Genomic DNA, 276,105 nt, shown 5'->3' with positions numbered 1-276,105 from the left:
AGTGTATGTACCTGGGAAAGAAGAGAGGCATGCATTGCAAGCAGAGGGATTTCCCAGGGAAATCTCATTCACTGGTTTATTTAACCAATTAGTCTTAAGTACACTTTTATGAAAGCACTGCTTTTGGTGCAGTGATATATTGTGAAACAACAAAAATCCTGCCTTCCTTAATTCTAGAAAGTCTCCAGAATGTGTTAGTCCGTTTGGTAATGTACAGTGTTATTAAGGAGAACAATAGAAAGATCAAGACAGGAGAGTTCGATTCCAGTGATGGTACCAGATTATGGATGAACTAAAAACCAGGTTACAGAATATTTTTGGATTTAGTTCTGTTGACAGTGAAGAGTCATCATAGGTTTCACAACCAGGGAGTATCTTAATAAAAATGGCACTTGGAAAGATTAACTGGGTGGTAGAGTCCAGGGCTAGGTGACTGAGGGTGTGGCTTAGAAGTAGGGAGAACAATTATGCAACAATTGCATTCTATTGGGAAGGATCCAGCATATGCATCACTTCCTCTGAGATATCATCCCTGATTCAATTAGCCATGAACACCAAGGTGTTCTTATAATAATGTTTCATCTAGGATGGCACTTAATTGCATGTATTATAAATTTCTGTTTATACATTCTAACCTTCCCACTCACCTGAGGGAAGAGACTGTGCCTCTTTGTATTCCCAGTGCCTAGACTAGTGTTTGGCATAGCAGAAAACATCTGTGGTATGAGTGAATAATCAAGTATTTTATATTGAATTGTGTTCCTTTAAAATTCATAGGTTGAAGTCTAATTCCTAATACCTCAGAATGGGGCCTTATTTAGAGACAGGGTCTTTGCATAGGCCTTATGTTAAAATGAAGTATTAGGATGGACACTAATCTAACTGGTATCCTTAAAAAAAGAGGAAATTTGGAGACAGACATACAAATAAGAAGAATGCAATAAAAATACAGACAACCATCTACAAATAAAGGAGAAGTATGGAACAGAACCTTTTCTTACAGACCTCAGAAGGAACCAACCTCTTCATTTTGAGCTTGTAGTCTCCAGAACTGTGAAACAATAAATTCTTGTTGTTTAAACTACCCAGTTTGTGGTACCTTGCTGCAGCATGACTAGAAAACTAACATAAGAGAAAACATTCAAGCAATTTGGAGAAACATCCAGAATGAGATCTCATGATTAAGGTCACCATTAACTATAAATAAGAAGAGGTGATAACATGAGAACAGTATAAATTTCTGAAATTTCTGTGATAAGGAATATATGAAGAAATATAGTAAAGTAGCTCAGACATCACCCACATTTAGGAAATAGAAAGAGAGGCAGTGACAAATACAAAGATGCAATAGTTAGAAAGTCACAAAACAAAGCTGTCTGGTAGATTCTCCTTCCAAATACTGAAAAAAGTAAGCCAAATGGTCAAAAAAAAAAAAAAAAAAAAGCCTACAAATGTTTTACAGAAGCAACCATATAAGAAAGGGTCTTATGTTCTAAATATCAAAAAGTCATGGCTCTAGAAAGACTCTGGAGCAAGGGTATTCAGAATATGGAAAAATTCCTACCCTGATATGGCCTCTCCCCACTGCTAAACCAGCAATGCAAGAAAGTTCTCATAAGAACTAATAATCCTACCCTTTCCCTTCTCCAGCTGAAACTAGAACAACAGGACAGGTTCTCAAGATGGAGGCTCTACACTTAACTGGTGAACAGAAAAGGAGTACCTAGAGATGTCCCTTGGGAACAGATATAGCTGTGAGGTGGAGTGATTCTTAGCACAAAAATTAACACTTTAAAAGTGGAATAAGACCAGATACAACTTGCATTTTCCCTTTACATATCCTTGGCCTATGAAAAAAACTTAGGTATAAACTGAAATTCTCAGCTCTCAAACTGAAGCTGAGTGAAGAAAAACAAACTAGGCTCAAAAATACTCTGGGAAAGAGTCACAGCATCTAACGTCACAGCAAATACAGCCTTGACCAGATGTGTCCACAGTCATAAAATGAAAAAAGTTGACTAGAAAATTTCGCAAAGAGATTATTTTTTTAAAGTCTGAAACAAGAAAAACACATAGCAAACAATTCAATCAAGGGAAAAAGGTAACCTAAGTACCAAAACAAAATACTCCACAAGTACTCTGAGTTAAAAACATGTATTCATAAAATGATTTTTTTTTTTTAAAGAGTGAAATGGAACTGGAGAATGTAGATCTAAGAACATAAATTGAGGAGCAAGCTTCATTATACCACTAATAAATAAATAAGAAACAAAATAATCATGCTAAATAATGAATTCCTGATATAGAAAAAAGGCTGAAGTAATCAAATGAAAACAACAAAAGTTTAAACAACAGAGAAAATCTTCTAGCCAGGTTAAAGATGAACCAATACAAGAATAATTGGTATTTTTAAAGTACAGAATTCAACAAAAGAAAAACTAGTAATATTCAAATAAAATAAAATTTCTACTGACTTTACAAACTAGATTATAAGAAAAACTGATGCATAACAATCAATGTAAAGAGAAATTCTAATTAAATCGATTAAGTAAAAGAATTTAAAAAGTGCATATATACAGGAAAAGCAACTCAAAGAAGATCTAAATACACAGAAAATTATACCATGTTCATGAATTGACTCAGTATTGTTAAGATAATCAATTCTCCTCAAATTGATCAATACAATCCCAATAAAAATCTCGTTCACTGAGCATATGACCCAGCAATCTTACTTATGTTCACATAAAAACCTGTGTATAAATGTTGATAATGACTTTAATCATAATCACCCCAGACTGGAAACAACCTAAAGTTCCTGAATTGATAAATAAACTATAGTGTATTTATTTGATGAAATGTTACCCAACAATTTTTAAAAAGGGGACTGTTGATAGTCACATTATGGATGAATTTGAAATATTTTCATATTATATGAAATGAACTAGAGTGGACAGACTACATAGGACATAACTCCATTCATAATATTCTGGATAATGCAAAACTACAATGAGAAAACAGATCAGGTCAGGCAGGGGATGGAGGTAAGGGGAAGGGTTCACTTAAAAATCATAGTACAGGGCCTCCCCGGTGGTGCAGCAGTTGAGCACTGGGTTGCGAAGCTGCCCGCAGCCTCTGCAGCGCTGGCTGGATCCCCCGCCGCTTCCAGGTGAGAGTCCCACATGGCGCGCAGACCTCTCCTGCCGCCCACCGCTTCCCTCAGCAGTGTACTTCGGTCCTTCTGCCTGCTCTGCCCTCCGCTCTGACTCTGGTGAATTCTCTCACCCTCCCCCGTTTCTGACTGTACCCAGTGCTTGTATAAATAAATAAATCTTTTAAAAAAATAGTATATATGATCAATTTTATAAAAATGTATCTCTTTCACTATGCACCTGGGCAGCCAGAACCAGGGCTTCATCTGTATACATGCTTAGAAAGATGTCTGGAATGATAACATAATAATGACAATGGTCATTTCTAGATGGTTGGATTTGTGTTGACTTACTTAAAGAAAACACACACATGCTATTCTTTGTATTTTCCTTGATTGTTTAAATCCTCCATTGCTTAAATTAGTACATAGTGTTGTATGAAAACAAGATGGCTTTTTCCCTTAAAAAGTAATGGTAAAGGACTGGCAAAATGTTGATATTTTCTGATTATGAGTGATGATATCAAAATGTTCATATATACTGTATGTCTACTTTTGTGTTTTCTGAAAATTCTATTTAAAAATGTTCAAAAACAGGAAAAGAATGTTAAGGCCAATGACTAATATTGGCAGTGTGAAAGAAACCACGTAAGAAAACTAGTTCTCTGGTGTTGAGTGAATGGAGATAAAAGAAAAAAAAAACTACAGAATTCTGAAACAGAAAATAATTTACAAAATTTCTAAGTATACTATAGTGGTAGAAATTAAATCTGGATGTCTAAGGGGTCAGGTGGCAATAAAAGTACTTAGGACAGATATACACAAGTTTAATCTCAAAGAAGGTTTGAGTTGGAGGTACTCCAAGAGTTGGTCCAGCTGTGAGGAGTGAAGCTCTAGAGGATTTTCCAAATAAGATTTAGACCCAACTATCAGTGCAATTCACTTCTGGGCTTTTTCCCACTCTATGTTGCCTGTTATTCAATATATTTACTTATAAAAGAAATGAAGAGGATGGTAGAATGAAAAGACAGATTGATTTCAAAAATGAAAACACTCTGAACACATTTGTAGGACCAGGAAAATTTGGTGATGGAGGAGAGACTGAAATTTCGTGAGTATGAGTGTATATGCCTAGGATGAGAACTTTGACTTCACAGAAGCCAGGAAAAAGTAGAAAATAACTAAGTAAAGTTTCTCTGACCACAACTGCAAGGAAGGCAGGCAAGAAAAACCCCTTTTCAACATGTGTAATTCAATCTTTAAGCAACCTGGTTTTCAGATTATATTAATTTTCGATTGTTTGAAAACTCAAAGCTTTCATCAAAACAAAGGTATACTGCTCATTTAGTTTCGTAGACAAGCCACAAGCACTAAATTAGTCACGATGAGTAGGTAACAGCTGAAATGCCATTATAGCTTTGAGAACACAACAGAGAACACCTTTTCTAGGGCCTGAAGGTAAACCTTATTTGGGTATATCTTAAATCTAGAGATTTCATTCTGCCCTAAATCCCCCAATACAACTTAACCCCACTCAATCAAGGCCTTAACCTCACCAAAAAATGTTCTCAAAACCTAACCTCCATACAAACAGTTCATTAAATTGCAATACATTTGGCTAGGTACTGAAAAGAAAATGATTTCATTATTATTGAGAATAGGAGAACATGGATGGAGCTGGAAGGGCTTATACTAAGTGAAGTGAGCCAAAAAGAGAAAAATAAAAACATACTAGATGGGGCCTCCCTGGTGGCACAGCGGTTGAGCATTGGGTTGCGAAGCTGCCCGCGGCCTCTGCAGCGCCAGTTAGATCCCTGGCTGCTCCCCGGCCACCAGAGGAGGGTCCCACAAGGCGTGCAGACCTCTCCTGCCGCCCGCTGCTCCCCTCAGCAATGTACTTCGGTCCTTCTGCCTGCTCTGCTCCCTGCTCTGGCTCTGGTGAATTCTCTCACCCTCCCACGCTTCTTTCTGACTGTACCCAGTGCTTGTATAAATAAATAAATATAAATAAATAAATAAATATTTAAAAAAATAAAAAAAAAATACTAGATGGTCTCATTTATATGTAGAATATAGCAAAACCAAACAAAGGGTCAGACAAAGACAAACTTTAAAACCAATCCTTGAAAATTAACCATAGATCTAAGGCCATCAAGGAGGGGAGAAGGAAAGTAAGAGGGAGGGAGAGGAAGGGGGAATGGGGGAGAATTTAATGGACTAGGGATGTTTTAGTGGTGGGCGAGCGCACTAACCATACCTAAGGGGAGAAATCCTATACTGTCAAATATTAACAAGAATTAAAAAAACAACAACAAAAACCAAAAAGGAATTCTGTGGAGAATTCATGGTATTGGGAATACTGTTCCATCAAAAAGTGATGACTGGGAGCCTCCCTGGTGGTGCAAGGGGTTAAGCACCACACTATGAAGCAATCCGCAGCCTCTGCAGCATGAGTTCGGCTGGCCAGGGAACAAACCACATGGCGCAGCAGACCTCTCCTGTCTCGCCTGCTGCTCCCCTCAGCAGTGTATTTCAGTCAGTCTCCCTGTTCTGTTTCCCACTCTGTCTCTGGTGGATTCTCTCACCACCACCACAACCCCTCGCCCCCGCCGCATCTCTGGCCTGTGCCCCAGCTCTTGTATGCATAAATAAATAAATCTTTTTTTAAAGTGTTTAGAAAAATAAATAAATAAATAAAAATTTAAAAAGTGACGACTGGGCCTCCCTGGTGGCCCAGGGGTTAAGACGCAACCTACGAAGCTGTCCACAACTTCTGCAGCATGGGTTCGAGTTCAATATCCAGCTGGCCAGGGAACAACCCACATGGCGCAGCAGACCTCTCCTGACTCGCCCTCTGCTCCCCTCAGCAGTGTATTTCAGTGGATCTGCCTGTTTTGTTCCCCACTCTCTCAGGTAAATCTTCTCACCCCAGCCGCCCCACCTCTGGCCTGTACCCCTCTCTTGTATGCATAAATAAATAAATCTTTAAAAAAAAAGTGATTACAGATTAGCCCATTACCTATATATGACATTATTTAGCTGAATTAATTACTGAATTATACAAATTATATGCAATCCTACAGCTCATTAAATGTAACTAATATTCCACTCTTGCACACTGGGAACGCCGGGTCAGATTTTCATGGCTGACATCCCTTCTGATAGGCTGAACATCCCTGCCATTAGGGGTTGTTTATTTTGGTTTTTCACTCCTGTTTGTACCTCTATATTCTGTATTCATCAAACTGCATTTTATTTATTTGTAGACAAGTCTTATGGCACCAAAAACTCTGTAAATTCTTGTACAGTAGAATGGGAGCAGTGTGCTATGAATTTAAAATCATAAACAGAACTAACCTAGGGGAAGTAAGGCAAGAAATAAATTTAACACTGATCAGTCAACACAGGAAATTAACATTGCTGATGATTACATTTTGCTGCAATGGGTAGCAGGAAGGTCCAATTTTCTGAACCTCAAATTCAAGTTAGTAACATCAGCAAATAAGGCATTTGTATCTAAATAACTCACGACAAGGTCAACTTCTAAGCTACTTGCTGTTTAATTGGATTCTATTTGAGCTCTTGCCTTTTAATGAGAAGATGTACTTGATTTTCTCAAGATGATTTTCTTTAATCGGACTTGATTCTGAAAAACTTGAAGATTGTGTTTTCACTACAATCAGTTGCACATTTTTTTCAATTTAGGAATAAGATTAATTGCATTTTATGCATTGAATTACGACAATTTAAGCAAATTCTCGTGACTTGAAGACATAATACTTTTAAATTAGAAAATTGAGTGTGTGTGCATAAAATTACATATTACATTGCATCAAAATTATCATAGTTAAATCAGGGCCTCCCTTGTGGCACAGGGGTTAAGTCTCAGCACTATCACCACTGTGGCCTGAGTTCAATCCCCGGCCAGGGAGCTGATTCCCATATGGTGCAGCAAACCTCTCCTGTTTCACCCTCTGCTCTCCTCAGCAGTGTATTACAGTGGATCTGCCTACTCTGCTCTATACTCTGTTTCTGGAGAATCCTCTCACCCTCTGCACCTCTGGCCTATACCCTAGTTCTTCTATGCTTACATAAAATAAACCTTTGAAAAATTATCATAGTTAAATTAGCTTACTAGGCATTCTAAGAATTTCTCTCTAATGGCTTCTCTGTATTTCTAAAGTAGTTCACTTAATTTGGCTCCTGATAAATAGCAGAATTAATCTGAGTTTTCTCTTTTTTAGTCAGCTATGCTAAAAAATTAATGTATAATGAAATGCCAACAAATTAGAGCTTGAAAAACTTACACAAAGGCAATCACCCTTTATCTTCATTTAGGCGTCAACTATCAAGTTTATTGTCAAAATACAAAACAAGAAAAGGTATAAAAAATTCAGTACTGCTATAGATACTCTTTTCTATTTACTAATATAAATCCCATAGAAAATTGATGTGTTTTTCCTTTTGGAGAGTAAATAGAAGATACAGTATTGCAAAATCTGATAAATTCAAATTGCACATAAAAATGGATTGCCTTATTCTTTGTTTAGTGTATATTGTTGATTTGACCAAACATAAATTCAACATGTATATAAAATTCTTCAAAGTGAAATGAAATAAATGAAATTTTTTTACTCAAATTATAAGATCTTAAGAGTAATTAAGGCTACTAGCATCTTTTCAGAATAGCTTACTCAGAGCTATTTTTCACCTAATAAATTCCCAGTGTCTGATATTCCTGTGTCTAGCAGCACTGCTTTATATCATCTGGAAATTCTTTCTGGTAAGTTTAGTATTTCCAATAATCAATCATAATTAATCAATCAAAAATGTTTCCCTACCACTAAATCACACCATTTAAAACACAAAGTATTTTACTTTTTTCGTACCTAAGACAGATGCAGTATTTGTTGGACTCTTTCCAATCTGTTATCTGAGTTTTTGAGTTTGTGATTTCTCCAAATGAAACCAAGGAAAAAAAACCTTGAAATTTTGCTTATGTTAAGTTAGTTGATCTTATATCTTTCATTCAAGCATCATTTCTGGAGGCCTTAGGCAGCTATGGTTAGGAGGGGCAGCTATGGTTTTAAAGATAGTAACAATGCAACCTCTGTAAAATCCTTTCCCCAAGTCACCACTGTCATTTGATCCTTCTTATGACCCTAGCTCTTTCTTTACTCTCTACTGAGAATTCTCCTATGTTTGCCTACTATCAAATCTTAATCCAAGATAAATTTTAGAAAAAATAAAAATAAAAATAATAAAAACTTATCTTGAGAGGAATGGAAAAAGCAAAATTAAATGACAATAGAGGGCCAAACTTACTGTTTAGCATTTAATTTTATCAGAAAACATGTACTGTACAAGGGAACATGATGTGATGATGGAGGCAGAGATTGGAGTGATGTATCTACATGTCAAGGAATGCCATCAATTGCTGGCAACCACTACAACTTAAAAGAAGCAAGAAAGGATCATGCGTGAGAGCCATCAAAGAGCATGTCCCTGTCAACACCTTGATTTCAGACTTTTAGTCTCCAAAACTGTAAGAAAAGAAATTTTGCTGTTTTAAACCCCATCCCTCCCCAGAAGAGAGATCATTGCTGTAATTCTGGTGTACGTTCAAAAACTGAAGTAGATGTTCATGGAAAGAAGCTCTGCTTAAACCCACGAACAGTATTTTATTTGCTGATTGGATCTAAAGAGCACTTTAGTCAGATCAGTATATACCTTACCCCCAAGGACTTGCATTCACTGTATTTCAGAAATGAATGGTATATATCAGAGAATTAAACAATTATTTCCATCAAAGAAAATAAAAATGTTTTGGGCCTCCCTGGTGGTGCAAAGGGTTAAGATGCAACCTATGAAGCTGTCTGCAGCAACTGCAGCACGAGTACGATCCCCAGACAGCCAGCGAGCTACCCACATGGCACAGCAGACCTCTCCTGACTCACCCGATGCTCCCCTCAGCATTGTATTTCAGTCAATCTGCCTGTTCTGTTCCCTCCTCTGTCTCTGGTGAATCCTTTCACCCCCCACTCCTCTGGCCTGTACCCAGCTTTTGTATGCATAAATTTAAAAAAAGAAGAAAATAAAAATGTTTTGGTTCTAATTCACAAAAAGAAGAAAACATGTTGTAATAGAAAAAAAACATTGAACTGGCTGTGGCCTTTGTTGGTAGGTAAAGAACAGTAGTGACAAGCCCCTCATCAGGTTGGAGCAGGTAAGCTGCTACACCTAAGTGGAAAACATAAGGAATAGATATATGATAATGAAGTAAGGGAGAGGGATTGTTCTTGAGTGGATTAAACATACTGTGAGTCATCATACTGTGAGTCATACTGTGAGTCAATTTGGACCCTAACATTATTAAGGGGTGCCTGCTAGACAGTATGACTGCACTCAAATAATCATTTTACTTGGAATCAGAGGAATGCAAATCAAAATATGATGTCACTTCACACCTGTGAGAATGGCCATTATCCAAAACACAAGAAACTGAAGAGAAGGGAACCCTTATACACTGTTGGTGAGAATGTAAAGTGGTACAGGTGTTAAGGAAAGCAGTATGGAGATTACTCAAAAAATTTAAAACAGTAATTCCATACAATCTAGTGGGATACCTGAAAAATACAAAAACACTAATTCAAAATATATGCACACCCATGTTTATTGCAGCTCTATTTACAATAGCTAAGAACTGGAAATAACCTAAGAGCCCACTGATTGACAAATGGATCAAGAAGATTGATGTATACACACACACACATATATACACACACACATATATATACATAATGGAATACTATTCAACTATTTAAAAAAAATGAAATGCTGCCATTTGCATAAAAAATGGATGGACCTAGACGGAACTGTGCTTAGTGGAATAAACCAGAAAAAGAAACACAAACAACACATGATTTCACTCATATGTGCTATATAGAGGAAACAAACAGATGAACTAAATAAAAAGTAAATTTTTATACTACAAGACCAATTAATGGTTATCAGAAGGGAAAGGGGAAGAAACCAGAACAAGGGGGACAGTGCTATGGTGATGGAAAGATTTAGACTTTTAGCAGTGAACTTAATGTAGTATATACCCATGTTGGTTCTCAACGATGAACACTTGAAACTTTTATGTTATCATGCTGTTGCAGTAAAAGTTAATGAATTATTTAAAAGTTAGTTTCCTCCAATGAAACTAACACAAAGGTTAGTGAGCTCCCTCTTGCCAAACCCACAGGCGTTTCTTGATTATCTACCCTGATTTCCCTGCAGTCCCTTGTTGCTGACCTCTCCTTCCTTCCTGAAACCCTGACCTTGGCTTTTAGAACATAGCACTCTTTTAACTCATGCCTTTCAAACATTCAGTCCTGAATCAGTTGGTCTTCCTAGTGCTTTTCTTCATACTCCTGCACTGGGGGTTTCTTCCCTCAACGCTTGGCACTATATTTTTAAAATCTACTTCCTCCTAATATTACATTAATGACTACCAAATCTACACTCTGACCCCTGACCTTTGACCCATGCCAGCATCCATTATTTCCAAATGCCAAAAAACATTACAGTTTTGACATTCCACTGTCTCAGGAAACCTAACTGATTCCCAAAGGAACTCATCTTGCCCTACTTCTACCTTCCACCAGTTGACCTCTTTATCCCACACTAATGTATTAACCATTAGGCTTGACATTTTTTCTGATATAGAAACATTGCAATTATTTTTTACGCTGATCTCTACCTCAGCCTGTGAGCTGTTACAAATTCCTCTGACTTTTCTTAGAAAAACCTTTTCCCCGCCATCCCCACTGCTCACAAGATGCCCCTCCATAGCTTCATTGCCCTAACTGGGGCTCAATAACTCTTGCCTCCTTTCTTATTTCCTTTAAATTCATGCTTAGGACTAATTTTTGTTTTTGCTTTAGTTTACTGAGCCTCAATTTCTTCATTTTTATTTTATTTTTTATTAAAGATTTATTTATTTTTGTACAAGATCTGGAGTACAGGCCAGAGGCGCTGGAGGGTGAGAGGATTCACCAGAGTCAGAGCGGGGAGCAGAACAGGAAGAAGGACCAAAAACACTGCTGAGGGGAGCAGCGGGAGAGGCAGGAGAGGTCTGCTGCACCATGTGGGAATCTCCCTGGCCAGCCGGGAATTGAACCCTCACTGCAGAGGCTGTGCATAGCTTCATAGCACGGTGTTCAATCCAATGCACCACCGGGGAGGCCCAATTTCTTCATTTCCAAATGGGAATAACAATATTATGGATGTGAGGTTTAATTAAGATTGTATATAAAATTAAGAATGGGCCTCCCCGGTGGCGCAGCGGTTGAGCGCTGGGTTGCAAAGCTGCTCACAGCCTCTGCAGCGCCAGTTCGATTCCTGGCCCCAGGCGAGAGTCCCATATAGCCCGCAGGCCTCTCCTACCACCCGCTGCTCCCCTCAGCAGTGTACTTCCTCAGTCTGCCTGTTCTGCTCTCTGCTCTGGCTCTGGTGAATTCTCTCACCCTCCTGCGCTTCTGACTGTACCTAGTGCTTGTATAAATAAATAAATAAATAAATAAACAAACAAATAAATAAACTTTTAAAAAATTAAATAAAATTAAGAAGCTTTGCCTAATATTATCAGAAAAAAAATCACAAAATTGTGTTATCAGGGAAAAATTACAGTCAGAAAAAAATCCTCAGATATAAGGTTCATCATTCTTTCCCCTTTCCCAAGATTCTACAATAATGTCCCATTTATAAATCACATCAAGTCCCAAGTTTTCAGCATTATCTTAACTTCACTTTCCCCATTCAAATTCACTCCCCACTATTCTCTACTAGTAAAAACCATCCCAATAAACTTTCCCACCTGCCCCCTTGCTCCCTTTCAATCTTGGAAAGTCATCTACTATCAATATTGGCTTTGCTTCTATCACATATTTTTCTACTAACAGAAATGGGGACTTAAACACTTAAGGGCACTTGTTAAAATCCCATTAGCCCAGTGGTAGTAACTAAGGATGTGTAAAAAGAAGCAGAAGCTAAAACTGTACAGGTAAACTGGGATTGAAAAATGAACATCCCTAAGGGTTAATGTGTCATATTTATTTCTCTTAGAGACTTAGCTTCCAGGTAAAACATTAAAAAAATCATGAAATCACACTGAAGAACAAACAAGTAAAGCAAAATACCAAGGTCTCCCTTGTGACCACTACATATGAGATTTGAAAGAACAAACATTTCCTGCCATGGAACTTCGCCCCTGTGTGCCTCAGATGAAAGCAGCTCCCTCTGCTTTCATAAATTAAACAAGAGGTTCAAAAGCAAGGTGGAGTCGGCTAAGCAAGTTCCTTAACAAAGGTCGGAAAACTCTTCTCAGTCACCCAAATCAACCTGTGCCCACCTGAAATCCTTATTTGGGATTTTTGTTACTAAAAGTCACCTTTAAATTTTTTTTTATATAAGTAACACTGGTTTATAACATCTGTATATCTAGTTGCCATCCTTTACCACACTATCTGCCTCTTTAAAAAGCTGTCTTGATTAAAGTTTTACAAAATTGGTGTTTCTGAAAAGAATACCCTTTTAATTATAATAGAAGCAATTAAATCTGTGAAATGGGTAAGTTAGAGCTTAAGCAGAAATTCACAGGGAAGAAGGAGAACTATAGATGACAAGCAGCTTTTTTTTTTTTTTTATCAGTCTTAGTAGCCAAGAGTATTGCTCAAAAACTGAAGAGGTGTTAACAAATACTTTGTGAGAAGATTTACAGGGAGTTTTATTAAAGAAAGAAAGCAAGCTGACCCAGCATACCACAGGTGGTAGAACTAGGCACATCTAAAATCAACTGTTGTTTCTATTTCCTAATGCAAGGGAGTAGAGCAAGTTTGTTACCCAAGGTATCCAAGAGAATAACAACAGGGCCCACTTACCAAGGGCTCTGGGTAGGTGCTGACAGGTGTTTCATTCACAATATCCATTAAATCCTCATAGACACCTCATCATTATCTTTATTTTACAGATAAAGAAAATGAAACTCAAAGTTAATTTGCCCTTGATCACATGCTGCAGAACAGGTGTTCAAAGGACTCTAGTCTATGCTTGTCCACTGCAGCAGACAGATTTTCAGTGCTGCGGGTCATAAGAGAAGCAAGATGACAAGATAGGCTGTAGTCAAACAAGCAATCTGTTAACACCATAGTAGGTCCTGTGCTAGGGATTTAAGAAGGGATCAGATGAAGAGAGACCACAGATGTAGAAGCCAGAGCCACACCCCTAGCCTGATAGGCCTCTGAAACTGGCAGGCCGCATACGTCTTCCTACATGCAGTGAAAGGGACATCCTTAGAGACCTCTGACCAGGGAAAGGCTTGGCTACTGACACACTGGGAAAAGATGGACCACAGGCTCCAATTCACTCCTTCCCAAAAACCCTGCAGCGGCTCTCATATTATACTTTACCTACTGGACAGCTTCTGCGCCAAGTGTGATGCTGCTTACTTCTTCATCAACACAGCCCCACTGCTTAGTGTACTGCTGCCTATGCTGCCCCAGTTTTATCCGGTTCCTCTCTTTGGCATCAACAAAGAGCCTGAGGATAGGCCTAGGGATGACATTGGAACAAAGGGCTATTAACATGCCATCTTCTCCCTACTGTCCTCTAAATCTTGAAAGCCTGAGGACTGGACAACATTCTCTAAACTCTGGGAATGAGAACAGACTTGAAAATTGGGTTCCCTGGGCCAGCCCTGCTAAGAACAGGTTTCTTTGAATCAGGAAAGCAGATGAGCTAAGGGTCAAATCACTCTCATCCAAGCAGGAAGCCATGTTTAGGCAGTTCATAAATTATTTTTCCCCTATCTTCCACCCTTACCACGTACTAGCTCTGTGCTACTACATACTTTCTTATTATAATGAAAGGTTTATTTTTGTTGCTTTTTTTTGGCAAAAAAGGGGGAGTGGATCTGGAGACTACTTCACAACCTGTAAGTTCGCCTAGAAAGAGAGAGGATTAGTATTGGTGAGGACATGGAAAAGTTGGGACACTTATATATTGCTGTGGGGATTGTAAAAATGGTGCAGCCACTGTGGAAAACAGTCTGACAGTTCATCAAAATATTAAATGCATACTCACCTATGACCTAACAATTCTACTTCCCAGTTATATATCCAGGAGAAAATGTGTCTGCATAAAAACTTGTACATAAATGTTTACAGCTGCATTATTTATTTATTTATTTATTTATTTAATTTTTTTTTTAATTTTCTAGAGGCATGTCTTATTTATTTATTTATTTGTTTGTTTTGTTTATACATGCACTGGGTACAGTCAGAAGCGCGGGAGGGTGAGAGAATTCACCAGAGCCAGAGCGGGGAGCAGAGCAGGCAGAAGGACCGAAGTACACTGCTGAGGGGAGCAGCGGGCGGCAGGAGAGGTCTGCGCGCCATGTGGGACCCTCCTCCGGTGGCCGGGGAGCAGCCGGGAGATCGAACCGGCGCCGCAGACGCCGCGGGCAGCTTCGCAACCCAGCGCTCAACCGCTGCACCACCAGGGAGGCCCTGCATTATTTATTATAGTTAAAAAGTAGAAACAATCCAGGTATCCATCAACTAATGGGCCAATAAATTAATATGGTATATCCATACCATGATATATTATTGAGCAATAAAAAAGCATTAATACTGAAGTATTAATGTATGCTATAGAATGGATAAACCTTAGAAATACTGTGCTAAGTAAGAGAAGCAAGTCACAAAAGACCAAAAATTACATGGTTTCATTTATACAAATGTTCACAATAGGTAAATCCATAAAAATAGACAGTAGTTTGGTAGTTGCCTAAGCCTGGAAAGTAGGAGAGGAAAATAAAGAGTAATCTCTAATGGGTATTAGGTTTCTTTCTGAGGTGATGAAAATGTTCTGGAGTTGATTGCAGCGCTGGTGGAACAACTTTGTGAACATACAAAAAACCATGAAATTGTACACTTTTGATGGGTGAACTCTATGATATATATGTGAATGTGGACGAGACAGTGTGCCTGCAATCTTGGAGCTCACAGATAAGAGTTACATGTACATAATACAGTTTATAAGCCCCATAATAGCAACAAACCTAGAGAGCTGAGTAGCAAGGAGGAAAGGGTGCTTGACCCAACCTAGGAGCCAGGGTCATGGATAAAGATCAAGAATCTTCCCGAAAGAAGTCATGTCTGACTAGATCATTCAAAGGATAAACAGAAGCCAGTTAAAAGATACAGCATCTTGCAAAATATAAGCTGGGAATATCTAATAAGAAACATTTAATATGCTCTACTCCAGCTGTCTCCAATTACTTAACAATGATGGTACTGTCTATTAAGCCTGAGATGACTTGTAGTCAACATTATTGCTAATCTTCCTAGTTCACCATGTAGAAAAGTCTCAGAAAAGAGTAAAGTATACTCAGGAACAAAAGGATCAGGAGCCCCAAGTGGGATAAATTTCCAAATTCAGGGGCAAAATCTACAAATGTCAATCACTGACCTTCACAGATTGAAGGTTAATATAGAGTTGAAGGTCTTTGAGTGGAGAAGTCTGAGAATGAAAGATAGTTATCCTACCAATAACAATTAGGTGTTGCCCTTCATATAAAAATAAATCATTTAAATTTTCTGTAATGAATAAACTCTAGCAGCTGTGAAATTAGGAAAGGTGATGTAAAACTGAATGTAAACTAAAGGCAAGGTCCTCCAAAAACTCAAAAACACTGTACTAGCAATGTATAAAAAGGTTGTTGCGAATGAAGGATTTAAAAGGCAGAGTCACTTCCAGAGAGAACAGGATTTGCTTTAAATTTACCAGTCTTCTCATTTAGATCTGCATCTCAAGAGTAGAACTATCTATTTGCATATTTGCTCAATCCTGGCTTTGTCTATATATATATATATATATGAGCAATTTCACATGACTTGGGATTCCGGTTCATAAACCAGTTTGTTGGGTGCGGCTGACCTTGCATCACCTCACCAGACCCTAACAATACATGCCTCCCCACCAAACACACTAAATAATTTATGCACCTGAGTATCCAAATTGGTCACATTGAGAGCTGTCCATGGAGATCCTACACAATATGGTTTCTAAGAGAAGAGTGCAAAAATCACCTGGAAAACCACGCCTTGCTACAACAATAAGTAATGCTTAACAGTAAGTAGAAAAATGCTTAACAGTAAGTAGAAAACTCAGAGCTGTAGATTCATTCACTTAGCTTCTCTTAAGACCCTGTCCCATGAAAAACATCACATCAACTATACTGCAGCTAACAGTTAAGAAACTATAAGAGGACCTTATAGAGTGCACCAACTGATAAGTTTAAGCCATATGTAAATACAGAATGTTAAGAGGTAGCCTTTAAATAAATGTTTGAAAGCTAGAGTGAACTTAAATCAAGACTACTATTATACTATACAATAAATAACCAGCCTACATGACCTCTCCTAACAGATGCAATTTTTAATTGGATTAAAGAATTTCTAGCATGCTTTCCCTCTAAATAACCCACATGAAAATACTTGTCATTCTTTAAATGCTTCCATTCACTCCCTCCTTTATGAGTTTCCATAAAACTATGGAAAATATTAGCAAGATAAAAAATATATATCCAGAATCATATATCTGAGAAAGAATTTAAGAATTATCTAAATCTACCCTTTAAATACTGACAAATAAGCAGATGAGTATTTTATTTTTCCTTTAACATTGGTCAAAGTGAAGTCAGAAAAATCTGGGAAAACGCGTCTATCTTTGCTTAGCCGTTTTATTGAAAATTAGGAACTGAAAAGGAATGCTGAGAGCTTCAGGTTTATTAAAACAGAGATGGAACAGTGGATTTATATGGGAACCCAAAAGTTACATTAGTTTTTCTCTTGAGTCAACAAAATGAAGAGATCTCTTGGATAAGTCTGAGCCATGTCCTAGAAGAGAGTGGGATAATACTAATCACAAAGGCAGAACATGAGACTAAGCTATGCCAACTTACTCTTGAACCTGAGGTCTGGGCAGCTTTAATCTTTCCAAGTCTCTGTATCCTATCTACAAAATGGGGATAATACACATCTTTCAGAAAGCATTTGGAAGGATTAATTACATGGCTAACCTTAAGCACTACATAGTAGAAGAGCTTTACTTTAATAGATTGAGATCAGTAAGCTAAGATGAACACCTGGAGGCTAAGGAATGAAAGTTATTTACCGATACCTTAACACAACCCACAACACCACAAAGTCAATTCTAGGAAGATCACACCACAGTACAATTTTGAATCAACTCTACATGCAGCTCTAGGAAAAAATATACACTGACAATCCAGGCGTACTTCTAGCTTTAAATATTTAAAAAGCTAAACCATACACACAAGAGTTAAATACATGATAGATACATAGACATTTTAAATTGCTAGGAAAAGTACAGATTATTCAAAAAATAAAATGTTAAGGACAAATAGGTAGTCAATTAGAAAAAATAAATTGGAATTCATATCTCATCATATACCAAAATAAATTTCACATGCATCAAAAGTTTAAACTCTAAAAAACATCAAACTAGGTGAAGGGCACTGAGTGAAGTCCACACAGCATCTCTGCATATTAACTTTGCAACTTTCTGTGGATCTAGAATTATTTCAAAATAAAAGGGTAAAAAAAAACTTGGGGAAGCCTGAGATCATTGCTTTATAATACCTGAGTAAGGAAGAACTTTTCAAACCTCACATGAAACACAGAATTTACAGATGTAAAGATTAATTAAATATGGCCACCTAAAATTAAATATTTGTGCATATCAGAAGGTTAGGATTACAAAGTCAAAATTCAAATCAAAATGAAAAATAAAATGTGTATCTTATATCCCAAAGGACATCCCATTTCCTTAATGTATGGACTACAAGAAGTTTATATGAAAAAAGTCAACAACCCAACAGAAAAATGGGTAAAATATATGAACAGTTTACACAAAAGCAAGTAGAAGTAACAATAAATTATACTTTAAGTATATGCAAAAAATCCCCAAATTTATTGAGCAATGTGACAAAGGCAATATTAATTAGTGATATACCATTTTTACTTATCAAACTGGCAAAGACCATAAAGTTTGATAACACATTTTATTGGCAAGGTGTGTGGAAAAAGGTAGTCACTTTTAAAGAAACATTTTTAAAAACTGAAATAGCGTTGACTTAAAACATATAGGCTTCAGGGGGGTCGGGTGGGAATTTTATGGGGATGATAACCAATGAAAATGCATACATTGTACAAAAATGAAAAATGATGTAAAAAATATATAAAATAGGGCCTCCCCAGTGGCGCAGCGGTTGAGCGCTGGGCTGTGAAGCTGCCTGCAGCCTCTGCAGCGCCGTTTTGATCCTCCGCCACCGGATGAGGGTCCCACATGGCGCCCACACCTCTCCTGCTGCCTGCTGCTCCCCTCAGCAGTGTACTTCGTCACTTCGGTCAATCTGCCTGCTCTGCTCTCCCCTCTGGCTCTGGTGAATTCTCTCACCCTCCCGCACTTCTGACTGTACCCAGTGCTTGTACAAATAAATAAATAAATCTAAAAAAAATATATGTAGAATAAAAAATTTTAAAAATAGGCATGTCTGAAGACAACTAGAAAATAACATGCAAAAATTAAACCAGTAAAAAAAAAATTTTTTAAAAAGACTACTTTTTAATGACACTGGAAAAAAAAAAGAATAAGAGTCAGCTTAACCCTAATAATGAAAATTTAAATAATAATAGTAAAAATTAAATGGAGAATATTAATAATACAGTGCTCAAGCATAGTCATAGAATCACAGTTTGTGCAGGTCAAAAAAGAACTTTTGAGATTATTTAGTTCATTTTTTCATATTGTAAATGGAGAAATAAGTACACAGATAAGTTAACATTTTGGCTCAGATCAAAAATAATAAATAATAATAAAACCAAGCTATAAAATAAAAAACAAACAAGCATATAGGCTTCAAGTATACAATCTTAATTAAATTAACATCAAAACAGGAACTCTTACAGTGCTGGGTGCAATGTAAATTGTTAAACATCTATGCAAGTGATTTGGCAAAATTTTCTATGTATTCTTAACACTTGTCTGAAGGGTACATGTATAAGATTTTTTACTACAACATTTTTTAATAGCAAAAGGAGTGGAAACTATCCAAATGTCTACCAATATGAGATCTGTTAACAAACTGGTATATTCATGCCAGGGAACACTGTAGTTATAAAAAGGAATAAAGTTATTTTACATATGTTGCTACGGAATAATCACTTAAGTATGTAATTAATGCCAAGTCCAAGACAAATACGTCCTTGTATATGCACAGAATGTCTCTGAAAAGCTGGGCAAGAAATTGCTAACATTGGTTACTTACTGGAATAAAGTTCAAAATGTAATATATATACATACCTATATGTGTGTGAGTAAATTTTACGACCACACATAAAAGGGATTGAACCAAGTAATAATTACCATAGATGCACACATTTATTGAGTCCTTGGTATAGGGTATGTGGCTACAGCATACTGAAAACAGATTATTCACTAAAAAAGAAAACATCAACACAAGCCAAACTCATCAGTACATGGCATGGATTTAAGAAGATTTGAAAATGAACTTACAGAAATTAAGTGTTATCTATCACTTTCTTCCTCATTTACGAACTTGGGCATCGACTCTTTTTTTTTTTTTTTTTTTGTGGGTCCCTCCTGGTGGCCGGGGACCAAACTGGCAGCGCTGCAGAGGATGCGGGCAGCCTCTCAACCCAGTGTTTAACTGCTGTGCCACCAGGGGAGGCCCTTGGGCATAGACTCTTTTTTTTTAATAGAGGCATGTTTTTTATTTATTTATTTGTTTGTTTGTTTGTTTGTTTTGTTTATACATGCACTGGGTACAGTCAGAAGCGCGGGAGGGTGAGAGAATTCACCAGAGCCAGAGCGGGGAGCAGAGCAGGCAGAAGGACCGAAGTACACTGCTGAGGGCAGCAGCGGGCGGCAGGAGAGGTCTGCACGCCACGTGGGACCCTCCTCCAGTGGCCGGGGAGCAGCCGGGGATTGAACTGTCACTGCAGAGGCTGCGGGCAGCTTCGCAACCCAGCGCTCAACCGCTGCACCACCGGGGAGGCCCTGGGCATAGACTCTTAAAACAAAGCAGGTACCCCACATTTTTGTGTTGTTGTTTGGGGTTTTGCATAGAAGAACTGGAGTGTAGGCCTGAGGTGATTCACCAGAGACAAGGTGGAGAAAAGAATAGGCAGATCCACTGAAATACACTGCTAAGGGGAGCAGTGGGCCAGACAGAAGAGGTCTGCTATACCATATGTGGGTTAGCTCTCTGGCTAGGGATCATTCTCTGGCCACAGTGGTGATAGCGCTGAGACTTAATCCCTAGGCCACCAGGGAGGCCTCCCAAATGTTTATGAATGAATAAATGACTAATTAAATGGGTGAATGGACAGGATGGATGGATAAGTGGATGGATGGGATGGATAAATGGATGGTTAGAAAGAGTAAAAATTGATGACGGGATCTACCTCTGCTCCCATTTACTTTTTTTTTTTTAAGATTTTTTTTTTTTAAGATTTATTTACTTATTTATACAAGCACTGGGTACAGTCAGAAGCGCGGGAGGGTGAGAGAATTCACCAGAGCCTGGGCAGGAAGCAGAACAGGCAGATGGACCAAAATACACTGCTGAGGGGAGCAGTGGGCACGGCAGGAGAGGTCTGTGCACCATGTGGGACCCTCGCTGGTGGCTGGGGATCGAACCGGCGCTGCAGAGGCTGTGGGCAGCTTTGCAGTCCAGCGCTCAACTGCTGCGTCACCAGGGGAGGCCCTGCTCCCATTTACTTCTGATGCTTAGCAAGGTTTAGTCTCCTTGTGCTTGAAGGAGTGAATGCAAGATACTAGAATGTATAAAGTGTCTAAAAACCCTGCTCACAATCCCTACATGACTGGACAGATAATTACTTTCATGGTTAGTAAAATAATATTTCCTCCTGAAATATCCATGCTTTAATCTGTGGCTGTTACACAGTAAAAAGGACTGTATGGGGCCTCCCCGCTGGCGCAGCGGTTGAGCCCTGGGTTGCGAAGCTGCCCGCAGCCTCTGCAGCGCCGGTTCAATGCGTGCTGCTCCCGGGCCACCACCAGAGGAGGGTCCCACATGGTGCGCAGACCTCTCCTGCCACCCGCTGCTCCCCTCAGCAGTGTGCTTCGTTCCTTCTGCCTGCTCTGCTCCCCGCTCTGGCTCTGGTGAATTCTCGTACCCTCCTGCGCTTCTGACTGTACCCAATGCTTGTATAAATAAATAAACAAATCTTTTTAAAAAATAAATAAATAAAACTTAAAAAAAAAAAAAAGGACTGTATGGATGCAATTAAGGTTGTTACAGACCTTAAAATAAAGAGAGTAGCTCGGATCATCCAGGCGAGCCCAATATAATCACATGAAATTTTACAAGCAGAGAACTGTATCTGGCTGGAAGAAGAGGAAGACAAAAGAAATGTGGCAGAAGAGGAAGTCAAAGAGATTTGAAAAGTGAGAATTCAGTCACCCACAGCTGGTTCTGACATGTAGGGGCCCACAATAAAAGACTGGAGAGATAAGCACAGCCCTTAGCTGACATCTAGACACAGGGACTTTCAATTCTGCAACCAGAAGGAACTGAATGCTGCCAGTTGCCTGAATAAGCTTGGAAACAGATTCTTTGTAGTTTCCCAGTAAGAGGCTAGCTGGCCAGCACCTTGAGAATCAGAGCAATCACTCTGGCCAACCTGGACTTTTGAGCCACAGAACTGTCAAATAATAAAGATGTGTTGTTTTAATCCACTAAATCTGTGATAATTTGCTATGGCAGCAACAGAAAACTAATAAACTAAGGTTCTGTTCAGCTTAAGAACCTTCTGTTTGACATGTTATGCACTGTGTTAAGTGTTTGGGATAGAAAAGTGGCTGCATCTTTGCTGCACCTCCCCCTGCAGTGACCTTCAGGGCTAATGGCTGTTGCCATGGTCCCTGAGGTCCGGCGTGGGCAAGGAACCATGTGCGCAGGGGGAGAACAGCAAATTCCCTAAGATGCAGAGAAGCCGAATGCCTGCCAAGAGATAACAACTACCAGAAGCCGCCACAAAGATGGTTAAAAGAAATGCTGACCACCTGGAACCTTATCTCGCTTTCTCAAGGCCCACAAACTTTATTCTGCTACAACTGTCTCTCTAAAATCTTTCCTTTTTCTGGTCATTGGTTGCTAATTAAAAAACATACGTAATTTAATAATTAGGCTAATGCAAATGAAACATTACTAAACACTGTGTTATAATAGAATTGTTGGTTTAATAATCTATTATGTGCTTGACTTTAGTACCTTTGATATTAACTGCATTATAATATAAATTCACCCATGACAATTAATTATGAGTAAAAATGAGTAGGTAGTAGTAGTAGTTAGTACAACAAGAATATAATTATATAGAACAAAAGAAAGAGTTAATAGCCTGTCTACTTAGGAATGCGGCTAGGTCCAGATGTATTTTGGACATAGATCACTGCCCTGTCAATGATAAGCTAAACCTATGAGAAAGCTGATTGCGTTGATGTTCACTGTTCCTATGCTTTTAGAAAAACATATATATACTGACCACTGACTCAAATAAAGTTGCACTCAGATTTACACTCTCTCTTGAAGTGTGTCTGTTTGTCATTTCTTTAGCCGAATCCCTGACCACCCTGCGCAGTCTCTCAACCCTGAAACGGCCTCATCGTTCACTGCTGTGCTGGTCCGCGGCACATCTTCTCAAGGCACACACAGCACAGACACCCACTGATGGAGGGTCAGCACAACAGACAGGAGGCGCCCAGCTAGTGTGCCATCCTCAGACTTTCACTTCTCACCTCTCTAGTCTCTTCCCCTTCTAAGTGCCCTTTCCCAATGATGTGGTCCATTAACCGTATCACAAGTCAGAAAATGCAAGTGATCCTACACTCCACTATCCCCCTCAAGACTTGTGATTTTATCACCCTAATAACACTTCTCTAAATGTCCCTTTCTCTTTTCCTTCTCCCTGCTCCCCCCACTCAACCCCTGTCTGCTACTTAGTGATTTATTGTCTATTTCCTGGATTACTATAACAATCTCTCAACCAACTTTCATGACTCAACAGCTGTCTACTTTCCACAATTCCAGAGTCGTATTTCCAAGGATTAAGGTGATCATGCATTGCTTCAGCTCAAAATCCTTCCAAGTCTGCCTAGAGTGAAAGTCTAATTTCTTGGCTACCGTTAGTAACCCTTCTAAGCTCTACCAGCACAAAACCCATCTCTGTTTGGCTTCTAATCCCAGTGCTAAGAAAGGATCTGGCATATAATAGTTGATTCTTGGAAAGTATTCACTAAGTGGAAAAAAAACAGCTCCATGTGACACTGCAGCCTCATCTCCCACTTTACAGCACTCCCCCTTCCACTATGCTCTTCAAATTCTGGTCTTAGCAGAACCAGGCCACTCTATCTTCCCTCGCTACCTCTGTTCCAATATCTCCTGATGGCTAAAAAGCCTTGTTTATCTAGCTGGTAAGCAGATCTCATTGATAAGAATTAGCCCATCTATAAGAAGGTTTCTTCTCCCCTTATATTCCTCCATCCAGAAAATTGTCTATTTTCTTATGAGCTTCTGACATAAGCTGTCCCTTTTTCTACCATGGCATCCACAGCAAATCCTCTAGCATGGTCTATCAAAGGTGGCCTTTGGGCTGGTGCTGATGTACAAATGGTTTATTACCAGTCTGGCACAAAGTAATTCTAGAAACCAAGTGCAAGCTTTTTATAATATTTATGGAAATTTAATATTGCTGTGCCATCCATATATGTGATATTTGTTGAACAAGATATAGACCAGTTTGAGTATTTTTGAATTTGTGTGTTGAGTCACATGTGGTGCAAACTGCATTTTAATCATGTGCAATAGGACCATTTATTTGTTCATGATAGAGTGAAACAAACAAACAAAAACCAAAGTTAGTCTGAAGAGCACTGCACTCAGGTATGTGCTCTTCTTCCATCTTTTAGAATGTTGTTTGCTATCAGAGACAATGCAAATGTCTAATAAATATCAGTGAATAAATTAATAAAGCTGTAAATGACGTTTCCTTATGAGATGTGAGATCTGAGCTACTTCTTAATGGGATTAGTAGGAACTAAGCACTTTGGGCTCATGGGATGGCAAATACACTAAGGAAGGAGTGCAAGTGAGGAACAGCAGGAAAAAGATGTTGCAAGGGTAATGCAAAGCTATTAAAAGGTGAAATGTTATGCAAAAGCATAATAATGTAAAGGAGTAGGACCAGACATTTCTGCCAGAGTCCTATCACCATAACCTCACCTCCACACATTACCACATTAGCACAGATTACCCCTATAACACCCCCTCAATTCAGCACGTACAGGGAGGTAAAGGGAGTCCCTGAGAGTTTTTAAATAGTATGTGACCTAGGTGTGTGAAAGATGAATTTGTAAAAGGCAGGGGCCAACTAGGGCTTTTCCAATTTTTTTAAAGGTTTATTTATTTATGCATACAAGAACTGGGTATAAGCCAGAGGTGTGGGGGAGTGGGGTGGTGCTGAAAGAATTCACCAAAGACAGAGCGGGGAACAGAACAGGCAGACTAACTGAAATACACTGCCAAGGGGAGCAGTGGGCAAGACAGGAGAGGTCTGCTGTGCCATGTGGGTCAGCTCCCTGGCTGGGGATCAGACTCGTGCTTCAGTGGCTGATGCTAGCTTGATAGCGCTTTGTCTTTAATCCCTGTGACACCAGGGAAGCTGGCCAACTAGGACTTAACTGCAATTTTTCCAATGAGAAATACTGATACATTAGTTTGGTGACATACAGTGGTGGGAGGTCCAAAGTCAGGAAATATTTGTGAAATAACACAGAAAGTTCTTGATGATTCACTGGGCAGGATGAAGAAACTGGGCAGCATGACAACTTCTGGTTTGGTTTGGATGCCTATGTGGATGGGGATACCACCAAATGATGAGGAAACCAGCAAGGGATGGTTATAATTGACAGAGTATAAGCCCTGGGACATACAGGTGGAGATATCCAGCAGGTTCTTGGGAGGAAGGTCAAGATTGAAGGGACAGATTATGGAAACTTTCGCATTTAGATGCAGATTAAAACCACACTAATGGATGAATGAGAAAAACAGTGGCTTTAGGGTCAATCTTTGTAGAATACCAAGGACTAGGCTGAGGGAGGGAATCTTATAAAAAGTTGAAAAGGGAAGAGTCAAAAAGACATGAGGAGTACTAAATACATACAGAAGTACAGAAATACACATGGGTCAATTCTGAAGGAAACGGTGATGATCGGAATCAAATACAAAGTCCAGTGTGACAGGGCTGACTGATCTCCACCAATTTGAGTGAACCTGGAAGCCTCTGTGACTTAGGCAGGGAAAACTAAGGAGAATGAGGAGACAGAAGCCAAAATACAAAGATAGGCGAGTAATAGGAGACATTGAACAGGATGCTCTCAAGGCTAGAAAAGAGGAAGAAGATGCAAAATCAAGCTTTATCATTTTTAGGGTGGTCAAACCTTTTGCATTTTTATTGTGAGAGGAAAGTACAACAGAGAGAAAGAATATTGAATGGAATAATCAATGACAACCTAGAAGAAAAATGGGGGGGGGGGGGATGGAGACATGGAAGATGGTGCTGTTGTTTTACTGGCACAGGGATGATACCTCATCCTCCCAAAAGGGAAAAGAGAAAGGAGGACATGACATAGATGAACAGGTAAGAAGAAATCCATATGTAAATTAGGGGTCATCCTGTGTGCTCCAAAAATACCATAGTGCTTCACCTTGGGGCCTCACCATGTGCTGTATTAGCTCTGCCTACACCTGATTTTAAGCTCCAGAAAGGCATGGAGACATATTTGTCCTATACATCACTCTATGCCCAATATCTAGCATAAGGCCTGGCACAAACTAGGCCCTAATTAAATCTTTAATTGACCAAAGAGAAAAAAATGAAGAGATTTGCCAACAAAAGCAAAGTAGGGGGTGTAGTCAATTGCTGAGGGCTTTCTAGATAGGGTTAAGTAAGGGGTTTTGGAGAACAGTGAAAGAATTGGATAGCTTTTGAGAGTAACAGAAACTGGAAATCCTTCATGGACAAGTTTTTTTTTTTTTTTTTTAAGGATTTATTTATTTATGCATACAAGAGCTGGGGTACAGGCCAGAGAGGCAGGTGGGGAGGGTGTATGTGTGAAAGGTTTCACCAGAAACAGAGTGGGGAATAGAACAGGCAGACTGACCAAAGTACACTGCTGAGGGGAGCAGCAGGTGAGTCAGGAGAGGTCTGCTGCATGAGGTGGTTGCTCCCTGGCCAGCTGGGGATCGAACTCGTGCTGCAGAGGCTTCGGATTGCCTCACAGTGTGATGTTTAACCCCTTGCGCCACTAGGGAGGCCCCAAAGACAAGTTTAAATCAGTGTTTCTCAATCCTGGCTGCATATTGAAATCACCTAGATAATGTTGAAAAATACTAATGCATAAGGGGCCTCCCTGGTGGTGCAAGGGGTTAAGCATCAGCACTGTGAAGCTATCCGCAACTACTGCAGCACAAGTTCTATCCCCAACCAATGAGGTGACCCACATGGTACAGCAGACCTCTCCTGACTCGCCCACTGCTCCCCTCAGCAGTGTATTTCAAGTCTGTCTGCCTTTCTGCTCCCCACTCTGTCTCTGGTGAATCCTCTCACCCCCTGCACCTCTGGCCTGTATCCCAGTCCTTGTATGCATAAATAAATAAATCTTTCTAAAAAAAAATACTAATGCTTGAATCCCAGGTCCATATTTCAGATTTAATTGACCTGGAAAATCCCGTTATTAGAGGGTTTTTTTTTTCAATTTTCCAGAAGATACTATTATGCAGTCAGGATTGAGAGTCACTGAACAAAAGAATTAAGTAATGTTGGTCAAGGATTAGCTGAGATAGGAAACCACAAATTGATAGATCTGATTACCCAAGTTTCCACAATATGGTTCAGCTACCTGGACATTAGTACAGAAGGTAAATGTAGGGTTAATTTGGAGTTAGGTTTTTGCCAGACAAATAAGGACATAAGACAAGTAGAGTACTAAGATATCAAGAGAAAACCAAGTTCTCTATAAGAGGGCAGAGAGGAAGTGAAAAGTCAGAAGCTATTGTTTGAAGATGGGATTTCAGAGCTGATTACATGCAATTATTTCTTGTCACATTTCCAGATGATAAGGCCTAGAGATTGGGTATGAAAGCAGGTGGTTACAGTATTGTAGAGGTTATCGAAATTGAGTCAGACTAAAATTTTTGAGAAGGCTACTCATAAATTAGCTCCTTATAGGGTTGGTAAATCTCCCAAAGCCATTACAGGTGTGGCAATAGGGAGGAGGAGGAGTCAGATGCCAGAGTCCACAATGCTCGTGGGATGGAAGAAGAAAATGAGGATTAAGAAAGGCAGAGAGAGGCAAGCCTAAGAGAGAGACATTAAAAAGATTTGTGTCCAACAAGAGGAATAAGAGTGATGATACCAGGCTTGCCTCTTCCACATATTGATAACCAAATAATATGCAAATAAAGACAATGCTCTCTGGAGGATGACCAGATGACCATCATTTGTATAAAGAAAAGTCACATGGCAGAGAGAGCAGGAAAAATTAAAATACAGCAATGTTTGGGATGCTACTGATGCAGCAGACAGGACAACTTCTGTAGTGTTGACTAAAAGGTTTGCACTCACATTGGGCAAATCTGTTAACTGTTTTGGGGGGGCACACATAGTTGCTGTGTAGGACAGAATTATAGGAACTGGGGGTAGAGATCTGTGATAGCACACATGGAATAGAACGATGCTGGCAAATATAGACAGTATACTTTAGAAACCAACCAGACAATCATGGCTAGGTGGTAAAAGACCCCACACCTTTAAATAGGGGAGCATGAGGAGAGCAGACAGTTCTGGCAATTGCCAGTGCAGGGCTGGTTTAAGGTCATGATTGTTGGTTTGAACTTGGCTTCCAGATGTGAGCAGCTGGAGCCCAACCAAATAGGAGGAATTTGAAGTGAATGAGAAGTTCAACTGAGAGTCTGCACAAGGGGCCACTCTTTACACTGGCTGCTGAGTTAAGCAAAACACCTTCTCTAGCACCCTGGACCACAGCTGAAATAACAACCATATAACACCCTCCTGGCACTACTACTACCGAAAGAGAACTGAGAGAGGACAGCTGGGGAGGCAGTCTTTGTTAAACTATACCTGTAAACATTTAGCAACACAAACCCAGTAACTAGCTGTGATCATAATTGGCATGGGAGCCACCAATAGTGGGAATCCACAGCTTTCAGAGCACTGTGCTCTGGCCCACAATCCTGGGGAAAAGCCACTGGCTGCTGAGGCCGAAAACCAGAGCTGGACCACAGCTAAGGAGTTGGTGCTACTCTGAAGCTACTGGAGAAGACTGGACTGAGGAGCTAGCTGCCTTTGGGTAGAGGTCATTGCAGATCTGCAATTTGGGCATCTGCAGCATCTTAGGAGGCTTAGACTCTTGTACGTGCTAGCAGAAACCTCTTGGCTCACTCTGCCTCAGTTCCTATCTCCTACTCCCACCAGCACTAGAGCTCTTGTTATCCAAATAGGTACAGAGGTGTCAGTCTATAAAGAAATAGACACCAACTATCCCAGGTAAACAGCCTATGCTTATATCCTGCAACCTATAATCCCAATATAAAGCCAATACATCAAAACGAGGAAAGAAAGGTCTTAATCTGAAGTTATAAGATATGGAAGCAACCTAAGTGCTATTATACCTAAGTCCTGAGAATGCCAGAATTATGTGTCCCCAAAGCCCCAGGCTCATACCCCTGTATAAAACCCATCAGCATGCCCTGACAACTCTAGTTTCTAAATATACCCTAGAATCCACACACTTTTCATCCCAATGGTCACCCAATGGTCTTCTTTTTTTTTTTTAAGATTTATTTATTTATTTATTTGTTTGTTTGTTTATTTATTTATACAAGCACTGGGTACTGTCAGAAGCACGGGAGGGTGAGAGAATTCACCAGAGCCAGAGCGGGGAGCAGAACAGGCAGAAGGACCGAAGTACACTGCTGAGGGGAGCAGCGGGCGGCAGGAGAGGTCTGCGCGCCATGCGGGACCCCCTTCCAATGGCCGGGAAGCAGCCGGGGATCGAACCGGTGCTGCAGAGGCTGCGGGCAGCTCCGCAACCCAACGCTCAACCGCTGTGCCACCGGGGAGGCCCGTCACTGTTTTCTTTTAACAGAATGATTGTAATAGTTTCTTAACTGGTGCCCCTTGATTTCACCTTTGTCCTTCTTCAACATATTCTTCATATTAAGGGGAAAATAAACCAAACAAGATAAAATTAAAAAAAAAAACCCGAAGTCATGTCATTTCTCTGCTTAAAATGTAGCAATATCTTCCCACCTCATTCACACCAAAGAGCATGATCTGGGTCCTGACCACCGCCCAGACCTTTCCTCCTTTCGCACTTCTCTCAGCTGCATTGGGCTCCCTCAAAGTGTTTGAAACCACTGTCTTCAGGATCTGAAATTCCCTTCTTTCAGCCATGTGTGTAGCTACTTTTCACATCAGATTTCTGCTGATGAATCTGTCACCTCCATCATCTCACCAACATGTTCTTCTCTATCTTTATTACTTTATTTCTCACCATAGAACTTCCATCATCACACACACACATTTTGTCAACATTCCATATTAAATTTTGTATTGTTTGAGCCCCTCTCTCCCATGTCACTCTAGAATATAAGCTCCTCAGAGGTAGAGATCTTTTTCTTTTTTGTACATTGCAGCCTGAGATGGTGCCTGGTATGTGGCAGGCACTCAAATGTTCACTGAATACATGAACCTTTTTAAAAGCAATGTATGGACATGGAGTAGGGAGAGAGCCCGGACTCAGCTATATTTGGAAGATGATAGGAAGGAGGACATGTGTTCAAAGAGTTTGAACACAATGAAACACATGTTTAAAAGATAAAGGACAGAGACAAAAAGTGTGCTTAACAGGGGGAGGAGCCAAGAGAAGAGCCAGGAGTTATAACAATGAGAAGAAAGGGTTGGAATCAACTGACCTCAAATACCATGCTTCAAAGATAAATCAGAATAGGCAGTAACAGGGTCAGTGTGGAGCCCCATTAGGGGAGGGAGATGGTACCCAGAGAAGGAATGATGGATCCTGGAGAGAACAAAATTCCTACAAGTCTTTCTTGATACAAATTTGAACATGGGGAAAGTATACATAACAGTACACAATCACTATAATAGCATTCAATAAACCAGAAATGTGACTGTAGGACTGAGGCTACCAAGGGTGGAGGTGGAGCAATGGGAAGAGGGAGCCCAGTGTACTCTGGTGAGGACTATAGATGGACTATAGATGGTGGGTGTGGTGTGGTAACAAACACCTGAAGGGTGTGATCCCCTAACTCTAAGTCATATACGACGTTGTAAACCAAAGTTACATAAGTAAATAAAGTGTTGGGAAAAAAGTACGTACACACACACACATACACACACACACACGACCATAAAAGATAAAAAACAAATGGTCCTCAAAGAGAAGTGTGAATAAGAAAGTGTAGGGTAAGGTAAAAGGTATCAGGCTTTTCTGCTCTCCCACCATCAGGATAGATGAGGGAACCCTGTGATCCTGAATGCATGCCTGATGGCGGGCACCTGAAGTGGGTACACCTGTGCTAAGACTGTGCTTTTAAGGGTGGCGTCACAGGGACGCAAGAAGCCGAGAAAGCAGCAGCAGAAGCCGAGCAGAAGCCGAGAGAGAAGCAAGAGAAGCAGAAGCTGAGAGAAGGCCGGAGAGCCCAGAGTGAAGACCTGCTGGGGGCTGGGAGGCCTGCCAGCTTCCTGGCCCCCCAGCACCCCTGCCTGCCATATGCCTGGTGAACCCCAATAAAAGACCTGCAAAAACCCACTAAGGACTCTGACTCCTCCTTTACCCGGTCTGCATGGGATCAGAGAACCTGTACTGTGGCCAGTCCTGCCTTTACAGAAAGGTAAGCATAATAAGATTAATTTAGCTTGCTTTCTATTTATGGGTGCAATTCATGAATACAGCCTCATCCAGGAATGCAGTGTTCCATAGAAGTGAATATTTTAGATAACTGAAATGCTTATCTGTACGTGTAATCACTCATAAAAGTGCTTTTGGCAGAAAACTGTAAAGTTTTAGAGAGATTTAATTGTCTTATGCACTGAACTTTCTGGCTGATTCGGGACATACACTTACTAAAACACCAGTACCACAGCAATGTTCTCTGGGGCTATGCCATGTCCATGGCTGTGGACCTTTGCTCAACACTAAAAAATTCCAAATTGTAGGCATTTCAAATACATCTGCTTGCTTTCAATAGATTTCCTGTCTCCTCCCCATCAGCTTATTAGCCACCACACTTCTTGCTGTTTATAACCAGCATTCCTATTTCTACAAAACCCCACTCATGCTTACCTGTTGCCCTTAATCTGTTCTGGGATGGGAAATTAGATAACTGAGAGTGTTAGCATATATACAGATGTACTCGATGGACCTCAGGAGCCTTTTTTTTTTTTTTTTTTTTTTTTTTTTGCTTTGCTCAGGGAGGATTTCTCTGCTTTCTTAGTGATTTTCAGAAGCATTTTGGATCTTGAATCTTCATGATAAATGGTCTCTGGGTAATATGACTGTTTTTCTGTGTCCACAGCCCATTCTTTAGTTCAGTTCTACTAAAATGATTGTTATTAAATGGCCCCAATCCTGTTTAACAAATTAAAAACACAGATTTTGGACAAGAGAATTTACATTTATACTATGTCCGTGAACAACAGCTTCAACTGAGAAAAAGTTTATGATTTGATTATTTTAACCAAAGAAAAAATTTCCCCAAGGAAAGTGTTGTTACACTTTTAGGCTAGTAATTGAATCAATTTAATGCATAATATCTGCAAAACATAATACTTTGCAATAAAGTATAGCACTGGTAAAATATCATGACTTAACTTTTAAACTAAATAAACTTATATAAAAAAATCTAGAAGGAACAATTTTAGAAAGGCCATCTAGATAGAAAAATAGTTTAATTCAGTATTGTCTTCATAAGGGTCCCTGCACTTTCAAAAAATAGCTCAATATCAACAAGCAGAAACTGCAGATAATGTAAAACAATGCTTGCCCTAAAAAAGTGGTCATGGTGAATATTTACAAATGTCATTTCTTTCCAGTCCATTTAATGGGAGACACTTATATAACTTTCATGGATTTTTTCCTCCTGATAGGGGAGGAGAGGCAAGATAAAAATTCTAATTATCCTGGTTTTATCTATCATTATGAGTTTTAACCATAAAATATCTCAACAATTTCTAAATTTCTAAATGTCCCCTATTAAAGGATACCCAGGGCACGCAGACCTATCCTGCCACCCGCTGCTCCCCTCAGCAGTGTACTTCATCAGTCTGCCTGTTCTGTTCCCCGCTCTGGCTCTGGTGAATTCTCTCACCCTCCCACGCTTCTGACTGTACCCAGTGCTTGTACAAATAAATAAATAAATAAATAAATACATAAATAAATCTCTTTTTTAAATAAATAAATAAATAAATAAAGTATACCCAGAAGTTTAGTTAAAAATATCTAATACTCAAGTGAGCATGTAATTTGTTCATTTAATGTGCAATGATAATCAAGCAACAGACATAAAGACTTTCCAGAATCTCAACTAAAACATTCCTGTTACCCATTGTCCCTAAGGTCAATTTTGGTACCACAACCCACCCAGGTCTTCAGGTTTCAAACCTTTGCCTCCTGTCCTTCCCTCACAACTAGACCTCATCTCTTTCACTTTTCCTTCACCTTCTCTGCTCTCTCATTCCTTTCCATCCATACAGGCAGACACCTGTCTAGACTCGGGCTGGACCAATGATCCAAGCTCAAGCTTCCCTATTTCACACTTTAGTCTCCTCTCCACTGACCACAACCTGAGCCACTGAGTTCAACGCATCTCTGACCAGGTCCCTTCTTTTTTCAGAACCCTCCAGCAATATGCAATGGAATTCTGAGCCACTCTAATTCTTGACTTTGGACTTCATTCACTGTGCTCCTTTGCCCCTCCCCTCTCACTCTAATTCCTGATAAGCTAGTCTTTAGGTGAAGGAAACTTTGCTATTCTCTGAAATTTCTGTTATACCTTCACAATGGTTTGATAACAGGAATAAATTATTCAGAGACTTCTGGGATTTTGCTTCTTTTTTTCCCTTGAGAGTTATAATGTACCTTTAAGTGCATAAAAACATCATTCCTACTGAAATAAACCTATAGAACAAATGAATTTATTCAGCTCTATTAGTTTAGCAGCATATGTCTCATTAATTAATTTTAGCAATTTTTTTTCAGATTGGTGAAATTATGGGTGTTATATTTCTTTTTTGTTACAAGTTTTTATTTTGTTTTGTTTTAAATTTTACATATTTCTAAAATTAGGCATGTACTATTATTTCAGAAAAAAAATCTGATTTTTCTTTTTTTAATATTTATTTACTTATGCATACATGAGCTGGAGTGCAGGCCAGAGGTGTGTGGGGGGAAGGTGACAGGATTCACCAGAGACAGAGTGGGGAACAGAACAGGCAATCTACTGAAAATACACTGCTGAGGGGAGCAGTGAGCGAGACAGGAGAGGCCTGTCGTGAATGTGGGTCACTTGCCTGGCCAGGATGGAACTCATGTTGTGGTAGCTGCAGATTGCTTCATAATGTTGATATTTAACCCCTTGTGCCATCAGGGAGGCCCTGATTTTTCTGATTATATGGAAAATATCACCTTCCATGTCACACAGAGAAAATCAGTCTAAATCATAAATATCTTCACATTTTTCTATATTTACCATGAACATTAATGAAAAATAAGAAAACACAGTTATCCACAAAACTACCTGTGGTGTGACAGCAGCGGAAGGGTGAGCTTTGATTGTCATTGGGGGAATGTATGCTAGAGAAGATAATTGTAGGAAGATAGAAAGTTTGGTTCGATTTTGGTCTCACTTTGGGAAGACAGTCATATTGCCTAATATAATTGAGTGCTCATAATGGGCCCTTAAGAGCAAGTAGTACTGAGGAGTCAGGCGTTTCTGGGAATGTTACATATGATTATCTTACACAATTCTCATTTTACACTTGGTTGGGCAAGGTTCATTTCTGGATACTGATAGACAGTCATTTTTATTTCCTCTTGTTTTTCTTATAGATGAGAGAGAGAAGAAAAGGTCTCTCGGGGTTAAGCACCGCACTATGAAGCAATCCACAGCCTCTGCAGCATGAGTTCGATCCCTGGCCGGCCAGGGAGAAACCCACATGGTGAAGCAGACCTCTCCAGTCTCACCTGCTGGTCCCCTTAGCAGTGTATTTCGGTCAGTCTGCCTGTTCTGTTCCCCACTCTGTCTCTGGTAGATCCTCTCACCCCCCGCATCTCTGGCCTGTACCCCAGTTCTTATATGCATAAATAAATAAATATTTTTTTTTAAAAAAAAGGTCTCTCAATCCTTGGATGAGAGGAAACAGTTCATCTGTTTTGTTTTGTTTTGTTTTTACTCCTTTGCCCCAACATCATTTTCTGCTCGTTTCTTTCCCCGTATCATTTTATTTGGATAATGAGTTGCCCAGTGCGTATGTGAGGCCCAATCAAGAGGCTGAGAGACTTTGCCCACAAGTACAGGGCTCCTGAGATTCAGTATCAGAAATTGCAAGGTCATTGAGGGAAAGGAGCACATTTCTACTCATTTATTCAATAAGTGAATAAATACCTGGGTACCTCCAATATGTCAAGGGCTCTTCTTGTCACTAGAAACACAGAAAGACCCCTGTTGTTATGGGGTTCACATTCTATGTGAAGTCACACCAAATACAGATAAACACAAGTATAAATAAGACAAATAATGCCAAAAGTTAGGAAGAAATGAAATATGACAGGATGATGTGATTAGGGTGATCAGGGACAGAGGACTGCAACAGTAGAAGGGTACTTGGAAAGATCAAAAACATTTGAGAAGATCTATGGGTCCCTGAGGACACAGCTGGGGCAAGAGCCTGCAGATGGGAACAAACCTAATATAGAAGGACCAGAACACACAGAAGGAAAGTGCTGATCGTAGTGGGAGTGTAGGGTCTTGAGGCCTCACTTAAAGAGCTGAGGTTTTATTCTAAGTGCAATGGAAAACCAGCAGAGACTTTTTTGGGGTTTGTGTTTTTCTTTTTTTTTTTTTTTGCTTGTTTGTTTGTTTTTGTAATATGAGTATTTTTTTTTAATTATGATAAAATACACATAAAATTTGTCACCTTAACTTTTTAAGTGTACCATTCATTTGTATTAGGTGCACTCATTTATGCAACCATAGCCTGGAACTCCTTTTTGCACAACTGAAACTCTCATAAGAGGCCTTTACGCAAAACAATGACATGATCTGACTTAAGTTTTTAAAAATTAATTTGGTTGCTTGATAACAAATTGATTGTAAAGAGACAGTAGGAATAGGAGTTTATTGAAGTAGATGGCTTCAGGATACATTTTGTGGACAGAGCTGATATAGCAGCCTCTAATTTGGATGTGGGCATAGGTAAAGTAATCTAGATGACTAGATTTTTCTAGCTCCAGTATCTAGCACATAGTGTACTGCCAAGGTTTGAAACACAAATGAATACTGATTTAACAATTACAAAGTTGAGACCTTTCCAACTAGATAAATGGGACAACAGAAATGAAAAGTACCAAGGATGGAGGAGGCGTATGTTTTTTCTACAGCCTAACTCTATATTAATTGTATCCTTGTAACATGGATAAAGTCTACACAGTTGGTTTATGTTAACCTTACATGCTTAATTCCAACACTGACATAAAAGGCTGACTTTTATGTCTATACAGTAAGTTAAAATTTAAGTATTTCATATATATTATTTCATGCCTTTCCTAAATAAGTGGTTTTTAACCTTTGGGTCTATGGTGCTATGAACTTCCTCCTAAGAGATCACAAACATACACAAATATGCAGTTTTGGAGAGTTTATGGGCCCTGTTATTGGAAATATTATGAAGTGTTTCAAGATCCTTTTTGAGTCTACCTGGTAAATTTCTTTTACAATTTACTTCTCAGGAAAAAATACTACTTCACAAATTTATGTTTTATGCTATAAAACCAAATCCATTGAATTATGGAAACATTCTCTTACTCTTTAAATAGGAGTTTACTCAGAATAGCAGCTCCCAATTGCAATTTTTTTTTTTATAGAGGCATTTTTTTTTTAATTTGTTTTTGTTTGTTTTGTTTATACATGCACTGGGTACAGTCAGAAACGCGGGAGGGTGAGAGAATTCACCAGAGCCAGAGCGGGGAGCAGAGCAGGCAGAAGGACCGAAGTACACTGCTGAGGGGAGCAGCGGGCGGCAGGAGAGGTCTGCGCGCCATGTGGGACCCTCCTCTGGTGGCCGGGGAGCAGCCGGGGATCGAACCGGCGCCGCAGAGGCCGCGGGCAGCTTTGCAACCCAGCGCTCAACCGCTGCGCCACCGGGGAGGCCCTGCAATTAAGTTCTAATGTTGCATTTAACACAATTACACTTAGATTTTCCCTTTCTATACTTAGGCTAAGTATAGAAATTCAGATTAAAAGTATAATGTTATAAAGTGGAAAAAGCATGGGCATATATGGGTATCAGAGTTCAAACTGAACTTGGTTTGGCTCCTACTTCTGTTATTTACTAACCTTGGCAAATTACTGAATTTTTATATATATCTGCTTTTTTTATCTATAAAATGAGAACAATATCATATTCCTGGTAGGAATTCTGTGAAGATTAAATTAAATAAGGCTTATGTAGAATTTAAGACAGTGTTGGACAAACAGCAAGCGCTCAATAAATGAAATTATGATAAAATGCACTTTCACATTTCTCATTATGTTTGTTTATTCCCCTTAACTTGTAATGTTTCAGGAAATAATGACTATACCTCTATAATCCTTACTTGAATAGAGAATAAGTTATCTCATGCCCAATTCAAATTGTCAGCTTAATAGCACTGAAAAATGTATCCAGTTTTATACAACATAGCTAATGCTATAGTATGTATTTTTGCTTTCAATATTTATGGAAGTCATTTAAGGGTAATAGGAGCTTGCTCTAAGCTAGACTGTTGGTTCTCTTTATTAAAATAAACTTAAATGTTAAATGGATGCTAAAAGCCTAATTTAAAAGAAGTATGAGTTGATTATGTACCCTTAGCGTGGTATGCCAAACAAAAGGAAATATTTGCAAGTACCCTGCTGTATTGCATTCACAATGGCACAGTTTCACTTTGTTTTTATTAATGCAGACACACTGAATAACTACACAGGCAAAGGTTCTGACCGTAAACTACACTACAGCATAAACTATTATAGTTAGACTATGGCAGCAATATTGTCTGGTTCTGGCTGGTTAATCAAAATGTTTACAGTACACAATAAAAAATTTATGTACATGCCATAAACATTTACTTTACCTTAAGACATATAAATATGCACTAATTCCCCAATTTTCCAAAGTGGTTCCAAGATTTTTTTTTTTTAAAGATTTATTTATTTATACAAGCACTGGGTACAATCAGAAGCGCAGGAGGGCGAGAGAATTCACCAGAGCCAGAGCAGGGAACAGAACAGACAGAGTGACGAAACACACTACTGAGGGGAGCAGTGGGCTCAGCAGGAGAGGTCTGTGCGTCATGTGGGACCCTCAACTTAAGGCCGGGGATTGAACCTGAACTGCAGAGGCTGCGGGCAGCTTCACAGCCCCAGCGTTCAACCACTGCGCCACCAGGGGAGTCCCCAAGATTTTTCTTAAGGAAGCATTTCTTCCTAATAATTTTCTTATATAAACTATACTTTGAATTTATTTTCTGGAAAAAATTTTCAGTTTTAATTTTCCAAAACTGAAAACTACAAACAAATAAACAACAACAAAAAAAAAACCCAGCAACTTTAAAGAAAGCTCAGGACATTATTTCAAGTTTTTACAATTTTTTCTGACCACTTTTTCAGTCACTCACTTTTATGAACTCTTTCCAAAGAGTTTATCATTCCTTTCACATAAAAAAATTACTCTTTCCCTTTGCACTCATGTTTTATAGTTTCATCATTTAAATGATCTAATCACAATAACAAGTACAACTGGCACTAACAGTTTTGCAATAAATACAGGCTCTTGTCCAGTCAGTAACGCAGCAGCTGGAGAGGGAACAGGCTCCTTGAGGCTGTGCTCATCCTGCCTGGCACTCTGTTTTATGTGGATATGAAAAACCATGGGCTCATTAGGGTTAACTGGTTAGATGTCAAGAGGACTGTCCTTGTTGGGATGAGCCATATGCAACTATGAACATTCAGCTGTCTTTTTACCCAGAGAAACAGAGAAATGGCAATTGCATATCATGTACACATGGTTGAGCAGATACAATCCAGATGTATAAAATACTGCTTATACTTCATATTAAGCAGTACATCTATTACCCATGTTGCTCTCCCTCTGAATAATGAATAGTGGTTCTCACAGTCTTGTTTTTGAAGATCCATAGTTATTCAGGAACTTACCCCAAGCTACTGACTATTAGTCATTAGACTTTGGATTCATAAGAATGTTATTTTTATCTTCTTTTTTGCTTTAAGTAAAAACCATACCTGCTAGCATTTTAACAAACAGGCTGAGAAATATATACACGTGCTTGCTAACTAACTCAATGATAAACATCAGAGGGATTAAAATGTAAGTCAGCTTAGTTTGTTTGTTTGCTTCTGAGACATAAATCTTTCTGGTCCGTAGGATCCAACATAGCACTCTCTGTTTAGAGAAGGCAGGAGGAAAGAGAGGGCAGAAAAGGAATAGGGTTAAGACGTTCTTGGATAGGTTTAGAATTAAGTCACCTTTAAATAAAAGCACCCTTTCCTTTTATTCTGTCCTTGTTATGTCATTTAATTCTAATAACAAACAAATAAGCCATAAAAGTGCTGTTAAGACAAAACCCAGAAATTTGAGACAGACAGAAGGAGCAGATTAGGGACTACTAGCCAAACCCTCCTTTTCTAGTTCTCACATTTCTACCACAGAACCTAAAAATTCTAAATCAGCTTATGTTTATGGTTGATCTTATGCCCCGCAAAGCTATCCTAATGTCTCTTATACCTCTAAAATGTGAACCCACAGAATGAGGGAAGAACCCAAACATTGTAATTACACCTGGGTTTAAATCCTGACTGCATAATTCCAATATGCCAGCCAAGTCGGCTTTCTTAACCTGAGCCAACTCTCTTAACTTTTTTGCAGCAGTGTGTACTATGAAGACTATGGTGCAGACTTTGCTGACTTCAGAGAAAACCCTTGAGAAAACGCAAGTAAAAGTGACTTTTTGCAATTATTACAGATCTGAAAGATGCCGCAGCTTTTCACTTCATGATTATCAATAAAAGATTTATAACTTAAATGCAGACTTGACTATTCTATAAACACATGGCACAGAGGACATCCATGAAGTTTAATTTCTAATCCAAAATTCTTCTGTAAACTGATCAAAAGCAAGATATCTAATGTAAACATGATAATAGTCTTTTTCAGATCAGATACAGAAATGAGATATCACAAAGAAATGAGATAGTACCCACAATGGGGAGAGGTGGAGATCTCACAAAGGCGAAATTCCAAATACCAGAGTAGTACTTTTAAAATACAAATCTTAGCAGTCCCCACTTACAACTACTTAATTCTTATTGCATCATATTCTGCAAACATCTATTAAACAACTACTAGTTGGAGATTTAATGTCCTAGGTTGTTTACAATCTTTTTATGGAACATTTACAAGAGATAACTTGACAATAGAAAATGGCATATGATAAGTGACAAGTGAAAGTTCAGGGGTAGGGAAGAGGGAGACCAGTGAACTGAGTTTGGGGAGTGGGATGAGACTGACAAAGGCAGCACAGCAAAGAGACAACCTAAAAGGTGAGCACAAGTGATTTCACAGTTGGGAGAAGGGTAACATGAGACAGGACCACAGAGTTTTGCTCCTTGTGAGCAGAAACATGGTGGAGTCCCTGACAGAAATAATCAGTGAGCTGGAAACCCTCTGGGGCAAAGCAAGGCAAGTGGAACTGGAATATCACAATGTGCTCTGACAGATGCTACACTGAAGCTTAATAGCACACTGCAAAATACAGAATTTAAACTGGGTAAGAAGTAATGACCGAAGGAAAAAGTCTTATAAAAAATCTTAAACAAAACAAAAAACCCTAAACACCTAATTAGTCCTAGCTGTGCAAGAGGGAACATTTGAATGACCTGAGAAACAGCGTGTAGTCAATGATGCTTGAAACGGCACAGACTTCAGAAAAATGAGGAGGAAGGACAGAAATCCCAGGTGAGAGAGTAGGCACTGGGGCCGAAGCCCAGCGCTGGCCCCCAGTCCCTGAGTGGAATCTCCTCCTGCTCAGCCTTACCGGGGTGCCTCTGGGCAAGTTACTGTGTCTGGGTTTCCTCATGCTTAAGAGGAGGATAATTCTATCACCTACCTAACAGGATCATTACGAGGATTAAGACTAAGTACAAGTTCTTAGCACAATATCTGGCGTGTAAGGATTCACGAAAAGTCTGCCATCGGGGGGAAAAGATTTCTTGATCTTTGGCGACCTTGAGGAAAACCATTCCTGGCCAGTAGTAGGAGCAGAACTATTATCCAAAGTAAAGGAAATTACTAAACAGGTGCGCGGCAAGAAAACCACAAAGCAGCGATGACTTTTACAGCAGTCAAAAAGTAAAAGCGAGGAGCGAATACAGACGACCTGCGAGTATAGGGTGAAGAGAAAATGCTTTCCAAGGGGCTATCGCAGCAAGAGGGGGAAGGCTTTGCTCGCTTCAAACTATTAGTCGGTGTTGGATTAGTTTCTCCAACATACAGGGAGTTGGACCGGGACAGAGACCGGATCCTTTCGTGCTAGCTCCCCCCGGGAGCGGGGGTGTCCAAGAGGTCTCTCTGCATCCGGTAAGTTTGAATCAGCGCTGACTGATGGGGGGGGGGGGGGGAGGCCCATTTCCTAACGAACGATAGTTTGGAAGATAACACAACAGGCTTTCCCGTGTTCATCTCCCGCACAACCTGTTCTACGACTCTGCTCATCTCGCTTCTCACTCGGCAGCCGCCGCCGACTCGCGGAGCCAAAGAGGCAGCGCCCCGCTGCAATAGCAGCGCCCCAAGTTCATTCCGGTTTCGAGGACACAACAGCGCCCCAGAAGAAAAGCAAGCCGAAAGATGGGGCTCGGGAGTTTTGCGGGGTGGCCGGCGAGGCCAGGCTCCGGAGCTGGCCGAGTGACCTCGGCGGCCAAGGTCGAGCGGGTCCTTCTCTGCCCGGGTCCCGCCGGCGACATCACCTCCGCCTCCGCGCCCGAACCGCCGGGTCCGCGCCGCGCGGGAGCGCTCGGGTCGCCTGGGGGCCAGGGCCCCCGCGGGATGCCGGGGACGGCGGAGTCACCCCGCAGGGCGCAGGTGAGCGCGCGGCCCCGCCCTCAGCATCCGCAGGCCGCGCTGCGAGAACTTCCCCTGCGCTCCCCAGAGCCCAGGAGCGCCCGGCCGGGCTCCCCGAGTCTCCCGCTCCCGGACCCCACTCCCCGCGCCCACGGTCCCGCCCCGCGGCTCCCGACGCCCTGCCCCGGGGTCTCCCTCCCAGCCCTCAGCTCTTCTTCTCGGCGCCCATAAAAAGTTTGGCCGGGGCCCGCGGGCCGGGCGCCCCGCACTCACCCCGCCGGGAGCGGCGCGCGGGAGCGGAGGGCGGCGGCGGCCGGGTGCGCGAGCGCGGAGTCCTCACAGCGGCCCCTGCTGCCCGAGCGCGCCGAGCTGTGGCAGGGGAGGAGGCCGCGGGGTGTCACCTGCCCGCGCTCCCACCCCGCCGCGTGACGCCGCGCAGCGCCGCCCCCGGCCCGCCCGCCGCCCGCGCCAGGTGCCCGCGAGGGGCTGGAGGGAGGAGCGGCCCGGCCGGGAGGGGCTCGCGGCGCCCCACTTCCGCCCCGGCGCGCGCGGGCCCCCGTGCGGGGCGGCGTTCGGCCGGGGACCGGGGCCTGCTGGGCGCTTCGGGTTATCGGTTCTGGCCGCTGAACAAATTACATTTCTTTCTGAGCGCAGATGCCATCACCTGAGGTCATCTCGAGGCTTAAGATAAATAGTGTGAAAATTTGTCGTCATGCATGACTCAGGATGTAGGAAAATCTGAAACGAGGAGATACTGGCAGAGGGTGAGGCCGGAGGCGGAGAGGGGCGAAAAGGGAGTCCCGGTTCCGGAAAAGGCTATTCCCAGCGCTAGTTCCTATCTAAAATGGAGGCCAGGCCGGCGATGAGAAGCCCACTTTGGGTCAGCTCCATTCCCTGCTTATTAAGGAACTAGAGAATTGCTACAGATGTTGAGGAGTCAGGGGATTTTAGACCCCTGAAAAGCAAATTGTACAATCATCTAAGTTAACTTTACTACTTAGCAACTGCTGCAGGAAATGAGGTTCAGCTAACCGATTTCTCATTTTTGCCTGTTGGACTGGGGAGTGAGGAAGACTGTTAGGCATGTGCATGCACGCGCCACGGTTTTTTAATTTACCTGTCCTTACGTCTGGCTATGATCCTCTTAATTGCTGCTAGGATTTGGAATCATGGCATCAATAGCTGGAAGGCAAATAGAAGTCCAATAAGTTCCTTGCTTAAGAGGCAAAACGAGGAGCTAGAGTTGAGTTGTCGTCTACAAAATTTTCCTGAGGATTGGGGTCGGATGTAGGCACCTTACAAGCGTGCCTGTGGGTTTGTGCTGGAGTTTTAAGTATGGCATCAGGACAGAAGGATCCAGACCACCGACCAGGGAGACTGGCAAGCAGAAGACTCTGTGGGCCAGAAGTGTATTTTCCTCATACAAGGTTTGCCTTCTGCTGCCTAATGCTACTTCAGTAAGCAAGAGATTTTTAATGCTTTTTGTAAAATTTGATAGTGCACACCACACCACTGAAAGGAATGCCAAAACCAAACAAACAAAAAAACCCTCAAATTAAAGAAGTTCTTACGACCTCCCCGTGGCGGTGGCGCAGTGGTTGAGCGCTGGACTGCCAAGCTGCCCGTAGCCTCTGCAGCACCGGTTTGATCCTCGGCCGCTGGGGGGGAGGGTCCCACATGCTGCGCAGACCTCTCCTGCCTCCCAGTGCTCCCCTCAGCAGTGTACTTTGTCAGTCTGCCTGCTCTGCTCTCCCCTCTGGCTCTGGTGAATTCTCTCACCCTCCCACGCCTCTGACTGTACCCAGTGCTTGTATAAATAAATAAATACTTTTTTTTTTTAAAGTTCTTAAAATCAAGGAAGCTAAATCTTTCTCCTTCCTTTTACATAAACTCTGCTGTCATAATAAAAAAAGGTCATTTGGTAGGTTTGGGGAATCTAAGGAATTAGAGACAATTGCTTAACTACATTTGCCTTTGAGTCTGTCATTTTCTGCCTATCAATATCCATTCACAAATTTCAAGTTGGAATGGTAAAGTGGTTAGAGAACATCTCATGGAAGGAGGCATTTTTGAGGCAAAAATTGAGAGGTGAGATAGCAAGCCTGTGTGTCTGGCTAACAGCTTTCAGTTATTGGGAACAGCAAAGTTAAACGTTCAAGGCTCTGGGGAACAAGTCTCTCAGGGGGTCATGTTCAGAAACCAACAGGGAATGAATCCAGTGGTTGAACAGGAGTGAATGGGGCAGTAGTATTAAATGGCGTCAGAGAGTTAAGGGAAGCATTCTGAGTAGAGAGGTGACATCATCTGACTAAAATTATGAGAAGGAAAATCCTGGCAATGTTTTTGAGAATAGATTGGGGATGGGGTGGAGTGGAGAAGGGCAGAAACAAGTTGATGAGTAGGAGCATCTTATAAAATCCAGAGAGGCATAAAAGTGTTTGGAGCCATGTTGGTAGTGGTGAAAAGTGGTCACTTAAAAATATGTCCCCAGGTAATAACAGGATTTCCCATGGATCAGCTGTAGAGTGTGAGAGAATGAATCTAGGCAGTTTGCCTTGACAAATTGGAAGGAGAAAATTGCCATGTACTAAGGAGAGGAAAGTTGGGTGGGGGTAATGAGGAGTTGTTAGGGGGACTGATTCCATGTGAAATACCCTTATAGATCATATCCAATTGGCTATACCAGTCTGAAGTTCAAGAGAGGGTTCTGAGCTGGTGATATAAATTTGAGTGTAGTTAGCTTCCAGATGATATTTAAAGGCATGAGAATGGCTCAGCGCACTAAAGGTTTAAATGAATCCTGGGAGACTCCAGGATTGAGTGGTCAGGGAAATGAGGGGTAAACAGAACTATCTGAGAATGAGGTAAATTCAGGAAAGTGATGTATCCTGGGAACAAGTGTGCTAGTCAGTCATTGCCACATTAACACTGCGTAACAAATTTCTCCACAGCTCAGTAGCTTGTAGCAATGGGTTTGATGGCATGCCCATGAGTCAGCAGGTTGGCTGCAGTACAGCTGACCTAGACTGTGCTCAGCTGAGTTGATTTGCTTAGGTTACACATTTAAGTTTGTTCCATGTGTGTTTATTCCAGAGCCCAGCTTCTTGAAAAGGCACTTAGAGATCTCATGGTATATAATTAGAGCTGTACTTTGAAAAACATTATATATTTAACTTTTCTGATATTTATTATTTCTCTTCAATTAAATCATAAGCCCATGAGGGAGTTTATCAGATATCTCTTGGTATCCCTGGGACTAAGATCAGTAGCCCAGAAACAGTAGCTGCTAGCCAGTGCAGATTGTGATGAGGAGTTTGAGGAAGCTGTTGGTAGTATCTGTACGAACTTGCTATTTAAATGTTTTAAAATGTTTCCCAGGTATATTTTATATACATGTAAATAATATATTTGACACCATTAGAGGAAGAACATAACAGGTACATTGTGATAGGGACATTATGTGGCCATCAACTCTTCCCACATATTTACCTCAGTATGTCTACATCCCCAAGCTTGATGGCTTCATCTCTTTTTTGGCATTGAAAATGCAAAGTAGGAGACAAATAATTTTCTTTTGGTAATTCTTCTGTTCAGATATCTAAGATGTGAGAAAAATTTATATCCCCAAAACAGAATATAAGTGAAAAATGGAATAAGATATCCCTTAAATTATTATAATAATCAGTATTATAATTATTTTTCTATAGAACTCAGTCATTTGAAAATGTTAATAAAAATTACTTTCAAGGGCCTCCCCAGTGGCGAAACGGTTGAGCACTGGGTTGTGAAGCTGCCCGCAGCCTCTGCAGCGCGGGACCACCGGAGGAGGGTCCCACATGGCGCGCAGACCTCTCCAGCCACCCGCTGCTCCCCTCAGCAGTGTGCTTCAGTCTTTCTGCCTGCTCTGCTCCCCACTCTGGCTCTGGTGAATTCTCTCACCCTCCCGCGTTTCTGACTGTACCCAGTGTTTGTATAAATAAATAAATCTAAAAAAAAAAAAAAGTTACTTAAAAAAATTACTTTCAATTGTGAAGAATTGTCAATTACTGTTATTGTGAGGTTAACTTTGGCTAATCTGATTTCAAATGTTGAAAACTGTTGTCTGTACCAACTATGTTATCTGGAAATAAGGCACAAGTTAATTTATTAATTCAAATCAATTTATCTCAATATCACAAAGTCCTGTGAGGTCCAAATCTAAATAATACCTAAATACTCATACATTTTATAACAAAATGTTTTTCAAATAGAGCTATCATAGTTTATCAAATAATTAAATACTACACCATCAAGAAAAGCTACATTCTAATGATGTGATTGAAACAAATAAATCCACAATTAAGAAAACAAAAAAATATTTACACTCTCAAAATTTATTCACCTGTCATGATTTTTGGGGATGTTACCCTATACTGTTTTTGCACTGTTATTCTAAGGTTTATGTAATGACAATCAACTGATATCCCATGTACCTCAGAGGACACATAGGTACATAAAGAATGAAGGCTGTGTCTTCTTGGAGGAGTTACATTTGTACTAACTTTGTGCTTCCCAAAATTGCTTAATTTTAATAAACACTGAAGACAAATGTTAAAAAACAAAGATTTTTGGGTCCCTCCAAAAATCTACCTTAGATAGCTGTATAATAACCAGTGGTGAGACTCTTGATCATTTTCATCTCTATTTTTGTTTTATTTCCCTTTTTTTAATTGTATACCTTTTTCTCCCTCAGATATAACCGCTACTGAAGAGATACCTATATAATTTATTACACATTCAGTATGAGTACTCAATTTTTGTGAAAGGTTTATCATTTTGAAGTAAGAGGAAAAACCAAAGGCACTTTTATTAATAGGCTATCACAGATTTTATAAAAACATTAAATTTATATATTTAATTTTAAATACTATATGATGCTCTAGTCAAAAATTTTTGTAGTTTTTAGGGGATAAGCCTAAAAGAAGAGTACTACTGTAATAAAGCAGTGATAAGTTAGCAGAAAGAGGCACCGGGAGTTATGCTTTTAAAAAACAGCATGCATGAGCCAAGGTTTTATACAAGAACATCAAAATAATCAAATTTTTACTAATCTAAAGGATACAGTCTTTGATTGAAATTCACACTTTATGGGCCTCCCTGGTGGTGCAGGCAGTTGAGCACCACACTCTGAAGTTGTCCACAGCCTCTGCAGTGCTGGCTCCATCCCAGCTGGCCAGCGAGAATCCCACATGGTGCAGCAGACCTCTCACATCTCGCCCACTGCCCCCCTCAGCAATGTATTTTGTCAGTCTGCCTGTTTTGCTCCCCACTCTGTCTCTGGTGAATCCTTTCACCCTCGCATGCAATCTGGCCTTTTCCCCAGTTCTTGTATAAATAAATAAATCTTTAAAAAAATAAAAGAAATTCACACTTTAAATTGTTACTAGAGAGTTTTTATTTACAAAGTTTCAAAGTAATCTATCCTGTGGGTGTAAGCTCTAGTCAGCCAATCAATTCTTAAAGATCATTTGACATGACTGTAGGGCCAGCTTTGAAAATCAGACTATGTAGAGATGGGCAATACTATGTCTAAGGAAAAGTGACTGTGCATTGCTTTGTATTACCCATCTTTTCTTTAGCACAGATCAAGAGCTGACTTTGCACACAGATGTAATTTAAAAGGTCCTATCTTTCATCTCTGTTCTTGGTTTTACATATCTATTTTATGCATGTAAGATGATTTCCCTATCTGTTTCTAAATGATAAAGCAATTGTGCAGATAAAGCACTCTAGGAAATGAGGGAGGATGAGTCCTGATTTATATCCCCAAAACAAGTTTGTTAGTCATTCTGTTTGTTACGGCCTCATTCAGTTCAGTTTTTCTTCAAAAGTAGGATAAAGAGAAATTAGACTTGTCCAGAAAGTTTAAGAAAAAAGTTATGGTAGGTGAGTAAAAATAATGATGTATGCACAAATAGCCAACTCCTCATAATTTAAAATTTGCAAAAAGAGCTCGTGGTGCCTTGACGAAAGGGGATTTGGAATGCCTGGTGACAAAACATGAGTAGACATGAAAAGCATTTGCAGTCACAGCAGAAGATGGCTAGGATTCACTAGGTCTTCTTCCTCTTCTATCTGGGCACACAGTTGGGCTCTATTTCCCAGTCTTCCTTGCAACTTAGTGTGGTCCTGTAATAGAGTTCTGGCTAATGGAATTTGCACAGAAATAGTTTAAATTATTTTACACATATGACTCCCTTACACATACCAAGAAAGAGCATTTCTGCTCTTTCTCCTGCAGATTAGGAAACCTTATGCTGAATGTAATGGAACCACAAAATCCTTGAGTTCTCAAATTACCATTTGGAAGAGAGGGACTTTATATGAGTTATAAATAAATGTATATTACATTAAGTCTCAGAAATTGTGTAGCTCATCTGTTACAAGAGTAGGCCAGGCCCAGTAGAGGTTTTCATTTCTCAACCTGAAGTAGGAAATGGTTACTACTTTCTTTGCATTCTCTTTGACATTTGCTGGTGAAGAGCTGGCAATTTCTTTAATGAAAATTTTTCTTCTTTGGGCCTCTCTGGTGGCGCAAGGGGTTAAGCACCGCACTATGAAGCAATCTGCAGCCTCTGCAGCACGAGTTCAATCCCTGGCTGGCCAGGAAGAAATCCACATGGAGAGGCAGACCTCTCCTTTCTCGCCCGCTGCTCCCCTCAGCAGTATATTTCAGTCTGCCTGTTCTGTTCCCCACTCTGTCTCTGGTGGATCCTCTCACCATCCCCCCGCCCCCTGCATCTCTGGCCTGACCCCAGCTCTTGTATGCATAAATAAATCTTTTAAAAAAAAAGTTTTTCTCTTTTGGGGAGTCCTGTCTATACTATACTTTAGCCTACTGCAGACCTTTGCCCTACATCTAGGCCTGCCCCTGACCAAATTTTAGGGATATGCCTTGCTAACCGAGCCATTGAGTTCCTTTTAGACAATTTTTTTCTAACTTTACCTTGATTGTTACAGTAGCATTGCAGCCAGCTCCCTGCTCTGGCCCCCATCCCACTCTACAATTAACCAAACAGTGGCCAGAATGATCTCATGTCATTCTTCTCAGAGCCCATTGGTTTCAGAGATAAAGTCAGTCTTCTTGATGGTCTTCAAGACCACTTGCAATCTGCCACCTCCCTTCATCACTTCCCTGTGCTCTCCTAACACTCTCTTTTACTGATCTAGCCACACAGATTTTCTTGCTATTCCTTGGACATAGCAGACATGGTAAACAAGTCTGAAGACTTCTGTGCTCATTCTCTCTGCCTGGAATGTTCTTCTCCCAGATACCTAGATGGCTTCTCCTCTAATATGCTTCTAGTTTTTGCTGTGAGACCTTTTTTGAGCACACTATTTAAAATTATAGCTCCTTGTATTCTGTATTCTTTTTCCCCCTATTATTTATCTCCATAGCACTTATTGTCTGTCCCCCCCAAACCCCCATTAAAATGAGATCCCCATGACAAAGGATTTTTGACATTTTGTTAAATTGCTAACCTAGTATTTGGCAAATATTAAAGACATTTTTGTTGAACGACTAAATGCTATCGTATAGATAAGCATAGCATGCTAGAGGAGCACTAAAGATAAACTCCTATATCAAACTGGGGTCTGGCAGGGAAAATTTTCTGGAGAAACTTACTCTTTTGGTGAGGAAGCTGATGTAGTTGTTGGAAGCATAAGCCAGTTGCACATTGCAGTCCTGATCTTATCTGACCTATCAACATCATTTAACACCACTGATGACTGTCTCGTTGACCAGCTTTTTCACTTTTCTGCCCATTCCTTTTCACTTCATTCCCCAGCCTCTGAATATAGAAATGCCCCAGAGTTTAGCCCTTGGTCCTCTTCTCAACTTATCTATACTTATTCCTCAGGTGATCTGATCTGAACTAATCTCAGGATTTTATATGCCATTATATACTCATGATTCAAATGTGGATCTTCATTTTTGTCACTATTCTGAACTCCAGATCTGTATCTGTAGGTATCTACAAGGCCTCTCCTCTTAGATGTCTAATAAGTTTAAATGAGTAGAGCCTCTGACATTTCCCTTCTCTTGTATTTTCTATCTGGATGTGTTCCAGACGGGACTCAATTCCATGTGTGTAGACTTCCCCACACCAACAAAGAATTCTCAGATACCAACAGGGTGTCTGAGAATTCAATTCAATTTTTTTTTTAAAGATTTATTTATTTATTTATTTATTTATACAAGCACTGGGTACAGTTAGAAGCGCAGGAGGGTGAGAGAATTCACCAGAGCCAGAGCAGGGAACAGAGCAGGCAGAAGGACCGAAGTACACTGCTGAGGGGAGCAGCGGGAGGCAGGAGAGGTCTGCGCACCACGTGGGACCCTCCTCTGGTGGCCGGGATCGAACCGGAGCTGCAGAGGCTGTGGGCAGCTGCACAACCCAGCGCTCAACCGCTGTGCCACAGGGGAGGCCCCTCAATTCAATTTTTGCATTACCTACTTGGTGATAACCTATTCTACAGGTCAGGGCTTAGTATTCCAAGACCACCCTACATTTCAGAGGCCAGATACAAGACCAATTTGTTACTGTGCTTCTGCTCAATTGGCTATATATCAGAAGTTCCCACAACTTTCTTGATTCAATTAATTTGCTAGAATTGTTCATAGAATTCAGAAAACTCACATACTCACTAGATTACTGATTACAAAGGATATTAAAGGATATCCATCAACAGCCAGATGAATAGACAAGGCAAGGTCCTGACAGACTAGCTTCTGTCCTTGTGGAATGTGGGGACTGGCACAGTGACAAATGGAAGCATTCTGGTTCTCCAACTTGGAAGGGCTCCAAGCCTCGCTCCCCATCTTGTTTGAGGCATCATCACATAGATTCCCTTGATTCACTCATTGGTCACTGGTGATTGAATCAGCCTCCAGCCTTTCTCCCCTTCCTGGCCATCTCTCCTTAGGCTGTTGCCTCTCTCTATAATATATTAACAAAACAGTAATGGGGCAGGACTGAAAGTTTCAACCTAACATTCATGGCTGGTCCCCCTGGCAACCAGCGTGCATTCAAAAGTACTTTCTAAAGTCATCTTCATTAACCCAGTTGTGGTATAAAGGGCCTTGTTATGAATACAAGACATTTAAACTTATGACTTGGATTGTTATCAGGAACTGAGGACAAGAGACTAAATATTATGACAAAAGATGCTCCCAATGTTCTATCACTTAGGAAATTTCACGGGTTTTGGAGCTGTGAATAATCTAAAGTATGTGAAAAGTATATTTTGGCCATCTGAATGACCAGATGCATTATGTACAACATGTTATAAATCATAATATCAAACCACCTTATTTAGTGGCAAGTGTTCTTTTGATTGCTCAGGCCAAAAACTTTGGAGTCATCTTTGACTCATTCCCTCCTCCACTTATTCTGTTTTCAAAATATATCCAAAACCACTTACACATCAGCACTGCCAGCATCCTAGGATTGCCACCACCACCCCCTGCTTGGAAAATTATAGCCTCTTAACTGGTTTCTTTGCTTCTGTTTGTTATTCTTCTTCAGTTAGTCCCCACATTGACACCATAGTGATTCTTTTCAAACCTAAATCAGATGTTTTTCTGTTCATAATCTCCTGTGAACATGAATATTCATAACCCTATTTAAATGAGTTTGGGAAGCTAGAAAGTGGCACACATGTAAATTGGCAAACTATATGCCTTCTTTTCTTTTATTTTTTTTAAAGATTTATTTTTATTTATTTATACAAGTACTGGGCACAGTCAGAAGCGCGGGAGGGTGAGAGAATTCACCAGAGCCAGAGCAGGGAACAGAGCAGGCAGAAGGACCGAAGTACTCTGCTGAGGGGAGCAGCGGGTGGCAGGAGAGGTCTGCGGGCCATGTGGGACCCTCCTCTGGTGGCCGGGGAGCAGCCGGGGAGCGAACCGCGTTGCAGAGGCTGCGGGCAGCTTCCAACCCAGCGCTCAACTGCTGCGCCACCGGGGAGGCCCAAACTATGCCTTTCCTATGTGGAATGATGTTCTTCCCCTTTCTGGTGGAACTGAGAGCAAGGTCTTCCAGAGATTATGTGGAGTGTTACTAGCTTTGCATTCAGGAACCTCAATGTGGGTCTTGCCATGAACGCACTCTCCAACCTGTCTTCTCATCTTCTGTTGTTTCTAAATAAACAATTTGTTGTAACTGATAGCTTCTGAGATCAACATTTACAATGGCTCCCCATCTCCCCTACAGGCACCTACAAGGTCCTGCCCCTTTAAAAAGATTTTATTTATGCATACAAAACTGGGGTGTAGGCCAGAGGTGGGGGGGGGGGTGGCTAAGAGGATTCACCAGAGACAGAGTGGGGAGTAGAACAGGCAGATCTACTGGCAGTGGGCAATACAGGAGAGGTCTGCTGTACCATGTGGGTTAGCTCCCTGGCTAGGGATTGAACTCTCCTGAACTCATGCCATGCTATGAAGCAGTTGCTGGCAATAGCTTGATAGTGCTAAGACTTTAATCCCTGTGCAACCAGGGAGGCCCCTAAAAGGCCCCTCTTTTTTTTTTTTTTAAGATTTATTTACTTATTTATTTATACAAGCACTTGGTACAGTCAGAAGCGCGGGAAGGTGAGAGAATTCACCAGAGCCAGAGCAGGGAACAGAACAGGCAGACCAACGAAATACACTGCTGAGAGGAGCAGCGGGCGCTGCAGGAGAGGTCTGCATGCCATGTGGGACCCTCGCTGGTGGCTGGGGATCGAACTGGCGATGCAGAGGCTGCAGGCAGCTTCGCAGCCCAGCGCTCAACTGCTGTGCCACCAGGGGAGGCCCTCCAAGGCCCCTCTTAATTCAACATCATCTCAAACCCTTTCCCCCGCCTAATTACACTTATTTTGCTGTCCCGATAATTCTTGGATACTCCTTGTGTGCTCCTGCTTCAAAGTTTTGCACATGATATTCTTTGTCTGGAATGTTATTTCCCCAAATACTGCATAGCTAGCTAGCTCCTGCATATATCTCAGGTTATTACTCGAAATTCATATTTTTCTGTGAGGCTTTTCCCAGTTGCTGTGTCTAAAAACTTAATGCTATTTCTGCATGCAGAACCCAAGACTGCGTGGAACTGGGAAAGGGCTGTCCCCACAGCCAGAGGTGAGCTGAAGGCCCCCACAAGCCAGGCCGCACCTGGCAGAGAGTCGGAGGCCAGAGGGGGATCCAGTGATTTAGAGCCGAGGGTGATCCAGCCACTGCCAGGGCAGTCTGTGGGGCCTCAAGACCCATCTCTGGAATTAAACAAATAAAGAAGGAGGAGATTTTTTTTGGAACAGCGACCATTAACATATCCATAGTACCACTGCCCTACTGGACTTCTGGCATAACAGCATTGGATTCGATTGAACCACCCGTTTCCGACATCCCTGAAAGAGCACACCAAAGAGATGCCGGCCAGTATCGGCGACACAGTGTCCCATCGCATAGGACAAATTAGAAAACAAGCAGCAGGGAGAAGAAAAATTACAAGCAACCAAGCATGTACTCAGGGAAAAGACACACCGCAAAAAGAAAATCAAACACCAGACTACAACACCAGTGACTTAGAGGAACTTATGAGTCTTCCTGATAGAGAATTTAAAGACACCATGATTAAAAAACTGAAAGAAGTTTCTTTTTAGCTCTTCTGCCCATTTTTTAACTGGGTTATTTTGTTTTTGTTAAGTCTCATCTGCTCTTTGTAGACTTTTGTGATCAGTCCTTTATCATTAGTGTTGTGTGCAAAAATTTTCTCCCCATCAGTGGGGTTTCTCTTTGTTTTGGTTATTGTCTCTTTTGCTGTGCAGAAGCTCTTTAATTTGGGTGATGTGCTGTAAAGAAGTCTTGAGGTGCATGTCATATAGTGTTTCGCCTATATTTCCTTCCATATATTTTATGGCTTCAGGTCTTATGTCTAGTTCTTTAATCCATTTTGAGTTGGTTTTTGTGTATGGTGTCAGGTAGTAGTCAAGTTTCATTCTTTCGCATGTAGCGACCCAGTTTTCCCAGCACCATTTACTGAACAAACTTTCTTTGCTCCAGTGCATATTCTTTGCTCCTTTGTCAAAGATTAGTTGACCATAAATCTGTGGGTTTATTTCTGGGTTTTCTATTCAGTTCCATTGGTCCGTGTGTCTGTTCTTGTTCCAATACCATGCAGTTTTGATTATTATGCAAATGGCCAACAGGCATATGAAAAAATGTTCAACATCACTTGTAATCAGGGAAATGCAAATCAAAACTACCATGAGCTACCATCTCACACCAGTGAGAATGGCACATATTAAAAAAAACTAGCAACAACAAATGTTGGTGAGGATGTGGAGAAAAAGGAACTCTCCTTCACTGCTGGTGAGTGCAAAATGGTCCAACCACTATGGAAAGCTGTGTGGAGATTCCTCAACCTGCTAAGGCTGGAGCTTCCATATGATCTAGCAATTCCACTCCTAGGTATTAACCAAAGGACACAGAAACATTAATTCCAAAGGGCACCTGCACCCCTGTGTTTACAGCAGCACTATTTACAATAGCTAAACTTTGGAAACAACCCAAATGCCCAAAAATAGATGACTGGATCAAGAAGATGTGGGACATATACACCATGGAATATTACTCAGCAATCAAAAAAGATAAACTCATGCAATTTGCAGCAACATGGATGGAGCTAGAAGGATCATGCTCAGTGAAATAAGCCAGAAAGAAAAAGAAAAATACCAGATGGTCTCTCTCATAGCAGGAGTTCAGAAAACCTAAATAAGGGACCAGGAAGAAGACTAATTCTAATAAAGTAAAAATCAAAATCAACAAGCAACTATAAACCAGAGACACACTATGGGGGGTGGGTGGGGGGAAGAAAAGGGGGAAGGATCAAAACAAGGGGGGCTGGGAATTGTATGGGGACTATAACCAAGATGAAAATGCATACATTGTGCAAAAAATGAAAAATTATGTATAAAATATATAAAACTAAAAAAAAATATTTAAGCCAAAAAAAAAAAACTTAATGCTGTTTCCTTCCCCTACTACTTATTCATTTCCCCTTATCTTTTATCCTCCTCTGCAATTTTAAATAGATCTTATTTTCATATATTTTTTAAAAGATTTATTTGTTTATACAAGCACTGGGTACAGTCAGAAGCGTGGGAGGGTGAGAGAATTCACCAGAGCCAGAGCAGGGAACAGAACAGGCAGACTGATGAAATACACTGCTGAGGGGAGCAGTGGGCATGGCAGGAGAGGTCTGTCGTGCCATGTGGGACCCTCGCTGGTGGCTGGGGATCGAACTGGCACTGCAGAGGCTGCAGGCAGCTTTGCAGCCCAGCGCTCAACCGCTGCACCACCAGGGGAGGCCCTTATTTTCATATTTAGTTTAGTCTTTTTTCAATTTGTTTTTTAAAAATTGCATCCCTGGGCCTCCCTAGTGGTGCAAGGGGTTAAGTTGCAGCACTATGAAGTTATCTGCAGCCACTGCAGCACAAGTTGGATCCCCAGCCAGGAAGGTGACCCACACGGCACAGCAAACCTCTCCTGTCTCGCCCGCTGCTCCCCTCAGCAGTGTATTTCAGTAGTTCTGCCTAATCTGCTCCCCATTCTGTCTCTGGTGGGTCCTCTCACCCCCCACTCCTCTGGCCTGCACCCCAGCTCTTGTATGCATAATCTTCAAAAAAATTGCATCCCTTTCATTCCATTTCCATTTCTTCATTCTCAACTTTAATGATGCTAATAACATCTACTTTCAATGGAAATATTTGAGTATAGCAAAGGATTTGGTTTGTTTTTGTTTGACACATAGCTCATGCTCAACTTGTTATTAATTGTAAAAATTAATATTCAGAAAACTTATTTAAATGGGTCTGGAGGCTAGAAGTGTTTTCACACATAGGCAGTCAGCAAACTATAGCACCCAGCCTGCCTTGCATCTCTGACAGGAAGTGGTGTTCCTTCCCCATCACAATGGAAGGTCCCTATTTGCACAGCAACAGCTCAGCTAATAATGCCATGCAGAGGCCAGTGAGTGAGCAGCCACCACACATCAAATTCCCAGTTTCCTCTAATGAACACTTTGGTCACAATAGTCCCTCTAACATTTATCTAAGTTGGGTTGGGTAAGACAGGAGGCATGTGCCTGTGTTGCCATGAGAGTACTTTCCACATTGCCTTTGTTGTTGCTTCCAAATAAACCCATTTTGTTGGTGAAATAACTGTCTGTCTGAGGTCAACAGGATGAAAAGATCAATGAATTCAAATGAATTCATTTGAATAAGGCTGATTTCTTAGTGTGGATCCTTTCACACTAAGGAAGAGTTTAAATTAAAAGACTGATGCTAAAGAAAAGCAAACTCATAGTATTCATTCGCTCATGTTAAATGTGGGGATAGGTTTATACTTATTGTGATAAACTGTATTAGAGGAAGAAACATAAAATGGGTACCCTATTCTCCACTCCCAGTTACATGGAGCAGCCTTATACTACAAGTCCCAGTATGCCGTGAACTTCTTGAGGGGAGCTGCTGGGAACTAGGGATAGAAATGAGCAACTCTGTGGACCTATACACCATGGAAGGCAGGCAGGCCTGTCTCTCTCTCTCTCTTATGGCCCAACTTCTATCCTGATACTGCTGGGAAGACTTGGAGGAGACATGTGGGAGAGAGAAGTAGAGAAGCTGCTCCTGGCCCTGAGCAGAGACAATGGCAGCCACCATCTTCTTGATTTGCACTTTGATTTTGCATCTCTCCTGTCCCAGTTCTCTGGAACCTGCCTAACCTCATTTTTGGATGTGATTCCCTGCCAGAAGTTACCTTGGGAGCATCTATGTGAGCAAAAATGTTGAGTGTACCCTTTAGGTTGGGAGATCATGGCAATACCTGACAACACAATACCGTAGCCATCAAGCAGCAAGTGGTGGCCAGCAATGATGGGTGCCATTTCAGGTAGTGGTTACTGACTTTTGGATGCAGTTAGTAAGCCAAGAGCAGTTTAAGGTCATATCATATCCATTTGGTATCAACCCCCTGTTTCCTGTGCCAACTATGTTAAGACTTGTACCTGGGTTTGTTCTAATCATGTATGGCAAGACACACAGAGAAATTACTGTAATGAAGGAGTAAGTTTGTACTCACATGTACCTAGAACCAGAAGCATGGCATATCACGCCATGCAGGGCCACAGGCAGAAGAAGCAGGGTCAGTCAGGAGGCCTCCTCTCTAGGGAGGCAAAAGCATGATGCAAAGGTTTTATTGGGGTTTTTGAGAGCTATATGAGTGAGGCAGGGTAGGTACACTGATTGAATTTAGGACTGTATAGCCTGAATAATTTTGGTGGGGTCAGGACTAAAGGGGTGGTCACTAGTTGTCTGGTATCTGGCCCTCCAGTAATTTAGGACAGGAGAAATACTAGTTTGATATAGGGGAATTTGATAAAGGAAATGGTTGGAGGTGGGTAATTTGAATTGGTTGGTTTCTAATTAAAGGTGTGCTCCTAAGAATGAGCTAGTCCTGGAAAAGGCAGTGCGACCAGGATGAAGGACCCACATGCAAGACTATAAAAATACAGGAAGAAACTACAGTGAACATAATTATTTTATATCAAATGACACAGAAATATTTTGTAAGCTAAAACTGAAAAGAGAGACAAAATTGTATATTTCATTTTGCAAAGCAAAAATACTTCCCCATCTATGTCTACATAGGCCCATAAAGGATTATAAATGAAGGAACACATACTTGGTTAATAACTTGGAGTGTGGCAGGAGGGGTAGGGGAGAGGGAGGAAGGTGCTAATGGGGGAGGACAGGAGTCCCCATATCAACATGCCGAACATCCCATTATATAAAATTAGGTGTATAAAGAGATGCATGGAAGAATGACCACTATAATACTAGCAGTGGCTACCTCAGGGTGGTTTGATCCCAGGGCACCATTACATTCTTTTGTGAGTTTCTATAATGCTGGAATTGTTTCTAATGGGAAAGCATATTTATATAATTAGAAAGAGGCAACATAGTGTTTTACAGCTTGTAGAAAGACCTCTTTTATCTTAAAATTAGAAAAAATAATTTCTAGTTTCAACAGTATTCTCCAAAGTCTCAAGCATCCTCAACAAGGAAGGGAAAGAATGAGAGCAAAATGGTCAGGGTTCCAAACATTCACCTATAAAGTAAATGAGTGGAAAGCATTTGGTCAGAAGGTAGCTCTAATATGAGGCCTAACATTTACACACTTAAAACTCCACATGCTTGGTAATCAAGTTCACAAAACTTCTTTTACTAGCCTCCTGCTGATAAGAATCAGGAAGAAAGAAAGATACGATTAGCTTCATGATAATCATCTGTGGGCTATGACATAACAAGGAGAAACAGCAAAATGGAAATTTTTGTAACATTTCATGTTTTAGCCAGATTCCTCGTCAGCACATTTTTCTGCTCCAATGAATGAAGTAGGACTTGGTTACATCCTAATGAGATTCATAGATGGGGATTCAAGAATGAGTATAGCTGCCACCTGGAGCATTACAATAAACATGGGATTTTCCTCAAGTTAAAACCCCCCTGTGATACACCGCTTGCATTGTCGGAAGCATGGAGTCCAAAAATATTTAATATTAGAGCTGATGATGGTCAAGTAAATGAAGTCATTGGAAAAACTGAGTATCTGAATATGGTTAAAATAATTTTGTTATCTTTGCAATTATTGCTTTTAATATAATCATCTTTACTAAATTTATCCTTGAAAGTGAAAATAAGCAGGGTGGTAATATAGCCAGTGGGAAAAAGTCAATGCTGGTATCTCCACTTGCTGGTCCTTGGGGGCTGCATCTTATTGTTCATATAATCTGCTCTATGTCCCACACAGGGAGGAGGACTTGTCTCTTTCTGCTGTAGCAATAGGGGTTTCCCTAGGCACAGCAGCTGGAATGTAGGGGAAACATTTTGATAAAATAAACCATGTAGAAATCTGTTCTACCATTTTCATAGATACTAACCTTGTGAGGTTAGCATGGGGGGGGGGTGGGGAATCATACATTCAGGGCTAATTTAGCCACCAATGGACAGCTTAAAAAGAAATTCCCACGTTAGAAGTTTAACAAATAGATACAAAAGAACTAAAGATTGATGTTCATCCTTCCTCATCACTGCTGCTCCAGGCATCTTGAAATGCTAGATTTAACTGTGATTTGGCTGTAGTCTAAAAAGGGGAGAGAAAGAGTTGATTATTTTACCTCATAATTTTAGACTCATAATATACTTATAAAATATGTCAGATGAATAGTAATTATTTTTAAAGGAAATAACTATGTAACTGTGAATTTCACAACAAAGGTAATTAGGAAACACTTCACATAAAATGTAAGGCAATGTAACTTCATTTTAAACAGATATAACAGACTTTATCCAAATTATTTGTTTCCTCCAAAGTAGTTAACACACACACAATGATGCTGCTATTGCTTAAGGCATTTTTACAACTCTTTGGAATCAACTGGAGAAGGTGCCACATTAACACGCATGTGGCTAAGAGTGGACTCAAGTCTATAATTTGATTTGAAAACCCAAAATGTTCATGTTGGCAACTTTCATTATTTGGATGGACCTGACTTTTACAAGTAAGCAAATATCCAAATGTGGGAATACAAGTGTTCATTCAGATGAATAAAACCATTTTTGCTCCAAAAAGTAATGTGTATTATTAAATAGTGAGTTTATTTACTTAGTACAAGTAAAATAGCAGAAGCACTTGTCAAATGTGTCAGAAATAGCTAACACATTTGTTATCGTAGGTACACAGGTTTCCTCGGGAGATTTCTTTGAAAAATAGCATGCATTTAGATGATTTTTATTTAAAAAACCCAAACTTCACAGTATTCTTACAACTTTAGAGCCATACTTAATAAATGTAATCAGCAACTAGAGTAATTTTAATTCTGTGTTATTTCAAATCAACTCAATTTTGGGGGGAGACTTTGAATGTCTGCCTCCTTATTCATCGGCAAATGACTCAAGGGGTTTAAGATGTTCTCATTTTTGAAGTAACTCAGCATTATGAACCAGGTTTGACTCTTACTCTGCAGCTAAATTAGCACCAAAACTAAAATAATTTTAGATGTATTGCCTTTTGCAACATATAATAGTTCATGTTAAGGGTAACTCCTAATGTATGTCTTAGAATGTTCAATTCCTCTTTGATGAGCGTGACTATAACACAAACAATCCTATAATACAAACAATTCTATAATACAAACAATGGTAATAACAGAAAATTTGGTGTTCTCAGTAAATTTCCCAAATATCAGAGAGGATAGTTGGAACACAATATATTAATTTAGGTTTTTTTTTTATAGCTGTTAAATAGATCAGAGTTTACTACCACACCTAATCAGGTATACAAACAGAATTCATTATGGCACAAATGTCTAGATACAAAACTGTTACTAAACCTCAGGGGACTATTTATTTATTTCTAGCAGCAATCTACTTATTTGCAAGAGCAATCTACTTACTTACTGAAGTTTGTTCATTTATTCTTTCATCCAAAGTTTACTGAATTTCCTATCTTTCAGTCTTTTTATTTTAACTTCTAAGTTAGGTTATTTAGTGAGCATTTATTCACAAACATATTACCCTTGGAGAAGTTAGTTGATTCCTGTCTCCTACTTCTGTCTTTAACTACCTTAGACATCTATACTACCATAGATCTCATTTCAGATGTAATCTAGAAGCAAAGTTATATTTTATTGTAACTTATTATTGCTATGGTGAACAAAGAAAAAAAATAAGTAGAAATCAAAATACAAGTGTGTATAAATTTTACTGTTCATAGTAAATATAATAATGTGACTGTATCATAGTATTATTAGAAATATATTTTATTGCTTAAAATCACACACAAAAATCTTTGTAGTTAAAAGCTGCAGTAAAAATGTAAGTAGATATAGGGTTCATATTACTGTTTGAGATCTACTGATCAAGTGTTAACTACCATCCATTACTTTCGTTTTCTCTACAACATCTCCTCCTAGTGGACGCTCAGTCTGTGCTTGAACATAACCATCTCCACCGCACCAGAATGCATGTTCTTCTGACAGTTTTGAATGTTACAGAGATAAAGTGGCATGAGTTTAGAGGGGATCTAGTTCATGTCCAAATAATGAGAAAGAACAAAATCAAACTTAACATCTTCCACACATACATCTTGATAAATTCTAAATTTCTTACTGGTAATTACTGAAAAGTCTTTATAGGTTGACTACCGGGGCATCTATGTCAGCACATCTACCTAAAGTGGTAAATAAAACAACTATGTACTGTTTTATTTATTTGTATTTTATTTTGTGTGACAATAAAAATAAAGATTCTTGATGAGAGATCAAATTTAAACTATAATGTGGGTCCCCTACACATTTCAGACATTTGGAAAAAGTGATTAGCTTGCCTTGACCATGACTAAGTTTTAGTTAGAGGGAAAATGAAACCAGATTTTTCGGAATATAATAAAACAGTCTGCCAATTAAATAATAGGATTTATGCTTAATGACCATAAATCTTGCCCCTTTGGTTTCTTAGGGTAGAACTAAATTCCTCCTCTATCTTAGATATCAAGAGAAACAACCCTAGAGGGTTATATCTTGGTTGTTGGGGAAGTCAATCTCATCTCAAGGGTAGACTTGAAAGGAAACCTAAGAACAATTTTGCTTTGATGATTCTGGTCTTTGGAGATACCATAAACTTGTGCCAGATCACAAATGAATCACAGAACTGGAATTTCAAACCCAGTTCCCAGTATTATTTTTATTTAATTTACCTGAAACCAAAGACTAAGTGAATGTATGTGTATGAGTGTTTTGCTATGTTTTGAATTGTGTTATTTTGCCTCTGTGGGAAACTGTAGCATTTGATAGTTCAGATGAAATACTTTTGAATATAAGCTAAGTAGCAGCTGCACATGTAGGGGCTGGTGTAGACTTCTCTACAGGCATCTGCATCACGATCACATTCACAGTCTATCCATAGTCACAAGAATCCTTAAAACTAAAGCTTTGTGGAAATAATCTCAGCACATACCATTTTATATTACCATGAGAATGATGTAAGAATCATGACTTTCTTAATGCATATAAACAGTACATTTTAAAAGATAAAACATGATAGCTCCGACACTTAAATGTAAATGATTATAGTTCTTGAAATTAAATGTTTGTTGTGTAGCTCTGATTTTCTACTTGTTTTGCTTAATTTCTCATATACATAAATTCTTATAGTTCAAATTATCACTATAACTATGTAAGGAAATAAATAAGCCATCAGTCATATAGTATTTCTATACATTAAGTGATATAGTTTTCTTCTAATATCCTTTTTCCTATACATAAGCCAAAGATATGCTTTTAATTTATTTTTATTATTATGAATAATTTATGAAGATAGTCACCTTAATTTGTTTATAATGATCAAAAGAAATGTCTCCAAATAGGTAAATATTTAAATTGTGGTATATCAACAACAATGCTATATAATAAAACAATACTTACAAATTGTTACTAATGATAAGGAAAAAGGCTTATTGTATAATAATAAATGTTTAGCAGGATGCCAAGTTGTATGTCTAAACATATTAACTATGTTAAAAAAACTCATATACATAGGAACAAGAATAAAGTCAATCAAAATGTTAATAGTTCCTAATTTAACTTCAGAAATTTATGTTCTTTTGATATTTTTCTTAGATTTCCAAATGTGTTATAACAGGTAAATCATTTTTACAATCAGAAAATAGCAAGAAATGTGTTACAACAGGCAAATCATTTTTACAATCAGAAAATAGCAAGAAATAGAAATGACTGTATGATTTGTACAAATATTTACCTCCTCATCATCGGGAACCGGTTCATATAAGGATGGTACCCAAGCAAGAATATTACAGTCTCTGCTACCACTATAAAGTTCCTATAATGCAGAAAGCAAAGATGTGATTGTGATTAGTTTAAAGCTGGTAACAATCTGAAATGAACTTCACCAATTTCTTACATGATTAATTCTTAGTTTAGCTCAAGTAGATTAATTCTATTTCTATTCCCCACTGAACTAGGCCAATGCCCTTTGTAAGATATAGTAAAGCTTTGTTTTGTATTTAAAAATAACATTAGGAGGGCCTCCCCAGTGGCGCAGTGGTTGAGCGCTGGGTTGCGAAGCTGCCCGCAGCCTCTGCAGCGCCGGTTCAATCCCTGGCTGCCATACGAGGGTCCCACATGGTGTGCAGACCTCTTCTGCCGCCCGCTGCTCCCCTCAGCAGTGTACTTCGTCACTCTGCCTGTTCTGCTCTCCCCTCTACCTCTGGTGAATTCTCTTACCCTCCCACCCTTCTGACTGTACCCAGTGCTTGTATAAATAAATAAATGAATGAATGAATGAATAAATAAATAAACAAATCTTTAAAAAAAATAACATTAGGATATGTTGGAGCTTTTAACATGAAAATTTTACAAAAACACTTAAAATTCTAGTGTTTTTTAATCAATCATAGTTTTCATTATTTCAAGTGTTAGAGGGAGGAAAAAAAAGATGAAAGTTTGTTCTTCCCTGTCATTAACTGAGTTTAATAGACTATAAAGAGGAAATCATATGAGTTTCTTCTAGCTAAAATAGGCCCAAAGTTCACAAAGGTTTCTTTAGCTCATAGCTGCTTAACTGGCTGCTACTCAAAGAAAGAGCTTTAAGACTTACAACCCATATTCCCTGAGTTTCCTTCACTAGGAGGAGCTTGGGCTGATACACAGTCTAAGTCAGTCTCTATGGATGTGCTGTTTGCACATTGCCAAACAATGCTCATTTTCCCTCCTCAACAAAACTTAAGGGATATGTTACATTGTCTAGCAGTGAAAACATTCCTATGGGGCAGTGAAATAAATGTTCTCATATACAGAGAATATAAATTGGTATAATTTTTTTGGAGAATAGAATCATAATATATACCAAAAGTTGTGGTATACATTTCTAAGAACTTGTGCCAACAACATACATGAAATTCAAGGATATCATCAGTGGTATAATAAAAAAAATAGAAATAACTGCCTGAAAGTATGGTAACAGGACGCTATAACCATTAAATTTTCTTTTGAAGAATACTTAATGAGATAGGAAAATACTCAAAATGAGTATCACAAAGAGAAAAGAGCAGGATATAAACCAAACACTCAATGTGAAGGGGGAAAAAAAAGGATGTAAAACACATGTCAATGACCAAAAGGTTACTATGCAAAGAAGAAAGGGCTAAAAAAAACCCCCAGCAAAATGTTAAGGAATCGTAAAACTTTTTTTCTCATAAATATATTTCTGTATTTCTACAAAAATATTTCTAACAATAAACCCTTTCTTCCCTGCTCTGGTATGCAATTTCCTCTTTATAGTCTATAGTCTCAAAAACTATCTGAAGCACGACACAGTTAGTAATGTTCTAAAAACAATGAAGGGAAAATAAATTATGAAATTATTTATAGGAAATATGGAGATAGAAAAATTAAATGAAATAGATTTAGTAACACACAATCAAATCTCCTAAATTGCACAAAATTTTATATATTGTTAAATCTAGGCTATATGGTTATACTAGTCATGGATAAAAAAAAATATTATTTTCAGATGTTCAGTGCCCATGAACAATTTAATTTCCTAAGAAGGCAAGATATATATATCCAAGATAACTTGGTGTGATAGTCTTACAAGGCAATTCATGATAAGTACTGTTATACTGATAGAGACATAAAGAAAGTTCTGTAGGTGTTCAAAAAGATGGGAAGAGATAGCACTTAAAATAATAAAGACCTCACTTAAATGGAGGGATTTGAATTGGTCTTGAAGTTTTTGGGGTAAGTGCAGGAGTTCATTTGGGGAATTTAGATTTTTAAAAACCCAACAATTCTAAAGCTTACAGAAAAGTTGCAAAAGCAACACAAAGAATTTTCTTCTCTAAAACATATAAGAGTAAATCGCTAATATGAGATCTCTCATCCTTGTATAATTTAATGTGTATTTCCTGTAAATAAGGACATTCTTCTATATAATTACAATGCAACAAATACAATCAGAAAATTCATGCTGATGTCTTACTACCAGCTAGTAGATCCCATTTAAGTTACATTGATTGTCCCAATAATGTCCTTGGAAGCAAAAAAGTCTAGTTTAAAATAACATACTGATTTTTTGTTATGTCTCTTTATTGGCCCCAAGTTTCTGGCTGACCCAGACTTGTCCCAATTATTCCAGGAGGGGAATCAGTATCTTGGCTTTTATTCATTCTAGGCACACCTGTTAGGAAGCTGTGATTTGGTGGAGAGCAATAAATAGTTTGTAGTCATAATACCTAGGTAAAACCTTGGCTGTGTTTCTAAGTGACTATGAAAAGATAATATCTAATTATTCTAATTCTAATAATTTCTGATAACCATGCTCTGTCAATAATTATCTATAGGTCTAAGATAAGTCTAGCCAACTATCTGTGCTTTACTTTTCTTCTTTCAGAAGTAACAATTAAAATATTTAACAACTGGTACACCAGTACATTGACCAATAAGAAGAGATACTGGCCAGAGAATGGAAGTAGGATCTTGAAGGTGTTGCTTAGTTTTGGGGTTAAGGAGAGGTGTAGGAGGTCCCAGGGAAAGGTGTTAAAGCTGGACTGGGGTCTCAGTGCAACTGCTGTTTAATAGATAGCAGGATATGTATTTGATATTACGATACTGTGGGCGGGCTAAAAAATCTGTATTGTACTGTTTATCTTAGATCAAAGTGTCAGGTACAAGTTAAATACTTAGTATTAATGAACAAATGAATAAGAGTTTCACCAGGGAAGGTCCCTTTTAGCTCTCATAATCTATAATTTTTACTCTATCAGTATTTAACTTTCACAAGTCTAATTTTCCTTGCCTACAAAACAGGGAAAATGCAAGTCTTGGCTATATTAAACTCACTTAAAGGGGCATATAAAGTAATTTGTGCAACTGTTGTCTGAACAACAACAACCACCTGCTCCATTGATCAGATGAAAGAGAAAGATCAGGATATTAAATAAATGAGAGCCACAGATCTTAATATATAAGTTGCACCAACTCAAAAGCAGAAAATAGATAAAATTTTAGACTTACACATATACAAATCAATATACACAAGCTATATTTTGAGATTAGATCAGATATTTAATTTTTTCTAAAACTGTTAGCAAAACATTATTTTATTTTGCCAGATTTTACTACTTCTTAAATGTAGTCAATATACAAAAGAATTTGTCCCAGTGAATATATTAATACATACATTATATGCCATCCAAAAATCTATGCTGTATTATCCTCTATTAAATAAACCCTAGTTCAAATGTGGATTAAAACTATAATTCCTCAGAATGAAATCATACTGTTTTATATAACAGTAGTCTGGCAAGCTTGCTACCTGAACATTTTATGTTCCCTTAAGTATTATTCTTACCTGGAAATTAGATTGAAATACACAGCAGTCAACATTTTTATAATGTCCCTTAAGCATAGTTATCTGTTCTCCAGAGTAAATTGTATAAACAGCAATGGTGCTACCATATGGTACAAAAACAAATTCTGAACTGCAGCCACAGGAGACAGTAAATTTCAATCCTTTTCTACTGTCATTATAAACTTTTCCATAGTTTACCTGTAGGATATAAAATCATAAAGTCACTCATTTTTCAAATCTGAATTAAAATGACACCAAAGACTGGAAAACATAAATACTTCAAATATAATACTATACTACAAACAGGGCTCTATGAAATCTAATGGGAATGAGAACTATCCCAATGGAAACAAGGGCCAATGATATAAATGCACAATTCACATAAGAGGGAAATTCAAACAGTAAAAAAATAAATATTGACATTTCAACCGGGATAGAAATAAAATTGCAAATTTAGGCACCCTTAGAGAATCATTTTAGGCCACACAGCCTAAGTACTTGGCATTTACCATGTATCACACAATACTAGGTGATTACCTAAGGTTCCCATTTTATGAATATAAATACTTAACATAAATAAAACAATTTGTAATAAACAGCATGTTACATAAATTACTATGAGAGAACTGTAGATGAACAGGCTACTTTTGGCTATGATGTCTTAAAGACAGTATGTACAGGCTTTTAAAAGATTTTGGTGGGGAGGAGGATTTTATAAACTGGGGCTGTGATGTTGGTATATTAATTCACTATCTTATGAATTCTACAGTCCCACAAAATAGATACATAAAGTCACTAAATGAATATGTGGAGTGATGGAGAAATTCCATCATAAGTAGCTCATTTTATTGTCAAACAACTATGAGTATAATAGTAACGGTGACAGGCAACATGTACTAAATGTCAACAATTGCTGTATGTACCCAAGTACTAAATGTCTACATGCATTATTTAAAGTACTACAAAACTAACAGGTAGAGAACATGATTGTGCAAAAATAACACGCAAGTTAATTTGATCAAGGTCTCCTGGCTAGTAAATGACAGACTCAGAGACTGACTCTAGACTACATAATCAAAAGCTCTGAGATACATTGTTACAAATTATTTTTCTTTCATTCTAAGAAATGATGATTATATGATGATGTAATAATAGCAATGGGCAGACACTGGCTACTCTGAGATGCTCTAAGCTAGTGTAGAGAGAAGTTAAAGAGAGGTTGCACTTGAGATGAATCTTGAAAGTTGAGAAGCAGCTAAGATAGAAAGGAGAGGAACAATAGCCCAACGCAATTTGGAATAAAATGGGGAATTGGCAAGACAAAGCTGGTGAGACATAAAGCACAGGCTCTGTGCACAAAAGGCAGAAGAGGCATTCAGTTTTAAAATATTGAGAAAATACTGAAAGATGTCCACTGGGAGATGAGTTTGGGAAATAAGGATGTTAAAGTAGAGACATGATGAGGCCCATAGTGAGGATGGAAAGAAAGACGGACATGAAAAAATTGAAGGTAGAGTTAATAGGACTTGTAATTGATTTAATAGCTAGGATAACATATATGGCAGAATAAAGTTTTCACACTATGGTGACTGGGTAAATGATATTGCTGATAGCTAAAACAATAAATACCAGAATAGCTACTTTGAAAGACTGTTCTTTTGTCATGCTAAAAGCTGCCTTTGAATTTTCCCTGCAGATACTAGTTTTGTATTCTAATGCACTGAACTCCAGGGTAGAGCTTCCATACCTCAAGACAATTCATTAATGTGTGAGAAGAAATTCAGAGAACTCAGAAATTAGACTTTAATAAAACATAGATTCACAATATTTTAATAAATTTATAAATAATTATACATATGTTAGAAGTATGTAAAAGCTGTGTTTCAGAATAAAACATCAACTATGTATCACAGAGCCATTAACTTATATACAAAAGATTGAAGGGACTTAAAATTTCTTACGAGTGTGTTTTCTCCATTGGAACTATTCCAAAGCCTCATTCGATTATCTGTACCAACAGTGAGGAGGTGAAGTCCATCACTTGTAAAACATAAGCCATTAACTTTCCCATTATGAGCAGTATTTGCTGTAATGAAAAATATAGTTCAATTTATCTGTTGTACCCAGCACATACTTAAGGCTTGATGGTATAGCTATTTTAAACACATAAACCACAACTATCTGAATTACTTCAAATACATAGCTTCATTATATTTAAAATTAATCAATCTTTAGATGATGAGAATATGGTAAACTGTTATGTTAGAATCATAAAGGAAAACTAAAGGTAAAATATTCTGGCAATTTTAATTTTTCTTCAGAGTAAGCTGTGCTATCAATTAAGTGGATAGTTTAGTACTAAAATTTTAAATTAGCATCTTTTAAACTTTTTACATACTATTTTTGATATAAAAGTCATTAATTCCTTGGGCTATTAAAATCATATTAGGATTGTCTATTTTAAAAAACTAACAGGGCAAGGATAACTGTTCTAATTGCAATCAAAATTTATATTACTTTCAAAATGAACAAGTTTGAGAAAGCCTATCCTTCAGTAGCATCATAAATTTAATTAAAAAAACAATACATTTCTGGTCCAGAATTAAGTAGAATCAGAATCTTAATCAAAACAGAAATTAAATTCTATTGTAAAAATGCAACTGAGGGACTTTGTCACCTGGATTGCAACTGATTCATATTTAACACAACTTGCGGATTTTATTCTGATATAATGTATTTTATTCTGATATAAATACAATATATTACTATTCCTTTAACTTACTGTAACTTCCTAAGTGGCACTGACTTGTATTACTTGGCCTCATTAAAGTAAAACAAAGCAGAACAAAACAAATCCAGAGAAGTTTCTACAATTGAAAAACCAGGGGCAGATGAACTGGCATACTTAATTGTATCTTGAAGAAAGACAATAATTTAGTTTATGTAAATTAAGGAATCAATTTATGGTGAATGCCTTTTTAAAATACAATATTTGCAATTTATCAACATGTTTATTTGATTTCAATTCAAAATATTCAATATAAAAGAACTTTTATTGGCATATTTCTATATTAATGCATTCTTCATTACCTGATTCAACAGCTTGTGACTTTTTCCCATTATGCTGATCAAGAGTAATCAAACATCCTGATGCTCTCCTCACATCCCATAATTTTACTCTACTGTCAGCACTGAGAAGAAATAAATGTTACACTGACATGTAACTAAGATAGTAACTGTACCCCCCACTCATCTTTCTATTATTATAGTACACAGAGGTTATGTATATTAGTGCAAATGTATTTGTACACTTGGATTGTTGAACTCCTTCCTTTTCAGCAAATATTCAATAGTTAATAGTAGCACAAAGAAGTGAAAAAAAATAGGGGGAAAAATCAATCTTTTGGAGATCACGAGGACAGAGTTCTGTGGTTTTTATGTCGATTTTAATGACAGGTGCATCCTTTCCCCACAAAAGCTAGCTAGGCTTGACACATGTCCTTGAGCAAGTTTGTTACTACATCTCTGCTACAGTTTGTTACTCAAATGTTATCTAGATAATCAAGTAGTTAACTACTTTCACTTGCTTTTAAGAATCCACTTGGCACAAATTTGGTGTTTTTCTTTTTTATATAAAAAACAATTGAGGATAAGGTTAATAAATGAGTATAATACATTATCACTTGGTTTCCTATACTCAAACCAAACTTGCTCAGATATACAAGAATTAAATTTAATGTCTCCTAGAAATTAGACACTTTTTTTTTTAATTAAAAAAAATTATTTATGCATACAAGAACTGGGATACAGGCCAGAGGTGTGGGGGGTGAGAGGATACACCAGTGGCAGAGTGGGGAGCAGAACAGGCAGATTTGCTGAAATACACGCTAAGGCGGGCAAGCCAGGAGAAGTCTGCTGCACCATGTGGGCAAACTCGTGCTGCAGTGACTGTGGCCAGCCTCTTAAGTTGCGTCTCAACCCCTTGTGCCACCAGGGAGGCCCTAGACACTTATTTTATTTACATTAAATAAAAAGAAGGCAAAACCATAATCACACATCAATTTCAACTTCTATTCTTAAAATACAAATCTGTTCAACTAGTGCTATCATGTCCTTACAAGTGACTTCAACAATATTCTAACCTACTAGGTTTATTCTGGGAATTTTAAATAAGAGTATTAAATTGTATTTCATAAGTCTATTTCTTGCTTATAAATCCTTTTTCTTTTTTTATGCACAGAGCTTTGTTCTTGTAACTTTGATTGTGGGTCAACCCTACCCAATTAGAAGAGTTAGCAAAAAGCCAGTAATTCCATCCTCAACTTGGTTTTCTTTCTTTCCAGCTGGGGAAAGCATCTGCAATGGGATGAGTGTGAGGATTTAATTCTTTTCTGAAATGAATTAACTTTGAACATATCTGACTCCAAATACTGAATACTAGGTCCACTCTGGCATTGATTCAAATATCTGGGGATATTCTCTGAATTGAAAGTTTCTTAGCTTCTAATATGAAGAACATTAGGTATGAACAATGTAAATCTACTAAAGCATGGAGATGGCCACTAGCACTCTAGCTCTTCACCATCACATCTTTTTAGTCAGCCTTCTGATTCTTTCTAGACCTTGCTTTATCTACTTCAGAATCCACAAATTTCAGTATCACATTTTGTAAATTATTAACTTACGTTTCTCTGGTGACTAAACTGCGATAAAGAGGGTTAGCAGCTCTAAAAATCTAGAAACATACCTTCATAAAATATGAATAGATTTTATAATAATTCTGTAACACATTTTATTAAAATGCCTGTATCAAAATCTTTACTATATTTCTTTATCCCCATACTATTCATATTTGTATTTCATTAGGTCCTTGATGCCTCCTATAAGCGGTTTTGTGATTTTGCTTCCTTCCTTTTGCCCATTGCTTCAACAATTTTCAGACACTGAGCTACTTTCCATTAAACACTGATAACTGTCAAGTCTGTGTTATTTAATGTTTGGATTTCTGTGGTTTATACAGCTGTGGCCTACACTTTCTACTGAGCATGCAACACATACCAGTAATCCTATGTGCCCCTAACTACTGTCCTCTCCCATTCTCCAAAACTTTACAGCCTTCTCTCTAAATTACATTTCCATTCCAATATTTTCAGTAGGTAGAAAGAAAGAAAACCAACTTGAGGATGGAATTACTAGCAAGTTCTACTCCACTAAAAAAACAGTAGGGGTCGGGCCTCCCCGGTGACTTAGCAGTTGAGCACTGGCTTGCGAAACTGCCCGCAGTCTGTGCAGCGCCGGTTACATTCCCGGCTACTCCCAGGCCAAGGGAGGGGGGTCCCACATGGCGCACAGACCTCTCCTTTTGCCCGCTGCTCCCCTCAGCTGTGTACTTCGGTCCTTTTGCCCGCTCTGCTCCCCGCTCTGGCGCTGGTGAATTATCTCACCCTCCCGTGCTTCTGACTGTACCCAGTGCTTGTATAAATAAATAAATTAAAAAAAAAAAAAACACAAAACACAATAGGGGTCAATAGGTTTGTGATTCTTGAGCTTCTATGACAAAGTTACATATTTAAGAGTGTTCACATCCACCTTCCCCCCTTGCTTTTAGTGCCCTTTGTGTGTCAAATCAAGAGTCACCCTTCTGTCTGGACCCTGGATTCTACTTTTCCTATCTATTTCAGGTCCTGAAGCACTAACGTATTCCTCCAAATCTTAGCTTCACTAATTTCTCTCTACTGGTGCTTTCTGTCTAGCATTTCAATATTAAGACTCTTCCCTCTAACCAACAAAGCCTTCAATTACCTCAGACTTCTCAGAGTTAAGTGTTCTAGCTCTTTTTTCATATTATACCTTGTAGAGATATACTTCTTTTTTTTTTTTTTTTTAAAGATTTATTTATTTATTATTTATACAAGCACTGGGTACAGTGAGAAGCGCGGGAGGGTGAGAGAATTCACCAGAGCCAGAGCGGGGAGCAGAGCAGGCAGAAGGACCGAAGTACACTGCTGAGGGGAGCAGCGGGCAGCAGGAGAGGTCTGCGCGCCATGTGGGACCCTCCTCTGGTGGCCGGGGAGCAGTCGGGTACCGAACCGGGGCTGCAGAGGCTGCGGGCAGCTTCGCAACCCAGTGCTCAACCACTGCGCCACCGGGGAGGCCCCTCTTTTTTTTTTTTTTTTTTAAAGATTTATTTATTTATTTATACAAGCACTGGGTACAGTCAGAAGCGCGGGAGGGTGAAAGAATTCACCAGAGCCAGGGCGGGGAACAGAGCAGGCAGAAGGACGGAAGTACACTGCTGAGGGGAGCAGCGGGCGGCAGGAGAGGTCTGCGCGCCATGTGGGACCCTCCTCTGGTGGCCGGGGAGCAGCTGGGGATCGAACCGGCACTGCAGAGGCTGCGGGCAGCTTTGCAACCTAGAGCTCAACCGCTGCGCAACCAGGGAGGCCCACATAGAGATATACTTCTATGAAAACATTTTTTAGAATGTTCTGTAATTGTCCGGTTTTCTGACTATCTTGCTCATTATGCTGATAGCTTCTTCAAGGGACTATTCCATGGTTACATCTGTATCCCTTGCAAAATGCTTGGGATGTGGTATGTAGTCATTACATATTACTAAATTGAATTAGGAATGGAAGTATGTGTTAAATTTTATTGAAAATAATTCTGGACAAAAGAAAATGAGTAAAAATGCTACTACTTCCAAATTAACAGAGTGCTAGACTTTTGTATGCAAAAACAACACCGCACAGTTGTTCTATAGGTAGCATTAGTAGATTTGCATTACTACACAGAGACTCTTGTTTTCATCTTTATTTCAAAAGGTGAGCACCTTCAAAATGTATAGCTAGGATTAGGATTATGATGCAAAAGAATATTTCTTTTGGTGATATGAATTAAAATACATAACAATTATTTCACTTTAAGGGCCTATTAAAAACTAAATATGCATCTTTCAGTCTTTTAAAAATGCTTATATTAATTATCAACTTCAAAACCAAACAACTTGCATTTTACCTTGCAGTTGCCAAGATATATTCGTAACGTGGTGACCAAGAAACAGCCAGTATTTCTTGTCTGTGACCTATAAATAAATTGTTTAAAAAGTCTTACAAGATATTAAAAATCTAACAATACGGCTTAATTAATTTTGTCTGATTCTAACAAACATGGAGACTAAACACTGATATAATTTATATGATGCTTTTCACATTCATAATAATCTATGTTTAACTATTAACATGAAGTCTACAGGGCATTTCTCACACGTGGTATTTTATTTGAAAACATCTGGTTTTGCTTTGGAAAGGTCAGAACAAGCAAGTCTTTATTTTTCAAATATAGCCTACTAAGGCAATCCATCAATAAGTGATATAGGTCACTGACTTATCTCTACAACAAAGGCCACTGCCACTAACCATACAAAATATCCTAAAGAATAAAAATGTCTACTGAATTTTCAGAAAGTTATAAAAGAAAAAAAAATTTTAGTTCATGACTGGAAAAAGGCATTTGTATAACAACTTTTTTTCTTAGAAAGCACAGGTAATAACTTCATAGGGTAAATGATTTCAGCTTTATAGTTAACTTTAGCTAATTAAATTATTCAAATCAGATATTTTTATCTACCCCGCTTATATTAATAGAAATTCATGATAATGTAAAATAAATACTGTCCATCTCACCAAATTTTCTTGGAATATTATATTTCTTAGAGCTGAGTAAAAATGCACATTTCTGAATTAAATCCCATCTTACATTGCTTAGAATTAAGGGACGCAATACTGATTTTAAAAAAGTAGCAAAGATAATTAAATGAATATACCTATAACAAACAGTAACATTTCAATATTATTCTCAACTATCTCTATTGAGAATAAAAAGATCTAAGAATTAAGAATGCTTACTCTGACAGAACAAAATTAAACAATGCTCATGAAACAAGTACTAATGTAAATTTCATAAGTAGTTTATGTTTTAAAATGTAAAAAAAAAAAAACAGGTTTTGAGTTAGACCTTCCATATCCTTTGAGCTTCCCTTATGGCCATTGTTCATATAAATGTATCCTCAATAGTTCAGTTTTATAAGAATAATACACAGAAGGATCTTTATTTCCCTGTTGACTTTTAACAACTAGCACAAAATACATCAGTCACGTCTCTTACAAAGAATACATTGTTAGTAATGTTTCTTTTTATTGAATGGTTTACTCAAAGTACTTGTTGTTTCAAATAAAAAAATACCCTGTAGAATGTGGGAACAGGATCCAGACTTTAAGTCACAAAGTTGTACTTTGGGCTCTCTAGTACCAACTGTTAAAAATAAAACAAACAAAAAAAATGGTTTAGGATAGTTTTATTACAAATCATCATCAAAAGGAAACTAGAAATTTTCATTTTGAATTATGACATTTTCATTGTATCTAAACAGAAGCATATAAATGATAAAAATACAGCAAATTGTTTTTATTGCTTATAATTACAAAATTATCTTAGTTGTGACTACAGTATTAAGAAAAGTATTGGCTTTTCGTATTTAATTTAGAAATAATTATAGATATATAGGAAGTTGCAAAGATAGCATAGAAGGCTCTATTTCCCTTCACCCGGACTTCCCAAAGGTTATGTGTTAGTTATATAATTCAATATCAAACCCAGGAAATTTGTATTGCTACAACATGTGTACAATTCTGTTCTATTTTATCATGTCAAATCATTTTATTTTAATAGCTTACTATTTTCACGTTAATAATATACTTTCAAGTTAATAATATATTTAATAATCACTAGTTATAGATTCATAGAAACTCTGGACACAGACTGAATGGACCTTAAATCCAATTTAGTGTCCAGATTTTCTTTATAGAGGAGACAACTAAGTGATATCTGGAGGTGAAGATTCATGTAGTGCCACAGTGTCACAAATATAATGGCACCACAGAGACCTGATACCCGAAAAACATGTTTTCTCCCTCATACATGAAAACTTTTGTTGCGGGTGTTTTCATATAAATGGGTGTTTAATTTGAATCATACAATCTTAGAGAAAGGAAATATTTTCTTGTTTTATTATGTCCAATTGAAAAAGATGTGAAATTTTATTAATGTAAAATCTTTGAAACTTTGGTGGTTTCCAAGTAAGTGTTTAGGGGATAGAAATCTTTGAATTTAGCCACTAGAACAGTGCCTAATTCACACGGTACCTGTCAAACTAGATATAAACAGTAGCATATACTTATTTAAAAAAAAATTGTGATCTTCATCTGGATTAAAATGCCTATATCAAAACTAAGTAGTTGTTAAAAAGGAGAACATTTTCAAAGTTTCAAACAAAACAATACACGTACAAACCTGCTACCAAACAGTGCTTGGTGGCAACGGGAGACATATGATGACTATAAACTGTTTCTTCAAAATTAAATACATCTGCAGTCTGACAATCAAAAGATATTTTCAAAGTGTAAGTTCTAATTATAATCACAAGAGCAAAAAATTTTCTGTTTACTTATTTTCAATGGTCAGCAATTTTTAATTGATTGCTAGCAATTTGCCTGCTTAACTTAAACATAGGAATATAACATCTTCAAGAACCTGGTAAGTTTTTTATTTTTATTGATATAACATTGGTTCACTATTCTGTCTGTGTTTCAGAACAGATATAAGAAGTCACACCACTTCAAGTGTATGTTAGCACAGCACTCCTACCACCAAAGTACCAATAACCTTCCACCACAGTCCAGTGGGGACTCTATCCTGTTCTCCCAACTCTTCTCCCCCTTCTTGTGGCCTCAGCTCTTCAGTTAGACTCCATGGGTTTATTTTAGTTTGATTTCATCTGTTCCTTTGCTTTGTTCCTGTATAATCCAGATGTGAGTGCATCATCTGGTGTTTGTCTTTCCCCTCATTTATTTTACTTAGCATCAATCCCCTCCAATTCCATCCATGTTGCCACAACTGGAAAAATTTCACCTTATTTTTTTTTGGGCTGAGTAGTATACCATTGTGTGTATGCATCACTTCTTTTGTAACCATTAAAAAACTTGATAATTAAAAATCCTATTATCTATAATATTGTGGGGGAAAAATAGTCTTTCATTAATAAGTCCCAGAAACTAAGAAAAGATAAGTGCCTGATAAGTGCTTACCATTTTCCTTTCTATTCCATTCTCAAGCCTGTAGCATCTACATAGATGATTCAGCCAATATTCTGCCTCTCAGACTCCTACATCTTAGCTACCACACCCAGGACACATTTGTCATCACCAAGTTCTATGTCAAACAGCCAGTTGTGAATGCAAAGGAAAAATTATTGAAGGAAATTAAAAGGACTACTCCAGTAAACACAAATAATAAAAAAGAGAAACAGCCTTACTGTTAATATTGAGAAAGTTTTAGTGGTCTGGATAGAAAATCAAAACAGCTACAACATTCCCTTAAGCCAAAGTCTAATCTACAGCAAGATCCTAATGCTCTTCAATGCTGTGAAGACTGAGAGAAGTGAAGAAGTTGCAGAAGAAAAGTTTGAAGCTGGTATAATTTAAGGAAAGAATCTGTCTCTATGCTGTAAAAAAGTAAGACTGTCAATTTTTTAAACAAACACCCCCCAAATTTGTATGGAACCACAGTAACTGAATAGTTAAAGTAATCTGGAGAAAAAACAAGGATGGAGGTATCACACTTGAAACTTCTTTTTTAGTGATGCTACAGCAGTCAAAAGTAGCATTCTTTTGGCATAAAAACAGGCAAAGACAGGAATGAAATATAATAGAGTGCCCAGAAATAAGCCCAGTTATATATGGTTAATCGATTTATGACAACAGTCAAGAATATACAATAGGGCCTCCTTGGTGGACACAACCTATGAAGCTATGAGCAGCCATTGCAGCACAAGTTCGATACCCGGCCAGGGAGCTACCCAGATGGTGCAGACCTCTCCTGTCTCGCCCACTGCTCCCCTCAGCAATGTAATTCAGTCAGTCTGCCTGTTCTGTTTCCCACTTTTGTCTCTGGTGAATCCTCTCACCACGACCCCCTCCCACATCTCTGGCCTGTACCCCAGTTCTTGTAAGCATAAATAAATAAATCTTTTTTTTTTTTTTAAAAAAAGAATATACAATAGGGAAAGGATAATCTCTTCAAAATAAAACTGGACAGCCATAGCCAAAAAAATGACACTGGATCACTATCCTACATCATACACAAAAATAAAATGGATTAAAGTCTTAAATGCAAAACCTGAAACCATAAGACTAGAAGAAAACATATGGTATGGTAAGGTTCTTGATTTTGGTATTGGTGATGATTTGTTAGGATTTGATACCAAAAGCAAAGGTAACAAAGCAAAAACAAACAAATTGACTACATTAAACTGAAAAGCTTCTACACAGCAAAGGTAACCACCAACAAAATGAAAAGGCCGCCTATCAAATGGGAGAAAATAGCTGAAAATCAAGTATCTGATTAGAGGGTAACATCCAAAATACATAAAGAATTCATACCACTCAACAGCAAAAAAACAAATGTTTTTATAGAGGAATCTATATTAAAATCTGCATCAAAATACACAATCTTTTTTTAAAAAAATTTATTTTATTTATTTATGCATACAATAACTGGGGTCTAGGCCAGAGGTGAGGGTGGGGTAAGAGGATTCACCAGAGACAGAGTGGGAAGCCAAACAGGTGGATCTACTGAAATACACTGCTGTGGGGAGCAGCGGGTGAGACAGGAGAGGTCTGCTGTGCCATGTGGATTAACTCCTTGCCTGGGGATCGAACTCATGCCACAGTGGCTGGTGATAGCTTGATAGTGCTAAGACTTTAACGCCGGCATCACCAGGGATGGCCAAAATACACAATCTGATTTAAAAAATGGACAGAGGAACTGGTTAGACATTTCTTTTCCAAATAAGACACAGAAATGGCCGACAAATTCATGAAAAGATGCTCAACATCAGTAATCACCTGGGAAATGCAAACCCAAACCATGAGATATTACCTCACACCTGTTAAGAATGTTTATCAAAAAGATAAGAAGTATTGGTGAGGATGTGGAGAAAGGGAACCCTTGTGACTATTGTTGGGAATATAAATTAGTGCAATCACCACGGAAACAGTATGGAGGTTCTTAAAAAAACTAAACATAGAACTGCCATAGGCTCTACCATCTCCAATTCTGGGTATGTGTCTTAAGGAAATGAAATCACTGTCTCAAAGAGATAGCTATACTCTGTTCCCTGCAGCATTATTCACAATAGTCAAGTCATGGAAACAACCTAATAGTCCATAATAAATGAAGAAATAATGATATAGTAGTATCTTCAATACAATGGGATATTATTCAGCATTTAGAAAGATGGAAACCCTATCATTGTGACAACATGGATGGACCATGAAAGCTTTGTGCCAAGTGAAACAGGTTAGAGAAAGACAAATGCCCTATGATTTCACTTACAAATCACCTTAAAAAGCCAAACTTATGAAACAGAATAAAGTGGTGGTTACCAAGGGCTAGAGGGTAGGGACGGGGTGGAGGAAATGAGAAGATGTTGGTCAAAGGGTATAAATTTCCAGTTTCTAAATGCACTAGAAAAGGGATAAATTGCATTGGGAATGGATACAAGCTGGTACAAACAATACAATCAAGATGTGATCAGAAGGCAAAATATGAACTTAATGGCAGCAAATCATTTATGTTAAAAAAGGGTAGAGACTAAGGTTGAAGGGGTGAGGTTATGGAAAATTTAGAAACCCAGGCTAAATTTAGATAATGGGAGTCACTAGAGGGTTTGGCCATAGACACAATTAAACCACTTTATAATAAGATTAATTTTTGGATAAAACTCAGTGGAAAATATGGGAAGAAAAGAAAATGTAAGTAGTAGTCTAGCTGTACTATGGCGGTGAGAGAAATATAAAACAAATATGAGTATCTGAAGGAAGAATTGCTCAGCTGGAGCAATTCTCACAATGGATGTGAGGAGTGATCGTGTTCAGTCAGTTTGGAACATGTTAAGTTTGAAGAGATGACTCTACATTCAAGGAAGAGAGGTTCTGCCGACAGGTAGAGAAATATGGGACTACAGTTCAGGGAAAAGATTAGCCATAGAAGTATAAATTTAACCAAATACCTTAAAATTATTTTCTACTCTCTACCTTTAACTGTACTATAATATTAATAACCTTCTCTTCCTTTAGGTTTTTAGGTCAGTAGGCAACAGGATTTTTCAGTAGGCAAAGGAATGTATTCCTTTGACCACTAAACCACAATAGTTTTCAAATAATAAAGACAGTATGAACAGCTAATGGCTTTTAAACATTTACTATATGCTAGGCATGTTCTGAGTACTTGACACATATTGATTTGTTTAACCCTCACAACCATTCTGTAAGGTATAATCACTACCCTCATTTATGAGGAGAAAGTTGGAACACAGAGAGCTTTAGACACTTGCCCAATGTCACTAGTCTGTCAGCAGCAGAGCCAACATATGAACACATGTAGTCTCGTTCTCCTAAATCACTATATTGCTTTTATCTCTAACACACATGACATCTTAGCAGGATGGTTAAGGATTAAATTCTCCTTATCCTCCAGAATGATCTGGAAAAGTTTTTATGTACTTACTTGTAACGTATTTGTATCCCATACTTTCAGAGTTTTATCAAATGAACTTGAAATAAACATGCCAGTGTCATGAGGATACCATTGTACAGTCTCCACACTATATTTGTGAACATCAGGATGGCTCCTACAAAATAGCAATCCAAATTTAGAGATAACTGACTTAAGTGAATTTACAAACTGATACTGTATTATTAACAAGTAGCAGCCTCAGATATGGTCAAACCTTGTGGTCCTAGCTGTTCAGGGAAAGACTGAGAATGTCTAGGTGCCTCAAGTTTTAGGTTTTTATAATTGTATGTAGATTCTGGCTTCATACCAAGACTCATAAAATGTGAGACTTCCTGTTTCTGAACCACAGCCTGGAGGGTTCAGCCAGCTATCCTGGACTCCTTCATGGGAGGGGCAGGGATGTTTCCTTACTGGCGGAGATACCTCTTCTTGTTTTGGATTTGTTTTTGCCAAATGTCATGGTATCAGCACTATCCTTTTTGTAATTATTAAGTGCCTCACACACCTCCATGGTATCCTACCCAATATCGCTTCGTCAATCCTACCTATCACCAGTAGGATCATGATCTTGTTGGAGACTCAGTTATGGCATCACAATGTGAAGGGGATGCATACTCTGAACAGTAAATTAACACAGTGTATGTGTCACTTTAGTGACTCCTAATTCCAACAAACTTGCTGGTAAGAAACACTTATAAGATAATTAGGAAATGTGAATACTGACTAGATATATAATAACAGGAATTACAGTGTATGTGAGATGATGGTACTATAGTTATGCTTATAAAAAGTCTTTTTTAGAGATAAACAGGTATCTGTGAATAAAATATATTTCTGGGATTTGCTTCAAATTAAGCTTTAGAGTGGGTGGAAGTAGAGATATAAAATAAGATTGTTTATAATGAAAGTTGTTGAAGCTGGGTGATGGGTACATAGTCCATTATACTTTTATTTATGTTACAAATTTTTCATAATAAAATAAGCAAAAGTTTACAGAAGACTATTACAATGTTATACAGAAAGGACTATCATGAGTTCTGATTTCTTAAGGTAAAGGTTTGGATCATGATAGTGGGTAAAGGAGCTTGAACACTGTGGTGCTACCTGAAGGATTAAGAACATGAAGAAGGAAAGCCTTAAGTGTCAGTTCTGGCCTTGAGACAGCTGCAAAACATAAAAGAACTATAGTATCTACCCACATTTCCTTTTTTCCTGTCATGTATATATTCATTATTTTAACTAATTTCCCTTCTTTCCTCTAGAGCTTACCTCCATTATTTATAAAGGTTAACTATGAAATTATTAACCACAGATTGCATAATACTGATATAGGATCACATAAAACTAGTGTAAAAATGGACATTATCTTAAACTGCAACTAGATGTAACAAAACAAACTTATGCTCATCACCCAAAAGGAAGGGAATGATGATTACATTTTTGGTTGTATTGTGGTATCTGCATTAGGTTAGGCCAGAACTAATTTTTATCAAAAAAGGGTAAGTGTGGGAAGAAAGTTATATATGGATGTTGGACAGCCAAGTGAGTGGACTGCAGTGTCCACTGTGCTCAACTGCTTTTTGAGGCAAATCCTCTTTGTTTTACTAAAAGGCAGGGTCGTGCCCTATGTTACATAAAACAAAGGACTCCACACATCTCTTTCCCTTCCCCTTGGCATCAAGGGCATGGAAATACATCCTGGGATTCATCAATCTTGCCTGGGACTCTAAAACTCAAGCTAGTGATGTAAACCCCTGGGACAGTTAGCAATTATTTATAGCTGTGAAGTTGAGTCTGTGTAGGTGACATGTAGCAGATTCAGTCTAAATTGCTTCTGCGATGTGACCTTGACTGTATTTTATTGGCTTTCAGCTCATTTTTTTTTTACATTTGATTTTCCCACCTTCCTATTAGTTACGTGATACTAAATATCCTTCCAATAAATTTCTGTTAAGGTAAGCAGAAGTTTCTATTTGTACCTACGAATCTGGACTTATATAGAGATTTTACAGCCTGAATAAAATATATCTTTAATACAGGAATCACAAATAAAAAGGTCATTTATATTTTAAATTTAAAAACATAGGACAAAATATCACATTATTCTCTTACTATATATATTCTATTATTCTTATTACATTAGTAAGAATTTTTGGTAGAGGAGTAGAATCTCTTTGGTGATCAAGAACATTTCATGTAAAGCCAAAAAAACCCAAAACTGGATAGTCAAGTCACATTAATTTGATGCCAATTTTAAAACTAGATTATAAAGTGTTTGAATGTAAAAATGTTACTTTATTTATAAAAATGCTTATATATGTATATGTGCATTTATAATTTCAAGATTTATAAGTTCAAGATTTTAAAGACAGATTTTGAATCCAAGAAGAAAGTCACAGTAAATCAAAAGATTGACACACAATAAGCATTTATTTGACTTTATATAGCAAAGCAGATCATAGCCCTTCATGGAATAAAGTCACAGAGCTCATGGTAAATATGAAAATAGGAATTTGCCATATAGCAAATTAAACTTAATGATAAAATGTCAGCCAAGATAAAATAAAAGTGAATTAAATTAGCTAATATAACTATCTTCCACTTTAGAAATTAGATTTTTGTTTTTGTTTTTTTGGTAATGGTGAAGAGTATATAAACCCACTTCCAGAGTATTTGAGGTGTTATTTTATTTGGATCAAGTTTCCTTAAAATTACACTTTTTTTCATTTACATGGTAATTTTACACTTTTCAATGTGCTTTTTAAAAGATATCTCATTTAATTCTCACAGAAAGCTGCTAAGAATGGCAGGGTGAATGTAATTATCTCTGAGACAAATAATCTGAAGCTCAGAGAATTAGTTTCTGAAATCTGTATTTCCAAAGTGAAGTGTTAGAGCCAAGAAACAATCATAAATCTCCTCACAAGTATTTCATGGGCTTATACACCTATTTTGTGCTTTGAGAACAGCCTGACACAGAGTGGTTGCTGGTGTTACTACTGTTCGACATTTTTTCTCTTGAAAGAATTTCCTCAACACCCATTCTGTCTGTTAATTCAAAGTTCTGCTCAATATCTGATCAAATATAGGTGATGAGAAAGAATTAAATGACCATTATGAATAAGTTATAACAAAGTCACAAAGATATTTCATTAGAGAGTTAAAAGAAATTCTCATAAGGCTGGAAGCTAATAAAGAACAGTCAGAAAACTTAGGACAAATAAAAATGTTTTTTTTTTAATAGAGGCATGTTTTATTTATTTGTTTGTTTGTTTGTTTTGTTTATACATGCACTGGGTACAGTCAGAAGCGCGGGAGGGTGAGAGAATTCACCAGAGCCAGAGCGGGGAACAGAGCAGGCAGAAGGACCGAAGCACACTGCTGAGGGGAGCAGCGGGCGGCAGGAGAGGTCTGCGCGCCATGTGGGACCCTCCTCCGGTGGCCGGGGAGCAGCCGGGGATCGAACCGGCGCTGCAGAGGTCGCCGGCAGCCTCGCAATCCAGCGCTCAACCGCTGCACCACCAGGGAGGCCCTAAAAATATGTTTTTAAGTTTGGCAACTTTAAGAAGAGAAGTAAAAAGGGGATTTGTGCGCACACAGTGTCTGTTTGGTGAGGGTCTGCCAGCACATTTACTGTTTCTAGTCATTAATGTTTTTGTTCTGTTAATATCAGTTGAAAAATATAACTCGTGTTTATAATTACTAAAAGAGTCATAGCAAAGCCGATAAGTGGTATTAAAAACCACAGTTACGTGGTGTACCAAGCAGGTGTAGAATAAAATTAAACATTTAAAAATAAAATCCTTTTGAAAAGCAATACCAAAGTTGTTTTGGGAAAATCACAAGTTAAAAGCAGCTATACCTGAATTTCACTTATTTTCAAAAGAATTTCAAGGAATATAAAAACATATAAATAAAACATATCATTTGAACAGTTTGCTTCACATATTCACATGACTGCAATTCTCATGTTTTGCACTGAATGCAAAACTTACTTAACTGTTTATAAATTCATGAATTAGATTCTTAATACACACCTGCCAACGGAACACACTGCTTTACATGTGTAATAAGGTTGTCTGCTGGAGTTCTCAAGATCATAAAGTACAATCACACCATCTGAACCACCTGACAACATACTGATAAAAAAGTTCACATTAATTTATCATTTTATGTAATCCATTTATTGGTAATTACATATTTCTGAAAATTAATGATCTGCAAACACCCAATTAATATGCCCACAAACACAAAGTCATTCTTCATTTATAGACTTCTAACAACTAAAATTTCTTAATCTGACAGATATATAAGAATGAATACATTCAATCTGTGATAATATAAAATTTATTTTCATGACCCCCAAAAAGAAAGTACAGTAGAAACAAGGTAGCAAAAGACATTTCTTAATAAAGTAAAATACTACAAAGTTATTTTAAATGTACTAATTTTAACCATGCTAAATGAAAATGGAATTGGACAGACCAGCTATTACTGACACTCACGCTCTGACCCCTGGGCAGGTTTTTTTACCTCTCCAAACTTTCCAACAGTTGTGAAATGGGGAACATTATCACCTAAATCATAAAATTCATATAAAGATAAAAGTTAAATGCAAAGTGTCCTTGTCTTTCATACTATCCTGGCAAAAAGGTTACTATCTATTATGTATATACTTATTTAAAAATGGAGCACCTACAACATACTAGGCACTCTGCTAATACAGCTATGAATAATAATGGCATGGTTCCTGTCTTCCTAGAGCATACAATACAGTAGGAAAGACAGACCTTCAAACTTATACATCCATATAAGGTATTGCTATTTGCTAATATTATTGTTCACCATCAATCTTCATGTTAACCCTCTTGTTCATTTTGGTTCTTTGATTTTATTTTCTGGTAGATTCCTAAGGGTTATTGAGAACAATATCCCCTGAATTCTTGTATGTTATTGGCAATTTGTCTGATCTTTGCTATTTGAAGTCATTGTAGCTGGATGTAAAATCCTTAAGTTACATTTTATTTCCTTGAACAACTTAGACAAAAACTCACATTTCTTTGGGCATAAAGTCCCAACATGGTTTTCTTTATATACATATGTTTCAGAGCTTATTTACTCTAGGGAAGTTTTCTTGGATTATAGTTTTAATATTTATCAGTTTTCTTCCTTTTGGTTTCTTCTCTGGGAGCACCTATTATATTTGCTAGATCTTTTTTGCATACATATATACCATTTCTTGATCCTTTTCTTTTGTTTCTCTTTGATTTTCACATTTATCTCCTTTCCATTTTCTATTTTTAAGGCATTAACCTCTTATATTATTTGCTTGTGTTCCTTATGCTTTGGTCTTCACTTTTGACATATTTTCTTATTTCTAATTCTTCAGTACGATCTTTTCATTTCTGAGGTTTTCTAATTCCAATTGATGTTATTCTTTCATATATTTTTTTCATTGTATCTTCTTATCAGTTAATATGGAATTTTACTATAATTTTACTCTTATCCATTTTTCTGTGAAATTAATTTTCTATAAGTTTTAGGAGAGAAGCTTGGTTTGGGATATTTAAAATTTTACAACTTTAGAACATCCTTTTTTTTGGTAATATGTTCAAAATGTGGTGACTTTCAGAAATTTCTTTGTTTTGCACAACTTTCACGTTTACCTGGGCTATCTTTTCCCTTTGTTCCTATTGTCCCTATACTGTTCAGTTTGGATTATATTTCAAGTTTTCTTCAGTGTAAAATTCTATCCTGTAGGGGATTTTAGCTCAGCTGGAGAGAATACAGGACGCAGACTACTTCAGTCCTTTCATGTTTTGCTGTAGACTCCTCAAATAACTGGAATATGCTATGCTCTCCCAATTTCAGATTCTGTATACAAACTGGCTTGCTGATCTTTCAACTAACTGTCAGTTACTTTAGATTTTTAGGTCAATCAGATGCCCCATTGCTTTGACTGCTTCTGGTAAAGATGCTGATACCACACAGATCATATAGTTTTTAATGGTTTTTTTCCACTGACTAAATTTTCTGGCTGGTGGGGAAACTTCATGACCTATACTTATTAAGTGTTATACACTGATTTTTTAAATTTTGCCATCTTTAGCCTCTTTGCTATTTAAAGTACCTTGTACTTTAAAGGAGCTTGTATCAGAAATGAACATACTTTTCTTCATTGAGAAAGTCTTGCTACAAAAGTATATCAACTCATCTAAACTCTGTGGGATAGTAGATTTTCATTCTACTACAACTCCTTATCTTGTAAGCCAGCTACAAAGGGTTCCTGAACTAAAAAGCATGTCCAAGTAGCTGTGATTCATAGACTTGTTTTAAGAAGAATTCAATACCAATTTGTAAATCAATTAGGTTAATTTAAAAGCAGTTGTTCAAAGTTGTTTACGCAAACAGTTCTAAAATCCAACTGATGATGGGCAATAAAGAAAGACAGCAATATCATGCTGAAGTTTTTTTAATATTTAATGTTAGCATCATTACAAAAATTTTGTAGTTACTCTAATTGTGTATCTACAGATATATTTGTAAATTTTAATAACTACAACTTTTACTTTGGTTGATAAAATGCTGCAGCTTGTTTGGATATAGCTGAGTTACATGAACAAAACAACCAAATCCAAATACAATTTTGCTTCATATTTCACTTTTGTGAAATATGTTTTTTCCCCTTAATCATGGTACTACATATATTATTAATGCAAAAAACAATAATTTTCAAAGTTAAATTTTTTAACAAAATATAAATGGTATTTATAAGAATGTCAGATGTTTCATCTTTTTTTAAAAGAATGACTTTCACTTTTCTTTGATCCACTAACTGGGTGAAAAAATTGAGACTTTATGGAAATTAGTTGATTTTGTACTTAAAAGTATCTGATGGCACTGGCATTATTTCACTATGACATTATTATTCTGCTAATAAAGCAAACAGATAAGAGATAAAGCTTCATGTTTTTATATGGACAAGAAAATCTGGTATTAAAGATGAATGAATATAAATTGGGAGAGTTTAGAATATATATAAAGAAAATTCAAATTTCATAGTGATATGCAAATGTACTTTATGCAGTTATACCTGTTAAAATGTTATTTTCAGAAAGAATTCTTCAAATAACTCCTAACTTTGGGAATAAATGTTTATCAGATTTGTGTATTCTGGCTTTCAGTGATAATACTACAAATCCCATGGTGACTGGTAAAAACTAAGAAGTATTTTGCACAAGTTATACGTGAATTGATTTTCCATTAAACATACATTTTACTCTTTATTTCTCTCTTTGCTGCAGTTAGTGCAAAATAAAAGTCTTAGCTGAAAATGAATAAATAGTTGTAAATTTTACCATGCAATAAAGGGGGAAACCACTACAGTGAGAATCCTCAGCCTGAATTTCCCACACGTCAGCCACATATAACTTCCAATTTCCCACAGTTCTCAGTGACTCTGCTAATTGGTAGCCTACTGGATTCAGGTACTTCACAGGTCAAACAACTGATCACTATCTCAAATGGCTGACTGGAGCACTGAATATTTTTTCTATCAGCAACCAAGAACAAAAGAAATCAGCTATCCCTTGCTGATCATGCCTGTATTATTTTATAAGCAAATGCCCATGGCTGTCTTTCATTGGAAAGTGTTATGTAAAAGGTCAGGAAAAAGAAAAGAATTTTCACTGGTCATCTTCTAAATTTATCCATGTGTTAAAAAGATAATTTGTTTATTGTACATGTTTCTCATATACTACCAAGTCAGAACACAACAGAAGCTGGAAATAAAAGAATTCTATTAAACCTATCCTGGTTTATTTTAATGCCAATTAATAATAATATCTCATTATAATATAAAATATTAGAGCAAATGCTAAAATAGACATGGCAATCTTTTTTTAGTTACTTTAAACTTGTTCAATTATAGACTGAAAGGGGTAAAAGTATAGGTGATAATGCTTTTGATAAACAGTGGTGGTGGCTACCATTTATGACATGCCAGGTTTTAAGCTACTCATGTTATACACATTATCTTGAGCTTCACAGCAAACATGTTAGGTAGGTACTATTGTACAGCTAAGACAACTGAGAATTAAAAAACTGCTCAAGATCAAATAATTGATAAACAGTAATATAAAGTCAGGAGGAACACAAATAAGTCTGGTTTGTTTCAAATGAATTCTCCAAAAGGTATTTTTGCTTTTTATATCTGTTTTCCTATTGGACTTTTTGTGATTAGCACTGTTTCTAAAATAGCATCCCAGCACTTAAATGCCCTCTGCTTGTAAAAGAATTTCAGTGTTTATTGACTTAACAATGAATCTATTTATATTAAAGTAGTTTGGAAATATATTTGGTAACATTTTGTAGGTCTGATGTTCTGGATTTATTTGAATTCAATAATACCAGATTTAAAATGCCGTAAGTTACAATTTTTACAAAACTTTACATAATTTGATAGCAAAATTTTAAATGGTTGTATAAATATAATAAACTTACTATCTCCCTTCAACAGGTTCGATGTCAAGGGTGTTAACGCCACTGCTATGGATCCTTTCAATATCTCTGTCTTTGTTTAACTCCAGTCCCAAAACCCTTTAAGAAAATACAAAAATTGAAAGGGAGTGAAAAAAGAAAACTAAAAAGGAAAGAAATTTTACATAAAAACATTCCTATTTCATCAAGATTTTATATATAGTACAAGACTTGCAAGTAATATTTAAATTTCCTATACTACATATGTATAGATTTTTAAAGAACTTATATAAATATATAAAATATCAACTGTACTAACAATTACATTTAAAGATGTTCTTCTGAAGCATTATCTTACACTTTATTTAAAGAGTATATTTTATTAAACTTTTTAAAAAGGTTTATTTATTTATGCATACAAGAACTGGAGTATAGGCCACAGGTGTGGGGAGGTGAGAGGATTCACCAGAGACAGATTGGGGAGCAGAATAGGGGAATCTGCTGAAATACACTGCTGAAGGGAGCAGCGGGTAAGACCAAGAAGTCAGCTGCACCAATATGTGGGTTAGCTCCCTGGCCAGGGATCGAACTCACGTTGCAGTGGTTGGCAACTGCTTGATAATGCTGTGTCTTTAACACTTGCGCCACCAGGGTGGCCCTTATTAAACTTTTATTAAGATATCTATTTAGGGACTAAAACAAATTTTCATGAGTAAATTAAATTCTGTTAACTTAAACTTAACTGAGGACACCTAGTGGATAAAAGCTTAAATTACAGTATTCAAAAAAAAAAAAAAATCCCTGACATATTTCTTATGAATTAGGTGGACGTATAGAATGACTATGTTCAATTCAACCATTAAGCACATTTAAATACATTCAATTAAGTATTTATAAATGAAACTGATTAATAAATATTCCCACAAGACAGACAAAATTTCTTATATTCCATAACTGTGTCCTTTGTCTTTTGGAAGACAGTTTAGCCTTAGATTCAACTCACCGGTGTAACACCTAACTATGTGTCTGACTTTGATCAATAACATTAACAGATAATAATAATTAAGATGCTACTATTTGTTGACACTGTAATCAATGGTAATAAGTAATAATCTTTTGTGGTAGATTTTCAATATTATTAACCCTATATAATACATTATATTCTTAGATATATATGATATATATTTTCTGGTTATAAAGTTAAGATACAAGTAATTGGCCCAAAAGCACACAGCTAATTGCTGAATGGCATCTGAACTTTGTAACAGCAATGTGCTTCTTGCAACAAAACACCATCAAACATGTGCCAATGTAATCATCCCTTCCTTGAGTTTCCTTTCCTAATAGTGAGAAATGTGGGTCCCAATTATTATTAAAATATGTATGTATGTAACCCGTGTATGTAACCAATTTCCCATCTCCACTACCATCCCCTCCCTCAATGAGGATACTCTGCAGCAGGCTTGGGCTTTTATTTTTTCCTCCCCCAACATAATTATTACCTAAATTTATCTGTTTCTACAATTGAACTACTTCCTCAATCTGCTCAGGCTCTGAAATACCACTCTAGGCCAACCTAATCCCCACCTGTGCTAAGAGGCCTACCTTTGCCCAAACCAAAGACTTTAGGACTGAATTGTTCAGGAACTAGAAAGGGTTGATGAAGAAGGAGAAGGGGAAGGTGATAAAATAGGGAAATGGGGGTGAAGTATGGGAGATGTGTGGAAGGAGACAGGTGTGCAAAAATGAGTTAACATATCAGGCCTAATACTAATAGCTTTAGAAAGGCCTGTTCACAAGACTGTCCCTTGCTTGGCTTCTGAGATTTCAGAATTCCCATCACTTCTGAATAAGAATGGCTCCATGTGCCTAAACTATTATGGAACAATGTGCTTTCTGATGATACCTGCTTTCCTTCTAGAGTATGGATTTTGGGCTCATGCTAGGCTCATGCTAGGCAGGATTGTGGTCAATCCCCAAAACATAACCCTAAGTCTTGAGCTTCTAATGAACTTCTCATAGACATTTCAGCTATGTAGTCATACTTAGTTACTGAAGACATGAAGTGCAAACAATGTGACTTCCTGGCAGAGGACAACTGGAAGCTTGTGCCTGCTTTCCTCCACATTTCATTCATGTGCCTTTCCTTTTCATTGATTTTTATTTTGTATACTATTGTTATAACAAATCATAGTTGTGAGTAACTGAGTACAAGTATATGTTGTTTCCCAAGTCCTCCTAGAGAATCATTAAACCTGGGGGTGGTCTTGGGCACAGAGGTAGAGGGCAAGGGGAAGGGACAATAAGGCACAGAGCAGGAAGTGAATAGGTACAGCAGAGAGGGTTAAGGGGAAAGGAATGAAAGAGGAGGAGAAGCAATATGAGGGAAGGTAAAGGAAACTGGGAGGAAAAGGATAAGGAAAAGAGCAAGACCTGGTGTCTTTTAAAATCACTTTTCCAATCTCTTTTTCTACACAACATCACAGACTGGTTATTAATGGCCTATATCCATTTTGACTGATGGATGTCCATGCTGCAACGATTGTTAAATATTTACTTATTCTCGATCTTTTATATGGCAAATGGTTGCTAAAATTTTGTGTTTATTTAATTTTAGCTTTACCTTTAAAAATTTATCTACTGTTTTCATCTTAAGATGTAAGTAATTTCTATTACATCCATGCATGTTCTTCAGTGATGAAATACTTTTATTTTTATTATTTTATGCTAGGACATTTCTTTAAATACAAGTTTCTGAGTCTTTTAAGTTGTAGAAATACTTATTCTTTTTCTCTTTGCTCCTTAGTTAGCTAATAATTTCGATTTTCATCTTTGATTCAAGAGTTATTTGGAATGTTATTTCTAATTTCCAAAACTTATCTTAGAGGTGGTAGTGATGTCCTCATTAATTAATTTGTCTAGCTTGTGATCAAAGGCTGCGACCTGAGATAACTACCTTTCTGACTTTGTTGAAGTTTCTTTTGTGGCCATACACAATGATTTTGGTAAATGTGTCATTAACATATGAAAAAACATGTACATTCTTCATTTGAAACATGTTTAATGTTATATATGTCAATTAAATATAGTTTGTTGTTTATCCATTCCTCTTATATATGTTTGTATTTTCTAGCTATTGTACTAGCATACTAGCACTATTCTGGAAAGGAAATGTCAAATTTTTCATACATTTGCTTTATATATTTAACTACTGTCTTTGAACACAGCAGCAATTTGGAAAAAACTCACAGGCAAACCATGTAGCCTAGAAATATGGAAAACATTTTAAAAAGTTAGATTATGTCATGAATGCATACAATATATGTCCATTTTATCATTTACTACCATAAAATATACACAAATGTATTATTATAAAGTTAAAATCTATCAAAACGTATACAAACACAGACTGTATATGGTACCATTTCCAGTTGAGAGAAATGTAAACGTAAAGATGCAATATTACATCATAACTACATAAGATTAAGTGTTATGCACACTACACTACTGTAGTAATTTCATAGCTACCTCAAATTGCTATGGCAGTGAGCTCAAGTGTTCCAAGTGTCAGCTTAAAAGGCTCTGTGATTCTAATTATTGCCATGGGAGTAGCTGTAGATACGGTACAAAAAAAAAGTTATAAGCAAATTTCTGACAGCAAAGGACATTAGCCCTTTTACCCTCTGAATTGTTTAAGGGTCAACTGTATTGAGATTTAACCATACACAAAATGCAAGGCCCACTGCTCTCCTCTGCTTCTTCTCTTCATCTTTCATGTACCTTGGAGTATTGTTTAAATACATTAATTCTTTGATTAATGTTCCTTGGGTAACTTTTCCCTAAGGGAGACAAGGTAAAATATTTCTAGGAATCTTAGCAAATGCACAAAGATCTTTGTTTCATCAGATAGACTGGCTAAGTTTGGTTCCTGAGTTGCAGTCCCTTTATATTGTTAGTAGGTAATATTTCCGTGTTTTCTAGTTTCTAGAACTTCCCAGATAGCTAATGTAAATATTTTCTTTTATGAATAAATTCTTTACCATTGGAAGCTTTTAATAATTTTCTTTCCACACTAGACAAACTTCCAGACTTTCAAGAATATATGCATATATACATAATTGTATCATAATCAGAATAAGTAAAACTAGCAATAACAGGTTTAGGGATTAATAATGACATCTGATAAGCAACAAAAGCAATTAATGGGAAACGTGCATGGGATTACTAGAATAACATAGATTTCTAGCCAGAAGTGTTAAAAGTATGCTCAGTAAATTAGAATATTTTACAGAAGCAATAAAACCTAGTTACAGATGAATTAATCTGGCAATCTGGTTAGGAAAATTTCACTATTTTGAATTTTTATTTCTCCAATGAAGAGATTTAGGTCCCAGAATTTTGACAAAGGGCTCTAATTAGTTGCTTGCTCAGAACAAGAACTTTTTATAATTAAAAGACTCCAAGAAACCCAATTTTCAGACACTCGGTAACTGACATGATTTAAATTCCTGATATGATATGATTTCTAAACATTTTAAGGAAAAAATAAAGTGTTTCTTTTCAAAAAAGTACAATCATTTCACCGAAATTAAAGATAAGACAATAAACAAGCTCACTTATTTTCCATTATTTACTTTGCTAATCATAATGGAAGAACTGCAGAACCACTTGTGGAAACAAGCCTTATCAAAGCAGACTGACAAATTTCAATACATAAAAATTTCCTAGAATTTTGCAGTCACTGCAAGCTATGAATGCTCATATGAGAGTGGATGACTGAGCTAAAAAGGAATTGCTATCAGCTCCTCACCAACTGGGGGTGATAATAAGGGGAGAGTAATAGATACAAACCCTAATCATGTTTTAAAAGATCAAAATGTGGTTAAAATTTTTTTTTTAAACTTTTTTTCTTTTTAAAGATTTATTTATTTATTTATACAAGCACTGGGTACAATCAGAAGCGCGGGAGGGTGAGAGAATTCACCAGAGCCAGAGCGGGGAACAGAGCAGGCAGAAGGACCGAAGCACACTGCTGAGGGGAGCAGCGGGCGGCAGGAGAGGTCTGCGCGCCAGGTGGGACCCTCCTCTGGTGGCCGGGGAGCAGCCAGGGATCGAACCGGCGCTGCAGAGGCTGCGGGCAGCTTCGCAACCCAGCGCTCAACCGCTTGCGCCACCGGGAAGGCCCGTTAAAAAAAAATTTTAACACGCAAAAAAAAATCACACAAATGGTGCCAAATCCCCTTTCTAGGCACTGGGAATACAGATTCCTTTTTTCATAGGGGTTATGATGCAATATACTAGTAAGAAAATATACCATTTCAACAGTAATAAATATATTTTTTTTAAATCTCCCAAAGGCATATATCCAATAACAGTCTTGTCGTTTTTTTATTGTTAGCTTTTTTTTAATTTAAATTTTATTTTTATATTCCCCATACAATTACAATCCCCTTATTTTGACCCCAACCCCTCCTTTCCCCGCCCCCCACCCCCCACAGAGTGTCTCTGGTTCATAGTTTGTCAATTTTGATATTTTCTTTCTTTTTTTTTTTAAATAATAAATTTTATTTTTATATTCCCCCATACAATTGCAAACGCCCCATTCTGACCCCAATCCTTCCCCTCCCGCCCCCCACCCCCCAAAAACTGTCTCTGATTCATAGTTTTCTGTTGATTTTGATTTTCACTTTCTTATATTCATTTTCCTGGTCCCTTATTTAAGTTCTCTAGATTCCTGCTATGAGTGAGACCATCCGGTATTTTTCTTTTTCTTTTTGGCTTATTTCGCTGAGCATGATCCCTTCCAGCACCATCCATGTTGCTGCAAATTGCATGTGTTTATCTTTTTTGAATGCTGAGTAATATTCCATGGTGTATATGTACCACATCTTCTTGATCCAGTCATCTATGTTTGGGCATTTGGGTTGTTTCCAAAGCTTAGCTATTGTAAACAGTGCTGCTATAAACATAGGGGTGCAGGTGCTCTTTGGAATTGATGTTTCTGTGTCTTTTGGGTAAATACCTAGGAGTGGAATTGCTGGATCATATGGAAGCTCTATGTTTAGTAGGTCCAGAAATCTCCACACAGCTCTCCATAGTGGTTGGACCAGTTTGCACTCCCACCAACAGTGCAGAAGAGTTCCTTTTTCTCCACACCCTCGCCAACATTTGTTGTTGCTAGTTTTTTTAATATGTGCCATTCTCACTGGTGTGAGATGGTATCTCATGGTAGTTTTGATTTGCATTTCCCTGATTACAAGTGATTCAACAGTAATAAATATTAAGCAGAATAATGGAATGGAGAACCACTGAAGGACAAGGAGGTGGCTGGGGAGCAACAGTTGACACATTGGACAACTACCTCTTAAACATTGTCTTTCCTCAGCATCCACGACTTCCTGTGCTTCCCTGGGTTTCCTTCAGTTCCTCTGGTTACTCCTTTTTAGTTGATGTGCAGTCTCATCTTCTGTCCAACTTCAAGTGTTGATGTGTCTGAGGTTTCTGAGATAAAACTGCTTCTCTTCCTACTCTACAAATAGGTGTTTGAGTGATCTCACCTCCTCACTTCACATATCATCTTGTATTAAAGATACCTAAATTTCTCCTGAGCATAAAACATGTATGTATAACTGTGTCCTCCACTTTCCAAGTGAAAACCTTCACAAGTATCTTGAAAGCAATATGGGCAAAATTAAAAGTATAGCTTGTTCCCTTTTGGGGGAAGAGATTGTCACCATCATTCATCCTGCTATATAAAGCACTCACTTGGGAATCAAAGTTGACTCCTCCCTTTTCGTCATTGACTATATGCAATCAATTTTTATGGTTGGTTGACTCAATTTCTTAAATACTTTTCATATATTTTCACTCTCTTTGTCCCATTGCCACTTCCCTGGTCCAGGCATCCACCAATGCTCTGCTGGACGACTACAGTTACTTATATTGGCTCCTACTCTTGCTCTCACATATTCATTCTTCAAGCAAATGACAAAATGCAATGGTCGTCACTTTATTATCAACTCATACCTCTTAACCAAGCACACAGGTTCGTTCTCATCTAGTCTCTGCTACTTCCTTAATTTCATCTCTTGTCAATGTCTCCTTCTGTCTGCTTGTCATGCTAAACTTTTGTGTATTTCTGGCCTATGATTCACTTTTAGCATAACGTTTGACACACAGTAGGAGCTCACTAATTATGTCAGCCGCATGAATGAATGACCGAAACCTTGGATAAGCTATTCCTTGAGGGAAAGGAAGGACGTAATGTGAAGAAAGAACAAAATAAGACGAAAGTTACCATTCAGGATTACAGTGGCCTTTGCCTTGCTCGTGTGCATAAATAGCTGCCTGCAAATACACAAAGGTACGGAATTTTCATAAGCCGAAAAGCAGAAGGAATAAAGTTGACTTTGGTGGGAGGAAAGTGATAAGGCTGGAAAGCGTGAGAGAAGACTAACACCGCCATTGGTCCAGATTTTAACTAGACTGTAGAGGAAAAAAAGGTTTCCTTTACCTCTTTGTGGACTCCGCTCTCCGGAGGCGCAGAGGGTCGTCCAAACCGGCTTGTCGCGCCGACAAAAACCCTAGTAGCATCCCGTTCCTTCACACCGGCCAGAAAGCCGGGCGCCGCCATGACAGAGCTCGGAGGCGGGGCTTTAACAGCGGCGTCTCCTATTGGTTCAGCCATGATGGCGCCCGACTAATGGTGGGCGCCGTTACTAGAAAGGGGCGGGCCTCCTCCCGGCGGGTGGGCGGGATCAGCGGCTGGTGTGTTTCAGCTGCGACGGCGCCAGGTCAGCCTGCGACCCGCGCAGGGAGCTCGTCGGGCGGCATGGGGTGGTCTCAGGATTTATTCCGCGTCTTGTGGAGAGCGCTATCTAAGGAAGCGAAGGAGCTCGTGGGCACGGACCAGTTCGGGAACAAATACTACTATATCGCGGGGTACAAGAACTGGAGAGGTGAGAGGACAGCGCGGGCAGCGGCACTTAAATCAGTTAAATGAGGGGAGCGTCTTGTAAAGTAACTCCACGTGCGACACTTGTGCTGTCAGTTGAGGGGACAACACGATTTTGTTCACCCCAATATCCCCTTCACTCTGGCTGCTTTCGCTGAGCGACTTTGCGCAGCCAAAGGGTGCCCGCTGTCCCTGCGCCCGGTGCGCCCGATGAGCCCGAATCCACTCCCGGCACCCCGAGCCCAGCCGGCAGAGGACACTCCATTATTGGTCCTTGCCATTGGGCCATGTACACGGAGAGAAGTCCACGGGGCCTTTTACCACCGCGCTTCTAGTAGTAGGGCGAGGAGGTGGCCTTTCCTCCTCTTTCGACCAGGAGGGCGTGGTGTAATTGAAAAGGTGTATCTCGAGTGCCCGAGCTTTCCTGTTTCGGTGTAGATCTTTTTCAGTGGCTCTGGTGCTGACCCCTTGCTTCACAGCTACTAACAACCTAAACGGGGCAGAGGTGGGTCCACTCACACTTACAGTGTGGAAAAGAGATCCCCACAAAGCTCGATGTAACTTTCTCCACGAGTTTGCCCACCAATACCCCATTGAACTCAACGTAAGATGGACGCCTCTAATCATAGTGTTTCTGTTCAGGTTTGGGGAAGTTAGAGTACTTTTCTGTCTTTTGAAATCACTACATAACAGCTTTGATAACCTCTTTGGTGTTATTCGGTCACCCGATGCAGAAGATCTTAGGCTTTGGAGTCAGAAAAGCTTGGTTTAGAATGCCCTCCTCAGTTCTCAGTCTGTTAACGTGAAAGTTATGTAGAGAAACATTAAGATCTTTTAAAAATTGGGTTCCTTTCATTTCCCCTAACTCTTGACAGAGGGAATTACTCCTTCCTCGAAGAGCATGTATGAACTGTATTTTGTTGTTTACTACTCAAAATTGCTTTGCTTATTTTTTTCCCTGTAGCTTATTTTATTATTTGTTGCTTTTTCCCTCCTAATGAGCTTCTGAAGTCAGGGAATGTCTTTTTTAAAATAGACATTTTAAAATAGACAACCTACCATGGTATTTTTTTTAACTCTTTTTTTAAATTTATTTTTTAATAATAAATTTTATTTTTATATTCCCCATACAATTGCAGCCCCCCCATTCTGACCCCAATCCCTCCCCTCCCGCCCCTCACCCCCCAAAAAGTGTCTCTGGTTCATAGTTTTTTGTTGATTTTGATTTTCACTTTCTTATAGTTATTCATTTTCCTGGTCCCTTATTTAAGTTTTCTAGATTCCTGCTATGAGTGAGACCATCCGATATTTTTCTTTTTCTTTTTGGCTTATTTCGCTGAGCATGATCCCTTCCAGCGCCATCCATGTTGCTGCAAATTGCATGTGTTTATCTTTTTTGAATGCTGAGTAATATTCCATGGTATTTTTTTTGACAAATTACACACAGAGGGAAAGATATTTCTTTTCCATAAATTGTCAGTAACATTAAAAAATGGGCAGAATCAGATTGACTTTTTTTCCCAAAGATTTACTGTTATTTATACAAGAACTGGGGCAGGGGTGAAAGGATCCATCAGGGACAGAGTGGGGAGCAGAACAGGCAGACAGACAGAAGACATTGCTGAAGGGAGCAGCGGGTGAGACAGGAGAGGTCTGCTGTGCTATGTGGGTTGCTCCCTGGCCGGCTGGGAATTGAACCTGTGCTGCACGCTGTGCTCAACCCACTGTGCCACCAGAGAGACCCCTGGATTTACTTTTTTATTGAAGAATAACTTACCTATGATAACATCCTTTTTGGTGTACAATTCTATGATTCTTGACAAATGCATAGAATTGTATGACTATTGTCACAGTTAAGGTATGAAACAGTTCCATCACCTCTCAAATTCCCTCTCACCCCATAGGATTTCATTTCCTCACCAATCCTTGGCAAGCACTGATTTGTTTTAGGGGTCCGTAGTTTTGCCTTTCTAGGTTATTATATAAATGGTATTAAACAAGGTGTATTCTTTTGACTGTAGCTTATTTCACTTACTATACTGTAGTTAAGATTCATCCATGTGTCAGTAGTTCCTTTTTATTGCTAATAATATTCAATCTTATGGTTTTAATACAGTTTATCCATTTTGCAACACCTCCACTGCTTTCTTGAGGGGCAGAACTAGCCTGCATCCCACCAAAGGTGTAGTAGAGTTCCTCTTCTCCACAGCTTCACCAGCAATTATTTCTAGTCTTTTGATTGTGAGCCATTCTCACAGATGTGAGGTGGTAACTGTTGCAAATCTGTTCCTGTGCTTATTTGCCATCTATATAGATCTTTGGAGAAGTATCTGTTCAAATTTTTTGCCTATTTAAAAAATATATTGATTTTTTTCTATCATTCATTTCAGTGAAATTACAATATCATCAAAAAAAAGGTTTAAATGAACAAAATCATGACTGTCCTAAAATAACATAGTTTGAGTCAAAAGGTAGGTTCATCTTTATTATAATACAAAATAGTTTTCCAAAGTGCGTATGTCAATTTATACTTCAATCAACTGGATGTTTTGAATTCATGTACTCGCTTGTGAGAAAGTGAGGATGCTGTCAGAGAATCATTGTATGGTGCTAATGTCTCCTAGTGCTCGATTCTTAGATAATTGAAGTCTGCTGCACAGACAACTTGTACAGTCTGTTGGTATTGTTACACATTTCCTAAACCCTTTACTGTTTTAAAGCAAGTTTTTAAAAATGAGTTTTCTAACTCACTTTCCTATCCTATTTGATATGAAAGTTGGTTCTTTAAAGGTCATTGTGGGGCCTCCCTGCTAGTGCAAGGGTTAAGACGCAACCTGTGAAGCAATCCAAAGCCACTGCAACACAAGTTCAATTCCCGGCCAGCCAGGGAGCAACCCACATGGCTCAGCAGACCCCTCCTGACTTGCCCGCTGGTCAGCAGTGTACTTTGGTCAATCTGCCTGTTCTGTTCCCTGCTCTGTCTCTGGTGAATCCTCTCACCCCCCCATGCCTCTGGCCTGTACCCCAGCTCTGGTATGCATAAATAAATAAATCTTTAAAAAAAAAAAAAAGGTCTCTGTGAGTTGCATATTCAGCATCTTCAATGAAAAGAATATTTAAGAATTCTTTAGAAGGAATGACTATAATTCAATTAATTGGTGTGATGCCAGACATCTAAGAACTACTGTGTTTTCCACATAAGACATTATTTAATGAGAGAAAAGATAGTACTATGTAATTCAAAATAAGTTTCTTGAGTATTTTTAGTCAACTGAATTTACATTTAGGATTGATAGTTGAAATTTTATTTTTTTATTTTTTAAAGTTTTATTTATTTATACAAGAACTGGGGTATAGGCCAGATCCACGGGAGGGTGAGAGGATTCACTAGAGACAGAGCAGTAGCAGAACAGGCAGGCAGACTGAAAACACTGCTGAGGGGAGCAGTGGAGAGACAGGAGAGGTATACCATGCCATGTGGGTAGCTGCCTGGCAGGTCGGGAATTGAACCGATGCTGCAAAGGCTGCGGACAGCTTCACAGCGCTCAACCCGCTGAGCCACCAGAGAGACCCAGATATTTGACATTTCAGGATAAAAAGCAAGTTGACATTTCAGGATAAAAAGATTGTGAATATGACATGTAGCTGGCATTTTTTATAATAAAGTGTTATCTTCTTTGAATGTTTCCTCTATGGTAGATTAATTAGTAAAATTGCTTAGACTTTATTTTAAACAAAGTTTTAAAAACCTGTTATTTCAGATGTCTAATATATGATATCTGAGTTTTTATCCATTTGATTGCATTTCATGTTTATAAAAGTAGTTCTCTCCTAAAATAAATGATTGTATTTGTTTACTTGATCTAACTGGAACCTCTTTCAACCTTATTTTATAATTTTCACCTCCTTTAAGGCATTTATTAGGAGGGATTGGGGTCAAAATAAGGGGGTTGCAGTTGTATGGGGAATATAACAATAAAATTAAAAAAAAAGACATTTATTAAATATCTGCACCAGTTAAAACTAATAAGTTTATTAACTGAAGCACTATTTTGAGTTGTTAATCTGCTAATAGGCATTGTGAATGTCCAAATTTGGAAGTGGGCCAGGTCAATAATATGCATAATTTACAAAATCACACTTTGAGGTGTTGTGTTTGGCTCTGGAGAGATAGCTGAAAATATTTTCTAGAAGGAGGTAGTTATGGTGATGAAAATTTCTGGAAGTTCTATCTATGAATATTAGTTGTGAATCTTGAGGAAGTTTACCTTGTGAAGAAAAGGTTTAGGAGGATATTTGAAGGATTGTTATGTAGATAAACCCTAGAAATATGACTGCAGGATTGAGACTACTAGAAGGGCTGGATGGGGCTTAGGAACAAAGTGGGACAGCAACCAGTGGTGTATGGGAAAGGACTATGGGTACTTTGGCGGGGGGGAATAATGTGGTGACTTACATCTGAGGAGGTGTGAACCCATTCACCTAAATCATACAGTGTTGTAAAGCAATGGTACCTCAATTTTAAAAAAGAAAGACTGTTAAATGAAAAGGATTAAGCTAATCTGTATAACCTTTTAATTAAAAACAGACTGGGAATAGATTGTTTCTTATAAACTCTCAGCTATGCTAGAGGAAAAGGAGAGTATCTTGTGTTTACTTTTAACTGGGAAAGTATGGAGAGTTAAGTAGCTGGAAACATTTGATCCAGACCTAGAGGGATAAATACTATTTTAGGAAGAGTGGCAAAAGAGTATTGCTGGTCAGGAATAGGAAGGGGTAAGAAATACTAGGGAGGTTAGAATTTAGTCTAGAAGAAGAGAGCTGTTTTGGTGAAGAGATAAAGGTCCAATTAGAAAGCGCCTTGAGTGCTATAGCTTGGAAGCTTCTTCTTCATTGTATAGGTAATAGGTAGCCATTGAAAGCTTTCGGCAGGGAAACACTTGTGACATGATTATAGTTATTAGAGAAATGATGCTGAAGTTCCTGTGAGTGATGAACCAGAGGGGAGAGGGTAGTAACTAAAGCTCTAAAATTCATTGCTGCTTATTGTGATTCTAGAAAGTGATCCTGTTTGGACTAGGGTGATGGGAATAGGAAGAAATATTTTGGACTTGATGAAAAATTAGACTGGAGAGGAAGGAAAAGAGAGACTAATGTTTTTTTGTTTTAGTTCTAGAGAGTTGGTGGGTGGTAGTGTGCTGATTCATGCAAATAGAGGCTAATAGGGACTAATGCAAATAGAGAAGCAGGATTTACAGTTGGTTGGTGGAAGAGTAAATAAAGTTTGTCATAATCAAGAGGCCACTTTATAATCAGGCAATTGTAGACATAGATCTGCAGTTCCTAAGATGTAAAGGATTAGAATATAGATATGGAGCCTCCTTACATAGGTGATCACTAGAACTGTGGCAGCAGTTGCATTCGAGTAGGAAGAGAGTCATAATGCATCTACACTATTATTCATTTTTTAGTAATTATGGAATAAATTCTCAGTTCAAGTAAAGTGTTTCATTAGAAAATCTTACGTTCTGAAAGAATTTTTTTCATTTTTTCTCTCAGTTTTTAATGAAACGTTACTTGTACATTTTTAAAAATTATGAGCAAGGGAAAATTTGTGTTAAGGTTTTCATGAAAGCATTTGTGCCAAGTTATATTTTTTGTGCTTTCTATATTTATATGGGTATATTTAGACTCACATGCATTTGGATTATCAATGTGCCAAGCACAGTATTTATAGTAACATTTTCTGAATTTTATTTCATGCTTTTTGGTTAAATAAAAAAGATCATTTTTGATTAGGGAGTTCTCAGATGCTTTTGGAAGCCAGATCAGAAGAGGTCTATATCAAAATTTAAAGCTGATAATTTAAAATTGAGTTTTGTCAATTGAATTTTGCTTAAAATTGAAGGTTATTTAATATCACTTTTATATACTTTCTTTATTAAAAGAGTATTAGTTAAATTTTACCTTTTATTCTAACCTGAGAATAACTTCTGTTTTATTTATTCACTCATTTTTAACTGCTGAATTATAAAATATTACAAGAGTTAATAAAAAGAGAGAATGACAAACTTTTATGTACTTGTCACTTTCAAGAGTTATCAATTCATGGCTAAATTTTTTCTCCATATTCCCACACTACTTTCTCTTTTTTCCTTTCACTTAAAATAATTTTTTTATTGTAATAACATTGATTTAAAATATGATAATGATTCATAGATATGTTACCACACTATTATCTCTATTAAGGAAATACCAAGCATCTTCTCAATTTACCTATGAACATTTCAGCATATATTTTTTAAACAGACTCCTCTTTTAAAATATAACAACAACAACATTGCCATATATAGAAATTAGTAATTCTTTAATGCCATGAAATACCTCTTCATATTTATCTGTTTGTCCTATAATATTCTGTTTATTGGTTGATCTCTACTTGCTTTTAGTGGCATTTCAAGTACTTGAAATGAGCTGTACCAAGAGAACTGAGTGAATGCTCTGTACCGATGGCTTCTCATAGTACTCTGGTAGAATATTTCTGGGAGAACTGAACTTAGTGCTCGGAATGGCTTCAATTGCAACCACTGCAAGTGGGAATCTTAGCAACATCACTGTCAGGCTACAGTTGCAGTAGCCTATGAGAAATAGAAAAGGAGCTCATTGAATATGTAGCACATGCTGTGGTTTAGAGCCCTTTTTGTTTGTTTGCTTTTGCCATATTTTGTGACATTTTATAATCAGTTGAGATTAGTGAAGACCAGGCCTCCCTGTGGAAGTACTTAGTACATTTCCAAATTCCTATGATGTGATCCTAACCATTTATTTGCCACTTCCCTTGCTGCTCTGAGCTTGGGATTTTCTCAGGATTTCTTCTTGGGAAAACAGATAAAGGTTCTTTCAGGTAAGGCCTCTATGTTTATACTGACCCACTGGCCAGACAGCATTGCTGAGTTTGCCTGTCCTCTCATCCTGTACCATTCACTAATTTTTCTCACATGAAATTACCGAGCACTGCTTTATGCCACCATCTCTATTTAAGTTTACAGATGTATTGGCTTTGTTTTCTAGCCATTTGGTGGTACCTTTATCTGTTCTCCTGTATAGCCACATTCTCCCCTACCCCCTCACATTCTGCCCTACCCCCTTACATTCAATAAAATTTGGGGAGATAAATGAGATAAACATGAATCAGTGGTTATTTTAAACAGATGTTTAGGTATTTAATTTGTAACAAATTAGAAACATTTTTCCTCCATTTTGTTCTCATTTCACCACAGCCTCCAATCATTTTAGTGATGCTTAAATTAATGATAGCCACCCTTCATTGAGTGCTGACTCTGATTATTCCGTGTCTTCTCAACAACCATGTAACTAGGGATTATCATCCTCATCATAAATATGAGGTTTTTTTTATTCTGAATACTTATGTACATGTGCCTGGGTACAGGGCAGGTGCCCCCCAAAATAGCTGTTCAGTGAATTGGGATATTCTTGGATCCAGAATTATAAAAACAAAAACAAAGCATTTTTTTAAGGATAGGAAATGAAATAGTTTTATAAAATTCTAAAATAGGTGATTTAGGTATGTTTTATTTATGATAAATGGACCAAATTACAATCCAGGGACTAAAATACTCTCAGTAGAAGAGTATATTGTCCATAATTCTTCTAGTACAGTGCTGGTTAGAACTTAGTTTAATCATTGTTCTTCTAAATATAGCACCATTGCTGGCCTCAAACTACTGTTAAGATACCTGATTTTACTTTTTTCCAGTAAGAATGAATGTATTGTCATCTCATAGTTTAAAATCTGTATCATCCATTATTGTGTGTAATTATAGAGCTGCATTGTTTTTGATGTCCCCTGAATCTATTTGTATTTAGTATGTAAGTACATTAAAAATCATAATCAATTACTACTCAATTAAAAATAGTAAGACTCAGACAAACCAAATGTTCATAATTAAGTGTTTTTTGGTTCAAATGGTAACTGGATGATCAAGATGTAGCTCTTAAGAATGTATTCCCGTCTCTAACATTTGGGAAATAATGAAGACATTTCAGATTTTTCCAGCAGGTGGCAACATTGTTTTAAAAAATTATAGGTTGCCAGTTTATTGTATACTTTGTGCTGATTTGAGAAAGAAACCTTTTCTCTAATTAAATTTCTGTATTTTTTCCATGTGAACCTGCAGTACTGCACTAGTTATATATAACTGACACTGTGCATTCTAGTCAGCAATGTGCAATGATTTAATTGGCAATTATGTTTTGAAGAGTTGACGAAAAATTTAAAAAATCTTACATATAAGTTTTTCAGCAGTAACTAATATTCTGATTTGAGTTGTCAGAGATCACATAATGATCATTACCATGAATGTCATCAGATTGAGAGAATAGCCTAGCGATACCTAGAAAAAGTTGAACTTAATTTGAAATATTTTGTTGAATATAAAGTAATAATTATATAGGTTGTTGTCTCAAGGTTATCTGAAGGTTAGATTTTTAATTTTTTTTAAAGATTTATTTATTTATGCATACAAGAACTGGGATACAGGCCAGAGTTGTTGGGGGGGACAGTGAGAGGATTCACCAGAGACAGAGGGGGGAACAGAACAGGCAAATTGACTGAAATACACTGCTGAGGGGAGCAGAGGGCGAGTCAGGAGAGGTCTGCTGCGCCAGGCGGGGAGCTCCCTGGCAGGGGATTGAACTCATGCTGCAGTAGCTGCTGATAGCTTCATAGGTTGCGTCTTAACCCCTTGAGCCACCAGGGAGGGCCCCCCCCCGAGATTTTTAATTTTTTGATCTTCATTTAAAAATTTCATTTATGTTTTCCTTGAGATTATTTAATTGCATATGGAATTCCCTTAGTTTGTGCATGTATGCATACATGGATTTAAACACTTAATTGTAATTTGGTGAAGGGAAAATAGCCTCATTTCTCTGTCATCTTTGATTGCATTCATATTTCATACAAGTGGAACCACACCTACCGTTCATACTTTCTTGGGCATAATATTTTTGATCCAAGAAAAAAACAGAATGAAATATATTCACAGTTATACGTGTCAATCCTTTATATGGGCTTTAAAATGAATCCAAGGAACCTTAATCTTAAATTCTACCTTTCCCTACCAGGGAAATATGGGATCTTTTGAACAGAAATAGAAACTAATAATGAATGAGTCACTTAGCAATGTTAATATCTGTTTCTAAGTGAAGCTGAAAATATATCATGTAAAAAAAGTTATTTTTCCTCTTTTGCTTTAAGGATTTCATAATTTGCTTTATATTAAGAATAGCAATATCAGTACTAGTGATAATGATAATTATCAATAGTATTATTAAATACTATGAATTAGGTACTATTCCTGGTCATGTTCACTGTATTTGCTGAAGAATTGTAACAAGTGATTAAAAATAATATATTTAGCTTTGATTTGTCAAGGTCAGTTAGTAATGAACTTCATTTGTATTATCATATTTATACAGAACCAGTTTGTCTATATTAATGTAAATCAGCTGAAACTAATTCTTTTTTTTTAACTTATTCCTCTTAGTTTTCAAAATATGTGAACTCTTAGCAATTCATTTCTCCTGCTGTTTTAAGTCTTTCTAAGTGTAAGTTTCTGTATAAGAATGACAAAATTGCATTGACATGCTTGCCTTTGAAAGTTGACAGTTGAATGGAATGGGGTAGAGAAATATCTCCAGAACTGTATAGCAGACTTTACTATTTGATTATTAGAATAAATTTCCACTTTTACAAAATGACTTGGGAATGTGTATGATTAAAAATTTAGTTTTATAATTTTAATTCTGGAGAAGTTATTACGTCTCTGATTTTTATTACCTTCCAGGTGACTAGTGCCTCCATCTTGTGGTCTAAGTGACAAATTGCACCCCTTGTCAAAGATTAATTAGACTTTTCCCCTTCTCTGTTGAATGCCATATGAAGTCATTTATTTTCTATATTTTGTTTATTAAAAGCATAAATATTATTAAACAATCATTGATCAAGTCTTCCTCCAGGACTTTGTGCTGAAAATCACCTCTCTTTTTCATGTATTTTCTCTTACTTCATTGTCTGCTCATCTGCAAAGAAGAGAGAAGGTAATCAAAAAAGGATGAATGAAGTATTTTAGAAAAAGAGATATTTGTTCTCACTGTTAGTGCATGGGTATGAGATGGGGAATTTTGTTTAGACCTTTATGTTGAAAAATAAAACTTAAAATCTTCAGTAAAATTTACTATATAACTTCAGTTAAAGCTAATTGGTAGCATTTTAATGTTATTTTCCTGACAAAATTGTGATAGCACAATATGGGCTCCTTCATTTGTCTCTTTCAGTAGGTTTAAGTAAATGTCTTTTTGCAAAATTGGACAACTTAATCAAATTTTCTAACTGTTTTTATTAATATTTGATTAATATTATCTTGGAATTACCTTTCATAATCCTTATTATTGGTTTAACTATATTGGCTACTTTCTCAATTAGAAATTTTTATATCACTTTTTCAGATTTCATGAAACTATCTTTTGCAGGATTTGTAATTTTATTTTGTATCCAACTAATGCTGTATTTGTAAAACATAAAATTAGAGAAACTGACTTACAAAATAAAGGGGTTGCCTTGAAGAATGATTAGGGATTAAAATATTAATAAGATATTTAAATATGAACTAATATTATAGGTTGCGTAGTGAGTGTTTTTGTTGTTGTAACTAGTTTTCATACATGTATTGGAAACCACTTAGTCTGGTAATGAATATAATGTCAGTGAGTATTCATGAATTTAAGTACCTCTGCAACTTGCCTTTCCCTCACTGGCAAGATTATTGAGAATGTAGTCAATGTGTTTATTTTATTCTTCATCTAGTATTCACCATTTTCTTAGTGAGAATGATGTACTGTATACCGCCACTGTTTCATACGTGATTGCTTTTGTAGCTGTTTCTGAGATTCTCTGTATTCTTTGGATAATGCCTGGATTGTAGTAGCTGTTCAAGAAAACTTGTTTATCTGTTTGACTGACAGTTATTGAATACCTACTATGTGCCAGGTACAGGGTATAGCTCTAAGCATTTCACATATATCAATAAATAGGATCCTAAAAATTCCTGTCCTTATTGAGTTTAATTTGTAGCTAAGGGATTCAGATGATAAAAAAGTATACATTATAAGTAAATTACCTAAGTGTTACTATGTGGTAAGTGCTAAGGAAAAAAAATCAGAGTTAAGGAAGCAGCCTTGCTGGAGTTGATTGAAATTTTAAAGTTTAGGGTAGCTTCATTGAGTAGATAACATTTTGAATAAAGACTTCAAAGAGGTAAGGAAATTAGCTAAGTGGACATCTGGGGTAAGAGTCCCCACTTAGAAGGAATAGCAGCATAAATTGACTTTTACTCTGAATGAAATGGTAAGTTTTTCTGGGATTTTAAGCACAACAGTGACATGATTTCATTGGTGTTTTTAAAAAAGGCTGTCGCTAGAGGCCTCCCTGGTGGTGTAGGGGTTAAAGTCTCAGTGCTATCAAGCTATCACCAGCCACTGCAGCAAGAGTTCCATCCCTGGCCAGGTTGCTGACCCACAGAACTCTCCTCTCAGCAGTGTATTTCAGTAGATTGCCTCTTCTACTCCCACTCTGTCTCTGGTGAATCCTCTCAGCCCCCCTGCACCTCTGGCCAACACCCCTGTTCTTGTATACATAAATAAATAAAACAAAATCTTTAAAAAAAAAAAAAGGATTGCATTAGCTTTTTGTAGAGAATGGACTAAGTGGCAGAGATTCAAACAGGAAAATAATTTAAGAGGTTTTCCCTTGTTTTAATGAAATAAAATTTAGACTTAAAGTAAAGTTACAAGAACAATACAAAGATTTCTCATACTTTTGCCACAGATTTGGTTCATCAACCTTTGAGTGTTGTTTTTTCTGAGCCATTTGAAAGTATATTTAGACACGATGTATCTCATAACAAGAGTATAGTGGTTAAAATCTAGAAATTAACATTGGTTCAATAGAAATAACTAATTTATCATATTTAGATTTTTGTCAAGTGTCCCGATAATGTCCTTCAATTTAGTTTATACATTTTTTTGTTATTGCAGGAACAGCATAGAAGTGATGTATTCTTCTTAGTGCATTATATGACTAGGGATATGGTATTGATTTGACCCATTGATGTTGATGTTAACTTTGATCATTGGTTAATATGCCTGCCTGGTTTCTCTACTGTAAAGCTATTTTCCTCTTTGTAATTAATAGGTATCTCGTAGGAAGAGAGATACTTCAAGACTATGTAAATATTCTATTACTTAAATAAACTTCTTTCAATGATTTTGGGATCCATTAGTGGTTTTTGCTGTGATTATTATGATAGTTGCCAAATGGTGAATTTTTTTTTTTTAGAAAACTGTATGGAAGAGTCCCACCCCTCCCTAATACATAAGCTTATTTATTCATTAATTTAGTTAGGTCAGAATAGATTCATTATTTACTCTTTTATTCAGTGGACTATAGTACATTCCTCTCATTTTCTTTTGAGATATAATTAATTATTATCATTTTGATGCTCAAATAGTCTTAGATATAACTAGTGGGAGCCCCTGATGATTGTGTTGTTGTGATATGCCCCACATCATTCTTTGAGTTTTTTGGCACAGAAGATATTTCAGACTCATTGTGCACTTTCCCAACTCTGACCCCGAGAAACAAAAATATCTGAGCTTTAGTTCTATTCATTGTCCTGGAGTATCATTGTTTCTAGGTTCATCCAGTGGACAGTGTAAGAAAATAGATGTATATGTATACAGACATACATGTTCTGTGCATCTGCAGCCTCCCTTATCCATCCCCTAATCTCATCTTGTTTAGAAGTATATGTCTTGTTTCTTGAATTTTTTTTTCAGTCAGAAATGAGCATTGGATATTGTCAAAGTATTTGTTAACATGTGTGAAGAAAATGGAACTAGCCGTGTGGTTTCTCACTAGACCTATTAATGTACCACTACTAGAACACTACTAACATAGTAATATTATATTAATGGATTTACTAATATTGAACCAACTTTGCATTCCTGAAAAAAAATCCCATTTTTGCTTGGTGTACCATTTTCTTAATGTAATATGTTTATATTTTATTATCTTTATATTAGGGTTTTTGCATTTATATTAACTAGTGAAATTAACCTGTAATTTTATTTTTTTGTATTTTTTTTATCAATTAAAGTATCAATGTCATATATATTTCTTTAAAAGAATTAGGAATTTTTCCTTTTATAGTATTCTGGAACAATTCATAGAATGTTGGAACTATCTGGTCTTTGAAAGTTTGGTAGGATTTTTCTGTAAAACCATTTGGTGTTATAATTTTTCACCATGTAGTTCCTTGATAAGTTTTCTGTTTCTTTGCCAAACATTTGTCTATTTAAGCTTCCCTATTTCTACTGGGAGTAGTTTTTTTTTTTTTAAAGATTTATTTATTCACACAAGAGCTAGGGTACAGGCCAGAGATGTGGGGAGTGAGAGGATTCACCAGAAACAGAGCGGGGAACAGAACAGGTAGACTGACTGAAACACACTGCTGAGGGCAGAAGCCGGTGAGATAGGAGAGGTCTGCTGCGCCATGTGGGTTGCTCCCTGGCTGGCCAGGGATCGAACTCCTGCTGCAGAGGCCGCGGACTGCTTCACAGTGTGGTGCTTAACCCCTTGTGCCACCATGGAGGCCACTAGTGGGAGCAGTTTTGGCAAACTTTATTTCCCTTGGAAATCATTCATTTTCATCTAGGTCTTCAAATTTGTTTAGTTTGCAGAGCAGTCTTAAAATCCCTTTTGTTTCAGTGATTATTCCCCCCCACCATTGTTGCTTATTTTGTTTATTTTTGCCTTTTCTCTCTTTCGATTATGAATTAATGGTTTTATTTTCAAATTATATTGAGTCCTATAGTTTTAAAAAAACTATTGAAATTTACTTTTTTCATTGTTCTGCCCCATTAATATTTGAGGAAGAATCATCAATGAAGACTTAAAAAAGGAGGAAAACTAGGAACATGAGGTACCATGGAAGCTGAATAATCTCTTGAGGAGACAAGAGGGATAACTTTGTCAAATACTACTGATAGATCAAGTGGTGTGACCACTTAGAATTGAGAACTGGATTTAACTACTTTTAAGTTATTGATGACATTGACAAGAATTAAGTTAAGTTATAATTACTGATGCATACTTTTAAGTTAGTTGTCTATTAGGAGCCCTTGGGATATGAGCAGAATGAAGGTGGCCCAAGCTGACTTATTTCTGGCTTACATTCATTTACAAGTACTGCTCATCTTTTATCTAAATTTTTTTTTTTAAAGATTTATTTATTTATTTATACAAGCCCTGGGTGCAGTCAGAAGCACGGGAGGGTGAGAGAATTCACCAGAGCCAGAGCAGGGAGCAGAGCAGGCAGAAGGACCTAAGTACACTGCTGAGGGGAGCAGCGGGCGGCAGGAGAGGTCTGCGCGCCATGTGGGACCCTCCTCCGGTGGCCGGGGAGTAGCCGGGGATTGAACCAGCGCTGCAGAGGCTGCAGGCAGCTTCACAACCCAGCGCTCAACTGCTGCGCCACTGGGGAGGCCCTTATCTAAATTTCTCTGTTGCGTTTTCATGTAATATTTTGCTTGGGATGGTAATTGAAGGAGTCTGCGCCTAAGTAAGTATACAATAGTTTTTAAACCACTTGGAGAACTTTTCAAAGAGAACATGACTAAGTATAACATTTTAAAAAATTTCTATTAAATGGAAAGTTTTTATTTTAATAGTTTCTGTTATTACTTATTTTAATTCTTATATCAAATGCAGCAGATGTTGATTTAGAATATGTGCTTTTTATTCTTATTTTAATGTAAAGTCAGAGCTTTTCTGGGGTGGTGTTATGACTTCAGATTCATTTGTTAAGTTCTTCAGATACTTATAAGCTAAAGTTTATGTAGTACAGTTTTTATCCCCAGGCTTCATGTTGGTACCTAACATATAGTAGATTTTTCATTAGTGTTTGTTAAAATTGAAGGAAATAGACTCCACAGGGGTAGGCTTTGGCTTATTTTATCTCGTTTCCTTTCTTGCAGTGCTTCTACTGCTTCTCTCCTGAGCAGCAGCGATAAAGAGAAAAATCCCTTTGAGAATATAAGTCCTTGAGATGGTTTCACTTTAAACCTAAAACATTTCCTTGTCACTGTACATCTAAATGATGTTTTTTTCTTTTTAAGGTGTTATTTCTGAGGCTTCCCTTTTGCATTTGAAGTGAACCTATACTTAGTGACTGTGCCTAGTAATCTCTCTTATTTTTTTTTTAATAGAGGCATGTTTTTATCTATTTATTTGTTTGTTTTGTTTATACAAGCACTGGGTACAGTCAGAAGCGCGGGAGGGTGAGAGAATTCACCAGAGCCAGAGCGGGGAGCAGAGCAGGCAGAAGGACCGAAGTACACTGCTGAGGGGAGCAGCGGGCAGCAGGAGAGGTCTGCGTGCCATGTGGGACCCTCCTCTGGTGGCCGGGGAGCAGCCGGGGATCGAACCAGCACCGCAGAGGCCGCGGGCAGCTTCGCAACCCAGCGCTCAACCACTGCGCCACCAGGGAGGCCCTTATTTTTTTTTTTTAAGAACAAAACAGATGATTGTATGCACATGTGTTGTCTAGGGACCAGATGATATAAGAGAAGAAATGGGCATTCTATCAAAACTAGCACCACCTTTTGCCCCTTTCATTCATTTCTTTAATAAATAGTTATTACACACTGTTTATGTGCTAGGCCTTTACTAGAATTTATATGTTCTTAAAAGTGAGTAGATTCAGGGCCTCCCCTAGTGGCACAGGCGGTTGAGCACCGCACTGTGAAGCTGTCCGCAGCCTCTGCAGCACCAGTTTGATCCCAGCCAGCTGGCGTGGCAGACCTCTCCTGTTACGCCCGCTGTTCCCCTCAGCAGTGTATTTCGGTCAGTCTGCTTGTTCTGCACCCTGCTCTGTCTCTGGTGAATCCTCTCGCCCTCCCACGCATCTGGCCTGTACCCCAGTTCTTGTATGAATAAATAAATAAATCTTAAAAAAGTGAATAGATTCATATTATAGAAATTTCCTTTTCACAACTTACTTTCCACTTAGATACCAAGATCCAGATTGTAATGAAATATTTCAAATACTTTAATTATCAAAATCATAAACAATAATATTTAAATATGAGCATTTTTAATATTGAATATGTTTCCTCAATAGTTGATTAGTATTTCTGTCATTGAAGGTCAAAAGTAAAATTTGAGCCATTGAGAAGATACAAAATGTGAAAATGGGATATTAAAATTTTATGTATATTTTAATGCACCTTTTAAAAATAATCAACTTTTTGGGTCTCCCAGGTGATGCAAGGGGTAAGTCACAGCACTATCAAGCTATCACCTGCCACTGCAATGTGAGTTCGATCTCCAGCCAGGGAATAACCCACTTGGGGTAGACTTCTGCTATCTCACTCACTGCTCTCCTCAGCAGCGTATTTCAGTCAATCTGCCTGTTCTGTTCCCTGCTGTCTCTGGTGAATCCTCTCACCCCCACACCTCTGGCCCACGCCCCAGTTCTTACATGCATAAATAAATAAAAATAAATCTTTTTAAAAAACCCCAACTTTTATCAAAGGTAGACTACATGCAAAATACTTAAAATCAATGGTAAAATTCATATAGATGTAGGAAATATGCCTTTGTTATGCACACTTTCTCATGGAATTATATTTTATTAATGGCATGAATTATGGAATAATAGAATATAAGTGATGCTTGGACATACCATTATTAGGCATTCATCTCATGTCAGTTTTCTGTATTTTCCAAAGTACTTTCTTCCCTAAGACTATTTTTGGCCACTCAACTATGTGTACCAAGAAAAGTGGTTCCTGGTAGATAACACATTCATTTCAAAATCCATTTTTATTAGAGAAGTCTTGTATTCCTTCATGATTTTTGCACAGGTATTTCCCCCAGTGAATCTTAGATTCTCTTGCTTGATCTTTACGTTTCCATGACTTGAGAACAATGACACTGTATTCCTGATTTTCCAAAGACACATTTAAAAACCATCAAAATTTATATTAAAAAATATTTCTAGGGCCTCCCCGGTGGCGCAGCGGTTGAGCGCTGGGTTGTGGAACTGCCCACAGCCTCTGCAGCGCTGGTTCTATCCCCGGCTGCTCCCCGGCCACCAGAGGAGGGTCCCACATGGCGCGCAGACCTCTCCTGCCGCCTGCTGCTCCCCTCAGCAGTGTACTTAGATCCTTCTGCCTGCTCTGCTCCCCGCTCTGGCTCTGGTGAATTCTCTCACCCTCCCATGCTTCTGACTGTACCCAGTGTTTGTAGAAACAAACAAACAAACAAATAAATAAATAAATAAATCTTAAAAAAAATATTTCTAACTGAAATAATTTCTGAGTTTTTGTTTTCAATTTTTGCTAAACACTGCAAGTTACTCTTAACAGAAAACAAACTAGTGTTAGAATATTTTCACTTTGATTTTAATATATAAACTATATAACCAGTTGGACAAAGAAAAATAAAGAAATCAATGTCACTGAAAATTTTAACCTTGTCTCTTTGTGTGTATGTGTGTGTCTAACTTTAAGATGCTATGATTTCCTTCCAGTCTGAATTGTAAGGGAAGACCTTTTGAATGGGTAATTTTATTCATTTATAAATGAGGCAACTAAGATATAAAGTGTTTACCGTCCCAAAGCTCCTAAGATCTCAGGCTATAATTTCCCAGTATAGTTAACAAAAGTCATCTTTAAAGTGATTTGTTATGGTATTCACTTTTTTAAAAATACCAATTGAACTTTCCTTAATGCATTATTACTTTATATGTATGTATTTCAACATGTCTGCTATATTTATAGCTTTTATCTGTTTTTCTTTTGAAAATAATGTTCTATTTATCAGAACCAAATTGAGTTTTATAGCTATTTCACAAAACTGAAAGCAGCAAGGTTTATAATGAAAGCATTGACACAGACCAACTCTAGTAGCCCAGTGCTGTGTTATAACTGTGGCACATATACATCAGCACCAAAGTTTGGGATTGCAGTATAATTTCTAAACAGTCTCTTCTGAAACTCATTTTAAAAGGTCTGTCTGACTCTGTTGTGCAATATTCCTTTGATAGCGTATGACTTCACTAAAATGTTTGCATTTAGAAATGTAGGATGTCCAAATGAGGAAGATAAGTGAAACATTGAAAATTATGTAAAAACAATTGGTTAAAATATAAGAAAGGAAAATGGGACAAATCCAGTGTCAGATTTTAGTCACCTGTATATCCATTTGCCTAGTTAAAATTAGGTCTAATGGAAAGACTGTTGACATATTCATTAAAAAACTTACTTAAGCTCTATTTGAGTATTTTAAAAAAAGATTTATTTATTTATGCATACAAGAGCTGGGGTACAGGCCAGAGATGAGAGCAGTGAGAGGATTCACCAGAGACAGAATGGGAAACAGTCTGCTGCGCCATGTGGGTTGCTCCCTGGCTGGCTGGGGATAGAATTCGTGCTGCAGAGGCTTCGGACTGCTTCATAGTGTGGAGCTTAACCCCTTGCACCATGAGGGACGCCCTAATTGAGTATTTTTGATTCATAATCTGGGAGGTAAATCTTGATAACCTCTTGATATTACATATTAAAGTTTAATTAGAAATTAGATGAATTAAGCACAATTATGTACAACTAATAAAAATTTTGAATTGTTTTAATGACTATTTTACACCCATTACCAAATGAAATCTTTTAGAATCCACTTTCCAGTCTTTTAATATGCTTGGTTTCCCTCCCCCTTATATTTTTTAACTATATGCTTATTCAAGAACAACATTTTTAGGTATTTAAAAATTTCCTATTTAAAATTATAGTCCCTATTTTAGAAGTCTACTTTCTTCCCTGAGACTTTCTTTGCCCACTCAAGGGCCTGAGTATCTAAAACATGTAAGAAATCATACTCAATAAAAAAGTAATAGACAAATTAAAAATGGGCAAATGATTTGAGTAGACATTTTTCCAAGAAGATAAACAATGACCAACAAGCACATGAATAGATGCTCAACATCATTAGCCATTAGAGAAATACAGACTAAAGCAATGAGATACCACTTTACATCTACTAGGATGGCTATAATAAAAAAAAGAAAATTAAAATGTAATATTAATATTTGAAGAAATTGGAGCCCTTATACATTATACATTGCTGGTGGGAATGTAAAAATTACAGCTGCTGTAGAAAAGTTCAGTGGATCCTCAAAAAGTTAAAGATGGAATTACTATATCACTCAGTAGTTCTTTAATTTTTTTTAAAGATTTATTTTATTTATACATACAATGACTGGGGTATAGGTCAGAGGTGCGGGGAGTGAGAGGACTCACCAGAGACAGAGTGGGGAGCAATACAGGCAGATCTACTGAAATACACTGCTGAGGGGAGCAGCAGATGAAACAGGAGAGGTCTGCTGTGCCATGTGGCTTTGCTCCCTTGCCAGGGATCAAACTCATGCCACAATGGGCACGCATAGCTTGGTAGTGCTGAGAATTTAACCCCTGCACCACCAGGGAGGCCCTATCACTCAATAGTTCTGCTCCTAAGCATATAACCAAAAGGTTCAGTAGTTGTGCTCAAATACTTTACATGTATGTTAATAACACTGTTCATGGTAGTCAGAAGGTGAAAACAACCCGAATATTCATCAGTGGGTGGTACTCAATGTAATACTACTCAGCCATAAAGAGAACTGAAATATTGATACATGCTACAACATGGATGAACCTGTGAACATAACAAATACTATACTACATAAAAGAAGCTATAATTGAAAGGTCATACAAAATATGATTCCACTTGTAGGAAATGTCCAGAATAGGTAAACCTATTGAAATAGGAAGCAAATTGTTGGCACTTTGGGGAGGGGAGAGCCGGGGGTGTCTGCTTAATATTTAGGTGGTTTTGGGGAGAGATGGTAACAATGTTTTGGCACTAGATAGAGGAGCTGGTTGCACAACATTTTGATTGTACTGAATGCCACTGAATTGTACCCTTTAATAATTTTATTTTATGTGAATTTCACCTCAATTTTTTAAAAAAGGGTGATTAGTTACACATTAAATAAGGAAAACTATCAACATCAGTATCTTCAAATGTATTGTATTTTGGAAAATGTTTGCTGTGGAGTCAGAGTACTTTATTCTGGAACTATTTAGAGTAAGTTCCCAAAAAAATATTGGTGTCCTGTTATGTTGCTTTGGTGCATGGTGTTTGTATTTTTTTTTCCTTATACAAATCACAAAAGCTCACAATGTTTAGAATTCCAGATTGAATTTTTCTTTTTTGCTGGGGTTTGCTTAACAACTTTTGGTGGACAAAATAAAAATGTTAGATCACATCTCAAAAAAAATTACTATAAATTTTGTATATTGCTAGAGAGCATAGTAAAATCTTCCTTGTGTTGAAGGATTGATACTTAACTGAGTATGCAATTTGTCAGCATTAAAATTGTGTTAATCATGTACCCAGCAACAAAGAAATTAATAAAGGGATTAAAAGAGCTTTAATCTCTAGTGCTCTTTTTAACAAGAGATGAATAGATTTAATATTCATTTGCCACATATGGTTTCTTTAATAGCACGTTAGCCTTTCTTTGTCCCATTTGAGGCTTTACACTTAGATGAAAGACCTGCCAGAGGTTGTGTGTATTGTTTCTCCAAAGGTTATCTTTCAGTATTTTCTAAACCATGATAATATTCATGTTAACACATGTTTTATTCATGAATTAGCCTACTTAATGTTTAAAGTTGATAAATATTATGGTGATATTATCTTCAGTAAAGAAACACATGGATCTCAAAATATGATTCTTCAACGTCTATCTCTAGTGACAATAAGCTTTAATTAGAGGTGGACTTAACCTGAAATGAAATGTACAGCCTCCTTCAGGTTAGCTCTTTGACTTTCTGCTCTCATTTAAGAAGAATTAAGACTCCTACCAGATCTTCTGCCCTGCAGGTTAGAAATTTCCACCTGGCTCCTTAGTGTTGGTCCATCAACCTTCTCAGTTAGCCCTATGGCCAGTGACCACTAGAGATAAAACACCTATAATTCCTAAAATGTTTTGTGAATTTTTTTGTTTTAGGTTACCTACTAAATTAAGTCTCTACTCATATTAACATAAGAATGATTATAGAATGACAGTGAGAGATACAGGTAACAGAGAGTAGCTGCAAACCATTTAGTTTCAGTAAAAGAGAAAGCATCAGAATGAGTCAGAGGGACAAAACATGTTTTCTGGTCCACTTCTTTCTCTTATTCTTCTGTGAATCATTACCATATTATACCATGCCCTTTTTCTAGCAGCAGACTCTCTTTGGGCGTCTAGCCACCACAAGATACTATTCTTGAAGGTTCTATTCTTATTCTCCTTCCTTGGCAGAAATACCCGAGGGAGGTAGCCAACTTGAGTTCCCCATTCCCAATTACCTTCTAACTATTTCTCCTATCCCACATTCCCAGCTATTCCCCTCAAGGCTTTTCTCTGTCTAATAAGTCCAGATGGGCCCAACCTCCTTATACTTTTACTTTTAGGTTATATTTGTCTTTCTATATCTTTAATGAGCTCTGTTTCACATTCGCCTGTGTTTGAAATGATTGGAAGAATGCAAAGAATGACTTTTCTGTGTAACTTCATTTCTAAAGGGAATACCATTATGAAGACTGTGCACCAATGCAGACTCATAATTCATTGTGCCCATGATGTCTGCTCTCCATTAATATTTTGTAGGGTTGCACTGAACGTATTTTTTCTCACCTGTGCTAGTCTGTTTTGTGAGACATAATTCAGTTGGCCTTCAATATAGTAAATCTTTATTAAATATAATTTGATTGGGAGTCATGTCTGATGAAATATTCTATCACTTTAGATATTTAGTAAAACCTCAATTACATTTTGATGAATGACTTAATAAAAAGCCAGAATTTCTGTTACTTAACTATAAAATATTTTTTATTAGAGACTTTTTCTTTTCCCTCTTTGCTTTTAAGGTACTAAACTTAGGATTTGTTCTTCGGACATTCTCGGGAATCATTTACATTCCCTGGTCAAACTTAATATGGTCACCTTATGCTATAACACAGAAATGTTGCTGGCCCAATGTCAAACGAAATAATACCTTAAAAACAAAACAAAGTCACAAACCCTGTATCCTTTACCTATCCTCTGAGTGGGTATCCTCATAATTTCTTTGTAGTGGGACTAAGGGTTTAATTACTTGGAGAAAATGAAAAGATGTGATAGGAAGCCTGAGGTGGCAGGGATAGGGTTGTGTAAGCTTCTTATGTGGATCAGCTTTACCTGTGAGCAGGAACTGACTAGGAAACTTGGGGAAGGAACCAACCAGGAGAGTATTGGAACTCACAAAAGAGTAAAAAGGAATTTATTTCAACCCTATTTCCTTAGTTCAATTTGGGATCAGTTGTTAACTTTAAATTATCAAGTTGGTCTCATTTTAGTTGCCTATTCTATGAGTCCTTCCTAGTCATGCTTAAAATAAGGAATGTAGTTTTAGTTTAGTATATCACTCACTCCTTTGTTAGATCAAGCAAGGAGGGCATTCAACCCTAACTCCTTTAGAGTTTAAGTAGTCACATATTTTTTCCATTCATTCTGATTTCAGATTATAAAAATCTCGATAGTGGTTTTATATTTCACAATCTACCCCATTTAAATCTATGTATAAGTTCAAGGGCATTGAAATCAGTATAATTTATGGTTCTTTTTTCCTCTCAGCATGAAGAACCTTAAATTCAGTAAAGTGTTGTTTGGCTTTTCTTACCCAAATGGTATACTTATCCGATTCTCTTCAATAGTTGCCTATTTTCTCTTTCAGAAATGTCTGTTCTCTCACCAGGAGACTAAAACATTGTGCAGATGTACAGTTGGATACAATGATGCCAATATAATATATGCACTGTTCAATAATTTATTTTGTATCTGGAGTGATGCATCTGTTTCCTTCTTGCGGGAGGGGGTTTGAGCTTCATTTCAATGTCATTTTAGGTACTGGTCCAATTCTTCCATCCAGTTAACCAAAAATGAAAATTTCCATCTGTTCAATTGCCATTCAGAGGAATGTTTTATCTCTGAAGCACATTATGACAACTAAAATTGACAGCATAATCTGTCTGACTTTTTTCTCTTTTATTCCCTCTTCAGATTCTCTTGAGCTTTAACAAGAAAGTATTCTTTTTTTTATAGCTGCCTAAGATTGTAGGGCTTATTCTTTCTTCTCTCTAGTAACTGCAGACCAATAGAGCATGAATGGCTGTCCACTATTCAGTGCTTTATTATGTATTTTTTCTGTCCATTAGTGACCCTACAGGAAACATACTTGTTAGCATGTTATTAACTGAACAATGCAAACATAGCATTTCTCTTTCTATAAAAGTAAATGTCTGCCAGTACTAGTTGGCATTCCATTGAACTCACACTCTGTCCAATTGATGTTTGGAAGGTACAGTTACAGGCTGATTTTTATTGATCATTCTGTACTGTAGAAAATTGGCTAAGGAGGCCTTTAGAATATACTATCTCTGTAGTTATTAACTCTTAAAGAACTAACAGTATTGTCTCAAGTACATTTTGTTGCTGAAGTGGTAGATTTCTATGTTTGATATTCCAATGTAAATTAACAACAAAAAGAGCCCTTTCTAATTATGATCTAGGTAAAGTTTTTAGATACAGAGAGTTAAACAAAATTCCCTCAAATGAAGGGTTATATCCATGGTCAGGAAGAGATGTGATGAATTACATTGTAATAATGACCATCACTTACTTTTCTATCCTCTAAAATATTTATGCCTTCATAGCTGTTTGGAGGCATAATGAACTGTTTGCATCTATGTTATTTACTCTACGTGATTGTGCTCACATAATTTTTGTGACCTTAATTGTTTTTATTCTTCCCCTTTACCCATGCTATCAGTTTACTGAAACCACCTTTACCTTCCTATAGCAAGCATGATTTTCTGTGGATCAAATTAATGAGTAAATTAGCATACTATATTCCAATGATACACTACCCAATGTAGAGATAAATTTTAAAACTGGAATTAATGTTTTCTTGTGATACAAAGTTTTTATATAATGTATAACCAACTCTATGTTACTCAAAATATGTGATTATGAAGTCCATTGGGATATCAAATAAGGAAATAAACACACTTTTGAGAGTGTTAAACATCAGAACTAAAGAATTCCAGATCCTAATTTTTTTTGCTACATAATTTTATATATGAAAATTCATACTTTTGTATACTTTCTGGATGGCTGAGTAAATTTAAATCTAGTATTTGAAGTCTTTGGGAGATTTTATTATCTGAGAAATTCTCTAGTTAAACTTATTGGAGTCTCCAGTTCTTTGGGGATGCTTTAATTTCCATAATCTATCCTTATGGGGGTTTTTCTTGGAGAAATGTTAACTAGATTTTATACCTATAAGTATGCACATTATATATTTTTTTTTTAATAGAGGCATGCTTTATTTATTGTTTGCTGGTTTGTTTGTTTGTTTTTGTTTATACATGCACTGGGTACAGTCAGAAGTGCGGGAGGGTGAGAGAATTCACCAGAGCCAGAGCGGGGAGCAGAGCAGGCAGAAGGACCGAAATACACTGCTGAGGGGAGCAGCGGGTGGCAGGAGAGGTCTGCGCGCCTTGTGGGACCCTCCTCCAGTGGCCGGGGAGCAGCCGGGGATCGAACCGGCGCCGCAGAGGCCGCGGGCAGTTTCGCAACCCAGCGCTCAACCGCTGCGCCACTGGGGAGGCCCTGCACATTATATTTTTATTTGTTATTCCATTATGTAAGAACTGATAGTATGAAATCTAAAATGTTATTTTATTTACTAAGTATGTATTGATAGCATATATTACTCATAGTAATATACTAGGAGATATGGCAGCTATAAAAATAAGTCAGATCCAATCCTGTCCTCACGAGATATATGTCATAGTTGACAAACTCTAAAGATGGACAGCCAAGCTGACCCAAATTCAAATCCTAGCTCAACCACAGTGCTTTGCATCACTAACATATATTTATGGAGCACTTACTGTGTGCCAGGTATTCTAATTGCTGTGATACTGCAGTAAACAAAATATAAAAGGTACATATTCTTTCATGGCATTCTTATTTCCCCTCAGCTTTATTGAGATGTAACTGATGTATAACTGTGTAAGTTAAGGTGTATACCTTGATGATTTGATGTACAAATATATTGCACAATCATTACTACAACAAGGCTAAGTAACACGCCCATCACCTCTCCAGTTTTGAAACAATACATTAGAAAGCAGCTACCATTTAGTCTTTAGTTCTTAAAGTAAAGAACTGATGTTCACATTTCAAACCTCTATAACATATTACTAAGAGAAGTCTTTGTGAGAAAGATTAATAAACGTGTACACAGGTAGCAATACATTCTTAAAAACATCTAAAATTTGAATGACATGCTATAGCCTTCAGAAAACTTCATTTATACCTTCTTCTTCTTGAAAACAACCTCTCAAGATCTTAGAAAAGTTGTTTAAATTTACTGAGTCTCCCTTTTATTACCTGTGAAATGAGGATGATTCCACCTATCAGGAAGCACTGCGAGAATAGTAAGTATGTAAGGGCTTGGCATGTAGTAGTGATCCATAAATGGGAGTTATTATAATTATTATTATTTTACCATCATTGTTTTCAACAAACATTTGAGCTACATATTGGCTAATTGACTTAGCTAGTAAGTGACAGAATCAGGATGTGACCATTGGTCCTTCTCATTCCAGTTCTCTTATTCATCTCATCCTTGTTATCTATTCCATGGATGCAGGTCATACTAAACTTTGTAGAGAAAATAACATTGACTGGGCCTTGAAAGGTGAATTGCATTGCATACTGGCAGTTTATGAACTGCCTTCTTTGTCTCTCTTGCCAATTTTTCCAGTTTTATTATTTCCCTAAGTATGTCTTTTTTGAGGTTCTTCGTTCCTGCTCTTTGTATCTTTGTACATTAACATTTCTAGGTGAGGTCTTTACTGCTAGTCCATGTTTATTCTCATTATCATCTTGGTTTACAGAGATTCCCTACATGTTACTAAATCTCTAGTAGTGTTTTCAGATCATGTACTACTTTTAGGTGTTATACTAGTATTCTAAAGCCAATACATTTGGAGAACAATTTGTTTGAGTTACACAGATTGTTTGACAAAATGCAGAACTTCTTGGAATTTTTTAATTTGCTTTTATGAACTCAGAATCTAGGAAAGAAGATTGTGTAGTAGGCAGGATAAAGCATGTAACACTCCCTAAACTAATTTAACCAAGGAATCCTTTCCCTTTCTTAGATCATCTCTAAAGATTAGGGATTTTTGTTTTTCAGCACATAGATCTGCAGCAGCGATTACCAGAAAACCCTGAAACCATTTTATCAGAATTGGTTAAAATGCTTTAAGTTCTAAGATTCCTAAGTCTCACCCCAGTATTACCAAAACAAACTCTTTGGCAGAATAATATAAGTGTCTCTTAGTTTTTCTTTTCCCATCTCTTATTTGATTGGATTCATTGGAGTTCTCAACTTTCTACTAGTCTTACTGTGCATCCTGTTCATGTCATGAAATTCACTCCCCTGGTTCAGTACTCAATGCTAATAAATATATTAGATCCATTCCCCCTGCTTTATGATTCTCTGTACTTAATGACAACGCTTACTAAATGACTCCAATCAGATATTTCATGAGAGCTCATACTCAGTATGTTAAAACTGAAATTAATTATTCTCTTCCTACAAAAACATAAAAACTTTTTCCTCTAGTTTTCTTTGTCTTGGTATATGATGCCTGTTCTCTTTCAAGTTGTCTGTGTCAGAAACCCAAGTCCGAACTGACTTTTCTTTCTCCCTATTCCTTTTTTTTTTTTAAATAGAGGCATGTTTATTTATTTATTTGTTTGTTTTGTTTAAAAGATTTATTTATTTATTTATTTATTTATTTATTTATTTATACAAGCACTGGGTACAGTCAGAAGCGCGGGAGGGTGAGAGAATTCACCAGAGCCAGATCGGGGAGCAGAGCAGGCAGAAGGACTGAAGTACACTGCTGAGGGGAGCAGCGGGCGGCAGGAGAGGTGTGCGCGCCATGTGGGACCCTCCTCTGGTGGGCTGGGAGCAGCCGGGGATCGAACCGGTGCTGCAGAGGCTGCGGGCAGCTGCACAACCCAGTGCTCAACCGCTGTGCCACCGGGGAGGCCCCCCCCATTTTTTTAAAGATTTATTTATTTATACAAACACTGGGTACAGTCAGAAGCGCAGAGGGTGAGAGAATTCACGAGAGTCAGAGCGGGGAACAGAACAGGCAGACGGACAAAGTACACTGCTGAGGGGAGCAGCGGGTGTGGCAGGAGAGGTCTGCGCGCCATGTGGGGCCCTCGCTGGCGGGGCAGCCGGGGGTAGAACCAGCTGCAGAGGCTGCGGGCATCTTCGCAGCCCAGCGCTCAACCTCTCCCTATTAGGGAGGCCCTCTCCCTATTAGGGAGGCCCTCTCCCTATTCTTAATTACCAGACCGATCTAGGATACCTTACAAATATGTCTGAATGCTACCCCTTCTCATTGTGCATCATGCTTAGTATAGGCCTCTGTCCCTTTCCCTCTGAACTACAGTTGCCTCTTGATTTTCTACCTCCAATCTTGTTCTCTAGTCCAGGCCCCACACTACATTCTTTGTTTTTTTTTTTCCTGGGACCCTCGCTGGCAGCCGGGGAATGAACTGGCGCAACAGAGGCTGTGGGCAGCCTCGCAGTCCAGTGCTCAACTACTGCGCCACCAGGGGAGGCCCCACACTACATTCTTACTGATATTTCTAAGATTTAAATATGATTATCACTGTTACTTTGATCAGTAGCTTCATATCATTCTTAGGATTAAGTGAAGCTGCTTAGCTTGAGTCACTTCACAGGTTTGCGGCCCTGCCTCCCTGATGAGCATTGTGTCCCTGATGAGCATTACTTTGCCCCACTCTCTTCCTGTTCTCTCACCTAGTCTGTGTATCATGCCAGGCCTTCATACATGTGTCCCTTGACTCTTTTTTTTTTTTTTAAAGATTTATTTATTTACCCAAGAACCGGGGTACAGGCCAGATGCGCGGGAGAGTGAGAGGATTCACCAGAGACAGAGCAGGGAACAGAACATGCAGACTGACGAAATACACTGCTAAGGGTAGCAGGGGACGAGAGAGGAGAGGTCTGCGGTGCCATGTGGGATTCTCGCTGGCTGGCCAGGATTGAACCAGCACTGCAGAGGCTGAGGGCAGCTTCACAGCATGGCGCTCAACCACCTGTGCCACCAGGGAGGCCCTGTCCCTTTACTCTTTTTTTTTTTTCCTGTCCCTTGACTCTTAAGCCCCTTGTTCTTCCCCTTCTTTCTGCTTCTCCTCTTTCCAACCATCTAACTGTTCATACTTTACTTTTCATTTCTAGACAGGGTTAGAATCCTGTGCCATCTCTTTTTTAATTGTTCTTCCCTAATAAGTTGTCAATACTGTAAGGACTGTATTCTCATCAGGATATCCTTGCAGTACCTACTGTCTCAGTACATTCTACCTCAATGTCTGGCATATCAAATAGGTGTTCAGTATTTTTGCTGTTGTTGTTTAATACATGAACAATCCATCCTCTGATCTCAACTTTCTTGCCTACCCCAGTAATTTTACAATAGCTCCATTAATCTACTGAAATTGCTTTGGGTAAGATCAGGCCTGGTCTATATTCCAAATCTGATGGATACTTTCTACTCAAACTGATTAACTTCTTTCAAGTTTTGATCACATGATTTCTTTCTGGTCCTCATCTTTCTATTTTGATTATTCTCTTTTAGGCTTCTGAAACTATCGTTCATTATCTGCCAGCTGTTTTATATTAGTATTCTACCATAATTTTCTTCAACTCATGTACTCCTATAGCATGAATTGCCTGCTATCATGTTGATTTCCAAACTTTATCTTTCTTTAGTCCTCTTTCTTGTTTCAAATCTCTGTTTGAATGTTTGTAACATTAACAATTAATCTGACAGGGCCTCCCCGGTGGCGCAGAGGTTGAGCGCTGGGTTGCGAAGCTGCCCGCGGCCTCTGCGGCACCGGTTCTATCCCCGGCTGCTCCCCGGCCACCGGAGGAGGGTCCCACATGGTGCGCAGACCTCTCCTGCCGCCCGCTGCTCCCCTCAGCAGTGTACTTCGGTCTTTCTGCCTGCTCTGCTCCCCGCTCTGGCTCTGGTGAATTCTCTCGCCCTCCCGCGCTTCTGACTGTACCCAGTGCATGTATAAACAAAACAAACAAACCAGCAAACAAATAAGTAAAGCATGCCTCTATAAAAAAAAATAATAATAATAATAAAAAAAAACAATTAATCTGACTGCCTACTCAGTACTCTATATGGATATCCCACAAACCTTAAACTCAACATGCCCTAATGGCCTAATGACTAAAATTAAACAAATTTTGTTGTCACACAGACCAATGGAATTGAATAGAAAATCCAGAAATAAACCCACAGATTTATGGTCAACTAATCTTTGACAAAGGAGCAAAGACTATGCATTGGAGCAAAGAAAGTTTGTTCAATAAATGGTGCTGGGAAAACTGGGTCGCTACATGCAAAAGAATGAAGCTTGACCACTACCTCACACCATACACAAAAATCAACTCAAAATGGATTAAAGAAGTAGACTTAAGACCTGAAACCATAAAATACATAGAAGGAAATATAGGCGAAACACTACGTGATATGCACATCAAAGACATCTTTACAGACACATCACCCAAAGCAGTGATAGTGAAGGCAAAGATAAACAGCTGGGACTACATCAAATTAAAGAGCTTCTGCACAGCAAAAGAGACAATAACCAAAACAAAGAGAAACCCCACTGACTAGGAGAAAATTTTTGCACACAACACTAATGATAAAGGACTGATCACAAAAATCTGCAAAGAGCTCATGAGACTCAACGACAACAAAGAAAATAATCCAGTCAAAAAATGGGCAGAAGAGCTAAAAAGAAACTTCTCTGAAGAGGAAATGCGAATGGCCAACAGGCATATGAAAAAATGTTCAACATCACTTGTAATCAGCGAAAAGCAAATCAAAACTACCATGAGATACCATCTTACACCAGTGAGAATGGCACATATTAAAAAAACTAGCAACAACAAATGTTGGCGAGAATGTGGAGAAAAAGGAACTCTCCTGCACTGTTGGTGGGAGTGCAAACTGGTCCAACCACTATGGAGAGCTGTGTGGAGATTTCTGGACCTACTAAACAAAGAGCTTCCATATGATCCAGCAATTCCATTCCTAGGTATTTACCCAAAGGACACAGAAACATCAATTCCAAGGAGCACCTGCACCCCTATGATTATAGCAGCACTGTTTACAATAGCTAAGCTTTGGAAACAACCCAAATGCCCAAAAATAGATGACTGGATCAAGAAGATGTGGTACATATACACCATGGAATATTACTCAGCAATCAAAAAAGATAAACACATGCCATTTGCAGCAACATGGATGGCGCTGGAAGGGATCATGCTTAGTGAAATAAGCCAGAAAGAAAAAGAAAAATACCGGATGGTCTCACTCATAGCAGGAATCTAGAAAACGTAAATAAGGGACCAGGAAAATGAATAAATGTAAGAAAGTGAAAATCAAAATCAACAAAAAACTATGAACCAGAGACACTCTATGGGGGATGGGGTGGCGGGGAGAGGAGGGATTGGGGTCAAAATAAGGGGGGTGCAATTGTAATGGGAATATAAAAATAAAATTTATTTAAAAAAAAATTTTGTTGTCACTCCCCACAGACAGGTATTCTAGATTTGGATATTATCTAGACCATTTGCTTAATCTAGTTGTCAGCAGATTTGCTAAAACTAAGTCAATATGTATGTGTATAATCACAGTTGCATTTTATTCTCACGTATTTTTTCAGGTACTTTGCATTTTCTATTATTATGCAATTAAGACTATAATTTTCAAAATTCTATTTATATATTATCAGAACTTTACTATTAAATACTGACATGAATAATAATATGTATTAGTATTGCATGTTGAATAGACCTAAATTGTAGAATAAATTTGCATCTGTGTATGTCTACTTTGAGAAATAATTTTAATTACATTTTAAATAACTTTAATTTACCTTTTTTATTAAATAGGATTTTTATTTTTTCAAAGTGAAATGAATAGTATTTTAGCTTCCAGAAAAATGTAATATAAAATATATAAAGAAATGGGACATAGTAATTGAAAAAAATAGTCAAACTAAGTCATTTTTATTTCTTACATAAAAATTTCGCCTATAATCTCAGTAATTCACTTTGACATTTTCAATTAAGTGTTTTGAAAATTATAACAGTAATTTGCTCTAACAAAATTTGTATCTTGCCTGAACTCTCTAAGTAGCAATCCTGTAAATAGCATGACAGGGTAATTTCAGTTAGAAACTCTTCAACAGTTTGGTTACCTTATAAGCAAACATCTTCATATTTGAGGAATTATTGAGCCACATAAATAAAAATTGGTTGTTAATGTTACAAATACTCAAACAGAGAAGTTGAGAAAATTACTGATTTTTGCAGGGTAGCTTTTTATATTTAATCATCCCCAGGAAATATCTGATACATGACAATATGTTAGTGCAGTTTTGTTCATTGGAAACCTTTAAGCTTAATTAGTTTTTTTCAAACACTTAATTTATGGAAGAACAATAGTTTCTTTTGGATTTTAATTTTGTTTAATGTCTTTTGTTCAAAGGTACATAAAAAGAAATTTTCCCTTTATAATAATTCCTTACAACTGTCTTAAAATGAGGTATTTTGAGTTCCCTTTGTTGATATATTGATATAATGCTCTAGGCCTTATGTACTTGGATTATATTAAAATTAATGAATTTATTTCTGACTAGTTATTCTTTTCTAATAAACATCTGCTTGAATGTTTGAAGATTCAGAGGGGGAAAAAGCCAGTTTTTCAATGCTCTGCAGTGAATCATGACATTGACTATGTTTATACAGTGATGTATTCTACAGATTGTGACTTGTGCATTATTGGGACCTAAACCAAGATATCTTTTGGTCCTGTTTATTCCCAAGTTTGTCCCTTTTAGATGAAGAATTTGTGAGAGTAAGATCTGTAAAATCACAGAAAGGAGTTGTTTAGAGAAAACAAAGCTAGAAATACGAAAATGTACTGAGATATTTCTATGTCACTAGTGGAATTTATGTGTATGGTAGCCAAAATGCATCTGTATAGGTTTTGTTTTACCACATACTATGGGACAGTTCCTGTTAGAGATTGTTAAACTTGATTGTAGGCCATTTTTAAGTCTGGCATAATTGTTCTTACTTATGGCTGTTTTGAGAATGACAAAGCTGATAAACTTCCTATATTATTAATTACCTGTGTAACAGGCTGGTGGGTTTTTTTTTAAAGTTTTAGGATAATGGTAAACTCTAATCATCCACAAGAAGAGAATTTCTTTTCCATGTGTTTGGTATTTATTGAACACCCATGATACAGGCATTAAATAATAATGCAGATTTTTTTTTCTTCAACTTCCTTATTCATTACCTATTGAGACCAGAATGAAGTAAAAATAACTATCACAGGCTAGCTTAACTTTTGGGATATGTTCTGATTTCCTTCTGACATAGACCTGGTTAGATATGAATTTCTATTAACTCTAAAAGTATGTAATTAATTGCTAATGAATAAATTGAAAAATTCTTTGAGTGACTGAACCAGTATATATTTATCTTTTATTTGTAGTAACTTAAAAATGTTAACTAAATGTAACACTCAGTTTCTTATATTTCTCTATTTAATAGGAAAGTTGTGGAAATAAGATGATTTTTTAAAATATTTCTGGGTCTTCTCTAATTCTCAAACATCTTTCCACATTACTGCACAAAAAATTCTACATGTCAGAATGACAATCAGTGCTATAAATGTCCAAGCCTCTATTTAAAGGAGGATTTAAAATCTGCAGGGAAACGGTTAAACAACTGCAATAATTATGGGTTATATTTTAATTATTAAATACATAGCCAACAGTATTTTTTTAATATTCATACAGAAGATGATTTTCCTTTGAGGTTTGATAAGGAGATCTTTTTACATAAAAGTAGGAAAAGACAAAAGGCAGCAGAGGTAGGGAGTTGGATGCTATGTAAGTAGGAGAAGCAAAAGGCTGAAATTATGTAACTATAGATTGTGGGAAATAGGACTAATTTCAACAAAATCCTGTTGCATGATTGCTGTGGTTGCATGCATATTGAAATTATAATAATGACATTTCTGGTAGGTGGCAGCCAAGTAGCATGAAAGCTGGTAGCAAATAACTGTGTGGTGAGAAAACTATGGATTAACTGTCAGGAGGGAATTTGAAGCTTTGTTCTTTTTGACTCATTTTGCATTCTGCCACACTAATATATTCAGTCTTGAAGTGGTGTATTTCTTACGGTGGAGATAAATGCTTGAGCAGTTACCATGGTTTCCCTTGCTATCATGGTAGGAGTCTCTGGGACAGTTTTCTCTCCAGAGCTGAGGATCCCAGATCAAATGCTGCTTGGTTTTTGAGTCATCTGAATGTCACCTTAAGTGACTGAAGCTTATAGCTTTAGATATGAACTTGAATTATGATCTATATTACAATAAGGGAGTTTGAGTATAGGGGCCCAAATATTTGGAAAGGTAGACATTGACATTGAGTATTTCATATATACTGAGATATATATATATATGTATGTATGTATATATAAAATTTTTTTCCAGATGATTTACTTGTGCCTAGGCAGCCTGTACTTCTTACTCTTTCTCAGATGTATTTGTAATGTCTAGCCTCTGAGTGCCTGGCTAGCCCAAGAAAGCACTTTCTCCTCTCTATCCCTTTTTTTTTAGTTCAGGGACTCAACATTTGCTCCGATCATTGAGTATCTTCTCTCAACTTTTAGCTCTTACTTTTTTATTCTTACTCTAATAAATGGGGGTATGCATGAGACAGCTTGCAATAAATAGTATGTTCCTTAAGAACTATGTTGTAATAAAATTATTTTAGAATAGCACAGATTCATATTAATGTTATATTGACAGTGTGTATTATGGCAAAAATAAAAACCATATACCCAGAGAGTTAAACACGGGAGTCCTTTCTATATAAGCTTATAATCTAAATTAAATATCTTTGCAGAAACTTTGAACTAAAATATAATCAAATAGATTATTGATTTGGCTTTTCTTTGGGCATACTGGTAATTTGAATTGACTTTTGCTAAATCAGATAACTGCAGAATTTTTTGTACTAAAATAGATAGTGATTTTATGTGAAATACCATAAACAGCAATAGTATTTACAAGTTTTTCAGAGGTATACTGGAGCAGGCCTGCATTGGCTCATGAGAGCCGATAATGTTTTAGGAATTTTGTGTGCTGGTTGTTCAACACAAACATTATTAAAAATTAAATCACATCAACTTAGAGCTAAATATTATATTAAAAACAAAAATAATAAGCACTCAAAGTTGATTACTTGCTAATTTATTGACTGCATTTTACTATCACATATGCTCTTGAGGATATTTATGCCTATTGCCTTTATGTGGTAGAAATACTATATAGCTGTGCTCTCTCTCTCCATGTTTAGTGACATCATGTTAAACATTTACTAGCATATTAGTGGTTTGTAGTAATCATACTTTGTTAAAATTTTATTAATAAATTATGATTTAACACAAATATTTTATATTTAAATTGCACAAATGGCAATAAAATATATTTCACTCATCTAATATCAATTTACTACCCAGGACATGAGATGTATTTGTTTGGTTATAATACAAAAGCTAGCTTGTAGTTTTCATGAATTTTATTTACAATAAAAGCTAGCTTGTAGTTTTTATTTTTTTTTTAACAATTTTGATATCCCTTAACATCCTCTATATTTAGAAGTTCCTAAAGTGACAGTCTCTTTAGAAACAATGCCAACAAAAGCATGAGTTGTATGTATTCCAGACATTTTGATCCCATAGATTTCTGGTTAGGAATTAGGATCTTATAAACTTTCCCTTGTGTTACTAATCATAAACCAGGTTTAGGAATTATTGTATGACATAATTTCAAGTGCCTTTTTGAATACTTGAAGACTTCTATTTGGAACAAGTTATTAAAAAAAAAAGATAGAAGGGCTCTTGAAAAAGTGTGTGGTTCATCTGTTGAGTTCAATGAGAGTATTGCATACCTGATGCTGGTGCTATTAGAATACCCTGAGCAGTTTACTGTGAAGATTTTTTTAGTTTACCATTAAGAAGGTTTTATCCAAATAAAGTATCAGTGTACAAAAAGATTGGTGAAGTACACACACAAAAAATTTTATTTGTGAATATTTGTTTTTTTATTCTCATTTTGGGGTTCTATTACATTGCAGGTATAATTCTTATTCTCTCTAAGAGCTGCTATTTCCTCATTTGTGAAATAAGGAAATTACAGTAGATAACCTTTAAGGTAGAAAAGATGATTGATGAAAATATTACCTTTCATTTGTAGGGATTTGTTTTTTTAGTGCTGCTTCTGAGTCCACTGAGTATTATAAAGAAAATGAGATTGATTAAAATTTCTCTCTTTCTCTTATTTCTTTCTCTGTATAATGGGGATAATAAAAGTACCTATCTTAGTGTTATTTTGGAGTTTAGGTAAATGAATATGTTAGTGCTTTAAAGACTTTCTGGCACAAAGTACATATTATATAAAATGTTAGCTTCTAGTCTATCTTCCTCCTCTTTTCCATTCCACCCTTTTCCCATTCTTTTCCATACCTCCATTTTCTCCTCTACATCTTCATTTTCATTTTCTATCCCTTTCCTGTCTCTGGAGGGTTAGTTATGAAGGTGTAACTAGTTCATACTAAACTGCTAACCTTTTCCTTCTTCACAAGAAGAGTATTAAGAAATATTCTTTAAAAATGTAACATACTTCAGTAAGTTTATAGCAAAGTAAGAACCTTAAAAGCCCTTAGAACTACTTCTTTTGCCAGCAAGAAGGCAGACGGAAAAATTGAAAAAACTTTTGTTACACAATATTCAGTAGTGTTGAATAAAATATAACTTGAAAAAAATGACCAGCTTAGCTTTCAAGAACATAAAGAAAATTTATATTTTTAGTAAATGATTTTTGCATACATTGTTATAAATAAGATTGATTTTACTTTTCCTTTCATGTACTAGTCTCTGATTTTTGCTATCAGATTATGCTAACATCTTAAAAAGAGCTAGGAATTTTCCCTCTTTCTTTTGAATCAGATTGTACAAGACCTCGGTTATCTGTTCCTGTGTATTTTGGAAAATGTACATGTTAGACTTTCTGGGTTCCGTGATGTTTTTGACAGGAAGATTTTTACTATGAATTTAATTTCTTTAATAGTTGTAGGTTCTATTTCATTTTCCCAATTCTTCTTTAGTCTTTTTTTTTAAGTACTTTGCAAAATTATACCATTTCCAATTTATAATTTCTTGACATAAATTGTTTATACTAGTCTCTGAATCTTTCACACTTATTTTTTATTTTTAATATTGTTTATAATATTCCTTTTAAACTCTGACAAAATGAATAAGAAATTTGTCTATACTTATCAAAGAACCAGCTTTCAATTTTTGGTTTCTTCTTACTGTTTAATTTATATTTCATTAAATATTAATTTTCCTTTGCTATTTCATATATTCTTCTCTCCTCTCCCTTTATTCCCCCTCCCCCGGTATTATTTTTATAATTTCTTGAATGAAATTTCAGATTATTAATTTTGAGTCCTTTTTTGTTTTCTGATATAAATATTTAGGCCTATACATTTTCTATGATAATAAATTGGATATAACCCTCAATGCTTGGTACATTAATCTGTGTTTCATAAAAATTTGGCCAATAATTTCCATTGTGAATTCTTTGACCCATGACAAATTTTAAAATTAAAAAAAATTCTTAAATGTATTAGGAAATTCGATTTGGTGCTCCTTTATTGCTGATTTCTCATTTTAAACTTAATGGAACAGAGTTAATTACCTATTGCTGTAAGAAGTTTTCTAAATTCTGAAGTTAGCAGAATTGTTTTCTTTCTGGAGCCTCTGGGAGAGAATCTCTTTTACTGCCTACTCCAGTTTCTAGGGAACACCTGCATTTTCCAGCTTGTGGCTTCTTCCTCTGTCTGTAAATCTCTCTGTGACTCTCAAACCTCTATTTGCTTCTGTACGCATCTACTGCTCTTACTCTGATTCTCCCTCATCACTCTTATAATTACATTAGGTCTACCAGGTAATCCAGGATAATCTTCCCCTCTCAAAACCCTTAGGTTAGCCACAGCAAAAAGTCCTTTTTGACATGTAAAATAACACCAGTTCTAGAGATTAATACATGCTCATCTTTGAGGGCCATTATTCTGTCTATCACAGGCATTCTGATTAGAGTATGTTAATGTGACATATACTTTTTTAGTATTTGTTGAGACTGTCTTTGTAGCTGAGTGCATGGTTAACTTTTAAGATTCCATATGTTCTTGAAAAGAATCAAGTTGTACATGTGTAGTTCTCTGTAAGACTGTATTTATAAAATCAAACTTGTTAAATATTCTGCCTAAATCTTTACTGATTTTTGTTTCTTCAGTAAATTGCAACAAGGGCATGTTAAGATATTCCCATTTTTTAAAAACATTAGTACATTTCTATTTGTAATTCTGTCAAATTTTCTTCATGTAATTTATATTATGTTACATTCCAGCAAATTTTCCCTTTTATCATTAACGACACTTTCAAAATCTATTAATGTTTTTGTTAATATTAGTACTGCTATTTAAGCTTTATTTTGGTTAATATTTGGTATGTATTTTTTATCCTTATATAACTATATTATAATGTTTAGGTATAGCTCATTAAATAGCTCACAAGTGGATATTTTTAAGCATTCTGAGATTTTTAAGTCTTTTACTAGGTAGATTATATTTTATGATATATTTAAACTTTTTATAGCTCTTTTTTCATACTTTCTCTTAAAAATGCCTTTATTTCCGTCTATCTTTACTGTCCTCTTTGATAAACTTTTCTGTATTATCCCTCCCCCAAACCATATACCTTTCTCCCTTTACTGTTTTAGATGTTACACATCCTGTTTGTCTTCCTTGCTGTTACTATTAGTTATTTAACATGCACTTTTGACTTCACAAAGTCTGAAGTTAATATTTTCATTAAACTTCCAAATAAAGACCATAAAATTTCACTTTCGAAAACCATCCTATTTTGCACCTTCCTTGTTTTAATTTCCCTTTGTTTTAAACACTCTCAGTAATAGGTTTCTCCAGAGAAACTTAACTAACAGTAAAAGAGACTTATTTTAAGGAATTGGGTTAACAAGTTACAGAGGATTGATAAATCCACAGTGCAGAGAGTAGGCTCTCAGGCTGCAGACCCAGGAAAGAGTTGCAGTTTGAATCAAAAAGCAGTCTGCTTGGAAAAATTCCTTCTTGGTTGGGTAAAATCAATTCTTTATTTTGTTATGTCCTTCAACTAATTGGATGAGACCTATTCATGTTAGCGAATGTGTTCTGCTTTGCTCAAACTGATAAACTGATTTAAATGTTAATCTATCTAAAACATCTTTACAGAATGTCTAGAATAATGTTTGACCAAATATCTGGGCACCATGGACTAGCTTTGATAATATAAAATTAATCATCGAACCATTCATATTACTCCATTTTATTATTGCTGTTAAAATTCTGTGCTTATTTAACTTTACCAATGTATTTGTCAGTATCTTTTCATATAATTTGTGCTGGCATTGCATTCTCAATGTTCAGTTTTCTTTATTTAACATAGCTTTCTTAGGCGCCTATAGGAAATAAATTTTGTTTTTATTTATCTGAAATGTCTTTGTTTTGCCCTCAAACTTGAATGATGGTGTAGTTGGGTATAGAACTCTTGGTAAACATGTATACTTATTCAAATCTTTGAACCTATTATTCTGTTGCTCTATAGCATTTTTTGTTGTTTATGAGAAATCTGCATTCAATCTTCCATTGTCTTTTATTTGTAGAATTTTTATTTTTTTATTTAGCTGATTGGTTCTAGAACCTTTTTTAAAAATACATGCTCCAGCATGCATTATTTATTTTTATTAATGGAATGTTATTGTTTTACATGTTTGTTAACATTTTGACAGTATAGGCTTTCTCCCTTTGAGTGTGATTATAGCTCTCGCACCACCAAAGTACCCAAAGTCCTCCTCAGCACTCCACTGTGTTTCCCTCCCCCCTTTTCATACCCCCCCCTCCACTACTCTCCTCTTCCCCTCCTGGATGCCTCAGATCTATGGTCAGTTTTCAAGGGTTGGTTTTAAAGTTTGTCTTTGTTTGACCCTTTGTTTGGTTTATCTATATTCCACATATCACTGACACCACCTGGTATTTATCTTTCTCTTTCTGACTTGCTTCACTTAGCATAACGCCCCACCAGCTTCATCCATGTTGCCACAAATAACATGAATTTATCTTTTTATTGCTGAGTAGTATTCCATGTGTGTATACACCACCTCTTCTTGATCTGCTCATTTGCTTTGGGGCGTTTAGGTTGTTTCCATATCTTGCCTTTTGTATATAGTGCTGTAATAAACATAGGGGTATAGGTTTCCTTTCAAATTAGTGTTTTTGTGTTCTTTTGATAGACATCTAGGAATGGAATTGCTGGATCATATAGAAGATCTATTTTTATCTTTTGAGGAAACTGAGCACTTCTCTCTATAGAGGCAGGAACACTGTACATTAACACCAACAGTGTAAGAGGGTTCCTTTTTCTCCATACCCTCACCAGCATTTATTTCTGTTTTTTAGAAATATGGACAATTCTCACAAGTGTGAATTTTGGTTGTGGTTTTGATTTGCATTTCCCTGATGATAAGTAATAATAAAACTTTTTCTTGTGTCTGTTGGCCATCTGTATGTCTTCTTTGGAGAAGTGCCTATTTATCGCCTCTGCCCATATTTATATTGGGTAATTTGTTTTTTTTTTGTTGTTGTTGAGTTCTGTGAGTTCTTTGTAGATCCAAGATATCAGTTCCTTGTCAGATGATGTTTAAATACTTTCTCCCCTTCAGCGTCTTTTTGTTTTGCTTATTATATCTTTGGCTGTACAAAGCTTTGCAGTTTGATATAGTCCCAGTTGTTTATATTCTCCTTTGTTTTCCTTGCTGCTGGAATGAATCCTCAAAGATCTTTCTGAAGTTTATGTCATGGCATGTTTTCCCTCTGTTTTCGTCTATGTGTGTTATGTTTTCAGGTCCTACATCTGTTTTTATAATCCATTTTGAGTTAATTTTTGTATATGATATGAGACGGTGATCTAGTTTTGTTTTGTTTTTTTTTTTGCATGTGGCAGTCCAATTTTTCCAACACCATTCATTGAAGAGGCTTTCTTGTTCCAATGTATATACATCACTCCTTTGTCATAGATTAGTAAGTAGCCCATATATATGTGGTTTGATTTCTGGGTTCTCAATTCTATCCCATTGGCCTGTCTGTTTTTTTTTCCCCACTACCATGCTATTTTAATTTTATGGTGTTATAGAATAGTTTGAAATCTGGACATGTAATAACACCATTTCCCCCCTTTTTAGTCAGAAGAGTGTTGGCTATTCTAGGTCTTTTGCGTCACCATATGAATTTCCGTAATATTTGTTCCATATTTTTGAAGAATGTGATAGTTTTTTTTGGGGGGGCGGATTGCATTGCTTTGGTTAAGATGGCTATTATGACAATGTTGAGTCTTCAAATTAATGAGCATAGAATATCTTTCCATTTCTTCACAATATCTTATGGTTTTTAGCAATATCTTATGGTTTTTCTTTTAGCAATATCTTATGGTTTTTCTTGCATAGAACCTTCACCTCCTTTGTTAGGTTTTTCCCCAGGTATTTAATTTTTGTTGGTGAGATTATAAATGGAATGGCTTTTTAAGATCCATTCTTAGTCTTTAATATTCTGCAGTTTCATCACAGGTATGGATTTCTTTTTATTCTGATTTTTGTCTTTACAGCACCTGGAAAGCAGCTCATGTAACTCATCAGTTTTGGAAAACTGTTAGCCAATATCTTTTAAATATTGCGTCACTGACCTTTGTATTGTTTCCTTCTGGAATGTCTATTAGTAATAAAGGTGATTGTCTATCCTCCACATACCTTGAGACTTTCTTTTTTTTCTTCAATGATTCGTTATTTATTGAGTTTTTGACTCTTCAAAAAATATTAGTTTTTTTTTCATATGACCAGTTCTTTAATGGTGATTTCTCACTCTCCTTTAAAAAAATTGTAGTCATTATAGATATTCTTATTGCTTTGGCTATTTTCAGATTATTATATTTGCAGGTTTTTGGAAACTAATTTGGTCTGTTTATTGCAAAAATGCTCCCCTCATAGTGCCATTTTCAAGTTGCAACATTATTTTATTATGAGCTCATCTTTAGTAGGGTTTTTGTTTCCTTTTTTTAGGAAGTCTACTGTTATATGTGAGTATCTCTACAGTGCCTCTTACATTAAAACTGTTTTCAAAGGGCCAACCAAATTTTGTTATTTTAGTATTTAGGATGTTCATATCATGTAAATGTGAACACCTCACATACATGTGATACTCCTAGAATTTTTGATTTCTGACTATTGATTTTTTTTCATTTTTTATTCAAGGCCTCAAACTAATGATGGTGGGCTTTGCTTCTGGAGGGTCATGGGGCAGAGTTTTTCAATCCATTTTTTCATGAGGAGCATAGCTTTTTGGTGCTGTGAGCTTTATGCAGATACTCACCAACTAAATTATATTTTCTCCTGGGAAAGGGATCTAAAAACTATACTTCCAAGTCTTCAGTACTTAGGGCCTAGTGCTGAGTCTGAAACCTGTGAATTGTCACTGTCTCAATTCAAACTTAGGAATGTGACATTGATTCTTTTTTTAGTACTTGAGGAAATTTCCTTTCTTTTTTGATTTTTTTTTAAAAGATTATTTATTTATACAAGCACTGGGTACAGTCAGAAGTGCGGGAGGGTGAGAGAATTCACCAGAGCGAGAGTGGGTGCAGAACAGGCAGACTGACAAAGTACACTGCTGAGGGGAGCAGTGGGCGTGGCAGGAGAGGTCTGCATGCCATGTGGGACCCTTGCCCGGCGGCCGGGGATCCAACTGGTGCTGCAGAGGCTGCGGGCAGCTTCTCAGCCCAGCGCTCAACTGCTGCACCACTGGGCAGGCCCTCTTTTTTGATTTTTAACAATGTATTTTTTAAAATATTTTAGCTATCATTTCTATAAGTTTGTACAGGAAGAAAACCCTGACATATCACCTTGGACTACTATATTATGAGAATTATTTTTATTTTTTCAAATAATGATGAAGTTTGGTTGACTGTTAATGTCTTTATAGTTTTAAAATGCTGACTGCTTCTTTATACTAATAATATTTCAAAAAATTCTCTTGAGATTATTTTAACTTTTCCTTCAGTGTCTTAAAATTTTTTTGTGCATGTTTCTTTATACATAATAAGAATTCAGAAAATGTTTTCTAAGTAGAAATAATTTGAATGTGCAGATTGTGCCAGACATTGTTCTAGATTATTTTAATTAAATTATCTGCTTTAGTACTTGTGTATATTAGAATTGAAGACCCTCCCTAAGTATAAAATAATGATGATGATAACTGTAATAATAACAGTTTCATATACCTATTAGGCAATCAATTCTCATACTAATCCTGACATATGTAGTATTATCATCACTGTTATACTGATGAGTTGATTGCAACAGAAAAAGTAATATGCCCCAAATCACATGGCTAGCATGTGGCAGGGCTGGATTTGAACTGAGTCTGTCTCCAAGAGTCTGTGTGCTCTGAATCACTATACTTTAACATTTATATCCTGTTAAAATATCATTTATTATTGTTTTGACCCCACTTACGGGATTTAAAAACTATAGTTCTAAGTCTTCAGTACTTAGACCCCAGAACTGAGTTTGAAATCCTTCAGAGGATACCCACTGCTTTCTGCATAATGTTTAAATATCTTAATATGGCATTCATAGTTCTTCATGACCTCATTTCAGCCTACCTATTCTACTAGTCACATATCAGCTCTGTTCTCTATCTGCAATTACTAATATTCTCCAAAGTTACTATTTTATTTCATGCTTCCATGTTTTTTTAAAATAATATTCTGCCCTCTGGCTGGAATGTGTCTTCCTTCTGTTTCTCTTCTGGTTGACTCCTATATGTCCTTAGAAATGATGACTCTTTCTGAAACATTCCATAACTACTCATGAGATAGTTGTCTCTCTCTTTAGTGCTCGTCTAAGTTTGTTATCCCTTAATGTACCAGCCACTGTTTTAATAAATGATTTTCTTCTCTCTTAATAACTGTCTTCTTGAGGTAAAGGGCACACACAACCTGGTAAAAATTACCTGGCATATAGGTGTTTAATAAACGTTTGTTAAATGTTGTTTTATAGATCATCTCTAAGGTTTGCTTATTGTAGTGTCTTGTGAATTATTAAATAGGGCTGTGAATTACTTTGCTATTAACATTAATGAAAAGATGTGTGAATAACAAGATAATACAATCTTGGAATGCAAGTCAGTGAGTTTCTAAGTATGTGTTTTAAACATAAATTTTAGTTTACTAGTTGTAAAATATTATAGGCTCCATAATAGTGTGTTATTTAAAAGCAATTCTATTTAGATATTCAGTTGAGGATGATTTGGTGATAAAATTAACTCAGTCATATTTATTAAGAATACCTAGTATAACTGTAATAACGCTTTGTTTTAATATTTTTACTCTTGGAAATGTTTGATGAAATTGTATCTCATTAAATTTGAAGATAGTAGTAATTATTTTTGACTGCTTTTAATTTATATACTATCTTGACATTGTATAAAGATATATTAATTTTACTAAAACTAATAGTAGAACGAGGGAGGTAGTGAGGGAAGGAGGAATAGAGAGAGAGAAAAGAAAGCTAACCATATAGTTAGTAAGTCTCTTGGGGATAAAAAAAAATCTCTTTAAAACATATCAAATATGTTAGTGGTGTTTATAACCTCATTTTCTTATTGTATAAAAATTTTAATTGTTTAATTTGGGTTAAATATTTTGTTTCATGGCTTTGAAGAGTTTTAAATCTTTAAATACCATAAAGAAATAAGAAGAGAAAATTATTTGTTTCAGTCTGATAGGCAGTATATCTGGGCTAGCACTATTTTGCTGCAGCTGAAATTCAAACATGAGGAAATTGCAAAAATTTACAATTCAATGTGTGTTTCATCAGGGAGAAATCCACAGATTGTTTTGACACTCAGTTAGAAATTCAGCATGAAGATGGACGTCTCATGAAATTTGCAGCTGCTGATTGAGTTTATATTTCCATAAAGGCCATCAACAGTAGCAGCCTGCAGGGGAAGAAGGGGGAGAAATGACAAAAATCGTGAGGCTAGCATTTTTCCTCAGCATTATAATGGCAAATTACTGGTAATAAGGGTTTACACTGACCAGGATTAAAGAAAAATATAGACAGCCAGAAGGGAAGGACTTCTCAGTTTAATTGATTTTAACTAAATATGTCTACATTTGATATCTAAATATGTGTTTAGTCATATGTAAGAAATGTACCTTATATCTAAAGTCAGTTAAATATATTTGACTTAACTATTTAAGCAGGAAAAATAAAGTAGTTCTTGAAGTTATAAAAGGTCTTATTGTGGAGATTATTTTCATAGGAACCTCTCAAGATAGAAGATAAGTATTGTAGAAATACAATACAAGCTTGTGTTTATGGAATTGAAAAATCATTTGGTGTTCTTGCAAGTAACTTACAATTCCATTTTTAAGAACACCAACTCATTATTTTAAACAGTAAAAAAATTGTTTTTGCATGGACAACCAAGTAATAATCACAGAAAACAAGTTGTCTTTTCAAGGAAGTTATTTCATTCTCACTCTAAAGTCTCTTAAAAGCAAAATCAATATGCATTTTTGTTTGTTTAATGCTTACCCTGTAGAGATTTCATATTGTAGATGACTTTAAAGTAATCATGCATGTAGGTGAACTAAAGGACTTTTGCATGTGTTCATTGTTCCTGCAGAGTTCTTTTTGTCTGGGACAGTGTGGGCTTTCACCCTAAGAGGATAGTGGACAGTGTGGGCTTTCACCCTAAGAGGATACCCTCAGATGGTTTCATCTGAGAATTAGTATTTCCACAACTACATGTAAAAATAGTAACCTTACTGAGAAAAAAAAATGTTTTTTAAAGTTATGTAATCTAAATATGTTAAGTGGGAATATTATCCATAAAATAAAAACATAATTACCAGTTTTATTTTTAATACACTAGATTAATTTTGTTGTATAGAATTATATTTGAGAGCATCTAATACAACTATATCTGAGACTATTCCAGTTTGAGAGCAGCAGTATAAGTTTCTGGTATTTGTGCTTAGTTATGCATATGGACATTTTTTAGAGTTTCAAAATTTGCTTTAGGTATTAACCCTTTGCACTCCGAACCATTCTGGACATTGGCTACCAATGTCCCCTGGGAGGGGACAGCGGAGTGCAAAGGGTTAAATAAGGTTAGATGTCAGGAAGGAGTATGTGTATTCTGTTGGGAGTTCCTGAATGCTTGCTTTTTTCAACATCACCAGTTATTGTTTTACTCTCTGTGTGTTACTACCAGGGTATGCCTCTTAAATGTGTCTTTTGCTTCTGCATTAGTTACAAACCAAAGCAAAACTATGAGAGAAGTACCACTGTGTCCAATCTAAAGTTTTCAGGTATTGGAGATTTGAGAAAACAGTTTTCTTTCTTTCTTTTCTTTTTTTTTAAATATTTATTTATTTATTTATACAAGCACTGGGTATAGTCAGAAGCGCGGGAGGGTGAGAGAATTCACCAGAGCAGAGAGGGGAACAGTACAGGCAGACTGATGAAGAAATACACTGCTGTGAGGGGAGCAGCGGGCACGGCAGGAGAGGTCTGTCGTGCCATTTGGGACCCTCGCCAGTGGGAGGCCCAAGAAAACAGTTTTCTTATTTGTGCTTTTTCTTTATAGAATAACTCTGACATACATATTTTGGATCATTCATTCCATCTAGACTTCCCTTTCTGTCTGTCCTTTCTGTCTTATCTTTTCTTACTTAGTTCCTCCCTTCCTCCCATCCTTTCCTCCCGTCCTTTCCTTGCCTACCCTATTTGAGGATTTACAATTTTCAATAATCCAAAATATAGGAGCTTTAACATTTCATTTACTGCTTATTAAAAGTAACCTTTTTCTACATTGCTATCAACTTTATAACCCAATCAAATCATTATATTTATTTGCTATTTTGACTTCTTGTACTTGTCCATGTGTACTTTTAGTTTTTATATGTGCGATATAATTTACTCATTATTTATTCTACAAGGATTTATTGACTGATATCTCTGTATCAGACTATTTTAGGTACCTGGGACATAATAGTAAAATCCTCATTTCCACCTTCATGAAGTTGGCATCTTGGTAGGAGATATAGACAATAAGTAATTAATATCTTGTGCAATGTCATTTTGAAGGATGAAAAACTATAAAGCAAGGTTGAGGTACTAGAATGTGACAGAATGAGAATGTGGTGACGATATAACTAGGAAGCTCTAAAAGGATCTCTTTGGGGATGTGCCATTTGGAAAGAAACCTGAGGGGCTTCTCTGGTGGCGTAGTGGTTAAGTCTCAGCACTATCACCTGGCCAGGGAGTTAATCCACACATGGCGTATCACACCTCTCCTGTCTCCCCCACTGCTCCCCCTAGGAGTGTATTTCAGTAAATGTGTGTTCTGCTGTTCTATGTGTTCTGTGTTCTGCCTGTTCTGCTCCCCACTGTTTCTGGTGAATCCTCTCATCCGCTGCACCTCTGGCCTACACCCCAGTTTTTCTATGCAAAATTAAAAAAACATTAAAGAAAAAAGAGAAAAAATTCATTAAAAACAATAAATTTAAATAAATAAATAAAAATGAAAAGAGACCTGAATGAAGTGAGGAATTCGTCCACATTTCCTCTTTACTGCATGTCGCATGAATCATCTCTCCACCTGTTTTGCTATGTGGGTGTTTGTTTTCCATTTATCCCCATTATCTAGTCATACCCAGTGTTAATAGTCTAGAATTATGCTCCCATGCCTCCCATAGCTTTTCATACTATTTGTATATTTATATACAAAGGCACACAGATCTTTTAGATCTTTTTATTTTTTACAAAAAAGAGATTATGTTGACCTTCTCCTGGCACTTGTGTTTCTTACTCATCAGTAAATCATGACCATAACTTTGGTCACATTGTATAGACCCTAAAACAATTTATTTAATAGCTGTGTATATTTCCCTAATATGAATATACCACAGTTTATTTTACCTTTGATAAAGACATTGATGGACTTGTGAGTTGCTTACATTCTTTTATTACTATTACTAAAAATGCTTCAGCAAACATCTTGAACAAATACCCTTTCTAATTCCCAGATGGCATTGCTATACCAAGGATACATGTGGTTTTTATTAATCAATATTACCTACATCATAGTGTAGGTAATACACTATGTGCTTTAGAAAGCACCATAGATAGTGCTTTCTAAAAAGACCTCAGAAATTAATATTCTCACCAACAACGTAGGTGAGTGTCCTTTTCTGCACAGCCTTACCTGGACTAGGTAACTTTGTTATGTTTTGTGTATTATCTCTGGTAGTTTCTAGTCCATTTGTCATCTGTCTCCCTACATCTGCACTTTGAAATGATGTTGCAGTGTGCCCTTTTAGAACCTGACAGACCACTTTTTAGCATTCTAAAAAGTGTTGTATTTTAATACACATTTAGATATACACTTCTCTCCTTCTTCTCTGACTACCGCTCTATTACTTTCAGTAACACACTGCCCAGCATGTAGTAGAAGAGCGGGCTGGGTAAATACTTGTTTTCCAAGCCAAATGTACACAATTTTTAATTTTTTTATTTTTGACTCGAGCATAGTGAATTATCTGTGCTATCAACTTGTCTTTATCAGTGCAGACAAGCAAGAGTTCACTACATTTAAAAGCCTGAAAGGTCAAACACATTCTTTGATTCTGTTTTTCTTTGTGACTTAAGCATGTGTTTTTTCTAACATAGCACATACTATGAGCAGGATATATTTATTATATTTGTGAGATTGTTGTCAGCTACCATACATTTTTTTTTTTTGTCCTGGCTCTGAAATCACATACATATTCTAGGCCTGTTCTTGAGATTATTTGATGTAACAGTGTTTACACTTTACTGGGCAAGTGTCTTCATCCTTAGTATGTGAAGTGCACTGTTGAATAGAGGTCAGGCAAGATGAAAGCTGTTTGTCATTTGCCAAGCTGTTTATTGAAACCAGATAAAAATGTATTCCAGTTTTCAGAATTAAAGTATACCAAGACATCCCTACTCTTAGTGTCCTCACTTTAGAATCTTTATGTTGAAATGTCCTTTGCTATCAACTAGCCCAATCTTCTTTGCACAGCCACCATTCCAGAAGGCTATGTTTATAGTGTATTTTGGTTTCTACCTTTATTTATTCTTCCTGAGAACTGGGAGCTCTAGTGAGCCAGCAAGAGCCTGAGTGGTCATAGAGTAGTCTGCTTTAGCAGTTGGACTTGAGAGCAAGAGAAAACATGATCCTGATTAAGCCCTGGTTGACAAAGATCATGCCTTTAATGTGGATTGCAGGGATTATTAAGTCTTCATTTTAATGGAACACAATACTACTTTATTACACCTTTCTATTTTTCTTATTTTTTGAAAAGTGATTTTAAACTAAAAATATAAAACATAGGCCAGAGAGGACATGAAGAAAACACCCAGTGAATCTAAAAACGGTCCAAAGTTCTGGAAACATTATTCTTTATACCTGTGGTTTTTTCCAAACACAGAACATACCCTTCTTTTCTTCTTCTTACATGAGGAAGAAAACTTGGGCCTGTTCCTGAGGTCTCAGACTGAAGGTAACTCCTCAGTTCAATATTACCTCATTTTAAAATTGTCTTATACTTAATGTTAAGCAACTGAAAAGATTGGCCTTTATTGACCTGGGGCTTTGTTTTTGTTTTTGTTTTTTTTTTTCTATTTGTCAGTACTAAATTATTGTTACAGCATCTATTTTCATTCGTTGTACAATGTGGATTAGTCTTTACTATTTCTTGATATAGCAAATATTTTTATAAGTAAGGTATACTATCTAAATAGAAGTTAGAATCAGTTGCATTATTTGAAATGAAAAGTTGTTATAAGTAGGGAATATTTGGATTCTGTGCTTGGCATATAATATACCCCAAAACTCAATGGGTCTTAATCAGGCAATTCTCATTTATCTTGTATTTTTACTACTTGGAAAAACCTTCAAGGTTGACAAGGGGAAAAGAGAGCTGAAGACTCCTTTGGGATGATTTTTAAGGATGAGTCCTAGAAGAGGCTTATATTACTTCAACCATTATTACACTGGCCAGAACCCAGTCATATGACCTCCATCTACCTGCTGGGGTACGTGGAAAATGTTGAGGAGCTCATGTGCCTTGGGTGAGCACTAGCTGTCTCTGCCACAGACTATTAAATTTGGGTAGATGAATGTTTATTGCAAACAGTGTGCATGGGGCTTTTCTAGACACAGGGGTTGATCCAAAGATCAATAACTCACTGTTTCTTTCTCAAGTGTTTTATAATCCAAACCTCATTGTAGGCTATAGCTTGGAGTTAGCTTTAGAGTCTCCAACTCCACTGCCTATTCTTAGTATTATGAGACTAATAAGTATTTTTAAAAACAGCTAAACAATTTGTAGCTACCATCTGTACCAGTTAGGATTCAGGCAAGAAACAGATGGCATATTCAAATTAGGTAAAAAGGGACTTTGTAAAGGTGTGGGCAGGGTTCAGGAGGGAAACCACAGGGTGTAGGAAAGCACAAATGCAATACTGGAGGGCTAACAGCAGGGCGTATTGCCACTTTCAAGTGTGAAAGAGTGAGGAAAAGAATGGTATTTATTTGTGACCAAAGTTATAACTTTGGGTTCAGGGAAACAGCTAGACCATTTGACCTTGCAGGGGAGTGAGCCAGGAAAATAAGTTCCCTGACCTCATTCTTCACCTTCCCTCTAGCCTTCCTTAGGCAGTCCCTATTTGAATCCCACTGGAAACCAGAGAGCAAGGGAACCTGTTGATGTTGTCCTCGTAAGTCAGCTTCTTAGGGCAGAGGTCAGAAAAGTAGAGACTGACTCTGAAGGGGAAAATAATGCAATATCCTAAAAAGAGTTTTTTGGGGTCTATTTTGCAAATGCCTTCAAGGCCCTATTCATTATAAAACTCTAAGTCCTATTAGACATTACAAAAGGTATGTCTTTTCCTTCAAGGACTTTGCTCTCTAGTAAGGGAGAAGAAACCACAAACAAAAAGTGAATTCAAAGCCAAATCTCCAGAAGATTTGTGTCCTAGCAAATCTGGCAATCTGATTGATTGCCACATGTAGCATTAGATGAGGTTGAAATGATAATTCAGAAGAGATCACTGTGCACTTGACTTGTTATGAACCAAAACTTGGATTTGGTTTTGAAGGGTTGACAGTGTTTTTATAGACAAGGAAAAGAACAGAGTTATACATGCATCTAACTCGCTCAGAGTACAGTGAGTATAGGATCTAATTAAAGGTGGAAATTCATATAAAAGTTAGTAAGAGGTTAGTTCAGAAATAGTTTGAGGATAGACTTCAGAGTCATACAGAGCAAACTAAGGAGTTTGTGCTTTTTAAAGCTATCATAGTATTCTGGGGAAGATTACAAAATGGCTCTGAATGAAATAAATTTGGGAATTGTGTGCTTTCCTACTCTCAAATATGTATCTAGCATACTAAAAGCTCTGAAAATTTTTGCTACAGAAACCACTTTTTCCATTAACCTACACTTGGCCAAAGAATCACTTTGTTCCTTTCTTTTAAAACTAAAACATGTTAAAATCTGGTGAAACTGATAGTCTATAAAACAATGTTTTGGGAAATGCTTCTGAAGGTAATGGGAAGCTTTTGAATGGTTCTAAAAGAGTTATGACATAATTAAGGTTGAATTTTAGGGAGATTATTCTGGCATGAAATGGATTGGAGTGCACATGATTATTTAGGAAGCTGTTTCTGCTGCAGTAATATAGGCACATAGTGCTAGTAGGAAGTAAGAGGTGGTAGTGAACACTATACACTTGTAAGGGTATTAGGAAGGAGTGGATAACATTACTAGGTGACTGACTGAATATCGATGATAAGAACTACAGAAGGGCAAGTAGGAGAGATGAGAGGCAAGTTGGCGGGGTCTCCCTGTTGGACTAGGGGTTGAGACTCAGTGCAATTACCACTATGGCCTGAGTTGGATTCTGGCCAGGGATCTAACCCATATATGGCACAGCAGAGACTCTCCTGTTTTGCCTGCTACTCCCCTTAGCAGTGTATTTCAGTAGATCCCCCCTGTTCTGCTCCCCACTCTGTCTGTCTCTGGTGAATCCTCTCAGCCCTCCCACCTCTGGCCTACATCCCAGTTCTTAATATTCCAAAAAAAAAAAAAAAAAGGGGAAGAAGAAAAAAGGAAAGAGAGAGGGAGAGGCTAGTAATGACGAAAACTATGGCTTTCAGGCCCGAATCTTTCACTTTTTATGTGGGTTTAAATGCTGTCTGTAATATACAGAAATCATTAAGAATAAAATATAAAATGGGTATTAAATAGACTTACTGTGGTTAGTCCTTTTTCAATATATACAAATGTCAAGCAATTTTGTTGTACACCTTAAGGTAATGTTATATGTCGATTATACTTCAATTTTGAAAATACACATAGAAAAGAGTAAAGTATAAAAAAGATATTTGAGAAGACTGAGTGACAGTGCATAAAAGACAGCATAACACTTATTCTGAAAAATGTCCTAATAAGACAAGGATGTCCACTCTCGCCACTGCTTTTCAATACAATACTGGAAGTCCTACCCAGAGCAGTAAGACAAGACAAAGATATACAAGGAATCCAAATAGGGAAAGAAAAAGTAAACCTATCATTAAAAGAGACCCTACTGATTGGGAGAACATATTTTATTTGTCCATTCATTGCATACCTGAAAAGGGCCTAACTAAAACAGGGCTAATAACCAAAATCTACAAAGAACTCATACAACTCAACAACAAGAAAACAAGAAACCCAGTCAACAATTGGGCAGATGAGATAAATAGACACTTCTCCAAAGAAGACATTCAGATGGCAACAGGCACATGGAAAAATGTCCATCATTACTTATTATCAGGGAAATGCATATCAAGGCCATGTGGAGAAAAAGAAATGCTTGTGTACTGTTGGTAGTTATTATAGACTGCTTAGAGCCTATGGAAAACAGTATGGAGGTTTCTCAAAATACTAAAAGTAGAACTGCCACATTATCTAGCAAATTCAGTCCTAGGTATCTACTCAAAAAATATATAAGTGCAATTTCTAAGGGAAATATACTCTCCTATGTTCATTGTAGCATTATTTCCAGTAGCCAAATTATGGAAAAAACCTAAGTGCCCAAGGACAGATGAGTGGGTTAGAAATATATGATATCTATACACAGTGGAATACTATACACTTGTGCAAAGAGATGAGCTCTTGTCATTTGTGACAACATGGATGAAACTGAAGGGGATTATGCTAAGCAAAATAAGTTAGAAGGAGAAGACAAGTACCATATGATTTTATTCATATATGGAATATAAAGAAACTAAACAAAATAAATAACAAAACAAAACTAAAACAAGCCCTAGAAATCTGACTTTAGAATTAAAGCTACCAGAAAGGGAGGGAGGAATGTGAGGGCAAAGTGGTCCCAGTAGACAATGTGGGAGGGTTATTGGTGATTTAGCAGAGAACATGATGTGGTTCCATCCATCTGAAAAGGGGTATAAGGGTGTACTTATACCCCTAATTATATGCAGTGTTGTAAGCCAACCTTACCTAAATAAAAAATAATACAATTTAACAGTTCAACTTCACTATTTTAAAATAAGTACAAATTTATTAAAAACAAACAGAGAATTGTTATAAGTTAATGGACCGGACCATTGGGGTTATATACACATGGCCAGTTCATACTGGCTATTTATTGCTCATACCTGTGGACTGAGAATTTTTATTACCTCTTCCTCCCTCCCCAATTTTTTTTTTTTTTTGGCCAAGAGTCAATTTGGAGTGAGACTCTAACTGTATCTTATTTAGTTGAAGTTTCATTAGCAATGCTAAGAATGTTACTAATTTTTGTAGCATGTTTCTTACGCACCTTTTAAGCCAAAATCATGTTAGCAGCTAACTGCTGACTTAATGTTTATTTAGGGCTATGTACCAAAAAGAAATGGTGTGTGGTAAAGAGAGAAACTATATAAATCTTTTAAAAATTATTTGTTATTAAGTCATAAATAAGCATTTGGAAAGTGGAAAAACCTAGCAAAAACTAGTATCATTATTTTGGGAATTGCATTTCTTAATTGATACTCTCTTCAGAACTGCAATTTTTTCTTTTCATTTCATATGCTTGCTGTCAATTGCTCATTTCTCTTCTGTGCATGAATGCCTTCTTCTTTATTTTCTTATATTGTGTTTTTATTTATAGAAGATAAAGTACAATGCAATGCTTCTTCCTTATTACTTGCTAAGTTCTTTGTTTACATGTTAAATCCCTATTTCGATGTAGTTTTGGGATAAATTTACTGAAAATATTCAGTGCTTATATTTTCAGTTTTGAATTTATTCATATTGTGACAGTAATTGGTAGAAAACTGTTTCTCACAGCTGACAGGCCAAAAAAAAAAGCTTGGGGACAAAGCTACCACATGCCAGAGTGCTGAGGACCCATCAGATATTTAAGGAAGTGGCATTTGTACTTGCATTATTTAAGCTACTGTTGAAAAAAGAGATGGGATTATACCATATTTGTAGCAAGTTTATTATAGAATTCATTTTCTAACAAATCATGTTTTTGAAGTAGGTATAACATCTATCAGATATTTTATACATTTCACAAAACAAATAATCTTTTCAAAAAGAACTGGAAGCCATGAATGCTCTGACATAAATCTTTTTTAATCCGAAAACTCAGATAGATATTCACCTCCTCAAAACTAGTAATTAAACCCAAGTTTCAGACCAAATGTTAGTGAATAATTTTATTATTTTATATCAGAGCAATATTATTTCGTAAATGGTATAGATAAAGATCTCTTTTTTGCCAATTAACTTAGATCATGAGTTATCAAACTAACTTAGAGGACCTCTGGTGCCTTTAAGAATCCCTCAGGTGATGGGAGAACTGGTCTTTTCTTTTAATGATTGTGACTAGTTATATTTCTGTCTTTTCTGGTAAGTATAAATAATTCTGTTCAGTGAAAGTCAAATAACATGTCAGTGATGTCTCATCAGAGAGAAAACCAATCTTACCCTTAATTCTGATGAGATCTGCTAAAGTAAGAATGGACGCAGCGGTTGGGCCACCAGGGGAGGCCCAACTGTAGAACATTTTAAGTTGAAGTTTACAGTCTGACAAGTTTTTGTTTTTGTGCTTTTCCCTCATACATGGGCAATGTGATGGGTTGAAATGTTCCTCAAAAGTTTATGTCTGCCTAAAACCTTAGAATGTGACCTTATTTGGAAATAGGGTCTTTATATATGTAATTAGTGAGATGGGGTCCTGTTGGGTTAGACTGGGCCCTAAATCCAGTGATTAATATCTTTATGAGAAGAGCGGGCACAGAGAGAGATAGACACGAGTGAGGAAGACTATGTGAAGATGAAAGCAGAAATTTGTTGTGAACAGCCAGTACAGACCAAGGTACATCAAGGAATGCCAAAACCACAAGAAAAGGAAAGATGGACTCTCCCTGACCTTGGAGGGAACATGGCCCTTCCGACATTTTGATTTCAGACTTGTAGCCTCCAGGGAGGGAATAAATTTCTGTTGGTTTAAGCTACCCAGTTTGTGGTCATTTGTTATGGTAACCCTGGAAACCAAGATAGTATTTCTAAATATTCTCCCATAAACTTATACTGCTTATTTTTACTTTTCTGTCATGCCACTAAACTCGGAACTACTCTAGGATGGGACCATGTCATAGTCATCCAAGTAGGCACATAATTCAGTATTCCTCAAATATTTATCCTTATATAACTGTGTGGACACTCTTATTTAAGAATTTGCTTCTTAAGTTTCCAAAACTTTTTCATGAACAAGCATGTTAATTTTTATTAAATTTGCATATTTGAGGAAATAGTGTATAAATAACTAGTGTATAAATAAAGGTATGCTAACCATTACTACCACTTTTACATTCCCTTTATATGAAAGATAAGATCTGAAGTGGTTTTTTTTAAAGTAAATGAAACTTCTGAACAGCTTTCAATCTTAATTCTTCAGGGAACATCCAGTTTGCCACAATTTAACTCAGAATTTTAGACTTAAAAATGTAATTTAAAGTAATATAATTATAGTAATTTAGTATGTTCAGATGTTGAAAGGTTGGATAAAACCAAACCATTAACAAACCCTAGAAATCTGACTAGAATTGAGGCTATCAGATGGGAAAAGAGAGAGAGTAGACCAAAGTGGGGAGGGGCACAGTGGACTATGGTGGAGGGTTTTTCAATGCTTCGGTGGTGGATGTTGTGTGGTAAACCTGGAGGATTTGATCCTATATCTCTAAATCATATACAATTGTTTTTAGTTAGAAGTACATTTATTTTATTTTTTTAATTTAAATTTTATTTTTATATTCCCCATACAATTACAACCCCCCTTATTTTTATCCCAAGCCCTCCTTTCCCCGCCCCCCACCCCCATAGAGTGTCTCTTGTTCATAGTTATTTGTTGATTTTGATATTTTCTTTCTTATAGTTATTCATTTTCCTGGTCCCTTATTTAAGTTTTCTAGATTCCTGCTATGAGTGAGACCATCCGGTATTTTTCTTTTTCTTTCTGGCTTATTTCGCTGAGCATGGTCCCTTCCAGTGCCATCCATGTTGCTGCAAATTGCATGTGTTTATCTTTTTTGAATGCTGAGTAATATTCCATGGTGTATATGTACCACATCTTCTTCATCCAGTCATCTATTTTTGGGCATTTGGGCTGTTTCCAAAGCTTAGCTATTGTAAACAGTGCTGCTATAAACATAGGGGTGCAGGTGCTCTTTGGAATTGATGTTTCTGTGTCCTCTGGGTAAATACCTAGGAATGGAATTGCTAGATCATATGGAAGCTCTATGTTTAGTAGGTCCAAAAATCTCCACACAGCTCTCCATAGTGGTTGGACCAGTTTGCACTCCCACCAACAGTGCAGAAGAGTTCCTTTTTCTCCACACCCTCGGCAACATTTGTTGTTGCTAGTTTTTTAAATATGTGCCATTCTCACTGGTGTAAGATGGTATCTCATGGTAGTTTTGATTTGCATTTCCCTGATTACAAGTGATGTTGAACATTTTTTCATATGCCTGTTGGCCATTTGCATTTCCTCTTCAGAGAAGTTTCTTTTAGCTCTTCTGCCCATTTTTTGACTGGATTATTTTCTTTGTTGTTGTTGAGTCTCATCAGCTCTTTGCAGATTTTTGTGATCAGTCCTTTATCATTAGTGTTGTGTGCAAAAATTTTCTCCCAGTCGGTGGGGTTTCTCTTTGTTAGAAGTACATTTAAATTGTTTCTTTGACTATCTCTTGCTTAAGAGTTGAAATATTGCCAATAAAAGCACTCATGACTATTTGAGGTGGTATTAGTTTTTGATTGTCCCATTTTTTTTTTCATGAATTTTAATATATAGAGATTCCCAGTCTTTGTATATTAAATTCTCACCCTTCTTATACTATTGCTAAGAAATATTAATTGGAAAAATAAATAAATATTAATTGTTTAACTCATTACAGGAAATGTACCAGTACTAGAATAAGAGATGCCAAATTTAAAACTTGGCAAAGACTTAAATATATTACTCTTTTAGTTACATAAATGAGTTAATTATGAATTATAAGCAGAATTAAGTTTATCCAACCAGGTGAATAAACATCATATGTAATGGTTAAATAGTTGTGTCCATGGGAAAACATTCAGCTTCTACTAATAAGGAGAAAATAATTGTTTTTAGTTAATAGAAGATTTTCTTTTCAGATATTTGTTCACCATGTTTCCTAGAGGACAGTGAAGGTTTTAAGGGCCACTTGATAGTTACTTTCTTTCTGCTTTCCAATACTGCTTTCACATGCTACAAATCAAAATAAAAATCCCAGTTGCAGCCATGGGCAAACATATGCTTCTTGAAGCCCTACAGTTTCCCTGACATATCATGAATGAATCATATCAGTAAAGGTATCCATAATAATCTGATATTGACAGTCCATATATGAGCAAACAGATTTGTCACTAAGATGCTCAGATCTTTTCTAGAACTGTATTTGTATTTTTAGACTTAGAACTATTATTCTAAGTACCAAAATTAGCCCAGTACTGTGACAGTACTATTTTAGTTCTAGATTATTTACCTTGGTTTGAAATTTGTTGGTCCTTTATAATTATTCAAATAATTTCATGATTGTACTTTAAATTTCTCTCAAACTGAAGTGCTCATTATTGGAATACCAGTTACATCAATAATGGTACAGATGCACAATGAGTGCAACTGTAAAAAAAATAATGAGGACATGCTTTATGTATTAATTTTAAAAGTGCATTGTTTACTTAAAAGAAAAGCTCAGAGCAGTTTGCAGAGCAAGTCATTCGTGGAAAAACAAAAAGGACGTTGTGTATGTGTGTATAATATATAGAGATTTATTTACATTTATATGTTTGTGTGTATAAAAGTAATTTTGGAAGGATAAATAAAGAGGGATTGCCTGTTGTATGTGTGTTTGTGCATGTGCAGGGATGAGAACTGAGCAGATTGAAGATGGGCATCGGAGGGAGTTTTTCACTGTGCTCCACTTTGATGCTTTGTATTTGAAACATGTGAATGTATAACTCACATAGATAGAATATCCTGTTTTCAAAAACTTGCTGGTGAATTCTGCTTTAAGAAAAATCCACTAAACAGAATTCAACTTTAAGGACAGTTACATTTGGAGACAGATATGAATTAATCAAGAGAATATGTACAGCAACTGCTATGTATAAGTTGCCATGGCAGGCACTGCTAAAGCTAATGCATGTAAGGGCAGAGTCACAGCTTTTTTTTTTTTTTCTTCTTCTTCTTCTTTTTTATGGCCCGCTGCTCCCCTCAGCAGTGTATTTCAGTAAATTCACCTATTCTGCTCCCCATGCTCTCTCTGGTGAATCCTCTCACCCCGCAAGTCTGGCCCTCCCAATTCTTCTACACACACACACACACACACACACACAAATATTTTTATTGTATCAGATTCCTGATCTTTCCCTCTTACTAAGTGGTAAGAAATCTTCATTTCTCTCTCTAAATTGAAGATATGTAAGAGAGAGAAAAAAATGTGTGAAAGAGTTCATTGCTATTGTGAGGGTTTCGGGGATTTTAGTCTTTAAAATGATTTTAAGGATTTTATCCTTAATATAGATTGCTCACCCCAAGAATTTATTTTTTTTCCTTCCTACTTTTCTCTTGAGACTCATTTTACAAACCTCATTGCTTGGCCTCAGTCAAGTAATAGGACTTTATCTATCCCAAACCTTTGGGCAAATGAGATTGGTTTCTTAATATTGATTGCTCCTTTGATTTTTATTTTTTCAGAAACTTACTCTCACTTGAAAAAGATGAAATTGTCTTACTAGTCTTTTTTTCTTTTGTTTTCCTTTTGGGAATTCTTTCAGTCCTCAAATACAGGATTTTTCTTTCCCAAATCATTTTTTTTTAAATAATAAATTTTATTTTTATATTCCCCATACAATTGCAACCCCCTCATTCTGACCCCAATCCCTCCCCTCCCACCCCCCCCCAAAAGTGTCTCTGGTTCATAGTTTTTTGTTGATTTTGATTTTCACTTTCTTATAGTTATTCATTTTCCTGGTCCCTTATTTAAGTTTTCTAGATTCCTGCTATGAGTGAGAGCATCCGGTATTTTTCTTTTTCTTTCGGCTTATTTCGCTGAGCATGGTCCCTTCCAGCGCCATCCATGTTGCTGCAAATTGCATGTGTTTATCTTTTTTGAATGCTGAGTAATATTCCATGGTGTATATGTACCACATCTTCTTCATCCAGTCATCTATTTTGGGGCATCTGGGTTGTTTCCAAAGCTTAGCTATTGTAAATAGTGCTGCTATAAACATAGGGGTGCAGGTGCTCTTTGGAATTGATGTTTCTGTGTCCTTTGGGTAAATACCTAGGAGTGGAATTGCTGGATCATATGGAAGCTCTATGTTTAGTAGGTCCAGAAATCTCCACACAGCTCTCCATAGTGGTTGGACCAGTTTGCACTCCCACCAACAGTGCAGAAGAGTTCCTTTTTCTCCACACCCTCGGCAACATTTGTTGTTGCTAGTTTTTTTAATATGTGCCATTCTCACTGGTGTGAGATGGTATCTCATGGTAGTTTTGATTTGCATTTCCCTGATTACAAGTGATGTTGAACATTTTTTCATATGCCTGTTGGCCATTTGCATTTCCTCTTCAGAGAAGTTTCTTTTTAGCTCTTCCGCCCATTTTTTGACTGGATTATTTTCTTTGTTGTTGCTGAGTCTCATGAGCTCTTTGCAGATTTTTGTGATCAGTCCTTTATCATTAGTGTTGGGTGCAAAAATGTTCTCCCAGTTGGTGGGGTTTCTCTTTGTTTTTGTTATTGTCTCTTTTGCTGTGCAGAAGCTCTTTAATTTGATGTAGTCCCAGCTGTTTATCTTTGCCTTCACTATCACTGCTTTGGGTGATGTGTCTGTAAAGATGTCTTTGATGTGCAAATCACGTAGTGTTTCGCCTATATTTCCTTCTATGTATTTTATGGTTTCAGGTCTTATGTTTAGTTCTTTAATCCATTTTGAGTTGATTTTTGTGTATGGTGTGAGGTAGTGGTCAAGCTTCATTCTTTTGCATGTAGCGACCCAGTTTTCCCAGCACCATTTATTGAACAAACTTTCTTTGCTCCAATGCATAGTCTTTGCTCCTTTGTCAAAGATTAGTTGACCATAAATCTGTGGGTTTATTTCTGGATTTTCTATTCGATTCCATTGGTCTGTATGTCTGTTCTTGTTCCAATACCATGCAGTTTTGATGATTATGGCTTTGTAGTATAGTTTGAAGTCTGGGAGTGTGATGCCTCCATTCCCTTCTTTCTTTTTCAGGAGAGCTTTGGCAATTCGGGGTTTTTTGTGATTCCATATGAATTTCATCAATAATTGTTCTATTTCTTTGAAGAATGACATTGAAATTTTGATTGGAATAGCATTGAATCTGTATATTGCTTTTGGTAGGATGGCCATTTTAATAATGTTTATTATCCCAATCCATGAGCAGGGGATGTCTTTCCATTTCTTTGTGTCTACTTCTATTTCTTTTAACAGTGTTTTATAGTTTTCTTTGTAGAGGTCCTTTACCTCTTTTGTTAGATTTATTCCCAAATATTTGATTTTTTTTTGTTTCGATAATAAAAGGGATGGTTTTTTTGATTTCTTCTTCTTCAGATTTATTGTTTGTGTATAGGAATGCTACTGACTTTTGCGTGTTGATTTTGTATCCTGCCACTTTACTGAATTGATTGATGAGTTGAATTAGTTTTTCTGTGGAGATTTTGGGGTTCTCTATGTATATTATCATATCATCTGCAAATAGTGATAGTTTGCAGAGTCACAGCTTTTTAAATGTGTACAGTGGTTACATTACAAAAATATTCTTCATTTTACAAAAAGGATTCCATGTACTTTGTCTTAGAATCTTCTGATCTCCCTTCAGAGTCTTCCAATTAGTAAATTAACTTTGTGGTTCTTCCAACATTTTGTAGAAGATATAGCTTCTAAATTTTATTTCACCCCTGTTCTTTGCCTCCAGTTGTTCTCCAGTGTATCCAGGTGCCTTGTAAAAACACAGGGTCAGATATAAAAATGAATGCTTTCAATTGGTGTGACTAGCTCTGATTACTGCTTTTACAATGTTATTAGCTTTTGGAATAACTTTGTCAAACTACTGACAGCTATCAGCCATCAAACCTGCTGCTCTGTCATTAGGAAGGATGTGTTCTAAGTTGGTCCCTGTCCTGTAAGGCAGCATGACGAGTATGCAGTTCTGTTCCATAAAGTGTTCTTATTTATTCTCTGAGGTTATCTTTCCAGAAAGGAACATGTCTTTTATTATGAAGCTTGATGAAATATATCTCCCATGTAACCCTTACCTGTTTGAATCAAAAGGGCTATAGTAATCTCAGTAGTTTCCAACTCTGCCTTTCCAGTGTCTATCCTTGAGTTCAACTCTGGCCCATTTCGCCAGTAAACCTGTTTCTCCACTACCAATGCAAGTGAAACTGGGCCATAAAATGTATAGACTTTTATGAAGAGCTGGTTGAATAGGTTCTTAGGTTCAATGAACATGGCTCATCAGTTGTACAGTTCCACTGGTCATTTTATATCTTATACATTATGTTTGTTTATTTGTTTATTTGCTCATGTTTGTTTTTTTAACTTTTTGCAGTGATGTTTGCTTTGCAGTGATTAGAATCCTTTCCTAGATTGTAACCGCTTAGCATTCAAAAGGAAAGCACGCTAATGTAATCTTCTTCATGGAGTTTAATATTTTATGTCTGTATCTCCCTACAATCACAATTTTAGATAAAAGATTTTTCTATCTTTTAGCTCCAGGTCATTTTCTTAGATAAAATCTCGTGTGGCATACTAGTGGAAAAAACACTAAATAAAAGCAGAGCTCTTTTGATTGAAAAGGAGGGCTAGATGGAAAAAGAAAAGGGTTTCTCCAGAATCTTGTCCCTCCCAATACAGCCCTTGACATGTTTTTATGAGTAATTTGATGTCTGTTGTGTTATCAAAATCAAGTTGATAAAAGTAAGGTTAGATTAGTCTTATATTTGACAGCTTTAGGAGGATCCTTGTTGAATTTTTAGCCTCTTATGAGTAATATTTACTACCAGCAGTTTGGATACATTTTATATAAATTCCTTTTCCTTATCAAAGTACTTAATTCACTAGTGAAACATCTGATCTTTATTTTTTTATTTTTATTTTGTGCTATCTATCCTAATTCTGTATGTTCAGTAATAATGACCTTTAGTGTCTAAATATTGCCAATAAATCCAATATGGCACTACCAGATGCCGTTTATGAACGGGAGGATGCTTTCCCTATGGGCAGTCATCTAGAGACAGATGTATTAACCTAAACAAATATTTCTCTAAATCTAGTAATGCATATCTAGGGAGAATTGTTATCAATGTTCCTACTTTGGATATCAGCATTTAATTATTAAATTTTTATCTTTTAACCTCCTTCTACTTATAAAAGTAGTACCCAAAAAAAAAGAAAAGAAAAAGTTCATGTAAACAGCAAAAGTCCACCATAATCCTTACTAATCCTCCTGAAGTAACTGCTTTGCAATTTGTGATGTTGTATTAGTCAGATAGATAGTTATGCTATTACAACAGAATAACCATGAAATCCCAGAGGTTTCTTTCTTATCTGCTTACTCCAAGTTAAGGATGGGGTGATGTCAGTACCAGCCTGATGGAGATCTTCCACTGTGCTGTAGCTATAATCTCTAGACTATGTGACCTCTTCAGCTATGTCAGTAGAGGAAGAGAGCTTGAAGGACATTTTGATAGAAATTAAATATTTTCAAATAGCAGTGACATGTGTTACTTCAGCTCACAATCCTATACCAGTAGCCCAATCTCAAGGACACAAGGAAGTGAAGAGGAGCACTTAACAGGGATGAGCAGTATTATTGTCTGTATTTCTGTGTTTATGCTATCTATGTTTTTGTCTAACAGATGAGGGTATCATTTTCATCTATATTTCTTTAATAATTAGAGAGGTTGTACATCTTTATTTGCCTTTTTTGTGTATTTCTTTCTTGTATGAAAACAATGTCCTGTCCATAGTTTTATAACTTTTTCTTCTTTTTGTTCAATCTGCTTGTATGTTAGGAGAATGCAGCCCTTTCACTTCATTTGTTTAAACATCTTTTTTCTTCAATTTTTTGCTTACTCTTCTGTTTTTGTTTAATGGCATGTATTTTTTGCTTCCCAAAACTTTATTTCTATGAATAAAATTATATGGCCTCTTTCTTAAAAATTTCTGAGCTTCCTGTTGTGCATAGGAAGGGCTTTCCAGTGCAAGATTTTTTTTTTTAATCCACTCTTGTCACTTTGTTTCTGAAATAATAAACTTCAAATAAGGCATTCTAAAAATATGAGAGCTTGCCTTTTTTTAGGATCCAGAGACTATTTTGTGGGTTCCTTTGTACATTTTAACTCTTACAGTTACTATTTAATCATAATCTTTGATGGCCATTTCTTAGCTCTTCTGAGAATTTTGGGTAATGACACCACATCAAGGAAAGAGAAGAAGTTAGCAGTTTGGATGTGTGTTTTATGTGAGAACTAGAATTTACCATAATTCAAGATCACCTGTGGCTTAGCTATTTATCAAACCAAAGTGAATTTAGCATCCTTTCACCATGCCTGGCAAATAATCCCTCCATACTCACCCTGTGCTTGGTGAATTTAGGTGGGCAACAAACACAGTGGGCTTTGCTGCTTTATTTTGCAGTTTACTTGTACCCAAAGAAAGGACTCTCCATGATGAGAAAGGTAATAATACTTCCAAAGACACCTAGCCTTTAATTATGTTTGTTTCCTGCCCTCACCCCCACAATTTCTTCCCTTTTTTAACCTTCTGCCAGTTGTTCTGAAATGCTCAGTTGATCTTGAAGTTGCTAACACTTTCCGAATGGAAATAAAATATGCTTGCCCTACATGGTGCTAGAGCAATCTGAGCTTCAAGAGTATCAGAATTTCTTCTTGCCCATCCCAATCCTTCAACAGCAAAACTTCCAGGTTTTCTTTTTTTAATATAATCTTTGACTTTGATCAAAATTTGACAGTGGTCAGTAACTGAACTTCTACTCTCACCAGCCTTCTAGAACCCTAGGGAGAGCACTAATACAAACCTTTTGTTTCTTTTGTTTTGATGTCTCCTGTGATGTATGAATGTTAACTCTTCAAGTTCAATATAAAACTGTTTTATTCGATTTATGCTATGACTTCTAAGCTATGATCAACCAACAAATAATTGATAATAATAGTAATAACTAATTCATGTTATCCTTACTAAAGTTACCCACTATTTTACTGTATTATCCCTGTCTCAGATAGGAAAACTGGGGCACAGGAATTTAAGTAATATTAAAATACATAAGCTGGTAAATTTCAAAGCCAAATGATCTGACTCCAGAGTTTGTTCCCTTAACCAATTGCAGTAAAAAATAAACAAAAATCTAAGTTATTTAATATTTGTTTTTCAACTTGACTGGTGTTAAGGCATTCTAAAAATCTTTAGGTATTTGTAGAAAACTGTTAAGTAAGACACTGCTGTAACTCTTTGAGATGATGGTTGACCTAAACAATTTCTGAACCAACTCACAGTTTACATCAGGTGTGTGATGCCCACGGTGGTAACAACCATTTTCCTGTCTTTCTCTCTGATGTTTCATGTTTTCTAAACCATGATGAAAAACCTTTTCTTTGTCAGGTAGGATTACAACCTGCCACAGACGATACAATCTCAAAGAGAATCAATCCAACCATTCCCAGTGTAATATCTCATCCTGGTAGGGTTTTCTACTGAAATATTAAGGTCAGGAAAAGTAAAAGGAATAAAATGAAGTGTTTTGCTGATGCTGTGTATTTCTCGCTTAAGCGGTATTTATGTAAGGGTATAATTTTGTCACTGGGTTGAAAGGAAAACCTTTCTAGCACTTTGTCAATAGTTTTATAGTCCTTATTTCATAGCAGCTGGAATGAATGAACAAAGCTTATTTCCAAAGGTACTTATTGAACATGAAGTTAAAAAAAAATCAAGGTAGATTTGTTTCTTTTCACGTTTTCCCCTCAAACTAGCCTTCTTCTTAATTAATGAATGCATTTCTCTTTCATATAACAAATTTAAGTGTAAATATGAGTAGGGCCAATATCTAATTTTTTTTTAAGTACTAGTATTTACCTGAATTATGTTAAAAAGTTCATTTCCTTTATACTTTGGAAAGTTTTGAAATGACATTTGGATGGCATTAACCAAGGAGACATGTTTGCTTGTTTATCCATTTCAAATCAAGGAAAGACAAATATTCATATCATCTGGTCAGATAACTCAGTTGTTAAATTATTTTTTTAACCTGGGGTTAGTACATTCTCAAACTTTTTGAAAAGAAGATTGAGTTTAAAATGAGGCTAGCCTTTAATCAGGTAAGATACCTTAAGATATTTCAAAAGTAAAGACAGCTTTTCTTTTTACATGAAATGAAGAACGAGGCATTAGAGTTATAAAATAAATATTCTTGTCGAATCAGCAAATTTTACTGTGTTTAGGGGTAATGGAAATGTTTAATAATTTACATTTAGAGGTTAGTGTTGTCAAAAGCTATCTTCCAGAGAGCTTTCTTCAAGCCATCTAATTCCCCAGTCTCAGCAAAATTGATCTTAATCCTAACACCCAAATAAGAATTCTTCTTGTAACATTTATGTTTTTTTCTTGAAGCAATGTAATGGGGATGTATCATTCCTCATTGTTTTTTATGGTTTGGATGTTACTCATTGCTAGAAGCAATCAAGCTGAAGAACATTCATGATCAGGTTCACTTTTTTAGGATTTGTGATTGTGTCTCAAGTTACTTTGGATATAACATACAATGTAAAACCATCCGCCCATATCATATCTCTGTAGGAGCCAATACATATTGAAAAACAAATATATATTGATCTTAAAAATTAAATAGTTTGAAATTATATCAGAAATTTGCATCCCTATAGATTATAGCTTTAATTATATATCATTTGAATCATTATCTTCATGTAACCTTTTATTTCAAATGGTATTATAGGTATTAATATAAGAAAAACATGCTCATTTTTTTTTCTCGCTTTCTGTCCTAAGCCCATGTCCTTTAAAATGTCCAGTTACTTCCTTTGAGGGGACCACTCCCTAAAATGGTTACAAAATCTGTAAGAAGACATGTACATATATAAAACATACATACATACATATGTGTATATACATAAATCTGTAAAACATACATATAGTAAAACACACATAACATCCAATTTGCCATACTAACCAATTTAAAGTGTATGCCTCAGTAATACTAAGTACATTAACATTATTCTGCAGTGAATCTCCAGAGCTCTTTTTCATCTTGCAAAACTGTAACTCTATACCCATTCATCAATAACTTTCCATTCCTTTTCTTCCCACTCCGCTCTTGGCAACACCCCATTTTATTTTCTATTTCTAGAAATTTGATTTCAGGTACTTCAGAGAAGTGGAATCATACAAATATATCTTTTTGTGATTTCTTTATTTCACTTAGCATGATGTCATATGGGTTTTTCCATGTGGTAGCATATATCATGATCACCTTTTTAAGGCGGAATAATATTCCATTATATGGATATACCACATTTTCTTTTTTCAACTGTTGGCAGACACTTGGGTTGCTCCCACCTTTTGGTCAGTATAAGTAATGCTGTTATGAACATAGCTAACAAATACCTGTTTGAGACCTTACTTTCGGTTCTTTTGGTGGTATGCTCGGAAGTGGATTGCTGGATCATATAGTAATTCCATTTTTAGCTGTTTTTTTTTTTTTTTTTTTTGGAGAACTGACCACCAGATTGTTTTTCATAGTAATTGTACCATTTTACATTCTCACTAATGCTGCATAAGGTTTTCAATTTGTTCACATCCCTGCCAACGTTTGTTATTTTCTGTTGCTGCTGTTGATTTTGGTAGTATCTATTTTGCTGGGTCCTAATGGTTGTAAGGTAGAGTAGTATACTTATTTTACTTTTTTTTTTTTAAGATTTATTTATTTATTTTTTATACAAGCACTGGGTACAGTCAGAAGCACGGGTGGGTGAGAGAATTCACCAGAGCCAGAGCGGGGAGCAGAGCAGGCAGAAGGACCAAAGTACACTGCTGAGGGGAGCAGCGGGCGGCAGGAGAGGTCTGCGCGCCATGTGGGACCCTCCTCTGGTAGCCAGGGAGCAGCCGGGGATCGAACCGGCAGTGCAGAGGCTGCGGGCAGCTTCGCAACCCAGCGCTCAACCGCTGCGCCACCCGGGAGGCCCCTTATTTTACTTTTTTATTAAATTTTTTTTTATTGAGGTATCATTGGTTTACAATACTGTGTAAGTCTTTTAACTATAGATTCAGTACATTTTAAACCAAAATACAACACAGAGAAAATTATTATGGATCATACAATCTCATTAAGCAAGTATAGAAAAAGTTGAAATTTGAGTACTAACCTGGTTGACGCGTCTACTACACTGTATCCCAATGACAGTGCTCAAGTAAGGCTTTTGAGAGCTCAGGAAAACTTTTTGGGAATTAACGAAAACAAAACCCAATAAAAAAAAATCTCCTTAAGGTAGTGTGGAAAAGAATCACAGAATTTGTGTGTTTGCTTTGAACATCGTAACAAATACAGCTTTCCTCAGACCAGAGCTACTGGTATAGTATACAAAAATAGATTAGGGATTTAGCAAGCTCAGTGATACGCCTTTCTCTGCCAGTTTTCCTGGCAGATCTACACATAAGAGATTAGAAAAAGGTGATAAACACTAGTTAGAAGCCATAATACTGACTGTCAATAAAAAAAACTGAGTTACTGTAATGTGGTAGGGTCATTTAAAAGTCAGAAGCCAGTCTCATTAGGATCTGCTTATGTTAAAATGTACTGTATACTACATATGGAAAATAAGTCCATGCAGGTTGTTTCATTTATTAGGCAGAAAAAAAGAATCTAAAGTATTTTTAAATTATTTTCATGAAAATGGTCAGGCCGGATATATTTTGCTTTCCAAAGAAATTGGCTTCATTTATCTAAAAATGCGATCATGTGGATTAACTGATTTTTCAGTGATGCAGAAAAGACGACATATAGTACAAAGCAGCAGGTATTCAAATGCCCCCAAATATTTTTTGCCATCTTTACTGTGTAAAATCCAATTATCTGTTTAACTTTTCTCTTTTCTAGAATGATTCTTCTAATCCTTGTTTTCTTCCTCCTTTGCCTTGCCTACCCAACTCATATTTTCTCTTACAGAAAATTTCCCATTGTCTTTACTACATATTTCTGTATTTATTTATTTTTTTTATTTCTAAGTGGTGTCATAGTATACAGCATTTTCTCTCTTATACTCTGTTGTATTGTTGTCAATCCGTTTTTAACCATCTAATCCTGAGACCACCAGTATGTCTCAAATCAATAATAGCCAAAGTGACAAAGTTGTTGCTATCATGCTGAGAATTGTACATAGCCTAAGTCTTGGTGTGCCTCTGAGAATGAGAGGCATTAGTTTGTCTAATGTGAGTCATAGTGGAAAAAAATACTGGGACCATTGAACTAGATTGTGATCAACTGAGCCTCTTTCTTTGTTTCCCATATGTAGTACAGTGTTTGACTTGGTTGTCTGTGTGTATGTGTATATAAATATTTATTGCATACAAATATATTTTAATATTGTTTAAATGAGTAAATAATAGCATGGATAATTCAGATTTTTACTTTTAAAGAAAAATACATGCATTGTAGAATTTTGTTTTGTATAGGAAGAGTGTTAAAGTTGTGACACAATAAAATTGTGTTGTAAGAGACGTCTTTTTCTTTTTCCGGAAGAGACATGAGATCGAGGTTTCAAGGACAGAGACATAAAATTGCAGTGAACGGAGAAAGTAAAATGAGGCTGAGGGAGAAGTGGACCTGAATATGAGACTCTACTATAAACTGTAATTACTAGCTCATTTTCTAAGAGTGGGCCTCAAATGCAAGTCTAACTTTCCAGCAGCCAACTTAAAAAAAAGGGCCATCTTTCGAGCAGATCTTCACAATGGCTATGAACTCAGTCATCTAAACAGCTACTTTGGAGGAAAATAACTATTTTTTGCTTTCTAAAAATAAAAATAACTTCATTTTATTTTTATTTCTAAATAGTACATATTTCTTATGTATGACATTTCATGTAATTACCCACTCGAGATAACTTGTGGCCACACTCCTAAGCTTCTTGGTAGTCAATCTAGAAAAGGAAATAGTCCTACAATTCATACTGACTGAGTTACATTCCAAACACTGTAGAAGAGTGTTACTTTTCCTGCCGACTCAGTAATACTGGATCAATATAATTAATCTTTCTTAGACCTATAAGAAAAAAACTATACTTCTTATAATAATCCTTAGTACTAATATCTGATATGACTCATAATTTTTAAAAGTAGATATTATGCAACTGACTTTGATGACATTTTTTGATTTTATCCTTTTTCTGTTGTATTACAATGGTGCTGAAATATGGGTAGTAGTATTTTATCAGATATTTAATTCAATAAAAACAGTTTTGGGGGGCTAAAATGATATGGTTTAGTATTCAGTTTATTTCACTTTATGAATATATTTGTAGAGACCATTAGCTTTCCACCAAAATCCACTTTCTCCTTCTTCCTGGAGGAGAAGAAGGAGAGAAATAGACCACATTTCTCTCCTGGAGAAGAGAAATAGACCACATTTACCAGCTTCCTTTGAAATTTTAGATGTGACTATGTGACTTAAGTTTTCTCCAAGGCATTGTGAGTGGACAAGAGTTGACTCACTCTCTCTCTTGGCCCATCTGTGTTTCTCAGTAATTTCTTCTTTCTGACTGAATGAACTGGTGGTGCTCAGGGAAATCTTGGAAGTAGTATGTTGAAGATGATTGAATAGCCATTATCTTGAATTCTTACAGATTATGTAGAAAGAACTTTATTATTGAAGCTCATTAAGTGGTTAGAGTTACAGATGCTATTCTGTTCGTTTTCATACTAGAGATGAAAGTTAAAATAATGGACTCTGTTCTCTCTTGCAACATTGGTGTAACTTTAATGAGTCACTGCAAAATAGCAAATTTTGTTAAATATTTGAATGGTCCACGATGTACAAGATTCAAATTCCAGAGAACATGGCAGGTGTTCATCAACTCTGAGGAAGCTGAGAAATAATTTGTAGTATTGCTTTGTACCAGCATTCTAGTCCTTTATATGCCTTAGAGACCCCAGTGTAGATTTACACTTTTATAAGTTTTAGTAATATAGCAGGTTCCCAATCTTCAAATTGCTTAAACTCTGAGTTTCAGCAAAGGTGCTTGTTTAAATTCAACACATTTTCCATACAAATTGTCTTATAAATGGTAGTTCATTTTCTAGAATAATTTTCAAATCCCTTTTAATCCAGAATTAATCTGAATTGCTGTATTTTATTTTATTTTATTTTTTTTAAAGATTTATTTATTGATTGATTGATACATACATACATACAAGCACTGGGTACAGTCAGAAGCGCGGGAGGGTGAGAGAATTCACCAGAGCCAGAGCAGGGAGCAGAGCAGGCAGAAGGACCGAAGTACACTGCTGAGGGGAGCAGCGGGCGGCAGGAGAGGTCTGCGCGCCAAGTGGGACCCTCCTCCGGTGGCCAGGGAGCAGCTGGGGATCGAACCGGTGCTGTAGAGGCTGCGGGCAGCTTCGCAACCCAGTGCTCAACCGCTGCGCCACCGGGGAGGCCCTGAATTGCTGTATTTTAGCAAAAACATTATTTAGCAATGGAATCAAGAAAGATGCAATAACAGATTTTTAAAGGAAAGGGAAAGAAAGAAAAATATGTGTGTATATATTTATACGTATATATGAGAGAAAAAATGTAAGTGGGTTGATATTCGCTGAGAAATTTTTCATGTGGGTTTAATAATAAAAAATAGAAGAAAAGGGGAGTGTAGATTATGCATTTGTCTTTCTGAGGGGCAAGGAAGCAGATGTTATCTTGCATTAATCCAATCCCTTCGCCAGCCAATAGGGGGTGTCATTGTCACATGATAGTTAGGTTGCTCTATGGTGCAAAGCTGAGAGGGGATGTGGAAGGTATTTATCCAAAGTGTTTTTAAACTGGGTTGTTAAAGAGAGGAGGGAGGTGGGAGGTGGGGGGGGGAAGGGAGGTAATATGAACTTTATGTGTGAGATGTTGACACATGAGGTTTGTGTAGCATAGGAGGTGACCATACTAGTAGATTTTTTTTATGTTAGCAAGTGAAAATTAGATATAATTCAAAACACACATTCACTTGTCTGTAACATTTTTATTGAACTTCAGTTTACTCAGTTATAGAAATGAAGATTGCTATGAGAATTAAACAAAAATAAGAAATGAAAGTGTCTAATAAGTACCATACACATAATTGTTAATAAATAATTACATTCATCTCCTGAATGAGTTTGATAACATTGATAAATACACTACATTAGCATAAGAAGTCCAGTCACTTGATTATTTTGGTATGTATTACCACTATGTATTACCAGTAGGAGCAGCCCTCACTTTTTGTGCACCATACTTTTGGAGGTACCCTGATATTATTAAAGTATCTTAACTTTTTGTGACTGTAGTCTTCATCTTTTTGAACAAGTGGAAATAAGGAATAAGTAGATAACAATAGATGGATGAATGGTCTTTATTACAACCTTGACAAGCAAAATGGTAACAACCTTTCCCTTTCATGCTACTGTAGCCTTCCTTTTGATGAAATCACAATTTATTAGTGTGTCATTCTACCAGTGAGGGGAGTAGTAAATGAAGGTAAAATATATGTCCTCCAATTTTATTAGTTATCAGCCAAGGTAGTTTTGTCATAGAGAAAGTTTAATGACTAAGATAATGGGATGCTATCAATAAGTTGCTGAAATTTTCTCCCCCCCCCCCCCCCACTTGTGATTGCCCTTAAATTACCTCAATCTCTTCCCCTTCACTGGAATCTCCAGGTTTGAGGGACTGAAGGAAATACTGAGAATGTCTATCTAGCTGAAGGCCTGATTCCTTGAGGATTGGTAAATCAAAGACTTCTTTTCCCTCTTTGCTATTCACACTTTTTAATCTCTTCCTCAGGACTTTTTTTACAAAGTGAAAGAATGATTTCTCACTGAACTCATCCTGGCTGAACACTGAAGCAGGCTTTACGTCAGGTTCTGACCTTAAACTATAGATCTTCAACTGAGTATCTTTTTGGAGTATAGAATTTCAGGAAAAAGCCTACTTTGTCTTATACCTGATTACTCAGGGGTTTGTGACAGGTTTCTGGATAAACTACATGAAATATAGGGTTGGAAAAGAAGCAAAATACAGGATGGCCTTCCTGCAATTCACAAGACCTTGATTTTAGGGAACCAATATGTATACATAGATGAATTTCATAATATCAAAAGTACAGTACTTGGAGGTATAGATTGTCAAAAATCAGTGATTTTTCAAAGGGCTTGTTGAGTGCTAGGAAGAAGAGGTTGCCTCCATGAAAGGGAAGGGGAGAAAAGGTAGATGGTACTCTGGACTCCTGACTCCACCGCAGAAGCTCTGCTTTGAACAATTTCACAAATCCCACCTCTGTTGAAGATATTTTTAAAGAACCCTTGATAGCTGACTATAGAACTGAAGTCCCAAGGGGGTAGAGGTTTTGGAGGAGGGGTAGAAACAAAGAAGAAAGAAGCACAGTGGACTATGTGTGGTGGGTTATAGACCATTTGGTGGTAGGTGCACTATGGTGCTAATACCTGATGGGGGTATCCAAATATAACCTCAATTAAAAACATACACATTTAATTAAAAAATGAAAAAAGCAGTGCACACAGTTAGCTACTAATAATGACAGACTGTATAACAGAATATGAAAATTATTGATACCTCTCAACCGCATATGAATTCCAGTTTTTATTTTATTTTTTTAATAGAAAGAATGTTATTTATTTATTTATTTAAATTTATTTATTTATTTATACAAGCACTGGGAACAGTCAGAAGCACGGGAGGGTGAGAGAATTCACCAGAGCCAGAGCAGGGAGCAGAGCAGACAGAAGGACCGAAGTACACTGCTGAGGGGAGCAGCGGGCGGCAGGAGAGGTCTGTGCACCATGTGGGACCCTCCTCCGGTGGCCGGGGAGCAGCCAGGGATTGAACCAGCACTGCAGAGGCTGCGGGCAGCTTCACAACCCAGCGCTCAACCACTGCGCCACCAGGGAGGCCCTGAATTCCAGGTTTTATACTCAGGAATCAGGTTCATAACTGGTACAGTTGCTGTTAAACTGATGAATATTACATTTCATTAGATAATTTATATATGCCAGAACAGATTTCTATTCATTAATGGTAAGTAGTGCCTAATTGTTAATAAATAAGATTAATGAAGGGTTTTAGTAATCATGATTTAACATAGAAATATATTTTAAAATTAAGACTAATGCACCACAAAATATACTATATTTTCTCTAAAATGCTGATATGTATACTGTTATATAGTCTGTCATAATTAACAGTAGCTAACAGTACAGTCTTTGATTCTTTTATGATCTTTGATAAATGACCAAGTACTACTTGATTTCTATGAAACTCTTTGATGTCAAAATCAAATAATCAACATATCATCTACATTTATAATCTGAAAAATAAGGTTTGAACTAAACTGAAGTGTTACAGTGGCAAAATTTTATATTATCTAGATTCTTATAATATTTGCCACCATTTTTTAATTTCTTTTAGTTTTTATCTCTATTAACCGCTCTAAGTATTCAAATTAGACTCTGAAATTCAAATAATTAATTAGTTTATATACTAAGGGTGTCTCCTTATTTTGAGAGAAAACTTTATTCCTTTTTATATTAAGGATTTAAGAGATTGGAATTTGCTTTAGTTAAAAGCCACCACTATAAACTGAAATTATTTTTCCTCTTACTATGATCTTTTTAAAACCTGGAATTTCCATATAATATATTTTAGAACCTGTTTAATTTGACTAAGGAGTATTTTAGCCCCTCCCATTTCCTTTTTATGCATATTTAAGACATGTCAATTCATCTGTCAGACAGATGTCATATGATTCAGTCATAGCAGAATCACCTAGTATTAGTTTTTTGTGTTAATTTGTTAAATGCTCAAATTCTCAATTATAAATGTGCTTTATGCTTTGAAGATAATTTAGCTTTACAGAGAATTATATAATGTATACAGTGAATAAAGTACTTTCAAAAACTGATTTCCTATACATCAATCAAAACCTGAATTGTCTGCTTCTCTTCCAGTTCTTCAGAGTGAGCACATTATTCATGGACTAAATATTCATGACTCCATCATTTGAATTTTTATTTTAAGTGGTTACTTCTTTTTAATGGTTACTTTTTCAGTAGTTATTTTTGCGGGGTGTGGCTCAACTGTATTTCTAACCATTCTTTTTCATAAAATGGACAATTCTTTCCAGTTTGAAAGATTAGATTGTTTTTTACAGTGCATTCAGATTTTTTTCTTCATTAAAAAATATAGCTATATTCAATGTATAATTTCCACAGAAGTGGGAAGTAAAACACTTGACGTAACTAAGACTTATGCTTGACTTGGTAATATAATCAGAAAACCTATTTAAACTTTTGATTGTAAATCTTCCTAGATTAATGCAATAGACTATTCAATTTATATTTCTTGGTTCAGTAACATGCTTTTAGAACTTTAAGTTTTTGTTTGCATATAATACTACTGTGGAACTTAAAAAAAAATAAACAGTTAATAAGAGTTTATTGTCCATGTGGAAAGCACGCACCAAAATTTGCATTAGGTTCATTTTTTTCTCTTAAATTGTGATATTCTTTATGTTTTCTTTCAGACTTAAATTTTTACAAATTTTATTTATAGCTTTTAGAAGAGTTAATGAAGTCAGATTTAAACAAAAGTAGGTGTGCTGTAAACTTGCCACAAAACGTTTACACTAACACAGGAAATTGGTCTCTAAGATTTTTCTGCTGTCTTTCTGGATTAGTTTAAAACCTTTCAGCTTTTGGGTCCTGAAAGGCTAAACTGTATTATATAAGGCATTTCAGAAAAACTAAATATTTTGATATAATTTCAGATTTTATTAGAGAAGCTGAAATTCCCCCATGGGAAACCTGTAAATAAGGAGACACTCTTAAGAGTTTTGGTAATCCATTCAACTAGTTGGCAGTCTTAAAAATTCTTAGAGCTTATCTGAAATGTCTCTTTAATTACTTAAAAAAAATAAAAGCAGCATTACCTGCTGAGACCCACTGAATTAATCTTCCATGTTCACGTAAATATATGAAGAATATGTCAAGTTATAAAATCACCATGTTTTCAAGTAGGAATATGTCATTTGATCACAATGGGAAAATAAGAGCTTATGATAATTATGAATAAAATTTAATTTTTTAATTGGATATCTGTAATGATACTGTATGCAAACTTTGTAAATGCCAATTTTAAAATCTTAAATGGAAATGCTTACAGTTGGGAATCAGAAAAAATTGCTTAAGTTTAAGTGCTGGTTTATACTACTTTAATTAGCTGTGTACATTTGGATAAGCTAGTCACCCTATGCCTCTTTTTTATTATTTGTACAGGTTGTTTTAAATTTAAGAGATGATTTATGGCAAGCTTCTAAACTTTGACTGGTGTACTATTGCCTCTTAATAAATAGATGCTACATCTGAGTAATTTCAGTCAAATTATTCTTTAAGTCATATGTAAAAATGGTTTTCAATGTAAGAATTCTTATTTTAGTTCTCTTAATTGATGTTTTTTAATTTGCATTGTTTCAGAATAACAACCTCCATAGTCTACAAATTTGATAATATGTAGTGTGGTCATTGACTCTCAGTAACTCACTTTCATATATTATGCATTGGTACTTCTAAGCCTTCTTTCATATGCAAAATTGAGTTTTTTAAATATCACTAGACAAACTGATTTAGAATTATCACCGGGTTGCACTGATCCCTGCCACAGGGGTTACTGGCCAAACATCAGTCAGAAAAGACCATCATACCTACTTCACCACATCTTCTGAGTCGTGGGGGCTTAGGCCTGATTGACAATGATTTACAATGGGATAGTTATCTCAGAGATATGTCATCTTGCTCACCCTATCCTCTCCTTCCACTCCAAGTCACCTCCAATTTCCATTCATTTCTCCTGACACTGCCCCACCAGTGGGAAATAATAACCTGGATGTAAACAGTTGGAAATTCTCACCAAGGATCCATGTGCTTGTGAGTCTCAACCAATATGGGCTTCCACTTTAGATTTGGTGCTGGTGGAACAAAAATGTCAAATGACAGGTATCTTGTGAGTTCTGAAGCTGTAAAACTTGAACATGAAGGTTGCTCATATATTTGCCCTAGCCTCAATGGATGATTTGGGGAAGAAGCAGTGGATATGGGAAGGAGAGGGATCTACATCTGATATCTCATCCTTCAGGTCCATTGATATCACGTGCCTCAACTGGCACTTGTCAAGAGTCATATGTGGTCACTGAGGCCTTAGGTAGACAATATTTGGAGGTACCAAATTAAAAATTTTATAATCCCTAAACCAACCATCCTATTAATACATAAATATTGTTCAACCTTTCACGGGTTTAAGAACACCCTATATGCAGAGGAAAGGGAAATTATTTCCAAGTAAATGAAAAAAAAAAATGATTCCTACTAGAACCATTCTTTATCATGATAGTTTCAAAGCTTCTGTATTTACTATTGTTCTATATTTACTATTCAGCACCATGGTAAGCAACAGCACCTTTATGTCCCAATTTATCCATCTATTCATTTTTCCTTTTAGTGGTTTGACTTTATAGTAAAGATTCTTTTTTCATTCCTAGCAGCATATATAATTCCCAGGCATTTTGGTCTCAGAATCCCTTTAAACTCTTCATGATTATTGAAAGCTTTGTTTATGATATATATATATATAAATTAATATTTCTCATTGAAGCTAAAACAATTATTTAAAAAATTCATTTAAAATTCAAACTAATGAATCATTTACATATTTATATTAAGGATATGTGTTTACACTAAGAATGTATTTTTTATCAGAAGAATGATTTTAGAAAAATGTTAGGGAAAAGAGTAGCAAATTACTGTAGACTGACTTGGACAACGTTTATTTCTCATAGTGGTGGAGACTGGGAATTCTAAATTCGAGACTCTGGCAGGTCTGTTGTACATATGGTGAGCGCCTGCTTGTTGGCTTGTAGATGGTTGTCTTCTTGTATGTCACATGTCGGAGAAAGCTCTCTGTGTGTCTTTTATAAATGCACTAATCCCATTCATGATGGCTCCACCTTTATAACCTAATCACTTAGCAATCGCCCCACTTCCTAATGCCATCACCCTTGGAGTTAGGATCTTAATACTTGAATTTGGTGAAACACAAGCATTCAGTCCATAATTGGTATGCTACCATTTGTGTCTCATGAGAAGACTTCTACAACAGATTTGTTTGTTTGTCTATAAACCATTCCTAAGAGATTACTTAGGATTTACTTAGGATTGGTTTTAAAATTTAGGGGGGAGGGGAATTATAGATGATTATATAAAATTTATTCAATAAAGTAATAGTCTTATTTTATATAGGTACATGTTTTTTACATAACTTTGATACCTATTGGTAAAGATTTTTTTCAGCAATTATCAAGGAATTAGTTGTGACTAACTCATGGATTACTCTTCCTATCTTTTTATATACACACAAATAAGTATGACTTTTGATTTTTAAAAATCTTGGGAGAATTATATAATGTTAATTTTGTGTCATTCACATAGATATGCCTGTAATTTATGTTTTTAGTGGCAGTACTCGAAATGATAGGCCCCTCAATCCTCTCTCTATGTGCTAAATTTTATTGATGTACATTTAAAACCTTATAGAACACTCACATGATTCCAGAATCCTATTTTTTGTGTTAGACAATTATTTTCCTTTCTGTGCTTGTTATTCCTAAAAGTTTATCTTGGTATTTAAATAAGGACTATATATGAAGAGACTATATGAGTCTTTTAAACACTTTAAAATCTCATGTAGACAAACTTTAGTATATACCAAATTTATGGTAACTTGTTATTATGACATGTTTATATATGTGGCTATAAATAGCATTGTAGTATAAATACATGTACATGTATTGAGTCTCTGTTATTAGAGTGATGCAGCTGTCATTGTTACAGGTTCATTTTATCCTGACCCTTGTCTCTACAATTTAGGTACTTTAATACTAATTTCCTGCCCTACTATAAATTTACTGGATAAGATTAGCAAAAGGTAACCCCTCTTCATAAAACTTCAGGAACCTCTGGTGTTAGTATTATATCAACCTTACTAAATAAGTCCAAAGTGAAATGAAGAGATTCCCTGATCCCATATTTTGAAGTTATTATCCATCATCAGTGGCTTGTCAATGAAATCCCAACCTTTTACTTCTTAAGGCAGAGAAAATAAAACCAGTTACTCCCTCTTCTTGTATTACCCTTATGTGGCTCTTTCTCCTGTATGGTCACTCCCAGGAATTTCCTTGTCTGCAGAATACTCAGTAGAAATTCAGGTAGTATAGGAGAGAGATTTGTAGGTAACAACATCAATTTAATTCTGTCACGCAGTTTATTTAGTATACAGTAAAGTTGGCCTTGGAAGCAAAAGTAGTATTTTGTAAGGCCCAGATTCCTCTCCCTCACTGTCTCATCATTGTTAATCCATGCTCCTCCCCTCATCATTACTCACCAATAATGTTTTCTCTGTTTCAGCTTGCCTTCCCACGAATAGGTTTCTCCAGGTCCAGAGGTTCCGTGACAAAGGAACATGTTTGGAAATTATCATTTTGACAAAACTTCCTTCAAAAATAGAGTTAAGACTTTTTCTGAAAACAGAAGAAAAATACCAGATAGTTTTATGCCTTCTATATGAACTTGTAATACACATGAACAACTTTTTATTATTGAAAAATAAAAGTAGCAGGCTTTCTATTCCCATCACATGCCCTTTCCACCTTTTTCTTTACCCTGTTCTTTTATAGGGATAGAGTAGCAACAGAGTGGTCCATTGCATAGTAGCAGCAGCCATTTATTGGTATCTTTAATGCAGAGTTTGAAGAAGTTGCATATTGTTGATTATTAAAGTGGTTTTTAGTAGCCATGGTGCCTTACAGATTAGTTGGTTGCTCCTTTTCTGCTCCTAATCTAGATTTAATCTACCAAAATTAATTTTGCATGTTATGGTAGGAAATTAAAATTTTTGTAGTAGCTTAGAAATTGCTTTTTTGGTAACATTTAGTTCTAAATTAAATCTTTTATTTTTCCTGTTAATTCTTTTACCATCTGAGGAGATATGCAATATCCAAAGAAAAAATGTTATTTATAGCAACTGCTATATCTTGGGTTCATTTAAAAATGACAAAAATCACTTTTGTTTTGTAGGACAAACTATCCGAGAAAAAAGAATTGTAGAAGCAGCAGATAAAAGAGAAGTAGACTATGAAGTAGGGGATATCCCAACAGAATGGGAAGGTAAGTTTCTGCTTTTATTAGTATCTTCTGGATAGCAAATTATTTAAAAACATAGAAAATCAGTAAATGCATTTATATTTACATGGTTTTCTCTGCAAAAATGTTTATAGTTGGAATATGTAAAGCTTTTTTAAAATGTTGCATTTCTTTGAAAGTTGTGTAGGTAGCACATTTTAGTATGATATTATGAGCGACTGGTAGTAGAAAAAACAATTAAGAATTAGCAGAGCTGGGATTAGGGTGACGTGCATAAAGCTCCTAGGATGTAAAATTGAAGGAGGCAGTCACTTTCATATGCACTAACCTTGCACTTGTACAATCCCAGGGTTTAAATCTTGTTTATGTCATTCACTGCCCACATGTACTTGATAAAGTAACTTATCCTTCTCAGCCTTAGTTTCCTCTTGCAAACTGTGGATAATACTTGCTATAGATACTATTTGGAATATTTGTTCAGCATGCCAATGACTTTCTTCACTGACTTCCTGTTTAGATTAGGATGGACCAACTTGATCCCTATCTTAAAACTTTGGAATTAAGGTAAAATATCAAAGAAAGATAATTCAGTAGCAGTCAATCTCTCAGTGTAGCATAGTGTGGTCAATCTCTAGAAAAGAAGCATATGAACTTGGTAGCTAATGGGTAACTATCTTCAATACCTATCTAATAGATGGAGAAAATGCTGATCTATTGCAAAAAAAACCCCAGAAACTCATCTGTAAAACTTATGTAACAAGACAGAGAATATTTTCTAGGTTTCCAGCAACTTTCTAGTTCCCAGTTGCATTTCTTTGAATGAAGTTCAACTGCAAGTCTGCCTTTGAGTTCTAGTGGCGCCCCATATCTTTGTTAAAAATTTCCCTGTTTCAAGACAAGGATGTCCACTCTCACCACTGCTTTTCAATATAATACTGGAAGTCCTAGCCAGAGCAATAAGACAAGAGAAAGACATACAAGGAATCCAAATAGGAAAAGAAGAAGTCAAACTATCACTATTTGCAGATGATATGATAATATACATAGAGAACCCCAAAATCTCCACAGAAAAACTAATTCAACTCATCAATCAATTCAGTAAAGTGGCAGGATACAAAATCAACACGCAAAAGTCAGTAGCCTTCCTATACACAAACAATAAATCTGAAGAAGAAGAAATCAAAAAAACCATCCCTTTTATTATCGAAACAAAAAAAAATCAAATATTTGGGAATAAATCTAACAAAAGAGGTAAAGGACCTCTACAAAGAAAACTATAAAACACTGTTAAAAGAAATAGAAGTAGACACAAAGAAATGGAAAGACATCCCCTGCTCATGGATTGGGATAATAAACATTATTAAAATGGCCATCCTACCAAAAGCAATATACAGATTCAATGCTATTCCAATCAAAATTTCAATGTCATTCTTCAAAGAAATAGAACAATTATTGATGAAATTCATATGGAATCACAAAAAACCCCGAATTGCCAAAGCTCTCCTGAAAAAGAAAGAAGGGAATGGAGGCATCACACTCCCAGACTTCAAACTATACTACAAAGCCATAATCATCAAAACTGCATGGTATTGGAACAAGAACAGACATACAGACCAATGGAATCGAATAGAAAATCCAGAAATAAACCCACAGATTTATGGTCAACTAATCTTTGACAAAGGAGCAAAGACTATGCATTGGAGCAAAGAAAGTTTGTTCAATAAATGGTGCTGGGAAAACTGGGTCGCTACATGCAAAAGAATGAAGCTTGACCACTACCTCACACCATACACAAAAATCAACTCAAAATGGATTAAAGAACTAAACATAAGACCTGAAACCATAAAATACATAGAAGGAAATATAGGCGAAACACTACGTGATTTGCACATCAAAGACATCTTTACAGACACATCACCCAAAGCAGTGATAGTGAAGGCAAAGATAAACAGCTGGGACTACATCAAATTAAAGAGCTTCTGCACAGCAAAAGAGACAATAACAAAAACAAAGAGAAACCCCACCAACTGGGAGAACATTTTTGCACCCAACACTAATGATAAAGGACTGATCACAAAAATCTGCAAAGAGCTCATGAGACTCAGCAACAACAAAGAAAATAATCCAGTCAAAAAATGGGCGGAAGAGCTAAAAAGAAACTTCTCTGAAGAGGAAATGCAAATGGCCAACAGGCATATGAAAAAATGTTCAACATCACTTGTAATCAGGGAAATGCAAATCAAAACTACCATGAGATACCATCTCACACCAGTGAGAATGGCACATATTAAAAAAAACTAGCAACAACAAATGTTGCCGAGGGTGTGGAGAAAAAGGAACTCTTCTGCACTGTTGGTGGGAGTGCAAACTGGTCCAACCACTATGGAGAGCTGTGTGGAGATTTCTGGACCTACTAAACATAGAGCTTCCATATGATCCAGCAATTCCACTCCTAGGTATTTACCCAAAGGACACAGAAACATCAATTCCAAAGAGCACCTGCACCCCTATGTTTATAGCAGCACTATTTACAATAGCTAAGCTTTGGAAACAGCCCAAATGCCCAAAAATAGATGACTGGATCAAGAAGATGTGGTACATATATACCATGGAATATTACTCAGCATTCAAAAAAGATAAACACATGCAATTTGCAGCAACATGGATGGCGTTGGAAGGGATCATGCTCAGCGAAATAAGCCAAAAAGAAAAAGAAAAATACCGGATGGTCTCACTCATAGCAGGAATCTAGAAAACTTAAATAAGGGACCAGGAAAATGAATAACTATAAGAAAGTGAAAATCAAAATCAACAAAAAACTATGAACCAGAGACACTTTTTGTGGGGTGGGGGGCGGGAGGGGAGGGATTGGGGTCAGAATGGGGCGTTTGCAATTGTATGGGGGAATATAAAAATAAAATTTACTAAAAAAATAAAAAAAGGGAAGGGCCTCCCCGGTGGCGCAGTGGTTGAGCGCTGGGTTGCGAAGCTGCCCGCAGCCTCTGCAGTGCCGGTTCGATCCCCGGCTGCTCCCCGGCCACCGGAGGAGGGTCCCACATGGCGTGCAGACCTCTCCTGTCGCCCGCTGCTCCCCTCAGCAGTGTACTTCGGTCCTTCTGCCTCTTTTGCTCCCCACTCTGGCTCTGGTGAATTCTCTCACCCTCCCGCGCTTATGACTGTACCCAGTGCATGTATAAACAAAACAAACAAACAAATAAATGAATAAATAAAACATGCCTCTAAAAAAAAAAAATAAAAAACAACTCTTGTCTCTCCAAAAAAAATTTCCCTGTTTCAAAAATGGGCAAATCCAGTCAAAAAATGGGCGGAAGAGCTAAAAAGAAACTTCTCTGAAGAGGAAATGCAAATGGCCAACAGGCATATGAAAAAATGTTCAACATCACTTGTAATCAGGGAAATGCAAATCAAAACTACCATGAGATACCATCTCACACCAGTGAGAATGGCACATATTAAAAAAACTAGCAACAACAAATGTTGCCGAGGGTGTGGAGAAAAAGGAACTCTTCTGCACTGTTGGTGGGAGTGCAAACTGGTCCAACCACTATGGAGAGCTGTGTGGAGATTTCTGGACCTACTAAACATAGAGCTTCCATATGATCCAGCAATTCCACTCCTAGGTATTTACCCAGAGGACACAGAAACATCAATTCCAAAGAGCACCTGCACCCCTATGTTTATAGCAGCACTATTTACAATAGCTAAGCTTTGGAAACAGCCCAGATGCCCAAAAATAGATGACTGGATCAAGAAGATGTGGTACATATATACCATGGAATATTACTCAGCATTTAAAAAAGATAAACACATGCAATTTGCAGCAACATGGATGGAGCTGGAAGGGATCATGCTCAGCGAAATAAGCCAAAAAGAAAAAGAAAAATACCGGATGGTCTCACTCATAGCAAGAATCTAGAAAACTTAAATAAGGGACCAGGAAATTGAATAACTATAAGAAAGTGAAAATCAACAAAAATTATGAACCAGAGACACTTTTTGTGGGGTGCGGGAGGGAGGGGAGGGATTGGGGTCAGAATGGAGGGGTTGAAATTGTATGGGGAATATAAAAATAAAATTCATTATTAAAAAAAAAAATTCCCTGTTTCCTTACCAAGTCTTAGTACTTAGGAAGGCACATAGTTAATACTCAATAAATCTATATTGAATTCATGAACTCTAACTTGAGTTAGTTTTATTTGGAACTAAATGAACCTTACATCTATTTTGTATATCACTTAATGCTTATTATGTGTTTACCTGTATTCCTGGCATGCTATTGCTTTACTATCATTATACTGTTTAATCATCACAACAATCCTAATAGGTAGACGTGGTGATTATACCCATTTAATAGCTAGTGTATCTATGGTCTAGAAAGGTTAACTGAATTGTCTGGATTATATACCTACATACTGTAATCAGTAGACCTGTTGCTACCTGGTAGGTTTAGCATGGTACCTTACATAGGGCATAGGCGTTAAGTTACTTTCATGCCAGCATGTGAATGTAAATATTTTCCTGCAAATATCTTTTTCATTTCTTCTTATAAGCTATGAAAATACTAGAACTCTGAGATAGTTACATAAAAATGGGTAGAGACCAGAGGCTTTTTGTAGAAATGCAGAATATAAACTGGCAACTTCTAGGAGGAGTAATTGAGTTTTCTTATTTTAACAGGTTTTCCAGTGTTATAAGCCCCGTTTGCAATTCTCAAATAACACTGTGCCTGTTTATAATGAGCTTATTTTGCCATTTTTTTCAGTAGCAGTATAGAATTAAAATGTTTATAGAAATAAGTTAAGTTATAAATAAACAAATAGGTAATGACTTATTTTTCAGCTCTTGAGACTTTCAGAGAATTAGATTGAAGTTATAATGCTTTTTATGACTCTGTCCTGATCTAGTAATTCAGCATAACTATCCCGTGGGACATACCCTTAAAACAAATATACCAACCAAACTCTGAAACTAAAATTATTTTTATTGTGTTACACATTAATTAAATATAAAAAATAAGATCTCCATGCTATGAAAAAGTGAGTTAAAATATAAATAAACACCACAAAATACTATATATAGGAAAGGAAAGAGAAAAAGCTTTCAAAGTAAATGATGTCTTACCAAATGAATTTGAAGCATTTCAGGTCCAGGTGAATATTATATTTGTCAATTATTAATAACAGCATAGTATCCACAAGCTGTATATCTTCCCAAATATGTATGTGCCCTTTTCATTCATTTATTTAATGAATATCTATTAAGGACCTCTGCATTCATGGAGCTTACATTCTGGAATGGGAGAGTGGGTCTGAGAAAGACAATGAATCAGATAAGAAGCTAAACTATACAGTATGTTAGTTACCACAGAAAATAAAGCAGGGAATAGGGAATGTTGAAGTGGGTTTCTGCAGATTTAAATAGTGTTCAAAAAAGACATTGCTGAGAAGATGGCTTTTGAACAAAGGCAGAAGGAGTTGGCCATGTGGGTAAAACTAACATAGGAGCATTCCTGGAAACCAAGTACAAAGACCTGGACACAAGAGCATGCTCAGGTGTTGAAGAAATAGTAAGGAAGCTAGAGTGACAGAATAGAATCAGAGGGAAAGTAATAGGAGTTGAGGTTAGGAAAGTAATAGGATGCCCCAAATTTGTAGGGCTTTGTAGTCCATTATGAGGACTTTGGCTTTTATTATGAGTATTATCATTTTTTGTCATTAACAATATAGAATTAAAATGTTTTTAGAAATAAGTTATAAATAAATAGATAGTGACTGATTTTTTAGCCTTTAAAGAGCAGTCATATTTAACAGAATATGAATTATATTTAGCAGGATCACTCTGGTTGCATTACAGAGAGTCTGAGGGGGGCACATGCTCTTAAGAAACATGGATGCAAGAGGCACTTGTATAATACAGGCAAGGGAAAATTGTGACTGAGACCAGTAACAGTGGAGTAGAAATAAAGTAGTTGCATTCTGTATCTATTGTAAAAGTCAAGTAGTGGGATTTGCTGTCAGATTGGATATGAAATGTGAAAGAAAGAGAGTGGTCATGACTCTTAAGCTTTTGGGCCTCACCTGAAAATATAGAGTTGCTGTTGACTGAGAGAGGTAAGATTGTCAGAAACTGGGGGAGAAAAATGACATCAATTTTGGAAATGTTAAGTTTGAGATGCCCATTAGACATCCAAGTAGAGATAATAAATTGCATAGAAGAGGTGAATTTAGTGGGAAAGTGTAGACTGGAGTTAAAATTTAGGAGTTGCTAGCAAATAAATGGTATTTAAAACCAGAAGACTAATGTGACTGCAAAGGAAATGAGTTTAAAGACTGAGTATTTGGCTATTCCAGTGTGTAGAGACAATAAAGACAAAAAGGAGTAGCCAGAAAACCAAGGTAAAAAAGGTCAGTGTTGTGTGCTGGAAGCCAAATGTCAAGGAGGGGAATTGATCAACTATGTCAAATGGAGACTAAAATTAACTTTTGGCATTAAGAATAGGGAAGGGCTTCCCCGGTGGTGCAGTGGGTTGAGTGCAGCACTGTGAAACTCTCCACAGCCTCTGCAGCATGGGTTTGATTTCGGGCCAGCAAGGGAGATTCCCACATGGTGTGGCAGACCTCTCCTGTCTTGCCCGCTGCTCCCCTCAGCAGTATATTTCGGTTGTCTGCCTGTTCTGCTTCCCACTCTGTCTCTGGTGAATCCTCTCATCCCCCACATCTCTGGCCTGTACCCCAGCTCTTGTATAAAAATAAATAAATCTTAAAAAAAAATTTTTTTAAAGAATAGGGAAGTCATTAGTGACTTCAATAGTGATCCTGACAGAAATAGTTCTTCGTAGTGTTAGGAACAAAACCCTTATAGAAAAAAGAAAGGCTAGAGAGAATTTGGAGAGAATGAACATAGACAATGCTTATAAGAAGCTTATCTGTAAAAGAAAAGAGGCAATACCTGGAAAGGAAAGTGTTATAGAGCAACCCCGATATTAAACGGGTTCCTGGCTGTGGGTCCTCACCCGCGCGCTTTAAAGGGACTTATGAATACTCTACTACAGACACACACAAAAGGGTTAATAAAAGGTTTATTTACAAGAGGAAAGGAAATAAGGAAAATGTACAACTCAGGGAGAAAATAGGGAAATAAAGTCTTTAATGCGTCCTACCCGATCCGACGACCTGGAAGCCCCAAAGTCACTCTCAGAGCTGACCGGACGCTGCTGCTGGCCAAGAGCCCAAAATGGAGAGAGCCCCCCAAAGCCCACGTGTCTGCCTTTTGTATCCACCTGGCTGCTTAACCCCACCCTCAGGTCCCAGCCACCTTCCCTTTGGTGGTGATGGGATTTGGAGTTCCCAGTGTCTTTGGCTTTGACCTGGGGTGGGGGTGGAGTCCACAAAGCCTGTATGGAATTTGCTTTGGGACCGCCTTTTCCCCCTAACAATTCCCCCCTTTCACTTTTTGCCACCATTTCCATGGTGATGAAGATCAAATATATGGAGGTTGGGATGCAGTCTCAGATGAACGTTTTGTCAGGTTCCAGTGTGAAAGAAAACCAGTCTCTCCAGGTATTTGTCCATTGTGGAAAGCAAAAGTCCTCCACTCCAGGAAAAATAGTTCATCAGTTTAAGCCAAAAAAAAATCTGGAGGCGTTAGCCAAAACAAGTCAGCAGATATGTAAAAAATTTCAGGAAGAAAAAAAATCTTAAAATGGTTCAACTGATGTAAAAACACAAATTTTCTCAACCTTGATCCCAAACTTTTAACAGCAAAGCAAAAGTTTGCAAACTAAATCTACTTTTAAACCATTTTTCCTATTTTTGCATAAAATCACAGAGTAGAAATAACTAACAGCAATTTTAGCTGGCTTTGTTGAAATATTCCATACAGGATCAGAGCGAACCGGTGGCATCCAGTCGATGTATGCTTCAGGTATAAAGTTGGTCTCATCAGACTCCACCTGGGCTTTCCTCTTCGCGAGGGTACCAGGGCATTTTCGTTGGCTGGGTTGTCCAGTCCTGCCAATGGAGGCAAGCTTCCTCACCTTCTTTGGAGGTCTCTGGAACCCTACAAACAAGGCAAACAGGTTCTCCTCTTCTTGGTTCAGCTCTTTTTCAACTTTTGGAAGAACTCCACACAAAGCCACACAATCAAACTCGCGTCCGATTTTTTTTGTTAAAACAGGCAAAATCCCTATGGAAGTTATGCAAAAAACAGACTCTAAGATAAGTAGCAAAAATTACTACCACTATTTGTATGCTGTGTTGGTATCAAGGGGAGAGAAAAAGTGACAAGTTAGCTTTGCTGGAAAAAAATTACAACCTTTCTGCAGATCCTGGTTACTCAAAACAAAACAAAACAAAACAAAACTTTCGTGGATTCAGGACAGAATGCATAAAAAAAATTTCCAGTATTATGTCAAAGAAACCTTAGTAAATGTCAGGTGTATTTCCAGGTCTATTCAGTCCTTTGTAGGAAAGTTTTTACTCTCAACAGTTCCATCAATAGGAATCTGTTGAGACCTTTTCTCCCTATATTTCCAGAAACAATTTCTGTAGATGTGAAACAATTGAATTATACAATATTACAAGGTGACAATCACCATTGACAATTTACATACATACCCGATACTACTGTTAACATATTGTACATACCAAAGTTTTTACCATTTTCCCAAGTGACAATGCTTCCCTTCCAGTTTTACTTCATTAGGTAAAAGCCAAATAGAACAAATTCATGTAATGCTTTCCCAGGAGGAAAAGGAGAAACTTCGTGGAGTGTCTCAGGAGCTCTACTGAGGTTCCACAAAATTTCCTTGCATCAGTCAAATGACAGGCCACCAAATTTGTACTTGAATTTAGATTTCTGGGAAGCTTTGCCATAAATATCAGAAAAGTAACAGAAACAACAATATTCAATTTCTATGAAGGCACCGGCTTAGTTCAGTAGCACAATGTTGACAATCAAACCATAACTCTTTGTTTTTCTCATAACTGGAGACTCTTTTTTTTTTTTTTTTTTTTCAATGTCTATGGGCACCATGTATACCAATTTGTCAATCACTGGAGGTCAAGACGGTTAGACACAAGGACATACAGACAGACAACATATAGACACAAAGAGCTCTTTAGTTAACATTCATCATGCGTGGGATATCCCATACAACTGCAGTTTGTCTGATAGGCCAAAGTAATAATAAAAAAACAAGCAGGGAAACAAAAAAACTTCAAAGTAAAAAAAAAAACAAAAGTTGATAGGAAATAACAAAATCAAGATTAAAAACCTTTGTATGAAAGAAAAAAAAATACTGTCAGCATATGCATGATCCTAGATGTCATTTCACATCTCCTAAACTTTGCAAGGAAGAGATTGGTTAGAGCATGGTAGTTTTTTTTCTTGTCAGGGTTTCTTTAGAAAAAAAAAACGAGTTCATGGGTATCCTGCAACAATAACTGGAAAAGAAGTCAGTAACATTCAAGTTTCTTTCTGTTTCTTAAATAAATATCTCAAGTCTTCAATGGGTTCACAAGACCAATGGGACTTCGTCTCTGGGTCCGTTCCTTTTGGCGCTTTATTAACTCTGGAATGATGTACCCAGGGTTTTATTCCTGCAAGTTTCAGAGAAGTATGTGTGCTTAGCAAAACATCATATGGACCAGTCCATTTTTGTGACAACTGGTTTTGGGCATCCCCACTGTGCCAGGTCTTCAGTAATACCTGATATCCAGGTTTGAAGGGATGCAATGGTTGATCAGGAGGCATAGAGATTCTCGAGGTTGCAAAGTTATGAATCACTGTTAGAACCTCCTGGATGTGTTTCACATATTGTGTGATTCGGCAATCTTGAGCTATTTCCGGACTGGCTTTCAGAACTGAGGCCTGGAAGGGTCTTCCAAACACAATTTCAAAGGGGCTTAATTGTAGCCCACTTCTAGGTGCCACTCTTATGCGGAGGAGGGCAAGGGATAGTACCTGGTCCCAACGAAGCTGTGTTTTTTGGCACAGTTTCGCCAAGGTTTTCTTCAAGGTGTGGTTCATCTTTTTTGTTTGCCCAGAAGACTGCGGTCTCCATGCAGCATGCAATTTCCAGTTGAATAAATCTTAAAAAAATTTTTTTTTAAAGAATAGGGAAGTCATTAGTGACTTCAATAGTGATCCTGACAGAAATAGTTCTTCGTAGTGTTAGGAACAAAACCCTTATAGAAAAAAGAAAGGCTAGAGAGAATTTGGAGAGAATGAACATAGACAATGCTTATAAGAAGCTTATCTGTAAAAGAAAAGAGGCAATACCTGGAAAGGAAAGTAGTGTCTAGAGAGGAATTTTACTGTTTTTTGCTTTGTTTTAAAGATTGACGTAATCAAATCATGCAATAGTGATGAGAAAGATTAATTCAAAAAGAAAACATTAATAATACAAGGAAAAGTCCTTGAGAAGACCATGTGGCTCAGGATTTAGTATGTACGTGGAAGAGTTGACCCTTGACAAGGGCATGAAAGTTTGTCAGTCATATAACAGAAAAGTAGAGTATAGAGAGAGATGCAGGTAAATAGGTAAATGTGGAGGTGAGAACTTTTGTAAATTTCACTTGTTTTACCAAATAAAGCACAGAGAGATTAACAGCATGCAGAAACAGTGACTAAGAGCAAGCCAAGATTTGAATCCCAGTTCTCTGTCTCCAAAATCCTTACTTTTAATATTGTCTACCTCTTTAATACCCTAGCTACTCCTTCATGTCCTTCAAGTTTTAGAGTAGACATTCATTTCTTTGGAAGTCTTTCTGACCCCACTCCTTACTCCACAGTTTAGAGTGGAGGTTCCTCGTTTTTATTCTCATTTCACTATGTGCCTCCCCCAATCATAACACAACATGCTATAGAATATTTCCTGTTTACTTCTCTAACTCCCCTCCCTAGACTTGAAGGCTCTTAGGGTAAAGTCTTCACCTCATTCATAATTGTATTCTAAGGGCCGAGCTTAACACTTAACATATAATAAGTGCAAGCACAATTAGTATTTGTTGGAATGAATGCATTTCAAGGTGAAAGTACATAAAGAAGAGACATTTTCGAGACTTTGCTAATTTGCAGACTTTAAAAAGAAAGAAATGGAACATCACACCACAGCAATTGCTTCTAAACATATAGAACACTCAGACAAAGATTTAGCCATGGAAGATAATATAATTCTAGCTACTCAGTGGACCTTTTAAGTTTAATCCATGGCATGATATGTAATTATTACAAAGAACCTCTCAAAATGTTTATCTCTCTAATTCAGATGACATTTAACCTTCCATTTTTGTTATTTTTGGTAAGCTTAAGCCTGTTTGGCATTAACAGTAATAAACACTATTGGTGAGAACCCTAAAATACTTCTAAAACAAAATGTAGTCAGTAGAGACAAGAGACCCTGATCCAATACTTATTTTTAATGGAACATTAAGCTTTACTAATCACATGTACTTATAATCTAAGAATAAAACTTCAGAATAAACTCAGGTAAAAATTACTTTTCAGATGTATTAGACCACATCTGTCTATCATTAACACAGTTCATTAATTATGAACATCTCAGTATAAAATGCCTTGTACTTCCATTTTATTAGTATTTTTTTAATATTTATTTATTTATGCATATAAGAATGGGGTTACAGGCCAGAGGTGTGTGTGGGGTGGGGCGTGAGAGGATTCACCAGAGACAGAGTGGGGAACAGAACAGGCAGATTGACTGAAACACACTGCTGAGGGGAGCAGCGGGTGAGTCAGGAGAGGTCTGCTGCACCATGTGGGTTGCTCCACGGCCAGGGATTGAACTCATGCTGCAGTGACTGTGGTTAGCTTCATAGGTTGTGTCTTAATCCCTTGTGACACCAGGGAGTCCCGTTTTTTATTAGTATTATTAATAATTGTTTAGTATGCTTTTCTCAGTCCACTGGAACTTCCAACCAAGAACTTTCAAAGTAAGCTTCATAAGACAGTGGACAGAGATAATGATGCTATCCTTATCCCAGCTTCAAAATATCAATGAGTTGGTTCTGCAATGACCCTTTACTACCTTAGTCATTTTTAGGAAATTGATTTACCTCTCTATTTTTCGTGTGTAAAATTAAAAGGCCAGGTTCAGTATCCTTTAAACCTCCGTCTATCTCTAATGTTCTATAATTATATGACTTTAGAGGTATCAATTTATGGCCAAACCTAGAGTCTCCAGATCTGTTATTCAAATTGTGTGACTGGGAGTTACTGAGAGTAACAGTCTTCATTAGATGATAGGATAGCTACTTGTATTAGTTATTTGTTACTCCAAAAGTTAGAGGCCTAAAACAACAAGCAATTATTGTCTCACGGTTTCTGTGGAATCTAGGCATGGCTCATGTGGATCATATGGCTTAGGGTCTCTCACAATCTAGGTATTTGGCTAGTTGCAGTCATCCCTAGGCTCCTCTCAGCATTCATCCACTGTCAAACTTATTCATGTACTGTTGTTAGACTGTAGACGATCTACTTGTAAGCTCATTCAAATGTCTATTTCCTGGCTTCAGGTCCTTCCCGGCTATTTGATGGAAGGTCTTAGTTCCTAGATAACTGTAGCTCTGTCAGTCTTGATATTCAGTACTGTTAATCCTCTAAGTATTGTATTTTGGAGTTATTTTGGCAATCTTAATTTCTTTGAGTTTTCATAGAGATTTTAGAATTAGCATGTTCATTTCTTTTTTAAAATGCCTTCTGGGATTGTGTTGAATCATTATTTTTATTTAAACAACAAATTAACATTCAGAGACAAATAATGAGAAAAATGAGATATTTATCCATATTGTTACCATTTCTTTTCATAGATCTACTTTCCACATGCAATCATTTTCCTTTAGTTTGAAAGGCTTTCTTTAACATTTCTTTAAATGTGAGTCTGCTGCTGTTCAATTCTTTCAGTTTTATATTTCTGAAATAACTTTTTAAGGATATTGTAAAGATATTTCACAGGGTATAGTATTCTAGGTTGATAGGGTTTTTTTCCCTCTCAGTAGTTTAAACATGTTTTATCTGTATGGTTTCTATTTGAAAAATCTATTGTCATGCTTATCTTTATCCCTTTGTATATAATGTGTATTTTTTTCCTTGACTCTTTTTTTTAAACTGGCTTTGAGTAATTTGATCATGATGTACCAAGATATGATCTCTTGTGCCTGAAGTTTCTTTTGCTTTTTAGACCTGTGGATTTGTAATTTCTATCAAATTTAGAAAAAAGAATGGCCATTATTTCTTTGAATATTTTTTCTATCTCCCTCTCTTTTGGGGACTCCACTCACAACTGTTGACCATTTAAAATTGTCTCGCAACTCACAGATGTTCTGTCCATTTGTGGACACTGTTTTCCTTTGAGTTTCATTTGTGTAGTTTGTCTTACTGTATCTTCATGTTCACTGATCTTTTCTCTTATAATGTCAAATCCTATTAATTTATTCAAAGTATTTTTCATTTCAGACATTGTAGTTTTTATCCCTATAAGTTTGATATGGGCCTGTTTTATATCTTCCAGGTCTCTACTTACCATGTGCAGTCTTTCCTCTAGTTTCTTGAACATATGGAGTGCAGTTAGAACTGTTTTAATGTTCTTGTCTGCTAATTCTACCATCTGTGTCTGTTTTCATTAGTTGATTTTTTTTTCTTCTCAGTATGGGAAGTATTTTTCTCTCTCTTTGTTTGCTTGGCAATTTCTGATTGGATGTCAGACATTTTGAATTTTTGCCTAGTTGGATACTGGATATTTTTGTATTCCTATATATATTCTTGAGCTTTGTTCTGAGACACAGTTAAATTACTTGGATACAGTTTGATCCTTTCAAGGTTTGCTTTTAAGATTTCAGTTGGAACTGGAGCAGTGTTTAATCTAGGACTAATAATTCTGCATTGTTGATCCAAGTCATTCTGAGTTTTTTATTCAGGGCCCTATCAATCATAAGATTTTCCTCTCTGGGTGGTGGGAATTAACATTCCTATTGCCACTGTGTAAAACCTTAGTCTTGTTTGTTCTTATCCTTTCAGGTAGTTCTCTTCTTGGTCTCAGGAAATCCTCACTCACATGATTGATTAGTACTCCGCTGAATACTTGGTGGGAGCCATCTGCTAATCTCCAGAGTTTGTTCTTGTATATGTGTCTCTACTCTAGCAGTTTATTCTATGAATTTTAGTAACCTTGTTTCCCTAGACCCCCAGCTATATCTCTGTAACTTTGGTAGTATGGTGGATTCTGGCTGTGCCCCCAACCTATGCCACACACACTCTCAAAGTAGTAAATTGAGGTAATTCTAAGCGTAACCTTTGTTTAACATTTTCAGGGACCACTGTAATCATTACTTTATTTCCACTGTCTTGAAAATTATTGTTTCATATAATTTGTTCCCGTCCTTCCATCTTGGTGGTAGCAGAAGGCAGCTTTCTTTCAATTAGCTTAATGCATTTGAGATACATTTTTGTGCTTACACAAATCAGTGATTTATCCCTTTTTATTGCAGAGTAGAATACTGTTTGTTTAACCATATCAGTTTTCTCGTCTATTCACCAGATGAAAGACATTTGGGTCAGTTATACTTTATAGCAGTTTAAGTGGATCACTATACAAATTCATGTACACATTCAGCTACAAATTCATGAATGTAAGGGTTTTTTTTTTTTTTTTTCAGTAAGTACCTTGGAATGGAATTTCTAGGTCACATGTTAAGAAAAGACTTTTCAAAACTTCCAAACTGTTTTTGAGTAAGACTGTGCTGCTTATCATTCTTATTAGTATTATATGAGCGTTACAGCTGCTATTCATCTTCACTAGCCCTTGGTGTTGTCAGTGTCTTTATATTTGAGCAATTCTATAGGTGTGTTGTGATATTTCATGGTGGTTTTTTTTTTCCTCTAATGGCTAATGATACTTACCATCTTTTCATAACCTATTTACTATCTGCATATCTTCTTTGTTGTAGGATCTTTTCATGTCATTTTTGCCCAGATTTTTTTCTTTGTTTTTTGCTTTTGAGAATTCCTTTTACATTGTAGATACAAGCCCTTTACCATTTATGTGATTTGAAAGTATTTTTTCGCAGTCTGTGCATTGCCATTTAATTCTCTTGACAGTATTTCTTAAAAAGCACCCATTCTTAATTTTAATGAAGTCCAATTTATCATTAATGTATCATACTTGTGGTGTTGACTGTAAGAAATTTTTGCCTAACCCAAGGCACTAATACTTTTTCCTGTGATTATTTTTTAAAATTTCATAGTTTCTACCTTTGCATTTATATATTTCAAATTAATTTTTATGTATGGCATGTGGTGTCAGTTTCATTTTCAAATGGGTATCCAGTTTTTGCAGCATTACTTTTTACTGTGTTAAAATACACATAGCATAAAAAATACACTGTATTTTCCTAAGTTACTGCACACAGTCAGTAGACTTTGTCAAATTATCCTGGAAAAATAAAGCAAGGAGGAAAACCAAGTATGTATTTGTATATTAAAGAATGGAGAACTTCGTGACATGAAGAAGAGAAACTTAAGCCTCGAGGACATTATGCTAAGTGAAATAAACCAGACACAAAATGACAAATGCTCTATCATTCCACTCATATAAGATACCTGGAGTAGTGAAATTCATATAGCTAGGACGTTGAATGGTGGTTATAAGGGACTAAGGGTAGGAGGGAATGGAGAGTTATTGTTTTGTGGGTAAGAAGTTTAATTTGGAAAAACGAAAAATGTTCTAGAGATGGATTGTGTTGACATTTTACAACAGTGTGAATATATTTAATGCCACTGAGTTACATACTTAAAACTGTTAAAGTGGAAATTCTAATGTTATATATACTTTACCCTAATAAAAATAGATAATAAAAAAATCAATCAGTGTAATCTACTATATTACTCAGTGAAGGAGATTAACCATGAAATTAACTCAATAAATGCTAAAAAGATATTTGACAAAATCCAACATCTTTGTGATATAAGCTTTTTCCTCTAGGAATACAAGAGAGCTTTTTTTATAGGATAGGAGGCATCCATAAGAAAACATATAGCTAATATAACAAGGTATCTTCCAAAAGATGTGTCATTTGATAGCATCAGCCCAGGGCTTGAGTTGGCCATGTCATCTCAGATTCACTTCAAATCATTGTGCAGAAAAGAAGCTGAAGAAGCACCATTTCATAACTCTCAATTAATCTGAAAGTTCAATTCATAAATTCTACAACTAATGGGGCCTCCCTAGTGGTGCAAGGGGTTGAGACGCAACCCTGTGAAGCTATCTGCAGCCACTGCATCATGAGTTTGATCCCCGGACAGGGAGCTACCCGCATGGTGCAACAGACCTCTCCTGGCTCGCCCCCTGCTCCCTCAGCAGTGTATTCTGTTCCCCACTCTGTCTCTGGTGAATCCTCTCATCTCCCAGACCTCTGACCTGTACCCCAGCTCTCATATACATAAATAAATAAATCTTTAAATAAAAACACAAAAATAAAACCTATAGCTATCATCAAATTGAACAGTGAAAAACTACACACTTCCCCCTCTGATTGAGAACAAGGCAAGATTGTTCACTTTCTCTAGTTCTACTCATCAGTGCCATGGAGGTCCTTGTTGGTACAGTAAGACAAAAAAAAAAAAATACATTGGAATAGAGAGAATAAAAAACAGATAAATTGTATAGATGACCCTAAAAAGTCTATAGTAAATTAAAATTAATAAGTGAGATTAGCAAGGTGTCATGTAAAGTAAATGGTTGATATACAAAAATCAGTTATATTTTCTGTGTATTATGACTGATTTGAAATCAAAATAAAAACAATTAACAATAATTCCTAAAGATGAAGAAACACTTAAGTATTAATTTAATAAAATATGCAAAATCTATAACGGGAAACTACTGATATAAAAAATGAAAGATGTGAAGAAATAATGAGAATCTGCAGTATTCATAGATTAGAATCATCCTCTTCAAACTGATCTGTAGATTCAGTGTTTCCAATCAAAATCCTAGAAGATTTTTTCATATTATTGATAAAGAATTTTTTCCAATATTTTTTGTTTTGTTTACAGTTATAGTTATGTTTAAAGGCTTTAAACAATAGTTTTTTTTAAATTTCTTTGGGTGTGCTTGTATGCTATGAGTTGCAGAATATTATTACATCTGGTTTTTAGCCCATTTTAGTCTATCATTAAATACTGAAGTAGTGCATATATATATATATATGCATAAAGTAGTGTATATAAAAATGTAGTATAAAACCTAGCATCTTAACCATTTTTAAGTGTACAAGTCATGGTATTAGATACATTCACATTGTTTTGCAGCCATCACCACCATCCATCCCCGTAATTCTTTGTCATCTTATCAAACTGAAACTATATTTATTAAATAGTAAATTTCCATTTTTTTTCCTCTCCCCAGCCTCTGGCAACCACCAGTATACTTTCTATCTTTATGATTTTGACTACTAGTCCAATACTAATTTTTAAAATAACCATTCTTTTGCCATTGAATATCCTTTTTGCCTTTTTCAAACATCAAATGGCTATATATGTGTGGATGTATTTCTGCATTCTCTATTCTGTCCATTGATATATGTCTGTCAGTTTATTGGCAGTTTATTGGATGTAATCAGACACTAGGGAACTTTTAAGGGTGATAGGAATGTTTTATACACTGATTGTGGTGCTGTTCACAGGGTTGTATCCATTTGGCAGAACTCCTGGAATTGCACACTTAAAATTGTTTCACTGCATTATATGTAAATTATATATCAATAAAGTTGATTAAGAAGAAAACAGTGATCTCTGCTAACATCACAAAATTTGTCACTTAAATGTGCCAACTAAATCGAATAGTATCCTTCAGATACTATTAAGGGTCAGTAATCAGAAATGACTAATTTCATCATATTTTATTTGAAGAATCTTGCAGTTAAAATGTGGATTTCTTATTTTTATCATTTTTTTTTAAGATGTGTCAACACTCAGAAATGGCAAATGTCAGTTTTTAAAAGATGAAGCTTTATTAAAGTGCCTTTTTTTCCCTGAGTGAAGTAAACAGCATAATTTCTAATATCTTTTGGGTGCGAACTGTTGGTATCCTTTACATAATTTTGGTTCTGAATGATCATCTACTAAATCTGATATTGAATGTCTAATTTACTTTAACCCCTGTTGGCAATGCTTCTAAGTGTATTAGCCATTTTCAGTGTCTATGGAGCTTTGAAGAATCTATGCTTTGTGCAGTTTTTTCCTCCTTGTTTCTTCTAGCCTCCTTTAGTGATTAATAGGAGCTTTAATTTGCATGCTCACTTTTACACTCATTATAGTGTGTTATGTTCCAATAAGAGTATTAAAGTTCAATGAAAATCTCATGCATACTGATGAGAATGCAAATGAACATTGATGAAAGAATACTAGGATCTTAAGGCATAAACTGTCCAGTTATCTTGCTAAATTCTATTCAAACAATGGTTATATTATAATGAAGACTGATATAAAATCCACCATACAGATATAATTAGCAATGGCAAAATCATTATATAATTTATAATTGGATAGATGTTCAGTTGTAGATTGTTCTGAGGTTAAAAAAAATTAATGATTTACTATTAATGCTTATTCCTATCCCTTCCTCCTTTTAATCTTTGCCAACCTTCAGGACTACATTCCTTGGTTATATGTAGTGATTGGGGAACTAGAGATGATTATATAAATGAGTGATCACAGTGAAAATTTTCAGCTGTAACCTTACTGGATTTATAATAGTGAATGGGCATCAGCAAATGTCTCAAGAAGACATTTCAAATATCTGGTTATTGTAGAATTGTAAATATACAAATTTATTTCAGATAAAATAAAGATCTTTTTCCCTGAGTCACTTACAACAAAGCTAAGGAAGTCCTTACATCTTTCCTTAGAGAGTACATCCCATGATAGTGAATAGTGAAGGTGCTTAATACATTATGTGAGGTATATTGCATTCTTATACCTCTAAATAAATTTTTTATAAATTTATTCAAAACTATTAAGTTTAGAAGACACATCAGTGTTTCTTTAACCTATTAATCTACCTAGAGATTAAAGAATTATTTGGAGTCTATTAAAGTATTCTTCTTTTACCACCCTTACAAAAAAAAACTGAAAATGCTGTTTTATAGACATGTCAGTAAGACAAATTGTTGTTTAGAGTTTTTTTTTCTCAAGGTGATAATAAATATGCATTGTGCCATTATTCTTTTTTAGTATGATCCTAATACATGTGGTATACATTCATAGGCTTAAGAATACATGGTAATCATTCATAAAAAGTATAAGTTAATAGTTATTGATAATATGAAAGTATTTTTGTTTGTTTTTAAGATTTATTTTTTATTTATACAATAGCTGGGGTACAGTCCAGGGGCGTGGGAGGGTGAAAGGATTCACTAGAGACAGAGTGAGGAGCAGAACAGGTAAGCAGACCGGAAGCACTGCTGAGGGAGCAGCAGGCATGACAGGAGAGGTCTGCCGCGCCAGGGGGGAATCTCTCTGCCCGGCCAGGAATCGAACCTGCGCTGCAGAAGCTGTGGACAGCTTCACAGCAACCTGTGCTCAACCTGCTAAGCTACTGGGGAGGCCCCAATATGAAAGTATTTTTGAATGAAAATATATAGTTGTTGCTAAAAGGATTATACTTGATGGTAACCCTAGCATGGGGATTGGCAAGCTTTATCACTAATGGACAAAATGGTAAAAAAATTTAGACTTTGTGTACCATATGATCTTTGTTACAGCTATTTCATCTACTGTTGTAGCACAAAACAGGATAATATGCAATGAATAAGTGTGAGTGTTTTCTAGTAAAAATCTTATTTATGTACATTGAATTTTAAATTTTATATTATTTTTGTGTGTCATGAAATAAGTTCTTTTCATTTTTTTTCTTAACCATTTAAAAATGTAAAAACAAATAATGGACTAAATTTGACTTACAGACCATAGTTTGCCCCCACCCCTGCCCTGGCAGTTGATCTTTCTGAATTGACTTTTAATCTAAATTAAAACTGAAATTTATTGCTTAAAACCTTTTATAGGCATATGACTCATTTAGATTTTAAAAGAAGCCTCTTTCCTAGTGGAAAAATTGCCCACAAATGTAGATAAATAACTTTTATTTTGATCATAAAGAAGCAGTTGAAAAATTCCATAAACCACTTATTTCCTTGATTGCAGAGAAATTTTGCTATTGCTAAGCTGGATTTTCTAAAACAGGTCAGAATCCCATTACAGCAAATATTTTTATAGTGGGAGTATTTCATGGTGGAAGTATTCATTCAACAGCTGTATTAAGTACCTTCTCTTTTGAGGCATTTAGGTGGTAGAAAATAAATCTCCTAGGGATGCATTTTACCCTTGACAACCTTATAACCTAAGAATGAATATAAAACCTGTGCAAGTTGTGGTTAGAAGTGAATCAAGTAGAAGTGGAAGATGATAAGGAAGAGAATATAACAAAGAATAATGGGAGTAGACATTCAGAAACAGGAGTAGAGGAGGCAAAATGCTGGAACTATATTAGAAAAACATGTATGGGATCAGTGTGAGAAAGAAAAGAGAGAGAACTAATTTCAGGCCCACAGTTGAATGTTGCTATTTCTACCCCCACAGCTATTCAATACTGGGCTTATAGTCAGGACAGATCCTGGTGCTATTACTTGGATGACAGAAAGCAGGCTAGTGAAGCTGGTCAGAAGAGGGGTTGGCTTGAACTGACAGAATTCACATTTTAGAGCCAGTTCAACCAGGGTCTGATTCCTAGGCTGTTATTAATTATGTAACCTTCGGCAAGTTGCTAAGACATTTTGAACCCTCAGTTTCCCAGTCTATAATGTGGGGGTAACTATCCTATTTTCTGACATGAAATTAGGGTTGAAATCTTTTCCTCTTCCTAGTTCAGTGTTCTAAAGTTGGAGAGACCGCTTAGTTAGAACATGGAAAGATTTTAGAGCCAGAGACAGGGTTAGATCTGCATTTAAATCCCACCATTACTATTTACTGCTTAAATTTGGAAAAGTTAAGTAATTTCACTATGAAATAAGGATACCTCATAATTCTACAATAAAGATTGAATGAAGTGGTAAAATAGGATTTTCTTCTTTTTAAAAAGACCATATTCCTATCATATGTTTCCTTATGATCTCCTTCATATCCTTACAGGTCAAGCAAATATTAGTGATCTTTGCTTTTTTAAGTCTTATAAAAAATATAGGTTTATTAAGTAATGGTATTAACTTAGTCTTGAATGCTTACTGTATGCCAGACTCTGAGCTGATGTTTGTGCATAATATTTCATATAATTTTCACAACAACCCTAAAATGTAGATACTATTGTTTTTTTTTTTTAAAGATTTTTTTTTTAATAGAGGCATGTTTTTCTTTATTTGTTTGCTTGTTTGTTTTTGTTTTGTTTATACATGCACTGGGTACAGTCAGAGGCGTGGGAGGGTGAGAGAATTCACCAGAGCCAGAGCGGGGAGCAGAGCAGGCAGAAGGACCGAAGTACACTGCTGAGGGGAGCAGCGGGCGGCAGGAGAGGTCTGCGCACCATGTGGGACCCTCCTCCGGTGGCCGAGGAGCAGCCGGGGATTGAACCGGCGCCGCAGAGGCCGCGGGCAGCTTCGCAACCCAGCGCTCTACCGCTGCGCCACCGGGGAGGCCCTGTAGATACTATTGTAATGTATACTTTATGGATGAGAAAGCTGATGTTTAGAAAATTAAATAACATATACTTGGTGACATAACTAGTAAACCCAGCAAATCTACCCTTTTAAATACTCTACTACATGTCTTTCATGTATATCTGCTATACCTCATAAAAGGCAGCTGCCCATTCCCTTCATATTGTTATAAAGTATCTAGCACAGACCCAGTCCCCAGTAGGTCTCAGCAAATATGGGCTCTTTCTACCCTACAGTGCATGTCCCATGGATTGAGCTCTGGCGTAATGAAACCAACACATAGGCTGCTTGCTAAAGCAGAAAAGAAAAGAAATGTCTGTAAATGAAAACATTTCTACATTCCTTCCTTTACAAATTGAGCAATAAATAATTCAAATTTTCAGTATAATGTAATTTAATATTGCCTTGAAGTTTACTATATTGTTATTTTTAGTGTGGTCATAAATACACTAATGGAATTCAGACAATTATGAGATAGGATTTTGGATAGGAAATGTTCCCTTCTTTATCCAATTTTTTAGTGATACAAATTGTTTGTATGTGTGTTTATTTTCTGTGCCCCCTTCACTAGTATTATGTTATAGGAGAAGAAGGTATTTATGATTCGCTCCCTGGTGTATGTCCAATACCTAAAATAATATAATATAATGTACTCAATACATTTTTATTCTATGCATGAATGAATATAATGCTTGTGTAAATGATAGAAAAGTTACATTTAAATGTTATTTTTTATTCTAGCTTGGATTAGAAAAACAAGAAAGACTCCACCTACTATGGAGGTAAGACTACACAAGGAAATTATTCAAATAACATGCAGTTTGTATCCCCAGGAATACCAAGCAAGATTTTAGGACAGTATAAGACCTAGTTGTCTCTCTTTTTACTATCTTCCCAGTTGCTTGTGTTTAAAGACTTTATCAGTTCATTGGAAGCAATCTTCTATTCTTGCATACCTGTTAAAGAACTAGTTAACTTTTAGGATGCTACCATCATTTGAACTCTCTACCTTTTTTTTTCTTTACATTCTCTTAGTGAATGCCTATCCCCAAGTAGACGTCTACCTGTCTCACATTTACACTATGGTTAAAAGTTAGCCAGTAACAAGTTCTTTGAAAAGATAAGCAAAAATGGGCAAACTCACTAAGAAAAAAAGGGAGGAAACTAATAAATAGAATCAGAAATGAAAGAGAAGTTACAACTGACATCATAGAAACTCAGGGGACTATAAAAGACTACTGTTAATATCTTTATGCCAATAAACTGCGTAAGCTAGAAGAAATGGACAAATTTTTAGAAGCATGCAACCTTGTAAGACTTAATCAGGAAACAAAACAGAAAAACCTGAATGATCAATTACAAGTAAAAGCATTGAAAAAATAATTAAAAGTCTGCCAAAAAACAAAAGTCCCAAACTAGATGGTTTTACTAGTGAGAAAAGCTGAAAAGGATGGAATGCTTCCAAACACATTTTCTAAGGCTACCATTACTTTGATACCAGAAGCAGACAAGGACATCACAAAAAAGAAAACTATAGACCAATATTACTAATGAACATAGATGCAAAAATTCCATACAAAATCTTAGCAAACCAAATTCAATAATACATTAAAAGAATGTTCAAGTTAGGTTTATTCCAGGGATGCAAAGATGGTTCAACAGCCACATTGATCAATGTAATTCATCATATCAACAAAAGAAATAATAAAAACCTTATGATCATATCATTAGTTGCAGAGAAGGCATTTGATAAGATTCAACAGTTATTTATGATAAAAACTCAATTTTGAAAAATAGGGTTAGAAGGAACATACCACAACATAGTAAAGGCCATATATGCCAAACCCATAGCTGATGAAAAACTGAAAGCATTTGCTCTGAGATCAGGTACAAGACAAGGATATCCACTTTCACCACTTCAAGGCAACATAGTATTGGAAGTCTTACGTAGAGCAGTTAACCAGAGAAAGGAATAAGAGAATCAAAATGAGACCGTGAGATACCAACTCACACCTGTGAAAATGACACATACCAAAAAGACCAGAAAAAAGTGTTGTTTGGAATGTGGGGGGAAAAGGAACCCTTGCATACTATTGGTAGGAAAATAGAACTGGTCCAGTTATGAAAAACAGTATAGAGGTTTCTCAAAATTTTAAAAATAGATCTGTCATATGATTCAGGACTTCGTCTCCTAGGTATCTACTTGAAGAATAAAAAAACTAATTTGAAGGGATATATGCATTCCTGTGTTCACAGAACACTATTTTTAATAGCCAAGCTATTAAGTCCATAATGACGCATGAGTGGATTAAGAAGAGGTATACACAGTGGAATACTGTTCAACTATTAAAAAGATGAAATCTTGCCATTTTTTGATAACGTGGATAAAACTGGAGGGTTTATGCTACAGAAAGTATTCGGAGATAGATGTATACTGAATGATTTCACTCATATGTGGAATAAAAAGAAACAAAAAAAAGGAACTGACAAAAGTAAACCAAACAAAACTTAGAAACTTGACTGCAGAACTGAGGCAATGAGTAAAAAGGTATGGGCAGCATAGGAGAGAGGGAGCCCAATGGACTATGTTGGAGGATTAATTGTGCTTTGGTCATTGGTGTGGGGTGGTAACATACATCTGAAGGGACATAAACTTATACCCCTAAATCATATACAGTGTTGTGAACCAATGTTACTTCAGTAAAAAAAGGTAGCTTTTAAAAGTTAATCAGTATCGGGCCTCCCCGTGGCGCAGCGGTTGAGCGCTGGGTTGCGAAGCTGCCCGCAGCCTCTGCAGCGGTTCGACCCCCGGCTGCTCCCCGGCCACCGGAGGAGGGTCCCGCATGGTGCGCAGACCAGTCCCACATGGCGCGCAGACCGGTCCCGCATGGCGCGCAGACCTCTCCTGCCGCCCGCTGCTCCCCTCAGCAGTGTACTTCTGTCCTTCTGCCTGCTCTGCTCCCCGCTCTGGCTCTGGTGAATTCTCTCACCCTCCCGCGCTTCTGACTGTACCCAGTGCTTATATAATAAATAAATAAAATAAATCTTAAAAAAAAAAACACCATTATTTAAAAGTTAATCAGGGCCTCCCCGGTGGCGCAGCGGTTGAGCGCTGGGTTGCGAAGCTGCCCGCGGCCTCTGCGGCGCCGGTTCGATCCCCAGCTGCTCCCCGGCCACCGGAGGAGGGTCCCACATGGCGCACTGACCTCTCCTGCCGCTCGCTGCTCCCCTCAGCAGTGTATTTCTCCATCAGTCTGCCTGTTCTGCTCCCTGCTCTGGCTCTGGTGAATTCTCTCACCCTCCTGCGCTTCTGACTATACCTAGTGCTTGTATAAACAAAACAAACAAACAAATAAAAAAAAAATGCCTCTATAAAAAAAATAAAATAAAATAAATTTAAAAATAAATAAATAAATAAATAAAAGTTAATCAGTATCAATGAAGTAACATCATAAAATATCAAATACCTTGAAATAATTTAAGAAAATATTTGTAAGACATGTACATTTAAAATTACAGAGCATGGAGAAAAATAAATGAAGAAAACCTAAATTAATGAGGAGAAATATCTTTTCATGGAATTGTCCTATTGTCCTATTCAATATTGCTAAGTTGTTAATTCTCCCAAACTTATCCATGCATCAGAATTATCTGGAACACTTTTAAGACACAGATTGCACACAGATTGCATGGCTTTTTCTCCAGAGTTTTGATCTGCTAGGTAATAAGGCCTGAATATTTGCATCTATAGTAAGTTTCCTGATGATGCTGATATTACTTGTCTAGATCCCACACATTGAGAACCACTGATCTATGGAATCAATCAAATAAAAATCCAAATAAAGTACCATCAGATTTGTTTTCATAGAGATCAGCATGCTTATTTGGAAATGCAGAGGACTAAGAGCAGCTAAAAGCAATCACGAAAAAGGAGATAAAAATTAGAGGATTTAGACTGCCTAACTTAAGACTTCTCCTAAACTGCAATAATCAAGACAATGATCCTACCATAAAAGTTATATAAACAAATCAGTGGAAAAGAATAGAATAGAAAGTTTAGAAATAGACACTATAGAACCTTTTTTTTTTTTACAATAGCACTGAAGCAAAACAATGAAGAATGGAAAGTCTTTCAGCAAATGATGCTCAGACTACTTAATATTCATAGAGAAAAAAATAAACATTGATCCCTACCTCGCATCATACACAAATATTATAGATTGGATCCTATACAATATATAAAAGCTAAAATTATAGTGCTTCTAGAAGAAAACATAGTGGACTATCCTCATAACTTTGAAGTTATGAAGTGATGAAGGGGGTAGACAAGAAACAGAAAGCACTATCCATGAAGGAGAAACACTGATAAATTGCACTTAATCAAAATGATAAAATAATGCTCATCAAAAGAAAACATTAGGGGGCCTCCCCGGTGGTGCAGTGGTTGGGTCCTGGGCTTGGAAGCTGCCGCTGCCTCTGCAGCGCCAGTTGGATCCCCGGCCTTCGGCGAGCATCCCACATGGCACACAGACCTCTCCTGCCGAGCCCGCTGCTCCCCTCAGCAATGTACTTCGGCAGTCTGCCTGTTCTGCTCTCCGCTCTGTCTCTGGTGAATCCTCTCACCCTCCCGCGCTTCTGACTGTACCCAGTGCTTGTATAAATAAATAAATAAATCTGGGGGGGAAAAAAGAAAACATTAGGAAAGCAGCAGACTGGGAGAAAATAATCACAATACATGTTTCTGATAAGGAACTTGTGTCCAGATGGTATAAAGAACACCTCAACTCAGTGATTTAAAATACAAAGAAAACTCTAATAAAAACCCAAGAATAACCACTAAGCATATGATGTTTAACATAACTAATTATCAGGGAAACCATAGTGAGATACTACCACATACCCTTGAAGTAGCTAAAACTGAAAAGATTGACAATGACCATAACTAGGGCAACTATAACTTTCATAAAGTGCTGTTTGGTGTGAAAATGACACTGCCACATTGCTAAAACTGGAAGTTTGTTATAAAATCAAACATAAATCTACCCTAGACCCTAACAATTTCTCTTTTGGTCACTATGACAGCCAATGGAATCAGTTTGGGGGCATACTTCTTGGGAAGCTTTGTCCGAAAGACCTCATTTTGGCATACCATACAAGCCCTCCTGATTTTCTAGCTCAATTTTTTAACTTTATCTCCTCACTGTTCTTATAGTCACTGTATTCTCTAAGAAACTTACTATTTCTCAAGTTCAATGTCTCCTCCCTCTCCCATCAGCTAGCATACTTCTGTTCATGCTCATTCCTCTTTTTTAAAAAAAGATTTATTTGTTTGTTTATTTATTTATTTTTTCAAGTATAGTCAGAAGCACGGGAGGGTGAGAGGATTCACCAGAGACATAGCAGGGAACAGAACAGGCAGACTGATGAAATACACTGCTGAGGGGAGCAGCGGGTGTGGCAGGAGAGGTCTGTGTGCCATGTGGGACCCTCACTGGCGGCCAGGGATCGAACCGGTGCTGCAGAGGCTGCAGGCAGCTTCGCAGCCCAGCACTCAACTGCTGTGCCACCAGGGGAGGCCCCATGTTCATTCCTCTTTAAAAGGGTCTTTTAAAGTCTGATGCTTTACTCAACTTTTTTCTCTTCAAAGTCTTAGCTAGCAAAGTCAGTTACTCCTTTCCTGATTTAACTATACTGCCTTATATACCTGTTTACCCTTTGAGTTCAGTATTAGAATAATTTGTCTATCTTTCTGATCATACTGTAAGCCATATAGCACAGGGATTATGTGTTATTTATTTGTATGCTATAAGCACCTAACTCTATGCCTGATTTCATCATTATTTAGGTAGGTTTTTATTGAAAATCTCAATGTGGTTTCTCTGACATGAGTTTGAATTTCCAGTAACCAACTGTAAAATAACCATATAAACCTGGATAGATTTCCAAGTTGATCATTGCCTATACTTTTCCATAGAAACTGACATTATACTGCAGGTTGCCAATGTACTTTACACCTGTTCATTAATGTAGTACAATTTGAATTAATATTTTACAAAATCAAATAAGCAGACCTTTCCTAGTTTTAACTCAATTTTGTTAGAACGCATTTATAGTAAATATTTTGAAATGTTGCTTCTCCTTTCATACTAGCATAACACTAGGAAGCAGAATGAAATTTTCTGTTCAAAAAAAATAAGTAAATGTATTGCCAAGTATTAACAAAATACATGACTTTACAATAGATTTACAGGCTATAAAGAAAGTTACACTATTAGAACTTGCCTACTTAATTTTTAACTTCTAAGCTCCATGAAAGAAAAAGAAGAAATTCTAGAAACCAACAGAGAATAGAGTTGGAAATGGTGGTTCTCTACACTAAGGAAAGGCCAGGTTAGCTAGTAGGACCACACCTCACAATGCCTTATTTACATGACGATGTCCTCAAATCTGGGCTGGACTCAAGATTCATTTTGTCAACATGCTAGATGAAATCTAAAAGATATCATGATTCTAAAAGCTATCACAGTGACAAAAACCACATGAGTTTGAAATAATTGCCGGCATTCCAATATATTAATTTACAGTAAGAATTTAAATTGGCATAGGAAAAAGCAGTAGGTTATCTGGTGAGTATGGCATTAGGATAAGCAAAGTTAAATAAAATAAATGTTTAATTGTCAAACCTACAATCTACCCTGTTCTGTCCATCTCATAATAGGAATGTGTGACACATAGGAATGAAAATATTTAAATAAATTGGCCACAATTCCCTATATCTGTCTCTGTCCCAGGAGTAGCCTTATGGTTTGGAATAGAAAAAATTGCCACATACTGGCTAAGACTTGGACAATGTTTTTATGGATTGCCAGCATTTGTCTCTACAACTCTCCCTTTTTCTTTACTTCCAGATTCTGATTGGCATATCTTTTACTGTTATGACAGTTATGTTATGGTTGAATGTTGCTGGCCCTGGAGCTATTCTTCTGCTCTTTTCAATAATGTGTTGATCTTGCAGTTTAACTTTCAGAGAATTTTATTTTGAAATTCTTTGAGACTCATTTCACTGTGTTCTCAGAATAACTGACATTTATAAATTAGTTCTATGTTCAGTATTATTAGGTTCATTTTTATAATTTATAGAATTTAAATGTTTTAAGATGGACATTTTGCATATATAATTCTACTTTACTATTGACTTAAATTACACTAATGAAGTGTTAGTTATGTGGACAAATAGACCCTCACTCCAAACCTCACAATATCACTTTTAGAATATGGTGGAAATGGATAAGAAAATTGTAGCATGTTCATACACTGGAATATAACATCAGTCATTAAAAATGAATGAACTAGAGGGCCTCCCCTGGTGGTGTAGGCGGCCTGCACTGTGAAGCTGTCTGCAGCCTCTGCAGTGCTGGTTTGATCCCGGCCAGCCAGCTGGTGAGGGTCCCACATGGCACGGCAGACCTCTTCTGCCTCGCCCGCTGCTCCTCTCAGCAGTATATTTCGTCAGTCTGCCTGTTCTGTTCCCCACTCTGTCTCCGGTGAATTCTCTCACCCTCCCGCACATCTGGCCTGTACCTCAGTTCTTACATAAATAAATAAATCTTTAAAAAAAAAATAAAGGAACTAGAACTGCATATATCAACATGGATAAATCTTAGAAAATGATATTGAGCAAAAAGACAAGTTACAGAAAGTTTCATGTCATATGATACCATTCATACATAGTTTGAAAGCAGGAAAGAATAATGGACTTTCCATGTAAACACAGTGAGTTAAACAGATGAGTTTACTTTCTTTTACAAGACTTAAAATAACAGTAAAGGGTTTCATTTTAAAAAGTATGCACCTATAACATCAAAAACAGTTAAAGAGGTAACAACAGTAACAAAGTTTTTAGTGCCTGGGAAGCCAGTGAAGAAATGTTAATAGATTTAGCAAAACTGAGGAGAATGACACCTAATCTGGCAGAGGCAAAAGTCCAGAAGTAACTGCATTTAAACCACAGAATCCCAGAATATTCAGTAATTGTCAGTACCACAAACTTTGAAAGTAGAATTGAGGCTGGTGCTAAAAACTTGATTGAAAGTCTGCTTAAGAAGTGATTAGATGCTAGCCAATAAATGTAGGAAAAATAATAGAATTGAAAAATCACCATTTTCCAACTCTCATAGCAATCATTGAGAAAAAAATGATCATTGGATGCTGAAACTACTGGATCTGATTTTGTTGGGGAACAGGTTATTTACATTGTCTGAAGCCATCTTGCTAAAGATTACTTGTTTATCAAAAGGGGTACGAGGAAGGTACTTTTATAGTAGATAAATATGGCAAATACCATCTTAACCAAGTGGTCAAAGTTGTGCCAAGTAGGACAGACTTGACATGTGTGATTTCTTGTATGATGATCAGACTGAGACATCATTCATGTAATATTCTTGCCAAAAATGTATAATGTTGATCATGAAGAAACTACCAGGAAGCCTAAATTAGGATACATATCATAAAACATCAGGCCACTGATGTTGACATATGACACTGTCATATCAGTGTCATGCACGATAAAGAAAGACTGATCAACATGACAACTAAATGTAACATGTGATTCTTTATTGGGGAAAAAAACTTAGCTATAAAGGACAGTAGTGGGGTAATTGGCAAAGTTTGAACTGATCATATATTAAATAAAAACATTGTATCTATGCTAAATCTGCTGAAAAAAAAGAAAAGGATGCTGCTTAGATTTCTTTCTTATAGTATACAATCAAATAACTGCCCTTTCCTATCCTGTTGAGAACTGAAAGTTTATTCATCAGAAAAGGAAGACAGTCCAGTCTTTACAGGACTGTTTTCCAGATAAATTTGAGGAAAGAGTTTCCGTTGTGAATATATATAGTGAACACATTTATACTGTAAATGAGACCTTAGATACTTTTCCTCTTTGGGATCCCAGAACACATAGAGTAGACATTTATGCATTGGTGAAGTAATTGGAGGGTATTTCTCTGGGGCTTCTGACCAGCCAAGAAGTAGGACCTAAAACCTCAAGTTAATTAGAGTGAAACTAAGTTAATAATCTTCACCTTGGGCATCAGGGTTTCCAGTCAGATTTATTTAGAAATGCCCAAAATCTGAGGAAAGACAGACCCAAACAAACAGGAAAAGGCAACTTGGATAAAACAGACTTTTAAAAAACTTTTAAGTAACTACTACCCTCAAAGGTAAAAGATATTGCAATCATGAAATAATGCTACATAAGAGAAGGAAATTCCAATGAGCAAGAGTTCTTAGAAAAATAAACATATAACCAACATGAAATATTAACAGAGGGGTTCGAATTTTCTGTTGAATAAACTTTCCATAACAGAGCAGAAAGAACAGGTAGAAAACAGGAAAGAAAAGAAAGTTAGAGGATAGTATCCTAGAAGCCATGAAAGAGTTGAGTCACAATGCCTTTGTTAGTCTGACAGTTAGTTGGGTCCCAAATCTAGAATTCTATACCTTGTTATATTAAGTAAGCATGAGAGTAGACAAAACATATTTCAAGATATCCCAAGTCTCAGAATTATCTCCTGTAGGGAAAGAGTTACTAGAAGAGTGGTAGCAAAGAGAAATGGAGGTTGTGGAGAATGAGGCCCAGAAACACAGCTATACTTTTAGGTAAGGGTACTAAAGCATGAAGTGCTACCAGCAGGTGAGAGGCTATATGAGAGATTTTTTTTCCGGCAAAAGGTGAAATAGAGTACCCAATACTTCTGAACCTGAGTTCTGAATTACAAATTAAGTACATGTGCAATTGAGTTATAAATAAGTACATGAAAAGTAAAGATAATTCACTCATTATCTCCTTTTCCTACTTGGAAAAGAAAAAATAAACTTAGTATACTAGATAACTCATTGATAGTGTTTACATATAATGTAAATATTGACTATTGATCTTTTACTCTTGAAATTATTAGGTCACAAGAAGGATGGCATGCATTCTCATTCTAAATAATAAATTAATATACAATGCTCAAAACTGAAAAATAAAGAAGTTACAAGAATATTATTTAAATATTATGGAGAGCTTAAGGTCAAAGTACCTTATTAGCTGTCACTTATAACTGTCACTTTATAGCTTTCTGGTTTGTACTAGATGCATAAACATAACTTGAAAAAATATAATTGCTTCTGGGGAGGGTGAAATATTATTTTTCATAATAAGCCTTTTAGAATAATGTGACTCTATAAACAATGTGAATATGTAGCTTCAATAAAAAAAAAAACTACATAGATGAGGGGTACTACTACTACTACTACTGCTACTACTACTATTACTATAGATGAGGGGTAGCAAACATTTCCTTCAGTGCACCAGATAGTAAATATTTTGGCTTTGTGAGCCAGGCTCTCTTGCACCCATTTAACTCTACCATTGTAGTGTGACAGCAGTTATAGGTGCTATAAGCATGTGAGTGTGGCTGTGTCTAATAAAGCTTTATTTGTAAAACAGGTGGCAGGTAGATCCTAGTTTACCAACCCCTGCTCTGGATCAGTGGTTTTCAAATCTTGAAACCTGTTCCCCTGGGCACACAAAGACTTCCTATGGGCTAACTTTAAAGATTAATTTCCATATTCTCTCTTTCCATGTGTAGTCTTTCTGAAAAATGATCTACCTGAGAACTCCTTCTGGTCTTCCAGTTTTCCTTTCCAACTTCTTTCATAATCATCTGTCTCCCACTTTTCAAAAGAAAAGCTTACTCCTTATTGATAATAAATCTTACTATGGTGCATGGCCTTGGGGTTTAAAAATCTCCAGGACATCAAACAAAGAAACTGTTGGAAAGTGAATTTCTCCTGAGGGAGAAGTCCCCTGAGAGCAAAGCAGAGGAAGCTTCAATAAAAATGATTGAAGGGGACAGCACCTTGCTTCATCCATATGACAACTCATGGCAAGACTCCATTACTGTAGTTTCTCTGTCTACCTAGCAAGCGAACTAGCTATCCATTTATCTGTCTTAAAATTAAAACTCGCAAGTGAGAAAATTGTCATGGCAGTGCATAGTAAGTAACATATTTATTTGAATTTAGAAATTAAATCAGACTTTTCCTAACAGACAATGTCAGATTTGACTGACTGGGTTTGGGAACTGACTTTGCCAATTCAGTTATATGGTTATATTTTCTGTAAATTGAATAGGCTAAACTGTAGCTCCAAGGCTTTGACAAAAACATATTTAAAGTACACATTCCATATGCAATAATCTGGAAAGTATATCCTTTGCTATTATTTAAGCATCAACTTAAATGTGCAAGATGGCACATAGTTTTGAAAAGTCTAAGGAGATGTGTGCAAAAATTTAGAAAATTGTTATTATTGTTTATGTATAAAGATGTAGTAAAAGTATAAAAACATGCATGACATTGACATTTAGAGTAGTTATCTCTGGTGAAGGAAAATTGTGGAAGGGGGTCATATAGTGTTTTATTTAAGTTGGATGCTGAGCACTTGCGTGCATATTATTAGTTACCTTTATTTATACACATGAAATACTTTATTAAAAAAGAATACTATGGGGCCTCCCCAGTGGTGCAGCAGTTGAGCGCTGGGTTACGAGGCTGCCCGCAGCCTCTGCGGCGCCGGTTCTATCCCCAGCTGCTCCCCTGCCACCGGAGGAGGGCCCTGCATGGTGCGCAGACCTCTCCTGCCGCCCGCTGCTCCCCACAGCAGTGTACTTCAGTCCTTCTGCCTGCTCTGCTCCCCGCTCTGGCTCTGGTGAATTCTCTCACCCTCCTGCGCTTCTGACTGTACCCAGTGCTTGTATAAATTAATAAATAAATCTTTAGAAAAAAAAAAAGAATACTATGAAACTTTGGTAATCATGTATTTTTAAGAGAACTTAGTGGTTCCCTGGTAGAAAAAGAAGAAATTCAGAATAAACTGAAAAACAAAGTACTTGAAATTCTGATATACGAACTGTGAAATTATAGCAATATGTATAAGAAACAATCAGTGTAGCTTAGTTTTAGGAATTTCTCTTTATTGAAGTTTTACTTCTTATTTAATTGTATTATTCAGTTACTTATCAAGCACCTGGTATGTGCTAGTAGTGTTATAATTTCCTGTAGGCATATTTTGGTATATACTAACCTATCCTAGATATCATAACTATGTTATGTTTAGCTTCTGATTTTTAGTGTCATGTTTTCCCCTGTGACTAATTCACATGAGTTTGATTCTTTAAGGTTGCAAGGGAAAAAAAGTTTATTATATGCCTTCAGAAATTGGATCTTATCACAAGTTTATATAGGAGCATTATGTATTCAGTTGTACAGTCATCCTAGGATCTTTGGTTTTTAAGACTGGAGAGGGTCTTGATCAACATTCTATTCTTTATTTAGCTACCAACATTACTACCCCTCAACTGATAAGGTTGAATGGATTTACCACCACCCACAATGAAAGATGCCTATTGGATAGTTTTATGCCAATCACTTGACCTCCTTTACACCTAACCCTTTTGTGTCTGCCTTTGACCAGGCAAAGAGGAGATTCATTCCTCTTCAGGAGTGCCTGATGGTTTGTAGTTAGTACCTACCAGTGAGGTTGTTGGGCACTTTTGTGACTCTTATATGGCCTATCCAATGACCACTTGACTTTTTCTGATTGTTTTATTTTTATTTATTTTTATTAATTCCCATTGTTTTACATCCTTGTTGATTTTTTTGACAGTGTTTCTCCCCTGAGGTGTGGTCACCATAGCTCTCCCACCACGAAAGCACTCATAGTCCTCCATCATAGTCCGTTTTGCCTTCCCCTCCCCTCTCACATTCCTCCCCCTCCCTCTCCTCCTGCCTTCCTGGATGCTTCAGATCTGTGGTCAGCTTTCAAGGGTTAGTTTTAAAGTTTGTCTTTGACACTTTGTCTGGTTTCTTTGTATTCTACATATGAGTGAAACCGTAAGTATTTATCTTTTTCCTTCTGGCTTGTTTAGTATAATCCCTCCCAGCTCCATCCACATTGCTGCAAATGGCATGAATTTTGTCTTTTTTGATCACTGAGTAGTATTCCATTACACACACACTCACACACACACACATACACACACACATATACACACAACATTTTGTCCACTCATCTGTTTTGAGGCATTTAGGTTGTTTTGTATCTTGGCTATTGTAAATAATGCTTCAATAAACATAGGAGTGCAGGTTTCCTATGAATTAGTGTTTTTGTGTTCTTTCAGTAGAAAACTAGGGTGGAATTGCTGAATCCTATGAGTCTTTTGAGGGCTGAACCAGTATATACTGTTGGCGGAAATGAAGACTGCTTCATTGTTTAATTTTAAAATTAGTATAACAATAACTTTTTAGAAATAAAAATGATAAATAATCCAAATCCCATGACTGTCCGCACAACTCTTAATTTTAACAGGTTAGTTTACCCAGGCAAGCATTACCTAATAATTGTGGGATACTTATTATTTTTGTATTCTGATATTTTCACTTTAGCAATAAGTGAATAAAAACAAGCCTTTGATATGTAGTGCACTATATTTTAGACAGCTCTTTTCTATATACTTTATTTGATAATGATTTCTAACTTAGTAAAAACTAAAAAAAATGTAAAATGTGCCCTGCTTCTCTGAAAATGCATGGTAAGAAATGAAACTTATTCATTTGAATGTTTTGAACTCTTAAATCTTGTAAACAATAAACTACCCTCCCTCTCTAACAGTACTTAGTATTAATTGTGTCATTGTGTAAAAAATTAATAAAAAATTGCACTAGTTTGTTTTGTAAGGTCTTTGTTTTTCAAAACATTGATTTTAGGTGAGTCTTACTAAAAAAGTAATACTCTAATTTCAAACATCCTACCTTTCTTAAACAGTTGCCTTTTCATATCCCTATACAAAGCCGAGGTCTCAATTTGAGCTTCGTTTATTCTGAGCATATTTTTCCCTCTATTTTGACCTTTATCTGACTTTTAAGGAGCAGACTGTAAAGAGTTATTTTTTTAAGTTGCGTATAAATAAAGTGCCATTATTCATTATTTTTGGATACACTTCTCAGGTTCTTTTGAGATTCATCATAACATACTAGGTGCATATTTAAAAGTATACAGAATTAGTTCTGAATAGGTAGGCTTCTAAGTCATATCATTAGTCACTCAGACAAGTCCCATTTAGATTTTAGAACTGGGCTTACATCCAAAGTGAAAAAGATTAAGGGAGTTAAAATGAGGTTAGATGTTAAGGGTTTTTATCCACAATTTTCCTCAGTTATCTCACCAAAATATTTTCTCATGACTTTCCTTTTATTCTTCTTATGCTGGAGAAGTTATACTTTTCTCCACAATCTAAATTTTTCAAAAATAAATTGCTGCCAGATTACTTTTATCAAATACAATATGATTTCTTTAAGGTGGGGAAGAATAATGGTGTTTAGGAAAATTGTGTTGACTGTATTTGGTCATGTATCGAGGATACCAAGCCACAGTTGATTGCTTCTGATTTTACTGTGTCTTCAGGCATGTCATGTTTTATTCCCAAATACTAATTGTGGTGGTGATAAAATACTGTATTCATTTACTATGTACATGTTGTTGCTACAGTGATAAAGAATTAAGCATTTTATATATAGTTTTCTTATATCCATATGTTCATTGTGTTCCTTGTGTTCAAATATATTTAATTTCCTTCTCAAATACTACATTCTGATGTCACTGTGATGCATTTTTCTTTCCAGTATTCCAAAACATGGGTAAATTGATGGGTAATCTAGAGTAGGGTTTTTCAATTTATATGATACATTAATGAGTTGTGATACCAATTGAGTGGGTTGTAAATATATTTTTTTTCTTTTTATTGAAGCCAGAAAAATTATGGAATAGAAAATAATGGCAAGCAAATGAGAGCCCTGTATCTGGTGCCTCTTGAATCCTGTCTCACCTTTTACTCCAGCCTCTCTGCAACAACCAACTGTCATAGGTGTAACTTCTGTAGGATGAGTAGTACTAGTTTTCTATTTTGGGATGCCTCCTGGGGATCAACCTGGAAGTACAAAAGCATTAACAAACCGTGTAACTGTTGACCTGTGGGGGATAGGAGGTAATGGATAAACGCTCCCTTTCTATCCCATGGGCAAACATTTCAAGCACATTCAAACTTTTCAGACACATTCAACAGGACTCCTCAAAAGGTCCCAGTAGGGACTGATTCCCAGTGCCCAGAGCACTGGCCAGTTCTATGGCAGGTTTTTGTTTCAGCTTTCCTTGCCTGGTGCACTCATCCTCCAATATCTTGTTCCTATTTCCTGAGATCCTTCACTCAATGTCAGCTTTATCAAACCAAAATTGTTGTCTTTAGCAGATAAAATTGAGCCCCAATTTTAAAATGGTCAACACCAAGTAGTTAAATTTAACAACCAATTTCTTTTGCAACATAAGTACACATTGGTTCTGCTGGCACAAAATGTTTCTTAGAAATATGAGAAAAGGAGCTGGGAGTCAGGGAGAGGGGGGTGTACTTGAAGATTTTATAAACAAAATTATCTCAGTGAAATGAAGTTCTGGGATGTCATTCAAAATGTGCCCAGGTATTTGAAAGAACTTCAGCTAATGCTGAAGATAGCCATTATTTCATCCTCTGTCTCTACTTAAGGATTCTTAAAAACTTAGTACTTCAGAGAAGTCTACCAGAAAAGTTTTTTCTCTCAAAAAAGTTTCTTTGTATTTAGTAAAAAGAGTCATATAATTTATTTTGTTTTTGCTTTTTGCCATGTGAGAAAGTGCAGGAGGAAATACAATCTTATATTTTAAAATTCAGACTTATCAGATGACTTTTTTACTTTCCCTATGTCTTAACTCTTTTAACAACTTTATTTTAATTTATGCACACGTAAAATGTGAATGGGTGCACATGTGGATGGGTGTGTAAGCCACCTCAAATCCTTAAGAAAACAAAATCTCTAGATTAATTGACTAAATGAGTACACTCAGTTACAGAAAGAGATATTTGAGCTCATCTATTAAATATACTAGTCTGTGATATTTGTCAGGAGTGCGGATTTCAGTACTAGAGTGGCTTAATTGCAATGAACTTTACTTAGGACTAATAATGAGAAGTTACAGAGGATATAGATGACTCAAAGTAAAACATGAGGCATTTCTAGGTCTAATTGGTGAGAGGGGTAGAGCAATGAATGAATGAATGAACAAATTATAGATGTACATATCATTAAGAAACTTAATTCCTTGGGCCTCATCATTAAGAAACTTAATTCCTTGGGCCTCCCTGGTGGCGCAAGAGGTTAATCACCACACTATGAAACGATCCGCAGCCTCTGCAGTATGAGTTTGATTCCCGGCTGGCCAAGGAGAAACCCACATGGTGCAGCAGACCTCTCCTGTTTCATCCACTGCTCCCCTCAGCAGTGTATTTCGGTCAGTCTGCCTGTTCTGTTCCCCACTCTGTCTCTGGTGGATCCTCTCCCCCTCCCCCGCATCTCTGGTCTGTACCCCACCTCTTGTATGCATAAATAAATAAATCTTTAAAAAAAAATAAACTTAATTCCAAGAATTAGCATATACAATTATGGGAGCTGGCAAGTCAGAAATTTGTAGAACAAAGTTAGCAGGTTGAAAATTCTTGGGTATATCTCACAATCTTGAGATCTTTGAGGGACTCTCATTTTTGCTTTTAAGATCTTTCAATTGAATGGTTGAGTCTTACCCTTTACTTATATTCTTATATCTCTTTAACTTATCTGTGAATTAACTGATCATAGATGTTGACTGCATTGGCAAAATATCTTCACAGCAACACCTAGGTTAGTGTTTAACTGAATAACTGAGTGCTGTAACCTAGCCATGTTGACACATAAAATTAACCATCACATGCAATTTTTATATTTTGATATTAGTTTTCATTTATATTTCTCACTTTAAAATCCAGTGGATTTTGAATGCTCCATAACTTTGAGTCTTCAACTTCCTGGTCAGGGAGTTAATGAGTGTGACCTGGTAAAAAATTTCTGCTCCTAAGAATATGAGTTATCTTGTAGATAGTAACATTTGGGCCAAGATAATTTGAAACTACAGTCTTTTATTCTGTTTTCTTGTACTTATTAGCATGTTTTACAATTTGGAATTTCCTTAACTAGGACACAGCAATTAGCACATTAATTGATGTTTTATTTGTACATTTATTTTCCCAGACAATTATTCCTTAACTTAGGTAAGATTCTACATCTTTAATACAGCTATCAATGTAAGAAAATTTTGTTTATTGGGAAATAAAAGACGTATAAATTTATGCATACTTGTAAAATTTAAATACATTATCTTTTATTGATAAATGCTGCTGGCTAAATTAACCCCTGGAGACCTTAGTTCAAACATGTTAACACAATTGCCAAGTCAGTTGACTTAGCCTGTTTCTCATTAATGTCCTATTCATAAGCATTGCCTTTATAAACACATTGTATGAGAATGAGTTATAAAAAAGAAGAAAGTTATAAAATATATCATGTGATCTTAACTCTTGCTATTTTTTTAAATAAGGGAGTTTGTGTATAGAAAAATAATTGAAAGGAAACAAATACAAAATTATACTGATTATTTGGGTGGTGATTGGTTTTATTTTCTTTATGTTTTTGTGCATTTTATGAATTTGATATATAAAGGCAGCATCTCTATAATTAGAAAAAATATTTAAGTTTTAAAAAGAAATATAAGAATGAAAACTCAATGGTTTCTGTCTCAGTGATCTGATCGTTGGTCCTAAAGGATGTGATGAGGAAGAACCCACCATAATACCCACTTCTAAGCCTTGGGCTGTACGTTGATTTCCTTAATTTAGTACCAAACTCTCATGCATTATTAATTCACCTAAAATCTTGAAACTATTTTATACTGTCAAGTCTGGGAGAGAACTATGTTATCTAATAAGCTGAAACCAACATGGAGAGTTAAGAAAAATGAAGAAACAGAAGAATATTCCAAACAAAACAGCAAGAAAGTCACCAGGAATAGATTTTAAATAAATGGACATAAGTGGTTTACCCATAGTTTGAAATAAGAGTCATAAAGATAAGCACTAAAGTCAGGAAAGAACAGTGCATAAACAAAGGGAGACTTTCAACAGAGAAAACATTGGAAAGTGACAAACGAAAGTCACAGAGATGACGAATACAATAAGTAAACTGAAAATTTCAGTGGAAGGATTCAACAGCAGACCAGATAAGTGAGGGTGCAGAATCAGTCAATCTGAAGATGTTCTCAGGTACTTATAGGACACCACCCAGCACACCAAAAGTTGTGGGAAAAAAAATATTTTCATTCCATTATTCAGCAATCAAAAAAAGATAAACTCATGCCATTCACAGCAACGTGGATGAAGCTAGAAGGAATTATGCTCAGTGAAATAAGCCAGAAGGAAAAAGAAAAATATCGGATGGTTTCACTTATGACAGGAATATAGAGGAATCAAATAAGACATCAGTGTAAAAAAAAAGTAATAACAGTACAAAACACAACAAAGCAAAAACAGACAATTATAAACCAGAGACATCCTGCAGGGGAGGAGGAGGGAGAGGGAGGAAGTGAGGAGCACAGGGGACTGTGGTGATGGTGCATGGGTGCACTGGGGAAGGAAACTCTGTGGGGACTCAATCTGAGGGGGTGGGGGAAAGCAAATATTGTCTAAAAAGATGTAAAAAATGATAAATGTTAAAAGAAAAAAAGTTATTTTCATTCCACTGTAGGTGCAGGTATGAGCTGATGTTGACTCTTTAGATTTCCAAATATATGGTAACCTTTGATGTAGTAATTTCAGTCCTCAGAAGGTTTTCTAAGGAATGATTCGCAAATGTGTACAAATTTTATACAACTTTGTTGTTTGTAGTATTGTAAAATATGTAGCATCCTAAACATTCATCTGTAGGGGAGTAAATAAATAAAGTGTTACCTCTGCCCAATGGAATTTATGCAGCCCTTAAGAAGAATTGTGTACCTCTATATATTGACACAAAAAGATACTTGGAATGTATTAACTTAAAAGTAGTTTATGGAACAGTATATATAATTCATATTTATTTATATATATACATATACTTTTGTAAATTAGTTGCATTATGTTCATGTGATTAATGTATGTATGAATAGGGAAAGTCTGTATTCCTGACTTTTTAATATTGCATTTAAAGATACATGATATATACATTTTCTACCTCATGGATACCTGTTTGTTTACATATCAGTATTTGTTTCAAGATGTATTTTGTAGAAAAAAAAGAAAAGTTATTACCATTTTGAGGAAAAAAAAACATTTATCTCTTTGCAAATATTGCCACCTTATTTCAAGTTTCCTGTATCTTAACAAACCCAGAAGGACAGGCAGATTAATTAGGAAGATTATGGCAAGAGTAGACAGTCACCTGTTGACCTATAGTCACTATCTGTGCTATGTGTTGGTTTATCATTTGCTGCTTCCCACTAGAACTTAAGCTTCATGAGAGCAGGTGCTATGTTTTGTTTACCACCCTCTCTGTAGGATCTCCTGTAGAACTGTGACTCAGAGTAGGTGCACAGTAATATGGAATGAATGTGTGGATAAAAGTGAAAGAAAGAGGTGCCAGCGTAGGTCTTTTGGTGGGTGCCATGGGAAACCCCTCCTTCCTTCTCTACCCTTGATTTTCTTTTTCCCTTGTCCTTATTTCTCAGTGAGCCAGTGAGGCTGATTTAGCTGCTGCTGGCTTCTCCTCATGAGGATATCTCAGTAGCTTCTTCCTTCTCCCAAGATCCTGCCCACTGATGTGCATTTGATCTTTCAGAGAGGCTACTTTGCGAGTAAGGCAGTTCAGGGTTGCCAGTTAACCAGATGGCCCCCACTCTATGTACATTCAGTAAGTAGGGTGTCACCTTGGAGCTTCTGTCTTAGCATGTGAAGAGAGGGAATAGGTCGAGGTCTGACTGCAACAAGGCTGAGCTTTTCAGGGTCAGGGCAGCACTGTTCTGGCAGCAATAGACTGAGCCCAGCTGTATGCTGAATCTCGTATCGGGCATGCTGAGAACTATGAAATGAGCAGTGGAGAACATAATAGAGACAGAAGTTTCAGTCAAGGTTAGGCTAATTGTGTGACTCTAAGCTAGTTCTTCTAGGTCTCAGTGGTCTTTGGAGATATTTAATTTAAGTCATTAGACTTCCAAGTGAATACATCACCTAGATAGTTAAATACATAATTCTGGAGTTGGGGAGTGGTTAGGCTTGAAAGTATAAATTTGAGACTCTTCAGTCTATATAGGCAGTACCTAACTTATAAGATTAGAAACAATCACTTATTACTTAGGGAGAAAGTAGCAATTGAAGCAGGCCTAGAATTGAGTCCCAAAACACTTCCATGTTCAGAGGTTTGGCCCAGAAGAAAAGTAACAGTTTTTTTTTTTTTTTTAATAGAGGCATGTTTATTTATTTATTTGTTTGTTTGTTTGTTTGTTTTTGTTTATACATGCACTGGGTACAGTCAGAAGCGCAGGAGGGTGAGAGAATTCACCAGAGCCAGAGCGGGGAGCAGAGCAGGCAGAAGGACCGAAGTACACTGCTGAGGGGAGCAGCGGGCGGCAGGAGAGGTCTGCGCGCCATGTGGGACCCTCCTCCAGTGGCTGGGGAGCAGCCGGGGATCGAACCGGCGCTGCAGAGGCCGCGGGCAGCTTCGCAACCCAGCGCTCAACCGCTGCGCCACCGGGGAGGCCCAAGAAAAGTAACAGTTTGATGCGAGATATTTGAATATTTTACAGAATGTCAAATTAGGAATTTTAAAGTGGAATTCCCTTTTTTCCTCTCTTACTATGGTTCATGGCATTTTTTGTTACCAATCATCAGAAACTTGGGATTGTCCTGGACTCTTTCACCTCCACATTCTTGATGACCAAGACATCTCTTCTTTTGAATATCTTAATCTGTTTTTTCCTCTCCATCTCAAAATCACTACTGTCTTGGTTCCTGCTGCAATGATTTCTTACTTGAGTCTCTGCAATAGCATCCTAATGGATTTCTCTATTCCAGTCTTAGCCCCCCTCTGATTCAATTCCTACAACTGCCAGACTCATTTTATTCAAAATGTGGTATAAACATGTAAGTTTCCTGCTGTGGTTGCCAAATTTTACAAATAAGAATAAAGGGCACCAGTCAAATTTAAATTTCAAATAAACAATGAATAATTATGAATGTAAGTTATATCCCATGTAATATTTAGGATATACTTACACAAAAAAATTACTTATCTTAAATTCAAATTTAGCTGAGTATCCTATTCTTTATCTACAAATCCTACACTTGTTTCAAAATCCAAAATATTTCACCATGGCTTTCAGGATAAAATCTTAATATCCTAACACTGCACTGTAAGATTCAGCTTGTCCTGACCCCTGCCTGCTATATGAACCCCTTCCAGAGTTTTGAATTTGCTGTGCTGCTTTACTCTCCCATACCTGTGAAGGTGTACTTACCTCTTCTCAGTTCTCTGCTAAATTCCTATTGTTGAGACTCAGGCATCACCTCCAGGTAGTCATTTCTAACTTCCTGCTCTCTACCTTTTAGATACTAATGGGAACACCAGCTTTTCTTCAGCATTCTCTTAATATTATTTGTTTACTATTATCACAGAACTTAACATGCTGTAATTTAATTTTTTTGTCTATCTCCCTTCCCTAGATTGTTTGAATTCCTGAGGACAGATAAAAATTGTTTTAACTATATATCCTTGAAACAATGGTCTCTCTATATATCATGAAGCAGTGAATGAGTGAATGAGAAAGTAGGAAAGAACCCATAATCATTTGCCACATAATTGGCCATTGGTGCTTACTCAGCTATTGTTACAGCAAGTCAGCTCCTTTTCCTGTCCTCCAGATACCCAGGAAAGCTCCATAAAAGTAGGAGCCAGTTTTGTTCTCTATATCCCCAGGATCTTGTATTGTAAATGCTCAATATATATTTGTCAGATGAAAGAAAATGCATGCATGAATGAACATACCTTGCAGGGCCCCAGTTTTTGCTGTTCCTTGAAGTTTCTTTGCAAAGAGGTCCTTGGGAAGGCAACTTCCAGCCGGAACATTTTTTATTTTAATTTTGTAGGGGAGTTTCTGTGAAGCTGGAGTTGCAGCTTCTCTAACTCTGTGCCTCACCTCTTTTTATTCAACATCTCTTCTCTCTCTAACCTAAGAGAGAACTCTTCTCCCTATAGCAGCTGGCTCATAACAGTTCAATAAATATTAACATTCACCGATGAAGCTGCCTCTTTCCTCTGGGACTCCAGCCTCTGCCATTTCTTTTCCATTCTTGGGGGCTACCCTGGAAAGCCATGGGGATTTGACATTGCCTTTCCTGCCAGGGATAATGGTCTCTTCTTTGTCTATATAAGGAATAAGATTTTTTTGTCTCCCATCAGGGAAGTTCAATGAAATAGGACTAAAGTAAAGTGACTCTAATTTTTTTATTAATATTTAACTGCTAGGTTTCTTATTCAATTAAATAACTATTTCTTTACACTCGCGGGTCTTTTTCCACATATATGGAGGTTCTTTATTTTATGAAAGGAAATAACACCTGCAAAACTATTAATGACCTTAGCTCTATGATTAGTTCATTTTGGTGACATTTTGAGATTTAATAATTAATCTGGCCCAAGTTCAAAGGAAAAAAACTCAATGCCAGAAATTCCTAACCAACAAAGAATATAAACAAACCTTACAATTGTCCCCTCATATAGCAAGAACCATTGAGATCAACTTCTTGCAATTAGAAATGTTTTGAAAAAAATACTAAAGTTCAAATATACATGTGAAAAAAACAAAGCCCAGTCTACATTTTCATAATTGTAATTAATCAAAGGATGTATGCAATAGATTTGAATATGAATAAATTAAATGTGACACTGATTTGGCAGAGGCACGCTAGGGATTGGCAAGAATACGTAGCAGGAGCAGCTTCTGCTAAAGCAAGACTTGCTTGGTTGTTTCATTCTAATAGATTTCTTAGCAACCCAATGCTATCATTTGAACCTAAGCATTATCATTTATTTATCCTTTTGGTTTTTAGTGCCACCCAAGCAAGATTAAATTCATTTTGATTACTGATTTAGCAGGCATTGCTTTGGGTGTGAACACAGAGTACCTTCAGGTGACCCAGTCACTTCCCTCAATTTTTTTAATCCTTCATAGACTGAAAAAGGGTGATCTAATAACTTACTCTTTTATACTGGCAGTTCAACTTGTAGAACTAGAAAATGTGGTTTATATTAAACAAGTTGGCAATGCTTTCAGGCTTAGGCACTACTATCACATTTGCTAGACCTGAATTGCTTCTTGCTGTTTTACAAAATTGACACCTGAAAAGAGAATATTGAGCTTAGAACATTTTGAAACAGCTGTACACCAAATTCCTATTATAATTATTTTGATTGTGGGATGGGAGGAAGGGTGTGGCATATTTTAGAAAGCTATATTCTGGATGAGACTATCTTACAGCAACCAAATGTCTATGATTTGATGACCTAGAACATGCTTCATACCAAATTTTCACTTGCAATCTATTTACTAATTTACTATTTAATAATCTATTTACAACTTGTTTTCTTCAAAATCTTATTTTTTAAAGTAACCCAAAGACAATGTACTTATACTTTAAATTTTTTAATATTCATGAAAATGTAATTTATTAACATGTATTGTTAAATTATGGGAAGAAATTAATGGAACTATCAAAATCAAATATATTCATACTGTATATACATGTCTGGCAGGGGTGAAAAATGTATGGATAGAGGTAAATATATTTGGCAATCTAAATATTTTAGAAAGTTGATCTGTTTTGTAAGACTAAAACTTTTTTATTTATTTATTTATTTTTTAAAGATTTATTTTTATTTATTTATACAAGCACTGGGTACAGTCAGAAGCGCGGGAGGGTGAGAGAATTCACCAGAGCCAGAGCGGGGAACAGAACAGGCAGACCGACGAAATATACTGCTGAGGGGAGCAGCGGGGGCGGCAGGAGAGGTCTGGGCGCCATGTGGGACCCTTGCCTGGTGGCCGGGGATCAAACCAGTGCTGCGGGCAGCTTCTCAGCCCAGCGCTCAACCGCTGCGCCACCAGGGGAGGCCCAAGACTAAAACTTTTTTGTATCTTTATAAATAAAGATATACTTTATCTATACAGTACAGATAAAGAACCTGTACTTTGAAAGTGTGTATTTAACTCCAGTAGTTATTCAAGATATATTTATATTAAACCTTTCCTCTGCAAATGTATTGCTGATTTATAATTTTTAATTAAAACTTAAAAAACTTCAGGTTTTGGCTTTTATTCTTTTATGTAATATGACTTGATCATTATGAAATGGTCTTGGTTTTATTTCCAAAAAGACTAAAAAATTTCCATTGACATGGGCAATTTCCACAGGACTCCAAAGTGTATGTTTGCTCTTGAATATAATAAACTTTCTAACAATTAGATACTGTTTTTTTTTTTTAAGATTTATTTATTTATGCACACAAGAACTGGGGTACAGGTCAGGGGTGAGAGGATTCACCAGAGACAGAGTAGGGAACAGAACAGGCTGACTGGCTGGAATACACTGCTGAGGGGAGCAGCGGGTGAGACAGGAGAGGTCTGCTGCGCCATGTGGGTTAGCTCTCTGGCCTGGGATCACACTCATGCCGCAGTGGCTGTGGATAGCTTCATAGTGCTTAACCCCTTGCACCACCAGGGAGGCCCCTAGATACTGTTGAATTAACTTTAAACTGTACTTAAATTTTATCTTGGAATATGTTTTGTACTTAAATTTGAACATCATTATATATGGTATACTTGGAATTCACAAGGAGTTCAAATGGAGATCATTTGTTAATATTACACTCCAGAGGCACATGGAGTCAGAAGTGGGTTATACATATGTATATATGTATTCTACCTGCCTTTTTTTCCTGGCTGGATTCAGTTTTAAAACAAACTATAATTCTGTAAAAAATAAAGGAGTGACCATAGCTATATTCCATTTCCAGTTCTATCAATATAAATGTTTTAAAAAATAATTTTGAAGTTTATTATATTTAACACGAACCATCAGAATCATATATATGAAAGAGCTATAAGTCAACATGTTAGTAGATTGCATGTTTAAGCTTCATTTTAATGTGTATTTTATTAATTAAAAAAATAGTCTTTTGCTTTTACCACATGTGACAACTTGCAATATTAAGTAAAAAATAGCTACCAAAAGGTCTCTTAAGCAGGGCTCTTAGTAAAATAGTGGTATTTCATAGGACTTGAGCTGCAACTTTCTGGGAGCTTGAATATATAACAAAATAACCATTAACTTATCTACACTATGGAAATATTGGTGAGCTTCTTAAAGCCATCTGAGCTTTTTCTTTTTTTTTTTAACCTTTGTGATGTGATCCTTCATAAACAATGATAATTCATCATTTAACATGAAAAAATAGATTCACTTAATACCTAATACTTTCAATACTGAGTTTGTTTTCCCAATATCAAGTCTCCATAAACAACTTAACCTAATAAACTAATTTGCTCAAACTGAGCACTCCTACAGACTGTTGAAATGAGAGATTAGTGCAGAACAATAGTCATCATAAACAATATATTTACAGAAAATCTTGAAATAACAAATTTTGATACAGCTTATTATGCTTTCTCTTTTCATCTTCCCTGAGAGTGGTTGAGAATGCTTTTAGTACTTCACTCCCGGGGAGTCTTTGATGTGACCTTCTCAGAATGGGTTGATGGCATGCATGACTTTCTGGTTGTTAGCTCCATTGGTCTCAGCTTCAAATGAAGGAAAGCTGTTGTTGACATATTACTACAAAACCCAGGCCAGGGGAGCCATATATATTTGGGGTAAGATCTGGAAGGTCTAGTGGGCAGGGTCTTTGTTGAATGAGAGTAGGAGGGAATAAGGCATTGCCTGCATACCAGGTAGTGATATTAGTTAGAGGGTTGCATGTGGTTACAACAGTCCCCTTGCCTTTCATACTGTACTTCTCAACACAGTGGTAACTGACATCTTTGCCAAACCTGAGAAATCTTGGTGGGGGTATAATCATGATAAGTCTCAAAATCCATAGCAGTAGTTTTAATGGACAGTGTGGTGATACTCCTCATGTCCTCTGGGAGTCTGGAGGAGGTGAACATAGAGTTCCAGGGCATCTGGCACCTGGCAAAATATCCAAAAATCTGTAACATTTTTCCCTGCCACAGAGTCCTTCATTTCTCACTCTTTTGTGTAGGTTCAAGTTTCCGTCTTGTATCATTTTCCTTCAGCCTGAAGTACTTCCCTTATTGTTTCCTATAGCAGAGGATTTCTATTGACAAATTCAACCTTTGTCCGAAAAATGTTATCACTTTTGAAGGATATTTTCACTGGATGTAGTACTCTTAGTTAGCAGTTTTTCTTTTTTCTCAGCACATTAAAGTCCTTCCATTATTTTATACCTTGTGTTATTTCTAATCAGAACTCAGTAGTGTTACTTTGTCTCTTATATAACTATTCTTTTTCTATAGCTGATTTTAAGATTTTATCATTTGTTTTTAGTAATTTGATCTGGTAGTCTTTGGTTTTGTATTTATCCTGCCTGGGGTTTTATGAGTGTCTTAGAAATGTAGATTTATTTGTTTATATATTTGGGATATATTTAATCATCTTTTTAAAAAATTTATTCATTTTACACAAGAACCGGTGTACAGGCCAGATGCGCGGGAGGGTGAGAGGACTCACCAGAGACAGAGGGGGGAACAGAACAGGCAGACTGACGAAATACACTGCTGAGGGGAGCAGCGGGCAAGACAGGAGACATCTGCCACACCATGTGGGACCCTTGCTGGCTGGCCGGCCCGGCCGGATCAAACTGGCACTGCAGGAGGTTGCAGACAGCTTCACAGTGCAGCACTCAACTGCCTGCGCCACCAGGGGAGGCCCTTAATCATCATTTTGTCTCCTGTCCTTCTCTCTCACTTTCTGTGATTCAAGTTACATGCATGTTAGACTTCTGGATATTGTCCCAATGCACTGAGACTCTGGTTCAGTTTTAAACTTTTTTTTTTCCTTTCTTCAGTGGATAGTTTCCACTGCCTTGTTTTCAGATTTATTGCTTTGTTTTTGCAGTATCTATTTTGCTAAGCATATCCATTACATTTTTTATCTCATATATTTTTCACCTCTAGAAGTTCAACTTCATTCTTTTTAATAGTGTCTATTTCTCTTTTCCTTTTTCTTTTAAGTCTTTGAATTATTCATAGTAGTAAATTCTGTTAATTTCATCATCTCTGTCATGTTTGAGTCTGTTGGCCGGTTTTAGATCAGTTTTCTTCACTTCTTGATATGTTTATGAATATGGAAATGTTTAATGTCTGGGTTTTGTTGTCTTTTAAAAAAATGTAAAATTTTGTTTTAGAGTACATTTATATATGTGTGAACCAGCCCATACCTTCTGAGACTTATTTTTTTCAGTTTTGTTAGGGTAGATCTCGAGCAGTACAGTCCAACAGGAGTTTCTAAAATAACTAAATGTTTTATGTCTGCACTTTCCAATATGGTATCCACCAGTCACATAGACTACTAAACACTTGAAATTATGTCTATTCCCAGACATTTAGGTTGTTGGTGCTGCTATGGGAGTGCAGGTTTTCTTTCAAATTAGTGTTTTTGTATTCCTTGGATAAATACCTAAAGTAGAATTGCTGGGTCATATGACAGATCCATTTTTAGTCTTTTGAGGAACCTTCGCACTTCATTCCATGGGGGCTCACTTATGTGGAATGTGGAGAAATCAAAGCAAGGATCCAGTAAAGAGAGGAGGAGGGGAGAAGAAAGGGTGGGGAAGAACACAGCTGATTATGGGTGCTATGGTGGTGGGGAGAAAGCCTATATTGTGAAAAACTAACAAGGATATAAAATAATGGTACTTTATTAAAAACATAAATATATCTAGTACAATTAAGGAATTGAATTTTTTAATTTAAATTTAAGTAACGCCATGTGACTAGCGGCTACTGTTTCAGACAATGCAAATCTAGGGTTATCTTTGCTCTCATGCTAGTATCCTTATTGCTAAGGAGTAATTTTTCTGAAGTCTTTATACTGAATGTCCCATGTATTCTGTGAAGCATCCCTGGTTGCTTTGAACTTGAATATTTCCTAGTTTCATGCAAACAAAAGAAGTGTCAAAGAACTGTCTATGTGGATAGTCATCACAATGCAATTTTTTAAATGAAAAAAGTGGAATATTAAAAATAACAAGCGGTGGGCCTCCCCTGGTGGTACAGCGTTTGAGCGCTGGGCTGCGAGCTACCTGCAACCTCTGCAGCGCCGGTTCGATCCCCGGCCACAAGCGAGGGTGCCACATGGCACGCAGACCACTCCTGCTGCCCGCTGCTCCCCTCAGCAGCGTATTTCGTCAGTCTGTCTGTTCTGTTCCCCACTCTGGCTCTGGTGAATTCTCTCACCCTCCTGCGCTTCTGACTGTACCCCGGTTATTGTATAAATAAATCTTTTTAAAAAAAAAAATAACAAGGGGCCTCCCTTGGTGACTCAAGGGGTTAGGTCTCAGTACTATAAAGCAATCCACAGCCACTGCAGCAGGAATTCAATCCCCGGCCAGGGAGCTGACCCACATGGCCAGGCAGACCTCTCCTATCTCCCCCGCTACTCCCCTCATCAGTGTATTTCAGTATATCCACCTGTTCCCCATTCTGTTTCTGGTAATTCCTCACTGCCCCCCCCCCCACCTCTGGCCTACACCCCAACTCTTGTATGCATAAATAAATAAATCTTTAAAAAGGGGGGGTAGTTGTTTAGTAGATTGTGGTACAATGCAAGTGATAAACTAACCACATAACCATCTTTATTTTTAAAGTTGAAGAATATCGACAGGAAAAGAAGCTGTATGTAAAAAGAGTAATTATTTGTTTTAAATATTTAAATATTTATATGAGGGCCCACTTGTTCGTGGTTTATCCCTATACAAACACTGAAACAACATACTCTTTTTTAATTGATAAACATTTTGAGACTTAAGATGTTACTGTTCCAAGAAAATGTAAAGAAAAATTCTTGCTTTATGGTAGTTTTTCTACTGTAAAGTAGGCTTTCTCCAAAATGATTTAAGTCTACAAATTCCTATTTTTCTGCCTAACTACTTTCATTTTCTCAATTCCAAATATTTACAAAACTAGATTTCCTTTCAGAAATGATTTATGTTTTGTTTAATTTTCCTGGAAGCTGTTAGCAGGGGTCTGGTAACAATTAGGTTTTTTTTTTTTTTTTAAAGGAAATTCTTTTCTAGGAAAAATTATAGTCTCCATGTTTTTAAACTCTGAAATCTTTAATCCATCTTCATATGTTAAAATGATTAACATATTCAGATTGGCTTTTCATTTGCCTAGATAGCTGGTATAAAAAAGAAACTGACTTGGCAGAGTAGTACTGAGTAAAGATAAAGTATGTGAAGACAGGAAAAAAGTAGAACTGCTCTCTACCCTCATTTATTTTATCCAGAAGGCGAAGGTTTGCACCAGCTCTAAGACTGCAACAGGAGAACTGAAGTAAACAAAGTAGGCATAGGCAGCTCCACTCAATGCCGCTAATCCTCTTATGCCAAAACCAAGCAAGCTACATACCTGTTCTCCAGTAACCTCTTGCTACCTGTTGTGGGTTACTAGTATAAGTTCAGCCTAGTCCAGAACTTTCCATTATGCTTAAGAAAAAGAACTTCTGTGAAGACACAGCAGTTCATGGAGTTTGTTCCAGGCCATGGAATATGGAAAAGTATTTTCACTTGCTTCCATCATTTCTGCTATCATATTGAGGGATTTTTTTTCTGATATATGGTCAACTCACCTGAGAATTCTGTGGGTTATTCTCACCCTCACAGCAACTGCCCTAAACTCATAGTTACTATGGTTATTAAAGTAAACTTGTCACAGAAATTATAAGAATACTTATAAATATCCTTTTCCTCATAGGTTTGCTCTGAGTAGCAAGTTTCACTAGATGGGCCCTCTTTGTGTCTACAAGTGTGTAATACTATAATTCCAAATGACTTTTGTTTCTTTATGTATAAATGATTATCTTAAATGTGATTTTTAATAGTACTAGGGCTTACCTTTTAAAAGGATTATATTGAAAGCACTTTAGAAAGGTGCATTACACATTCAGGTTCCTAGATGTTGCTTGTAGTCATTGTTTTAAGTACTGAAATTTTTAAAAACTTGGGATAACTTGTCTTTTGTCAGTGTCAAGTAAGGGTAACATTAACATTGAACATTTTTTCATATTATAAATGATATATTTGTTAAAGAAAAATCAGGAAACAGATAAGCAAAAATAACATTAAAATTCAAAATATTAAGATAAAGGAATCAGTAAATTTTATTTTTAAGATGTACATCTTTTCAAATATTAAAAATCTCTGAAATCAAGATGTGTGAAGTTTAATTGCCTTTCTTTTCTAGTGATATAAAAAACGTGCTTCTTCAGTGAGCCATCTTCAATTTAAGTCTCGTATTCAATGAAATACAGTAATAGATTCATTGTAATTAGGCTATGGATCTCTACCAATAGCCTAGCAAATCTGAGGGACAGACTGCATTGCACAAATTGCTAGCACTGATATGAGGAAGCATTTCCATTAGCAAAATACTTGTCTGGAACTGGCATTCCAAGGTATGCTGAACTGTTTCCACTCTTCTCATTTTCATCTCCAACCCCCACTCAAAACAATGGGCCCTAGTTCTGCATTATAGGTGGCTTAGCATTCACACTTTAATTCCCACAGAGAAGACTGGTAGGAGCATCTTCCTGAGGCCACCTCACCTTCACTTTGTCTCCAGTAGAAAGCACAATCACTGTTGATTAATTTTGAAGCAGAAGTTGTTGAACATAAATCTTTGATAGAATGATTTATTCTTTTGTGCGATATTTCATGGTAAGTAGCTAGTTTTACTTATTGGCTAGTCGGTATTTCTATTTCATGGTCCTTCATATCCTTTTATTATAGTACAAGAAAGACATCTGTTTAATTCTAGTAACAGTGGTATATAGTTTTTCGAACTGTATCCTGTGTGTGTAAATATGTCTGTATATATATGTGTGTGCATATATATGATAAAATACAACATAAATGTTTATTTTCTTAAAGATTTATTTATTTATGCATACAAGAACTGGGTGTATAGGCCAGAGGTATGGAGGGTGAGAGGATTCACCAGAGACACAGTGGGGAGCAGAACAGGCAGATCTACTGAAATACACGCTGAGGGGAGCAGCGGTTGCAACAGGAGAGGTCTGCTGCACCATGTGGGTCAGCTCCCTGGCTGGGATTGAACTCATGCTGCAGTGGCTGGCGATAGCTTGATAGCGCTGAAACTTTAACCCCTGAGCCACCAGGGAGGCCTCCAGTATCATATTTATATTTACTATTTTATTTCATAAAACCCGTACTTTGGTTTTTCTTATATCTAGAACTTTAATAATTTCTTCCCTTTTTATATATGTGCAGGAAATACTAAAGAATGAAAAATATAGAGAAGAAATTAAAATTAAAAGCCGAGATTTTTATGAAAAAGAACTCCTTAGTAAAGAGAATGAGAAACTCCTAGTTCCACCAGTTGAAACTCAGATTAAAGGACATGCCTCTGCTCCATTCTTTGGGAAGGAAGAACCCTCGGTGGCTCCCACCAGCACTGGTAAAACCTTTCAACCAGGATCCTGGATGCCACAAGGAGACAAGAGCCATAATCAGTAAATGCACTGAGGTAAAATTATTTCCTTTATATGTTTGTGATTATTTTAACAAATAAAATGTTACTTTGTTTTCTGACTGCCCAATAGTTTTCTTTCATTAAGCTTAAGAAATTGTTGTTAGTATGCAGAAGAGACTATAAGGTTTTGAACTATAGAAGCCTTATATACTATAGAAGTATGTAGCTGTAAACGTTCAGCACATACTTTTGGATCCTTATGCTCATTTAGGAATCATCCAAGATCTATTTTGGTAGAAAATATAAGCATAAATAGCTCTCCCAAATGATCAATATAAGAGAAAAAAATGAGAAGACTGGAGAGACATTCTGTAAGATCTAAGGGATTAATTAAAAAATGAACTTGGATAAAGCATGTAGAGGCCAATAAAACTTAGTTGATAAATGAAGTTATCTAGAAACCATAGAGACCTTGATTAGTAGATGGGACAAAAACTAGTTTATGGTGGGACTGAGGTTATACTTTTAATAGATGTTTAGGAGCAACAGAAGTAGACAGTCTATAGCAGAAGTACAATAAACAGAAATGGTTCAATAACTGGAGTTCCATGAGAGTAAAATTACTATGAGAAAATTGGAAAATAGAGGTTTTCAGAAAGCAATTCCACTGTTAGTGGGGACTCCAGTTGCTTGTACATTGAAGAAAAATGTAGATGGATGATAATATGCATGTTAAAACACCAATGATATACAAAAGTATTTCTAAAGGCTTGTTTCTGAGGTACACAACCAAGTTTTTGTTGCTAACATAGTTCTAATTCTAATGTTAATTTAATATCAAGTATTTTGCAATGCAATAGGTACTAAGTAAATATTAATGACTGAACAACCCAAATTTTTATGCTCTGATTAAGGAAATCCCTGCCTAAGTGTTAACAATAAATTCCTAAAAACACATTAAGATATATGCTGAACAGAGGGTAAAAATTTTAATTGTTTAAGAAATAAGCTATAGAAAATACTTCATAAACATTTTTTACTCAAACAAATTAACTAAATGTAATCACCATAACAAACTACATGACCAAAAAAATCCCTACATAATAATACTAATATTCCAGCAGCCCTGTTAATATCAGCTTACCCACTATCTTTACATCATTTCAAAGTAAATTTACATTTACCACAGAAGGAACTAGCCACTACACATTGTCAAGAGGTAAAATTGGTAGTATAGATTGTAAATTAAGATTAAGATGTTCTTGAAGCCTGGGTTATAGCAAAAATTGTTCAAGCATGCTAAAATATTTCTATTCCAAATCCTATTAGCTTATTAATTATTCTCTATATATAGCTTTTGCAAATGTTTGCCATATGGTCTGTTTATAAATATCTTAACAGAATTTACACTAATTTAAATGGCTTTCTTTTTTAAATATGTCTTACATAAGCAGCAAAAGAAAATCTTAGTCAAGAGTCTTTGTGAAAAAATTCCTGTTAACAGAATGATACTGACCTTATTAGTAGAGCATGCTCTTTTCAAGGTGATTTTGAGAGGTGGGAATGACGTTTGTAATGATCCATTCACACTCCTTTCCTCAAGACTAATATTTTTAGGGTGCCTGGTTGTACTGTGGTGGGTGGTATTGAAACAAGTTAACTGTCTTATATAAAAATTAAACTATAATCTTGGCCTAATTAAGACTGCCTTTCTAAACAATCTTTGTGGCTTTTAGGCTACACACACACAAAGCAGAATTAATGAGTTAAATGGTTTGTTCCCCATAGTTCATATTTTAGGCATTTCTATTTATGAAAATGCCTTTCATCATACTAAGACTTCAAATCTATGCAGTATTTAATTTCAAAAGTAAAAATGTTCTTTTTAAAAAGTGTTACATTATCCCAAGAACAGAGATAAATACTTCCTGAATTATGCCTCTGCTATACATACATACAGCATATTTTTGGTTTTCAATAATGGGCTTATTCTGTTATACAAACTGCATAAGTGTTAGGTGTGTTGGCTGTTAGGTTTAATTATATAAATGTAGCCTATCAGCTATGCCTTGGCTATTTGAGGTTAAAAAAAATCAATGAAAATGGAGGAAATCCTTTTTTCTGTCATCCTTTTACATTCCTACTTTTACTAACAGAATTCTTGTTTAATTAGCCTTGAACTAATACCATTATTTGATTTCTTTAAATGCTACCTTATTGACACTATTTAAAATGTAACTTAAATCTATTTCCACCAGGTTTTCTTAAACTGAAAAATGCAGATGTGAGAATTTATGAGTGATATTAAAATGACTTTGTAAGAAATCATGCAGGAATTAATTTTACTTGTGTTTCCCCAAACTTTTGGTATTTGGACATAGGGTGCTTTTTAATGTTTGAGTAAATCAGAGTGATCCTATATAACGTAGGATCACTGTAGTCATAAAAGCAATCATTCCTAAAAAGGAATCAGACGTCCTCCAACTTAAAACCAGAGGTGATGTAAAGTGCCCCTTGCCACTCTCCTTTATGTGTAAGAATGAGTGGGAGGCTGTTAATTACAATTTACTTCAACATTGGGTTTCCAGCTCACAGGTTCCTAAGCTTATTTCCAGTTTGCTTACTATAATTTCAAGGAATAAAAGTAAAAAATCCCCTTGCACTTTTGTGCAGTAATATCATGCTGAAATTTATCATGTGGATACTATGAATCAAATTCTGATACACAAACTTTTTCTTTTTGGCAAAATGTTTGTTACAGGCAGCCTGTTTGTTTTTTCCCCAAAATCAGCCATAAAAAGGTAACTAACTACAGTAGTTTCAGAACTCAGAAACAATGTAGTTTAATAGGCAAATTTTTAAAGAAGTATTCTGGATAATAAACGGAATTCTTTCAACAGTACTATTAGCCCTTTGCACTCCGAACCATTTTACGATATTTTGATTTAATTTCTTGTGCCATTTCAAGATAAAACTTCAGGGAAACATGCATGTCTCAAAAAGTTGCGTTGAAATAACCTCAATTCCCCATAATCACTAATAAATTGCAATGTCCCCTGAGAGGGGACATCTGAGTGATATGCTAGAATTCCGATGTCCCCTGAGAGGGGACAGCGGAGTGCAAAGGATTAGTTACAATGAGAATATTGATTTTTTTCCCTGAAAAATCCCAAACTTCACAATCATCTCTATTTCACAATCCTTTTTACACACACACACACACACACTCTCTCTCTCTCAAAATAGAGACACAAATATTATAAAGCCTTATTGATCTCATATGTATAAAATGTTTGACAAATGTTGGGAAAAGCTGAAGAAATAACTAATGGCATATGTCAAACAAACATAAAATTGGCATGTGTTAAGATTTTACCAAATTATAGCAAAACAGATTTTTAGTTTAATAATTACTTTTCCATTGTCACTATAGAACCAATGAAACCACAGCTTTAGTAAATAACTAAGAATTATGAAGAATATATCTATTGCTTATTGGATGTGGCCATAAGCAAGACATGTATATTGTTTCCATGAATCACTTGATTACAGAAACCTAACCACATTTTAGATATATTAGTTTTCCTTAACAGGGCCCTGCAGATGCACAAGGCCAGTGGTTCTACATAAGCATCTTAATGTTTTATTTCATTTCAATAATATAAAAACCATATCCTAGATCCTATTCAAAATAACTAACTCATAACTAACAACTGAATTACTTTAGTACCTGGAGTTAGCAAGTAAGTCCACAGACATTCTCAGTAGTCCTTAGGTTCTCATATGTAAAACACTGTACTCAACTTTTACAAGTATGCTTAGCTATAAATGAAATTCAAAACCCTTTGAAAGGTCTGACTTCCATAGCATATATAATTTGAATTATTGAATGACTTAGGAAAAAAAGTACCTTTTTATTAAAAAAGTATCAAATTTATTTCAATATCTAGTTTCTTAAATTAAAGCTGTTAAACAATTTTTTGTAATTTAAAATTCATTATCAGAGGTGAAAACATTAGTAAGCTATTAATGACAATGATAATTACTGAACCATGCATTTAAAAAATTCACGTTTAATAGTAAAGCGTTCCAGTTATACTATTTAACTGAAGGAAATATCCTTTAGCTATTTAATTCTAATCATAACACATTCTCATTTTAATTTACTCTTTTTACCCAATTACTACTATACACAACAAAATTTTACCAAATCTTAAACTTTTCTTTACCACTTACAATGACTTAACTGTTACTCTTTAAGCATTCCTTAAATGAACCTGAAATTTAAATTCTCACCATGAACTTGTTTGATCAAAAAATATAGGACATCACTACCACATGAGTTAAAACAAAGAACAGAATAAAAAACAAAACTGGCACTACAAGATTTGGCATTTTTACTACAAGCTTTAAATCATAGTGTCACTCTACTGAACAAGTCATCTCTAAGAAAATGGCAGTGTTTGTAAGTACAAAAATTATTATATCCAGTAGGTGGTATTCTATAGTCAAGATAATAAAAGAATTCTTTATAAAATTAGATTTTTAAAAAATGCTTCATGTCTGATAATTACCAGCCTCTCAAAGGCTATAAAATCAGAAGAATGCAGAAAATAGAAGTACTCAATGATTAACATTATTTGCATTGGGAAAGCTATAAATGATTCTATGCTAAGAAATAAGCAATGATAAAGATATACTGTATCTCTTTTAAGCTAAAGAACATTTTTAAGCTCAGAGGAGAACTGTGAATTTTACATTCTTACTATTCTTTATCTAGAACAGGACCCCATTTTAAATCACTATTTGAGTTCATAATCTAAATTCATTTTACTCCACAGGATATTTTCATTTCAGTACATAAGCTATAAGATGGCAAATGATAAAGCCAGTTATGAAGAATTTGTAGCACAATAAATGCCAATTTACAGTAACTGTCAACAGTCTTCTACACAAAAGCCTAAAAGTTGTTATAGAATAAAGTCAGAATTAACATGATTCTTCTATATGCTCAGACCTCATTGCTAAATAATACTGTCATAAAATCCAGAGGAGAAATGTTAGTGGGTCCTCCTAAAACTGCTTAATTTTCCGAATGATTTTCCTGTTTGTAAAGCCTGTTCATTCCTTCAATCCTTTTTTAGTCGTTTAGCTTTTGCAATATTTTCTTGACGTTTTTGTTTCTTCTTTTGCTCCTTTTCCCTGGTCTCAATCATCTTGGCCAATTTCCAGGACAGGACAGCACTCGCTAAAAACAGTGGAGTAAGGGCCAAAATAACGGTTGTAAGGAAGCCATATGGGTCCTTTGCAGCCCATTCCACAACGTACTCAGCCCATGCCTTGATGTCAAACATCTTTTTAGCAGTCTTAGAAAAGGGGGAGACTGTGGGGAGGGAGGGAGAGAGGGAAGAGGGAAGGGAAGAGACAACAGAAAACAGTGTGGTTAATCAAATTTTGAAAAAGTTACATTATACAATCAGTTACTCAATTCCATGATCACTAATAAATACTTACTAGTACTATACTTTAATAAGATTAAAAGTTTAAAAGATTAAAATTAAAAGTATGTGGAGTCTCATAAGAACTGTGCATTCTCATATGCCTCCTATATTCAAGACAAAATTTATTTTAGCAGCAGATTTATAAAAGAATCTTGTTTTATACACTCATTTCAGGAAATAGCTAAATTCTGTTTGTCATAGCCCTAGTACTATTAAGTACTAACTGACAAAAGCACTAATCATCAAATTTGGCGTTTGAAAAGGGCAAGCCACAGTGTAGGTGAAATGCTTGGAGGAAGGTAGGTAATGGATGCCTGTTTCCAAGTGTGAAAAGGAGAGGGTAAGGGTGCTCTGATAACATCTCCTGAGATGATATAAGCATGATATAAGCAAAAGTAACATACTAATTTTCACCCTTTTTCAGCCTTGAGAAAGCCTATTTGAGAATACCATCTAATGAATGAGAATAAATTTAATAAATGAGAAAAGTAATCATAACAGTTGCCATGGATCTTATTCCATTTGAATTGGTACCAAAGGACCATCTGGCAAATGAGGATGGTGTGGATTTGAATGACATTTTCTATTTTGCCCCAAAGGCTTTTCAACCTTTTATGTTTGTGTTACCCTCTACTCCAAGTGGAGAATTAGAATACCTGAGTAGAGAATGGGTCTATATTCAGCCACTTAAAATTGTAATTGGGATTTTAATAATCATCTACCTTATGCCTGAGTAGTGATCTCTAACTTTGTCCTGGGATTATTAGTAAGCCAATCACAATTTCAGATGATCCTTGGCTGGTTGTCTTCTTTAACGTACACTTCTGAGGGAAGGTTTAAATTCTGTATAGTGGGTGGGTTGAAAAGAATAAAAGAAAAAAGTGTAAGTCACAACTTTCAGGGTAATTATTATACAATCTTAAATGGAAAAATTTTAAATTCTATAGATGTAACCTATAAATGACATGTTTATGTCATTGTCACATATGGCTGGCACATTATAAATATTTAACATCAATTTCTTCCTAACTTGAAGAAAAATAATTACTACAACTGCAAATGCCCTATAAGAAAATCCTAATTACTAGAGACTAAGTATTTTATTAAGTTTTTTATTTCAACACTAAACTTATCCATTCCTAGATCGTGACATTTTTAATACTAAAAAAGGCAATTATTTACAGGAACCGGTACATAACCATAAAAGAAAACACCTAGCCTTACTCTTTGAACGTTTTTTTAATCCTTTTTTTGTACACTTCGTGTTCTTTATAGGAAACTAAAATACAAATTACCCCCATCCCATCCCCTCAAGAAAACTGCCACCGGTTTTAATGATGTATGTCTAGTTTCTTCGTTGTTTTCAACTGAAGACACATTAAAGCACCGAACAACAATAGGATATTATTTTAAATGCCCTGGCCTCCCCGAATTCGCACGCCCGCACCCACACGGTCGGTACTAGGCTCTACTGAGATCCCAGTTTCTCCAGCGTCCCCGGTCCGACAATGAATTAACTCGTGCCAACATTCAGAGATAAGCAAAGGAACTCTGCGGTAAAGAACAACGCGGGAGAGAAGCAGCAGGCTCAAGGCAAAGTTTTAGCCATTAACTCAAAGGAAGGAGCTACTGCTCACAGGTCACACACCTCCCGGGCACGAGTGCAGACCCTCGCGCGCGCCCACCCTCTCACGAGTGTTCATCTGCTTTCCGGGCAGGGCTGTCTGGGCTGGACCCGCGCACAGACCCGCGGGACCGCAGCAGTGCAGACGGCGGCACTTGACACCCGCCCCACGTCTTCCCTCGGCTCCCCCGGGCTCACTCTTCTTCCCCAACTCCACCAGCCGCCAACCCCCGGGGGCCCCGTTCACCCCACCCTCGGCCTTGGCGAGCCCGGGCCCGGCAAGGCTCGCAGGATGGCGGCCCGGGGAACCCCGTGGACTCGCCACCCCCGACGCCGGCGCCGCGGCCGCTCCGCTGGAGCACGGCGGCAGCACCTCACCAGCGGCGGCCGCCGGACGCCCACGCCGCCCGCGGGCTCGGACCCCGACTTCCAACTCACCGCCGGGCCGGAAGCAGGAAGGCGGAAGCCGCGGCTCCCAGTCCCGCCCACAGGCCGGCCCCAGCCGGAGCCGGGCTAAGGAAGTCGAGGGGCCAGTTTCCGGCTGCGCCATCGCGGCGCGGGTCCCGGGACCTCAAAGCCGCGGGTGCGGGGAGGGCCGCTGGGGGCTGGGCGGCGCCGGGGTTTCCGGGGAGCGGCAGGTGAGGCTGCGTGCGGGGGCGCCGGGCCGGGCCTGGAGACGCGGGTGGGCTCTGGCCTCTGGCCTGGGGGCGCGGGTCCAGCTCCGCCGAGGGCCTCTACCTTTTCCCGGAGGTCACTCGGGGAACAGTCCCTTCCCCTGCTAGAGCCGCTGGTGGGCGAGCTCTGTGGCCCCTGAAAACTCAGGCCAAAGGGAGGCTGCAAGAGAGGAGTCGGTCCCCACAAACCGCCTGAAGTCAAGGTGAGAGTCACCCGACGACTCCTGACACATTCTGGCGACTTCTTTCTGGTTCACGCCACTCCCTTTCCCTTCCTCCCCCATCCTCTGGATAGAAACTAGTTAAGTCCTCGCATAGAGACAGACCCCTGGGCCGTGGTGGATCCGCTTGAACCTCGTTACTCAATGAAATGCAGCTTTACTGTTTGAAGAGGGCTTTTTGTTGTTGTTTGTTTTTAATTTAAGAACCTAACTTACGCACAAAATAATGATCTATACTGATCCAAAGTAAACTTGACAAATAATTGGACTGTTTGGGCATAGAGTTCCCACAGAGGTACTTGTTCTTTCAGCGCACAAATAGATGCAAAAGTCAACAAGCAGAAAGTTTTAGTTAATGTTGTCTTCTAATCTACAGGAACTGAGAGATTAGCTCTGGTTTGGTTGGTGACCAAATTTTGTGAGTGCTTGCACTGAGCTGCTCTGTTTGACTGCCTCTGCAAATGTTGCAAGACCTCTTGACTGTTTGTTGTATGCCAAATAAAGCAGGTTTTTATTCTTGAAAGACTATAGAATGTTCTCTTTGAGAGCAAGCTGTGACATGCTTAACTAGTTTAGGTATAACAACAGTAACTATTATTTTCCAGGGAACACGCTTTTGGCAAATAATCTAATGATCTAAAAGACTGTTCGTTAGGCATATGTTAATGTTTGTATGTTGTATTAGCAGCATTTGTTTCCTTACTCATTCTTGCTTGAAAACTTGGATGATGGGTTCAAAGCTTGTGCTACTTGGACCTAGCCTGTACCTGGAGTAGCCAGAAAAAGCAGACTCAGTCACTGGATTATGTGCACTGAAAACTTGCTGGAGGTAACTTTGTGTTTGGTATGTTTGTTTTTTTAACTTGCCCAAATAGTAACTCCTAAAGGAGGTCAGAGTTTATTTTAAACATCCCACTCTCCAGAGGCCAGTGTATGAATGTGTTTTGTTTTAATGGTGGAGAGACATTTTTTGCAGTTACTGCCTCCCCAATAGGATGCTCTGCTGTATCCCTTGTTAAACATGGAGTCTGAGGCCAGAGAAGGTGGAAGCCTCTGAAGCTTCATGACACTGACTAGTTTAGAACAAGCCTTCTCAGTCTGATATTGGTCTAATTTTTAATTCCACCTCCAGCTGTAAGCCCTGGAACAGCCAATATGGGTTGCCTCAGCCCAGCTCTTACTGCAACATGCATTGCCTTAATGAAAAGTGGTGTCAAGCTTGGTTCAGACACAACTGCTTTCTTTAGCGAGGAGTCATAGCTTGTGAGTTGATATTCACAGACCTTGACTCTACTGGTCTGTATGCTCTGATGAGTTACTCTGAGTCTGTTTCCCCTTTAATACTTGGAAAGCATGCTAGGCGATCTCTGGTATTCTTTCAGCTTTAAACTCCTGTCAGACTGAATTTGCCATTTTGCTGACAGCCTGATAAGCAGCAGCAGAGTAAGGATTTAGTGGAAGAATCAGAGCCAGTTTTCTTAAGGTCTTAATTTTTATTTGAAAAAGATTCTTAATTGGGTTTTTGTTCTCTCTCAGTGCCTTTCAGAAAACCAATTTAGAATACAAGGAAACAAAAGCTGCTTGTATTTATTTTTCAGAAGTAAAATACTACCCATTCATGTGACTTTAACCAAATCAGCTAAACCATATACTGTTAAGGAGAATCTGTCTTTGAATTAGAATAATTCTTGGTAGCATATAACTCCACCAGCCCAATCAGTACTAGTGCACTCTGTTGCAATTATATTTTGAAAATGGAGCCTTATAAAATTCTAACAATTTTTCTCTTTAAGAGGTAAATCCTAGGCTTTATCATTTGTTTGTTTAAAATTCTTTCTCCTTAGGATGGTACAAATTACATTTTGTCCAAGCTCATATCAAAATTGTGAATGCATGAAACTCGATTTATAATCATATTATATTTACAATCAAATTATATTTAGACAACTAAAGTTTTGAGAGCTTTCTCACCGGCTCCACATTTTGTGCTTATTTCACTACAGTAACACTTAACGTTTATTTTAATGGAATTGGTTTCTTTCCTTAGTTTTGTTTTGTAAATTTTTCCTTCTATTGAAAGAAATGCAAATGTATTTAGTATACACATTTTTGGGGGTTAAAAATTAATATTTTAACGATATTTAAAAAATCATACTGAAGAGTAGTGCTTTTTTAAAAGCTGTCTATTGAGTACTTGCTATGTATAATGCTGGACTAGATTCTTCACATCTGTTTCACTAATCCAGCCCTGCGGGATAGTGTTCTTATACCCATTTTACAGATAAGAAACCAGAGACTTAAAAAGTAGAGCAAGATTCAAAGCACATTTGATCAAAATTCCTGTTCTGTTTAGTGTGCAAGACTTAACAAAAATGCTGACTTCATAAAATGAAAGTATGTTTGATTCTATAATTGTTAATTAACTGATAGTCACAACTCAGATCTTCCCATACTTTAAAATTGCCTATTGCCCAGGTGGTGGCAGCATGTCTCAAAGAGCTAGCGTGGTAAGGTTTTCTTCACCCTTGTCAGTTGATGTTTGTTCATCTCATACTGACTTGTCTGTCATCCTCTGCTTTCTCTGTTGGGCACTTTCACTAGTTAGACCCACCCATCAGCGATGCACTACACCTGCCATCCTCCCTTCATCCTCACCTTCTGAGTGGTACACTACCAATGTCCTTTCAGCCTGTTTTGTCTATGAATTATCACCCAATTATTATTTTCTTAGCCTGTCCAGTAACAACAAAAATTTTAAGTTGTTTTTTTTTACCCATTTTTAGACATTATTTGGCAGAAACAGATTCTAGACTTAATACTACTGTTAAGAAATACTTGTTTAAATTAGAATGCTTTTCAATCTTATGGGATACACTGATTAAGATGTAATGAAAAGCTTTTTAATGTTACAGTTAGTCTTCAGGATAACAAGATTTTCAGTAGAGAGCAGTGCGGGGTTTTAATTCACAAGGAGCACATGTAAGTAAGTATATAGCAAAATAGTAAAGTAGTTAAATCCACTTTAACCAAAAGTGCTTGTGACATTTTTCTCATATCTTTGCTGAACTAGTGGCTTCCTAGAGATTTCAAATCAAGATCTTTCCATCTTTTCACAGAAGCCCTCTTTACCGCTATCATTCCTCACCCCCCCCCACCCCGCCTTCCCACGCAGAGCACTTACCTCTTTCTAGCATCTTATTTTTTTGACTGGTTTATTGACTTTTTTTCCACTGGAATATAAGTTATGTGAGATCCCTTACTCGGGTCTGTAGAATATTGTTTTGCAACACAGTGTTGCTACTTAAAAGTAAAACTGTTAGTGTTTAAATGAATCATGATAAATTGTAGGAATTTGTGAAATTCGTATTTAAAGTACCAATCTGTTGTAGTATGTTTTGAAAGAAATAAGGGAATTACCAATAAGAGGAGGTCTAAAGATCATAAATAAGATGTTTTAGGGAAGGTACAAATAATTGTGGTTATCTTGATAATGAAGGACGCCTAGTTACTGAATGACTTCCAAGTGTGTACCAGGAACATAGTGATTCATCATCTTCATTGATAAGATAAAAGGAATTAGTCCTGGACTGTAGGTGCAAAGATTTAAGATAAGAACATGCTAGACTAGAGATCTAAATAGAGATCTTTGAAAATGGGGTAAGAGTGTATATGCAGACTAGATGCCCTCTTTAGATACATTCCAGCTTTATGCTTCCCTATAGAGAGTGTAGAAGAAATACTTAGATTAGATAGCAGATGATTCTTTCTTTGATTATTCCTTGCTGCCAGTGGTCTTTTCCGAACATTTAAGAACCAGTTCACTGTGTCAGCACAGTCAGTACAGATGATTATATATTGCTACTTTTGATAGTTTATAGAATTTTGTTAATACTGAAAATTGGGTGTTTCTGCTGCTTTTACACTAAAACTTAACAACTCTAAATCTTAATAATGTACTGTCCAGGCACATGTAGCAAACTAGTTCCCTGTAGAGGGCACCCTTTTGGAGAAGTAAACATCCAGTAAATCCTCTTGAAGCCTTGGGTTGCTATCCTGTTGAAGTTTTGAGAGACACTAGGCTTTCCTACTGAATCTGGAGCCTCCAATATTAGGCATATCCCTAAATGATGTAATTATATGAGCCATTTCAAGTAACCTTTTATTTCTGTGCTGGAGTATCCTAGCCATGGAATAAGAATTACTGTCCAATTGGAAAGACAAACCCATGTATAAAAAACCTTCAGTATAAAATTGGTATGTGTTGCAAAAGCAGCGTCTAGCAACATGTCACCTTCCCTTAACATTTTGATACCTTCTACCTTCACTTAAGCAAACTACTCAAAGAACCACAGAAAACATTTCAACAATATTTGCTATATGATATCAGGGACATTGTCCTCTGTATTATACAGTGCCCTTTATTGAAAGCTCATGGAAAATATTTTAGATGTGATTCTAAATAAAGTTTTGAAGGTCACTTTTTACTAGTAAGAATCTTGCCTCTCCTTGATTTGACTCTCAGCAAGCTCCCAAAGCCAAATTTGAAATTCATATTTAACATCCATGTTGACCAGCGTTCTTTTTAAATGCATTTTTCCTAAGGTAGTTATCCTGTATCTGTCATTATTGTACATGTTCATGTAGTAAGACATCTCAAGTCCTTGGTGAAATAAGGAAGGGAATAGTTAACCTGTAGATATCAGTCTTTGAAACTCTGAACTTTACAGAGACTCCTGAGATGTAACTTGTAGCTATTTGTTAATAAAATTCATCTACTATGCTAATTTTTATTTTTCCTTTTAAATCTTGTGTTATTACCATATCTCAGATGAACCGGGGAGGATAGGAAGTCATTGTCTGCATTCCGCAGCTTGAACTTAAAACTAGTTGTGCCTTTGACAGCCCTTAGAATGTGATATGTATATTTGGAGTCTGGTTTAAAAAGTGAACAGAAATTACTGGTGCCAGGCTATAAATATAGTTCCCTAAACCGTCACTTAGAGACATATCCTGGCCCCAAATTCATAAAATGATTTTGCTGAGTTCACAGTTTGTGTTTTAAAGCTTTAAGTCAGGAAGTGAAACAGTCTGAAATCTAAAAACAGCATTCTGATTCACATATGTCCTCTCAAAGTATAATAAATAATAGTCATGCATATGAATTTATGTGGACTTGGGATTTGGAGTTGGCCTAATTTTTTTTAATTTGCCTTAATTTTTAGATTTGACCTCAATCAACTAATTTTCCACTTTCTGTAATCAGATAATACCTGACTTCCTATAAGTTACTGTTCGCTTAAGATTCTTTTTATCTCTAGGTTTTAATATTCTATTAGAGAACTATATCATAGTTGTAAAGTTGTTACTAATGAATACAGGTAGATAAGAGTCCATATTTTGATCTTCTTATTTGAACCAAAGGAATCTTTTACCATTTCTATGCCTGGGTTTTCATATCCATGAAATAGAATTAATAGTACCTATTTTTTACAGAATTAGTTAATATATAGACATGTAGCCACCTTTTTATAAAAGGTTCTATTCTATAGAATTCATTTGTAAGTTTGAGCATTGGAAGCTTATATAGATTCCCAGAGAATTGATGTTATAAGTAGTGATTAAGTTCCTCATTTAGCCAGTAAATGCCTATTTGACACACATCATAAGTGGAAAGAGTGTCCTCTGCATAAAAATGGTAGAAGATAATTTTCAATACCAGTAATAAAGTCATAAAAATTAAGTGAATTTTTGGTTGCAGGTGCCAAAGTAAGATTTTATAAAGAGTGGTGGGAACTGGATCTGAGTCCATTGTATATTTCAAATGTGAGTGCTTTGTTAGTACTTTCTGACCATCTTAACACACACACATATGCAGTCCAGGTTTCACTGTTGCAGAACCTTTTTTTTTAAATTTTATTTATACAAGAACCAGGGTACAGGCCAGATGCATGGGAAGGTGAGAGGATTCACCAGAGACAGAGCGGGGAGTAGAACAGGCAGACTGATGAAATACACTGCTGAGGGGAACAGCAGCCGTGACAGGAGAGGTCTGCTGTGCCATGTGGGATCCTCGCCGGCTGGCCGGCATCGAACTGACACTGCAGAGGCTGCGGACAGCTTCACAGCGCTGTGCTCAACCGCCTGTGCCACCAGGGGAGGCCCTGCAGTTCCTTTTTTTGCCCCCCATTTATTTTCAAAGCTGCTAAACCCTTGTATACCACAGGAAACTAAAGCTACATATGGATCTATAAGTTATTCTCATAGATTTACCATGCATATTGAATATGTTCATATACATTAGTCTGTGATATGCCCTTTTTCCCCACTTCGTCTGAAGAAACAAGTACACACTCCTTAGAGGAGCCTAATAATTCTCATCAGTCTTGCCCAACTTGTCATATAAATCTTAAACATGTTAGAAGACTTTGTATTTCAGACCCCTGCAACTCTTAAGAGATACCTTCTTAGTGCAGTGGTTGGCAGTATAGATTCTGGAACCAAACTACCTTGTTTGAATTCCATCTCTGCCTCTTGTATTGGTGGCCGTGAGAACACACCTCGCACGCAACTCCCACTACAAGGATCTTAATTCACCAAGGACCCCTACTGTTGTGCTCTGAAATGCATCACTATATTTGTGCCAAGACCTTGCTGCTTTCACAGCTCAGTGACAGAGAATGGCTGAGATATTAAGGCAGCCCAGTTTCTGAGAGACACAAGACTTCTCTGATGGCCTGCTAGGACACTTCTGTCCAGCCTTCCTTTACTCTCATTCACTTTGGATCGATTTGCAACATGGTATGATAGTCTACCCCTTGTTTCCAAGCTCCATCCTCATTTTCTCACAGATTTACCCTAATTAAAATCTTGCACATTTAATCCCATCGTGACTTCTAGGATGGTAACACTGGGAGCAGCTCATCCACTACCCTATGGTTGGTAGAACACTTCATCACCCCTGGCATAAAGTTGCAAATGAATTACTATAAATTTCACCAGGTTGACCTGGGACAATTTGTGTCTCAGTGGAGGAGAAATGTGGTAGGTGTGATGATAGAGGCGTTTGAAAATGATGGGAGGAATAATGCCTATAAAGTCAGCAGAGTTGGCTGGTTTCTGCTGAGCTCTGTTGAAGCATTGCAGAGGAAAATGAGAAACAGCTGTTAATAAGCAGTTACTATCTAAGTGTGTGAGAGCTGGAAAACTTCTTGTAGCTTATAAAAAAGTTTTTATCATGTGTGGTGGAAGGAGAGGCTCATTTTGAACCACAGGCTGAAATCTCAGAGCTCTAGAGACATTTAGAGCACTAGGTGGTAACATTGGGAGCAGCTCATCCACTACCTAATCTAAAGATGGTCGGTAATCCCCATTATGATAACTGAATGTTTAGCCAAGGAAGTTGGGGAAATCTAGGATCCTGAACATGAAATAGAGTCATCTGGGTGGATGACCCTGCCACTCCCTCTAAGGTCTTGCAGAGATAGCCCTTCAATAATGAGTAACAGCATGTTTGCTCGAAGATGTTGCAGAAACCCCTTACCCACAAGGCAACAGTCTTCCTCCTTATGCTTCCCACCTTTCCTGGCTACCGAGCCAGTAACGAACCAGTATCCAAGCCAGTAACAGTTAAATCCCAGCATAAAAGGTTTAAAATTTAACTGGTATGTACTGGCAGGAACTGGAATGTGGGGTAGGGAGGGGGGGATTGAATTTTTGAGGTGTTTGCTCAAGAGAGCAAGAATGTAAGGTTGTATTGACAAGAATGCATTGATTTAGGCGCCTTTCCTCAGATATTGGGGCATTTAACATGCTCGCAGAGAACTTGTTGTAAACTGAATGTGTCTCCCCAAAATTCATACTGAAACCTAATCCCCAGTATGATGTATGTGGGGCTAGGGTCTAGGGGCAGGATTAGGTGTGGTGACCAGAGCCATCATGAATGGGATTTGTGCTCTCTAGAGGTTCTAGAGAAGTCCCTGGTCACCTCTGCCATGTGAAGACATGAAAGGACAGCCGTCTGTGAACCAGGAAGCAGGCTCTCACCAGACGCCAAATATTCTAGCACTTTCATCTTGGACTTCTCAGCCACCAGAACTATGCGAAATAAATGTGTTGTTTAAGTCACTCAGTCTGTGTTTGTCTATCTTAAGTCTAAGCTGACTAAGACAGAGCCCAATGATTGGGGAACATATGCTAATGAGATGACTCTTAGAAACTGAGGGGAAAAGTAGTCAACTCTCAGCGAAGTGAAAAATGTCTGAGTTGCGCTAGCAAACAATAGAGGAAGAAGAAAAGAGGCTGAGGGAAGTGGGCATGCTGGAACAGATACATTAGATGCGACCAGAAGGCCCATAGAGTAGCATGTGCTCCACCAGGACCTGGAGGATACCACTCACCCGAAGCTGTCAAGAAAGCACTGGTGAGAGAGGTGTCATATCACTAAGAAGTTTGGTGGACACTCCTCTGCAGGCCAGGGTTAACTGGCTCATTAAAGTTCACAGTTATAGTGGAGCCCTGAAGTAATAGAGGCCAGGTGGTGTTGGTTAACTGCCAGAAGCTAGCAGGCCACAATTACCATAATGACTGGCAAGGTCATTCTTGCAGCCAAAGAGGAGCTTGACCCACAAGGAGTTGTGGAGATAGCTAATAGAGCATAGCCTCCCTAGGGGCAAAATAGGCAGGCAGTCCACAAGGGTGCTGATTAATGTCTATTACCATAAAAAGCAAGAATAGAGTAGGAGGCTGAGGATAGTCACTGCAATAAAAAACTCAGGATCCTTTGCTTAGTTCCCAGACCTAAGACAATATGCAGGTTCAGAATTGATACACTGAACTGTGGATAGTCCCTAGGAGGGACCATGGCAAGTATATGGCTTTCTTCCTCCAAAGGGTTCTTGGCCCCCTGAGTGACTACACTAGGGGAAGGGGAATTAGCATTTTGAGGACTATCAGTCACAAGGTCAGAGTTGATACCCATATCTGGAGCCCTGAAGCAACATCACAGCATTTCTGTTGGATTGGGACCCTCACAGACTAGGTGTTCTGACAAAAGTTAGTCTCACGGTGGTCATTGTACCATGCCCCAAGTGCATAATTGGAATTTATTTATGTGGCAGGGTACCTGTCACATTGGGTGCCTAGTCTGCAGAACAGAGTGATCATGATGGGGATTACCTTTGAAATTGCCCCCATTCCAATGAATCAGAGGCAATATTTATATCCTGGGGGAGTGATGGGTATTAGCACTGTAATTTAAGACCTAGAGGTTATAGGAAAGGGTGCTGGTCCCAAGCCTATTTAATTTACCAGTGATGCCCTGAAGATGCTGGATCTCAGAAAATGACTAGGTTACTACTGATTTAACCAAGTGATAATATCACTGCTGTGTTGGGCCTACTACTAGAACAGATTAATAAGGCCTCAAATACTTGATAGGTCATTGATTTAGCAATATGAGGTTTTTTCCATTCTGATTGAAAAAGAAGATCAGAAATAGTTCACAGTCACACAGAACACACAATACTATTCATTCATATTGAGTTTTGCCTGAGGTCTGTGTTAATTCTTCCGTCTTCAGTCATAATTTAATAGGAGCTTTATGGACTACACTGGTACATTTTATTGACAACACCATGCCAACTAGACAGAAAAGCAAGTGGCTAATATGCTGAAGGCATTGGTAGGATACACATCCTCCAAAGGATGGGAGTGTAAGTTTGTGGGAGAGAAAGATTCAAGACACTTGCACAAAGTTTGTAGAGTTCCAGAGGAAAGGAGTGACTGAAAATGAATCACAAATTGCTGCCTTTTGTAGCCCCTACCACAAAGAAGGAAGTACAGCACCACCTAGACTTCTCTTGCCTCTGGAGGCAGCACACTCTACTATGAGGAATAATACTCTGGCTCATGTACCAGGTGACATGGAAGATTTCCAGCTCTGAATGGGTCTCACAACAGAAAAGTATTCTGTGACAGTGCCACGCTTCAGCGCAAGTAGCTGTGACTGACTTGGGCCATCTGACCCATAACTGGTTGTGGTGTCAGTGGGGGGAAAAGACTCTGGAATTTCTGTTCTGGCAAGTCCAGTGAGAATCGCAACACAGGTGCCTGGGATCCTGGACGAGGTTATGCCATTTGCAAAAGACAAGTGTGAGCCCACTGAGAAACAGCTCTTGGTGAATCACTGCCTTGTAGAGACTGAACACTTAACCCGGGACATGGAAACCTGCCTCTTCCCAGTCCCAATCCAAGTGAGTGCTTTTCTAACCCCATCATTCCACCTGTAGTTGTTAGTTGACAATTTTAATAAAAGGAAGTGTTTTCTCTTGGCCCCCATTCATGTATTTATAAGAGGTGGACTTGTGAACTCTCAGTTAACAGGAATATCATTGCTGTCATTTATTTTGATACTCTGGTTGTCCCAGATCTGAAGAATGTGTTCTTTGTGTCAGGAAACTAATATGTCGTGTCCCCTTCATTTTTGAGCCCTTTCTCACTCATTGGTACAACTAGAGATTCCAGTTTTATCTTGTCCTTTCCCTGTCGCCACTAGAATCATATCTCTGCGCTCTTTTCATGGAGAATGGTACTCAGTAACCAAGACTTGAGTGTGAGGTATGGCCATTGCTATAGTCCCTCTTCAGCAGACAGATGCAGACACAAATATCTATAGTTATCTCTTAACCACAAGTTTGTACTGATGCCTTCAATTCTAACATGTCCTTACTTCCTCTTCCCCACTTCCATGTGTCGTTCCCGTAACAGAAAGAAATCTGACTGGCAGGATCCTCAATATATTCATTTACTCATTTGTTAAGTCTAGAATACATGGAAGGTTGTTTTATCACTCACTTATACTACTGGAAGAAAACGCACTGTATTTTTAGGTGACCCCTCTGTTTTCAACACATCTCTGTTTGGCAGCTGAAAAGCCATTTTTTAAATAAGGTTAATAAATTCAAACGTAAGCTCCAAATAAGCATGTCTAAGCCAGGAGAGCTAGATGGCTTAAGGGTCTATAATGCCTCAGCAGTCAGGTCACTAGCTAATCCTCACTATGGCTGGCCCAGGGTGGTTTATATTGGGTAGTTGTAGATGGTCAGGACTTTATCTTCCAGGCCTCAGTGAGTCTAATTGTGTTACTAAGAATTGCCCCTTCAGCTAAAGGAAAGGGCAGGTTTACCCCCAACAGTGCTGTTTAATCTTTTTAAAGGCTAACTACAATAGATTGTTAAGAAGTTATTTCTGCCCATGCAGAAAGTACTTAAAGCACAACTTCTCAGTTATATCTTTTATAACCTTGCGTTATGTTGTATCCTTTTAAAAGTCACTATCAGGTTTCATATTTTCTGAACAAACATTTAAGAAATGATTCAGGGGAAGAGGTGCTATCAAAAATGGTAGGCTTCATCTGGAAGCCTACCATTTTCTGCACCAAAACCATTAATTTTTGGAAAATGACATTTTATAGTTGGAGTATAAATTAAGTTTTTAGGATGTGCAAAACGCTCTCAACATAAGGGTGCGCATCATTTGTGCCTTAGTAAGGGGTTCTTTTTTTTTTCTTTTTTTAATATTTTAAATAAGGGGTTCTTTTAACTTTTTGTGTAGTCTTGTAAGCACCATTAAGCAATTTCAACTTGTCTCTGTATTAAATGGTAAGCAAAACCGAATACAGAGGAATCCTTTTGTACTATAGGATCTTTGAGGTAGGCTTAAATTTTGGTTAAGATCAGTATGTAGTGTTGTCCGATACATTAACTTGCCCCACTAAAATGAGAAGTAAATTTAAGTTGATACTCCCATCAGCATAAAGTCAGTGCATGTACTTGTATATTAATCATACTGTTGCCCGCCCTTCACTAAAAGCAAATGTTACGTTAAATCCTTAAAATGGTCTGTTTTTTATAAATTTGTATCACTGGGAAATGTTCAGGAAAAGAAAGGGTACTTTTTAAGCTTTGAAAAAGCACATTGACCTAATTTATGAGGCCATGTGAATGCTGGAGGTCTGCAGACTGACCTGCTTTGATCGTATCTTGTGTAAGTTGCCTTCAGTTAATTCATGTATACTTAGATAATGAAACAAAGATGTAAATTTATTGCTGGAAAGTACACTTGTCAGTTGACTTTTAGTTTGTCTCTTTTAAAGCAAGTTGTATTAATTTTATTTTAAAAAAACCAATGATACGCGTATTTGTAATGTTAAGGCAGTCTAATTGGAATTTCTTTTAAAGTAGGTTAATTTTTAAGCAAACTGTCATTAAATTGTCTGTGGTAGGCAGCTTCTAAGATGGCTCCTGATGATACACACTTCTGGCATCTGTGCCCCTCTGTCAGCCCATTGATTTTGGGCTAGACCTAATAACATACTCTTGATGAATAGAATATGGCAAAAGTAATGGGATTTCACTTCCAAGATTAACCTCCATCATCCCTCATCCTCTCCTGCTCTCTCACTGCTCACTTTAGTGGAAGGCAGCGCCATGCTGTGGGCTTCCCAGTGGAGAAGCAGAGGAACTGAGGAGAGCGTTTGGCCAACTGTCAGTGAGGAACTGAATCCTGCCTGACCATGTGGGCCAGCACGGCCACAAGCTCTCCTTCCCTGTCAAGTCTTAAGAGGAAGGCAGCCCAGGCTGACACTGACAAAGCTGTCTTGTGAGAGCTCCTGAGCTCTGCTGTACCCAGACAAACTGACCAAGACAAATTGAAATGTGCTGGTTGCTTTATGGTGCTAAATTTGGGAGCAATTTGTTTCTCAGTCACATAACAAAATGGTGTCCCTTTGAAAAATTAAAAATCATAAAAGACCCCTCCCCCAAGCTTCCTACTTTCTTGGTAATGCTTTAACTACCATTTCCAGAAAAACGATTTAACATATTTTTTCAGCCCCTAAGGTCATTATTGACTTGAGTGCCAGGTGTTGAAGCGATAAAATCATGTGGGATATGGCGTTCACCCTGCATTTGTAGGTTAGGAGAGAAGACAAACATGTAAACCAACAATGACAACGATGTGATGCTCCAGTAGAGTTAGGTACAAGATGATGTAAGCACAGAAGAGAACACAACACAACCCGATACAGTCAGCAAAGATTTGGCAGAGAGAATATTAGATCAAGCCTAAAGCCAAATGTAAAGCTAGTCCGCAAGAACTTGGGGAGAAAATACTGCAGGCAAAGGAATAACGAGCAAAGGCACAAAATTGCTAGTGAATAAGCAGAGATGGCATCTTCACATTTGAGTGAAAGGGCAAGACATGACTCCAGAAGGGTAAGGGGAATGTTAACAGAACACAGCTCTAGGGGTACAGAGGACATGACCCTGGTCACAGAAGGGAGGAAGTGGGGGAGACAGGCATTTCTATTTAAGAATATACAATGGCAAGGACTTGGGGGTAGGCTCTAAAATGCAAAGGGAGAAGCTCTTAAAGACTCCAGGTTCTGGCGTGGCCATTCGATGGTGGACGTAAATTTAGTGCAGATATGGAGGAAGCAGAAGCAAAACACAGGAAAAAGAACAGTTCCAGGCCTAAGTTTAAACCTCAGAAGAAACAACTGGTTGCAGTTGGCCCTAGAAATGAAAACCAAATTGCTTGTCACTTGCCAAAAGAGCACATCTTTGAGGATGCTTTTGTATATTTCAGTGTAATCAAGGACACGGTTTCTGTTTTATCTCCATGGTTTTGGTGATTTGCAGTGAGTTTTCAGTAAGATTGGGACAGTCTTGAGAATTAGCTCTTGGCTTTTAGAGCAACATGTTGTTTAAAGCAAAGAAACCTTGAAAACTGAACCACATATGGTGCTTTTCACTATGTTTGTACATGGACTACAGTTCACTCACACCACACTCTTCACCATAGATATCTTTGCCCCACTTCTCGCATAGGTAATACCTTGCTTTGCTCTGAACTGACATCAGATGACATTATGTCATGAGGTAGAAAGGGTTTGGATGGTGACATCCACATATCTTTATTATGAGCTGATCATTGCTTTAATTTCAAAGGAGCAGTATATTCACCTCAGTATTTCAAGCTCTTTAAAGCATGTTAGCCCTGTGGCCCAGAGTGAAGGTGTATGTTGTTAGTGTAATTTCCCAATGCATTAATAAATGCTTTCTATGATAGTTTCAGTCTCACTTGCTGGGGGGTGTATGCACGCCTGTGCATGTGTGTGTGTGTGCATGCCTGTGCATGTGTGTCTGTGTGTGTGTGTTTGTTTTAAGGAACACAGATAGTGTTCCCATTATTTGTTATTGAAAAACTGACACTTTTGAGCTTTTATAACTATTTTCTTTCTTCTCCAGTCAGGACAGCTCATATCCCCTGACAGGAGGCAGAGAAGCCAGAGGGGAAGTACAACTGAATCTTATTGTGAAAGGATTACACCCTGTATCGTCATCAAGCCTGCCTTGAGGCTGGTGTAAAAGAGTGCTGGTGTCCGCATAATATGTATCTCTTAAGCAACTCAAACCTGTAATTCAACTTGGCTTCCTAAGTCATTTGATTCCTGCCAACAAGAACATTAGTGAACTTAGTGTCTCCACAGGTTTATTCATATGTGAGACCCAATTCCTTATTCCTCATTCCAGAAGCTGCCCCTACTCCATCTGATAACATGGAAGCTGGGATAAGTCACCCAAATCCAGATCATTACCTAAACCCATATTATTGTAGGCACTGAGCTCTAATTCTTCTGTGTGGTGTTAATAGGACAAGCAGTGTTTTTAGGGCTTGATTTTGAAAAAATAAATCTTCATACTAGTAATTCTTGTCATGAAGAAACATTTTATAAAATTCAGTTTATTCATGTCTTTACTTTTCCTACTTTGTTCACTTTTTGACAATGATAAGTAATTCAATTATGTTGTACTTGTGCTTTGGGTCTTGGTTTACCTCCATAGATTTATGGTTGTGGGAATATTCCACAAGCAGTGTTTCTGTAGATTTCAAAAAATGGCATGAGACTGATATAGAAAATATGCTAAAATGCACATGAACCTAACTTGTAAAAAAAAAATTATTAAGATAAAAACAAAAGAATGTAGCCCAATTATTCCAAAACTTATCTGCTTATTAGAATCACCTAGAAAGTACTTTAAAATTCCAAAACCCAGGCCATACCCCAGAACAATTAAGTCACAATTTCTAGGGTGGAGTGCTGGCATCAGGACTGTTTCAATTCCCTAGGATGATTCCAACATGATTCCAAGCTTGGGACCCACTGATATAGACAACTCTGTTATTGTCTGACCACAGGAGAGCTCAATGTAGCTTGTTCCCTAAACACCCCATCCCCCCTTGGTGGAAGGTTCTCTGGTTCTGCTTCTCCATCCACTTGTCAACTTGGAGCCTCGATGTACCACATGATGAGAAGTCATTCAGTCATTGAAAGGCAACAATAGAAGTAATCAAAGGGGATGTATATAAAATAGTTGATTGAAATTTTCTATTTAAAATTTTTCCTGAAAGCAAAACTTGTATCTCAAAGCCAAAAGAAAAAAAAAAAAAGACATAAAAGACAAAAAACAATGTTTGTGTTACAAATTTTTTCTTTTCATCTTAGATACTGCAATTAGATTTATGAAACAGTTCCACCAGAGTACCATTTTTTCATCCTCTAGATGCTTGTTTTAGAATCCCTTCTTTGAGTTAGTCTAGTGTAACTCTAAAATATCTAACTCTGGGGCTATGCACTGGATGAAAATTATCCATTTGTCTTGTTGAAAGAAACAGCCTGATGCAAAGATAAGTATAATTTTATATACAGTATATATATACACAACACTGTACTATTTAATTAAGCATCACTGCTGTCTAAAACCATGGGAAAATTGATTTTAGATATAACAATGTCCCAATCAAAAAATGGGCAAAAGCCCTACATAGACACTTCTCCAAAAAAGACATTCAGATGGCCTACAGACAAATGTTCAGTACCACTTATTATAAGGGATCTGCGGATCAAACTACCATGAGATATCACCTCACCCAGTGAAATGGCCTGAAAGAACAGAAATAACAAATGTTGACAAGGATGTGGAGAAAGGTTGCACTCATGCATAGAGGTTGATACAATGGTATGGAGATACGTTAGCAAGGTAAAAATGGAAATGCCATATGACCGGCAATACCACTCCCAGATGTTTACCCAAAGTATATGAAAACTCTGATGTGAAAAGATTTTTGTACTCCTCTGTTCATAGCAGCGTTGTTCAAAATAGCCAGGTTGTACAACGAATCTAAGCACCTATTGACACATGATTGGATAAAGAATTTTGGAATATATACCCAATGGAATATTACTCAACTATTTTAAAAGTTGAAATTGTGCTTTTGGGGGAAAAAATAGATGGATCTTCAATGATTATACTAAGTGAAATAAGTCAAAGTTATTTCACTGGTATCTGAAGGACAGATATCAGATGGTTTCACTTTTTTGTGGAATATAAGCACCCAAAGAAGACAATTGGGCACATCACAGCAAAAATAATCCTTAGACTCTGAAAAAAATATACTGGTTACCAGCATGAAAGGGGAGGAGCAGGGTAGGGGACAGATCATCTGCATGGGAGGTATGGTGGAGGGAGAGTGAAGCAGGGCACATATGGAGGTGTGAAAATGTACCCCCAAATGATACAGTTACATAAATGATGGACAAATTAATAAAATATGAGAAAATAATAAATATAGCAATGTTTACTCATAGGTGATTATATTAACATCTTTTATCAAAATTCGACTCCAGCATTTACACCCATAATGTAATAATTTTGTTACATACGTTATGTATCTTGAGATCAATTGCAGGAAATAAAATTGCATTTGAAGCTGCTGGATGGTTGAAATTATCAGAATGAGTGTGATCTTGACTTTAATGAATTAACAAGTAACTTGTTATAAGTATTTTAAACCGTATTTGATTTAAAAACCATTTATACTTAATTTCTGGTCTAATGTTCAATGAAAATTGTCTATATTGTTATGTGTAGGCTCAATCCTGTTTTGGCTTTGTTTAGCTTGCTCTTTGGTCACTGAATGCTGCTGAGGAATGAAAAAAGAAGGTTTAGGATCTTCTAGTCTCCATTACATTTGTTAGGAGAAACTTGCATGGGGGAAATGTGCTTAGAAAATACGTGGTTTTGTTACTCAGGTTTTATTCTATACATAATTGTTTGAGAGGGATGGTAGAATGAAATGAGAATGCATGTTTGCCTTTTTAAAAACAAAAACTGAGAAGTTGTAGTCACTTGATAAAATCACTTTTTCCCATGAAGGTTGTGAATAGCTATTAAGGAACTTGGGGCACCTATGGTATGTTGGAAGTTCACAGGCCATGGGATCAGAAGACCTTGGTCTGAATTCAAGTTACTCACAAATGTAAGGGGGTATTATTTCTTGATATCTTTTTATGATGATGATAATGATGATTATTGAGGTAACATTGGTTTACATAGTTGTTTGTATTTTAGAAGTAGAGGATCTCCCCACACAGGTGGTGTTACTGCACTGCACCCACCACCAAAGGTTTATATAAAAATGCATTTTTATGTAAACAGATTGTATGTTTTTTCCTAGAACACATTTGTGTCCATAAAAAAAGTTATCCTGTATTTCAGTTTCTTATTTCATTATAAATGGGACAAACATGGTTTATGTAAGCCACATGGTAACTAATCCCAAATAATGAGATCTGACTTTGAAATAAATCTTAGAATTTGTATTTGAATATGAATGACATTTGGGGCAAATCTAATGCAGCATCATCTCATTTATAAAGCTGATGCTGGAGAACAGTGTCATCAGAGATGGTCTGTAACTGTTATATCATGTCCTTACAGTTTGCGATGATGTTTGGGGAAATATCCTTTCATCTGTAGTATTTTTGAGTCAAGTAATAGGCTATAACATATGATATTACTTAGGTAAAATAATGCAACTTCACTATAAGATTGTCCTTATCTCTATTTTTTTCCTTTCCTCGCAGAATTTATCTCTATTCACCTTATTAAAAAAAAAAAAAAAAACAATGAGAGGAAGTATTAACTCAGGATGGAATAAAGCACCAGCTTAAGAAGAGATACCCATTTTCATTTACTGCTAATCTTTGCCAGACAAAGAGAGACAACTAATTATTTTGCCTTTAAGTCCCTAATTCTGAATGTTAGATTATAAATAGACTGTTGACCACAGCAGTATTGCTGGTGATTTTACCAAGGTTTGGTTCAGGATTCTCTTGAAGTAAACTGCTCTGTGGATAAGCCTTTGGAAGATCAAGAATGAACTGTATTGCCCTCTACATTGTTCCTGCCAGAACATTACTTGGTAGTATTGATTTTGAAAAATGAAATTTAACTTCTAAGAGCACAGATCACATTCAGGAATTCTTAAACATAAAATTGATTTTGACCTACCCGGGAGCTATAGAATAATAATGATCACAGAGGGGAGGGCACAGTTGCTAGACAGATTTTTCGATGTTCCTTTTAGAAAATCTATTCAAAGCATAGAATTGGGTAGTTGGTGAACCCAGTTTTTTGTGTGATATGTCAGCGTTTAATATTGTTGGTCTGTTACCACAAATTGTATTAGGGTTATCTCTGAAAGAGGCTTTGAGGATATCACATCACCACTATTTAAATGATGTTGTCAGTTTCATCCAGGCAGATGGGAAGGCAAATCAGTAACCTAATACTCAGCTAGTTCAGAGCATAGAGAAAAATAGGTTGATTAAGGCTTAACTTAAGTCAGATAATTTAGAGGTAGAAAGAGCTGGTTTAGTTCAGGATCGTGTTTTATTTCTTCATAGAAAAAGACTTATTTCTAAGATTAGAATCAGCATTACTGGTGGAAGCAGAGAACTTAGGGACAGTCCTTCAGGTGTAACATCAAACTATAGGTGCTTCTGTGTCATACCTGTAAGGACAGGAAGAGTCCCGTTTGGGTGTTTTTGTTTTTTGCTTTTTCAGGTACTACCTCAAGAGACAAAGGAGAGACTGGGTGTGTGTGTGTGTGTGTGTGTGTGTGTGTGTGTGTGTGTATATACAATTCCACCATCAGCCAAAAGGCCACATGTCTTTCAAACTCTCAAGTAACATTTATGATAGGGAATAGTACATGTTAAAGCACTCTCTCTTTCAGTTTTTAAAATACATTTGAACCCTTACCATGTACTCAGCAGAAGAAAAGTCTAATGTAATCACTCTTCTTTTTTTCCTTGAAGGTAGGGTTTGATGTGTATAATTTACGTGTGTGTATGTACGCACGTGTGCATGTATGTGTTATTTAACATCTTATTCCCTGGATCTTTAGACATGTTTTACTGTGAAGTACAATATGCTTATTAAAAAGTGATGACATGGCACACACAGTTTACAAATGCTTGTAAAAGTAGTGACCTATGGTTAACTGCCACCAATAATTTAAAAAAATAAAGAATTTGACCAGCATGTCAGAAACACTGTGGATCTCTTCCCAGTGACAACCCTCTCCCACGCTTTCATCTTTTCTTTGAGTAAATTTTACCTTTACATTTTACTTAATCATGACCTTCCTTTTCTTCATGCTCTTCCCACTTGAGTGTGCATCTATATGCGCCAGATACATCCATACAGTGTAGTGTTGTGTGTTTGGAATCTTTATAAAATAGGAATCATACTTGATGTCTTCTTTTGTCTTGCTTCTTGCATTTACTATCCATGTTAAATGTATCTTCATTTTTTTTTTCATTGCTTTGTAGTATTCTTTTGTATTAGTGCATTACAGTTTATTTACCCGTTCTGCTGTATTGGACAACTAAGTATGTATAGTTCGTATAGTTTGTGCCTAAAACAGATAAGGTTGCTATGACTATTCTTAAGGTATCTCTTTGTGCAGATGGATGTATATGTTCTCTTAGACATCCATAAAACAATAATGTGACAGTGGGCGGTGAAACCATCTTTTTCTAAATGAAAACTTTTGGATCAGTAATATAACGAAGGAAAACAGCCATTCTTTAGATCATTCTTAGGTGGGAGGTGCTGTCTGGACATAGAGATGGCTAATTCCTTTAAGGTAAATAAATAATCGAGTATCCAGAGTACTCTATGTTGCTTAAGATTCATGTCACGAGTATGTTTCATCAAGATAATAATGTGTTTTCATTTTAAAACTATTTATGGTATTTTAGAATTCTAAAATTAACAAGATATAATGTCCTTAGAGGGCAGAGTGTATCTTAGTTTTCCTTGATGTTCTTCACAGGCATCCGGCAGTGCTCGGAAGGTGCTAGACCCCATTAAGTATGCACACCCTCAATAAATATATTTAAGAATAAAATCATTTGTACAAATGGGTATTATAACCCTGGGAAGGGGGCCGGAGTAGATTAGCTTAACTTCAAACTTCTGTTTTGAAAGTCTTCCTAGAAAGCTGGAAGAGAATAATAGTTTGAATGGGTCAATGTAATAATTTGTTTTCTCCGTAGCAATTCTTTTTTTTTTTTTAATAGAGGCATTTTTTATTTATTTATTTGTTTTGTTTATACATGCACTGGGTACAGTCAGAAGTGCGGGAGGGTGAGAGAATTCACCAGAGCCAGAGCGGGGAGCAGAGCAGGCAGAAGGACCAAAGCATACTGCTGAGGGGAGCAGCGGGCGGCAGGAGAGGTCTGCGCGGGCAGGAGAGGTCTGCACGCCATGTGGGCCCCTCCTCCGGTGGCCGGGGAGCAGCTGGGGATCGAACCGGCACTGCAGAGGCTGCGGGCAGCTTCGCAACCCAGCGCTCAACCGCTGAGCCACGGGGAGGCCCTACCGTAGCAATTCTTGCCACATTCTTACAGGGCATACGTACAGGCTATTTCTTTCTTTCTTTTTTTTTTTATTAAAGATTTATTTATTTATACATACAAGAACTGGGGTACAGGCCAGAAGTGTGGAGGGTAAGAGAATTCACCAGAGACAGAGTGGGGAACAGAACAGGCAGACTGAAGAAATACACTGCTGAGGGGAGCAGTGGGCAAGGCAGGAGAGGTCCACTGAGCCATGTGGGTCACCTCCCTGGCTGGGGATTGAACTCATGCTGCAGTGGCTGCTGATAGCTTCATAGGTTGTGTCTTAACCCCATGTGCGCCACCAGGGAGGCCCCAGTACAGGTTATTTCTAAGGTTCTTTTTAAATTATAATTTGGGACTTCTGTTTGCCTTTTGAAATAGAAGACCAAATAATTAGATGCACATTTATGAAGTCTGATAGACCTGTGCTTCAAAGCATCAATATTTTAGGACTTGGCCTGATTTTACCAGTCAAGACCAGATCATGGTAAATTTATTTCAGTGTATCCTGTAGTTATGGGATTCACTCTAAAGCTTCAGTGTAAGAATCAGAATAGTGTTAGCCATACCATTCTGCCTTGATTGAAGTCTTATTCCTGTTTGTATCATTGGCCTAATACTAACATGCACACTGCCCAGCTCATCCAAGAACTATTTCAGGTATTGTGGAAAAGGTGCATTAATTGAAAAATGGCTTACCCGGGATCAGACTGGGAGACAACACTGCTATTTGTCAATTCAGCAACTGTCCTCACCATAGTTCATTTTGCTTCTCTGTTACAACAAAGGTGTTTGAATTCTTTTTTGCAATAAAAAGAGTGTTATGATTTGTCTTCCTCAGGGATTGTAACATCAAAAAGTGCTCTTAAATATATTACTACTTTATTTAAACTATTCACTTCCCAAGCACTTGCGCGGTACTTTGCACAAAGAATGCCCTGGACATGCAAAAGGAAAATGCTCTGCTGGGTCTTCCTTTTTATTTTGTTTTACTGTGGTGAGTTTATGACTTAATGCCGAGCTTCTTTATAGATTTATTTCTCACAGGTCACAATTCCCTTTAATGTGTTTTCTATACTTATAGGAAGAAACGCCAAGTCAGTGTCTTAGTCTGTTCAGGCAACTAGAACAATAAGCCGCGTAGCTTATAAACAACAGAAGTTTACCTCACATTCTGGAGGCTGGGAAGTCTAAGATCAAGGAGCTGACATACTCATTTTCTGGTGAACCTGCTTCCTGGTTCGTTGACAACTTCCGTTTCCTTAGAACCTCACATAGAGGAGAGTGAGGTCTCTTATAAAAGCACTTTTCTCACTCATAAAGCCCCACTGTGTTGACTGAATCACCTTCCAATACCATTCATTACTATAAGGGTTAGGATTTCAAAATATAAATTTGGAGTCTAGGGGAGACAGAAACATTCAGACCTCAGCAGTTAGCAAATACTAGTAGAAATTGTATTTTCCCCACATGACTTTCTTGCTATACGAAAGGAGGGCCTTTAAGTTCTTGCATGGGTCAATTGAAAACATATTTTTGAATGATGTAGTCTGTGGTTTTTAGATATTTTCTTGACAATTTTTTTCTTAATTTGGGATAAACATTTTTTAATCTTTTATGGACTTAAAAATATTAAAATCAAAGAATTGGAAAGTAGGAAAGCAATATTGCCAATTTCCATGACAGCAGCATCGAGTTGCTGTGGGTAGGAAGGCAACCGAGCTGGGATTGCTGTGATAATAAGTGGCATTTAAAGAAAACTATCCTGGCAGCATACAGTCAAGAACCTCTACCCTCACCTGGAGGAGTGCCAGACTCCTCTACCCATACTATTTTCTGAACCCCTATAAATATAATAAGCAAGATAGTGGTCACATTAAAATGCTCTTAGCAGCAAGGTTAGAATGATACAACCTAATAAAACAGAAATGGTTGAAATTCACATAAAAGAAATTTTCCATGTGGCTTCTTCCCTGGAGTTAGAACATTTAATATGTTAATGTGCATGTTGAAGATATAGGAAGACACTTGTATTTCAAAGGATGTGTTTTCATGAACTTGGGATTTGGGAAACACTGAATTAAAATATAGCATAATTAGGTAAGAGGTCACTGAAGGTTAAAATACACACTCGCTGCATGGATAAGGATGGCCATGGACTCCTGCTTTTCATATCCTCAAGAACAGAATAGACAGTCCTCTGTATTTTGCTCTTTGTAAAACTGATTCTCAGCAGAGGCTTCCCTTGGCAAGGTGGTAGCAGAATCTCAGTTGCAATTTGTCAAATATCTTTTCTGTATCTATTGAGGTGACTGTATGTTTTTTCTTTTTAGTTTGTTTATGTAAAGAGCCTCACTTGGTCATGATTCCTAAGATCCTTTAATATATTTTTAGATTTAATTTTTTTTAAAGATTTATTTATACAAGAGCCCAGATACAGTCAAGATGCACCAGAGGGTGAGAGGATTCACCAGAGACAGAGTGGGGAACAGAACAGGCAGACTGACAAAATACACTGCTGAGGGAAGCAGCGGGAGAGACAGGAGAGGTCTACTGTGCCATGTGGGACCCTCACTGCCCGGCCGGGATTGAACTGGCGCTGCAGAGGCTGCAGACAGCTTCACAGGGTGATGCTCAACTGCCTGCGCCACCAGGGGAGGCCCTATTGTTAGATTTAATATGCTAAATTTAGTTTAGAATTTTTACATCTGTGTTCATCAAAATTATCAATTTGTACTTTGTTTATTTTCTTTGTCTAATTTTTGGTATCATTGCAATGCTGGCCTCATAGAGTGAATGGGAACTATTGCCTCTATTTGGGGGAAGAGTTTCAATAGAATTGTTACTGTTCCTTCATGAAATGGTTGGGGGAATTTACCCTGAAACCATCTGGGCTTAGAATTTTCTTTGTGAAAAGTTCATAAACTATTATCTCAATGTAATTCCAATACCAGTACCCTCAATTCCAGTCCAACACCCCAAAGTTTTCCTCTTTTTTTACAGTTTTCCTCTTTTCCAGATTTATAACTCCTTTCTCTGACAATGAGAAATCTGTCTCCCGTTATCTTTAATATATTTATTTCTTTGATTAAACCAAACTTTCTTTGCCAGTGCTGCCTCTCTCCCATATAAATGCCCTGTTCATTCCACTTGGGTGCTGACACCCTGCTCAGGGCTGTAGGTGCTACCTCCTTCCCATTCCCCATCCCACACGGATGCCCTCCTCACCCCACATGGCTCTGACACCCAGTCTCACACTACCCATTGTATGGACACCGCACACTTCTCATTCATTCATGATATTGCTCCTGCCATTTTATTTTATTCCATTTAAAGTCCATGTTGTCTAGTACATATTTGTGATTGATAAATAGTAAGATGACATGGATTTTTAAATGGACACATACTATATTGACACCCTAAAGAATATGTTAGTATTATCAAAATGACCAGAACTTTCATTCCAGCTCTGCTTATGTCTGACTCTGCCGTCACGGACAAATTAAATGAACTTCTATTTCTTAATCTGTTAAATGGGATGTGGATAGAAATAATAATACTAATATATATGATGCCTAGTATGCACCAGTTTACTATGCAAAAAATGTGACATATATTATCACCTAATCTTTTTGGAGGAGATACTATTATTCTATTCATTTTGCAGAAGAGAAAACTCATTTGAGGTAGGTGCCATTATCATCTCCATTTTATATATTAAGAAATGAAGCATACAAAAGTAATTCACCCAAAGTCATATATCTAATAACTGGTGGAGCTTCTTTATAGATTTATTTCGCAAACTATACTTCTTGAAAGCAATACTTCCCAACACATGAAATTTCCTAGTACCTCGTGGACTCTAGCAAATAATGATCATTTTAATATATGAAGTGAATAATTTTAACAACTCTAAGTCATTGCCAGGTCCATGACACATGATGAGTCATGGCATTGCCCATTGGAAGTAGAGAGGATGATCCTTTTTTTAGCTTGAATACAAATTAGAAGTAATTTTTTTACTAGACGGAGTTTAAAATCCTCTCTATTCCAGATTGGCAAAGGAGACTTAAAAAAAAGACTTATTTTTATTTATGCATACAAGAACTGGGGTGTAGGCCAAGGGTACAGAGGGTGAGAAGATACACCAGAAGCAGAGTGAGGAGCAGAACAGGTGGATCTACTGAAATACACTGCTGAGGGGAGCTGCGGGTGAGACAGGAGAGGTCTGCTGCACAACATGCATCAGCTCCCTGGCTGGGGTTTTGAACTCAGGTGGAGGAGGCTTGATAACACTGAGACTTTACCCCTGCAACACCAGGGAGGCCCCAAAAGAGACATTTTTATATAGAAAAAGGACAGACTCAGAAATAGGTTTTGTACTTAAATATAAAAGAATATTTAAGATGAGAAAAGATGTTTCTAGTTCATAGAAGATGAGAAAAAGGATTAGTGGTATCCTAGAAATAAAAATAAACAAAGGACATCAGGCCTGAAACAAGTAGCATGTGCTTGTAAAGAGAACAATAAAGACTGGAGAAGCATCTATCATTCCAGTCCAGCATTTAATAATAGTCAAAGCCCACAGATCCATTAATGTGATGAATCTATGAACACAGCACCAGATAGGTACTCAGTAAACACTTGTTGAATTGACCTGATAATCCCTTAAAAATCTTAAGTTGAGTTTCTGAAAGAGAGAACGTGTAAGAAGAAAACAGCCTCAAGATTCTGGAGACTGAAAAGTCCATGAAACTGACTTAGCAGACTAGAGAAAGCAGTCCTATACTGGCTGCGAGGAAAACTGCACAGAAGCTCAATTTACATTGTAAAATCCCTCAAGACCCAGGTATCTCTGAAAGGCCAGGGTGAAGATGGGGTTAAGACTTAGCTGACAGGGTGTTAATGAAGCAATTATTCTTTTATTCCCTTCTACTTTGCACAGCAACTGCCCCTGACCTTCTTAGCTCCCTGACTGCTGGCTGTCAACCCACATGCACCTGGCAGAAAAATAGAAATCTTCTCTGGGGAAGAGAAAAGAGCCAAGATCTTGACATCAGAAACTCCCCAAGGAATAGAATTAAGATCTTGACATTGGGACTCTCCCAAGGAGTAGGCCTGGCTAGACTGCCCTAGAGTGAAGACCACAGTTGACAAGCTACATGCTCAGAGTTTCTAATTAGCTTTCTGGTGGACAACTTTCAGATTGAGCAAACACCCAGAGAGTAGCAGAGGACAAGGAAAGCCTCTGTTATGGCTGTTATGGTTTAGCAAAGAAGAGAAGTTGTTACATTCATTACAGAAGAAGAAGGAGCTATGTTTAAAAAACATATAAGCTTTTGGAAATTAAAATTATGATGAAAGGTGGGGGAGTAGAGAGAAGATAGAGACAGGGTAGAATTTAGGAAATATTCCAAAAAGTGAAATAAAAAGGCAAAGATACAGAAATATAAAATTAGAAGGCTAATCTAGAAGACTCAATATTTATATAATAGGAGTTCCAGAAAGAAGAAATAGAAAATGGGGGGAAGGAAATTGTAATTTCTTCTCTCTAATTTCCTTTCTAATTCAAAAAAATTTCTTTGAAAGATATCCTTGCCTAGCACAGTAGTCTAAAATACACCCACACTTGGGCCTCCTTGGTGGCACAAGGGGTTGAGCACCGCACTATGAAGCAATCCACAGCATCTGCAGCACTAGTTCGATGCCTGGCAGGCCAGGGAGAAACCCATATGGTGCAGCAGACCTCTCCTGTCTTCCCCGCTGCTCCCCTCAGCAGTGTATTTCAGTCAATCTGCCTGTTCTGTTCCCCACTCTGTCTCTGGTGGATCCTCTCACCCCCCACATCTCTGACCTGTACCCCACCTCTTGTATGCATAAATAAATAAATCTTTAAAAATAAAATAAAATAGACCCACACCATATCATCATAACACTTCAAAACAATAGGAAAAAAGAGAAAAATCCTACAGTCTCCAGAGGTCTGGGGGAAAAGGGTTGTATATAGGAATCAAGAATCAGAATGGCCCCAAATTACTCAACAGTAGGACCTATGAGTCAATGAAACAATGTCTTTGAACTTGTGGGATAAAATCATTTCTAATTTCAATTCCATTCCCATACAAATATGTGAAGGCAGAATGAAGATCTCTAAAACTCTTACCTCCTTGCACCCTTTCTCAGGAAGCTCTACCAGAACAAGGAAGTGAAAAAGAAAGTACAGGAAATAAGTAATTAAATCCTTTCTTTGATATAGACCATTCCTGAAATGGAAAAGTCACAAAATAATCATATTATCTAAAGCTTAAAAAAGTAAACAAGAGAGTTACTGCTGTAAGAGTTCGAAAGGGCTGCCTGGATGTGTGGTGGTGGGATTGGAAGCAAGAAAAAAATTGGTATTTATAATAAAGTTTTTAAAGCTGTTTAATTCTTTAACTGTTTACAAAATCCATAACAGGTTAAAAAAAAGAAGTGTTATCGTGGCTAATTAAAAATAAAAGGAACATATAGTAGAAAATAATGGAAACTCATGCCTGAGATATTTTCTTTGAACTTACCCCATCAGTTAATCTATTATTTCAACCAACTGGTTTCCAGTCAATCCATTCCCCAGTTTTACGCATGACAAAGCCATGCTATGCCTGCTTTTAACTAAAAACAAGAGAAATGGCTGGGGGAATGTTTGTGCTGTTCATCAGCATGGATTTTTATTAGATGACTACTGTGCAGAGCCCTAAAATTTTGAAAAGAGGTTTAACTTTTATTTGGGAATCATTAACCAAAAGACAGCTAAGACATTGTTCTGATTAAAAGGAAAAGTTCCATATAATCAAAAAAATTACTGTTTGACAACCTGAAAACTAGAAAAAAAAATGTTTAAACAACGTAATGTTGTAAAGACACTGAAAAATGAGGAGCCTGCAGACCTGCAATAAGTCCTGTTGTACATGTCTAGTGGAAAATACGCTGTTGTATAGGTATATTTAGTAGGTTCTTAGGCTGAATTTTTGGCGTTGTTAGTCATACACAATGTGTTTAATCTTTTATTTATTGTACATCAAGCTTGGCACTCAAATATGCCAGGCATGAGAAGGAGGCACCACTCGGAAGCCATCTTCTTTGGCCACTGATCTTATATCCAATCTAAAGTGAAACTTTTGCACAGACCTTCAGCCCTCCTCTGCTTTAGTTCTGCCAACTCTAAAACGGGGGTAATCATTCTTGCTTACCTATTAGAGTTGTTCCAAAAAGTAAGATAACTGTCCAAGACAATCATATTTTGAAAAATAAAAGGACTACTAAATATCATGATAAGCACAAAGAAAAAGCAGGGTTGAATTCAGCTTTTCAGCATCCACATGAATAGGTGTCATTTAACTCAACGTTATAAAGTATGTATATTCTATAAAGTACACCCATATTTTAAAATTGTGTGATATTTACCAGATACTAGTTATCTACTAAGTCTGTAAAATACAAAATGTGTATATGTTTCTGTGTTGCTCTGTTTACAAAGTCCTAATTCAGGAGTTCACGTATAGTCAATGAACCAGCTACATTTAGCTTACGCTAAAGTAAAAGTAGAACGTGTTTTGCCAGTGTCATAGCAATGAGTCGACGAGCCCCTCTTAACACTTTTTGGTTCCATGGTTTGAGTGACCACATTTTGAGTTACGAGGCCTAGTGACCTCATGGCCATAAAAAGTTATAACACTCCCACCCTATTAGATATTGCATTTATATCTAGCTTATTCATTTCTGCCTCTACATTTGGTAACTTGGGAAATAATGATGTCACTGCTCTGCATGGCACTTACTAACTTCTCTGTTTAGGCACATGTTTTGGGAAGCCTACATTTATTTAGTAAGTCTTACCTCCACCTTGGTAATACATATAACCTTTATTTTTCTAAGAAAGTCAGGCAACAGTATTATTCTGTTTGATGCATTGTTTGAAGGAAAATTATGTATTCTAAAGTGTACTGTTTCTGAAAAATCATCTGTACATTTGCTGCAGGGGTTTTTCCTTGTGCATTGACAACTTTGAGCTGATCGTGTGACTCAGGTTCAGTGTTCCAGTTGGAACCACGCTCTTTGAGCTGTCATTCTTCAGCTGGCCTTCACTGCCACCGTCTTTCTTTACCACCTTGCTTTTGATTTGAAAGACTACAACTCTCTCTTGTTCTTTTTCCTTGCGACAGTCCAGCTCCATCATGCTAGTAGCAGTTTTTAGAAATAAATAGAAACCAGGCATAACCCTGGACTACAAAAAAAGCCACCTGTTCCAAAGATAGGGTAGAAATGAGCGAGCAGTCTTCCTGGGGAAAGAAATGCATGGGTACCCAATGCAGCTCAGTAATCACCTGCCAAATTTGTTCATGTTCTTAGTTTCCAAAATGATTTCTTTTCTCAAACTTGCTACACTCCCTACTGATCTTCCTCAACTTTTGACCTGACAGTATAATTCACTTAGAAAATACAAGTAAACAGACATGAATTCCATTATTTCCCTGCCATCTAAAACTGTCAAACCTGCTCACTTCTCATTGGCCTGTACTATGCCTTTCCTCCACTTCTGTGAACAAAAAGTCAGCTCCAATGCAGAATCCTCCCCCTTGTCATTCTTAACATTCCTCTCTCTCCTGAATCAGTTTTTCTCTCTGTTTGACACTTTTGTCATCCCCGTGGCTTGGTGTCTCCTGACATAAAAACAAAAACAAACAACAACAACAACCTTCCCTTGACTCTACATACCACTCTAGCTACTGATTCATTTCTCTTCCCAGTCACTGGCCAATGTGATACACTTCATAAAGGAGCGAGCAGGTGTTGAATGCCCCTCAGAAATCAAGGTCCTTTAATCTGACCCTTGAAGGAGTGGCTATGGGCACTGTCTCCATTTCTACCTCCTCTGTTCTCTCCAGCCTCTCCTGATTGTGCTGTTGACCCCTTCATTCCACTAAAACTACTATTGTCTGGGCCCCAGGAATCCCATCAAGCCAAACACTATAACCCTTAGCCCCTCAGCAGCATTCAACACAGTTGAGTCCTCTCTCCTTGAAATACTGGTTCTCCCAATAGCAGAGCCTGAAACAAAGACTTGTATGCAAATGTTTTATTTGAAGAAAGATTCCAGGATGCTTAAGTGGGAGATCACAAAAGAGAGAAAGCCAATACAAAGTCGTGTTATGCAGTTGGTCATGGCTATAGGTTGACTGTTAGAAATAGGGCTTGATTCATAAGACCCTGAGGAGACTTGTAAGATGTGCCTCAGAATTATCTGCTTGGGGAATAAAAGAAGTGTAGATCCATTAGAGTTCATCCCCCACAGCTCAGCCACATTATCTTCTCAGTCCACTGGTCAGAGCAGCCGTAGGAAGGGAAAGGTAAGCTAGTTCCTGCTTTTATTTAGTTTCTGCTTTTAGCAGGCACTGTCCAGTGTGCCTGTGTGAGTCCTTGAAGCCTTCGTGGGACTTGTCACTGCAACAGTGATGAGTAAAGGTAGGGCTGACAGGATTTGAAGGAGTCCCAAGTTCCCTGAATCTACACTTAGCAATTTAGTTGATTTCTCTATTTCACATTCAAATGTTGTCATTCCCTATGGCTCTCTGGGAGCTGCTGGTCTTTTACACATAAAACCACTTTCACAGATGACCTCATTCAGCCACATTGATGTAGTATCTATTTTAAGTCTAACCTTAATCTCTAAAGAACTCCAATCTTGTATATCTAATGGTCTGCTTGACAGAGGTCTCGATGCATATCTAAGATGCTTCTCAAATTGAATCTCGTTTCATCACCACCACCCAAAACAGACCCTCCCCCTAGTCTTTAGGCTGGGCCATCACCCCGCCAATGTTCGGGCCCAATCTTCAGAGTTAGTTTTTATCCCCATACTAGCAAGTTCCATGGACACATCCTATAAACCATGTCCTTCCCTTCCTGCATCTCTGCTACTGCTGCCTGACCCCAGCCATCAGCTCTCACCTGTCTCCGTGAAATTTTGCTAACTTGGTCTCTTGCCTCCTCTCACTCCATTCTTTCCCCAAAGCATCCTGAGAGACTAAATGAGGGGTTGGCACTTTCCTGCTTGAAACTTTCCTTTATATTGATATCAAAACTCCTCACCCACCGTGCCAAATTTGTATCATGCCCCTTGCCCTCTGTGCTCCCTGTCCTTTCTACTCCCCCACCTTAGGGCCTGCAGCTGTCTGGAAGGTTCTTCTTTTTACATGGCTGCTCTTTGTAACTAGTATCTCAGCTAAAATGCACCCCAAGAGGTCGTCCCTGGACGTATAAACTAAAATACCCACCCAGTCTCTTTCTATCTTGTCACGTATATTATCTGCATAGTGCTTATCACTATCTGATATTTTTCTGTTTATATTGTTTCCATTTAACTAAAATTTAAAGTCCAAGAGAGTAAGGATCTTCTTTGCCTTTTTTTACTGAGAGCCGTACAAAGTAGGTACTCCATAAATACTTCAGTGAATGAAAAAAGTAAGTGAAAAAATTAAACAGCAAACAAGCCATAGGGTTTAGTTTCTAAGAATTATTCCTACTGGGAATAGATGCCAAAAAAAAAAAAATGTGTGTATATGAAATAGTACCTTTTGGGACATAATGGATGAATCCTGAGGTGATTGTGCTAAGTGAAATAAGTCAGAAAGTGAAAGATAGTTACTGGATGATTTTACTCATTTGCAGAATATAAATAACCAAAGAAAATAAATTGGCAAAACACAACAAAAATAATTCTTAGTCTTTGTGAAAAATATAGTGGTTATAGGAACACAGGTGGGGGATCAGGAAAGTGTAGGGGAGACAATGTGAAAGGATATTGACGCTGGGGCTTTGGTGGAGGGTGAGACACTGCCCATACGTAGGTGTGAAGTTGTATGCCCAAAATGACATGCAAACAATTAGCAAATCAATAAAATTTGTGGAAAAATTAAGAAAGTAAAATTAAAATTTTTGAAATGTGTCCAACATTTACAATTTGGAAATATAATCAGGCCTGAGGGCAAATCTGGATTTTTATTATTTATCATCTATATATCTTTGAGCAAGTAATCAAGCCTTAGTTTTTAATCTGTGAATGAGTATAATAACGTTCATCTCATGGAGCTGTTGTGAGGAGTGAATGTGATGATGCAAATAAAGTGCTAGTGCAGTGTCTGGCTCAGGGTAAATGCTCAATAGATGCTACTCATTGTCTTCATCACCTATAGGCTCAATTTCATTTATTCGTTTTAAAGTAGCATACCAACTACTCGTTTTACTTCTTTTTCTTTTATTTATTTTTAGTGAGAACACTACTCCCTTAGCATGTTTGGTTATTTAATGTTATCAACTATGGTCACTGTGTTTTATGTTAGATCCTTAGACCTTACTTGTGACCTCGCTAAAGGTTTATGTCCTTTTACCAACCTTTCCCTATTTCCACCCCTCTGCCCCCGGTTCCTGATAACCCCTTTTCTAGTCTTGGTTTCTTTGAGTTTAACTCTTGTTTTTCTTCTTTTTTACATTCCACATATAAATGATACCATGCAGTATTTGTCTTTCTCTGACTGGCGTATTTCATGTAGCACAATGCCTTCAGGTTTCACCCATGTTGTCACAAATGGCAGGAGTTCCTTCTTTCTCATGACTAATATTCTGTTGTGTGTGTGTTTGTTTGTATGTATGTGTGCATGTATCCCACATCTTATTTATCCAATAGTCATTCTTTGATGCCTTGGTGAACACTTAGGTTGCTTCCCTGTCTTGCTTTCTTATGTATTTTGGATATCGTTTTTATTTTGGGTTTATTTTTATCTTTTATTTTTTTCTCGTGTGCTTCTTACCACCTTCATCCTCAGCCTATCTTCATCTCAAACTCATCACAGTCTTATCTCATTCCTCTCATTTAGGAAATTATTATAGGGTTAATACCCTTCAATCATTACAAATCAAAAAATGGTACCCAGAAACCCCACCACATGCTTCTCCAGCATTATCATGCCCCATACCTCACTCCCAAAAGTAATCAGTTTCCTGCCTTGATAGTAACCTCTTCCTTCTATTTATGACGTTGTTGCCCAAGAGTGCATCATTAAACCCTATAGTATCTTACTTGATTTTGTTTTAAATCTTCTAACTTCTTCGCTATTTATCTGTTGAATGATCTGAGTGATTTTTGGTATGTAGCATCTTCTACAGCCTAGATTTTGTTCATGAGGCTGTTCATTTTATTCCTTTCTTCTGTGTTTCCTGCAAATTGGATCCAGAAACTTGAGCAAACCTAGGTTATACCCCATGATAAGATGCCAGGTGATTGTCCTGTGCCTTCTGTAATATCATCATCTAGATGTATTAATTCATACATGGGGTTATAAAATGGTAATATTATACTTTGGTCATTTCATTTTCACTTATTAGCCCAAGAAACTTACAGTACTTTTAGGCAATAAATAAACCAGCCACATCTCCCTTCGAGTCACCTCTCTGGTAATTCTATTTGAAATGGTGAAACTACTTTGTATGTACCAACAGGATCAAATTTTACTTTTATAAGAATGAAAACAATGCATACCTGCTTTCTGCTAAACGAAACTTCTGCATCTCTTTTTGGAGCCCTATCAAAAATGACACCACAATATAGAGTATATTGCTTTTAACGTGTAACACATTTCAAGTGATTAGATCATATAAATGTAAATGTTAGCGAAGTGATTGAGATCTTTGCAAATCATTGTGTTGAATATATGGTTGCATTTAGTGCATTAATATTGTAAGTGAAGTTCAGCTTCTAACTTCATACACAAGTGTTAATGAATAGGCATATTTACCTACTGATTAAATAAAAATAGTTTCCCACATTGATGACTGACCCTATCGGGGCTTTAGAGAATTATTACTTAAATCTTTACCTGGCATTCTGCTCAGCTTTCTATGTAATTTATTTCATGACTAAATTACCCAAGGCTTTACAACATTATTCACCCATAACTGGTGTTTTTTCTAAGATAATTTAACATTCCTTTGCCTAGCTAGCCACACTGCTAAGAACAGCATTTTAAGATCATAGCAGATTATGCTCTAATATTTTTATTGTTGATGAGATAATATCTAGTAGAATTTATTTTCATTTAGACATCCAAATACATATTTTATTGTTTTAAAGCAAAATATAAAATGTCTTTTAAATTAAAATGTTATCATAAATTAATGGATGGATAGAGAAAAGGATAAATACATGAAGAAGCAAGTATAGAAAAATGTTAATGGTAGAATCTAGGTGATGGGCAAGAAGATGTTTACTGTAAAATTCTATTCTGCTATATACTTGGAAATGTTTACTATAAAAAAATGAGAGAAAATGCCATTATAAACATTAAATTGCTATGAAAGAAATATGGAAAATACTTTGGATTTCATTCTAGAATATCCCTATTTAAAACCAAACTTTTTAAGAGCTAGAAGAATTACAGTTGAAAGATCTTCTACGTATATTTAAGCACAGTTTGTTTCTGTCCTTTGGAAGCTTTCTATCCAAAGTCATTTCAGAAAGATTTCCTTGATGTAGGCTTAAAATAAAAACCAACAAAAAAATTTTTTGAACTATGTACCAGAAGATGCTGGGGTGGGCAGCTCTCCTTCCCCACACACTCATGCACTTCATAGGCCTTTTGTTTTTAGCAGAACAGGAGGGATGTGTTTGGTTGGAAGCATAGGTTTCCAGAAGATTTTAAGAGGATGATGTCCATTTTGTCATCAGCCCCTAGAAATGGATTTGATTCCTCAGGATTAAAGAAATATAGGCAGGCCTTCTGAAAGTCTGGGCACAAGCAGAGCTGCTGAGGGCTCTACATACCCCAATGTTAAGAAAGCAACAGTGGAAGTCACTCTGCCTGCAATTCAGATCAACTTCTGGCATCCAGAGGACTGGCAGTTTGAGGAACAACCAAAAAGCAACATCCTTGGCATGGATATTGTTCGCAGAGTGAGAACCTGTAGCACAGAACTAATGGGTTTCTTCTAAGCAGTGGTGTGGACATCTGAATGGAAGAGAAATGATGGCGGATGCAAATGAGACTCTGTGCGAGATAAGCTAATAGACACAGTTGCAGCTGCCTCTGGTAGCTCACAGAAACAAGTGAGACATACTTTGAGTAAGTTTCTTGTTTGGAAATAAGTTTGCTAAAAGCAAATCCTGTGGTGGGAATTCTTATTTAAATGATTGGTTTGATGACCATTCTCCGGAGAAAGCATGAGGAAGCAAGAGAGGACTTGGGGAAGAATGACAGCTGGAGGTTAGCTTCAACCAGACCTCACCCAAAAGCTCTGGGGAATAGATTTCTTCTCATAATTGTTCCTAACTTGAGGCAAAGGGGGTTGGTCTTGTGTATCAACCAATCATTGGCTAAAGTTTGCCCCAAGTGTGGAGATTTAGAATTGTCTTCCAAATGAAGAGGCTCCTGAGAGCCTGCAGCATGTGCAGGGTCCATAGAAAGGAGCTGTATGCAGCACCAGGAGCATCAATATGCTGCTAAATTCCTCTTTGCAAGTAGGGGGAGGGTCTCAGCTACTGTAATCTAAATGTAGATGTAAATGTGACCCTACTTTTATAGCCACAGGCTTTGGAAGCCAGCTGCATTAACCAATAATTGATCTTAGATTAGCTTTAATCATGTAGATCAATCAAAATGGTTCTGGGATAAGGACAAAAAATGGCATAAGTGCTTTTCCTCTGGGGACTGTACCTGATTTATCTATAACTCCATGCTCATGATTAGGTAATATTTTTATAATTCTTTTTTTCAAAGTAGTCATAGTGTGAAAAGAGAAGTGTATTCAGTTAGCTCACAGGGAATTCAATTCTATTTCTTCCACTTCTGTAGCTTCAGCCAAGTCTTTAAACCTCTTGGACCTTTGTTACATAAGAGAAGATTGACATTTGCTGCAATCTTATTAATATTTTGCTTATTATATCTATGAAGTCATAGGGAGCCATTGAAAGTCTGCTAACAGAAGCCAATAGGTTTAAGATATCTTAGAGAACAGTGAACCCAGTAACTGTGTGCTGCGTGGTGGAATGAGAAGCAGGGAGACAAACTAGAGAGTGGCACTGTAAGGGCAGGAACTGGACCCACAGTACAGGTTTTCTGATCCCATGCAGACCGGGTAAAAGGAGGAGTCAGAGTCCTCAGTAGTTTTGCAGGTTTTTTATTTGGGGTTCACCAGGCATATGGCAGGCAGGGGTGCTGGCTGGGGGGCTGGGAGGCTGGCAGACCTCCCAGCCCCCAGCAAGTCTTCACTCTATCTGGGCTCTCTGGCGTTCTCTGCTTCTGCTTCAGCTTCTCCTTCAGGTGCTGCTGCTGCTGCTGGCGTCCCCTTGACGCCGCCCTTAAAAGCACAGTCTTAGCTCAGCTGAATCCCATCTACCTATGCCCACACCCTATTCCAGGTGCCCGCCATCAGGCATGCATTCAGGACAAGGATCCATCATCTATCCTGATGGCGGAAGGGCAGAAAAGCCTGATATTTTCTTTACCCTACAGGCACAGTAAGTCCAGCTTGAGGTAGTAAGGCCTACCCTGCCTCCTCCCCCAAGCACACTGGGTCAGGTCCCTGCAGAACTGTCTCATAACACCTTACAATTATATGTTCGATGTTCATTTTATCCACTAAACCTCACTTAGCATAAAGACAGGCACCGTACCTGTCTCATTCAGCATTGCAGAGCTATGTTCGGCAAATATTTGCTGCATAAATGGGGGAGTTGAATAAAATAGAGGAATGTTTAACCTAATAGATGATGTTTAGAATAAATAATAGGTCCTGTATCTGATAATGGGAAAGTCACAGATAACTTGAGAGCCTTGAGCCTGAGAGGACAGTAATAAAGGAGGTGGAGAGGTTCAATATATTGATTTTTCTATGGGTGCAAAATAGCCACAACCTATTGGATGAAAACAACACATGATTTCTGTTGGTCAGGGACCCAGGGACAGCTGCCTGGTCCTCTCCTCAGCTGCGATCAGTGGACTAATCAGGGATAAGTTTCATCTGGAGCTTGGGTCCTCTTGGGATCTCGTTCAGATTGTTGAGGAATTCTGAATTGAGCTAGTAGGAAATTAGTGGGACAGGATTAAAGTAGTTAAAGTAGTACAAGAAGAAGTGTTTGGTCTAGGACTCTGAGAAATCCCACATTAGTCAAGGGCAAGCCTGGGCGGAGATTGCATGCTGCTTGGAGAAGACAATGAGCTTTCCCAGGTCTCTTTCAGTCTAGCTCTGCCTGCACTGTCCTCAATTGACTTTCACTCTGGGGTATGTGAGATAGCACCACAGTTTGTATTTAAGCTATTTGTGGGCTCTTGTTGGCAAAATAAAATGAGACTTTTAGCAAAGACCATGAATCCTCTACCAACTTGGGGAAATCTGAGGTAGGGAGCCTTTCTGCTGTCTGAATAATTAAAAATTGACTCTTCCATCTAGTTCTGTGAATTGAATTTTTAATGATGAGTGAAAATTCTTGCTTAGTTTCTTTTTGGCCAGGCCTCATTTCTTTTAAGCCAGGAGCCCAGCTGCCCTAGCTGTTTTGCAGAAAGCAAGTAGAATTCAGAGGAAATGAAATAGTAGGAAGGATTAAGCAATTTTTGGACCCAAAACAGATATTCTGAGGCTCTTTGAAATTACCAGCATTGAAAGGGCTATCATTAATCAAATGCAATGTTGCCACATAGAAACTCAATTTAATTCTAATGTAACTAGTCCACAAATGAAATTGTTGCTTTTTATGGTGTCTCCAGACTGAGTTCCACCTTTTTCCCTTTCATTGAAAAGATCAACCTCAAACAATTTTGTTTTATTATGAGACCTACCTAGCTAACAAAGACCAAGACAAGAGTATTACCTGCTTCTGTCAGTATGCCAGTAATATTGCCTGACCTTCTCATATCTCACTTTCATTATTAGTTACAAATATTTACTTCCCCCACAGAGCAATTCTTATAGGTATTTTCATCATCTTTTTTTTCTTTATCATTTATCCCATGTTGAAAATTCTTGGACATAAATACTATGCATAGAAAAAAAGGATTAAAACCTACAGCTCTAAGAGTTAATAATCATCTCTGCAGCTGCAGTTTGTTCATCTAACATTTTAAATGGATTTTTCCATCTTTCTAAACCAATAGGGTAAGTGCTATGCACACTGTTGTAAAGTGTATTTCATGGCTCACTGGGCTTTTCTGTCTTTAACTTTCCAATATATGTAATTTGATTAAAATTTTTGGCTAGTCAGGATAAGGAGAAATAGAAGGAAATTGCTCTTAACGGAATCTCCAATGTGCCTGGGATTATAATTGAAGCAGAAATGAACATCTTTCTCTGCAGGAAGTTAAAGAAAGGCTTTGTTCCATTTTTACATTGAAGATCATCTGTTATTGTAACCTAGACACCTAAACCCACTCCAGATTCAAAATGTGCCATTTATAAACACACATGCCAAGTTTCAAATGCCCTTTTTGAATGTTTGCATATAATTTGAAGCTTGCAATGCCAAAGTAAAATACAGTTTCCATTGTATTGCATTACCCACACTGCATGTGAGCTGCCTCTTTTCTCTGACATTGCTTGAATAGACGAAGCATACTTTGACTTTGTTCAAAAAGA

General features: G+C 36.9%; 3 protein-coding genes across 4 annotated transcripts; 1 reads left to right on the top strand and 2 right to left on the bottom strand.

Moving 5' to 3' along the window:
• Positions 1-58,912: 58,912 nt before the first annotated feature.
• ERCC8 (ERCC excision repair 8, CSA ubiquitin ligase complex subunit) lies at positions 58,913-95,967 on the bottom strand (the record flags this gene model as incomplete). 2 transcript variants are annotated; one of them, XM_084233223.1, is made up of 12 exons in its annotated part: positions 95,894-95,967; positions 88,405-88,500; positions 83,940-84,041; positions 79,894-80,017; positions 75,619-75,700; positions 74,512-74,580; positions 73,285-73,351; positions 69,358-69,458; positions 68,229-68,353; positions 66,268-66,465; positions 62,656-62,736; positions 58,913-58,981 (listed from the first exon to the last, which is right to left on the bottom strand). In XM_084233223.1, the coding sequence occupies exons 3-12, from the start codon at positions 84,038-84,040 to the stop codon at positions 58,913-58,915; spliced, it is 1,017 nt and encodes a 338-aa protein (XP_084089349.1). In that variant the 5' UTR covers position 84,041; positions 88,405-88,500; positions 95,894-95,967. The 2 variants fall into 2 exon arrangements, with proteins under 2 accessions (XP_084089349.1, XP_084089350.1); XM_084233224.1 differs by having other exon boundaries at positions 74,512-74,578; positions 75,611-75,700; positions 95,894-95,961.
• Positions 95,968-96,211: 244 nt separating this feature from the next.
• Positions 96,212-229,659, top strand: NDUFAF2 (NADH:ubiquinone oxidoreductase complex assembly factor 2; the record flags this gene model as incomplete). The annotated part of the gene is made up of 4 exons (XM_084233477.1): positions 96,212-96,338; positions 176,045-176,134; positions 198,595-198,635; positions 229,414-229,659. 4 exons carry the CDS (start codon positions 96,212-96,214, stop codon positions 229,657-229,659), a joined length of 504 nt encoding a protein of 167 aa, XP_084089603.1.
• A 5,085-nt stretch (positions 229,660-234,744) lies between these two features.
• Positions 234,745-234,969, bottom strand: SMIM15 (small integral membrane protein 15; the record flags this gene model as incomplete). The annotated part of the gene is made up of 1 exon (XM_084233718.1): positions 234,745-234,969. The coding sequence occupies one exon, from the start codon at positions 234,967-234,969 to the stop codon at positions 234,745-234,747; it is 225 nt and encodes a 74-aa protein (XP_084089844.1).
• Positions 234,970-276,105: the final 41,136 nt, after the last annotated feature.

Source organism: Talpa europaea (genome assembly GCF_964194135.1).
Source record: "Talpa europaea genome assembly, chromosome: 5".
Taxonomy (NCBI): domain Eukaryota; kingdom Metazoa; phylum Chordata; class Mammalia; order Eulipotyphla; family Talpidae; genus Talpa; species Talpa europaea.
Note: the sequence above shows the minus strand (reverse complement) of the source record. Positions and strands in the feature narration are given on the sequence as shown.